This window comes from Rhinopithecus roxellana, chromosome 12 (assembly GCF_007565055.1).
Source record: "Rhinopithecus roxellana isolate Shanxi Qingling chromosome 12, ASM756505v1, whole genome shotgun sequence".
Lineage (NCBI taxonomy): Eukaryota > Metazoa > Chordata > Mammalia > Primates > Cercopithecidae > Rhinopithecus > Rhinopithecus roxellana.
This window is the reverse complement of record NC_044560.1, coordinates 123114637-123339440: the sequence shown is the minus strand read 5'-3', so window position 1 is coordinate 123339440 and position 224804 is coordinate 123114637. Positions and strand designations below refer to the sequence as shown.

The 224804-nt window shown below is 49.2% G+C and overlaps 7 protein-coding genes across 11 annotated transcripts; 1 reads left to right on the top strand and 6 right to left on the bottom strand.

Annotated features, from left to right (window-relative positions):
* Positions 1-38332: 38332 nt before the first annotated feature.
* LOC104662114 (fatty-acid amide hydrolase 1-like) lies at positions 38333-41017 on the bottom strand. Its single transcript, XM_010363024.2, has 4 exons — positions 40826-41017; positions 39527-39567; positions 38748-38872; positions 38333-38660 (listed from the first exon to the last, which is right to left on the bottom strand). Exons 1-4 carry the CDS (start codon positions 40909-40911, stop codon positions 38622-38624), a joined length of 291 nt encoding a protein of 96 aa, XP_010361326.2. The 5' UTR covers positions 40912-41017; the 3' UTR covers positions 38333-38621.
* Positions 41018-60676: 19659 nt separating this feature from the next.
* FAAH (fatty acid amide hydrolase) lies at positions 60677-81420 on the bottom strand. The gene is made up of 15 exons (XM_010363025.2): positions 81086-81420; positions 71884-71997; positions 68965-69099; positions 68600-68733; positions 68316-68522; positions 68032-68072; positions 67750-67874; positions 65912-66037; positions 65298-65395; positions 64015-64114; positions 63659-63699; positions 62865-62904; positions 62284-62392; positions 61305-61450; positions 60677-61077 (listed from the first exon to the last, which is right to left on the bottom strand). Exons 1-15 carry the CDS (start codon positions 81278-81280, stop codon positions 60949-60951), a joined length of 1740 nt encoding a protein of 579 aa, XP_010361327.1. The 5' UTR covers positions 81281-81420; the 3' UTR covers positions 60677-60948.
* Positions 81421-102447: 21027 nt separating this feature from the next.
* NSUN4 (NOP2/Sun RNA methyltransferase 4) lies at positions 102448-124781 on the bottom strand. Of its 2 annotated transcripts, none has more exons than XM_010363026.2 (6): positions 124274-124781; positions 120062-120405; positions 117762-117916; positions 112279-112439; positions 104135-104259; positions 102448-103069 (listed from the first exon to the last, which is right to left on the bottom strand). In XM_010363026.2, the coding sequence occupies exons 1-6, from the start codon at positions 124364-124366 to the stop codon at positions 102793-102795; spliced, it is 1155 nt and encodes a 384-aa protein (XP_010361328.1). In that variant the 5' UTR covers positions 124367-124781; the 3' UTR covers positions 102448-102792. The 2 variants fall into 2 exon arrangements, with proteins under 2 accessions (XP_010361328.1, XP_010361329.1); XM_010363027.1 differs by lacking the exon at positions 124274-124781 and adding an exon at positions 123314-123996.
* Positions 121377-123335, bottom strand: LOC115892165 (sperm head and tail associated protein-like). Its single transcript, XM_030912909.1, has one exon. It carries the CDS (start codon positions 123333-123335, stop codon positions 121377-121379), a length of 1959 nt encoding a protein of 652 aa, XP_030768769.1.
* A 22314-nt stretch (positions 124782-147095) lies between the features above and the next one.
* LOC104662117 (cytochrome b-c1 complex subunit 6, mitochondrial) lies at positions 147096-157787 on the bottom strand. Of its 2 annotated transcripts, XM_010363030.2 has the most exons (5): positions 157600-157755; positions 154301-154327; positions 153366-153513; positions 153094-153255; positions 147096-147320 (listed from the first exon to the last, which is right to left on the bottom strand). In XM_010363030.2, exons 3-5 carry the CDS (start codon positions 153426-153428, stop codon positions 147288-147290), a joined length of 258 nt encoding a protein of 85 aa, XP_010361332.1. In that variant the 5' UTR covers positions 153429-153513; positions 154301-154327; positions 157600-157755; the 3' UTR covers positions 147096-147287. The 2 variants fall into 2 exon arrangements, with proteins under 2 accessions (XP_010361332.1, XP_010361331.1); XM_010363029.2 differs by lacking the exon at positions 153366-153513 and having other exon boundaries at positions 157600-157787.
* Positions 157788-158030: 243 nt separating this feature from the next.
* LRRC41 (leucine rich repeat containing 41) lies at positions 158031-184196 on the top strand. The gene is made up of 10 exons (XM_010363032.2): positions 158031-158296; positions 163336-163422; positions 164384-164454; positions 175757-176894; positions 181216-181476; positions 182037-182201; positions 182307-182405; positions 182978-183100; positions 183339-183414; positions 183512-184196. Exons 1-10 carry the CDS (start codon positions 158098-158100, stop codon positions 183729-183731), a joined length of 2439 nt encoding a protein of 812 aa, XP_010361334.1. The 5' UTR covers positions 158031-158097; the 3' UTR covers positions 183732-184196.
* RAD54L (RAD54 like) lies at positions 184123-216347 on the bottom strand. Of its 3 annotated transcripts, XM_030912907.1 has the most exons (19): positions 216223-216347; positions 215519-216089; positions 215329-215415; positions 213801-213920; positions 204251-204311; positions 202890-203025; positions 202378-202447; positions 201974-202262; positions 201616-201740; positions 195590-195740; positions 192067-192193; positions 190345-190419; positions 190079-190209; positions 189426-189536; positions 189150-189273; positions 188689-188767; positions 188189-188368; positions 184616-184779; positions 184123-184524 (listed from the first exon to the last, which is right to left on the bottom strand). In XM_030912907.1, the coding sequence occupies exons 2-19, from the start codon at positions 215519-215521 to the stop codon at positions 184314-184316; spliced, it is 2244 nt and encodes a 747-aa protein (XP_030768767.1). In that variant the 5' UTR covers positions 215522-216089; positions 216223-216347; the 3' UTR covers positions 184123-184313. The 3 variants fall into 3 exon arrangements, with proteins under 3 accessions (XP_030768767.1, XP_030768768.1, XP_010361333.1); XM_030912908.1 differs by lacking the exon at positions 215519-216089; XM_010363031.2 differs by lacking the exon at positions 216223-216347 and having other exon boundaries at positions 215519-216215.
* Between the last annotated feature and the right edge of the window lie 8457 nt (positions 216348-224804).

The following is a 224804-nucleotide window of genomic DNA, read 5'->3' as shown; positions in this document are numbered from 1 at the left end:
TCACTATTGTTTATGGAGCCTGTCACCATTTGCAGAACCAGGCTCAAGGCTGGGTACATATGGGATGCTCAAAAGGTTCTCTTGACCCATTCTTTCCAAAACATAGGGATAGAGAAACATAGAAGGAAAGGGAGCCAGAAGGAAAATAAGGAAATGAACAACAGAGAACTCTGCAATCAGTCAATAAGATTCCTATGGGTCTACGCATGTGTTGGGCTCTGTAAACAAAAAATCAGGGAAATGCAATAAAAATGGCTTCCAGTTCTTGAGTCAGGCTCTGTGTTAAGTGCTTTACACATTTTACTTCACCACAATCCAGAGAGATAGGGACTGTTCCTATCCCCATTTTATAGATGAGGAGGTGTCCATGGCTGAGAGAGATCAAATACCTTACTCAGTATCACAGAGCTTACTACTAGCAAGTCCAGAACTTGCACTTGAGTGTGTTTGACTCCAAAAATCATTTCTCTATTCCTTCTCATTTTGGAAAAAAAAAATGGAGAAAGGGGGAAATTGCAGAGAAATTGACTGCCTGTCTGAATGGAGGCAAGGCTCTTCCCTTGAAACACAGTATAAAGTGGGAGGCTAAGTCTTTGGAGCCTTCAGAGTGTTCCTGGGCTGACCTAGACTGAGTCCAAGTGCATATTCGGAAGAATAAAGCCCCTCAGAGGGGACACTAGTCATCCAGGACAGCCTGTCTCGCAGTCTCTCTCTCCATTCAGCTCCTGACCTGCAGCATCCTTAGAACCTGAGCATAGGCCAGGCTCAGTGGCTCATGCCTGTAATCCCAGCACTTTGGGAGGCAGAGGCGGGTGGATTGCTTGAGACCAGGAGTTCAAAATCAGCCTGGCCAACATGGCGTAACCCCATCTCTACTAAAAATACAAAAATCAGTCAGGTGTGGTGGCACATGCCTGTAATCCCAGCTACTTGGGAGGCTGAGGCACGAGAATTGCTTGAACTCAGGAGGCAGAGGTTGCAGTGAGCCAAGATCATGTCACTGCACTCCAGCCTGGGTGACAGAGCAAGATTCTGTCTCAAAAAAACAAAAAAAAAAAAAACAAAAAACAAAACCTGAGCACAGAGACCACATCGAGCCACACAGAGGCTTGCCAAGGGCAAGATGAGCCTTGAAGCAGAGAGGTACAGATGGAGAGACACCAAGATTTAGAGACAGACTAGGAAGAACTGGAGATCATCACAGAGACAGAGAGAGATACAGCCAGACAGAGACAGGGACACAGATTCACAGGCCCTTGACAAGACACTAAGAGGTAGAAACAGGGACATGGAGCAGCCAAGAGTAGGGGACATGGAGCAGCCAAGAGTAGAGGCCAAGGGGATAGAAGCCGGGAGGTCATGAGGCGGAAGAGCACTCAGTGGCATCCGTCGCACTCGGAGGGTCCAAGCACCCAGCAGAAATGGGGGAGGCACTTACTGAAGAGGCAAAATAAGCCCTTTCCAGGATGCTCTGCATGGGGGCTGCACACAAACCTACAGTCCCACTCCTGGGTAAGAACGTGCACACAGCCCACGCCCAGGGGTTCAGCCCATCCCTGATGCCCTTTACCCACCTTGGGGATGACCCAACAGACTGCCATCTTGAGCTCAAGTGGCTTCTGGGCCTGGACTTTGGTAGGCCAATGCTTTCCCTGACCTTGACCCCAGTAGTGGTGTCTGGGTGATTTAGGTGGCACTAGCCCTCCCCTCAATTACCAGCAGTCGTGAGCAGTCCTAAACAGGCAGGCAATCTTCATAAGATAGCACGTTTGCTATGCAAAGCCAGCAGGCAGTGTCTCAAGCCCCCATCCCTCCAGTCCACACTCCAGCTTCCCTCATATGGAAATCTTCCAATTCCCACTGTCCAGTCACACCCCCAGGCTAGATAATCGGATGACTTTCTTGAAAAGGTCCCTGCTGGTTTCCAGCTGTGTCAACGGTACAAAGTGAACAGGAGATGCCTGGCCCCTAGCACACAGTAGGCACAATCAATTATGAAGACACCGCGGGCAGGGACCCCTCTCTCCTCCTGGTCCCCTTCTTACCCCACCCCCTGGGCCAGTGCCAAGAAGGCCCAAACTGGAGAAGAGCAGGGACTTTGCCTCTTCACCTGGGCAGACAAGGGGAACGGGGAAGGCAAGGAGGCCCCAGGGCGGGCCCCGAGTCTCACTCCGATCTGTACCCCCGCTTGCCCCTGCCTCAGCCTCAGATGGGCCGTGGGCTTCTCTCTCCGGGAAGGTAATGGCTTCTGGCCTGAAACAACTGAGCCACTGAGCCACTTCAGATTCGGCCTCTCCTCTTCTCACCCACCCCTACACATACACTTGGTGGCTGGAGGGAGGGAAGGGAGTTCAGGCTCCCCTCCCCACAGGGCAGGCTGCCCCAGACTGGCTCCCCGTCCCCTCTGTGCTCTCCTAGATGATGAGCCTGAACAGGGTGGGGAAAATTGCAGTGGATCCCAAAAGTTTCCCTTCTCCCGAGCCATCCTCCTTTGGGGGAGGGGGTTTCAAGAGCTCATTGGCTGTTGGATTCTTTCTGCAGTCTGCCTGTTCTGAACTAAAAACCATAGTAACAATAATAGAAGTTCCTACAGCTTGAGCACCTACTAGGTGCCAGCCACTCTGCTACCTGCTTTACATTTTCTTTTATAGATCCTATGAGGAAAGTATTGTTTTCATCCTTATTTTAAAGATGAGGCCTGAGGCACAGAGAGGCTAAGTACCTTGCCCAAGGATACACATCCACTAAGGGGTGCAGCAGGATCTGGACCAGGGCAGGGCTCTGGGGAAGGAGGCCATGGTCTAGCCCCCACCTGGAGTTTCCCTGGGTGTGGGGGGCCTAATTTCTCCCATCCTCACTCCCTCTAGCCCCATAGGCCTGGGAGCATCCCTGACTTGTGCACACCTAGGACGGGACTCCTGCCTGGGTGGGCCTCTGCCCATAGCTTGGCTGCTGATTAATTGTGACCAAGCACTCTCTGCAGCCACCTAATCAGATCTGCCCCATTGGTGACCAGAGGAAGGCTTCCTAAGCATGAAATTGGGCCCAATTGCCCCATAGGGGCCTAGACATCTTAACGGGGGGTTCGGCTGCCTGGTGGGTCCTGTCCAGTGGATCAGGGATGCTCCAGAGAAGAGGGTTTGGTGGGATTTCTTCTCAAGGGTCTGACTCTTCTGGGTTCTCCTCCCAGGGACTCCGAACCAGAAAGGCTAGAGGAGGAAAAACCAGTGAGAGAACCCGGCCCAGACAGGGCCAGGGCTTAGCTATGGCTACACAGGGAGGGGAACATGCCTCTCTCCCCCATCACTCTCACTGACCCCAGTAGGCTAAAATACCCAGAGTACATCTTCACCCTGCCATAGAGCACCCATCCCACCATGACCGGGATCCCAGGGGTCAGCCCAGGCCATCTCAAGGTGGATCCCAGATTCTGGGGATAACTCTCTCTCACACACACACACACACACACACACCCTCTGTGTGTGTGACAAGAGTAGTGGGTGTGATGGACACACAGGTGTACACATGCACGTAGCATGGGGGCTGGAGGCAACAGCCGGTGCCCTGCTTGCTAAAGACTTATTGACCCTGACCTCTCTTTCCTCATTGATCCAGTCAGCCACAGGGTCACTCCATCACTGCCTAGGGCATGGGGTGGGGTGCCCTCCATGCCACAGCAATTACCCTCTGCCACTCTGGGTTTTTTATTTAAATTTTTTTTTCTTTTTATAGAGACAGGGTCACACTATGTTGCCCAGGCTGGTCTCAAATTCCTAGCCTCAAGCGATCCACCTGATCAGCCTCCCGAAATGCTGGGATTATAGGTGTGAGCCACAGCACCCAATTCCCTGTGCCACTATGGCAACAATTCAATGTCCACCATCTTTCCATTCAAAGGATTGGTCACTATCAGGAGTTGTGTGTGTGTCAGAGACAGAACAGTGCGTCCATCACCATTGTATGTGTCCATGATGAGTGCCTGTCTGTGGTCAGTGTGTGTCCACAGTCATTGTGTGTGATGTGATGTTTGTGCGAGGGGTGTGAGGCTAGAGATACACATTCCACTGACCACAAACACATGCTGTATAAAAACATGTATATTACCATGGATGTACACAGACTGTGGACACACACTAAGCATGAACACATGTATGGACCACGGACACACACTGATCACACACAACGGGCGTTTTACAAATGGAACGAGTCTGAGCCTTTCCCACATCCTGCGCTGGGTAGGCTTGGAGCTGGGTTCTGTGTCCTTTTCCTCAATGGGTAAAAGGAAACCACTCTCCCTCTCCCCTGCCTCCTCCCTGATAACACCTCAGGGAAGGGGCAGGCCCAGTGGGGCCTGGTGAGGAATGTCTTGGATCCCCAGCCCTGCAGAGAGGACCCCTTAGCCAGAGTCACCAAGAGGACTCGGCCTGTTTCCATGCCAGCGTCCTGCCTCAGTCTCTTCCACCTACCCTGAGAAGGCCCCAGTTGCAGAAGACCAGACTGGGCCCAGACTCCACAGACAGGCCACACTCAAACACACACTCACGGACAGTAACACACACTTGTCCTCAAGGTCCTTCAGAGGAGAGAAGCTGCAGGGAGGTCCGTGGGAGAGCCCAGGTGCAGGGCTGTGCACCAGTCCTACGTCTACATAGGCTGGCAGGGACACCTTGTGTCACGGAGGGATTCTGCTGGAACCACAGGGAGGCAGGCATCTGAACATCAAATTGTACATCTGTGAGTACGTGCATACTCGCATACTCGTGTGAGCACGAGGCAGTGCTGCATGCGCGTATGAGCCGGCAGGGGCCTGGCTATGTGTGCTGGCGCGGCCCCGTGCGTTCGCGAGTGTTTTGTGGCTTGGGAAGGCGATCGTAGGTAGCGCGCGGGCGCCCGTGGGCTGGTGCAGGCACGGCTATTGTGGCCTGGGTGTGCGTGTGAGTGTGCGCGCCTGGAAAGTGTGGCTGTGGCTGTGGCACAGCAGGCGCGCCCGCTCCACCCTTTTGCGGCTGCCCCCGCAGGCGGGTCCTCCATTCACCCGGCTGGGAGAGAAGTCCCGGCAGCCAGCCGGGGGGAGTCTCCGTCCCCTCCGCCCGAGTAAACTTTTCCCAAATCCGCGAGCCGCTTAGGGCGAAGCCGCCCCCGAGGCCTAATCCGCGCCCCCCGCGGATCTGCATAATCGGGTTAGCGGCCGCGCTCCCTCCCGCTCCCGCCGCCGCCGTCGCCGCCGCGCGCGATTCTCTCGCTGTCACTTAGGGAGGCTCAGCGCGATTTGCGGCCTAATCCCCCGGGATCGCTCGGCCGCCGCTCCCCGAGGGGCCGCCAGATTGTTCCCTTCATAATTGATTGACTCTATTTGCCGGATTGGGACTTCAAAGCGCCGGCGGCGCGGGGGCGCCTGGGAAGGAGCAGGGCCCGCCGCGGGCGGGGCGGGGATCTGGCGGGCCTGGCCCAGAGCTGTAGCCCCGCGGCCGCGTCGCCCGGCCTGGGAGGCCACAGCATGAAATGCACAAGTGATGAGGCGGTTACCACGTCCCGGCCTGGCACCGCGCTCACAGCTCCCCGGGTCTCCTCTCTGAATCCTCCTCACAACCACCTCAGAGCCTGCAGGGTATGTGATGAGCCCCACTCTCCAGGGGAGGGAACAGGTTCAGAGAGGCCTCTTCCCTCTTCCAGCGCCTTCTGTGTACCCAGCGGGGTTTAGGGTTCGGCAGATACCCCTGTGAGCCAAACCGACCCCGTCTCTGCCTCCGTGGAACTTGACTCTAGTGAAGGAGGCAGGCGACACACAGGAAACAAGAAATAAATGAACAGAAAATAAGGAAGGTGATGTGGCAGTGGCTGTAGGGGAAGGAGAGGTAAATGAGACTGAGTGGTCAAAGATGGCTTCTTAAGGAGGTGCGTTTTGACTGAAACCTGCATGGCATGAAGGAACCCGCTCCAGGAATGTCTGGAGGACAAGCACTGGGGCAGAGGGTAAAGCATTTTGGGGGAAGCCCTCAGCCAAGGGCGCACTATTAGCAAATAGTAATGCAGAGACTGAAACTCGGGGCTGCCTGACTCCAAAGCCCAGAGGCTGAAATGCCATTCTTTTTTTCACCCACCCAGCCTGGACTGATCCCAGCCTCGACAAAGGCTAAGGTCTTCACAAAAATGCCCCAGACCCACAGGCACAGGCACCTGTTCAGTTTCACACAGCCCACCCCACTGCTGGCCCTTGTGAGGGTTTATTTATTTATTTAGAGACAGGGTCTCATTCTGTCACCCAGGCTGGAGTGCCGTAGTGGTGTAATCACGGCTCACTCCAGCCTCAACCTCCCAGGCTGAAGCAATCCTCCCACCTCAGCCTCCTGAGTAGCTGGGACTACAGGCGGCTGCCACCATGCCCAGCTAATTTTTTGCTTTTGAGTTTTTGTAGAAATGAGGCCTCAACTTGTTGCTCAGGCTGGTCTTAACTACTGAGCTCAAGCAATCCTCCAGCCTCAGCCTCCCAAAGTGGTGGGATTACAGGCAGGAGCCACTGTGCCCAGTCCCCACTGTGTGGTTCCATATCCCATTGATCAGAGGTTGCCTTAGTGGATGGACAGCCCTTTACTTAGAACCTTCCTGCAGCTAGGGCCTGCTGTTTCCCTAACTCCTGAGGAGCCAGGAACAGGGTAGGGGGTAGCTAGAGGGGCCCCACTCCCTGCCCAGCCAGAGCCAGGCGCATAGGAATCTCTAGCCCAGACTTGGGAATCCCCAGAAACGCTTAATTAATTCTTGATTACTCACTGTCTCTGCAGCTGCCATTAACTGCCTCCTCAGCCTGGGCCCAGTTAGTCCATGTAATTAAATTAGCACAGCAAGAACACTTCCAGGCGAAAGCAAGGTAGTCCTGCTGGGCCTTGCAGAACTTTTAGGGGGCTGATGAGGAAACTAAGGCTCAGAGACACCAAGGGAAGCACCCAGGGTCACTCGCTAGGGCTAGAACAGAGGCCCAATTGTACCTCCCAGGAATTAGTTCTGGTTCCCTCGTCCCACCTCTCTTGAGACCTCTACTCTTAGCATGTATTTTAAACCTTAAATGTCTTTAAAACGACGAGAGATTTGCTGCTGTCCTTAATTAAATTTATGCCAATTCACTGAGCTTTTGGAGGGATGGATTTGGGACAGGGGAGGGGAGACCGGGATTTATATAAGGTGGGAAGCAGAAGACACAGGCTTTGCAGCCTGGAGGCTTTTCCCACTTACAGGATCAAAGGGGTGGGGCAGGGAGAGATGGGGGCAGGATTCTCCTAGCAGGGTGGTGGCAAGGGAGGGAGAAGGGCATTAGAGGCCCTGTCCACAGAGGCTCCCTTGAGTGAAGGGAGGGGAGGAAGTCACTTTTCTTTTTACAGAGGAAACCAGAGAATATAGAATCTAGCCTAAAAGAATACCCTAAGGTTGGAAACATATGCACTATAAGCCGAGGCAGAAGGGGCTGGAGAACTTGGTCTCCCTGTTCAGAGTGAGGAGGGCCTAGCTGGAGTCGCCACCACTCCACCCTACCAGCCAGGCCTCCCTCCCTGCATCCTTCCCTCCCTCAATCCTGGGAGATGCTGGCTGACAGCCCTCCCTCCCCCAAACCCAGCTCCTTGTCACTTCAGAAAATCAAAAATAAGCCTTAGTGATTAGAGGGAGACGAGAGTGAGATGGGGCTTAGAGGCCCAGGCTCAGGGAGGTGTTAAGAGGCGAGTGGGACTCAGAGTATTAGGGGGGCAGAGCTAATAGCTTCTCTGGCTGCCCTCCCCCGGGGACTGCAGTACCCAGGGAAGAAGGGAGAAGAGGAGGGGAAAGAAAGAATGAGAAGATATGGGGAAGAATGTGTGGAAGGGACAAAGGAGGTGAGGAAAGAGGGGTGCTGAAGGAGAGACAGGAGCAAGGTAGGTGGGAGGGAATTGAGAAAGGGGTGAGGCACGGAAGTAAAGGAGAGGTGAAGACGGAAAGGAGATGAGGAAAAAAAGTACAAATCAAATTAGATGAAAATAAAATAATAATCTTTTTTTTTTCTTTTTTTTGAGATAGCATCTCAATTCATTGTCCAGCCTGGAGTGCAGTGACACAACCATGGTTCACTGCAACCTCAACCTTCGGCTCAAGCAATCCTCCCACCCTCCCACCTCAGCCTCCCGAGTAACTGGTACTACAGGCGTAAGCCATCACGCCCAACTAATTTTTGTATTTTTTGTAGAGACAGGGGTTTCACCATGTTGCCCAGGCTGGTCTTGAACTCCTGGGTTCAAGCCATCCACCCACTACAGCCTCCCAAAGTGCTGGGATGACAGGTGTGAGCCACTGCACCTGGCCAATAATTATTTTAAAAAAGATAATACCCAATACTGATGAAAGTAGGGTGAAATGGAGACTCTTGAGAGTACAAATTGGTACAACCTTGGAGGTTCTGGAGATAAAGGGCAATTATTGATTATTTGGCAATAATTATCAAAATTTTAAATATGCATCCCCTGTAGCCAAATAATTCCAACTCTAGGAATCTGTCCCACAGAAAACTTACAGCAATGTAAGTACAGAGGTGGTCCCTGCAATGATGCTTGTCATTGCCAAACACCGGAAACAACTAAATGTCCATCAAGAAGGGGCTGATTAAATACATTAGAGGGTGTCCAAACCATGGAATACTATGTGTCCAAGGAAAAGGAGGAGGTATAGAAAGATTCAGGAGAGGTACAGAGGGAAAGTAGATGAGGGAAAAGAGAAGTACGAACTAAATAAGATGTCACTGGTTGGTGAAAAGAATAAGTATGGGCGGGGCACGGTGGCTCATGCCTGTTATCCCAGCACTTTGGGAGGCCGAGGCAGGCGGATCATTTGAGGTCAGGAGTTTGAGACCAGCCTGGCCAACATGGTGAAACTCTGTCTCTACCAAAAAATACAAAAATTAGCCGGGCATTGTGGGCATGCCTATGATTCCAGGTACTGGGGAGGCTGAGGCTGGAGAATCGCTTGAACCCTGGAGGCAAAGGCTGCAGTGAGCCAAGATCACACCACTGCACCTCCATCCTGGGTGATGGAGCAAGACTCTGTCTCAAAAAAAAAAAGAAAGAAAGAAAGAGAGAGAGAGAGAGGAAAGAAAGAAAGAAAGAAAGAAAGAAAGAAAGAAAGAAAGAAAGAAAGAAAGAAAGAAAGAAAGAAAGAAAGAAAGAAAGAGAAAGAAAGAAAGAAAGAAAGAAAGAAAGAAAGAAAGAAAGAAAGAAACAAACAAACAAACAAACAGAAAGAAAGAGAGAGAAGAGTAGGTATGAATAGTTATATGACTATTCATATACAGTGTGATCCCAATTTGAAGATGTTTAAAGAACACTTAAAACTATGTTGGGGGGTTGTAAATGTGTAGAATCCAACATAGGGAAGGAAGGAGAACCCCCAATTACTGACAGCAGGATTTACAGGATGGGAGGTAAAGCAGGATTTAGCTTTTCATTTTCTTTTCTTTTGCTTTATGTTTTTACAAGTTTTTGCAAACCTTATGTATTGGGTATGTACATTTAAAAACAATGATTGTTTTTAGAGAGGTGTAGGAAAGGGGTCGGGAGAGAAGAATAAGAAGGAAAGAAGGTGGTATAGGGCAGGAGGGAGCACAGAGGGGAGCAGGCTGGCTGCAACAGAGTGCTAGTGCATGGGTTGGGGGGTTGGCCAAAGGGCGGGAGTACCGCCCAGGCAGTGTCCAAATACATTCCTCACCCCTGTCCCCACCACAGAAAATCTGACTAAGGCCTGAGTAATTGAAGGCTAATTGGGTTTTAGGCTTGTTAATGCCCCTGTGAACGTTTGCACTGAGGAGAGCCAGTCGATCGGATAAATGACTCCCCGTGGGACACAACGGTGGGAGGAAACGCGGAGCAAGAAGGGCCTTCTGGATGATGAGCAGGACAGCAGTTTTTCAGCCCACTCCAGAGGCAGGGGGTGCTGTGCACAGAGAGCTGAGGAGCCCTTAGACTTCTGTGGGGCAGGGGCAGTGAAAGGGAGGGACTGGTCCAGGTATATTCTGAGGCCAAGCTCTGGTGGGGGCAGAGTTCTGGCAGGCAGTAGGGAGGAGACCAGGAGGGAGGCAGGGACTGGCAACCCCAGCCCAAACCCTACAGACTGCAAGGTGAAGGGTCTGGTCTCCAAAGGGAGGGAGTAGATAGGTCTACCAATGATAGGCACTGGGGGGCTGCCAGGGCCTCTGCCCACACCCAGAGAGCAGGTTATTTGGTTTGCAAAGAGATAGGGTCCCTTTTAGAATGATTTCCTGGGCTGGGCTGGAGTAGACCCCTTCATATCCACTGAAGCATCAGGCAGTGCCTGGTTCCGAGGCCACAGCCTGCTCCCCCAAATTCCCCTCCACTGAGTCCTTGTTTGTGACCCACCCCCTAGGCTAAAGGGTCTCTGAGGCTCTCCCATCTCTGACCAGCAGGTGTTGTTGGCTTCCGATTGTTGACACCAGAGGAGGCATCCTGAAGGGGTGTCAGGCCCAGGCAGCTAAGGAAGAGAGAGACGGAGACTCTTAAATAAAATGGAAGGTTTTGTTTTGTAGAATTGTTGTTTGGAGGAGTTGTGGGTGTGTTATAGGGGCTAGAAATGCCATCTCCCTAGGAACCCACAGAGAGGGCCTTCCAGGGGTAATCCTCACCCTCAGTAATCCCCTCTTCTCTTCTCCAGGGTCAGAAATACAGGATGTGCTTTTAAAAGATCAGCTGCATATTTGTTTCCTCCTCCTCCTCCTCCTCCTCCTCCTCCTCCTCCTCCTCCTCTTCCTCAGGCTTGACTCGGGGACTAGGGCCCCTGGGACAAGGCAGGGAAACGTTTAATGAGTTTGTATTCCCCGAGAGCACAGTGACTGACAGCTGCCCTGGGGGTCACCGCTCTTCTTGTCCTGGAAGAGGATGCCGCAGCTGTGGGGCGAGCTCTGTGTGTCCCTGTGAGTGCCCGCCTGTGCCCCTGTGCAAGTGCACCTGGAGCGGGGCTGCAGAGGGACTTCCCAGGACTGTCCTGCCTGTGAAGAGGCACTGCTGCCAGTATCTGGGAAAAGGGGAAGAACTTGGGGGACTGCTGTCCTTTGGGCAGCAGGGTCCCTCTGGTGTGAGCCGCAAGCCTCAGCCCTCCACCTGGTCTCCTCAGGTAACCCTCCGCACACAACTTGGGCCAGGTTGATGGGAGGGAAGCCAGAGGCTGCCCACAGTGGGGTTTGGAGGAATCGGGGGACATGGTCGATGTGGAGGCCTGAGTCTGCATGGGTAATGAGACCAGGGACTGGCTTGTCAATAGCATTTAAGTACTTTTCTCCCATTTTCAGGCCAGACTGAATTATTTATTCGTTTCTAGTCAATCGCTGGTAATGTCATTAGCATTTGTCCATCAAAGGTAGGGAACAGAGTGGGAGTGGTCCCCCTCCACTGACCCCACATCCCAAACTGACGCTCAAAGGTCAACCTATCCCCTTCCCTGGCCCTGCTCTCAAGTTACCCTGGGACCAGCATTTTTCAGAGGCCCTGCATGCAGGAAGGTCTCCATTCCCACAGAGCTTCAAGCCTGATGGCACCGAGGAGCCAGCTATTCTCCAACACTCTCTCCTGTTGTTCTCCAATGCCCTCCCATTATTAACACAGAGACCCATTCCCCCCACATGCAGACATCACGCTGGCTGCCTGCTTGGAGAGCCAGCCAAGGCTGGCAAGCAAAGACCCAGCTGATGGTGGGACCAGGGACCCAGTAGAGCAGGCAGCTTGGGTTGGCGCCGGCCTCTTCTCTTGGTCTAGAGGCCAGCCTGCACCCTCAGACTCAGCTCTCAGTATAGAGTCCTTCCTCCCTGCTCAGAGCAGGTTCCCAAGTCAGACTTCTGCCTCTCCTCTCAGGCCAGACTCATGGGGAGTTGGAGGGAGGCGTGATTTGTTTCCAGTCTCAGATGAAGCTCTCAGGCCAGGGTTCTTTCTCATTCCTTAATCAGCTCCCCAGACAGAATCTGCCTCCCCCTTGAGGCCAGGATCCCAGACTGGCTCTCCAGGGCAGGACCTCTCTCCCCTCTCAGCCCATGGGGCTGCTACCTATACCACTAAAACTAAAGAAGCCCGGAGGAGGATTAATCCTCAGGGAAGGGACTGCTGGTCCTCACCTGACATCCAGGTCAGGAGCTCCTAATCCAGGCCCTTCCCTGATCGATCTAATCTTCTATCCTCGAACCTGGGACTTAAGAAAGTGAAAGGTGAGATTTCTTGCAGAGATCAGGAAGGGAGTGTGCAGTGGGGTCTTTGGAAATGTTCTGAGGAACAATGGCCTGGTGAGGCAGTAGGGACACTGCACTGGCCAGAAGGACAGGTTAACTGGGCTACCCTTGCAACAGTGGCCTCGGCCCCTCTCACATCCCAGTCTGCTGCTGGGATGGCCTTTCAGAGACGTCCCAGATTGAAGTGGGGAGGCCAGACTCCCACACTGACCAGTGACCTGTGGACTGCCCCCAACAAAGGGACATAACCTTGTGTGAGGCCAGTTGAGGACACTTCCCCGGGAAGGAACTCGGCCGCGAGGCCACAGCGGCCAACGCTCCCAGCACTGCAAGAATGTCTCGGCCCTTGAGGGCAAGCTGGGCAGCACCACAGCATCCACTGCAGACTTTCTGGGCTGAGGGATGAATGGGTCCTAGCGATGGCCTGTTTCATGGAGAAGTAGGTGGTAATGAAGGTTGGTGGACATGGCTAGATGGGGCAGTTTTGGCAGACACAGCAGGATGAGAAGTTTTGAGGTTATGTGGAGGGCTGGGGCTCTGTGGAGGACAAGGCAGAGCAGGATGGTTTGGAGGGACATGAGACAAAAAGTTTGGAGGACAGAGGGAGTGGATGGGTATTCGTGCTACTCCTGTTGGGCCTGGGCAGCCCAAGTGGATGGGAAGAAGCCCCCCTCAGCATGACAGCTCCTCAGTCGCTAAGCAGGATTAGCCTCCTCTTCCTCAGAAGGAGGGGCTCCACTCCTGCATCAGCCACCAGCTCTGGCCCTAATCCCCCTCGCTTTCTAATCCACCCACGACTTTCTTAGGCATTAGCGTTGGGCTCTCAGCTCCCTAAGCCCCACCCTGAAGATGGGAGCCAGGCTCTGAAGGGAATTAGGCCAGCCTCAGAGGATGGCTTGCCAAACAACTGGAGGGAGGCTGAGAGCACCACCCACCCTTCAGCCTTTCCTCCTCTGGGGCTCACCCCCACCCCCAACCAGGGACCAGGGTGTCAGAGGGATCCCTACCAGCTCCCTGCTAGGATCAGGTGAGGACAGGGCAGAGGGGGCTGAAGAGGAAGAGGCTCCCCACCCCTCAGGTCGATGCTGAATCTAGAGGGGATGCTAAGCAAGGATACAAGGGTAACCCATAGCTTGGTAAAGGCAGACAGAGTGGAGCTCAGGAGACTGTGCCAAGAGAGAAACCAGAAGGCAAACTGAGGTCAGATTTTGTAGAGCCTTGAATGCCAGCTGAGGGGTTTGGCTCTCCCCTGGGGATGCTGAGGAGTCATGGTGGGATTCAGAGCAGTTGGTTTGGTGCCTGTGAAGCCTGGCTGGGGTGGGCTGCAAAGGAGGAAGGGCAAAGGAGTGGGTGGCACTCTCCACCTCCCTCCAGTTGTCTGGCAAGCCGTCCTCTGAGGCAGGCAGAGGCTGGGGTGAGGCTCTTGCTGTGATGTCAGCAACAGGCAATGGGACCCTGAGAGAACACCCAGCACCGGCTCCCAGGCAGCCAAGAAGCACAACGCCCTGTGTGGCAGCAGGGACAGGTGCAGCCTGAGTCTGGAGGGTGGGGGCTCCACATGCACCTGTGAGGGAGCAGAGCTGGGGGCACCCAAGGAGAGGTAAGGTAGGGCAACAGCCCATTACCTCTCGGCAGCTCCCCTCCAGAGCCTCATAATCGTCTATTATTCCAACTACTAAGAACAGGCAGCAAGAGCCTGGCTGCAGTACGGGACGGGACGGGAAGGAGTGGCCTGGGAGGTGGGACCTTCACCTGCCCAAGACACCCCTTCCCGGAGTTGGGAGACCCATCAGCCCCACTCCAGGCCCTGAGAGTGGCCAAGAGCTTCTTTCCTATTAGAGGGGTCTAGGCATAGAGCTGAGAAGGCAGGGGAGGGTGCCAGTCTAGAGGTGTCCAGGTCCCAAGCACCAGGAAGGGCCTGTGGTCTGTTCATGAGCTGCTTCCTGGGAAAATCTAGCATCTTTCTCTCCGCTTCAGACCCATCCCTTCCTACCCCCACCCCCCAGGCTAAGTTGTCTGCAGATATTGCGGGGGTGGTTATTAGTATTCATTAAGCCAAAAACTTACTAAAATTCTCCTTATCCTAACCCTTGGCCTGGGCAGCTGTTGTTCACCCATTTTTTACAGATGAGATAAACGAACTTCAAAGGGAAGTCACTTTTTCTGGACCCACACAGCTGGTGACAACACTGAAACCAGGAAGGCAGAGAAGGAAGGACAATCATGTACAATCCAGGAAGGCAGAGTAGTACAGTGGTTACAAGTGTGACTGTCAGAGTCTGATGGATTGGGGTTCAAGTCCGCACTCCGCCTGCCTCTTTCTAGCCAGGCAACTTCCCTGAGCCCCAAGTTTCTCGTTCATAAGTGAGTTAATCATGCCAACTCACAGGACCCCTACAGCATGGGCCTTATAGGAGAATAGACACACTGTGATCCAGTGGGATCTCTAGGGGGATGGTGGCTGTTGTCACTGCCCAAGGCCACTGAGTGGACAGGCAGAGAAGCAGGGCCTGGTTCCCAGCTCTGTCTGCTTCCAAAGCCCTCAGATGCACCTTCCAGAGGTGGTGGTAGGCAGCTGGGGTCCCCAGACTCTGTGAGGGGTTGGGCAGTAGGGCAGATGAGTCAGGGTATTGAGCGGGTGGTGGGATGCTAAGAGGCTGAGAGGTTCATCATGGCAGGTCCGTTAGGCCATCCCAGCAGAGCCCTCTCATTGGGCCTCGCTAATGAGCCTCCACTGGATTATCCGCTCCCACCTCCGCTCCGTTTACTCTGTCAAATCGAGTTTGCATTTTAAATGGGAATTTGACAAGACGGGCAATTTGTCTGCTGACGAGGTTAATGGGTGTTAGCCCTGCAGACTAGGGAGGGAGAACCCATGTCCCTGCACAGTCTGGCCTCTGCTCAGATCAATGACCCGGGCTGCTGCTCCTCTTTACTCTGCAGCCACTCTGGGCCTCCGTGTATCCAGAGGCTGTCCCTGTGTCTAGCTCACCTCCTCCAGGAAGCCTTCCCAAAAGCACCCTGACCTGGACCACCTCAATTAGTCAGGCTGGGTGATGTCCCCTCCACCTGAATGCAGATAGGATTCCTGAGGGGTGGGCCATGTCACCCCCTCTCAGAGGAGGGGCCTCCTCTCTCAGCCCAGGCTTCTAGGACAGAGCCAGATTTTCCCTCAGAGTTGGGTTCCCAAGGGCTGGGGTGTCTTCCCTCCTGCTTCCCCCTACTCCCCACTCCCATATGGAATTTGGAATGGAGCCAGCAGAGCTGGTGTTGCCACATCCTAAGTTTCAGTGCTGGGATGGGGACTGGTTGGCAAGAAAAGGTTTTGAATCCATCACCTCCAAGCCAGCACCTTTGTGGAGCAACTCCCAATGTTGGGGCTAACAGGAGAGCTGGGGAACCACCTGAGACGTCCTGATGAGGCCCGAGTTGACCTCTTCCACATGGGTTCCTTCCCAAGATCCTCTCCCTCAAAAATGAGCAAGAATCCAGAACCCAGGGGCTGGAACAGGCCAGGATGGGTTGGGGCTATAGAAGAAGCAGCCTTGGCCTCCCCCTCCTCCTGGGGGCCCGGCGCCCTTCCCCACCCCGGCTAATGTGCCACAATTACCTCCTAAGTGCCCAAACAAATGTGGCTGCTGGGGAAAGTGACACGGGCTCCAGGTGATGGATTCGTGCCATCGGGGAGCCGGGCGGAGCGGGCTCCGAAAGGGGGGGCAACACTAATATTGTATCAGCGTCGGCGCCGGCGCCACGAGCCGGTGATGAATATGTGTCACTTTACACGGCGCACACTCGGGGGCCTGGCTGCGCAGGCATGGAAAATAGAGTGTCTGGGATTAATGATATTGAAAATGATAGAGAGCAGATTGGAAATGGCTTCGCCCGCCCGACCCGCAGAGATGGAAACGTACCTCACAGCTATCTGCCCAGGCCTGGCTCCCCACCTGCCCCCCTTCACCTTCCACAAGCTGCAGAGGCCCACAGTGAGGACCCTGAGTCTTGATCCTGCCAGGGGCTCCTCAGGGTGGCACACATTGGGGTGGGTACACCTGTGAGCAGAGACACAGAAAGCAAGAAAACCTCAGCCCCAACTCACCTTTGACCTTGGTCCCAGATGAGCCTGACCCCAGCCACCCAATGAACCTTGGCCTTGTCCACAGACCAAGCCCTGATCCCAGTTCCAGCTGAGCCCTGCCTCTGGCCACAGAGTGAGTCTGCAGAAGCTTGAGTCTCTCACAAGACCATGAGGGCGGAGGTAGGGGAGAGGGGTCAAGGGTAGGGGTAGGTGGTTGTAGAGGTGAGGCTGGAGAACGTGGACCCCTGAGTGTAATGCACCCCACTGCCAGAGGGGAGGTCCAAGCCCAGTCTGGTACTCCATGGTGTGGACGCCCCAGCAAGCAAGCAGGTGAACAGGTGTCTTCTCCATTGATGTCATTCTAAGTGTCTATGTTGGGTTACATGACTGTGTCTGCACACATACATACATACTTGCAGGTATGTGTGCATGTATGTGTGCATCTGCTCACAAATACACCTGTGGGGTGTGTCTGGCATGTGCAGGAATGTCCATAACTGGGTTTGTCACTTTGTGTGCCTTGGTGTGTGTACAACATCTCTGAGGACTGTATGTGTGTGAGTGTGGCTTGCCTGAGGCGACTCTGTGCATGGAGATGCCTGTGGTGAGCACACATGTGTGTTTTTGTGTGTGCATGTCTACATGTTTACCCATAGATGAAGGGACTCCAGCGTGTGGCCATTAGTTAAGAAAAACTCTGTTTTATGAGGCCTGACACTGGTCATAGGCTAAATTCCCAACATCAGGACAAGATGCCTTTCCCTGTTGGAATAGACACTATCACACTGGAATTTTATCAAATTTCCCAGATGGACAGAAACCCTGAGACCATCAGTCCAACCTCAACATCCATCCCAACATCAGTCCCCATCCAAACCAAGGTCAGAGGATGCACCTACATCAACATTATTCATTCAGTCAACAAACACTCCTTGAAGGCTCATAACATGGCAGGTGCCATCTCTGGTGAGCAGAACAAACACAGCTCCTGACCTCATGGAGGTACAACCCATCAGAGGAGTCTGACCCTGAGCAAGTACACAGATGAGGAAACACAATGACAGTGTGCAAATAGGGCCACAAAACAGGTGTTCAGAAGACCGTGATAGAGATTCACGGGGTGACCTGGCATTTGATCGGGGTTGGCTCCTCTGTGCAGTGACATTTGAGCTGAGGAATGAGGAGCCAGCTCTGTGGAAAAAGGGGAACAGAAAGAGCACTGGATATATTCTTGGTCTTGTCAGGAGACAGGTGGGCAGAGAGACAGGAGGAGAGGCTGGGGCCAGCAGGGGCTTCGATTTTATTCACCATGGGAGGTAGAGCCACTGGAGGGGTTAAGTAAGAGAGTGTCATAATCATATTTGCATTGTGTTGTTTTTATTTATTTATTTAGAGATGGGGTCTTGCTCTGTCACCCAGGCTGGAGTGCAGTGGCTATTCACAGGTGCGATCATAGTTCACCGCAGCCTGGAACTCCTGGGCTCAAGCTGACCTTCCTGCCTCAGGAAGATCACTCTGTTGGGTGGAGGAACACTTGGAGGCATTGATAACAGAAGCTGGTAAGCCTTTCTGGAAGTTCTGGTATCCACACCAGGCCCAGGGTCCATACCCTCCCAGCAATAGCAGCAGCGTGCACACATCACAGCCATCACTAATACCACCAACTGGTGCTTCCCAGCCGCATCTTGAGGGCCTGGGGTTCCCTGTCCACTTTCTCTCAGTCCTGCTACTTTACTCCTGCCTGGGAGAGTGACCCTTCCTCAGCTCTACTCTCTGTCCCATGGGGTTGCCTGGAAATGCTCTCTCCCCAGACCACTTGGATCTTCCCAGCTCTACTATCATCCAAAGAAGCAGACGTGCAAAAGCTAGGAGTTCCTATGAAGATATGAGAGAAGAAGGGAGCTTCAAACTGGTGGTGAGAAGCCCTGGTCTGAGCAGAGAACCCCTTGTGCCCAGAGTCCATTTCTGGAGAAAGAGGCACAACTCCCAGGGCAGCCCCACCCCCAGCTGTAGGAACTCTGAACACACCTGTCAGTGTCCCCACAGGGTCCTATTGCACTGCACAGCAGAGAGCCGACCTCCTGAAAAGAGAAAATACCAGCACAGGACTGGCACAAGGGTGGCGCACGGGAAATGTGAGTGGAGGGGAAGGACAGAGTCCCATACTGGGTGCAGGCAGAGCTGGGTGACCTGACTGCAGCCCAGGTTCAGCACCAGCCCCCAATCCTACCCTGTTGCCTGCAGCCCGGGGCAGGCAGGCTCCCTGTTGGCAGTGACTGTGTTTGGAGGAGATGAGGGGCTGAGCCCTACCCTGGGCTGCCTTCTCCCTCTCTGCTTCCGTCTCTTTCTGCTCGCCTGCTTTCTCTCTCAATCTCTCTCAATCTCTCTTCGTCTCTGCTCCTTTCTCTCCCTCCTTCCCTGCCTCTCTCTCCCTGAGTCATTTGCAGAGCGGAGATGGCCTAGCCCATCTGGGAGCGAGAGCGCGGCCCGGTGACGGAGGCGCAGGTAATAGCCGAGTGGAGGAGAGAGATGTGGAAATTTATGACATTGAAAATGACTGAGAGAGAGTGTGTATGTGAGTGTGGGAGGAGGAGAGGGCTGGAGGGGCGGGAAGGGAGAGGGAGGGAGCTCGCATGTGCTCTCACCGCACTCACGGCCCTACCCCTCCCTCCAAGGGAGACCAACCTTGTAGAGAGGAGAGGACAAGGGTGAGCGGGAGGAGGCAGCCAGACCAAAGACAAAGGCAGACAGACAGACAGATGGTAGGACAGGGAGGGCAGGTGGAAGGAGGGGAGGGAGAGGAGCAGGTGAGCCCAGGACACAGAGCAAGCCTGAGAATCACTGTGGAGAGACGCCCAGAGTGTCTGGCTTGTCCCTGTCCTGGCCCCCCCACCCCAACAGGAGCTCTGCTCTGAGGGGAGGGTGTCCCCATGGCATATGGTAGCATAGAGGCTGGAGTCTGAGCTGGAGATTTTCTAAAGGAGGAGGCCCAGAGGAGGCCAGGCATGCTCCAGGTTGTACAGCAGGTCAATGACCACATGGGCCCTGAATCCAGAACTTTCTCCCAGCTTAGGCTCCATGTCCCACAGGTGCTAGGGTAAGGGGAGCCAGGAGGTAGAGGAGCTAGATCTTGTAGCCATCTGCCCCTCCAACAGCTCTTCCCTCTGGACCATGGGAGGCAGGGGAATGGCCAGAATGACCTCTCCATATCCTCTTGTAGCCAGAAGAGAATCTGTTTCCTTGGGGTGCTAAGTCCATAATCCTCTCTTCCATAGCCACCCTCAGACCACCTGGGACTCTGTTGCTGAGGACATGAATAATTAGACGTCCTCCAGAGAGCTGATCCCTTCACCTCCACCCATGACCACCCAGACCCGCAGATGACACTCCACCTCTCAGCCCCACTCTGCTTCCTCTTGGCTCTCATGCGGCTGAGTCCCCGCCCTGCCCCAGTCACCATCCCTTGCCCTGGGACTCCATTCTTTGTTCAGATACCCTCCCTTTCTGGGCCTCAGTTGCCTCATCTGTAAAATGAAAATAACAATACCTTTCTATGCCCATTATCCTGGAGCTGGAGGAGCAAAGACAGGACTCAGAGGGTACACCTCAGTCTCCTCAAGTCTCAGAATTCGTCTTCATTGGAGCATGGGGGTTATCTTAACTCCAGACGAGTTGTCAGTAGTTGTGGCTGATTTTGTGGGTGATGTCGGCGGAAACAGGACTCCCAGGCATCCCAATATATATACACACTCAGCCATCTCCCAAGGAAGTTGGTGCATCAAGTAGTCAAAAGGTAGAATCCTCCATGCCCAGGTGCAGGAGAAGGTTGAGTCCTAAATAGGAAGGGAGCTGTGTCCCAGGCAAACAGCGGAGGAGGTCTGAGCCCGGCCCTAATCCTCTAGTTCAGGCTCTGGCAAGATAGGTGGCTTCCAGCTCTTAGAGACCTTACCCCCTACCCCCAGCAACTTGGGGCCTGACTGAACAGGTGTCCAGGTTTTCCTGACTGGAAAGCAAATGAGGTTACTCCCCACTCCACATCCCTGCCCATTTCCCCCAACCAGCCTTCAACAGGGGTCCCCCCTCCTTCCCTCTCTTTACCTCCCTCTCCTGCTTCATGGCACTCTGGAAAATGTTCTTTGATTAACCTCTCCCAGCCAAGAGCATTCAAAGAGGCTGTATAGTGCAGTGGTTGAAAGCACCAGCTTTGGGACCAGAAAAGCCCCAAATCACAGCTCTGCCCTTTGCCTGGGTGAACTTGGGCTCTTCATTTAACATCTCTGAGCCTTGTTTCCTCATCCTCATCTGACAAATGGAGCCATAAATGCCCGGGTCTAGGATTGTGTGAAGATCACATGAAGTCATGAATGCAAAGTGACTGGCACAGAGGAGATGCTCAGCAAATGCCAGCTGCCATCTCCCCCCACCAACCCCGTACTACATTTAACTGTGTCTTAGTTTTCTGCTGCACTTAGAGGATAAGGATGAGAGCTGAGGGTGGGGAGAGAAGGAAGAGCAGCAGCAGTAGCAGCTTCAGGAGGCTCCTGATCACTTAGAAGAGATGAAGGCTGAGCTACAGTAGGAGAGACTCAGGTTAGCCCTGAGAGGGACTTCCCGTACTGAGACCCTGGAGGAAGCCACATTTCAAAGGCCCCGCGTGTTTAAGTTCAGTCTGTTCCCAGGACCATATCCTCATCCTAGAGGCAGCTCCGAGGAGGCAGCAGCTGCCCTGTCTGGGGAGCAGTGGGGGAGGTGAAGAGTTCACTGGGCTCCGGGGCTGTGGGCTGCAGGCCTCCCACCCAGCCCTGGTGCCCTGGCCTGGCCCATTGTGGCCACATAAAAGGTGACGGATGGTTAATAGGGGAGATAACAGGATTCATAAGGGAAATTTATCGGTCACTCCGGTGGTATAAATATGTTTATAGCGGACCAAGGGGAAATGAAGAAGCCCCAATAAATCACCATGAAGCCACCAGCCACTAATAGGCAAGCAGCAGTGGGAACCCCAGTGTTGGCGATTGCAGACACCCCCTCTGGCTGCCCGCTAATGGCATGGCGGGGCTGGAGACTCATCAAGCTGGACAGATGCCCAACCCACGCCATGGCGGGAACAAGACCCCAGGGGCCACCTCTGCTGGACCTGAGCTGCCCTGCCTGCTGTGCAGCCCCCACTTCCCCCAGTCTGGATTCGGCCAGGCTGGAAGGGCTGAGGGAACAGGGCAGTGGGTATATGAACCAGGTCTAGGAGGCTTCATGGTGCCTAGGTTAAAGAGTCTCTGGAGTCAGAAATGACTTCAAAACTTTATCTGCCGTTTTCCAATCCCTGCCTGTCTTAGAATTTCCTTGTTTGCAAAATGACTTCGCAACCTTAGAAAGCTGTTGTGTAGAGTAGAGAGACAATCCATTATCATAGCGCTTGGTGTTTTGTAGCCTCAAAAATGGCACCTCAGCCTCCTGAGTAGCTGGGACCACAGGCATGAACCACCACGCCCAGCTAGTTTTTAACTTTTTTATAGAAACAAAGTCTGTTGCTCCTGAGCTCAAGTGATCCTTTTGCCTTGGCCTTCCAAAGTGCCAGGATTACAGGCATGAGACACCTCCCCTGGCCATCCCCATTTCATAGATGAGGAACCTGAGGCTCAGAAGTTAAGAGGCTTGCCTGGGATCCCACAGCTAGAAGAGAAAGCTTCTGTTTGATTCCCAAGCCTAGAATCTTCTCATTGCCCCAGTGTAGGCCTCATTCCTTCCTCAAAGTCACTGGGGGTTCCCTGAACCTCTTCCCCCAGAAGAGACCTAGGATTTCAGGGGCCATGAAGCATTCAAGTCAAAGCCCCAGGGCTCTGGCAGTGACTTGCTGGTGCTGATGACAGCTCTCCATCTATCCCTTCTCTCCCTGACCCTGCTACTTCCTGTCCCCCTCTCCCCCAGCAAGGGCTCAACTCAGCTCCCGCGACCTCACCCCAGTAGGGTGGTTGCCTAAAGACTTCCATCTGATCTGTATGGGAGGTCCATATCTGGGCTCACCGGCCCTGCCATCTTTGTCACAGCCTCGTCCAGGCCAACGTGTCCTCTAGCTCAGCTTACTCCTTCATTCATTCTTTCAGAAACATTCAAGGACCTTCTTCCAAGGGCACAATACCCAGCAATATGGACAAGGCCTGACCCTATGGTGAAGTCAGGTCTGGATCATGGAATTGAATGGGGTGTGTTGCCAGGCGTAGTGGGACTAATGCCTGTAATCCCAACACTGGGAGGTTGAGGTGGGAGGATCGCTTGAGGCCAGGAGTTCCAGATCAGGACAACACAGCAAGACCCATGTCTACAAAAAATTTAAAAAATTAGCAGGGCATGGTGGCATGTGCCTATAGTCCCAGCTGCTTGAGAGACAGAGGTGGGAGGATCACTTTAGCCCAGGAGGTTGAGGCAGCAGTGAGCTATGATTGCACTACTGCATTCCAGCCTGGGTGACAGTGATACCCTGTCACTAATAATAGTAATAATAATAAGTGTATTGTGTTGAGGCTAAGGCAGCACAGAGGCTGGAGAGGCCTGGAATCACAGAATGGGTAAGGGGAAGGCAGGAAAAGCATTTCCAGAGGAGGGAACAACTTGAGCAGGTGGGGAGGAAGCAGGACTTCCTAGTCCCACTGGGGCCGGCTGGTCTCCCGGTTTCTCTCTCAATGCTGAGAGGCTGCGCATCATTTCCTACATAAGTTCCACATCACTTTGTCCCTATCCTCAAGCCCTCCTCCCTTTATTCGTGGTCATGCTATTCAACCATCATTCTTACCTCCGCTCTGGACAAAGCCTCGGCCTCCTCCCCAGTTTCCTGCCAGGATGGCGGGTCCCTCTGCAAACTAGGCCCAGCCCAGCGCTGCCTGAGCCCCAGATCTGTCCCCAAACCCCCAGTCTAGGGGCCTCCTGCCCAGTGCCACGGTCAGCAGTGCGGAGGGCCTGCATCCTTACACAAATGCCAAGGGTAGGGGGACAGGGCCTTGGAGGTCTTGAGACCCCACCTCTCCCTGCCTGCTCGCAGGAAGGAAGGGACTGAGCCGCCTTGGCCCCGGTCCGGCCCTCCGCGCATCTCGCTGAATCTCGGTCTCTCCCCACCTCTCCTTCGTGTCCCAGACTCTCCAGTCCCGGCCTCTCCGGCTGTCTCCCGGTCTCGGGCTCCGTTTCTCCGTCTCTCTCCCTCCCGAGGCCCCCTCCCCAGCCGGGCGGGGTAGATCGCTCCGTAAATAGGCGGATGGCCCGGGGCGCTGCGGGCGCAGACACTCGTTTTTAGAGCCGGTAATTGACTCCTTTCAGTTGATAATTCATGGCTTGCATATGCGCTTTAATGCGGGCGCCCCGGGAGGCGCGGCAGGCGGAGCGGGAGCGGGGCGCGGGCCTGCGCGGCCGCCCGTCCGTCCGTATACGCGGGAGACGTGGGCGCTCCCACCCGGGCTGCCTGCCCAGCGCTCCCGAGGCCGCGCGCGACGGAAGGGGCGTGTGCTGGGTGGGACGCAAAGGCCGGGCGGTCCCTGGGCGGCGCGGGGCCTACTGACTGGTCCTTCGAACTGAATGCGGGCGGGGGCATGCGGGCACCCCTTCCCCATGCAGCCAAAGGGGAAACTGAGGTTCAGAAAGGGGATAGGTCTTAGGCAGAAACGAGATCAGAATTCAAGACCCCCTTCCCGGAACGTCCTAGTCAGGGCCCTTAGCCCCAGGTTTTCTAGAGCTTCTCATCCTGAGAATGCTCCTGTTTCTCAGCTAAATTCCTCCGCTGGAGTGACCCACCCTGTTGCTCTCTCACAGGCAGCGCACGAGGCACCGCATGAGGGGCTGGCTCTTCGCCGTGAAATCTGGGCACAGACACCCAGACCTGAACAGGCCCCTCACCCCACAGCGACTGGGAAGCTGGAGCCTGAGTCCCTCCCACCTGCTCCCTCGGCTTCTGAGGGTCTGTGTCATCCTTCTGCTGGGCAGACGTTATCTTCAGCCCCGTGTTACAGATGCTTAGAGAAGCCGGAGACTTGCACAATGTCTCAGAGGAAAGAGAGTAAGAACCTGGACCCGTGTGTACCCGGACCAAGCCCTGCATGGTGGAAGGAATAGGAGTGGGAAGGGAAGGAGGAGACATATGGTCCAGGAAGTTCCCTATGTACCCACACATGAACCTCAAAGAGGCCTCCATATCACGACAGCAAATGACATCCACAGTCACAGATCACGGAGTGATTTCAGATGAAGATGGTGCTGGCAGGTAGTTGTCAGGAGTCAGAGGTTAGGGGTCGCACTGAAGCTGGCGCTGGAAGTGGGGAGGAAGGAGGTTGTTGACTCCAAACATCAGCTCAGGAGATACTAGAGAAAGCCCAGGCCGAAAGGAAGTCTGCGCCTAGGATAGGGCTTCCCATTTATTCAGTCCTTCGAGCCGGTATCTGCCACCCCTTTTCCCCAGGCTAATTCCAGCCAAAAGAGAATTCTACCTCCTACATCTTAAAATCTGCAAATATTTAACCTAAAGCCAAAGTGCCTGGCTAATTCCTGCATCCCTCTATCTCTGTCCCTCTACTCGTTTGTTTCCCCCATCAGCGCAATGGAGTTTGAGCAAAGGATCTCACTGGAGACTTCGCAGCGACAGTGGGTCTGAGAGCAGAGGGCAAGGGCTGTCTGGGCCTTGTGAAGCTCAATGCTGCCCCCTGGTGCCCAGAATGCCGCAGCCAGCAATGGGATGCAGGAAGAAGAGGCAGGAGACACCTGAGATCTCCCACCTTTTCCAAGCTACTCAGACCTGGTACAGGGCAGGGAAGACAGGGCACCAGCCCTACTAACCCCATCTGAGGGGAAACTCTGAAGCTCCCTCTCTGGCCCTACTAACCCCATCTGAGGGGAAACTCTGAAGCTCCCTCTCCTGCAGAGATCTCAGACTCTGTGGTAGAGTTGATGTGGGGGGATAGGTGACGTCAGCAATAGCCCTGTCCATCCTGCACCTGGACACCTCAAGTGGTCCCTTCTATGGGAGACAGAGGCAGGGTTGCCCCCTCTGCTGTGCAATTCCTGGGGTCTTCATCTGAGTTAAATTATTTTAAGTCAGGCTTTTTTCTGCCTGAAATTTCACATTTGTGTTCAGAGGGGGTACTCAAAAAATGTAGCATGGATGGATGAATTCCATTCCTTTGCATTGTCTTCAGAAGGTCTGTGCTATCAAGCACAGGGAAAAGTGAGTTCATTAATTTGCATAGTTGGCGGAAGTAGGGCTACAAAAGGGCTACAAAGAGGAATGGGATGGGGGAAGGGAGAGATTTGATGGGAGGAGGATCTCAAGAGAGTTCAGATGAAGGGAAAATAATGGGGGGGGGCGGGTTATGTTGGAGGGATCAGGAAAGGCTTTCTGGAGGAAGTGGTATTTGATACAGGGTTTGAAGGACAGATAAGACAGCAATGGGGTCCAGGTGGAGGTAACAGTCTGAACAGCGACACGGAGCTAGAAGAAGCATAAGGTGGGCTTGTGCTGGTGAGAAGGCTCCAGTTTGAGGCAACGGGAGGAGGCAGTGCCGTGGTGGAGCCATGGGAGACGGGGCTATGGAGGATCCTGGAGACATGCTGATGTCAGACCAAGGAATTGGTGTTTTGCGGCAAAAGCACTGAACTGTGAGCCAGGGGTCTAGGTCCTAACCCAAGCTCCACTATGACTGGGTTCCACTGTCTCAGCCTTGCTCTCTGGCGCCCTCTCCAGACGTCAGTGGGAATCATGGCAAGTTCTTAATCAGGGCAGTGCCTAGAAATCACAGCTCACAGAATGGTCACACTGGTAGGTACCACAGACCTTATCAAATCTAACCCCCTCAATCTGTTTTTTTTTTTTTTTTTTTTGAGACGGAGTCTCACTTTGTCGCCCAGGCTGGAGTGCTGTGGCCAGATCTCAGCTCACTGCAAGCTCCGCCTCCCGGGTTCACGCCATTCTCCTGCCTCAGCCTCCTGAGTAGCTGGGACTACAGGCGCCCGCCACCTCGCCCGGCTAATTTTTCATATTTTTTAGTAGAGACGGGGTTTCACCGTGTTAGCCAGGATGGTCTCGATCTCCTGACCTCGTGATCCGCCCGTCTCGGCCTCCCAAAGTGCTGGGATTACAGGCTTGAGCCACCGCGCCCGGCCCACCCCCTCAATCTGAAACTCAGATGAGGAAACTCAGGTCCAGAGAGATGAAGGAACTTCCCAGCATCACACAGCAAGTCAGGGACAGAGCCAGGACTTGGACCCAGATCTCCAGCCTCTTTGTTTGGGGCTCTTTCCCCACTGCAGTCTGGGGTAGCACCAGGGGGACTGAATTGGAGGAAAGCAGCTGGAGGCAGAAGACCTCCAGGAGGTTACAGCCTCACCCAGACCAGAGATTATGAGGCCAGGGCCAGTCAGAAAATGTTTATTGAGTTCCTCATGCTGCTCCCTATCCTGGGCCCATCTGAGGAATACTGAACATCCACGCAGAGGGACCAACAAATAAAAGGAACCTGGTGGGGTTCCAGAAGGAGACATAAGGAGGACATGGTATTCATGAGAAGGAAGGGGCATCAGGAGGACACTTGGGTGAGGAGCTACAGGAGTAACACCAAGAAAATGTTTAGAAGGTCTCGCTATGTTGCCCAGGTTGGTCTCAAACTCGTGGCAAGTGATCTGCCAGCCTCTGCCTCCCGAACTGCTGGGATTACAGGTATGAGCCACCACAACCAGCCCCATGTTTCTTGAGCTGTTACTCCGTTAAAGGAGCCTGTCACTTGGGCCCCCTCTGATTCTTGACCAAGGTGTCCACCTCCTTCATGAACCGGAGACACAGCTCCTCTTCCCATGGCAAAGCAATACACTGCACAGCCACCGGAAGCCCGACGGATCCTCTTACTGCCTGCCAGGAGAGGTCGGGAACTCAGAGCCTGCTTCCTGCTCACAGGCCCCTTGCCTGGCTCTGTTCATCACCCCTATTCTGGGCCTCTGTACCAAGGGTTGGTCTCAGTGATGCTTTAGTCCAAACATCCCTTTCCCAATCGATATTAAGGTAAAGATGACCTAGCTCTCAGAATTCCAGGCTTCCTCAGCTCTTGGTGAAACCTGAAAAGACTGTTCTGATTTTATTGTCCATAGTTCTCCAGGGTTAACATGTAAAACTTGCTCCCTGTGCAGAATGCTGATTATAATGATGAAAGAAAAAGCCGAGCATCCACCCAATGTTCAAGCAAGAGAAAGAAGAGTGTGCTAATCCCTGATCCATAGCCTGGTTACCCTTCCACAGTGAAAGCATTGCCTTGGCCCAAAACAGGCCCAGGAACATGGGGGCTAAGCCTGAGTCCCTGCCATGAAATCCAAACATCCTTTTAGGAATTCAAACCTGTTTTCTTTGCTTTCTGATGATATCATTTGAGGCCTTATTTGCCTTTGTCTCTGGAGTCAGATCAACTCCTTCAAGTCCTAGCTCCTCCACTTCAATTGGCTGTATGGCTTTGGCCCTGTCCCTTAATCTGTCTGTGCCTCCATTTTCCTCATTTAAAAAACCTCACAGGAGAGTTATGGAATTTAATGATTTAATATTTATACACAGCACTTTTAAACAGCTCCTGGAACAGAGTAAGTGCTCAAGACACAAGAGATAGTGTCATTATTGTTATTTTCTCAGAATTCAGGTCAGCAGTTCCACTGGGTAACTCTAGCACTAAAATCAATTTCCAGAAAAAGTAAGTTCCTTAATGTCTGACTCAGATACGTGCAATGTTTCAGTGTTAGCCTCCTTCTCTTCCTCCATCTCCTTCTCTCTCTCACCAAGTCAGGTGTGTTATTTTAGACCCTGCAGTTAAATATTTGGTAATATTTTCTTTCATGAAACCACCTTTGACTTACTAATCATAGTATTTATTGAACACTTCCTACACATAAGACCTTATGCAAATTGCTTCATTCTCTTTTTCAAATTAATTAACCTTTAGCACAACCCTACAAAGTAGATGTTTTTATTCCCATTTTCCTGGTGAAGAAGCAGAGGTCCCAAGAGAGGTCATATTCAGAGCAGATACACAGTAAGCTCATAACCAGTGGCTTTTGCCCTGCTCTGCCCTCCCTGCCTCAGAGATCATTTTTACCTATGGCAATGCAAAGAAGGCCAGGCGCAATGGCTCACACCTGTAATCCCAGCACGTTGGGAGGCCGAGGCAGGTGGATCACTTGAGGCCAGAAGTTTGAGACCAGCCTGGCCAACATGGTGAAACCCCGTCTCTACTAAAGTTACAAAAATTAGCCTAGCGTGGTGGTGCATGCCTGTAGTCCCAGCTACTTGGGAGGCTGAGGCAGGAGAATCACTTGAACCCAAGAGGCAGAGGTTGCAGTGAGCTGAGATTGTGTCACTGCACTCCAGCCTGGGCGATAGAGCAAGACTCTATCTCAAAAAAGAAGAAGGAGAAGGAGAAGGAGAAGGAGGAAGGAGGAGAAGGAGGAGGAGGAGGAAGGAGGAGAAGGAAGAGAAGGAGGAGGAGGAGGAGAAGGAGGAAGGAGGAGAAGGAGGAGGAGGAGGAAGGAGGAGAAGGAGAAAGAGGAGGAGGAAGGAGGAGGAGGAAGGAGGAGGAGAAGCAAGAGGAGGAGGAGGAAGGAGGAGAAGGAAAAGGAGGAGGAGGAGGAAGGAGAAGGAGAAGGAGGAGGAAGGAGGAGAAGGAGAAAGAGGAGGAGGAAGGAGGAGGAGGAGGAGGAGGAGGAAGGAGGAGGAGAAGCAAGAGGAGGAGGAGGAAGGAGGAGAAGGAGAAGGAGGAGGAGGAAGGAGGAGAAGGAGGAGGAGGAAGGAGGAGAAGGAGAAAGAGGAGGAGGACGGAGGAGGAGGAGGAAGGAGGAGGAGAAGCAAGAGGAGGAGGAGGAAGGGAGAGGAGGAGAAGGAAAAGGAGGAGGAGGAGGAGGAGAAGGAGAGGAGGAGGAAGGAGGAAGGAGGAGAGGAGAAGGAGAAGAGGAGGAGGAAGGAGGAGGAGGAAGGAGGAGGAGAAGCAAGAGGAGGAGGAGGAAGGAGGAGAAGGAAAGGAGGAGGAGGAAGGAGGAGGAGGAAGGAGGAGGATAAGCAAGAGGAGGAGGAGGAAGGAGGAGAAGGAGAAGGAGGAAGGAGGAGAAGGAGGAGGAGGAGGAGGAGGAAGGAGGAGAAGGAGAAAGAGGAGAGAAGGCGGAGGAGGAGGAGGAGGAAGGAGGGAGGAAGGAGGAGGAAGGAGGAGGACGAAGGAGGGGAGGAGGAGGGAGGAGGAAGGAGGAGAGGGGAGAGGGAGAAGAAGAGGAGAAGGAGGAGGAGGAGGAAGCAGGAGAACGAGGAGGAGGAGAGGAAGGAGGGAAGGAGGAGGAGGAGGAGGAGAAGGAGGAGGAAGGAGGAGAAGGAGAAGGAGGAGAAGGAGGAGGAAGGAGGAGAAGGAGAAGGAGGAGGAGGAGGAGAAGGAGGAGAAGGAGAAGGAGGAGAAGGAGGAGAAGGAAGAGGAGGAGGAAGGAGGAGAAGGAGGAGGAAGGAGGCGAGGAGGCGGAGGAGGAGGAAGGAGGAGAAGGAGGAGGAGGAGGAAGGGGGAGGCAGGAGGAGGAGGAGAAGCAAGAGGAGGGGAGGAAGGAGGAGGAGGAGGAAGGAGAAGGAGAGAGAGGAGGAAGGAGGAGAAGGAGAAAGAGGAGGAGGAAGGAGGAGGAGGAAGAGGAGGAGAAGCAAGAGGAGGAGGAGGAAGGAGGAGAAGGAGGAGGAAGGAGGAGGAGGAGGAAGGAGGAGAAGGAGGAGGAAGGAGGAGAAGAGAAGGGGAGAAGGAGGAGGAGGAAGGAGGAGAAGGAGGAGGAGGAGGAGAAGGAGGAGAAGGAGAAGGGAAGGAGGAGAAGGAGGAGAAGGAAGAGGAGGAGGAAGGAGGAGAAGGAGGAGGAGGAAGGAGGGAGGAAGGAGGAGGAGGGGAGGAGGAAGGAGGAGGAGGAGGAGGAAGGAGGGGAAGAGGGAGGAAGAAGAGGAGAAGGAGGAGGAGGAGGAGCAGGAGAAAGAGAGGGAGGAGGGAGGAGGAAGGAGGAGAAGGAGGAGGAGAAGGAGGAGGAAGGAGGAGGAGGAGGCGGAGGAGAAGGAGAGAAGGAGGAGAAGGAGGAGGAGGAAGGAGGGAGGGAAGGAGGGGAGGAGGAGAAGGAGGAGAGGAGAAGGAGAAGGAGGAGAAGAGAGGAGGAGGAGGAAGGAGGAGAAGGAGGAGGGGAGGAAGGAGGAGGAGGAGGAGGAAGGAGGAGAAGGAGGAGGGGGAGAGAGAAGGAGAAGGAGGAGGAGGAGGAGGAAGAAAGGAGGAAAGAGGAGGAGGAGGAGGAAGGAGGAGAAGGAGGAGGAGGAAGGAGGAGAAGGGGAGGGAGGAGGAAGGAGGAGAAGGAGGAGGAGGAGGAAGGAGGAGAAGCGGAAGGAGGAGGAGGAAGGAGGAGAAGGAGAAGGAGGAGCAGGAGGAGGAGGAAGGAGGAGAAGGAGGAGGAGGAGGATGGAGGAGAAGGAGAAGGAGAAGGAGGAGGAGGAAGGAGGAGAAGGAGGAGGAGGAAGAAGGAGAAGGAGAAGGAGGAGGAGGAAGGAGGAGAAGGAGGAGGAGGAAGGAGGAGAAGGAGAAGGAGAAGGAGGAGGAGGAAGGAGGAGAAGGAGAAGGAGGAGGAGGAAGGAGAAGGAGGAGGAGGAGGACGGAGGAGGAGGAGAAGGAGGAGAAGGAGGAGAAGGAGGAGGAGGAAGGAGGAGGAGGAGGAAGGAGGAGAAGGAGAAGGAGGAGGAGGAAGGAGGAGAAGGAGAAGGAGGAGGATGGAGGAGAAGGAGAAGGAGGAGGAGGAAGGAGGAGAAGGAGGAGGAAGGAGGAGAAGGAGGAGGAGGAAGGAGGAGGAGAAGGAGGAGGAGGAAGGAGGAGGAGGAAGGAGGAGAAGGAGGAGGAGAAGGAGGAGGAGGAAGGAGGAGAAGGAGAAGGAGGAAGGAGGAGGAGGAAGGAGAAGGAGGAGGAGAAGGAGGAGGAGGAAGGAGGAGAAGGAGAAGGAGGAAGGAGGAGAAGGAGGAGGAGGAAGGGGGAGAAGGAGGAGGAGGAAGGAGGAGGAGGAGGAGGGAGGAGAAGGAGGAGAAGGAGGAGGAGGAAGGAGGAGAAGGAGGAGGAGGAGGAAGGAGGAGAAGAAGGAGGAGGAGGAGGAGGGAGGAGAAGGAGGAGGAGGAAGGAGGAGGAGGAGGAGGAGGAAGGAGAAGAAGGAGAAGGAAGAAGAAGAAGGAAGAAGAGAAGGAGGAGGAGGAGGAAGAGGAACAACAACAACAAAGAAAACCACTGGTTTTGCAAAGTTTTCTCCCCTGACATGGGTGGGGCTGTCATGAAGGTCAAATGATGTGTCCTCGGGGTTGGGGTGAAACTAGCGTAAGTGCCGAAGGGTAAACACCAGCCCCGCCCTACTCTCTCCACCACCACCCGCCACGGGCCCCAACCCGGATAGAATCAGCCCTGGTTAGTCCCCGCTGCGGGAGAGGCTCGGAGAAGGAAACTGACCTCCAAGAAATTTTTGTCAGAACTATCTCCGTAGTACCCCTTGTAGAAGGCCAGTTCCCCCTCGTCCTGACAGGCACCACGCCCGCGGGAAAGTCCAGGAGGTTGTACAGGGTCATGTAAGACTGGCTTTCTGCAGGAAGATCCGGATAAGCCCAGGAAATCGTCAGCGCAGACTCAGGTGCGGAAGAATGTCGGTGGGCGCCCCCTCCCGGTCCTTCTGGGAACTTCAGCGCTCTGGGCTCCGAGTAGCCAGTTTGCGTCAGGAGTCATCTTGACAACGGCCTCTGGCTCTCCCCAGGGTGAAGGGAAGGAGGGAATCTGCATTGCAGAAGCCTTACTTAGTGCCAGGCACTTTGCTGGCCTCATCACATTGCTGATTTCTTGAATCCTCTCCACTCTGTGAGGTGGGGATTACTATTGACTGTGTACAAGTGAGGAAATCGAGGTGGCAGGATTAGGGCCTTTTCCAAGGCTACACAGCTAGTGGATGGCAGAGGATTCAGCCCATGCCTTCTTGTGCACCGTACTTCAAGATAGTAGGGGTGTACAGCGCCACCTGGAGTTGAAAGGACAGCTTTTCTGTAGCAGCCAGCAGTGTGTAGGGAGAGTCAGGCGTGGGATGCGCCTTTGGCTGGCCACGGTGGGGGGACCCAGGAGGACATGTTCTTAAGGTCAGGGGAGAGGAGTCAGGTTCGGATTTGGACCTGAGTTTCATCCTGCCTTGGGCAGCACCTTGGAGACCAGCACCTGTGCATGGGACCCAGGGATGGCCCAGATACTACCCTGTCCTGAGCCCATGTTTTGGGCAGGCTGGGCTGAAGACACTTTTTGAAGTGGGGCAGCAGAGAACATGTTAAGAGTAAATGGATGGGCCAGGCACGGTGGCTCATGCCTGTAATGCCAGCACTTTGGGAGGCTGAGGTGGGTGGATCACCTGAGGTCGGGAGTTCAAGACCAGCTTGGCCAACATGGCACAACCGTGTCTCTACTAAAAATACAAAAATTAGCCAGGCATGGTGGTGCACACACCTGTAATTCCAGCTACTTGGGAGGCTGAGGCAGCAGAATTGCTTGAAACCAGGAGGCAGAGGAGGTTGCAGTGAGTCGAGATTGTGCCACTACACTCCAGCCTGGGTGACAGACCAAGACTCTGTCTCAAAAAAAAAAAAAAAAAAAAAAAAAAAAAGGAGTAAATGGATGTGCTAAGTGGAAGAAGCCAAACACAAAAGCTTCATACCCTTTGATTCCATTTGTATGAAATTCTAGAAAAGGCAAAGCTATGGTGACAGAAAGCAGATCGGTGGGTGCTGGGGTTAGGGATAGAGTGAACTGCAGAGACATGAGGGAAACTTGGGGGTGATGGAATATATATCCTATAAATTCTAAAAATATATTCTGTATTTCTGATTATAGTGGTGGTTATACAACTGTATACATTTGTCAAAATTCATCAAATTACACTTAAAATCGGTGAATTTTATTGCGTGTGAATTATACTTCCATACAGTTCAAAGTGAATGGAAATTGCTAACACGTACAAGTTTTCCTTTCAGGGTGACAGAAATGTTCAGACATTTTATAATGGTGGTGGTTGCACAACATTTTGAAATACTGAAAACCACTTAATTGTATACTTTAAAATGGTGAATTTGTGTTATCTGACTTTTATCTCAATTTAAGAAATATTTTTTAAAAAGTGAATGGAGACAGAGAGCAAGATCACAGAGGCTGGGGCAGGACTCAGGAGTCCTGGACTCCCAGTCTCAACCCCACCAGGACCCACTGTGCTAGGGAGGAAGAGCCTATATAGAAGGCAGAGCCCAGAACTGGCACCAGCAGCACATCCAGGTCCGGGGACCTCCACTTGGCTATGAACTCTTGCTGGTATTCCTGCAGGGACAGTGAGGGGTGGGAAGGGTAGGACCAGCAGGGGTTACTGTTTGCCAGACAAGGTCAGGTGCTGCCAGGCAGCACCGAGTTGCACACCAGGAGGAAGTCTCAGGCTATGAGCTTCGGCCTGAGATACCTGTGGAGGTTCAGGGTCTTCCCAGGGACAGAGGTGAAGGAGTGGGAAGCTGAATCTCAGGTCACAAGGATTTGCAGACAATGCTCTAGGGAGATGGACTAGAATAACTTCTGAGGTCACCAAGCGCCCCCACCCAGGTCCAGCTGGGCCTCCTCTGCAGGCCCGGCCATAACTGAACACTCAGGGCACTACCCAGGTGTCTGCAGCCCCGGCTCCAACAGCCCCTCAAGGTCTTCCCAGGCATGCATTACCTCCACTGCTGTGTGCTGCTCCCAGTTTCTTGGGAGGAAGAGGAAGACTCTGAGAAATTCAAAGGTCAGCATGGGAGGGACCCCTTTTATACAAATGGGGACATGGCACCCAAGGCCTCAGTGCACGCTGCAAATCAACTGATGGGATGGGAGTGACCCTGTGTCTTGTCCCCTGGCCAAGACATCTTGCCTGCCCAAGGTCCCCAAGAGCACACATCCTCTAGTCAATCCACTCCTCATTCCACCAGTCGCAGGAACTCAGGGGCTCCCTCAAAGGCCACAGGCTCCTTACCCTAATCTGTGAGGCACCCAGTTAGCCCTCAGGCCACTCCACCCCAATTCTGCCCAGCATCTCAACACCAACCCCACCAGGCCAAGCCCAACAGCAAACCCAAGCCCATACCAGAATCCTCTCCCAACCTCATCTCTAACCCTAACTCTAGCCCCACCCCAACTCCAGCCTCAGTCCCAACCCACTTCCAAATCTATCTTTGCCCCAACCCCAACCCAAACCGGCTGCAACACCAACCTCAGTCTTAAGCCCAACCCCAAATAAAACCTAATCTCAACTTCAGCCCCACACTTTACCTCAACCTAGCTTAGCCTTAATTCAGAATTTTTTTTTTTCCTTGAGACAGAGTCTCTATCACCCAGGCTAGAGTGCAGTGGCACCATCTTGGCTCACTGCAACCTCCACCTCCTGGGTTCAAATGATTCTCATACCTCAGCCTCCCGAGTAGCTGGGATACAGGCACATGCCATCACACCTGCTGATTTTTGTATTTTTAGTAGGGACAGGTTTCATCATGTTGTCCTGGCTGGTCTTGAAACCCCTGGCCTCAAGTGATCCTTCCTGTTCGGCCTCCCAAAGTGCTGGGATCATAGGCATGAGCCACCACACCCGGCATTAATTCAGATCTTAACTCCAAATCAAGTCCCAACACCAATCAAAAGTCTCAATATAACGCTAATGTCAGGCATGATCTTAAAACCCTAATTAAAGTCCAAAATCTAAATAGTTACCCCTCTAAGTGGACACCAACTCTAGCCACATGCCCCTCCTCAATTCCCACCATCCCATGGACAACCATTGTGGGTAGAAGCTGGCCCTAGGGAGACTCACCCCACTCCACGAATCTCTTCAAGATGCTGGCTAGTTCAGGGATCCTAGAGGGGGATGAGATGGTGAGTTCAACTTCAGAACCCACAGGGAAACAGCCAGCCTGCCCAGAAGGGGGTCCAAGAAGGGTGGCATGAATCAACACACTGACATGGAACCCCCCAATCCTCAACAAGCCTATACCACTTCACCAAGCCCTGAGCTTCTCCAAGCTCACACTAGCCCTGCCGCCCTCCAAATGCCCTTCCCCCTTTCTGAGCCTCGTCTCTGAAACCCCCTCCCCTCTCTGTGAGCACCCTACTCTTTTAGCCCCATCCCCTTCTTTCACTATTTTTTAAATTAATTTTTTTTTTTTTAGATAGAGTCTTACTTGTCACCCAAGCTGGAGTGCAGTGCACAATCTCAGCTCACTGCAGCCTTGACCTTCCGAGCTCAAGCAATCCTCCCACCTCAGCCTCCTGAGTAGCTGGGAGCACAGGCATGCACCACCATGCCCAGCTAGTTTTTTTGTTGTTGTTGTTTGTTTTTCCATTCTCTTTAGAGAATGGAGTGTCACTGTGTTGCCCAGGCTGGTCTCAAACTCCTGGGCTCAAGTGATCTTCCTACCTTGGCCTCCCAAAGTACTGGGATTACAGACATGAGCCACCGTCTACCCAGTCCTTCATTCTTCTTCCCCATTTTGAACCCCTCTCGGAGCTACCACCATTCTCTGGGCTTCATCCTCCTCTCTGACCCCACTTCCTCTCCTTCTGTGGGCTCCCTCTGCTTTCTGAGCCCCTCCTACTCCCTATGCCCCTGCCCTTCCAAAGCCCTCCCTGACCAGGGCCCGCATTTACTGTGTACCTTGGGAACCAGGCCAATAAACACTTGACAGGGTCTGGCAGGCAGAGCTGGTTGACCATGCCCTTTATGCTGGGATCCACAATGTCCCCCTCTCTGAGGAACCAGTCACAGATGGGTCAATCACAGCCTTTAGCCAATGGCCTGCCCCCACAGCCAACCAACTTCCACTCCGTAGACAAGAAGAAGGCCAAACCCAAAGATGCACTTCTGCTCTCAGCCCCACCCCCGGAACAGGTGCACCCTAAAGACAGGCACAGTGGGTGGCTTGCTGCATAAGGTCACACTGTTAGCCAGAGGCATCCCAGCCCAGGCCCCCAGTTTCCCTCCTGGGACTCAGGTTGGCTCCAGCCCCCTCCCCTACCTTGTTTCCACCATGCCCCACCCCTGAGTCCCAGCAGATAACGTACAGCTTCTCTAGAAGAGTGACCCCTCCATCAGTAAACATCCCCCCTGCATATAAGTCTTTGATGGCATATTCTGCCTGGGGGATGGAGAAGGGAATAACCTGCGGAGGCAGAGGCAGAGTCAGGATCCGGAGCTTCTCCAACCCTGCCTGGTTCTCTGTCTCTGTATCCCCCAAGATTTCAAGAGGGATGCCACATCATCTCGTGCATCTCCGTCCAGCTCAGTGCCTCAGCATGCATGGGAGGCCTGTGTTGCTGGTCGCTCTCCTGCCGCCCCACTCCCTCACCCCACACACAGATGCGACAGAACAGAACGAGAGCAGCCCTCATTTCCTTCATGTGTCACTGTGATCCAGCCAGCATGCCAAGTGCTTTATCTGTGGAACCACATTTAATCTTCACAGCCACCCCATTGGGTAGAAAACAAGCCCAGGGAATTTAAAAGGCTAGCGCAAGATCACATCGTAGAATCTCAAAGGGGAAGTGAGGCCAGGACAAGCCACTGGAGGCAGGGGAGGTGGGGGTAGGGCTAGGGTGGTGATTTTGGAGACAGAAAGCTCCTTACGGTCCCTTGATGGAGGCAACAGAGAACCAAGCTAAAGGAATTACAGGAGTGAGTTTCTGAATCTCCACCCCTGAAGGAAGAAGACATAAAAGCTTGATGCCTTCCTTACAGGGTAGGGCTCACCCTATCCCCACCTCCACCCCATCAGTCTTCTCCAGGAAGCATAGGGGGAACACAACTATCTCAACACCTCAAACTCAGATGTAGCCACTTTTGTCTCCAAGGATGGCCCTGCCCAGCATCCTCGCACTGGCCCGGCCTCTCTCTCACCCAGGACCAGGTGAAACTATCTGGTGTCATGCATCCTGGAGCAGCCAAGAGGTGAGCTGCACAGCCCTGGCCATGCTAGGGGATGGCTGGATGTAACCATCTGATTCACAGTAGCCGATTCAAAGGGGCCGGTTACTGGTGTAAACCTGGGGGCACAAGAGGCTGGGTGGAGCTCGGAGGAGAGATTGGGCTGGGGACAAGGTGGCCCCACTGTCTCCAGGAACCAGACTTTAAGGGCAGAGCCTTGGTCTACAGCTGTCCTCACCAAGGGGGGAATCCACGTGGACACCCCAAGACCCCCTGGGAGCCTCCCTATATACTCTCCAGGCTCTAGGTACTCTGTAGAACCCCCTGGAAGAAGGAGAAATAGATGTGATAGGTGATTGGGTGGATGGGGTGGATAGTAGATAGATGGTAGACAGACTCCTGGGTGGGTGAGTGGATGTATGTATGAGATGGTGGGTAGCTGGGTGGGCAGAGGGTTGAATGCATATGTGGGTGAGTGGATGAATGGATGGTTGGAGTTGAGTGGGTGGGCAGGTGAGTAAGTCATGCATAGACAAAAATATATTTAAGCTAGAGAAATGTTAGGAGAAGATGAAGATGGAGATCAATAGGGGCAAATACCCAGACTAGGGTCTGGGGTGGAGGGCCCCTAGTCCTAGGAAGTGGAGTGCTGCCAGAAAGGCTGCCACCCCTCACCCATCACACACTGCATGTTTGTAGGGGCAAATCATGGATGATATACAATGATCTCAGGTTGATAATGCTAGGAGGGGTGTAGGGAATCGGAGGAACAGACATTGCCAGGAGGTAGACAGAAACTGCCCTATGGAGAGGGTTCTGCTGGGTTCAAAGCCAGTTCTACCAGTTACTAACTACATGATCATAGGCAAGTCATTTCACTTCCCCTCAGCCTCCCCAGCTGTAAATGGGAGGAGTGCTGCTCATTCTGTAGAGTGTTAGGATGAGACACATTGAGCCTGGCACACAGCTGGTACAAGCAAATGTTGTTGAATGAATTAATGAATAAATGAAGGCTGCTGTAGACAGAAGGGTGTGGAGTGATCTCCCAGCCTAACCTCTTTATTGTATTGATGGGGAGGCTAAGGCCGAGAGAAGAGATGTGACTTGGCTAGGGTTACCTAGAGGGTTAAAAGCCCAGCTTAACTGGATGCCACATCCTCTGAACCACACTTGCTGAGTATTCTGCCTGCATGGGTTGAGTATATGGTACTGGAGGCCCTCTTTGGGGCACTTACAGCTATGGCTCCAGATAGCCAAGAGGCCAAAGCAGCTGGCATCCAGCAGGGGCAGGAAACAAACTGGACTGAGCATGTGGGCTTCTCACTCACTGCAGCCTGGGGTGGGTAAGGGGGTCTTCACCTGGGAAGGTGAGATGGCAGATAGGTCAGGGAGGAATGATGGTAGGGGGCAAGGAAACTCCCAGGTCTGCTCTCCCACCTGGCTTACCTCCTCCCTGAAGGGCATCCAGGGCACAGTGGGCTCCAGTCGGTACATGTCTTCACTCAGCAGGGTTCGCAGGCACAGCGCCAGGCTCTCCACGTCCCTGGCCATGGGGCCTGCCACTGTGGTCACTGCACAAAGAGGAGGGGAGAGAAACAGGCACCTCTCATTTTGTTTGTTTGTTGTTGTTGTTGTTGTTGTTTGAGACGAAGCTTTTCTCTGTCACCCAGGCTGGAGTGCAGTGGCATGATCTCTGCTCACTGTAACCTCCACCTCCTGGGTTCAGGCGATTCTCCTGCCTCGGCCTCCCTAGTAGCTGGGATTACAGGTGCCCGCCACCACACCTGGCTAACTTTTGTATTTTTAGTAGAGACGGGGTTTCACCATGTTGGCCAGACTGGTCTCGAATTCCTGACCTCAAGTCATCTGCCCGCCTCAGCCTCCCGAAGTCCTGGGATTACAGGTGTGAGCCACCGCACCCAGCCAGCACCTCTCATTTGTTCTGCCCTGGGCATCCCAACTGCCTGGCCTCAGAGGGTGGGTTCCAGGGTCATGGTCAAGACAAAGGAAGAGATTAAAGCTAGATAGCAGGACAGAAGCCCTTCTCAGAGGACCAAGAGTCACTGGACAAGGGGAGGCCGGGTGGGAACCACGCAGTCTCTCTCCCAGTCATCATCTGTGGGGCTGATCTTTCTGGAGATATAAGCTGAGCGAAATGTCCTTGGGAGAAAGATTGGCAGGTTCTTCTTTAAATGGGGTGACCACAGGCACAGACCAGGACTTACCCAATTTTTCCCCCTTGATGGAAGAGGCAATTCCAGTGTACCTGCAAAACACTCCCACAGCTCAGCATGTGAAGGGAGGTGCCGGGGTGGCAGGAGGCTTGAGCTCCCCTAGGGTGCAGCCCAGAAAAATAGGAGCTGCTTCAACCTTCTGTGACTCTCTACTGCTCACAGCGTAAAGTCTGATCTCTTTGACTGCCCTTCAAGGCTCTAACTCTCCATGGCTTCCCCTTCTAGCCCTTCCACATGTGCATATTGCTGCAGGCAAAGTCAGCCGCTTACACACTATCTTACAGCCTTCTAGACGCCACATCATCTCTGCATGTCCAGCCCTCAAAACCACGCTCAAATGCTGCCTCCTCCAGGAATCCTTCCCTTCCCTTGCCCTGCTCTGAAAGTCAAGAGTATAAGCTTTTAATAAATCTCTGTTGAAGAAAATGTCAGCTTCCTCTTGTGCATTCCCACAAGCTCTGACCCTCTCTTAGAGACCTGATCACTTTCTGACTAAGTCATTTTTGTGTCTAAGAGCACAGCAGGGGCAGGGGCAGGGGCTGGGTCCAAGAGTGTCTGTGTCCCCAGTATAGGTGCCATGTTGTGGGTACACAGAGTGGGGTTGAGAGATGGGTGGATGCACACATCCATACACAATGAATGGGTGGGTGGATGGATGGATGGACGGATGGAGAGATACAAATGTGGATTGATAGACGGATGGATACACGAATGGATGGATGGAAAGATGGATGGATAAATAAATGGTTGGAAGGAAGGGTGTGTGTAAGTTTTTCAAGGGCTGAGATATTTGTTTATTTTATGCACTGAAGTAACCCAAGTAGCTAGTACCCAAGGAGCTGTTATGTCTGACACAGTAAATACTCAATAAAAATCTTTTAAATAAATAGTTGATGAATGGTAAAATTAATTGATGGATAGGGACTGAGATGATGACCACATGGTAGTTGAATGGATGACGGACGGCTAGATAGATAAATGGACAGATTGATGAGTGAGTAAGAGAAGGGGTATGTGAATGGAGAGTTGTATTGATTAATGAATTAATGAACTGATGAATTAATGAGTGGAAGGTCATTAATTACTTCTATATTAATTACATTGCTGCTGCCTGGACAAAACATGGTATGTTTGGCATGGCTACTGTAGGAGTTATTTGAAGCCCTCCTATCCACTTCCCCTAGTACTGAGCTGGGTAGATGAAAGTTGATGGGAGGAGCAGACCCCTCTACTTCCCCTAGTTCCTCTAGGCAGGTCCAAGCCCACCCCACCACCACCATCAATGAGTACCTGAGGCGGGAACCTGTGGTCCAGAGGCCATAAACACCACAGAAGCTGGCTGATATGCAGATGCTGTCACCTGTGTCAGTACTCATGTCTAGGATGGACCCTCTTTCTGCCAGCAGAGCTCCCTCTCCCCTTGAGGAGCCCCCACATGTCTTCTTTAAGTTCAGTGGGTTCAACGTCTGGCCATAGATGGGGTTGCCGCACTCAAAGCTAAGGGAAGCAGAAGAAAAGGAGCTGAGGGTAAAAGCCTCACTGGGCAGACCCCTCTCCATATGGGGGCCAACCACCCTCCAGAGTCGACCCCAGGGCTTCCTGGGCTCCATGAGCTTCTCCCTAAGGCTGAGACTTCCTGGTCTCCCTTCCAGCTGGAGTGAGGGGCCACTGCTGCAAGAAAGACCAAGATCAGACACCAGCCGTGACTCCTAGTATCAGGACCAAAGAGCCCACAGCTCTGCCATCAGAACTGAGAACATGTTCCTCACGAAACACAGATGCTCTACAGGCTGAGTAGGGAAGGGAGAGAATAAGTGATGGGGAGAACAATCAAAGAGAGAAGCCTGGATAGAAATAGAACAATTTGAGAGAGAAACTGGGATAGAAACAGAGTGTAGCTTTACAGAACCTTGGAGCCCGAAGGGCCCTTACAGACTGTGGAGTCCATCCACAGGTTCTACGATAAAGGAATTCAGCCCCGGGGACAGAAAGGGCTGGCCCAAGAACCCTGGTCTCTGAAGTCTGCATAACTAGCCCCTTCCTCACCCTTTGCCCTGAAATGGGACTTTAAAGAGCTGTTTCAGCCCTGGGCTCATCCCAGCCCAGATCCCAGCTAGCCCGCTTCAGAGACCTGAGCAGCATCTGTGGGATGTTGGTCTTAACAAAGGGGATGGCTCCTTGGGCCTTGAGCACTTTCACAATGACCCCATCCTCGGTTGCAGGCTTCTCTGGGAACTGGGCCAGGAGGCAAGTAGAGTCATGGCCCTGCAGGGAAGGAACATTAACTCCAGCCATGAGGGTCAAGGGGGAACCACCCAGCTGGCTGATTTTCAGCCCCACTCCACACTCACTCACACACACTCTCACACCCTTGGGGACACAAGCACGGCACTTCACGTATGGCAAAATAGTGTGGTGGCTGGGCCGGGCGCGGTGGCTCAAGCCTGTAATCCCAGCACTTTGGGAGGCCAAGATGGGCGGATCACAAGGTCAGGAGATCGAGACCACCCTGGCTAACACGGTGAAACCCCGTCTCTACTAAAAAATACAAAAAACAAGCCGGGCGAGGTGGCGCCTGTAGTCCCAGATACTCGGGAGGCTGAGGCAGGAGAATGGCGTAAACCCGGGAGGCGGAGCTTGCAGTGAGCCGAGATCCGGCCACTGCACTCCAGCCCGGGCGACAGAGCAAGACTCCGTCTCAAAAAAAAAAAAAAAAAAAAAGAGTGCGGGGGCTGAGAATTTGGGGTTTGGAGCCCAAATTCTGGGTTTAAATCTCAGTTTGCCACTTCGTAGCTGTGCAGTTTTAAATGACTTGCCCAGTATCACACACTGAGCTCCCCAGTGTCACACACTGAGCTCCAGGCTGGTGTCACAAGCGTGCATATGCACATTCATGTGCATGTACACCCCATGCTCACCATGCAATCATAGGTGTCCTTGAGGCTCATGGGGACCCCATAGAGAAGGCCTCTCTCGCTCTTCTTAAGCTTCTTTAATGCCTGCAGTTCCTCCTTACATTCCCCCAGGAAATCCATCAGGCAGTTCACCTCCTGGTGCACCTTCAGTGCCTGAACAACAGTGAAGACAGCAGACAACAGCCCCAGGTGAGGACAGCACAAAAGCAGGGCACTTGGTTGCTCTGGCCCCTCCTACCACCCTGAGGTGACTGTGGCATGTGCCACCTCATAAGTCAGTGGCAGAGTTACACCTGCCCCCCACTCCTCTGAGTCAAACAGTGACAGGTGACATCCCCCACTCCAGCCCAGAGCCCCTGGCTTGTACCGTGTGCCCTGGCCACCATCTGCTCTAAGTAGCTACAGAGGACGCTCTCCAGACTCAGCTCTTCAGTCTGAAGCTGCTGGGCCAGCTCTGCCAGGGGCAGCTCCAGGATTGGCTGGCGGTCCAGGTCTGGCTCCTGCAGAGATGAGATGGAGTGGGCAGATTTCAAAGATGGACCCGCTAAGGGCCACTCCCACACACTCCACATGACACCCCATACTCCCCTACACACAGCTGCACACACGTCCGTGTGGCTCAGTACATGTTCTGGCACTCATGCTTAGCACTGAAAACATCTGCTGTGTCTCCAGGTCGTCATGAAAACCCTCCAAAGGCACGATGTTCTCCTCTGCCTCTGGCCCCAGTGGCCAGCCCAGGGCCTGGCATGGAGAGGGGCCTGCCCCTTCATGCTGCTTTTCAGAAGAGTCACAGCTGGAGTGGGAGTGACTCCACTCATGACATCATGAGACTGGAGGTTATGGAAGTGAAGTTCAGCCTGAGTGGGTGGCAAGAGAGTTGGCATCATCTTGGCCGTGCCCTTGGTCAGCTGGGTAACTGGAGATGGACCCTTGCCCCTCCCATGGCCTAGGTTTCCTCAGAGAGGGAAGGAGTAGGAGTCAATCCTGAGTCAGCCCCTCAGCTGCTCTGAGCCCTGTCCTCCAGGATATGAGGGGAGGCCTGATACCAGCCCCTCAGAACTGCAGTCCTGGGCGGGTGTGACATGACAAAGGTCTAGCACACAGCAGGCACTCAGGAAGGCAAAGTTCTCTTCCTCTCGCCCCTCTCAGCTCTGGTTGAGACCCCGATGCCTCCAAGCTGGAGTATGGGTTGGGCAGGAAGATGTCACAGTGGGCTTTTCTTGGTCCTGGAGGTGGGAGAAGGTGGAGGCAAATAAATTTCCCTGGGAGGTTAGGATCCTTTGGCTCCAGTCTGCCCTCTTTCGTTCCTCAGATCACTCAGTCCTCCCCTCTGCACTGCGCCCCTTCTCACCAAGGGCACGAAGACTTCTCCGTTACTAAATCTTATGGATTCAGGTTAGTCTTCATCTCATTCCTCAGCAGCATCTGACACTTTCCCTCCCGAAGCTCTCTATGCCCCCGACTCTGCTGGCTTTCTCCCACCCTCAGCTGGCTCCTTCTCAGTTTTCTGAAGTGTTGGTGTTCCTCGGGGCGTGACCTTTTCTCTCCCTGCCTGCCCACTCTCCATGGGTGACCTCGGCAGCCAGGAGCACCCCAAGGATATGCAGACCACCTGTTTCTCTAACCCAGGCCTCTCTTCCGCCAGGACTCAGACCCCTTTACCTACCCACATACACACGGACTCCCCAGGACTCACCTTTTTACAGCCAAATCTGTTCTTCTTGAAATTCCCAATCGATGACATGCATGTCATCAAAGTAACAAACCTCAGAATCACCCTAGGTCCTCCCTCACATCCAAGTTCTGATAATAGTTACGCTAGCTAACATAATCATATTAGGACATGTTCTAACACTTAATAGTGCCAGGCCCTATTCCAAACACTATATATAGTCACTCATTGCCTATAATGAGTTTTGGGAGGCCGAGGTGGGAGGATTTCTTGAGGCCAGGAGTTCGAGGCTGCAGTGAGCTATGATTGTGCCGCTGCACTCCAGCCTGGATGACAGATGAGACCCTGTCTCCAAGAAAATTGTAAATTAAAAATTTTAAATATATAATAACTCATATTACCCCTTGCAACAACCCTAAGAGGTAGGTCACATCGTTTTCTCGTTTCACAGCAGAAGACGACACTGAGGCACAGAGAGCTCCTCTTTGTCCAAGGATACACAGCCAGTAAGTGGCAGAGTTGGACCCAGGCAGTCCAACACTAGTGACCACATTCTTAACCACATGCACTGCCTGCAGGTGGTTCTGCTCCTTCATATCTCCCACCTCGGACCCTCAGGCCTCCTGCCTGCCTGAGGACCTCTCTCTGTTAGCTCATCGGCCTCCTCACTGGCCTCCTTGGCTTGGCCTCCACTCCTCCAACTCAACCTCTTCCCTGCAGCCTGGGCAATCCTTTTAAGATCTTACAAGGCCCACTCTGAAAATAGGTCCCAGTTGCCCTCAGGATAACACTGCAGCACCATTCTCACCAGCACCACTTGCAAAGCCTTCACCGTAAACGTGTAACATAGGTTCCTGCTTCAATGTACACAATTCCCGTTGACCAAGTACTCAGAGTATCACTGTGGGGCTGGGAACCCTTGGCTAAATGCTGTTATTACTGTTTCCATTTCCCCAGTGAAGGCAACTGAGACCCAGAGAGACTAACTCTCTTGCCCAAGGTCAGAGGACAGGGGAACCTGGGCTTAAACCCAGACCGTCCATATCTTAACCACTACCCTCTCCTGGCTCTTGGGGCATCCTGCGGAAGGGAGGCCTTTTAAGGTGCCAGGCACCGGACCAGGCTCTTTGTCTGCTTGGGTCCAGTGGGCCTGTCTCTCTTGGCCTCTCCCATGCATGCTGCTCCAGCCATACTGTCCAGTCCCTCTCCTTGTTGTGCCTCAGCTCAGAGCTCCCCTGCTGGTGTGCCACAGGGACTCTCAGGAGGGTCCAGACACAGACCCGTTGGACAGGGCTAGCATTCAGCCAGGATGCCCCGCCACAGCCATGCCAGTGGCTAAACTACTGAAACATTTCTGAGTCACTTGGCAAAAAGCTGTTCTGCTGGGCACCCCCACCACCCCAGTTGTCCTAGCCCCTCCCCGGGACTCCACCCTCTACACAGTCCAGCAAGTAAAGTTAATGCCCAGCCCAGCAAGGACCCTCTAGGCACAGGGACTGTGGAGGGCCAGCTTGGGTTCATCCCTTGCCCTGCACCCTCCAACCCTAAGGAGCGGTAGTGGGCCTTGCTAGGGACCTCCCTGCACTCACAGGTCCATGGATGCACCCCAGAGACATCAGCAGCTTCACACCAGCCCCCATTTATCTATTTCTACCTGGAGAGAGGACACCCTGGTGGCACCCCCATGGGCAAGTGCCCAATGTGCTCCTCTGGGCCCCTGAGGCTAGTCCTCCCCCACAGCTGCCCTTGCATGGCCATTTGTGGGAATGGCAGCCTCTGGGGGACTTTGACTCTCAGGGAGCTTGGGGAGAGGTGGGAAGAGCAGGCAAGGGCAGGGGTTGGAGGTGGCTAACGTGACCTCTGCAGATGGCTGCTGAGACCACAACAGGTGTTTCAGGGACCTGGGAGGACAGAATATCACACCCATCTAATAGAACATATTCAGCTCACCCGAAATACCCACTCATCATGGACAACAACATTAGCTTCATTCTAAAGTGAAAACAATCACTTGTACAGACAGTCCCAACTTACCATGGTTCAACTTACGATCTTTGACTTTACGGTAGGGCAAAAGCGATTGATACACATTCATTAGAAAGCAGTAAGAGGCCGGGCACGGTGGCTCATGCCTGTAATTCCAGCACTTTGGGAGGCCAAGGTGGGGGGGATCACCTGAGGTTAGGAGTTTGAGACCAGCCTGGCCAACATGGCAAAACCTTGTCTCTACTGAAAATACAAAAGTTAGCCGGCATGGTGGTGCACACCTGTAATCCCAGCTACTCGGGAGGCTGAGGCAGGAGAATCTCTTGAACCCGGGAGGCAGAGCTTGCAGTGAGCTGAGATCGTGCCACTGCACTCCAACCTGGGCAACAGAGCCAGACTCCGTCTCAAAAAAAAAAAAAAAGAAAGAAAGAAAGCAGTAAGATACTCTCTCAATTCTCAATGCTGGTCAGTGCCAGCAAGCCCAGCTCCCAGTCAGCCAAGAAATAACAAGGGAAACAGCGGATCCTCTACAGGGTACTGTGTTGCCAGGTGATTTTGCCCAACTGTGGGCTAATGGAAGTGTTCTGAGCACGTTTCAAAAAGGCTAGGCTAAGCTATGATGTTAGGTAAGTTGGGTGTATTAAGTGCATTTTCAACTTACGATATTTTCAATTTGGGATGAGTTTATCAGGATGAAACCTCACGGTAAGTCGAGGAGCATCTGTATGGTGTTTGCTGTGTACCAGGCACCACTGAAAACATTTATTAACTTGTTTGAGTGCTATCATTACAATCACCCTACCATTGTAGAGATGAAGAAGTTAAGATACAGAGTAGTCATTTTTTTTTTTTTTTTTTCCGAGACGGAGTCTCGCTCTGTCGCCCAGGCTGGAGTGCAGTGGCCGGATCTCAGCTCACTGCAAGCTCCGCCTCCCAGGTTTACGCCATTCTCCTGCCTCAGCCTCCCGAGTAGCTGGGACTACAGGTGCCCGCCACCTTGCCCAGCTATTTTTTTGTATTTTTTAGTAGAGACGGGGTTTCACCGTGTTAGCCAGGATGGTCTCGATCTCCTGACCTCGTGATCCGCCCGTCTCAGCCTCCCAAAGTGCTGGGATTACAGGCTTGAGCCACCGCGCCCGGCCAGAGCTGTCATTTAAGAGTAAGTGTTTGCTGGGCTTGGTGGCTCACGCCTGTGATGCTAGCACTTTGGGAGTCTGAGGTGAGAGGATTGCTTGAGGCCAGGAGTTCAAGACAATGTAAAATGATAAAATCAAACAAAATAAAAAGTGTCAAGAGTCAGGATTCAAACAACCAGCCCAGTAACAGAAGCCACACTCTTAGCTGCCATGCTAGACAACTTCTAATTAGTGTTAATGACATTCTAATAACAATGTTTATTACTTAGTTGACAACAGAGATGCTTAACTACATGAAATCTAACACTGTATTAGAAAAGCTAGAAAACTGTGAGTGTAATTGCTACTGGTTCAGCAAAAGTTGAGAGAGGACTCCACTCAAGGAACAATATCATTAACATTAAGAGAAAGACTCTCCTTAATCCGAATGCAAATGACCTAATGACTGCAATGTATCAGGAGTGTTTTGAAAGACAGGGACATCTTTCAAAAGATGACAGCAACATGAAAAGATCCTCACAACAAATTCTAAAAATCAACAAATTAGCCAGGAGCGGTGGCTCACACCTGTAATCCCAGCACTTTGGGAGGCTGAGGTGGGCGGATCACCTGTGGTCAGGAGTTCAAGACCAGCCTGGCTAACATGGTGAAACCCCGTTTCTACTAAAAATACAAAAAAGCAAAAAAATTTAGCCAGACGTGGTGGTGGGTGCCTGTAATCCCAGCTACCCAGGAGGCTGAGGCAGGAGAATCGCTTGAACCCAGGAGGCGGAGGTTACAGTGAGCCAAGATTGTGCCACTGCACTCCAGCCCGGGCAGCAAGAGCAAAACTCCGTCAAAAAAAAAAAAAAAAGAAAAGAAAAGAAAAAAAGCTAAAAATCAACAAATTATTTGGAAATCATTAGACTAATTTGATGAAAAATTGAGCCTCAAGTTATATCACTTTTTTGTCATTTTAATATATAATTTAGTTTGGAGCTGACCCTCCCCTCCTGCTCCATCCCACAGCACCATGAACATCCGGCCTTCTCTGTACTCAGAGTGCTGCCTCTAACCTAGTTTGAAAAACAAAAAAATGTAATTTAAAGTTTTTATTGAATTGATGTATTATTAATAGTTACGGCCGGGCACAGTGGCTCATGCCTGTACAGAGCCACAGAGGCTCATGCCTCCCAGCACTTTGGGAGGCCGAGGTGGGCGGATCACGAGGTCAAGAGATCAAGACCATCCTGGCCAACATGATGAAACCCCGTATCTACTAAACACACAGAAATTAGCTGGGCGTGGTGGGACTTACCTGTAATCCCAGCTACTCTGGAGGCTGAGGCAGGAGAATTACTTGAACTTGGGAGGTGGAGGTTGCAGTGAGCCGAGATCGAGCCACTGTACTCCAGCCTGGGCAACAAAACCAGACTCTGTCTCAAAAAAAAAAAAAAAAAAAAAAAAAAGTCCAATGTGGTGGTTAAATGTTTAGTATCATAAAAACCATCAACTCCCAACGTGGCCAGGCTCTGCCTGAGGTGAGCAGAGCTTCCTGGCCATGAGCAGCTTGAGCAGTTCCAACCATGAGCAGCTGGTCCATTTACCCGAAGGGTCCTAAGAATATTATTTTCTATACATTCTACAGAAACACTGCCTCATCTGGTTCTTCCCCCTCCCTAGTACTGCCTTTCTCATTTCTCCTTTCAGAAAACTCCTACAGGTGCCGTGAGGTTCAGCTCACTCACCACCTCTCTGGGGAGCCCTCCCCACATGATCCTCTCCAGACACACCAGCCACCCTCCTGCCAAGTCCCCCATTCTGTGGGCATCTGGCCTCACCACACTCTGCTGTGCTGCTGCCCGGCATAGTCTGCACAGCTCTGCCTCCGCCACACCCCACCCGGGTTGGAAACATTTTTAGCACAAGTGTGAACCAGGCATCAGATTCATCTTTATAATGAACCTGTCCCCAGAGTTCAGCACAGGGCAAGACCCGGAGAAATTCCCTGGGAAATTTTACTAAACTCAGTGGAATTGGATTTGTTTGTTTGAGCCTGTGAGGGTTTGACCTGCGTCCCAGCCTTGCACCTCCCCTCGGACATAAAGGTGGGCACCTGAGGCCTCGAGGGTATCACTGGCAGGGAGAGGGTGACATGACTGAGAAGGTGCCCAGGACAGACCTATATAACTTGTTGGGGAGGCAGAAAGGTGCTAAGAGCCAAGAAACCTGAAGCCACGATGGGAAGCTGGAGACACCGTGAGTGACCTCACTCCAAACCTTTTCCACTCCGCCAGTCAACCAGACATATACCCCCTCCAGGTCCCCAGCCCAGCAGCCCAGACCTCCACATGTTAACCAACCAGATGCCCAGACACACACCAAACCAGCTGCCCCCACACATCAGACACACAACCACACACGAACACTCTCCACCAGACATTCAGACCCACACTAGCCACACGTATCTAGATGTACACACTCCAACCAATAGCCCAACACATGCACACCCAGCCAGGCACATAACCACACAGCCAGACCAGACACACAACCAACCACGACACAATGAAACGCCAGCAGAAGGCACACGAAAGCAGGCCTTTGTCCGCGGTAAAGGAAGCTATACCCACCACCGCACACAGATGGGGCCTCCACAAGCACACAGGACGCTCCATCATGCCCATTCACCACTGCAACCCATTAGCCCAGACTTCCTCCTCATCAACCAGGGAGGGGCAGCTGCTCTCTGGGGGCAGATTGATTTATCCAACTAATTAGCCCCCATTAATATTAATACACATACTCAGCAACTGCAGCAGCTCAGACAGAGAAGCTGCCCGTTGGGGCCATCAATCACCGTCCAGGGGTGAAGACACTCAGGAACTCCAGAGCATGGGAACAACACCTCAGGCACTAGCCCCAGCCCCCACCTCTGGGTGCCCAGATGGACTCCCCCATTGTCAACCAAAGCTGGAGACCCCGAGAGACCATGAGCCCACCCCCCTCTGGCAGCTGGGGACTCCAAGGCCCAGAGACCGGTTGTCACATCCTCCAGGCCACACAGCAAATCCCAGGCTCAGTCTATGTTTTTCTCCATGTCCCTCCTTCCCGCCCTTCTCTCTGCCACCTGGGGCAGGCTTTGCTGATACATCTGTGGCTCAGCCACTTCGCCTGCCAGTCTCAGCCCAGCCAGCCACAGAGGCTATCCCAGTGAAATACCCCCACCCTGAGCTGCCAAAGCTGCCTTTTAAGACCTGCAGCTTCCTGGGAGACCCCGTCCCCAGCCCCCTGTGCTCTTCACTTCTCAGGGCTCAGCAAGTGTTTTCAGAGCTGAATGGGGTGGGCGTAGGAGGGGACATGTAGACTAGGGTTCCTTTCTTGGGGGATTTTGGAGTGCTCAGGGGCTGAAAGAGATCAGGCCTCCCTCCTCCAATTGCCTCCATCAGTTTATCTTATTTCCACAAATACCCTAAATGGGCACCTCCCATGTTACTGAGCCATGTGCCAAGCACTGGAAGAACAGAGAAAGAATACACTGCCCCCAATCTCCAGGGTCTCAAAGGCCGGGGATGGAGGAGAACTGGCAACCACACACAGAGCTGGCATGGGGAGAACTGAGGGTGGGGAAGTGCCCACCCTGTGTCAGCGGGGGCTGGGCCCATGGATGGGAGGGGCATCCTGAGGTGTAGTCCTCCTGTTGGGATTGAGAGCCAACGCCCTCTGTGGCTGGGGGCCTCCAGGGCCTCCGGGACCTGCTGCCGCAGTCACTAGGCCAGGGCCTCCATCTTCTGCAGTGCTACCTCCCTCCGTTTCTGGGCCCTGGGGATCTTGTTCTGGGCTGGAGCATGCCACCAGCTGAGCAGGGAAGTCCCCAGCAATGCAGCCCCCAGCAGGGCCAGCAGGAGTAGCATCGCCAGGGAGTCACACAGCCAAGCCACCCTGGGTATTGCGCGACCTGTGTGGATCCAGGTGCTCTTTCTTCAAGAGTGCATCTCATTTATTTGTCAGTGATGCTGCCAGGGCACCCAGGCACATCTGGGGCCCTGGGTGTGGCAGTGATCAACCTCCTCCTAGTTCTTACCCCATCTGGACTTGCTGGGGACAAAACCCCTATGTCTCAGGCCACGCAGAGAAAGAGGCTTTGGCAGGTGGCCCTGAAGAGGGGCCCAAGCCTGCAGCTGGGCAGCTGACCTCACCTCTGTCGCATCCTACTGCCACCCATCCTACCTCTCGGATCCCACCCCTCAGACACCCTACTCCAACCCTCAGGAGTTATGGATGGGGTTGCTCCTGGGGTTCCCGTCGCCTTCAGGATTCTCCGGAAGCTCCTTTGTTCCGCATAAGCAGACACATGGAGGTGGACTGAACAGGCCATGTTCGCCTAGAGTGGAGGTTCTGGGGGACAGGCAGAGAGGAAAGAAAAGAACACCTGGAGAAACGGGCCGGGCTCATCAGGCATCCACCCCAGGGGAGACGATGCCAAGACATGAGACCAGCCAGCCCAGCTGGGCTTTCCCTTGACTCCAAAGCAAGGCCACGATTCTGATCTGGGGTTCCAGCCTCCCAAGTCTATTGGCTCTCCCTGCTGGTGGAGGGGAGTTGTGGGGGTAAGGGAGATAACTTCCCAGAGGAGGAACAAAGACATGAGGAGACTGGAAAAGTGGAGCAGAGGGGCCCTGATGTGGGAACAATTCTGCTCTCCTCAAGGGCCTCCATCCAGTTTCCATCTCAATGGTCATCACTGAGGCTGCAAGTCACTGTACCCAGGAGAATGGCGCCTCTGCCCTCCAGACCAGGAAGCCAGGGAAGCAGCAGGTTAGGGTGGGAAGGAACTGAGTTTGTGGTTGGTAATGTTGAGTCTGAGTACCCGAGGATCTAAAGGAACAGATGTGAGGTCAGCAGTTGACTAAGGGGTGACCCTGAAGTCACCCACCCTGTAAAACTCTGTCGTCTCCTTGGGGCCTCCAGACCAGCCCTCCTCTGTCCTTCTGCCATTTTCTTCCATAGCTCCCACTCCACCTTCATGAACTCCAGCTCTCCCCCATATCCTCAGCTCCCCCAGGCCACTTGTCACCTGCACCACACCCCACGGCACAGCACTCTAGGCCTTGTGACCTCACCTTTTCCTGGGTTACACCCTTCCATTACCATATGCCTCATTTTATCTCATCATTACACTTATCATTAGCTGAAGTTTTCTTGTTGATCTGTTACTTACCTCCCGCCTCCCTCCCTAGAAAATAAATTCCATAAAAGCACAGAGCAGGCCAGGTGCAGTGGCTCACACCTGTAATCCCAGCACTTTGGGTGGATCACTTGAGCTCAAGAGTTCATGGCAAGACCCCATCTCTACAGAAAAAGCAAAAAAATTAGCTGGCGGGTAGGGGCAGCATAGACCTTGTCAGCCTTTTTCAAAACGCCTGGCACGATCAGGTCCCACGTGGTCCCACATGTGTTTAATGATATCGCTTCAGTGAAGAAATGATAGCAGGTTGAGCCCTCCATTCCTACCTTGACTTCCCCACTCTGTTGTCACTGCTAGCTCTTCCCTAGCAGTATTTAACATGCTAAGTCTCTCCTACCTTGGGGGATGAGAGAGGATTCCCTCAGATCTACACTCTCCCTAACTACTACCCATCTTTTGTCCCCTTCCTGAGCTTTTCCACTTTTCTACATGGGTTGCCTTTACTTCTTCACCTTTCACTCACTCCTCCACCCAACAAAGTCTGGCTGTGCCTATATCATCCCAGTGATCTCCTCGAGGGTAAATCAGCAGCATTTAGAGTTGTTGGCTTCTCCCTTCTTGAAACACACTCATTCCTTGGCTCGGGTGACAATGCAGTTTTCAGCTTCAATGTTACTTCCTCCAGGAAGTATTCCCTGACACACACATACACACATCTCAGGCCGGATCAGGTCCCACGTGGTTTATTCTCATAATACCCAGGGCTTCTGCTTGATTGCACTTCTAATGGTGTTTCTGTGTAATTCTACATTTGATGTCTGTTTTCTGGTAGAATGGAAGCTCCATTCAGGCAGGGACTATTTCTGATTGGTTACCCTGAATATACTGTGCGAAGAATTCAGTATTTTTATTGGACGGATGACAGGATGAATGGAGGGAGCAACCCTCATTGTTTTTCAGAGAGCAACTCTCTGTGAATTTCAGTTTCCTTATGTATAAATGGAAATAATAAGCCCATTTTCCAAAGGAGATAATGGGTTCAACTCCACAGCCTAACGGATGTTGGATTCTATTAAGACACAGTCCCTGCTTTCTACCAAGTGCAGAAGCGCAAAAAAGCTCTTTCAACACAGCCTGAGACAGATGGAGGAGTTAAGAGGATGGGAGAAGTGGATAGATGAGGATCTGCAGACCAGGAGAAAGCTATAGGTTGAATGTAGACTGGGAGTTATTTGTCCGCGTGGGCACTAATCAAGATCATGGCTCCCAGGACTTTGGGAGGCTGAGGCGGGTGGATTGCCTGAGGTCAAGAGTTCGAGACCAGCCTAGCCAACATAGTGAAACCCCGTCTCTACCAAAAATACAAAAAATCAGCTGGGCGTGGTGGCAGGCGCCTATAATCCCAGCTACTCTGGAGGCTAAGGCAGGAGAATCGCTTGAACCCGGGAGGCAGAGTTTGCAGTAAGCCAAGATCCTGTCACTGCATTCCAGCCTGGGCAACAGAGCAAGACTCCGTCTCAAAGAAAAAAAGAGATCATGGCGGTAGATACGATAAATGTGAAAGGAACAAAGGATCAGGGACTGATTGGAAAATTCCCTATTGGAGGTGAGAGGAGGAAGTAATCAGAATGGACCAAAATGGGTTCCCTAATAACAAAGTCACCCATTGCTCCATTCAACAAGCCTTCTCTGGGTACCCACTGAGTACCAGGCACCATGCTGGATGCTGAGTATACACAGCCCCAATCCCAAGTGGCTTCACCTTCCTGAGGTGCCCAGGGTCGCCACGCCAAATCTATGTGTAGGAAACTTGGGAGGGCCCAGCCAAGCCCAGCCAGAGAAATATGAACTAAATATACATCTGGCTGGGAAGCTCATAACTCGGTTATGTGTCTGTCTCTTAAGGGTGCAGGTCACGCCCTTTCCTTGGCCCTGCTCTGATCCATAGGTTTATTATGGGTGACTTGGATGAAGTTGCAGAGGTCCAGTGCTCAGATTTGTGGATACATAAGCACAAGTTGGGAGGAAGAGTGGAAACAGCCAGAGCCCTTGGGATAATCCTAAAAATGGTGTCCAACAGGAACAAATGGCAAGTACACTGGCTGTGTTCTAAAACTCCAATATCGCAGCCACCAGGAGAGAAAAGAGAGAGTGGACAGGGACATGGCAGCCATCTCCTGTAAACAGATACTGGCAGAGGTGCACAGTACACAGCATTGCTTCTGTCTTCAAAGTGTTGTGGTCGCCTAGCACAGAGGCTGGTGCCCAGAGAATGTTGAATGCATGTTCTTGTGATGATTGTACGAATGAGGAAGGTACAGTAAGTTTAGAGCTGAGCGTGTGGGTTTCAAGTCTTCTCTGTAACCCATAATGATCAGCCTTCAACAAGTCAGCAGCCACCTCAGAACTTCAGTTTCCTTATGTATAAAACGGAAATAATAGGTCCAGGCACGGTAGCTCACACCTGTAATCCCAGCACTTTGGGAGGCCAAGGCAGGCAGATCACTTGAGGTCAGGAGTTCAAGACCAGCCTGGCCAACACAGTGAAACCCCATCTCTACTACAAATACAAAACACAGCTGGGCATGGTGGCGCTCGCCTGGAGTCCCAGCTATACTTGGGAGTCTGAGGCAGGAGAATTGCTTGAACCCAAGATGCGGAGGCTGCAGTGAGCTGAGATCGCACCACCGCACTCCAGCCTGGGCAGCAGAGGAAGACATCATCTCAAAAAAAAAAGAAAAAAGGCCAGGCACAGTGACTCACGCCAGGACTTTGGCCGAGGCAGGGGGACCACCTGAGGTCGGGAGTTTGAAACCAGCCTGGCCAATATGCTAAAACCCCATCTCTACTACAAAGACAAAACATAGCCATGTGCAGTGGCCGGCACCTGTAATCCCAGCTACTCGAGAGGCTGAGGCAAGAGAATCACTTGAACCCAGAGGCGGAGGTTGCAGTGAGCCAAGATCACGCCATTGCACTCCAGCCTGGGTGACAGAGCAAGACTCTGTCTCAAAAAATAAAAAAAAAATTTAATTTTTTTTAATGGAAATAGTAATGCCCATTTTCCAAATGAGATAATGGGTGTTCAACTCCACAGCCTACCAGATGTTGGATTATTTTAAGACACAGACCTTGCTTTCAATTACGTGCAGAAGCACAAAGAAGCTCTTTCAACACAACCTGACAGTTGGAAGAGAAGAGCAATTGCTTCACCTTGGATGAGTAGGCGATCTTTAGCTGGAGATCCCAGGAACAACACTCCAGGCACAGCAAGCACCAAGAGCAAAGGGCACGGAGGTGGGGGACCACTCGGTGTTCTGAACATTACCTGCAGGCCACATGGCTGAGATGTGAGCACTGAGGAAGGGGAGGAGATGAGGCCACAGGGGCCAGCTGCAGGCTCAGGTTAAGCACAGCCTTGCAGATCATAACAAGGTGTCTGGACTTGGCACAAGTGAATCCAAAGATTTTAAGCATGAGGTTGCCTAACTGCCATGTGAATGATTGTTGGAGATGTCCAGTCTGGAGCCCACAGAAGCCGGGCAAGAAGCTGTGGCAGGCCACAGTGACTCCCGCCTGTAATCCCAGCACTTTGGGAGGCCAAGGCAGGCAGATCACCTGAGGTCGGGAACTTGAGACCAGCCTGACCAACATGGAGAAACCCCGTCTGTACTAAAAATACAAAATTAGCCAGGCATGGTGGCGCACGCCTGTAATCCCAGCTACTCCAGAGGCTGAGGCAGGAGAATCACTTAAATCTGGGAGGCAGAGGTTGCAGTGAGCTGAGATCTCGCCATTGCAATCCACCCTGAGCAACAAGAGCAAAACTCCATCTCAAAAAAAAAAAAAAAAAAAAGAAGCTGTAGCAGTGGACCTGGTGAGAAGGGGAAAGGCCATGAAAACACGCAGTAGCCACCAGCACACTGGTGGTCAGGGAGGTCTGAGGAGGAGGCTGACTTGTGCTCTCACTCTTCTGGCCATCATACTCACTGGGGCTCAGCATCAACAGAAAGATCTCATGCAGTTGCTGACAAAGACTGGCCTAGGTTTCTGTTCCAAGCCCCCCACTTCTAGCTGTGGGACCCTGGGCAAGATAGGTACCCTTTCTGTAAAAGGGGGCAAAAATGCCTATCACAGGGTTAACAGAGGATTAAGTGCCCAGAAAGTAGATGGCTCATAGTAGTTACTCCGTAAATGTGGTCTAGGATTCCCTTTCCCCTTTTTTCCTGATCAAAAGTCATGCTATCACTCCAGGCATTACATATTTAGAGGTCTTCATTAGCACAACTCTCTGTCCCCCTTCTCTTCGCTCAACAAATCCCTCCAGAATGTGAGCTCCACAAGGACAGGGGCCAAGGCTGCCTCATTTTGCCTCATTTGTCACTGCCAGCACCCAGCAGTGCCTGGCCCCTCACACAGGCACACTTTATCATCCCAGAACTTGTGGAGCACTATCCTCCATGCCAAGAACAAGTGATGAACAAGACAAAGCACGGCTTTCAGGAAGCTTATGGTTTAGTGGAGGAGACAAAAAAACATAAAAGAGCTCAGATAATGATAATGCTATAAAGAACAAAGGGTGGCCAGGCGTGGTGGCTCATGCCTGTAATCCCAGCACTTTGGGAGGCCAAGGAGAGTGGATCACCTGAGGTCAGGAGTTCAAGACCAGTCTGACCAACATGGAGAAACCTCGTCGCTATTAAAAATACAAAATTAGCCCAGCATGGTGGCACATGCCTATAATCCCAGCTACTCGGGAGGCTGAGACAGGAGAATTACTTGAACCTGGAAGGCGGAGTTTGCGGTGAGCCGAGATCCCACCATTGCACTCCAGACTGGGCAACAAGACCAAAACTCCGTCTTAAAAGAAAAAAAAAGAACAAAGTGTAACCTGTTAGAAAGTAACAAGGGGCCAGGCGCAGTGGCTCATGCCTGTAAGGCCCAGGCAGGCAGATCACAAGGTCAGGAGCTCGAGGCCAGCCTAACCAACAAGGTGAAACCTCCTCTCTACTAAAAGTACAAAAAAGGCTGGGCGCGGTGGCTCAAGCCTGTAATCCCAGCACTTTGGGAGTCTGAGACGGGCGGATCACGAGGTCAGCAGATCGAGACCATCCTGGCTAACACGGTGAAACCCCGTCTCTACTAAAAATACAAAAACTAGCCGGGCGAGGTGGCGGGCGCCTGTAGTCCCAGCTACTCGGGAGGCTGAGGCAGGAGAATGGCGTAAACCCGGGAGGCGGAGCTTGCAGTGAGCTGAGATCCGGCCACTGCACTCCAGCCCGGGCGACAGAGCGAGACTCCGTCTCAAAAAAAAAAAAAAAGGACAAAAAATTAGCTGGACATAGCGGCGCACACCTGTAATCCCAGCTACTCAGGAGGCTGAGGCAGAAGAATCGCTTGAACCCAGGAGGCAGAGGTTGCAGTGAGCCAAAACTGTGCCACTGTACTCCAGCCTGGGCAACAGAGCAAGACTCTGTCTCAAAAAAAAAAAAAAAAAAAAAGGAAATAAACAAGGGGTTGGGTGCAGTGGCTCACGCCTGTAATCCCAGCACTTTGGGAGACCGAGGCAGGCAGATCAGGAGGTCAGGAGCTCAAGACCAGCCAGGCCAACATGATGAAACCCTGTCCATGATGGCAGACACCTGTAATCCCAGCTACTTGGGAGGCTGGGGCAGGAGAATTGCTTGAACCCAGGAAGCGGAGGTTGCAGTGAGCCAAGATCACGCCACTGCACTCCAGCCTGGGTAACAAAGCAAGACTCTATCTCGGGGCAAAAAAAAAAGAAGAAAAAGAAAAGAAAGCAACAAGGGCGGCCATATTTTATAAATGGGTGAGCAGGGAAGGTGACATTGGAGCCACTTGTTCCATGCACAGGGAACACCTAACGTGAAAGCTCTGCAGCAGGGCCCAGCTTGAAATGATCAAGGAATCAAGGCTGGTCCCGATGGCTCACATCTGTAATCTCAGCACTTTGGGAGGCCAAGATGGACGGATCAAGAGGTCAGTTCAAGACCGGCCTGGCCAACATAGTGAAACTGCGTCTCTACTAAAAATACAAAAATTAACTGAGCATAGTGGCGGGTACCTGTAGTCCCGGCTACTCACGATGCTGAGGCAGGAGAATCACTTGAACCTGGAAGGCAGAGGTTGCAGTCGGCCAAGATCGTGCCACTGCACTCCAGCCTGGGTGACAGAGCGAGACTCTGCCTCAAAAAAACAAAACAAAACAAAACAAAAAACAAATAAACAAACAAAAAACAAAAAGAAACCAAAAGGTGCTCGTGGCTGCACAGTGAAGGAGAGGAAGAGACACACAAGATGAGGCTGAAGAGGTAGGTGGAAACGGCACATCACACAGGGCCTTGGCAGACACAAGAGACTGAATTTTTATTCTAGGAGGAACGGGAAACCACTGGAAGGTCTTAAGCAGAGAAATGATGCACTCTGATTAATACTTTTATGCTTTATTTATTTATGTTTTAGATGGAGTTTCACTCTTGTTGCCCAGGCTGGAGTGCAATGGTGAGATCTCAGCTCACTGCAACCTCTGCCTCCCAGGTAGAAGCGATTCTCCTGTCTCAGCATCCCAAGTAGCTCAGATTACAGGCATTCACCACCACACCTGGCTCTTTTTTTTTTTTTTTTTTTTTTTTTTTTTTTAGTAGAGACAGGGTTTCACCATGTTAGTCAGGCTGGTCGTGAACTCCTGACCTCAGGTGACCCACCCGCTTCAGCCTCCCAAAATGCTGGGATTACAGGTGTGCGCCACAGCACCAGGCCGTATTTTTAAATTTTTTTTTTGAGACAGAGTCTCACTCTGTTGTTGCCCAGGCTGGAGTTCAGTGGCACGATGTCAACTCACTACAACCTCTGTCTCCTGGGTTCAAGCAATTCCTCTGCTTCAGCCTCCCGAGTAGCTGGGATTACAGGCACGTGCCACCACGCCTGGCTAATTTTTGTATTTTTAGCAGAGACAGGGTTTCATCATGTTGGGTAGGTTGGTCTCGAACTCCTGACCTCAAATGATCTGCCCACCTCAGCCTCCCAAAGTGTTGGGATTATAGGCATTAGCCACCACGCCTGGCCTATTTTATTTATTTATTTTTACCAAGACTGAGTCTCACTCTGTTACCCAGGCTGGAGTGCAGTGGCGCGATCTCAGCTCACTGCAACCTCTGCCTCCTGGGTTCAAGCAATTCTCCTGCCTCAGCCTCCTGAGTAGCTGGGACTACAGGTGCCTGCCACCATGCCTGGCAAATTTTTTTTATATTTTTAGTAGAGCCAGGGTTTCGCCATGTTGGCCAGGCTAGTCTCGAGCTCCTAACCTCAGTGATCCACCCGCCTCGGCCTCTCAAAGTGCTGGGATTACAGGTGTGAGCCACTGCGCCTGGCCTGATTTATACTTTTAAAAGATCATTCCAGCTACTGTGTGGAGAATGGATTAGAGGGCAGCCAGGGTTGAAAGAGGGGAGCCCAGAAGGGAAGTCACTGAAGCATCCAGATGAGGGAGGTGGCTTGGACTAGAGCGTGGTCGTGGAGATGAAACACAGTGGCCACGTACTAGCCTCAGTGACCACTTCCCCTCCCCTCGGCAGCATTTGGCCCCGTCTATCCTGTCCCCAAGCCCTAATCACAGGAGGAATAGATGTGTTTGTGTCAATGTCCACGTCCCCAGAAGCCCAGGCTTGACTCAAGTTAGCTGAGGTCTGGACATGGCCATGCTGAGGCTCCAAGGGCTGAATCAATGAACCAGTGAAGGCACCAAACTCAGTGCTTCCCCTGCTGCCCTGTGCTAGCCACAGAAGACAGAGACATAGCAATGGGGTCCCTGCCATCAAGGAAAGCCGGTGTGGTAAGGCAGGCAGACACACCCCCCAATGCCCATCACACAGGGCAGACTGGGAAGAAACAGCCCATATACTCCAGGGCCCAGAGACAGGAGGAAAGGCCTCCTGGAGCGAGAAGAATCTGAGCCAGGTCTCAAAGCATGGAAAGCAGAGGAACAGAAACAGCTTTCTAGGCAGGGAAAGGAGCAGAGGAAGGAAGGAGACCAAGTGCAGTGTCCAGCAGAGCAGGGTTTAGTGTAGGTGAGAGAGGAGGGGCAGGGCTGAAGTGCTGGGGGATATAAGCTTGCACCCCTCCTGTGGGCGATGGGCACCAGGGGAGGTTGTGGAGCAGGAGACTGGCATGGCTGGAGCCTGGGTCTGCATGGTCAAGCCATCCCTGCTTTCAACACGATGACGCCCAGAAACCACACAGACGAGGAGCTGTTTCTTGACTGTTAGTTGGGCCTTGGCCCATGTCATACCCACAGGCTGCCACATGGGGGTGGAGGGATCAGGACAGAAGAGGGGACCAGAGCAGGGACGGAGGTCCAGACTCAGGGAGTTGGCGCTTCTTGCAGGGGGTTGGGGGAGAGGACACGGAAGCCTCTGCCCCATGCAGGACATTTCCTTGCTGTGGCAGCAAGGCAGCTGTGCCCTGACTAGGCTGGGCTGCAGAGAGTGTGAGTCTCAAGTCCTCCAGAGCCAGAGTCATCAGGATGACTGCTTTTCAGGGGTCATCAGTCGCTCCACCTCCCGCATGAACCGCAGACACAACTCTTCCTGCCAGGGCAGAGCCACGCACTGCACGGCCACGGGCAGCCCCACACTCTTCTTCATGCCCTATAGGGGACACAGGCATCAGGATAGGGTTAGCGAGGCAGGACTCCCCACTCCCAGGCCCAGGAAGCACCCCAGCTAGAGAGAGGCCACAAAGCAGGGCCAGGCCACAGTCCTTCAGGTCTTGTTTAAGAACGGCTGGCAAACCCGCAGTACTAGTACTGTTTCCTCCACAGTGGCCAGAGTCAGGGTGGGGAGTGAGTTCAGCTGAGGGGCAGGACAGTCCTCACCTTCTGCAGCACCTTGTCCCAGATATCCCCAAAGTAGCCCCTGTAATGTTCCATCTGGGCCTCGTCCTCAGCAGTCACCGTGGTGACAGGCACCACCCCTGCAGGGAAGTCCAGGCAGTTGTAGAGCATAGTGTAGCTGACGGCCCCTGGAACACAACACAAGCAGCTGCAGCAGGCCCCAGGAATCTCAGTGCCAGCTCTAGGCCTGAGTCAAACCTCGTATGAAATGGCACCCTGTGTCTACAGCCTGGGAGAGAAAGGCTGTCTCCCAGGACTGAGGTCTGAGTGACAAAGCCCAGGAATTCAGACTTCAGGGCCAGGCTGGACATCCCACTGATGCTTGCCCCATGCCTTTGCCCATGTACTTTCCCCACTGGGAATGTTGTTTCTGCTTTCTTTTCCTTTTTCTTTTTTGAGACAGAGTCTCACTCTGTCACCCAGGCTGGAGCGCAGTGGTGTGATCATAACTCACTGCAGCCTCAACCTCCTGGGCTCAAGCAATCCTCCCGCCTCAACCCCCTTGAGTAGCCAGGACTACAGGAACATGCAACCACAACCAGCTTATCTTTCTATTTTTTGTAGCAACAGAGGCCTCACTATGTTGCCTGGACTGCTCTTGAGCTCCTGGGCTCAAGTGATCCTGCAGCCTCAGCCTCCCAAAGTGCTGGGATTATAGGTGTGAGCCACCGCGCCTGGCCCCTATTTTCTTGATTTATGTAAATCCCACCTGGACTTCAAACCACCACCTCCCCAAACTAGATTCTGTAATTCAAGGTCCCCAACTTGAATAGTGCTGATGACAGAAAAATCAAACCCTGCCAGGGCATCCCACATGACTCCCATGTCTCCAGCCAGCCAGACTGTGGGCCCCCGCGAGGGCAGGGTCCTCCCGGAGGGCTCCTCTTCTTCCATTTCCTGGCAGCCCTGCAGGGCACATGGCCAGATTCATAGAAGGGACAGGCAGGGTGTCGGGCCTCACCTGGGGCCTTGCCTGGGGCATTCAAGTCCAGAGCAGGGCCCAGCATGGGGGTCAGCAGCACATCCAGGTCCAGCGCCCTCCACTGGGCAATCACAGTTTTGCGGTACACCTGTGGGAGACACAGCACACGGGGTGAAAGCACGCAGACCTGGCCTACCCCAGGCTCTCTAACTCAGAGACTGTGGCTAGGGTGGCTCTGGCCCCAGCACCTGCCCCTGAATCTGAAAGGAGCCACAGTGGGACACAGGTGCTCCAGGCAGGCAGTGCTACTTCTCAGAGGGCATCGGTCGTTCCGCCTCCAGGATGAATTGTGGACATGCCTCTTCCTGCTGGGGCGAAGCCACACACAGGCAGCTCCAGAGGGGCAAAAAGGCGGCCAGGACAGGAGCCCTGGGCTGACCCAGCCTTAAAGGATGGGCATCTGGGCAAGTAAGGGTCAGAGAGCTGGGCCCGAGTGGTGGTCCAGGGAGTGGAACGGGGACGACAGGCCAGTCTAGGAGCCCCGTGGGGGCAGTGGGTGCCCTGTCCAACTCCACCCTCCCCCCCGGCACCCTGCTCCAGTCCAGAGGCTCTGGTCTCACCTCAATCTCATGCTGCAGTTCCCAGAGTTTTCCAGCCGACCTGGGCAGAAGGAGTGTGGTCACCAGCCATCATGGTCACAGCCATGGAGATCAGCGACATCAGACCCCTACTACCAACCCTCCAGATCTCACCCCTCTGTGGCCCCTTCACAACCCCATGGGAGCTGAGAGGGAAGTTCAAACCCCTACTGTCTGGATGAGAAAATCAGGCCCCAGAGGGGCACAGGCTGTCACTTGGTGACTCCACAGCAGAGCCAGGACTAGCCCAGGCCTGATTCCTCGCTACCCTCAGGACATAGGAGAGGCCATAGATGCCGCCAGTCCTGAAGCCTGGTGGTGAGGGAAGGAGTGAGTCCACGGGATGTCAGAGCCTGAAACGGGGCAGTTTACACCCTGCTTTTCCAGCCCAAGCCACTAAGAGGCAAGTAGGACCTGGCAGAGCTCAGGTCAGCTCAGATCTCTAACAGCAGCATCTCTCCCAGGTGCCCTACCACCGGCCCAGGCCAACCCCCACTTCCTGGTCCTTTCCACCCACACCCCAGCCAGGTCAACCTCCTCTCCTCCAACTCCCCCATCCTCTTGTCCCCCTCAGGCCTTTGTTCTCCAGCCAGAACTGGACCTTGCCGAGACAACTTCAAAGTCCCACCTGAAGGCCACAAAAGTTGCCCCCCTGCCTGGGCCACTTCCAGCCTCAGAGGCTACTTCCCTCAAGTCCTTTCCTGTCAGAAACTACCCAGACCCAGACTCGGGTCAGGACAGGCAGGGGCAGCAGCTGGGCACAGAAGAACCCTCACCGAGACTTCATGTTGCTGAGGAAAGCTGACAGCCTTGGGAGCTGCACAGGACAGACGCAGGGTCGGTGACTCCGCTCTGGCCCACGGCAGGTGTCAACCTTCTTCAGGTCAAGCCACTGGGGACCTGTCCCTCCATACCTCCCCCCAGGGCCCAGGTCAGCCCCCCTTTCAGCATGCAGGTTGGCTGAAGATTGCAGGGGACAGGGGAGGATAGCCGTCTGGGTGGGGACTGGAGGGAAGAGGAGGCCATGCCTGCCCAGACCAAGAGAGGCTGAGGAAGGCCATGGGGGATCATGTGATAGGAGGCCCTAGGTTCCCCCCAGTCATCCTAGCCCCTCCACTCCTTGTGCCCTCACCAGAGGCTTCACCAGGAAGGCCAGCAGTCCTTTAAGCCACTGGGGAAGCTTCAGAATTGAGACCAGGTCCCCCAGGCAAGAGTCCACGAAATCACCTTTGCTGGGAAACAAAAGGCTGGGTCCAGGCACTCCCATCCCCGCATCCTTCCCAGCTTGCTCACCCGGCCCACAGCAATCCCGTTCTCTATGCAGGGATACTATCCACCTCCTCCTCACCAGATTCGGCTCCCTCCTTCCAAACATGCCGTTTGTTTCTACTGATCCTTTGGGATGCCTGGGCTCCAACGCACATCCACGGGAGCTCCCCAAGGCAGGACTCAGGGTATCCCTCTCCAGCAAACCCAGCTCAGAGCTCTAAGAACTGAGGGCAACGTCTCCCTGATGAGGCTTCCCTGAGGGTACCTCCCCTTTGACATGGAGGCCAGCCCGGAGGCACAGGTGTGGCAATCCAGGGTGGGATGCCCATGAAGCATGGCTCTGAGGCTATCTCTGGCTCAAGACCTCAGGGAAAGGTCTCAGGTAGCTGATCCTGGGGACTCATTCCCAGGGCCAGAGTGAGGATTGACCCCTTCCACTGATGCCTGGACCACACTTGGCTGCTAGGGGAAGGAAAGGAACTTGACAGGCTGGGCCCTTGACTGAGTGAAGCTGCAGGGCTAAGTTCTCCATCGGTGAAGTGGAGGAAGGAGGACTGTGTTCTGAAGGGTTCCAGTCCATCCAGCAGAGGTATATCACCAGGAGGGGCCTTCACAGGCCTGTCCCCTGCCCCTGACAACCTCTAAGGACTAAAAACAGCACTGGGGAACCAAATTCCCTAAAAATGAGCTCTGCAAAGTCCCTTAAAAGGAGCCTGGTCCAACTCACCCACTTTACAGGAGAGAAAGCTGAGGTCCTGCTCAAAAGGAAGACTTGGCTCAAGTCAGACAGAGCCCAGAGTCACCCAAGTCCAAGCCCCCACCCTCCTGCCTGGATCTTGCCCTTGCCCCAAATCTTTCCCAAACAGTGAGGCAACCTCCTGCCCACCTCCTACCTCACAACAAGCTCAGATCAAGGATAGGCCACAGATACTCAACCCAGCCTCCTCCCCTCGGGCTGGCACCCTGGCAAGGGATCTCCAGGGTCAATGTGCCCAGCTGGAGGGACAGCGAGGTCCCTGCCCAGAGTGATCAGGCCTTTGTTGGATTCAGCTAAGGCCCATCCAGGCATCACCACACCCTGCTGCTCCCCCTGGGTCTGCCTACTTTTCTGATCCCACCAAGACCCCAAAGCCCACTATCACTCACAAGTTCTGTAGGAAGGTGTGGCCACCGTCACTGAAGAGCCCACCTGTTGACAGGGTCTCCAGAGCATGGGGTATGTTGCTTGGCAAGAAGGGAACCAGCTGCAGGGATTGAGGGGTGTAAAGCCTCCTGACCTAACCACTGGCTCCATGATCCCCATGCTATCTGGGTGGCCCTGAGGATGGACTGGACCAACTCTGCCCACATGACAGCTCTCACTAGAGCCACAAAGGCAGCCTTACTGATCCAAGAAAACTCACTGTGGAATGCACAGCATGAGAGAAGTCTGGAGCCACACATGAAGTTGTATAAATGACCAGACCAAAACCCATGGCCCTGGGAGCCTCTGGACAGCTGTGCACCACTGCCTACAGCTGAAGAGCCTCCCCGCATGCAGTGCTCACACATCACACAGCACAGGGCTGAAGTTCTCCCTTAATCACTCACTCCAATACTCTTGATCAGCCCTCTATATACTTGTCCCACAGGGCCACAGTTCACCCTGATGACAGTACCATCAGAGTGCCAGGATGCCAGGGATGGAGTAGTCATGGGTACCAGGAAGGCTTCCCAGGAGGAGAGGAGATGCCAGTATTTCTAGGACCCTGCAGTCATACCGTGTGCCCCGCAGCCTCAAGGCTCTGTTTGGTCTCCAGGACAGCCCGCTTCATGGCCGGGGTGGGCATGGTATAGTTGTCAGTCTCATAGTACCCCACACGCAGGGGCTGAGAGCTGGTGTAGATCTAGAGGGAAAACACAGGGGATAGGGGCAGGTCAGGAGAAGACAGCCCTAGGCAGGAGCCCTAGAGATCAGAGAAACTACTCAGCCCCAGACACAGCTGCGAGGCTGCAGTCAGCGAGGCCAGCCCCTTTTGCATCTGACCCTTTCATAAAACACCTTCACAGTGACTCAGGTGGGCAGAGCAAGAATAAGGATTCCTACTGGTCACATGAGGAAACTGAGGCTTGAGGTCTCAATAGGGAGATTAGGTGGGACTGGGACTTGTCCAAAGCTACCCAATGCAGAGTGACAAGACAGGTCTGGAATGCAGGCATCCTGTCTTCTGTGCTGAGGTTCTCCACCACCTGTCCTGGCTCTCATGATAAACTGTTCCAGACTTCCAGACAGGGACCTCATCTCCTCCTCTCCTCTGAGGAAGGACTTCACAGCTGCCTATCGCCGTGGGTTCGGTTAGACTATCTCCCTCTGCCTGAGGAGGGGGAGTTCACCCTACCAGCCCAGATCTGCCCTGTTGCCCCACTCCCAAGAAACACCAAGGCCCAATCTCTTTCCTGTCCACAAACCCTCAACCTTTCCAAAGCAACCTTGGCTGGGGAGAGGGCAAGAGGTCTGTACAAGATAGACAATCGCTGGACTGCTGAAAAATGGGGCTTACGTTACACAGCTTACTGTCTACATTAATGTGACTTCACTCTTCCTCTGTCTACACCAATCTAACTTTACAGCTCCTGAACACTCTGGTGGAGTGGGCACAGAGGATGACCTAGGGCCCAGCACCTGCCTCACTGGGGACATCTGGCCCCAGCCTCAACCTGGCTGTTTCTGGCCTTCAACCCCAACAGAGAGAAAGAGAGAGAGAGAGAGTACCAGGACCAGGGCACAACCAGAACACTCAAGAGAGCAAAATACTGGTCTCAGATGCCCTGCAGTAGGGGATGAGCTGGGAGAAAGATGACCACTGGCCACTCCCCCACCTCCTCCAAATAACACACATAAGCACAAATAACCTTCCAATTCATTCCAGAAACACCCATCAACTCTTCAACAGGAAGCATCAGTTGACACCTCTCGCCTCAAAATCCACACCCTGCTATGCCCACCAGTCCTTAACATGGGCAATCATATGATGACCCCAACCCAATCTTAACCAACCCCTATGTTGAAAGATCTACCTTAAACCAGACTTCAAAATCTCAGCAGATCTCCTCACACTTCCTGCCCTCTGAGATGCTACTAAGGCTTTGCAAGACAGTGCTGCCTCACCACAGAAAGCAACAAGCCCAGCCTATCTCAGCAACAGGCTGTTGTGGTGGTATTCTGGGGAGCAGCACGCCTGCTGCCTGCAGATCCCAGCTCACGCAGCCTACCTCTGGCAAGAACGGGCTACATGAGCTGGGGTCTGCAGGCAGCGTGGCGTGCTGCTCGCCAAAATGTGGACAGGAATACTGTTAGAAAGGCCGCTGTTTGCTGAAGGTCAGCGGGCTGGGAAGTGATTCCTGCATCCCTGGTGCCAGCAGCAGAGGCTGGGTGCCTTTGAAAGCCTGTGGATTTCCAAATGCAGGCAAGGGCTCCATCTGGTGGCCGTCTGTGGAGGAGCAACCCGCCCTGGCCTCAGAGCCCTGGGGCACGGTTCTCGGGAGACAGGGCCTCCGAGGCCTGGGGTGGCTGTCTAGGTGCAGCAGTCCACACCCATGCCCACCCAGCCCTGCTCACCTCTTCCCTGAAGGGCAAGGGAGGCACAGTGGGGTCCAAGCGGAACATGTCCTCGCACAGCAGGGCTCGCAGGCACAGCGCCAGGCTCTCCACGTCCCGGGCCATGGGGCCCACGGAGGGGCGCACTGAGGCAGAGAAGGAGGGAAGTAAGCAGACAAGGAGGGAGGAATCCAGACTTAGAGCAGCCTGGGGGCCAGACACTGCCCTGCCACCTGAGAAGCATGGGCGCAAGCGGGTCAGGCCGACCCCCACCCTCCTAGGGGAGAGCACCATGGACCTCACCTGCCTCCTGTCCATAGACACAGCCCTTCAGGCCACTCTTGCTGGATAAGAAACATAAGATGCTGGAAACGGGAAACGGCCACCCGCCGCCATCCCCACAGCCACAGAACAGCTCTGAACACTCACCGCTTTGGAAACTAGGACCCATGCCCAGCCAGTGGTACTGTAATGCTTCCTCCCAGCAAAACCCCGGACACCGAATCCCCGCCTGGAGCCCAGAGAGGTTGGAAGCTAGGCCAAGGTCACACAGCGAGGGGCCCAGAAGCGCCCTCCACCCACCCTACCTGAGGCGGTTCCCCGTGGGCTTGAGGCCGCAGATGCCGCAGAAGGAGGAGGGGAAGCGGATGCTGCCTCCCATATCAGTGCCTAAGCCCAGGGGGGAGCCTCCAGACCCGATGAGGGCCCCTTCACCCCCTGAGGAGCCCCCTGGGCTTTTGGAGGACTTCCATGGGTTCACGGTCTGGCCAAAGAGGGGGTTACTGCAGTCATAGCTGGAGGAGGCAAGAACGGGTCAGCCCATGTCATGCTGGGACCGGTGCCCCTGCCCCGCCCTGCCCCAAGACCTAACCTGAACATGGACTGGGGCACATTGGTGTGCACGAAGGGCATGGCACCCTGCAGCTTCAGCACATGCACCACCACACTGTCGCACTCCGCCGGCGCCCCTTCGTTCAGGCTCAAGCCCAGCGTGGAGTCCTGGCCCTGGGAGGAGGGATGGGCACCAAAAGGGACGTGACCTGTGAGTCAGAGCCTGTGGGCAGCCCAGGGCCCACTCTAACAGCTGTCACACAGGGCAAGACAGGCATACCAGTGTCCCCTCGCAAGGCCTTTGGACATGGTACCTCCTCTGAGGGCCCAAAATGATCCAAGATACAAAGCAGGCTGGCAGGAATGGAGGCGACAATGGAGGCCTGGCGCTGAGGCAGAGCATACCTTGTAGGTGAAGCACTCCTTGAGGCTCACAGGGACGCCATAGAGCAGGCCCTGCCTTGGGGCCTGGGACAGCTGAGTCTCACAGTCAGCCAGATAGGAGGTCACACAGTTGGTCCCTTTGTTCACCTCCCAGGCCTGAGGAAGGGGAAGTAGACATAAGGTAAAAGGAGGCTGGCCTTTTAAAAACATTGTGGTGAAATATACATCATGTAGAACTGGCCTTTTAAAGTATACCCAGGGAGAGGGGAACCAGCAACATGGCCCAGAGCCTGGGGCACAGAGGATGATCGAGGGCCCGGCATCTGCCTCACTGGGGACATTTGGCCCAGGCCTCATCCTGGCTGTCTCTGGCCTTCAACCAGGACCAGGGCACAACCAGGACACTCAAGGGAGCAAGATACTGGCCTCAGATGCCCCCCAGGCAGGGGGTGAGCTGGGAGGAAAATGATCACTGGCCACTCCCCCACCTCCTCCAAGCCACATCTCTGCCCAGTAAGGCAGACAGAAACCAGATAGGGGCAGCCCCCATCAGTGGTCGCACCGAAGGGCAGCCACAGAGCAGGGCTAGACCAGACTCCTGCCTCCCGGAGCCCAGCACTCTCTCCTCTACCCCATGCCTTCCCCACATGTAGCCCAGTCAAACCTCCCCTTACCCAGGAACTCTTGAATTTGATAATCAAGTCACATGGAGTAGGAACTTGACAAAAGGGAAGAACATGCTAATAGCAGAAATCTGCCTAGAATGCTCAAACCGCACCACACAGGGTCCTACAGAAGGAAAGTTGAGGGCGGAGTGAGATGCAGCTTTCAGTAAATACTCCTACTCCTGGGGGTCATCTGGGGGAAACAGCGTGGGCTGTGTTGCCATATTTGGGCATGTGCAAAATCTGTCCCTGGGGTACCCGAGGCAGGAACAGAGAAGGCCAATCTAACCAGATTGACTAGATTAACTAGGAAGGGCAGGAGCCTTTTCAGGGACATTGACAGGGAAGAAGCAAGACCATCTGCTGAGACTGTGTATGTGCCCCGTCTCAGTGACACCAGCCCAGCACGCTCTCGCTCCCTCAGCTGCAGCCCCCACAGCATTGTCACATACACTGCACCCAGACAATTCACCTGCCTAGGGGTCACACACGCCCTTTCAAGAAATCATGCAGGCCACACTCACAAAGCACAATTTGTCTCTCCCTCTTTCCTCCCTCCCTCCCTTTCTTTTCAAACATATTTCTTGAGCATTTATTATGTGAAATGCAACATGTTGAGCACTAAGGTTCGAAGACAAATGAGATAAGCTCTGTCCACAAAGATCCCACATGGGAAAGAGATAGAGAAGACAAGCCTGACATTGTGATGAGAAATGTGCTATTAGAATGAGAGCAGGCCTGGAAGAGGAAACCCTACCTCAGGTGGCGAATGGAAGACGGTGCCTCCTGCTCTGAGCCCTGAAGGCTCAGCCAGGGGAGCCCATGGCACGGAGAGGGGCAAAGAAGAGGGAAACAGCCTTCCAGGTAAAGGAGCCCCACCCAAGCCAGTGCAGAGCTGCTGACACCCCAAGCTCCAGAAGGCCTTGGCCAGAGGTGATGCCACACACAGAGGAGGAGTACAAGAGATGGCCTGAAGAGCTGGGGACACAAAAGGGCACTGACCAGGAGGATGGTGCTTGGGAATGGAGGGAGATGGTGGTGGCAAGCCAGGGTGGCCAAAGGGGATGGATATAGGAGAGGGCTGGGTAAAAGAACAGGGCAGGCGCGGTGGCTCTCGCCTGTAATCCCAGCACTTTCAGAGGATCACCTGAGATCGGGAGTTCCAGACCAGCCCGGCCAAATAAAAATACAAAAATTAGCCAGGCATGGGGGTGCATGTCTGTAATCCCAGCTACTCGGGAGGCTGAGGCATGAGAATCACTTGAATCCGGGAGATGGAGGTTGTAGTGAGCCAAGAACATGCCACTGCACTCCAGCCTGGGTGACAGAGCGAGACTCCCATCTCAAAAAAAAAGAAAGGGCCGGGCATGGTGGCTCACACCTGTAATCCCAGCACTTTAGGAGGCCGAGGCGGGTGGATCACCTGAGGTCAGGAGTTCGAGACCAGCCTGATCAACATGGTGAAACCCCGTCTCTACTAAATACAAAAAATTAGTTGGGGGCAGGGCACAGTGGCTCACAGCTATAACCCCAGCACTTTCGAAGGCCAAGGCAGGTGGATCACTGGAGGTCAGGAGTTCCAGACCATCCTGACCAACATGGTGAAATCCTGCCTGTACTAAAAATACAAAAATTAGCTGGGTTGGTGGCGGGTGCCTGTACTCCCAGCTACTCGGGAGGCTGAGGCAGAAGAATCACTTGAACCCGGGAGGTGGAGGCTGCAGTGAGCCGAGATCGCACCACTGCATTCCAGCCTCAGCAACAGAGCGAGACTCCATCTCAAAAAAAAAAAAAAAAAGTTTTAATTAGCCTGGTGTAGTGGCCCAAGCCTGTAATCCCAGCTACTTGCGAGGCTGAGGCAGGAGAATCGCTTGAACCCAGGCAGTAGAGGTTGCAGTGCTCCAAGATTGCGCCATTGAACTCCAGCCTGAGCAACAAGAGCGAAACTCCCTCTCAAAAAAAAAAAAAGGGGGACAGACCAGAGACTTGTTGACCAATGGGGTGGAGGTGGGAGGGAGAGGGAAGTCTGGGCTAAAAGCCAGGTTACTAGCTAAGACAGCATGCTCAGTGTCTCACACACACACATACATACACACACACACACGCTCTGGCTCCTTCCTTCCCTGGCAGTCCCTGGCACTGTAGGTCCCACCATGGCACCCAGCAGGACTAACTCCCAGGCCAGGTTTTCTCACGAACTCCAGGCCAAGTTTTCTCCACAGCCTGTGCAGAGAGTGGGAGGGGAAAGGGAGGGGCTGGCCTTGGCTGGCCTTACCTTTCCCACATAGGTGAAGAGCACGGCCTCAGGGGAGAGCTCTCTATTGTGTAACTTCTGCACCAGCTGAGGCAGGGGCAGGGCTAGCAGCGCCTCTGAGTCCAGGTCTGGGTTCTGTGGGGGACAAACTCGGATCAGTCCCCTACTCGCCGAAGTCTCATGAGCCTGCAGCAGACACCAGTGGCCCATGCCCCAGCAGCTCTGGCACGGCCCAGCCTGAGCAGGCCCTGGCTTGCCATCCCTAGAGAATGTAGCTCTATCTCCTCCAGAGGCCTGTTGAAGTGGTGCCCAGCGAGCCGACCTGCCCAGGTATTTTTTTTTCCCCCTTAGAGACAGGGTCTGGCTGTGTTGCCCAGGCTAGACTCGAACTCCTGGGCTCAAGCAATCCTCTCACTGCAGCCTCCCCAGTAGCTGGAACTACAGGCACATACTACTGTGCCTAGCTCCAGACTGATGATTAAACCACTACAAATATACACCAGCAGTGGCTGCCTTCTGTGTGCCAAGCACCACGCTGATGTCATCCATGTTTTGATTAAGTCTTACTGCCATTCCCATTGCACAGATAAACTGAGGCTCAGAGACAGGTGCCTTCTTGCCCGCCAGCCATCCACCTGCACCTGACCCCATGCCATCCCCACACCCACAGAGCAGCTCTGAACACTGCCCAGGGGGTTGCCAACCTCTAGCAGGGAAGGGCAAAAACAAGAAGACCCCATGTTGGGAGGCTGGGTCTGTGACTGAAGGCCACACCCCAAAAGGGAGGGTTTCCACATTCATTCCACAGATGTGTGTTAGGCACCTGCTCCGTACCCAGCACCACACTAGGCTGAGGTTCAGCCATGAACAAGAAGGCATGTCCAAGTGAGCTCACACAGGGCAGGGGCTGGGTGAGCAGATGACAGGCAAACAGATGAGGTTTTAGACAATGAGAAATAAAGACAATAAAACAGAGTGTGGTGAGTGAGTGGCACATGGGAAGGATGGAGAGGGAGGAGCTCTCCATAGGAGGAGATACATTTGGACAAACACAGGCAGACCTCTGTCTGCCAGGCCTCGAGGGCTCCCAGAGTCTCTGGGGCCAGCCTGACTGCAAACACCCATCCAGTTCCTCCTTCCTCCTTCCCCAGGGCATTGGGTTTGTTTTTGTTTGTTTCAATAATTTATGTATTTTTTCGAGATAGAGTCTTGCTCCGTCACCCAGGCTGGAGTGCAGTGGTGTGATTTTGGTTCACTGCAACCTCCGCCTCCTGGATTCAACCAATTCTCCTGCCTCAGCCTCCAAGTAGCACCTGCCACTATGCCTGGCTAATTTTTTGTATTTTTAATAGAGACGGGGTTTAGCCATGTTGGCCAGGCTGGTCTCAAACTCCTGACCTCAAGTGATCTGCCCCCACCTTGGCCTCCCCAAGTGCTGGGATTACAGGTGTGAGCCACCGCTCCCAGCCTCTCCTCAAGGGTATTGGGTTAGTGAGTAAACACTGAGTTGGCCAGGCAGGCTCATTCCTGTAATCCCAGCACTTTGGGAGGCCGAGGGGGATGGATCACTTGAGGTCAGGAGTTCAAGACCAGCCTGGCCAACGTGATGAAACTCCGCATGTCTACTAAAAATACAAAAATTAGCTGGGCGTGGTGGTGCACACTTGTAATCCCACCTACTCGGAAGGCTGAGGCAGGAGAATCGCTTGAACCCGAGAGGCGGAGGTTGCAGTGAGCCGAGATCACGCCACTGCACTCCAGCCTGGATGGCAAGAGTGAAACTCAGTCTCAAAAAAATAAAAATAAAAAATAAAAAACACTGAGTCACAGCCACCATATCTCACCCCACCCTCCCCTGCTCTTGTCAAGGTCACCAGAGACTTCCTTGTTGCTAAACTCAACAGATACTTGCCTCTTTATCTTACTCCATGTCACTGAGACCTTCGAAAGTACTAAGGCCACACGCCTGCTCTCTTCAATTCTTCCTGGACATGGAGACACTACACTCTCCTGGTTTCCCTCCTGCTTCTCTGCTACTGCTTCTGTCACTCATTTATGTAGTGAGTCAACAAACATGTTCCAGAAATCTACTGTACGGCAAGGACCAGTTTCGGGGCTATGCATCTAGAGGTAACCAAGACAGACATGGTCCCTGCTTTCAGAGACTACATTCAAGAAAATAAACAAATTAAATAATAGATAGATCATGCATGATACATGGGAGACAGCAGAGAAATGGAGTGCTGTGACAAAAATGACAGAGCACTGACTTAGGGTGGGCAGGCCTAGCTGAAGAAGCCACATTTCAGCTGTGATTTGAAGGATAAGAAGATGCCAGATGTGGGGAGAGACGGAGCTCTGGGTACCTTCTCTTTCCTCTCTGATTCTGGGAGAGGGCCTCCCCTCCTCCTGCTTCCACTCCTCCCACCCCCCAAGCCCTGCTTCTACTCCTCCCCTCCCCCTACTCTCCCTCCTCCCCTGGCCTGCTTCCCCTCCTCCCCTCCCTACTTCCCCTCCTTCCCTCCCCCATTTCCCTTCCTCCCCTCCCCTCTTACCCTCCTCCTCTACCCTGGCTTCCATTCCTCCCCTATGCACCTCTGACTCCAGGCTCTCCACCCATCCCATATCCCCCAGATCCCCCACCCAGCCTGAGGCAATGGAGCCCAAACCAGCTCACTGGGCTATTCCTGTCACCTGTCCACCTTCCCTGTCCTTCCTCTAAGCTCATCACCTGCCCAACTTTCAACCTTCTCCTCCTTGTGTATCCTGTACCCTGTACTCAGGGGAGGCCACGCCATTCATCTAGGTGTTCAGGAAAGGAAACAGGTGTCCTTCTGGCTCCTCCCTTTCACCCCCACCTGCATCCAGTCACCAAGCTAAGTAGCTCTGAAAAATGGTCACCTCTCCATCCCCTCTACCAAGGCCCTCACCAGACCTCAGACTCATCCTTATCTCCTGGGTCACACGGGGCCACCCAACTGCTGCCCTGCCCAGGTCCTGCCCCTCCAGCCCACACTTCCCTCAATGGCCAGACAGTGCAAAACCCAACCAGGCCTTGCCTCTCCCCTTCAAATCCCCATCTCATCACACCACAGGCTCCACAGCATATTCCAGGAGGTGCTTCCAAGCTGTGTTCCTCTCAGACTCCTGTGCACCTCTCCCCACCCAGGGACCACTGCCCCCTCCCACCCCCACACCCCAGAGCCTGGCACCCGCCCTCTTCAAGCACATGCCACAGCCTCTGCCCCTGATGTCCTCAGTATCAGGAGCACGTCTCTGAATTCATTGAACTGATACAACACTTATTTTGGATTTTTTTTCTAACACAGGGAGCTACAATGAAGAAAAAAATGGGTTCAAGATTTCTCCCCAAACACACCAGATAATCCTCTTGATATATTTTTTAAAGGTATACAAAATGAAAAGTGAGCACTTCCTCCACCCCTGGTTCCCCTTGCACAGTCCCTCCTCTATAAAGGAAAACTATAATTAACAGTTTCTGGTGTAATCTTACAGGAAAAGAAAATATTTATGAAAAACCCATCATGTCAACAGTTGTCTATATATATATATATTCCTTTTTGCACAAAGGAATCATACTATACACACAGTACTGCATCTTGCCTTTCCCATCTCACAATGAAAATTAAATTTTTGCTTTATTTTTGTTTTCATATAAATATAGGTTCACTGTGTTTTTTAAAATGCCTAAGAGTATGGAGAAGGATGTCGAAATCAGCAGAGCATTCACCACCCTGGGATAATTGCCAGCCGACAGACAGTCCGGTCACCATCTCCCCGGACCTCCTCACTGCAAGGTGCCCACAGAGTCCCTGTGCATGGCAGCTAGCACCTATCAACATGCTCCCCTCCGTGCTCAGCACACATTTTCATTCTTTCCTATGTTCTTCCCTGTTGACAGTTAATGACACAGTTGCTAACAGCTATTTTTAAATCTTCAACTAGTGTCAGGCAGCTGAGACATTTTCTCCTAGACACCAAAGTAAGTCTGCACCTCCAGGAGGCCAATCGGTGAACATGTGGAAACCTGATTTTGTGGAGAATGCAGGGAAGTATAGTATACAGGTAACGTCTAAACCTGTGGCCACCTGCATGCACAATTTTTCAAGAGAGGGATACTCTACCGATCACTTAGGGGGCATTGCCCCTCCTCCATCTGTGTTGTTTTCTCCTTCTGAACCACAGTGCCAGCGGGATTGATAAGCGGGTTGTAAGAGATGTGGGAAAAACCATTCAGGGTAAAACAAAAGTGCATGTACAAAGGCATAAGGGCATAAATAGGTGTTCTGTGATGTCTCTCCCAGCTATACTATTCTATTGATGGTGGTCCTTCTCTTCAGTCTAGAAAAAGATATCAAAACTTAGTCAGGGGACAGGGTGGGGAAAAAAATGGGTCAACAGAATTACCAGAAACACACTTTTCTCTAGAGTTGCCCAAGAGTTTAGAGAGAGGTGAACTATTTTGTGAAAATTCAGGTGTTTAGGTACCCCCTCATCCAGCTGTGTCCTCCTTGGACACAGCTAAGAATCCGGGAGTGGTGGCTCATACATGTAATTCCACCACTTTGGGAGGCCAAGGCAGGCAGATCACCTGAGGTCAGGAGTTTGAGACCAGCCTGGCCAACATGGTGAAACCCTGTCTCTACTAAAAATGCAAAAATTAGCTGGATGTGGTGGCAGGGACCTGTAGTCCCAGCTACCCAAGGAGGCTGAGGCAGGAGAATCACTTGAACCCAGGAGGCAGAGCTTGCAGTGAGCCGAGATTGCACCAGTGCACTCCAGCCTGGGCAACAAAGTGAGAATCCATCTCAAAAAAAAAAAAAAGAGTTCAAGACCCGCTTGGCCAACGTGACGAAACCATTTGTACTAAAACTACAGAAATTAGCCAGGCATTGGCCAGGCACAGTGGCTCATGCCTGTAATTCCAGCACTTTGGGAGGCTGAGGCGGGTGGATCCTGAGGTCAGGAGTTCGAGACCAGCCATGGCCAACATGGTGAAGCTCCGTCTCTACTAAAACTACAAAAATTAGCCAGCCATGGTGGCAGACACCTGTAATCCCAGCTACTCGGGAGGCTGAGGCAGAAGAATCGCTTGAACCTGGGAGGTGGAGGTTGCAGTGAGCCGAGATTGCACCATTGCACTCCAGCCTGGGCGACAGAGCAAGACTCCGTCTCAAAAAACAAAAAAACAAAATACAAAAAACAAAATAAAAAATCTTACTCCTCCTTCAAAGCCTACAAAGCTATTGTCAATCAGGACCCCGCCCCTTTGCTGATTACTCAAAACCACAATCATTGGAAACCCAAAAGGTAATTTTCCACTTCTCCTCCTGAAAGAGCCAAGTTTCAGAGCCAAAATTTTTGTCCTGGAATAATCTGCTCATAAAAATAATGAAGAGCAGTTGCTCCAGAGGAAAACCATACAGATGCTGCTGTTTGGAGTTGAAGTGCAGGAAGACCCATCCTACTACCATCCCACACCCCTGCTAACCAGGTGGATTCCTTGCAACCAGGAGGTGAGTTCTGCAGACAAACACTGTGAGCCTATCCCTGCCAGTGCTGCCCACGCCACTCTTGGAGCTGGCAGAACTTAGCTGGCTGCACAGAGCCAGGGATAAACAGGAGGATCTCTAAGGAGGGCCTCCAGAGCCCAGCCAGAGAGGGCAACTAGACAGTGAAGAACCTGTGCTTGTGTAGGGGAGATAGCCAATTTGGGTTGACCACCAGGGCCCTCCCACTCTGGAAGGAAGAAACCCTAAAAATGGACTGATGGTGGACTTTGCAGCCAGCTTGGTGAGTGGAGGCTAGAACCAGATATATTTTTTACCTTTTTTTTTTTTTTTTTTTTTGAGACGGAGTCTCGCTCTGTCACCCAGGCTGAAGTGCAGTGGCCCGATCTCAGCTCACTGCAAGCTCCGCCTCCCGGGTTTACGCCATTCTCCTGCCTCAGCCTCCCGGGTAGCTGGGACTACAGGCGCCTGCCACCTCGCCTGGCTAGTTTTTTGTATTTTTTAGTAGAGACGGGGTTTCACCGTGTTCGCCAGGATGGCCTCGATCTCCTGACCTCGTGATCCACCCGTCTCGGCCTCCCAAAGTGCTGGGATTACAGGCTTGAGCCACTGCGCCCGGCCTTATTTTTTTTTTTTTTATTTTTATTTTTGAGACGGAGTCTCGCTCTGTCGCCCAGGCTGGAGTGCAGTGGCCGGTTCTCAACTCACTGCAAGCTCCGCCTCCCGGGTTTACGCCATTCTCCTGCCTCAGCCTCCCGAGTAGCTGGGACTACAGGCGCCCGCCACCTCGCCCGGCTAGTTTTTTGTATTTTTTAGTAGAGACGGGGGTTTCACCGTGTTAGCCAGGATGGTCTCGATCTCCTGACCTCGTGATCCGCCCGTCTCGGCCTCCCAAAGTGCTGGGATTACAGGCTTGAGCCACCGCGCCCGGCCTTATTTTTTTATCTTACTAAATAAATATGAGATATCTTTGCCCCAGGGATGGTTTGGAGTAAATTCATACATTACAGCCAGCCAAAACCGCAACACGTGTGGGGAAAAGAAAGAGATCACACTGTTTCTGTGTCTATGTAAAAAGAAGTAGACATTAAAAACTCCATTTTGTTCTGTACTAAGAGAAATTCTTCTGCCTTGAGACGCTCTTAATCTGTAACCCTAGCCCCAACCCTGTGTTCGCAGAAATATGTGCTGTGTTGACTCAAGGTTTAATGGATTTAGGGCTGTGCAGGACGTGCTTTGTTAAAAATGTGTTTGCAGCCGGGCGCGGTGGCTCAAGCCTGTAATCCCAGCACTTTGGGAGGCTGAGACGGGCGGATCACGAGGTCAGGAGATCGAGACCATCCTGGCTAACACGGTGAAACCCCGTCTCTACTAAAAAAAATACAAAAAACTAGCTGGGCGAGGTGGCGGGCGCCTGTAGTCCCAGCTACTCGGGAGGCTGAGGCAGGAGAATGGCGTAAACCCGGGAGGTGGAGCTTGCAGTGAGCTGAGATCCGGCCACCGCACTCCAGCCCGGGTGACAGAGCAAGACTCCGTCTCAAAAAAAAAAAAAAAAAAAAATGTGTTTGCAGGCAGTACGCTTGGTAAAAGTCATTGCCATTCTCCAATCTCGAGTACCCCAGGGTACAATGCTCTGCGGAAGGCCGCAGGGACCTCTGCCCAAGAAAGCCTGGGTATTGTCCAAGGTTTATCCCCACTGAGACAGCCTGAGATACGGCCTCGTGGGAAGGGAAAGACCTGACCATACCCCAGCCCGACACCCATAAAAGGTCTGTGCTGAGGAGGATTAGTGAAAGAGGAAGGCCTCTTTGCAGTTGAGATAAGAGGAAGGCATCTGTCTCCTGCTCGGCCCTGGGAATGGAATGTCTGGGTGTAAAACCCAATCATACGTTCTATTTACTGAGATAGGAGAAAACCGCCTTATGGCTGGAAGTGAGACATACTGGCAGCAATACTGCTCTTTACTGCACTGAGATGCTTGTGTAAAGTCAAGCATAAATCTGGCCTACATGCACATCAAGGCACAGAACCTTTCCTTAAACTTATTTATGACACAGAGTCCTTTGCTCACATGTTTTCCTGCTGACCCTCTCCCCACCATTACCCTATAGTCCTGCCACATCCCCCTCACCGAGATGGTAGAGATAGTGATCAATAAATACTGAGGGAACTCAGAGACCAGTGCTGGCGCGGGTCCTCCGTGTGCTGAGCGCCAGTCCCCTGGGCCCTCTGTTCTTTCTCTATACTTTGTCTTTGTGTCTTATTTCTTTACTCAGTCTCTCGTCCCACCTGAAGAGAAATACCCACAGGTGTGGAGGGGCTGGCCCCCTTCAACATGCAAGGCTACACCCTGGGCTGGCATGCCCATGCCCGTGCCTTCCTCATATCTCTCTCCTGTTCCTCTCCATGAAAGTGTGGCTGAAGAGTGCAGCCAGGCACCTAGGTTCTAGTTCCAGCTCTGCCCCAACTCAAAAATCACTTGCAGAACATCTGCTGAACACAATTTTCTGTGACTCTTTCTGTCTCCCACCCAGGCACACCCTCCTGAATCCTGCAGTTCCCAACCTGGAAAGCCGTCCCACCTGTCAGGTCCCACAGACACAGCAAGCCCACCCTCTCTTAGCACATAAGAACACTTCCCAGAGTTCAGCATGTTGGCTTTAACTGGGGTCTGTGCTTCACACACCCGGAGGAAAAGCCCCTCTTCAAGCCACGTCTTCCAAACCCTCAGCCAGGCCCTTCCACGCCCCCAAACCCACATACTGAGGTGATCCAGAGGCAGCGCAGGGAGAAGAAAAGTTTGTTGACAGACCACCCAGAGAGGGCTGGAACTGAACCTGCTCATGGAAAGGGCTTGCCAGGGGTTGGACACCACAGGCCGGCAGCAGGAGCCAGAGCGACTTCCCTTCTAGCCTGGCTTTGCCAAGATCTCCCTGTGCACTTGGCAGGTTTCTTTCCGGCTCCCTCTTAGGATCCAAATGCACAAATCAAGAAGCTTGAAAACTCGGCCGGGCGCGGTGGCTCACGCCTATAGTCCCAACACTTTGGGAGGCCGAGGCAGGTGTATCAACTGAGGTCAGGCATTCCAGACCAGACTGGCCAACATGGCGAAACCCAGTCTCTACTAAAAATGCAAAAATTAGCCGGGCATAGTGGCGGGCCCCTGTAATCCCAGCTACTGGGGATGCTGAGGCAGGAGAATCGCTTGAACCCGGGAGGCAGAAGTTGCAGTGAGCCGAGATCGCGCCACTGCACTCTTACCTGGGAGTCCGAGCGAGACTCCGTCTCAAAAAACAAAAAACAAAAAACCTCTAAGCTCTCCAGATTCCCTTGGCCATTACACTCTGCGATTCCAAAGTCTTCAACCCCTAGCATCCTACTGGTTGTCACGCTTGCGTTTTCGCATTCCAATAGGCAGTAATCTTGAGATTCTTTGGCACAAAGCAAAACTCCTCTTTGACCCAGTGAGGGGAAGGCCTTCCACGAGCTGCCTTGACACTATCGTTTCCTTTCCTCCCCCTGGCTCTACCTGGCTTAGAAAGTGCGGAATATCTTAGGGCGAGGAGAGATTCTGGAAAGCTACACATCTGCTCTGCCCGCCTGCCCCCCTGTCCCTCCGCTGGTCTGGCGGCTGAAAGTGCCGCTGCGTGTACCCTCAGGCCGCGCCCACCCCACCACTCTCAGGCAGTCACCTGGAGCCGGAAGCGCTGCGCCGCCTTGTCCATGTTCTCCAGGCTCGCTCGCTGCCTCTGTCGCGCCCGGGCCACCGCGCCCCGCGCTGTCCGGCGCCCGGACCAACGTAGGGCCACGGCCGCCGCCACGAAGCAGCAGGCCAGGGCGACCCCGGAGGCGCCAGGCAACGCGGCCCACAGCTCGTACTGCACCATGATCCCCGTAGCCTGCTGCTGCCTAAGACGACAGTTGAAGCCGCCGCACGCGCGGCCCGCCAGCTCCGCAGCAAAACCCGGACTGGATCCGCCGGGATCCCACGCCCGCCTGCGCGGGAGGGGCGGCGGAGCGCGCCAGAGCCCAGCTGCTGTCAGAGGCGGCCCGCCTGGCATGGCCCCCAGCGACGTCCCGCTCCCGGCCAAGCCGAGTAGGCGGGTCAGGAAGGGCTACTGTTTCGCGTGGGCGACCTCCCAAGTTTGAGTTTAGCCCCGGTTGGGCGCCACAGCCCTGGCCCGGCCTCTGCCCCGAGCACCCCAGAACCCCAAATGCTCAAGACTGCGCCCCAGCCGGAGCCCCCTGCCAGACACGCCAGCTGTTAGATATGAGTTCTAAATTTCTCTTCAAAAAAAAAGAATCAATATGTCAGTATGTTCAATTGTTTGCCTTCTTTTTTTTTTTGTTTGTTGTTGTTGTGTTGTTGTTGTTGTTGTTGTTGTTGTTGTTGTTTTAAGAGGGAGTCTCGGCCGGGCGCGGTGGCTCAAGCCTGTAATCCCAGCACTTTGGGAGGCCGAGACGGGCAGATCACGAGGTCAGGAGATCGAGACCATCCTGGCTAACACTGTGAAACCCCGTCTCTACTAAAAAATACAAAAAACTAGCCGGGCGAGGTGGCGGGCGCCTGTAGTCCCAGCTACTCGGGAGGCTGAGGCAGGAGAATGGCGTGAACCCGGGAGGCGGAGCTTGCAGTGAGCTGAGATCCGGCCACTGCACTCCAGCCCCAGCGACAGAGTGAGACTCCGTCTCAAAAAAAAAAAAAAAAAAAAAAAAGAGGGAGTCTCCCTCTGTAGCCCAGGCTGGAGTGCAGTGGCAAGATCTCAGCTCACTGCAAGCTCCGCCTCCCGGGTTCACGCCATTCTCCTGCCTCAGCCTTCCGAGTAGCTGGGATTACAGGCGCCCACCACCATGCCTGGCTAATTTTTGTATTTTTAGTAGAGACGGGTTTCACTGTGTTAGCCAGGATGGTCTGGATCTCCTGACCTCGTGATCCCCCCGCCTCGGCCTCCCAAAGTGCTGGGATTACAGGCATGAGCCACCGCACCCGGCCTGTCTTCTACTTTTAAACTTAACTTCCTCATAAAGCAACGTTTTTCGATTACCTGCTCTTCCCTGACTCATTCTCCACCCTGACTCATTCTGATTTCCTGCTCTGTAACCATTTTTCCCGCCAAACCACTCACCCTGTCACTCTCTTTAAATTAGCCAATCGGAATTAGTTTAGCCTATAGATCTAACCCTAGCCAACAGGGGAAGGACACAGCAGCAGCAGTCACGTGGGTCAGGCATAAGAACCCCCCTTCCCTGCCCTTGTCCAGGTGTGTGCTCACCATTGCTCCATCTGTGAGAGCGCACCCTTCTATAGAAGTAAATTGCCTTGCTGAGAAGAAAAAAAAAAAAGAAAATGTTATATTCTAGTGCTATTCCATTTGTGGCACTGAAACTTTATTTATAACAATTTGGGGGCTTGCCCGTGATTACATTCCCCTCTGGGGGCAGTCTCTGGTTCTCTCTTGTGTGGAGGCATGCCCCACCCTCTTGTGATGGCCTCAGGGGTGAGAAATCAGGACTCACTCAGTGAGCTCTCAGCAACTCGGAAACAAACCAGCAGGCAACCTAGGGTAAAGGATCCTCACACACTGCCGCGATGACTCTGTGCACAGACCAAGGAAGGAGAAGCCGCAGGAACTGGTAAAGTACTTCCTTTGTGGTCAAATTCTGGAAGGCTAAATATGTGTGTGCATGAATGATCACTAACAACCCTACTTGCAGTGTCGTCCATGTGGATGGTGACAAGTCCTACTGCTGGATGGAGTGAGTGGGTCCTCTCCACTGTTCTGTAGCTACCCCATATGGCTTAGGAAGGATCCTGCCATGGGATTTACACCAGAATGCCAGTGCTAAGAGGGGCCTAATTCTCCCTTGGGGGAGCAGCCAGAGAGGACAACATGAGTGGGAAGTATGCAAGGGACCTTCAGAGGGGGGAAGGGATAGAAGTAGTAAGAGAGAGATAGAAGTAGTTGACCTCTTTTGGTCAACCATCCAGGGCAGCAAGGCAAGACATCCCCCGGTTTGAGGGGTTGAGCTTTCCAGGGCAGCAGGGCAAGACACCCTCTGATATGAGGGGTTCAGCCTTCTGGGGCAGGCAAGGCAAGACACCCCCTGGTTTGAGGGGTTGAGCCTTCCACAAATTTCAGGGGGTCAAACCTCACACAAACCTCCAGTAGTAAGAAAAATATTCAGAACTCCCCTTTCCTTTCTTCTCAGGGGGAGAAAAAGTAGCTCCACTCCTGATGGTCCCTTCCCTAGGGGAAGGGGAAGGAGAGGGGAGAACAACAGCATAAGCAGCTGGCAGAGGCAGGGAAAGACCAGCAGAGGGGAAAGAGAAACTGGGAGAGGAGGTTGAAGAGAAAGAGTCAAAGAGAGAGAAAGAGAGGCAGAGAGAGAGAGACAGAGGGAGTAAGAGAGAGAAAGAGAGAGACAGAGAGTCAAAGAGAGAGAGAGAGAAAGAGAGAGATAGAAGTAGTAAAGAGAAAACAGTGTACCTTATTCCTTTAAAAGCCAGGGTAAATTTAAAACATATAATTGATAATTGAAGGTCTTCTCCATGACCCTATAACACTCCAATACCACCTTGTTGTCAGTGTAAACAAGGGTGTAGCCCAAAAACACTGAGGCCATTGACAACCCATAACCTCCCTAATCAAAACTCCTTAACCCAGTAATCCACAGATGGCCCAAATGCATTCAATCTGTAGCAGCAACTGCTTTGCCAACAGAAGAAAGTAGAAAAATAACTTTTAGAGGAAACCTCACTGTGAGCACACCTCATCAGGTCAGAACTATCCTAAGTCAAAAGGAAAAAAAAAAAAAAAAAAAGGTAGCTTACTGACTCTAGAACCTTCAAGTATGAGGCTATTCTGTTAGAAAAAAAAATGATTTAACATTAACCACTGAAAATTCTCTTAACCCAGCAGGTTTCCTAACAGGGGATCTAAATCTTAATTAATTACCATACAAAGGTCTGACCAGACCTACCAGGAACTCCCTTCAGGACAGGACCATAGATGGTTCCTCCTGGTAATTGAGGGAAAAAGACACAAGGAGTATTCAGTACTTCTGACCTGAAGTAAATTGCCTTGCTGAGAAGAAAAAAAAAAGAAAATTTTATATGCAAGTGCTATTTATTTTGTGGCACCAGAACTTTATTTATAACACCAGTCAACAAGACTGGGAGCAGCGACAGATTGGGTTCACGGACCTCTTTAACCTCCAGAAACCCTGTAGCAGCATCTTTCCTGGAGAACCAGGAGGCTGGTCATGCACCACAGGGCGCCCACCTCTCCCCAGCACAGGGCTTCTGGTGTATCAGCCCAGGACAGACACAAGAAGAGTCTCTGGGGTATCCACCCCCTGCCCCTCCTTTTTCCCAAACCCGGGACCCCGGGTCTCTTGCCCTGGGCTCTTCGTCACAGCCCAATCCACCTATTATTTGTCCTTTGGCTCAGCCACTTCCTGCAGACTGGCCTCCCCAGGGTCACCCTGTGCCAGTCCTGGGCACTTCTGGATTTTACCTCCAAGAAGCAAAAGTCCTGGGCACTTCTGCATTTTACATCCAAGAAGCAGAAGGAATGCCAGACCAGGGGGGAGTCTGGGGACCTGGCCCCCTTCAAAGGGGAATGAATTACACGGACACAGACACACACACACAGCCTCCCTACTGCTGTCCTGGCCTCTCTCACAGAACTTTACATGCTTTATCTCAGTTGTTCTCCCAAAAACTTTATGAGAAAAGCATTTTTGGCCGAGCACAGTGGCTCACACCTGGTAATTCTAGTACTTTTGGAGGCCAAGACAGGCGGATCACCTGAGGTCAGGAGTTCAAGATCAGCCTGACCAACATGGTGAAACCCCATCTCTACAAAAAATACAAAAATTAGCTGGGCATGGTGGCTTGTGCCTGTAATCCCAGCTACTTGGGAGGCTGAGGCAGGAGAATCGCTTAAACCTGGGAGGTGGAGGTTGCAGTGAGCTGAGATCATACCACTGCACTCCAGCCTGGGCAACAGAGTGAGACTGTGTCTCAAAAAAAAAAAAAGCATTTTTATGCTCATATTACTGATGAGGTAACTGAAGACAAATGGCATTAAATAACTTGTGTCCCATAGAACTGAGGTTTATAAATTAGGTATTTAAAAAATAAAAATAAAGTAACTTTTGTGGGTCACACAGGTGACTGAGTGGATTGGGATTCCACTGGGAAGCCAGAAGCCAGAGCTCTTCCCCATCCATCAGCACCATCATTACTGCCCCTGGAAATGAGTTGTAAAAGTTTAGAGAGTGTGTGTGTCTTTGGGTTGACAAGTAGCTTTTTTCATTGCATAGTGGCCCCATTTGTCCTGACTTTTTTACTTAAAGTATGATGGGGCACAGGTAAGTGCTTTGCGCCAGGAAACGCTGTCTCCTGAAACATGGGGAGGGGCTGCAGTCCTGGATCCTGGTTGTTTTTACCTCTCTGAATCTATGCCTTTACTTGTCTAAGGGGGCTGGTTATGATGCCTACCTTTCAGGATTGTTAACAACACTGCCTGGCACTTAGTAGGCCCTCCATAAAGGATTATGAATGCAGTGAAAGGCCCACCTATGGAGAGACTTGGTTGTTACTGTAAGAATCCCAGCCTGAGGGCCTTGAGTCAGCCTCCTGAGTAAGTTAAGCAAGGTCCCAAATCCTTGTGTTTCTGTCTTCAGTGAGGATGGAGGGCCTCTGTTCCTACTCAGCACTGATGACCCTTTACAAGTTTCAAGTCCCTAGACCTCAGTTTCCCTAGAAAAAGAGAGCTGACAGGTGCTGATGATAGAAACAGCAATCTGAAGTGGTTCTTATGAGGTCACCTCACCCTTCATTGGGATTAATGAAGGGCACCCGGCCCTTCTCAAGTATTTTGATATTGCCACATGACTGGACTAAGGCAGGAACTCACAGCCCCACATAGCAGGGAGGATTCCACACTCAGAAGCACTGCCTGGGGTGCTGACAATTTACAAAGCATTGTCAGGACTTTGAATGCAGATATCTTGGCTCCCTACCAACCCCTAAACCCTCCTCTGAGTTTGGGGAGAGTTTGTCTCCTGTGCTAAGTTGATTACATAAATGACCCTAATAATCCAGGACCCCTTGTATCTGTGCTTTCTGCAAAGTGATTTTGCAACTCCTCTCTCCAGGAGTAGAGTCTATTTCCCTACCCATGCAAATCTTTGTGATTTACTTTAACAAGAATGGGATTCTAGCCCTCAACTCACCCTTCATTGGTTGGATGACTTTGGGTAACTCAGTTCTTCCTTTTGCAAAACGAGAAGCATTTTTCCAGACCCTCTCTCCTTCTCAAAGGGAAAATAATATATAGTCCTAGGGAAACACTGGCCATTCCTGAGGCTTAATTACCAAGTTTGTAATGTGTTGTGAGTAGGGCCAAGATTTGCTACTTTCGGGATTCCAGTTACAAAGCATTCACTTGTGTTTGCTGAAATGATGGCTTCTCTAAGCAGAAAGCTCCCTGGAGGCATATTAAATATGATTCAATTTACAAAAAGGGTCTAGGGGTTAGGAGTGGGTTTGGGCTGATTCTAATGTTCAAGTCACAGTGAGTGGCCACTTTGTTCCTGTGAGAGAGGATCCAGAGACCCTTCTGCCATCCAGTGGTTCAATTCAACCGGCATCCACTGACCCCTGCTACTATATGCTGTGTGCTAGGGAAATTTCAACAAACACTAGACTGAAAATCTGGCCTGAGTGGGAAGAAAAAAGATGTGCATAGACCAAGACAGGCTTTGGTGGAAATGCAGAGATCATGCTGCATAACCCAGAGGGCCATGGATTCTGGGCCCTTGGACTGTGTTGGGGACAGTCTTTGGGGGAAGCAAGATGGCATATGCTTTAGAGCAAGTGTTTTAGAGCTTGGCTGTAGAGTAGGGCTGGCTAGTAACCCATCCTTGTTGTGTGACTCTCTGTGTCCCCATTTCCTTACCTGTCAAATAATGGTAATAATAGTACCCCCCCACACACAGCAAATACTCTAGTACTATTATAAAAATCAAATGAGTTAATACATGTAACACAGCCAGAACAGGGCCTAGCATATGTATAGTAAAAATCCATGCATGTTGATCATTATTATTATTGTTGTTGTTATTACTTATTAGAAAAATAGAGACCTACAGAGAAGGGTTTTGTGGCTTAAGAATCGCACGCTCAGGAACCAGACTGCCTGAGTTCAAATCCTAACTCTGCCACTTACTGTGTAACCTGGAGTAAGCCACTTTAACCTCTTGTTCCTCAGTTTCCTTATCTGTAAAACGGGGATAACACTGGTGACTATCTCACAGAATTGCTGTGAACACTAAGCAAGTTAATCCAAGCAAAGAGCTTGGAACAGCACTGTAAGTGTTCAGTAAATACTAGCTCACTTTATTTTAAGCAGAGATGTATGCAATCCAACCAGTATTTTGGGAAGGCAGTATGGAGGAGGGTTGGGAGAGGCAAGCTGGAAGCTGAGGTCATGGACTAGAAGAGCAGGTGGATTCAAAGATCCAATGGGCGTGGGTTTCCAGGGTTCCACCTGTGTTTTCCAGAAGGCAACACCACATCATTCTGTGAGCCATAACCTGCCGTCAGGTCATTCATGGAAGAGTTACTCCTGCCCACAGCCCCTCTAGCAGACCCTGGTAAGTTTCCCTGCCAGCATCCGCAGTCACCTGGTGACGGTAAGTTATTCTTATATGTCTTCAGCTGTTGCGTGGGAAGACAAGTAATACCTTCCCTGGCACCCTCTGAGGTGGGGGCAGGGCTGTCCAAGGGAGAGAAGAAGGGAAGGGAGCTTCTCAGATTCCAGGGGCTGTGAAGTCTGTCTTCGTTCCAGGGGTGGGAGCAGCAAATGCTCTGCTTCTCCATTTCCTTTCTCTTCTGTGAGCCTTTCCCAGGGGCCTACTAAAGTGGAGGATGCAGTCCTGCTCTAAGGAACTGCTATGATTTGAGTGTATGTGTCCCTCAAAATTCATACTGAAACCTGATCACCAAGGTAATGGTATTAGAAGGTGGAGCTTTTGGGGGAGGTGATTAGGTCAAATGGGCCCTGGCCTCATGAATAGGATTAAAGACCGTATAAAAGAGGTATGAGGTAGCTGTTCACAGCCCCTTTCCCCTTCTGTTCTGCCATGGGACGACTCAACCATAAGGCACCATCTATAAAGCAACAAGCAAGCTGTCCCCAGACACCAAATCTGCCAGCGCCTTGACCTTAGACCTCCCAGCCTCTAGAACTGTAAGAAATAAATGTTCTACTCTTTATAAATTACCCATTCTCAAGTTGTTTTTGTTTGTATGTTTGTTTGTTTGTTGTTTATTTTTGAGACAAAGTCTCACTTGGTTGCCCAGGCTGGAGTGCAGTGGTGCAATCTCAGCTCACTGCAACCTCTGCCTCCCGAGTTCAAGCGATTCTCCTGCCTCAGCCTCCCAAGTAGCTGGGACTATGGGCGCACGCCACCACACCCAGCTAATTTTCGTATTTTTAGTAGAGACAGGGTTTCACCACGTTGGCCAGGATGGTCTAGATCTCTTGACCTCGTGATCTGCCCACCTCGGCCTCCAAAAGTGCTGGGATTACAGGTGTGAGCCACTGCACCCGGCCCTTCTCAAGTATTTTGATATTGCCACATGACTGGACTAAGGCAGGAACTCACAGCCCCACATAGGAGGGAGGATTCCACACTCAGAAGCACTGCCTGGGGTGCTGACAATTTACAAAGCATTGTCAGGACTTTGAATGCAGATATCTTGGCTCCCTACCAACCCCTAAACCCTCCTCTGAGTTTGGGGAGAGTTTGTCTCCTGTGCTAAGTTGATTACATAAATGACCCCAATAATCCAGGACCCCTTGTATCTGTGCTTTCTGCAAAGTGATTTTGCAACTCCTCTCTCCAGGAGTAGGGTCTATTTCCCTACCCATGCAAATCTTTGTGATTTACTTTAACTAATGGAAAGTAGTGGAAGGAATTTTGTGCTACTTCTTAGCCCAGGCTGTAAGAGAACTATTTTGTCTCTCTCTCCTGGAACCCTGCCACTGCCATGAGAAAAAGCCCAAGCTAGCCTGCTGGAGGACTAGAAATCATGTGGAGAAAAGCCTGCTTAGCCCATTTGCCCTTGGTCAGGCCCTTACACGGTGAGACAGCCAAGATGAGCAGAGCCACCTGACTGCAGATACATGAGTGAGTCTTGCCAAGCCAACGTAGGTCAGCAGAAACACCCACCAAACCATAGACTCAGAGAATAATAAATGGTTGTTTAAACCACCCCTTTGAGGGTTGGTTCATTACAAAGCAATAGTTAACTGATACACCTCCTGATCTTCATTGTCCAGATAAGTAACCGAGGCCTTACAGACAACCAGTCACCTGCTCAGTGCTACACAGTCAGTGGAAGGCCCAACTATGAATCAAACCTGGATCTTCAAGACTCAAAATCCCTTGGCCAGGCGCAGTGGTTCATGCCTGTAATCCCAACATTTTGGGAGGTCAAGGCGGGAAGATCACTTGAGGTCTGGAGTTCAAGACCAGCCTGTTCAACATATTGAAACCCCGTCTCTACTAAAAATGCAAAAATTAGCTGGGTGTGGTGACACACACCTATAGTCCCAGCTACTCAGGAGGTTGAGGCAGGAGGATCCCTTGAACCAGGGAGGCAGATTGTGGTGAGCCAAGATTGCACCACTGAATTCTGGCCTGAACAGAGAGAAACTCCATCTCAAAAAAAAAAAAAAAAAAAAAAAAAAATCTTTGCTATGGCCAGGCATGGTGGCTCACACCTGTAATCCTAGCACTTTGGGAGGTCGAGGCAGGAGGATCCACTGAGCCCAGGAGTTTGGGCAACCAGACCAGTCTGGGCAACATTGGGAGACCCTGTCTCTATTTTTAAAAATAAAATTTTTTTTAAAAAACCCTGCTGCCTCTGTAACATGGACACCTACAACTAGACTATGGAATCATTATTAAAGGTTCCCGATCATTAACTTGGAAACCCACCAGCCATACCTCACCTTCAATCTGTTTTCCTTAACCTGTTTTCACCCATGCCTTCTTTGGATACACATGAAATACATTCTGTCTCCCTCCTATAATGTATTTGAAACTGTGTGGTTAGTTTCTTTACCATTCGGTACCTGAATTTCCTCATCTATAAAATGGGGATGTTGTACTACCCCATTGGTTGCCATGGGAATTAAATGACTTAATGTTAGGGAAGTGCTTAGAACAGTGCCTGACATGTAGCAAGGACTATATCATTAAATAAAATAAAAATGTGACTAAAACTGATTCACAGCAATGGCAATTTTATTAGGAAAACATTTTTATTTGGATCATGAGAGCAACATATATCTTTCACTTTGATCTGATGACATCAGTCTGAGTGTTGAGTCAGCTTGTCTGCCATAAGCTCTTCTATCCAAGTTGGTGTGGGAGAAAACATCTCGTGGGTGGCAAACCAGTTTTTGAAAACCAGACGTGCAGAAAAGCACATCTCTCATCTTGAGAAGCAATCTTAGGTCATTATCACACATTGATGTCATATTTCACAGAGAATATATTCTTGGTAGGTTGTATGCAAATCAAATCCTAAGGTAAGTCTATTATTATTTAAAGAGCTCTAGTTGGGTGTGGTGGCTCACACCTGTAATCTCAATACTTTGGGAGGCCAAGGCGGTGGATCACTTCAGGTCAGGAGTTTGAGACCAGCCTGGCCAACATGGTGAAAACCCATCTCATCTAAAAATACAAAAATTAGCCAGGCGTGGTTTCACGTGCCTGTAATCCCAGCTACTCAGGAGGCTGAGGCACAAGAATTTCTTGAACCCGGGAAGTGGAGGTTGCAGTGAGCTGAGATTACACTACTGCACCCCAGCCTGGGCAACAAGAGTGAAACTCTGTCTCAAAAAAAAAGATTATAGTTGATATTTTTTCTTTTTCGTGTTTTGCCTTGCAGCTATTTCATCATTGTGTCTTGGTTTACTTGACCTTCCTGTCTCAGCAGAAGGATGCTTTTCTCTGGGAAGACTTCCCAGAATTCCCTCATCTGGATCAGGGCCACTTCTCTATGCTCTCAAAGCTGCCTGTGTTCCCTGGTGCAAGGATTTATCATACAGTATTGAATCATCTGTTCCTGTGTCTGTCTGGACTCTCCTCAGAGCAAGCACTGGGTCCTACACCACCTTATTCCTCGCACCATGAACATGCAGTGAACACTGCATGCCGGGTGTGGTGGTGGGCGCCTGTAGTCCCAGCTTCTTGGGAGGCTGAGGCAGGAGAATGGTGTGAACCTGGGAACCAGAGCTTGCAGTGAGCCGAGATTGCACCACAGCACTCCAGCCTGGGTGACAGAGCAAGACTCTGTCTCAAAAAAAAAAAAGAAAAAAAATTAGCCAGGCGTGGTGGCAGGTGACTGTAATCCCAGTTACTTGAAATGCTGAGGCAGGATAATTGCTTGAACCTGGGAGGCAGTGAGCCAAGATCGGACCACTGCACTCCAGCCTGGGCAACAGAAGAAAATTTTGTCTCAAGAAAAAAAAAAAAAAAATCAAGGTGGCAATGTTATGCTGGTGGTTAAGGACAGAGCCTCTCCTACCACTGTGCCACTGACTTGTTATGTGACCCTGGACAAGTCACTTAACTCTAATATGCCTCAATTTTCTTCTGTTAAAATGGGGATAATAATACCGACCTACCTCAAAGGGCAGTTTTGAGGCATGACTAATGCTTTTTATAAAGCATTTTGGGATCCTTCAGCACAGGAATTCTCAAGACCTGAGTATTTTTTATAATAACAATGTCCACCATGAAGTTGATCTGTCTATGTGTCCCAGATGCTATCATTAGTCTACACGGTTCCCCAAGAGACTGAATGAATCCATTGGAGAAGTGGTGGATAACTGGCCAGAAAAAATTTGAGAATGCTTAAACTCATTCCCATGGAAACATACATAGGATACCTTTTCTTTGATTCGGTGGGATTTTTCCCTTTTTACATGGCATAGTAGTTATTTGTGACTTAAGAATAATTTTGGAGCCGGGCGCAGTGGCTCAAGCCTGTAATCCCAGTACTTTGGGAGGCCAAGACGGGCGGATCACGAGGTCAGGAGATTGAGACCCTCCTGGCTAACACGGTGAAACCTCGTCTCTACTAAAAAAATACAAAAAACTAGCCGGGCGAGGTGGCGGGCGCCTGTAGCCCCAGCTACTCGGGAGGCTGAGGCAGGAGAATGGCTTAAACCCGGGAGGCGGAGCTTGCAGTGAGCTGAGATCCGGCCACTACACTCCAGCCTGGGCGACAGAGCGAGACTGTCTCAAAAAAAAAAAAAAAAAAAAAAAAAAAAAGAATAATTTTGGAATAATTTCTATTACTATCAACTCTGAAGCTAGTTATACTGATCTGAGATTGTGTTTGTTCATAACAAAAGTGAAATGAATCTGAAAAAAAAAAAGAGACACCACCTCTGTGCACATTTCATTGGCTAAAGCAAGTCACGTGACTATGCCTACCTGCAGAGGGAGTGGGGAAGGCAAGCCTACCACGTGTCCAAGAGAAGAAGTAACTAGGTCATCCTGGCTAACAGGGTGAAACCCCGTCTCTACTAAAAAGAAAAAAATACAAAAAAACTAGCCGGGCGAGGTGGCGGGCACCTGTAGTCCCAGCTACTCGGGAGGCTGAGGCAGGAGAATGGCGTAAACCCGGGAGGCGGAGCTTGCAGTGAGCTGAGATCCGGCCACAGCACTCCAGCCTGGGCGGCAGAGCGAGACTCCGTCTCAAAAAAAAAAAAAAAAAAAAAAAAAAAAGAAGTAACTAGGTATTTGTGAGAAGTCTTAAGGCTTACCATACCCACAAATTGACTTCATGACCGCTAATGAATCATGGTTGTGAGCCATAATTCAGAAAACACTCATTGAAAGGTTTCATATGCTAACCTATAATCTGGCTCACTACAACTTCCTTCTGCTGGTCCCAGCTCTGCCCCTGGGGATACTCAAAACACATCTGCTTCTCCTGCCTCAGAACAGTCCTAGTTGGAGACAGCATCTCTATTCTTTAAGTCTGTCTTTCTCCTGGCGAAATACTCCCAATTCCCCCAGTTCTCCCCAGAATGAGACTTTCAGTTTCCTCTCCTTCCTGGTCACCCTCTTCAGCCAGTACACCTCCTAAAGTGTCACCTCAAAATATGGTCTAAACAGGTTGGAGCTCAAGAGTTCCCATTTACTCAGAGAGATAAGGTTGAGTAAGCTTAAGGACAGGACCAACTTTCAGAAGCAATTTCTGTAGAGCCAGCTATTTAACTTCCTTATTCAGTAAATTCTGATAATCATATTCCCACTGGGGGGCCCATGAAATCTGATCAGATCATTTTCCAGCTTAAAACTCCCACAATGGCTTCCAGTTACTCAGGATAGAATACCTATTCCTTCAAGTGGCCCAGAAGGCCCTGTTGTAGGTTAGCTTCTGCCTGCTTCTCCAGCCTTGTGTTTCACAAGCATTCCTCTCTCCCTACACTGTAGGATATTGGACCTCTTTCAGAATCTAGAATATCCTCTTTCCCAATTTCACATTCACACAAACTGTTCCCTCTGCTAGAGCACTCCCAACATCCTCCTCTGCCTCACTGATTTAACTCCTCTTTATCTTCAGCTCTGTTTAAACATCTCTTCCTCCAGGCAAGGATAGGTCCCTCAGGTATATGCACATTACATTTCTCTCAGTACTTGGCTCCCTCATAATTTATTTATAACTAATTGTAATTGCTTATAATTTACTTGTAATTACTTGTCTATCTTGCCCACTAGATTGTACATCCCATGAGAACAAGGACTTTTTTCTGCTCTGTTCACCACTCACTCTAGTATCTACAATTAAGCTTAGCACATAGGAGGTACTCAAATGTATATGAACTACCAAATAGGTACTAAGCATGTTAGTACTTGGGGGTTAGGGATGCAAAAATAAATACCAGCTTACTGTCCCTAACAATTCCTAGTTTGGGGATGGGTAAAGAAGAAAAAGTGGCCATGGAAAGTGCTATATTCATTGTATTATAGAGAGGGTTGGGGAGCACAGAAGAGGATCAACTCAGCGTTAGAAGGATTAGAGAAAGCTTCCAGAGGGGTGGAAATCTGAGCTAGCAAGAAAGCACAAGGGAAAAGGCATTTAGATAGAGGAGACAATTTGTCCTGCCACAGAAGCATTGGCGTATGTTATGCATGGATAGACAAAGAATTTGTGTGAAAGGGGAGCAGTAGGGCATGACAGAGACACAGATCAAACAGTATCAACAACCAGGGATCAGGGCAAGAGTCTGGACTTGATCCCGTTGGCAATGCAGAGAGAACAAAGGATCTTTCTGTAAAAACGGGTTCTCGCTATGTTGCTCAGGCTGGTCTCAAACTTCTGGTCTCAAGCGACCCTGCTGGCCTTGGCATCCAAAAGTGCTGGGATTACAGGCATAAGCCACCATACCCAGCCTAAAGAACACAGAATTATAAGCAGATGAATGACACTCAGATTTGTGTTACTTATTAACACAAATGACATACGTTAAAATTTTATTTAAATTTACTTAACCATTTCCAAAACTTACTGGCTTAAAACAACCACTACTTTATTTGTTCACAATTCTGGGGGTCAGCGATTTAGGTTGGTCTTGGCTGGGGTCACTCATGCTGTTTGGGTCACCTAACTGTTTAACTGAGCTTGGGAGGTCTAAGACAGCTTCCAGCACATGTCTCCAGCAGGTTGGTCCAGGCTTCTTCACAGAGCAGCAGAAGAGCTCCAAAATGAGCATGGAAGTTGCAAGGCTTCTTGAGGCCTACACGCAGAAGTTGCACAGCATCCCTTGCACCAGAAGGGATTTATTGGTCAAAACAAATCATAAGACTGGCCCAGATTCAAGAGGTGGGGAAACAGACTCCATCTCTTACTGATAGAAATAGCAAAGTCACATTGTACTGGGACAGAATGGGAGGAATTATTGTGATCGACGATCACACAATAGATAAGGAGTGGCATGAGAGGATGGGGAAGAATCGAAAAATTTAGGGCTGATTAGAGTAATAGAAATGAGTTTTGAGGCTACTGCCATTGATCAGTGAGAATTGATAAGGCCCTACCTAAGGCAGGAATGCTAGGAAGGGGAGAAATATAAGCAACATTTCAAGAAAGAAATTTCAGATTGCGGCTGGGCGCAGTGGCTCATGCCTGTAACCCTAGCACTTTGGGAGGTCAAGGCAGGCAGATCACTTGAGCTCAAGAATTCAAGACCAGCCTGGGCAACATGGTGAAACCCCATCTCTACTAAAAATACAAAACTTAGCCAGGCACGGTGGCACGTGCCTGTAGTCCCAGCTACTCAGGAGGCTGAGGCAGGAGGATCACTTGAGCCTGGGAGGCGGAGGTTGCAGTGAACCAAGATCATGCCACGGCACTCCACCCTGGTGAGAGCCAGATCCTGTCTTAAAAAAAAGGAAAAAGAAATTTCAGATTGTAACTTTTTGAGTTACTTAAGCAATCTAAGCTTGTTTCCTTCTCTATAAAATGGGACTAAAAAGAGTGTATCAGCTGACTCTGCATTTGCTGCCTATAAGTTAGCCTTACTCTGCAAGGAGCAGTACTGTTCAATAAAAGATTGCTGTCTAACACCACTAGCTTGCCCTTGAATTCTTCCCTGGCTTTCTCCCAGGCTAAGCCCCAGTTTTGAGGCTTGCCTGCCCTGCAATAAAAACACACCATAAAAATAGTGCAAGAAAAGCCACAAAATGGATGAAAATGTTCAAATTAACAAATAACTCTTTCAAAGTTTTAATAATAAATAGGCAACAACAAAAAAGAGTATATCCTAGGGTTTCTGTGAAAGTAGGAAACAATGATGTAAATAAAACAATGCTTTTTTCACATGGGCCTAGTTCAGGTACATTCGATATACAGCAGTGATTACTGTCACGGCGTCAAGGATGGCTGCAGTTTCTGGCATGGGCAGCAGGGCAAAGGGTGGTGTTAAGTTTGAAGATGAAGAATGCAGATGGGAAGAAGAGCAGATTGGCAGGGGTGAGAGCGGTGATTTGTTACTGGGGGTCTCTGCTTGACCCCCTTGCCTTCACTAAAGACCCTCAAATTTGAGATCTTCTAATCCAAAGGTTTTTATTTTTATTTTTTTTTTATTTTTTATTTTTTTTATTTTTTGAGGCGGAGTCTCGCTCTGTCGCCCAGGCTGGAGTGCAGTGGCGCGATCTCGGCTCACTGCAAGCTCCGCCTCCCGGGTTCACGCCATTCTCCTGCCTCAGCCTCCCGAGTAGCTGGGACTACAGGCGCCCGCCACCGCGCCCGGCTAATTTTTTTTGTGTGTGTTTTTAGTAGAGACGGGGTTTCACCATGGTCTCGATCTCCTGACCTTGTGATCCGCCCGCCTCGGCCTCCCAAAGTGCTGGGATTACAGGCGTGAGCCACCGCGCCCGGCATTCCAAAGGTTTTAAACTTGGGGTTTACAGATGGGCCTTAGGAAGTACCCAAGCCCCTGAAATCTTATGTAAAATGCTACGGTGTTTTTTTTTTTTTTTTTGTCTTTGTTTTTCTGAGAACGGCCAGAGCTTTTACCAGTCTCTCAAACAGATCTGTGACTCCTAAAACGTGAAAACCATAGCTCCAAGCTATCAATCTATATTGACCCATAGCTGCCCCAATACCTGACCCTCTGCTATGGTTGAACTGTTGCAAGTCACAAGGAAAGAGGAGCTCATGAACAAGACTGAGGCAATACTGCTATGCTTCCAGGTCTCTCAATATGATCCCTCCTACATTAAGCCATATTTTGCATTATTATTCTCTGTGGGCTTCTCTACCCGCTTCTCTCGTGCGCACGCTTTTTTTTTTTTTTTGGTTTGTATTTTTAGTAGAGAAGGGGTTTTGCCATGTTGGTCAGCCTGGTCTCAAACTCCTGACCTCAGCTGATCCACCTGCCTTGGCCTCCCAAAGTACTGAGATTACAGGCATGAGCCACCATGCCCAGCCAACCCCTTCTCTTTTTTCAGGGAGACCTCAGGTGTACAAAATTGAATTAATCATAATCTTTGTTTATAACATACTTTTATCACTTTGTCATGAATAACATTTTTATACATAACTTTTTATTAACTTAGCTGCTTTTAATAATGCAATAAGCACCAAATATAAAAGCGAGAGCCTTAACAATAATCTAACTTTATGTTCCCTCCAGCCCCATCCTATCCCCCTATCTGTAAGAACCATTATACTGAATCCCATAGTGAGAACCATTCTTTCCCCCACAGTGATAACCATTCTCTTTCTTACATGGTTTTACTGCACACATGTTCTTTTTACATGTTTTTAAATTCTTAGTTGTATTTAATTTTATAGCACCACTAGTCATTAGAGAAATGCAAATTAGGACCACAATGAGGTATCAAGACACATCCACTAGAATGTGGATAATAATAATTACTTATTATTTATTTTTGAGACAGAGTCTCCCTCTGTTGCCCAGGCTGGAGTATACAGTGGTGCAATCCCAGCTCACTGCAACCTCTACCTCCTGGGTGCAAGCGATTCTCGTGCCTTAGTCTCCCAAGTAGCTGGAATCACAGGCATGTGCCACCACACCTGGCTAATTTTTGCATTTTTAGTAAAGACGGGGTTTCACCATGTTGGCCAGGCTGGGCTTGAACTCCTGACCTTAAGTGATCCGCCCACCTCGGCCTCCCAAAGTACTAGGATTACAGACATGAGCCACCCCACCCGGCCCAGTAGAATAAAGTGTAAGGTTGATAATCCTAAGTGTTAGCAAAGATGTGGAGCAACTGGACCTCTCATACATTGCTGACAGCAATGCAAAATGGTAGATCCACTTTGGAAAACAGTATGATAGTACCTTATAAAGTTAAACATACATTTGCCATATGACCTAGCAATTCTTCCCCTAAGTATTTACTAGAAGAAAACATGGGCTGGGCACAGCGGTTCACACCTGTAATCCTAGCATTCTGGGAGGCCGAGGCGGGTGGATCATCTGAGGTCAGGAGTTCGAGACCAGCCTGGTCAACATGGCAAAAGCCCATTTCTACTAAAAATACAAAAAATTAGCCAGGCATGGTGGCGGGTGCCTGTAATCCCAGCTACTCAGGAAGCTGCAGCAGAAGAATCGCTTGAACCTGGGAGGCAGGGGTTGCAGTGAGCTGAGATTGCACCATTGCACTCCAGCCTGGGCAAGAGAATGAGACTCCATATCAAAAAATAAAAAAAAGAAAAGAAAACATGTACTCACAAAATTATATGCCCAAAAGGTCTTAGCAGCATTATTAATAATAGCCCAAAACTGGAAGCAACTCAAATGTCCATCAACTGGTGAAGAGATACACAAAACGGTGGTATGTCTGTACCATGGAATACAATTCAACAATAAAAAGGAACAAAACATTAATACTCACAACAAAGTGAATCTCAAAAACATTATACTAAGTCAAAGAAGTCAAACACCAAAGACTACATATTGTATGATTCCACGTATATATGCAAAAATTTTCCAAGACCAAATATTTGAAAGGATTATCCAGGCTTCACAGAGCCTAATCACGTAAGATTTTTATTTAAAGGCAAAGGACACAGGGCGGCAAGAGAAAGACTGGGTAGATAAACATCAGGAATCTCAGAACTTCCCAAATACAAGCTCCCCATGGTCCTTATGCATATGTGGACTGCACTGCAACGTGCCTTTGGATTGAATTATCATGATCTATGTGAGGAATCCATCCTGGTTTTGGAAGAGCTCAAATCAGAAGTTCTCAGCAGGGTTTTTATGTTGCTCTGGCCATGTAATTAAGCCAGACATATGTAACTGGTTAGACCAGCTGCAAATAATCAATAAAAGGAGTAATCAGTGGAGCTTCAGACTTTATTATTATTATTTTTGAAATGGAGTCTCTCTCTGTAGTTCAGGCTGGAGTGCAATGGCGCTATCTTGGCTCACTGAAACCTCTGCCTCTCAGGTTCAAGCAATTCTCCTGCCCCAGTCTACTGGGTAGCTGAGATTACAAGCACCTGCCATCACGTCTGCTTGTATTTTTGTAGAGATCGGGTTTCACCATGTTGGCCAGGCTAGTCTTGAACTCCTCCTGACCTCAGGTGATCCACCTGCCTCAGCCTTCCAAAGTGTTCGGATTACAGGCGTGAGCCACAGCACCTGGCCGAGCTTCAGACTTTAAACAGCACATTATAAATCCCAATGCCCTTCTTTTTTTTTTTTTTGAGACAGAGTCTCACTCTGTCACCTTGGCTGGCGTGCAGGTGCACAAGACGGAGTCTCACTCTCTTTGTATTTTTACAAATACAAACTCCTCAAACTCCTGCGCTCAAGTGATCCTCCTGCCTCAGCCTCCTAAGTAGCTGGGCCCACACACACATGCCAGCACACCCAGCTACCTTTTTTTTTTTTTTTTTTCCAGACAGAGTCTTGCTCTGTCCCCCATGCTGGAGTGCTAAGGTGCAATCTCTGCTCACTGCAAGCTCTGGTTCCCGGGTTCACACCATTCTCCTGCCTCAGCCTCCCAAGAAGCTGGGACTACAGGCGACCACCACCACGCCCGGCTAATTTTTTTGTATTTTTTAGTAGAGACAGGGTTTCACCATGTTAGCCAGGATGGTCTTGATCTCCTGACCTCGTGATCCACCCGCCTCGGTCTCCCAAAGTGCTGGGATTACAGGTGTGAGCCACTGTGCCCAGCCTACTTTTTTTTTCTTTTTGGTAGAGACCAGGTCTCGCTATATTGTCCAAGCTGATCTAGAATTCCTGGGCTCAAGTGATCTTCCCACCTCGGCTTTCCAAAGTGTTGAGATTACAGGCATGAACCACTGTGCCTAGCCTATTTTCTACATTTTGATGGTGATGGTGACTATACTATTATATACAATTATCAACATTTATTAAACAATATATTTAAAATGTATGAACTATATTGTATGTAAAGAATAACTCCATAGAAAAGAAAAAACTCTTTCATTCAGAAAGGGCATCATGCTACATTTACTCTTCTGGGATTAAACTTTTTTCACTTAATTATTTTATTGCTCAGATTCATCCATATGGTTAAGTATCATTATAGTTCATTTGACAATTGTATAATATTCTATTATGTGAATATTCTAGTTTACTTGTCCACTCTCTTGCTCATGGGCATCTGGATTATTTCTAGGCTTTTGTTTTTGTGAATAGGGCTGCTATGAATATTCTTGTACATGTCTCCTGGTGTACATGTATGAGTTTCTCTAGGATTTATTCCCAGTATTGGATTAACTGGGTTATAGGGTAGCTGAATATTCAATTACAGCAGATAAACTGTTTTCCAAAGTAGTTCTCTGCTTTTCTTATCTAGGTCTGTCTGTCCCCAATTAGATTAAGACTCAAGAGGCAGGGGACCCTCTCATTTTGATTTACCACTGCTTAGCATTCAATTAGCACCAGGCTGGATATCCAGGAGTCCAAGGGCAGAAGCCCAGGCACCTGAGGCCTCTTAGCCTCAGCAAATACTAAGTACTATACAGAGTGAACAGCATGCAGGGACCATATGCCACACATGGAGGCTGGTTAGGGTCCTACTCAGAGCACTAGCCATGCTCCTTGAAGCTCCATCTTCTAGCTTCACCTGATTTTGAGTCTCAGAGATCTTCCAGGGTCCTCAATTACAATGCAAATCCCAAAAGAAGGCTTAACCTCAGTTAAAGTCCCTCCTCAACTGACACCTCTAATACCCAAATAAGGATGAGCAGGAAAGGCAGAAGGGACAAAAAGAGTGGCAGGAAGAGGAGGAATAAGGAAAGTGGAAGAGCCAAGAAGCCTTCAGGTATTCTAAAGTTACATACCCTTTTCTGCACAGGACCAGTTTTCCAGGAAAAAAAAAAAAAATGTTTAAAAAGAAAATATCTGCAAGTGACCCTGAGCAATTTTTTATATCCCTGCCACTAAAAGTTGCTTTCTTTTGGCAAAAGTTACAAAAACAACATATCCAGTATGCAGTCAGTAAATGATGAAATCTTGCCTTGAACACAGTGTGTGCAGTGAAGCCCTGTAATGCTGAGGGAAGAGTTAGGGATTAGGGGGTGGGCCAAAGAAAAGGCACCAGAGTTCAGCTGCAGACTAGGAACAACAAAAAGTCTGGAATACAACAAAACGAAACATCAGGAGATTCCTAGGTGTTCAGAAAGCAAAAGGAGGCCGGGCGCGGTGGCTCAAGCCTGTAATCCCAGCACTTTGGGAGGCCGAGACGGGCGGATCACGAGGTCAGGAGATCGAGACCATCCTGGCTAATACGGTGAAACCCCGTCTCTACTAAAAAATACAAAAAACCAGCCGGGCGACGAGGCGGGCACCTGTTGTAGTCCCAGCTTCTCGGGAGGCTGAGACAGGAGAATGGCGTCAACCCGGGAGGCGGAGCTTGCAGTGAGCTGAGAGCCGGCCACTGCACTCCAGCCTGGGCGGCAGAGCAAGACTCCGTCTCAAAAAAAAAAAAAAAAAAGAAAGAAAGCAAAAGGAGAGTTACCATTCCAAAGGATGAGGAAGCCCAGTAATCTCCCACAATCCCAACTGCTACCTCTCCAAGAGCTCCCTAGCTACCTGTCATACACAAGGTCTGGGAATACTTGCTAAAAGAATGAACAAAGAACAAGGCGCGCACAACAGTATGATGGTTTTGTAGCAGAAGCAGCCTCCTAAGCCACATTTGGGTAGCAGTATTGTTGACAGCAGGAATGGCCAGAATTATTCAGCTCAGAGGGCTTTTCCAATGTGAGTAGGTAAGCAGATTATTTTGCATTGGCTTAATATTTTTAGTTACTTGTTCCTTAAATTAGATCACGGGCCATATGGAAAACCCAGGCGGGCTTAATTGAGCCTGCTGCCTGCTCAAGACTGATCAGGTGGAACTCACTTCAAGGGTGACAGGGGCTCAGTAACTGGCTGGTACAAATGGAACTAATGGCATGTGCACCAACATGAAGTCCCCAACTGCAGCCCCAGGTCTATAGAGCTTCAACAACTTTATTGGCCAAATGCTTCTTCCTATGTTTACAACTTAGTGTGAGCCTGCTCACTGGCTTCTCCTTCTAAGCCCCTAAGGGGGCAGTGAACTTTGGTGCAGGCCTGGATATGGGGCAGGGGGTAATGAGTGAGTAGAAACCTGCTGATGCTCCACAATTGGACAACAGGACAGAAAATCTTCTACTTCTTATTGCCAAAAACTGCAGAAAGACACGAACAGGATGGAGACAGGACCCAGAGTGCATCTCTGCCACTGGTCCCAGTTTCCAGTTTCTGGTGCCTCTAACAGAGTATACCCTTTGTCTTCTTGCTTCAGGGATTGGGTGATGCTATGTCAGCCTACGCATTTTGCAGAAGTACATAGGGCCAAAATTGGCCATGAGGTTTGGTATTACCAGTTCGCCAACCTGGCAGGATGAGAAGAAACAAAATGTGTCCATGAAAAGCCTTCGGAAGTGAGTCAGATCTTCCACCTGCACCTGGATACTGTATTGATTGGCCAGGAGTTCAATGGCACCTTGCACCACATACTCGTTCTGTAAGTGTGAGAGTGAGCAGGTGGAATAGACAACATGGCCTCCTGGTTTGGTGGCAAGGAGTCCAGCCCTGAAACCAGAAACAGACAGAAGCAGTGACTAGTGAGCTTCCCAGCAGTAGAAGAGCAACATAAGGAGCTGCAAACATGGATAAGGGAAGGCTACTATGGGATGGGTAGCTGGTTAGACAGCCTCTCAAGTCCCTTCCACAATGACACTGCCTGAAAAGCCATTCTCAAGGCAGATAGCAACCCAACCTTACTCCATGAGCTCTTCACTAGGAAGTCTCCTTACAAGGACCCCCTGATCTCTGTTTATGGACCAAATTGCTATGCTGGCTATGGAATGAGCCCTTACCCTAGTAGTTATTTATTTATTTATTTATTTTTGAGACGGAGTCTCGCTCTGTCGCCCAGGCTGGAGTGCCGTGACCGGATCTCAGCTCACTGCAAGCTCCGCCTCCCGGGTTCACGCCCTTCTCCTGCCTCAGCCTCCCGGGTAGCTGGGACTACAGGCGCCCGCCACCTCACTCGGCTAGTTTTTTGTATTTTTTAGTAGAGACGGGGTTTCACCATATTAGCCAGGATGGTCTCGATCTCCTGACCTCGTGATCCACCCGCCTCGGCCTCCCAAAGTGCTGGGATTACAGGCTTGAGCCACCGTGCCTGGCCCCTAGTAGTTATTTTTCAAACATATGCTACTCACTGGTACTGAGGATGAAATAGCATGAGTGAATCTGTGCAGCCCACTCTAGTATATATGTCCTACTAGATAGGGTTGTTTTTGTTTTTGTTTTTTGAGACAGAGTCTTGCTCTGTTACCCAGGCTGGAGTGCAGTGGTGCAATCTCAGCTCACTGCAGCCTCCACCTCCTAGGTTCAAGTGATTCTCCTCCCTCAGCCCCCTGAGTAGCTGGGACTACAGGTGTGCATCGCCACACCCAGCTAATTCAGATAGGGTTTTCATGTTCCAGAGATGATCCCATGATTTCTGTCTCCTCTAGGCAGATCTCCAGCCATAAGATTCCTGTGTGGGTTATGGTCTTGGTAAGAGTTTCCAGTCCCCCAGTCTCCCAGGTGACCAGACTCCCAGAGCACTCTGGCACAAAGTCCTGAGTTTAAAAATCTGTCACTCACGCAAGTAGCTGCATTTGCAGCACAGGCAATATCTGTCGCTCCTTCTTCCTTGACCGCTTAAAGATGTTGTTCTCCTCCTCATGAAGGGAGTGGCGGTCTGTGGTACAGGGCACATCCACCAGCACCTACCCATAGTGTTAAAGGGTAAAGTATTAAAGATCCTTATAGGCTTCTCTTCCTTAGGCCAGAGATGTTTTAGGCCCCTGGCCCAAGTTTGTGAAATATTCCCTCTGCCCATCCCTCCTTTGCAGAGTACTTGACAAAGTTCTTCATTTTAACTTGGTAGACAATTGTGAAATAATGACTGGGAAAATAGTATATCTGGGAATATTCATGGCTGGTCAAAAACCCAAAATTAACACATAAACAACTATAATTTGTTTTTTTTTTTTTTAATTTTTAGAGACAAATATTGCTCTGTTGCCCAGACTGGAGTACAGTGATGTGATTATAGATCACTGCAGCCTCAAACTCCCTGGGATCAAGCAGTCCTCCCACCTCAGCCTCCTGAGTAGCTGGGGCGACAGATGCAAACCACCACTCTAGACTAATTGACTAATAATATATATATACACATACACATATTTTTTTTTTGAGATGGAGTCTTGCTCTGCTCTGTCGCCCAGGCTGGAGGGCAGTGGTGCAATCTTGGCTCATTGCAAGCTCCACCTCCTGGGTTTACGCCATTCTCCTGCCTCAGCCTCCCAAGCAGCTGGGACTACAGGCACCCACCACCATGCCCGGTTAATTTTTTGTAGTTTTAGTAGAGACAGGGTTTCACCGTGCTAGCCAGGATGGTCTCAATCTCCTGACCTCATGATCCGCCCGTCTCGGCCTCCCAAAGTGCTGGGATTACAGGCTTGAGCCACCGTGCCCGGCCTAATTTTTGTATTTTTGTATTTTTGTAGAGACAGCATTTTGCTATGTTGCCAAGGCTAACTATAATTCTCTAAACAGTACACTTATGATTTGGTCATTTCTGTATTATACTCCAATAGGAAAGTTATTATAGTCTGGACATAATGAGAGTGAGATCCCACCTGTACAAAAAAATTTTTTTTAATTAGCCAGGCATGGTGGTGGCATGCACCTGTAGTCCCAACTACAAAAAATTTAAAAATTAGCCAGGTGTGGTGGCATGCACCTATAGTCCCAGCTACTCAAGTGGCTCAAATGAAAGGAATACTTGATCCCAGGAGGTTGAGGATGTGGTAAGCCGAGATTGTGCCACTGCACTTTAGCCTGGGAGATACAGTAAGACTTTGTCTCAAAAAATAAATAAATAAAATAAAGTTATTAGAAAATTATGACAGGAGGGCCGGGTGCAGTGGCTCAAGCCTTTAATCCCAGCACTTTGGGAGGCCAAGACGGGCGGATCACGAGGTCAGGAGATCGAGACCATCCTGGCTAACATGGTGAAACCCCGTCTCTACTAAAAAATACAAAAAACTAGCCGGTCGAGGTGGCGGGCGCCTGTAGTCCCAGCTACTTGGGAGGCTGAGGCAGGAGAATGGCGTAAACCTGGGAGGCGGAGCTTGCAGTGAGCTGAGATCCGGTCACGGCACTCCAGCCTGGGTGACAGAGCGAGACTCTGTCTCAAAAAAAAAAAAAAAGAAAAGAAAATTATGACAGGAGGCTGGGCACAGTGGCACACATCTGTAATCCCAGCACTTTGGGAGGCCGAGGTGGGTGGATCACCTGAGGTCAGGAGTTTGAGACCAGCCTGGCCAACATGGCGAAACCCTGCCTCTACTCAAAATACAAAAATTAGCCAGGCATGGTGGCACATGCCTATAATCCCAGGTACTCAGGAGGCGAAGGCAGGAGAATCGCTTGAACTTGGGAGGCAGAGGTTGCAGTGAGCCGAGATTGTGCCACTGCACTCCAGCCTGGGCACCAAAGCGAGACTCCGTCTCAAAAAAAAAAAAAAAAAATTAGCCAGGCGTGGTGGGAGCACTCTTGTAGTCCCAGCTACTACTCAGGAGGCTGAGGTGGGAGCATTGCTTGAACCTGGGGGGTGGAGGTTGCAGTAAGCCAAGATCACACCACTGCACTCTAGCCTTGGCGACAAAGCAAGACTTTGCCTCAAAAAAAAAAAAAAGAAGCTTACGATAGGACACAAAAATAACCACAAAACTTAAAAGGAAACAAGACTCCTTGAGCAAGTCAGCAGAAACAGAATCCAGTAAAACTAAATTCCCAGTTTATTTGTTTGTTTGTTTTTGGGATGGAGTCTCGTTCTGTCACCCAGGCTGGAGTGCAATGGCGCGATCTCAGCTCACTGCAACCTCCAACTCCTGGGTTCAAGCGATTCTCCCACCTCAGCCTCCTAAGTAGCTGGGACTATAGGTGCACAATACCACACTCGGCTAATTTTCGTATTTTTCTAGTAGAGACGGGGTTTCACCATGTTGGCCAGGTTGGTCTCAAAATCTTGACCTCAGGTGATCCACCCGCCTCAGCCTCCTAAGGTGCTGGGATTACAGGCATGAGCCATCATGCCTGACCGACCCCAGTTTGTTTTCTCAATGAGACTAGCCAATTGCAGGAGTGAGAAAGGGAGAAAGAGCAGGAGTGAGATGGGGAGAAAGTGTAGATGAAGTTCCATCTGTAATTGATTGTCAACAATAGTTTTGATATAGGAATTATCCAATGTAGAATTAAAATATTAATATAAACCTTCCTAGATAACAAAAGAAGTTAAAAGAAAAACAAAACAGCAAGGACAGAGACCCCACAGTGAAAGAAACATGGTAAATAAACACAGTAAAATAATTTGACAGGGGTCAGGCGTAGTGGCTCACACCTGTAATTCCAGCACTTTGGGAGGCTGAGGCAAGCAGACCACGAGGTCAAGAGATCAAGACCATCCTAGCCAACATGGTGAAACCCCATCTCTACTACAAATACAAAAATTAGCTGGGCGTGGTGGCGCGCACCTGTAGTCCCAGATACTCAGGTGGCTGAGGCAGGAGAATCGCTTAAACCCAGGAGGCAGAGGTTGCAGTGAGCCAAGATCGTACCACTGCACTCCAGTCTGGCAACGGAGTGAGACTCCATTTCAAAAAAAAATTAGGCCGGGAGCAGTGGCTCACGCCTACAATCCCAGCACTTTGGGAGGCCGAGGCAGGCGAATCACCCGAGGTCAGGAATTCGAGACCAGCCTGACCAACATGGGGAAACCCTGTCTCTACTCAAAATATAAAAATTAGCCTGGCATGGTGGCAGGCACCTGTAATCCCAGCTACTCAGGAGGCTGAGGCAGGAGAATCGCTTGAACCCGGGAGGTTGAGGTTGCAGTGAGCCAAGATTGTGCCACTGCACCCAGCCTGGGTGACACAGCGAGACTCCATCTCAAAATAAATAAATAAATACAAAAATTAGCCAGGCATGGTGGCGGGTGCCTGTAATCCCAGCTACTTGGGAGGCTGAGGCACAAGAATTGCTTGAACCCTGAATGTGGAGGTTGCAGTGAGCCAAGATGGGGCCACTGAACTCCAACTTGGGTAACAGAGTGAGACTCTGTCTCAAAAAATAAATAAATAAAATAATAATAATTTGACAGAGCTGAGATCAAAATCATCAATGGTATCAATTGCTTAAGTCAGCAATGAAAAGAATAAAATGTATAGATTGGCTCACAAAGCAAAACCTGTCTATGCAGCATGTAAGAGATACACCTAAAAGGAAATGTCCTAAATACAAAGGGATGAGCAAAGGTACAGCTGCAATGTTAAAAAAAAAAAAAAAAAAAAAGCTGTAGGAGTTTCCCCGACCCAAAAAGGAGGATATGTCTATAGACTCTTTCCTTACTCCTTCTCAGTGTCCTGAGTCATGGCCAGAACTCTTAGGAAGATGGCTACAAGATATACTTAGGACCGCTGGACTCCTGAGCCCCTGATGCAGAGAAAGAGCAGAGCTATATAATTTCAAGGGGACTATAAATCAATGGCAATATATCTGAATATCTTGGTTCTAATATATCTAATACTGCTTCAGTAGTGTCAACAGTGGAAAATGTTCATTTTGAGAGGCCAAGGCGGGCAGATTGCTTTAGCCCAGGAGTTCGAGAACTGCCTGGGCAATATGACAAAACCCCGTCTCTACAAAAAATACCAGAAAAATTAGCTGGGCTTGCTGGCACGTGCTTGTAGTCCCAGCTACTTGGGAGGATGAGGCAGGAAAACTGCTTGAGCCCAGGGAGCAGAGGTTGCAGTGAGCCGAGATTGTGCCATTGCACTCCAGCCTGGGCAATGGGAGTGAAACCCTGTTTCAAAAATAAAAAAAAAATGTTGATCTCAGTCACAGAAGAAAGAAAAGGAAGTTGTACTGTTGCACTACACTTAGGAAACATTTAGGGAGGGTAGTCAAATCACTCCACATCAATATGGCACGTGCATCTTCACATCAGGCACTGGCAATGGATGTCAATCATAACCAGTCCTGCCAGGATGGTGCTCCCACTGAATCTCAGCCCTGGGCAAGTGTCTAACAAATATTATTTGTATTAATATCAATTTGTATACTATTGTATTATAAGGGAAGATAGAAACATGTTCAAATAAACATCATATTATTTGAAATAGAGCTCACAAAAAAAAGAAAGTTGTGAGTTGGGGGGAAGGGTTAGTGTCTTCCATGAACATGCAGAGCTCTGAGGTCCTGTCCCTTCTCCAGCTGACGGACAAGTGGAGCCGGGAGAAGGATGGAGTTACCAAGAGTATGTAGAGCCCTGAGGTAGTATTCTTCTTTGCATCTAAAGTGCTTAACGCAGCTGGGCATGGTGGCTCACACCTGTAATCCTAATGCTTTGGGAGGCTGAGGCAGGAGGATCACTTGAACTCAGGAATTCGAGACCAGCTTGGACAACATAGTGAGACCTCATCTCTACAAAAAGTTAAAAAATTAGCCAGGCATGGTGCACGTACCTGTAGTCTCAACTACTTGGGAGGTTGAGGTAGGAGGATCCCTTAAGCCCAGAAAGTCAAGACTGAAGTGAGCCATGATTGCATCACTGCATTCTAGCCCCAGCAAGACCTTGTCTCAAATAAATAAATAAAAGTACTTAACAGTTGCCTACCACAGCAGAGTATATTGCACACAACTAGTTTTTTTGTTTTGTTTTGTTTTGTTTTTGAGACAAAGTCTCACTCTTGTACCCCAGGCTGGAGTGCAATGGTGTGATCTCAGCTCACCGCAATCTCCGCCTCCTGGGTTCAAGCAATTCTCCTGCCTCGGCCTCCCGAGTAGCTGGGATTACAGGTGCCTGCCACCACACCCGGCTAATTTTGTATTTCTAGTAGAGATGGGGTTTCACCATGTTGGCCAGGCTGGTCTCGAACTCCTGACCTCAGGTGATCCACCCACCTCAGCCTCCCAAAGTGCTGGGATTACAGTCATGAGCCACCGTGCCCGGTCACAACTAGTTTTTCAACAAACAAATTAACAAAGACATCTTCAAACATCAAAGCTGTCAAGTGAAAGAGCAGGTCACTCATTCTATATTGTTCCAAAATAAGTAGCTAGGATTAATGAATGAAAATAATAATTATAATAATGGTAAGGATTGTGATGATTATAATACTAGTGAATGCTTTCTATATTCCAGACATTGTGCCAAATGCATTCTTATTTAATTTTCACCTACAGGACAGGCACTATACTATTACCCTCATTTTACAGATGAAGAAGCTGAAGTTTAACTGAAAGTTAAGTAACTCACTGAAACTTCTCTGGCTGATAAGTAATGGAACCAGGTCTAATCCAAGGAGTCTGATTCCAGAATCCTTGCCCTCACCCATATACTATGCAATCTACAGATTGCAGTAAGAGGCAGAACTTTCTAACATTGTAAGTGTTCAACAACAGAATCTCAGTGTGCACCCATCAATGGATGTGTTTAAGCATAGGCTGAAAAATGATGATGGCTCCTGCTTGCCTAATTTTCACCGCCAGGTACTATACTAAATGCTTTCCCTGGATACTCACTGAATCTGCACAATAATCCTAAGTGGTAGGATTACCCTGTTTCACAAACGAAGAGGCTGAAGTTCAGCAAGATCAACAGTTTGCCTAAGGTTAGTAAGTAGCACCCCTGTAATGTAGCAATTGGTTAGGCTGACAAGAGAGGTCATGCTCTCTCCACCACGTTCCGCTGCTCTCATATCAAGAAAAATGAATAGGCCAGGCGCAGTGGCTCACGCCTGCAATCCCAGCACTTTGGGAGGCTGAGGCGAGTAGATCACTTGAGGTCAGGTGTTCGAGGCCAGTCTGACCAACATGGTGAAACCCTGTCTCTATTTAAAAAAAACAAAATTAGCCAGGCGTGGCGGCACACACCTGTAATCCCAGCTGCTTGGAAGGCTGAGGCAGGAGAACCGAACTTTGAACTGAGGTTTGAACCAGGGAGGCAGAGGTTGCAGTGAGCCAAGATTGCACCACTGCACTTCAGCCTGGGCAACAAGAGCAAAACTGTCTCAAAGAAAAAGAAAAAAATGAGTAGGGGATTCCTATACAGGCAGAAAGCAAGTCTCAAGCCTATCCAAGATTCCATAAGCCTTGGTCTTTCTTTCAGTTTCTTAGAGTGGTTGAGGCAGAATGGTGAGAACTAGACAGATTGGGTAAATCAGGTGACAACACAGAGACAACAGCTATATATTTTATATATTTTTAGAAATATGTGTTCTAAACAAATATTTTTAGAATATGCCATTTAAAATAAAATAAATAACTTGAAAACATGAAGAGACTGGCCTGGCACAATGGCTCACATCTATAATCCCAGCACTTTGGGAGGCTGAGGTGGGGGGACTGCTCAAGCCCAGGAGTTCGAGGCCAGCCTGGGCAACATAGTGAGACCCCGTCTCTACAAAAAATCATTTGCTGGGCATGATGGCACACTCCTCTAGTCCCAGCTACTCGGGAAACAGAGGCAGAAGAACCCCTTGAGCCCAGGAGGTTGAGGCTGCAGTGAGCTGTGTTCACACCACTGTACTCCAGCCTGGGTGACAAAGTGAAAACTTGTCACTCAAAAAAAAAAAATTTAAAAGTAAATATGGAGACTTTCAACATGATTCATAATAAGAGATTGTAAATTAGATACCATCCATTTGGCAAAAAAATTAAGTTTGATAGCATCAATGTTGGCAGGATGTGGGAAATCAGTACTCATTCCTTATCAGTAGGAGTGAAACTGGTTTAACCTCCACAGAGATTTAGCAATCTCTATCAAAATCTTAAATTGATATAAACTGTTATTCAACAACTACCCTTCAAAAATGTCAACAAAATTAAAAAAGGACTTAACCCCAGGACACATTATTAAATGAAAAAAATACAAAGTTCAGAAGAGTGAGTACAATATAATATACTACCGGCCAGGCGCAGTGGCTCACGCCTGTAATCCCAGCACTTTGGGAGGCCGAGGCGGGTGGATCATGAGGTCTGGAGTTCAAGACCAGCCTGGACAAGATGGTGAAGCCCCGTCTCTACTAAAAAAAAAAAAAAAAAAAAAATTAGCCGGGCATGGTGGTGGGTGCTTGTAATCCCAGCTACTCAGGAGGCTGAGGCAGAGAATTGCTTGAACCCGGGAGGCGGAGGTTGCAGTGAGCAGAGATCGCACCATTGCACTCCAGCCTGGGCAACAAAAGTGAAACTCCTTCTCAAAAAAAAAAAAAAAAAAAAAAAAAAAAGAAACAATCGTTATCTATAGGGTGGGGAAGTAGGGGGCTACAGGCCAGAAGAGAGAAACTCATTTTTCACTGGATACTCTTTTGTGCCTTCTGAATTTTGTACCATGTGCTGTAATAACATTCAAAAATAAATAAATGAGTTTATTCATACTCATCTTCGTGAGGCTTTCTGAGCAACCAAGTGACTTGAGAAATAAAGTAAGCCTAATAACTTTTTTCCCCACTCAAATAGGTTCAAATTCTTTTTTGCTGCCAACTGTCTTTAATGGAGATAATAACCAGTCATCTAAGCTGATTTTTCTTTTGGTCAAATCACCGATGTAGAACTGGCTGGTCCAGAAACAGCTCTACATACTCAAACATAGGGGCTGGATCCTAACCCCTCAGGCCCTGGAGCCAGGATGGGGAGGCCGCATTAAGCTGGATGCATGTCCTAAATCAAGAATCACTCACCCGGTCATAGGTGTCCCCCTCCAGTTCTCCCCATTTCCTGCCATCCCATGAGGTAACTCGAACTCGATTTTTATCCCTGATCTCTTGAGGCACATAGCTGTGAAGGATCTTCTGTAGTCTGGCTACTCGGGAAGTGGAGAGATCATTGGCAGCAAGATTGCCTGTGGAAATAAAGATACTTCAGAGGCCATGGCCGAGTGAAACATTCCACCAACAATGGCACTAATGGAGTCAGACCAATTCTCAGGCAGTCCCAGCCAACACAAACCCCAGCATCAGGAACATTTATTATGTGCATGGCACAGCATCAGTCATTCTGGAGTGGGGTTGCAATGGCAAACACCTACATGGGCCAGAAAGTTATTTAAGTCAATGAATAAAGCAGACCAAGTAAGACTCCTTTCCTTTCTCCTTTCCTGTCCCCTCTCCCCTTTCTCCCCCTCTCTTTCCCCTTTTCCCTTTTCCTTTCTTATCCCCATTCCTTTCCTCTTTCTCCTCTCCTTTCCCCTTTTCCTTTCCTTTCTCCTCCCCTTTTCCCCCTCCGCTTTCCTCCCTTTCCTTTCTTTCCTTTCCTTTCTCTCCTTTTCTTTTCTTTCTCTCTCTCTCTTTCCTTTTTCTTTTTTTTTTTTGAGACAGTCTCATTCTGTCGCCCAGGCTGGAGTTCAGTGGCACAATCTCGGCTAACTGCAACCTCCACCTCCTGGGTTCAAGCGATTATCGTGCCTCAGCCTCCCGAGTAGCTGGGACCATGGGTGTGTGCCACTTCACCTGGCTAATTTTTGCATTTTTAGTAGAGACAGGGTTTCATCATGTTGGCCAGACTGGTCTTGAACTCCTTACCTCAGGTGATCCCACCTGCCTTGGCCTCCCAAAGTGCTAGGATTACGGGTGTGAGCCATTGCACCCAGCCACATTCTTTTTTTTTTTTTTTTTTTTAAAGACAGGGTCTCTGAGTATGGGCATAGTGGCTCACGCCTCTCATCCCAGCACTTTGGGAGGAGGCCAAGGTAGGTAGGTGAATTGCTTCAGCCCAGGAGTTCAAGGCCAGCCTGGGCAACATAGCAATACCTCATTTCTACAAAAATAAAAATGTATTTAAATAATTTTTTAAAAAGAGACTGGAAGGCCGGGCGCGGTGGCTCACGCCTGTAATCCCAGCACTTTGGGAGGCCAAGGCAGGCAGATCACAAGGTACGGAGATCGAGACCATCATGGCTAACATAGTGAAACCCATCTCTATTAAAAATACAAAAAATTCGCTGGGCATGGTGGCGGGTGTCTGTAGTCCCAGCTACTCGGGTGGCTGAGGCAGGAGAATGGTGTGAACCCAAGAGGCAGAGCTTGCAGCCAAGATCGCACCACTGCACTCCAGCCTGGGCGACAGAGCGAGACTGTTTAAAAAAAAAAAAAAAAAAAAGACTGGGTCTCATTATGTTGCCCAGGTGGGTCTTGAATTCCTGGCCTCAAGCAATTCTCCCACCTCAGCCTCCCAAAGTGCTGGGATAATGGGTATGGGCCACCATGCCCAGCAAAGAATATTTATTTCTAAAATATGCTCTCCCAGTATTCTGGAAACCTATGGCTCTCTTCATCTTTGGTAGATAATACTACAGTGGATTTACCCAAAATTATTCTCCTCTTCCCCCTTAGGAATAGAACCCCAATTTTTTGGAAGGGAAAAATTGCCCCAGAAGACTACATTTCTCAACCTTTCTTTAGTTTCACTCTTGTTGCCCAGGCTAGAGTGCAATGGCGTGATCTCGGTTTACAGTGACCTCCACCTCCTGGGTTCAAGCGATTCTCCTGCCTCAGCCTCCCGAGTAGCTGGGGTTACAGGCATGTGCCACCATGCCAGCCAATTTTGTATTTTTCGTAGAGACGGGGTTTCTCCATGTTGGTCAGATTGGTCTTGAACTCCTGACCTCAGGTGATCTGCCTGCCTCGGCCTCCCAAACTGCTTGGATTACAGGTGTGAGCCAGCAGACCCGGCCAAGCCTTTCTTTCACAACTAAATATGACTATATGACTAACTTTTGGTCATAGTTGTAGGCAGAAGTATTGGATAAGAATTCTGGGAAGATATTTTTAAAAAGCTGACATAATTGGGAGATGAAATGAGTCTCTTTTGCCCAATCCTTTCCTCTTGACTAAAATATGGATGTGAAGGCTGGACCTCCAGCAGTCATTTTGGACCATGAGGCCTTGTCTTAGAGCTTTACTAGTTATATATCTTCTCCCTCTTAAAGGGAGGGAGGCTAAGGCTAACACCAGCAACAAAATACATTGCAAAAGGAAAAAGGGAGCTTAAGTCCCTGATGATTGTGGAGCCTCCATACCTGGAGTGCCTATATCTCAGCTTCTCTTATGTAAGAGATAAATTAATGTTTCCTCTTTAAGCTAATTAGTTAGGTTTTCTATCAAATGCAACCAAACCTAATTCTGATTTACCATCTACCTTTCATTTTCTCTTTATTGATAGACATGAGTTCAAGAAATATCTCACTTTGCTTAGTGCTACTATGAGAAAAATATTGCAAGTTTGATGATAAATGACAGTTGATACCTGGCCTCTGAGTCAAAGAGCAACAAGGGAGGGTGCAAGAATGCGAGATGCGAGTGTCCACCTTATCTAATGGGAGTGGTCACTACTATGAACCAGCTTAGTAATAGCACAAATAAATGTCTCCTCTTTTTTTATTTTAATGGAGACGAGCTCTCACTATGTTGCCCAGGATAATCTCGAACTCCTGGACTCAAGTATTCCACCTGCCTCAGCCTCCTAGCTTGTGCTGGGATTACAGGCGTGAGTCACCGCCCCCCGGCCAATGTCTCCATTTTTGAGGGCACTCAAAGAAGTAAAAATTGTATTCTCTGCTCTAGAGGAATTTGCAGAAGGATATGAACTGAGAAAAAGAAAGATGGGTTCCAGTTCTGGCTCTACCTCTAATTCTTGTATTATTTATTTAATCTCCACAGAACTCAATTTCTCCCTCCACAAAATATGAGGGCTAGACTAAGTAAACCCTAACTTTCCTTCTTATACAAATACTGTGATCCCGTCTTCCTCGAATCAAGAGTCGTCATTTGGATGAGGAGCTGGGATGAAGGTGAGGTGCTGATAGTTAAGCACACCTTAGAAGAACAACTCTCAATTACTTCTTCTTTGCCCTTCTTCCTCCTCCTAGTTCAAGTTCCTCCTCCTCCAAGTAATGCTACCCTTACTCATCTCCCTTCTAATGGATTCCCACAGCATTCAGTCAGATCAGAATTGTCCAGCACATTGGCTGGGCTCTCTTGCATTGGATTCATTAAGCCCATGACCCATCTTTTCTTCTCTCCCTCTGGACTTACAGAAAATGTGATACCTGTCTGAATCAACCAATGCCTATCATAAGGCTGGATGCTGACTCAAACTGTGCAAGCTGGCTGACAAGAGCTGGAAAACAAGGGTCTAGGCCCAACAGAAAGGCTTGGGCACAGGGCAAGAGAAGCCTGGCTGAGCTCCACTGCACTCCAACTTGGGTAGAAAAGCGAAACTTCGTCTCAAAAAAAAAAAAGTGCACAAGGCCTTGGCTGGGCTACTTTACTGAGACAAATAAGATGTGGGCCTATCCCCAAGGAATCTACCTTTTTTTTTTTTTTTTGAGATGGAGTCTCACTCTGTCGCCCAGGCTGGAGTGCAGTGGCCAGATCTCAGCTCACCGCAAGCTCTGCCTCCCAGGTTTAGGCCATTCTCCTGCCTCAGCCTCCCGAGTAGCTGGGACTACAGGCGCCCGCCACCTCGCCCGGCTAGTTTTTTGTATTTTTTAGTAGAGACGGGGTTTCACCGTGTTAGCCTTCAGGACGGTCTCGATCTCCTGACCTCGTGATCCACCCGTCTCGGCCTCCCAAAGTGCTGGGATTACAGGCTTGAGCCACCGCGCCCGGCCCCTTTTTTTTTTTTTTTTTTTTTTGAGACAGAGTTTTCTTCTTGTTGCCCAAGCTGGAGTGCAATGGAGCAATCTCGGCTCACTGCAACCTCCATCTCCCAGGTTCAAGCGATTCTCCTGCCTTAGCCTCTTGAGTGGCTGGGATTAGCCTGCTACCAGGCCCGGCTAATTTTTTGTATTTTAAATAGAAACGGGGTTTCACCATGTTAGCCAGGCTGGTCTTGAACTCCTGACCTCAGGTGATCCACCCGCGTCAGCCTTCCAAAGTGCTGGAATTATATGCGTGAGTCACCATGCCCGGCCAGAATCCATCATCTTTAAGAGGGAGAAGATATAACTAGTAAAGCCCTAAGGCAAGGGTAATGTTGCAAGGGCGATACCCATGCTGTGGGAACACAGGAGACAGGCATCATTTCTGAACCGGCCACCAGAAGTCATAAGGAAAGATGTCCAAGAAGTGGCACACTTGAGCTGAGGCTTGAAAGTCAAAAGGATGGCTGGGCATGGTGGCTCACACCTGTAATCCGAGCATTTTGGGAGGCCAAGGTGGGCGGATCACGTCAGGAGGTTGAGACCATCCTCGCTAACACAGTGAAACCCTGTCTCTACTAAAAGTACAAAAACAAATTAGCCAGGCATACTGGCGGGTGCCTGTAGTCCTAGCTACTCAGGAGGCTGAGGCAGGAGAATGGCGTGAACCCGGGAGGCAGAGCTTGCAGTGAGCCAAGGTCGTGCCAGCCTGGGCAACAGAGTGAGACTCCGTTTCAAAAAAAAAAAGAAAGTCAAAAGAATTTGGACAGCCAAGGGTGAAGGAATTCCAGGGAGAAAATTTAACAAGAGCAAAGGCAACAGAGAGTAGCAGAGTAAGATTAAAGCACATAAAGCCTGGAAGAGTGACATATAAAACATGTAAATGGTGACTGCAGGCAGATCTTATCATTTTAGCTGGTAGGCTAAAGAAATGGGCTTAATCTTTGAGGAAAAGTAAACAGATGAAGAGGAGTGTGTGTCATGTGGTCAACTGATCAGAGCCCTACTTTAATCTGACTTCAGAGAACTTGTTCAGCAATCTTTCTTGACCAATTGACAGAGAAAGAGAGGAACTAATGAAAAAATATACAAGCTTAGCAAGTAAGTACTACCCTCCACTCTGACTTTGGGACTAGAGAACCTACCATATTCTTTTTGTGTGTGTGTGAGGGACAGGGTTTCACTCTGTCACCAAGGTTGGAGTGCAGTGGCACGATCTCGGCTCATTGTAACCTCCACTTCCCAGGTTCAAGCAATTCTCCTGCCTCAGCTTCCTGAGTAGTTGGTATTACATGCGTGCACCATCACACCTGGCTAATTTATATATTTTTAGTAGAGACAGGGTTTTACCATGTTGACCAGGCCGGTCTGGAACACCAGGTGATCTGCCTGCCTCGGCCTCCCAAAGTGCTGGGATTACAGATGTGAGCCACTGCACCCAGCTGAACTTACCATATTCAATGTACCTGGGACTAGGTGAGGTAGGGAGTTCTCTCTGCCCAACACACCAGCACCCCGACTTACGGCAACAGCCAGTCTGAAGCAACGCTAGTGTCTTTCCCCCAGGAGCTGCACACAGGTCAAGCACAATGTCCCCAGGCTGCAGGCCAAGGGCCAGGACAGGCAGCAAGGAGGCAGCATCCATCAGGTAGTAGTCCATGACACCCAGGCTGCCAGGTCTGGAAAAGAGGAGACCACTTTATTGTTAAATTCCAGGTCAGGACACCCACTGGGAGTCAAGGCCACCAAGTCCATGCCCTCTGGGGCCTGAGCTCCAATCAGCAAAAATTCATTTCTCAGACCCACACTTACTTATTCACTTATTCATTCATCTATACAGGAGCCAGAATTTTTATTTATTTATTTATTTATTTATTGACCGAGTTTCACTTTTGTTGCCCAGGCTGGAGTGCAGTGGCACGATCTCGGCACACTGCAACCTCTGCCTCCCAGTTTCAAGTGATTCTCCTGTCTCAGCCTCCCGAGTAGCTGGGATTACAGGTGCCCGCCACCATGCCTGGCTAATTTTTTTTTTTTTTTTTTTTTGAGATGCAGTCTCTCTCTGTTGCCCAGCCTGGAGTGCAGTGGAGCAATGTTGGCTCACTGCAACCTCTGCCTCCCAGATTCAAGTGATTCTCCTGCCTCAGCCTCCCGAGTAGCTGGGATTACAGGCATGTACCACCACACCCAGCTAATTTTTTGTATTTTTTAGTAGAGACGGGGTTTCACCATTTTGGTCAGGCTGGTCTTGAACTCCTAATCTCGGATGATCTGCCTGATTTGGCCTCCTAAAGTGCTGGGATTACAGGTGTGAGCCACTGTGCCTGGCCAATTACTGTTTTTAAATAGCTGTCTTCCTCACTAAACTGGAAGCTCTATGAGGGCTTGTGCATCAAGGCACTTGAATGCCTAGTATTTGGTAGACAATTTTTTTTTTTTTTTTTTGAGATACAGTCTCACTCTGTCACCCAGGCTGGAGTACAGTGGCATGATCTCAGCTCACTGTAATCTCCACCTCCTGAGTTCAAGCAATTCTCCTGCCTCAGCCTCCCAAGTAGCTGGGACTACAGGTGCACACCACCATACCCAGCTAATTTTTTTTTTTTTTTTGAGACAGAATCTCACTCTGTCACCCAGGCTGGAGTGCAGTGGCATGATCTCAGCTCACTGCAAGCTCCACCTCCCGGGTTCACGCCATTCTCCTGCCTCAGCCTCCCGAGTAGCTGGGACTACAGGCGCACGCTGCTACGCCTGGCTAATTTTTTGTACTTTTAGTAGAGACAGGGTTTCGCTGTGTTAGCCAGGATGGTTTTGATCTCCTGATCTCGTGATCCGCCCGCCTCGGCCTCCCAAAGTTCTGGGATTACAGGCATGAGCCACTGTGCCCAGCCACCCAGCTATTTTTTTGTATTTTAGTAGAGACAGGGTTTCACCGTGTTGCCCAGGCTGGTCTCGAACTCCTGAGCTCAGGCAATCTGCCCGCCTTGGCCTCCCAAAGTGCTAGGATTAGAGGCGTGAGCCACCGCGCCCAGTCAATATTTTTAAATAAATAAATCAGTCTTTCAAAATTTATTCTTTTCAAAAAATAAATCAGTCTTTTTGAAAGTCCGATAAAGTCTTTCAAAAAGTTGTAGGGTATCGATTCCCATACCCTACAACTAACATTGAGCTCTCCTTAATTGTTAAAGCAGAATTCAGCATTTGATTCCGCAGTCTTTTCTCAAGCAACTTCGTCTACATGAGGATTGAATCAAGAAAACTGGAAGTTCTTTCTTTTTCCCAGTCTAATACCAAGTTTGTGCCCCTATGCCAGCCCTATTTCCTAGGAAAGTCCCATTACCTCTTTGCTACCATGAAGTTACTTTTCCTATTCACTTTGATGGGTGGCTGTGAGGACAAAATGAGAAGACTGCTGTGAATAACACACATTTCACCTTGAGAGGGCCCAGTGAGTGGTCATGTAAAAGGTGACTATTTTCTACCAGAGGCACAGAGCAGAGTGGGTTCAAAGTGCAGGTTCTGGGTCTAAATATTAGCCACATCACTTAACATCTGAGGGACCTAAAGCAAGTAAGAATCTTAACTTCTGTGTACCTCAGTTTCCCCAAATGTAAAAGAGGAGCAATAATAACTACTTCATAAGGCTGTTGACAGAACAAAAAGAGATAACATATATATAGCACCTCAAAAAATGCCTAGTCTGTATAAACATGCCATAAATATTAGCAATATCATGGTCCTTATTACAGAGAGTAGACGCTGAGTCTCATCATATCTACTTCCAGCAGGCACTCAGGACTGCTTGTCACAGCTCCAGATCCTACCTGGCAGGAGGGAAGCGACTGACATCCCCTCTGGCAAAAGTGAAGCATCGAAGGTTCGGACTGCAGGCCCAGGAGGCAGGGGATGGGGCTGCAGATTCGCCACCCTCAGACTGCAGTTCCCAGTGGGAGATGGCTTTATTCACAAAGTCCTTGGCACTCAGCTGCTCCAGCTTAGCATTTACATGATCCCAGGCAGCAAAGTTATTGACCAGTGCACCATACTTCTGCTCTGAGAGGAGACTGACACGGATTGATGGCCAAAGATCTCCAAACTGCACACTGTAAGTCATGTCAAAATACTGCAAAGCCAGTCGAACGGCAGGGAATTTGGGCTCTGTGGCAGCCTAAAAGAGAGAAGACAGGCTTATTGGTTTTCCCAGTCTTGCCTCTACCCCCTACTACCTGACCCCACCTCAGAGTCTAGGGGCAACTTGGATCCAGCTAGTGCCCACTCCTGGTTTTGCATCCTGCCTGCCTGCCAGAGAAGTGTGAGAGGGAACAGTAGCAGAGGGTGGGCCTTCCCATCCTAGGGTTGTCTGATAAAGATGTAACTCTCATGGTACTGTGTGGGGGTCATCAAGGAGGGAGACCTTGGAGTAAGAGGAACTTAGAAGAATGGGAGATCAGGAGAGGACTCTTGAGGAAAGCCTGCAGAAGATTAGGAGAAACTATAGAGGCTCTGGGAAGCTTTGAACTTAAAAGCAAAAGACCCTTTTCTTCTGAACAGTCCTATTTAGAAAGTACTTTCATGTCTTCTAGCTTATGTGAGCACTACAACTCATAGCTCAGTAAGATACAAAAATAAATAAATAACGTTTCAATGTGATGAAGAGATGTGGGTAACTTACCTAGCGTCATGCAGTGACCAGCACCATAATGCTTAGAATCAGAGGGTTGAAGGTCATGGTGGGAGAGTTCCCAGACCCCAGAAAGGTAGGACAAGGAGGGCACACAGAATCTTGAGGTGTGAACCAAAACAGGGACTTGTAGGATGACTGCTATGGGGGTAGCAGGGGACAAGAGGACAAGAGCGAGGAGGCAGAGTACAAGAGAAATGAAGACTTCAGATGAGGAGTCCACAAGTTGGTCCTGATTGCTGCAGCTGGGATGCTTGTTATAGCTGGCAATCTTGTTACTATCTATGCCTTGCTCTGGCCTAGATTTTTGGTCTGGTCAGAACTTTTGCTCTGGCCTTCATTTCTTGTTATGGTGAGGACTCTCACTCTGACTGTGACTTTTGCCCTTGCTGGGACTCTTGCTCTGGCCTTGACCTTTGCTATGTTGGGGACTCTTGCTCCAGTTCCGACTTTTGCCATCATAGACTCTTGCTCTTGCCCTGACCTCTGCTAATTTGGGGACTCTCACCGTGGCGCTCATTTATGCTAAGCTGGGGACTCTCACTCTGGCCCTGACTTGTGTTTTGTTGAGGACTACTGCTCCGGCCCCAGCTTCTGCTAGGATAGGGACTCCTTTTCTGGCTCGGACTTCTGCTCAAATGATGGCTCTTGCTTCGGCTCTGACTTCTGTCATGATGGGGACTCTTGCTTTGGCTCCGGCTTTGGCTTTGGTGGGAACTCCTGCTCTCACTGTCACTACTCTGGCATTCCCTAATAATAGTCGAACTACAGCCGGGATTGGTGTTACAGCTGGAATCCTTGGATGAAGTCAAAGGGCAGCTGTAGGGGATCTGCAGGGGCTCTTTGCAAGGGCCTTGAGAGGCCACAGGGTAGATATGGAGGCCACAGGGGACAGTATCAGGGTAGGCCCGGACTCGGGGGACAATGGGTAAACTTTGAGGATCAAAGGGTGTTCTCAAAGGGATAAAAGAATAGATATGGGTAGAACAAGGAGGCATCACAGGCTGACGACGAGGTTGGGGTGGGCCCCTAGGAGTGCTATAGGTGTCACACAGCGGCACAATGGGAGGGGGGCCTTTCGAATGACTGAGGGAGCCAGACAGTGGGCAGGGATGGGGGGTGGAGGGAACCACAGAGTATATATGGGTATTGCAGGGGGGCCCTATGGAGGGCCCATGGGGGCTGCTCTGAGCATAACTATTGGGCGAGACAGGATCACAAGGAAGGCAGAGGGGAAGAGAAGTGGGGACAACCATTTTGAGGGTTCTACAGACCACAGTCGGTAAGGCAGTCCCTGGGGGAAGTTCTTTGGGGCTGGAATTTGAAGGAGTTGTGATGTATGGCTCTATACAAGAAGGACCAGAGAGGCAGGAGGGAGGTGAGGGAGAGGTGCGGGCCTTAGTGGGCTTGGGCTGGCTAGAAGGGGTGTGCTGGGGAGTGTTGACTAGGGAGAGACATTTGTGGGGCGTACGTGACTGTCTTAACTCTGGGGACTTAGGGGACTTCGGCTGGGGGGAAACTGGGGTGGGAAGAGGGGGTTCATTATAGCTTCTGCGGGGAAGTGACTGGGGTGGAGATATAAACTGGTTGCCCAGCGGTGAAGGGAAGGAAAGGACAGAATGAGGACCATGGGGACGAGATAGTTCCTGGGAACAGGGGGGACCAGAAATTGTGGTGCCCGGAGTTAGGATGAGGTAAGAGTTCCCACTTGGCTCCCAGGAGAGAAGGGACTCAAAGCAAGCCTTCCTGGGAGTCTGGGACTGGGGTGACCAAGGAGAATCAGTACTCCCAGGGCGCAGGCGGACGGCATAGCAAGGACTCCCAGGGGTAGGCATGTAGGCCTCTGAAGAAAGATGGGAGTAATGATAAGAGCCCTCCTGAGGTGACCTGGGAAAGCCAGGCCTACCTGCCTGAGAAGAGAGTGGGGAGCCACAACAATTTTTCTCAAGGGGCAGGTCAAGCTGTGGTTTGGGTTCACAAGAGTCTAGAGGCTTAAGGCTGCCACGGTAAAAGCTGCCAGTAGGTGGGGAAGATGCTGGGGAGAGAAGGGGGTCATTATAACTTCTCCCTGAGGACCAGTGAGAGGGCAGAGAGATCATCAGCCCAGTTTCCAAAACTCTGTGAGAAAGGGTTGGGGAGTCCATAGGACTAGTTTCCACTGGCCGGGGAGCAAGAGGAGGTGAAATCGTGAGGCAAGTTCCCGGGGTCCTACGTGTAGGAGGAGGCGAAATCATGGGTCCAGTTTCCAAGGGTACACGAGTGAGCTGAGGGGAGGTCACTGGGCTCGTTCCCGGGGACTGATGAGCAAGGGGAAAGGAGGTTGCCGGGCTGGTTCCAAAAGCTGAAGGGCATCTGCTGGAGTAACAGAGATTAGTGCGCTGGTCAAAGTACGCGCCTTGAAGACAGGCACGCCGCATTCTCGAGGGATTCATCCAGCTGCAATAAGGGGTCCGCTGACAGAGAGGGGGTGACCCCGGAATGCTGAACTGCTCAAAATAAGGGCTGGAGAGTGGGGAACCCGAGTAGCAGGGCTCGCGGCAGTAGGTCCTTTCCAGGAGTGGGGAAGAGGACTCAAAAGAACATCTCCCTGAGTGCGAGGAAGGTTGTGGGGGTGGAAGAGATGGTGGAGGCCGCGAGGGAATCGGCTGGGGTGGGTAGGGGGTCGTGCCAGTCATAGAAGAAATTCCAGGGCTTCCAGGGAGGCAAGAAAAAGGGTCTCTGGAGAAGCAGGGAGATTCCAGAGGATGAGAGGATTCGTTGCACCTTTTGCCAGGGTTTGGGCCGGCAGTATGGGCAGGGTGGTCGCTGTAACCTTTCCCCGTCGCCAGAGGCAGTTCCAGGTTGAGGAAGGGGCTGAATCCTTTCCTGCAAGGCGGCGGAGACCCAGGAGTGCAGGGAAGGTCGCTATGGTATTTTCCGAGGGGTGAGGGTGACCGGACTGGAAAAATCAATGAGGAAAGGAGGAGAAGTCGGGGCGGGGGGGAAGAATGGGCAAGGGAAAAGGGGAGGGGAGGGAGGGAAGTAAAAGGGGTAGTGGGGGACAGAAAGGTATGGGGACACAGCTGAGGAACAAGAGACCCTGACATCACTAAAAGAATGAAGGCGAAGGTGATGACGCAACTTAGAGGGGCGGAGTCAGGAGACTGCAGACGTAACAAGTGGAAGAAACGAACGCTCGGGACAGCAAGAGTGAGGACAGAGGCGGTGACGGAACAGACGTGAGAGGGAGGTGCCTCCGGATGCTCAGATAAGCACTTAGGAAAGACGCGTAGGCGTTCTCGAGGGCCGGGAAATGGAAGGACTGGAGAACCTTCCACCCTCACTTTTCCCTCCTGCGCCCCCAGCCGGACCTTACCCATTTCTTCTTATGTCGATGTCTACGCGGGACCGTCGCGAAGTCCACACGCTTCAGCAGCTCCCGGACACCCCTCAGTGTCAGCGCAGCCATGTCGGCGTGCGCCACTGGGTAATTCCGACCGGAACCGCAGCGGGAGACTCGCGTGTTCCGGGGAGTTGGTGAGCGCCACCCGGCGGGACACTAGCGAAAAAGGGGGAAGGAAATACATCCGACGTTCTCCCAGGACTCCGCGCGCCTCTACAGACTCCGCCCCGCCAGGGATCCCCTGAAGGCTGCTGGAAAAAGAGCAACCTGGCACCCGGAGTGATGACTCTTCCTGGATGCTTGGAGCAGTGCGAGGGACTCCAAAGAAGCCCCTAGCCCACTTGGGGGATCAGGGAGGATTAGGAGCTGGTGGTTGAGTACCGAAAGAGTTAGCTAGGCGAAAAGGGAAGGGAAGGGCCTCCTAGGCCGAAATTGCATGGAGGAAGTCCTTAGGTAGAGGAAAATGAGACCAGACTTGTAGGCAGAAGCAGATTTGCAGTGAAATGAATGAAGCTTAAGTTTCAGGACCTATCATTTGCACGCCCCCTTTCAAGGACCTGTACCTAATTTGTATTATTATTATTTTTTTTCTTGAGAGGGAGTCTCCCTCTGTCGCCCAGGCTGGAGTGCAGTAGCACGATCACAGCTCTCTGCAACCCTCGCCTCCTGGGTTCAAGCGATTCTCCTGCTTCAGCCTCCCAAGGAGCTGGGATTACAGGTGCGCACCACCACACCCGCTAATTTGTGTATTTTTAGTAGAGACGGGGTTTCACCATGTTGGCCAGGCTGGTCCCGAACTCCTGACCTCAAGTGATCCACCTGCCTTGGCCTCCCAAAGTGCTGGGATTACAGGCGTAAGCCACAGTGTCCGGCCAAGTTTTGTATATATATATATATATTTTTTTTTAACTATGGCTTCTCAAATTCTGGAAGCGTTAGGCCCCACAACATTTGACATCACTGGATCCAGTGGAGAGGAGGGACATGATCAGAAACTGTGTTTTTAAATGATCATTCAACAGCCAATTATCAGGGTGGGTAGGAGTGAGGCAGGGAGATCAAAAAGCAGGGAGATTGGCTGGGATTACAGACATTGTTACCAGAGAGAGGGTTCTTGGATCTCTCACAAGAAAGAATTCAGGGCGAGTACGCAATGCAAAGTGAGAGCAAGTTTATTAAAGTAAAAGAATAAAAGAATGGATGTTCCATAGATAGAGCAGCCCCAAAGGGCTGCTGGTTGCCCCATTTTTATGGTTATTTCTTGATGGTACCCTAAACAAGGGGTTATTCACACCTCCTCTTTTTAAGAGGAAGTCTGGCTCTGGCGCCAAGGCTGGAGTGCAGTGGCTTGATGTGATCTCGGCTCACTGCAAGATCCGCCTCGCCGGTTCACGCCATTCTCCTGCCTTAGCCTCCCAATAGCTGGGACTACAGGCGCCCGCCACCTCGCCCAGCTAATTTTTTGTATTTTTGGTAGAAACGGGGTTTCATCCTGTTAGCCAGGAGGGTCTCGATCTCCTGACCTCGTGATCTACCTGCCTGGGCCTCACCAAAGTGCTGGGATTACAGGTGTGAGCCACCGTGCCTGACCGCCTCCTCGTTTTAGACCACATAGGGTAACTTCCTAATGTTGCCATATAAACTGTCATGGCGCTGGTGGGAGTGCAGCCGTGAGGATGACCAGAGGTTACTCTCGTAGCCATTTTGGTTTTGGTGGGTTTTGGCGGACTCTTTTACTGCAACCAGTTGTATCAGCAAGGTCTTTATGAGCTGTATTTTGTGCTGACCTGTCTCAAACTGTGTCTTAGAATGTCTTAACCGTCTGGGAATGCAGCCCAATGGGTTTCAGCTAAGGGAGGAGACCACCCCTCATATCATCTTATGCCCAATTTCTGCCTCCAAAGAAAGAAGTAAAAACTAAAAGGCAGAAATGAAAGCCACAGGCAGACAGCCGGGCGCCACACCCTGGGCCTGGTAGTTAGAGATCTAACCCTGACCTAATCGGTTATGTTATCTACAGATTATAGACATTGTATAGAAATGCACTATGAAAATCCCTATCTTGTTTTGTTCCAATCTAATTACCGGTGCATGCAGCCGCCAGTCAAGTACTCCCTGCTTGCTCCATCAATCACAACACTTTCACATGCACCCCCTTAGAGTTGTGAGCCCTTAAAAGGGACAGGAATTGCTCACTCGGGGGGCTCGGCTCTTGAGAGAGAAGTCTCGCCGATGCCCCCGGCCGAATAAACCCCTTCCTTCTTTAACTTGGTGTCTAAGGAGTTTTGTCTGCGGCTCGTCCTGCTACATTTCTGTGTTCCCTGACTGGGAAGCGAGGTGAATGGTGGATGGTCGAGGCAGCTCCTTAGGCGGCTTAAGGCTGCCCTGTGGAACATCCCTGCCAGGGACTCCAATCAGCCCAAGCGACACGGATCCTGAAAGTGCTGCTGGGTATACATTTGCCCCAGTGGGATGCCTGGCCAGAGCAGTGTGTGGCAGGCCCCCGTGGAGGATCAACGCAGTGGCTGAACACCGGGAATGAACGGGCACTTGGAGTCTGGACATCTAAAACTTGGTAAGACTAGTCTTTGAAACTTGCACACTCCATTTGAGTGGAAGCGTGGCCTGATCCCCCATGGTGTGCCTTTATCGGCACTTTGGTTTGGGTTTGGGTTTTGATTTGGTTTGAATTGCTTGACAGGACCAGTCTTGGGAACTTGCCCACTCCATTTGAGTGGAAGCGTGGCCTGATCACCCACGGCGTGCCTTTATCAGCACTTTGGTTTTGACTTGGTTTGAATTGCTTGACAGGATTGGTCTTGGGAACTTGCCTACTCCATTTGAGTGGAAGCGTGGCCTGATCACCCACGGTGTGCCTGTACCGGCACTTTGGTTTTTGTTTTTGACTTGACTTGGATTGCTTGGTACTTTGGTTTTGACCTGGCTTGGATTTCTGGATACTCTGATTTTGGTTTTGATCTTGGTTTGGTGTAAACTACAAAAGTGTGTGTGTGTGCCCTTTTTACCCATTGTTTTGTGGTGTGTGTATGGTGTGAGCATAGTGTTTTGTCTAGAGGAAACATGGGTGAGGCACAAAGTAAGCCCATCCCACTAGGAACTATGTTGAAAATTTTCAAAAAAAGGATTTAAGGGAGACTATGGAGTACTATGACACCAGGAAAACTTAAAACTTTGTATAAGATAGACTGGCCAGCATTAGAGGTAGCTTGGCCATTAGAAGGAAGCCTGGGCAGGTACCTTGTTTCAAAGATGTAGCACAAGGTAACATGTAAGCCAGGGAACCCAGACCAGTTCCTGTACATAGACACTTGGTTACAGTTGGTTTTAGACTCCCCCGCTCCCGACACACAGTGGTTGAGAGAACAGCAGCATAAGCAGCTGGCAGAGGCAAGGAAAGACCAGCAGGGAGAGAGAAAGGAAAGAGACAGAGAGGAAAAGAGGCAAAGAGACAGAGAGGAAGAGACAGACAAAGAGGGAGTCAAGGAGAGAGAGAGAGAAAGACAGGCAGAGAGAGAGAGGAAATGACAGAGGCAAAAAGAAAGTCAAAGAGAGAGAGACAAAGTCAAAGAGAGAAAGAGAGTATATAAGTAGTTAAAAAAAAAAGTGTACCGTATTCCGTTAAAAGCCATCATACCAATTCTAATTTGGACAAAACAAGGTCTTATTAATAGCAAAGGATAATTAAAATCCCAAACTTACAAGGTTTTCTTTTTTTTTTTTTTTTTTTTGAGACGGAGTCTCGCTGTGTCGCCCAGGCTGGAGTGCAGTGGCGCGATCTCGGCTCACTGCAAGCTCCGCCTCCCGGGTTCCCGCCATTCTCCTGCCTCAGCCTCCGAGTAGCTGGGACTACAGGCGCCCGCCACCGCGCCCGGCTAGTTTTTTGTATTTTTTAGTAGAGACGGGGTTTCACCGTGTTAGCCAGGAGGGTCTCGATCTCCTGACCTCGTGATCCACCCGCCTCGGCCTCCCAAAGTGCTGGGATTACAGGCTTGAGCCACCGCGCCCGGCCAAGGTTTTCAACAAAAGTAAAGTTTGCTAAAAGTTAACAGTGTAACATGTATTATAGTAACTTCTAATCTTGTGGCCTTAGACGGTCTAGTCCACAGACATAAAAAAAGGTTTGCTTTGGAAAAGAATGGTTATCATCTTCGGAAAAAAAAGGGGGGGGGGCGGAATTTATATAAAAAGAGTGTTATATGGTAAATTCTTGTCCTGAAATAAATTAACTGGTTGTTTAAAGAAAGAAGTGTTTGTAATAAGTCAGAAAGTTAAGGTATGTGGAAAAATTGCCTGTAAAAGTTGTGAAAGAAAAAGATTATAAAAAAGTGTGTTAAAAAAGGAATTTATGCAAAAAATGTATAATTTAAAAGTAACTAGGCCTCCTGAATGTAAAACTATTGGAAAAAAAAAAAAGTTTATGTGCAAGGTGTATAAGAAAGCAAAATAGGCCGGGCGCGGTGGCTCAAGCCTGTAATCCCAGTACTTTGGGAGGCCGAGACGGGCGGATCACGAGGTCAGGAGATCGAGACCATCCTGGCTAATAAGGTGAAACCCCGTCGCTACTAAAAAATACAAAAAACTAGCCGGGCAAGGTGGTGGGCGCCTGTAGTCCCAGCTACTGGGGAGGCTGAGGCAGGAGAATGGCGTAAACCCGGGGGCGGAGCTTGCAGTGAGCTGAGATCCGGTCACTGCACTCCAGCCTGGGCGACAGAGCGAGACTCCGTCTCAAAAAAAAAAAAAAGAAAGCAAAATATATCTCTGGTAAAAGGATTATAAGGAGGCATAAGAATGTACATTTTTACCTACATTAAAAAGTTTTTAAAAATTATTGTTTTGAAGGTTTAAGCAAGTTTTAAAACATTAATTGTAAAGAACATTCTGTGTGTAAACATATTAGCTAAAATTAAAGAAGTATCATCCAGTTTTTCTGTGAACTGGACATTAAAGTAAAAGCATAACAAGTTTTTCTTAAAGCACCAACCTGCTCTTTAGCAAAAATTATAAAATGTTAAAAAGAGTCTGTGAAATCTTACCTTATGGTCAGACATTAAAAATTAAATAAATATGTCTACAAGGTTTTATTAAAATTAGGTTTAACATTAATAACACGCTAATACAAAGATAACATTTAGCTTATCTGGTATAAAAATCATATGAGAAGCATTGTTAAATGTAAAATGGTATTTGGCTTTCTTTGGTTTAAAAACCAATAGAAAATAGGAGCTAAAGGAAATTTCTCAGTAAAAAGGCACTAAGGACTATAAAGTCCACTGCCAAGGTCCCCACATTTAAAACAAAAGGTCAATTTCTTAAAAATTATATACTTGGTTTATCTTCCACTTTCTCAAAAAAAAAAAAAACTGAAAGTCTTTTAGCACATGTACCACCCCTAGAATTTCCAGTAAACCAGCACCAGCCTGAAGATCACGTTCTCATTGAAAGGTAGAAAGAAGAAAAACTCAAGCCAGCCTGGGAAGGACCCTACCTTGTGCTGCTAACCACCAAGACTGCTGTTTGTACAGCAAAAAAGAATGGACTCATCACACCTGAGTCAAGAAAGCACCACCCCCTCCAGAGTCGTGGGCTATAGTCCCAGGGGAAAACCCTACCAAACTAAAGCTAAGAAAAATTTAACTCTTTTCATCTATTCTATTACTCTCTCTTCTTTCCTCGTTCTATTGCTGACCATCTAGTTATTAATATAACCAAGTCAATTTTGCCTCAAACTATTGCATTTAATGCTTGCCTTGTTATACCCTGTGAGGACTTGCCAAGTCAAAGACAGCTTTCTACTTCAGAAAAGTACCTCTGTTCCTCCTGACTCTCCTCAAACTGGGCATTAGTAAACTAGGACCATTTAATCCAGGGAGATCTCGATAAAGACCCCAGTGCCAACCAGGAGTCTTGCCCCCGATGTAGAGCTTTCATGCCATAGTTGGTCCCACATTCTGTGGACCACTAAAGAGCAAGGATGGACTGCCCCAACCAGTTTTTGTAATTTTCCTAAAACCATGCATTCATTTTACTAGAGGATCATAAAAGTTAAAGACCTAAGACAAACTTTAGCAATTAAGACAGGATACCAAGATGGAAATGCCTGGATAAATTGGATAAAATATTCCATCCGCACGTTAAACCAAAGCAGTTGTTATGCTTGTGCACATGGCAGGCCAGAAGTCCAGACTATCCCCCTTCCACTAAGGCAGTCCTCCAGTCAACCAGGCATAGGCTGCATGGTAGCTCTTTTCCAGGATTCTACAGCCTGGAGTAATAAGTCATGCCAAGCTCTCTCTCTGCTATATCCCTAAGTCCGGCACCCTGCGGTTCAGCCCCCGAGGGCCATCCAGCTTCCATCTCCCAACACTAAGTTCACTTCATGTTTCTCACGGCAGGGAGGAAACTTAGCATTCCTTGGAGGCCTGAAAGGATGCAGTGAGCTTAAGAATTTTCAAGAGCTTATCAATCAGTCAGCCCTTGTTCATCCCTGAGCAATGTGTGGTGGTATTGTGGTGGACCTTTACTGGACACTCTGCTGAATAACTGGAGTGGCACTTGTACGTTAGCCCAATTGGCTATCCCTTCCACCCTGGCATTCATCAACCAGAAGGAAAAAAAATAAGACGTCATAAAGCGAGAGAAGCCCCTTATGGGTCTTTCGACTCTCATGTCTATTTAGATGCAATTGGAGTCCCATGAGGAATACTAGATCAATTTAAAGCTTGAAATCAAATAGCTGCAGGATTTGAGTCAATATTTCAGTAGGTGACAGTTAATAAAAATGTAGATTAGATAAACTACATCTATTACAACCAACAGCAACGAGCTTTTCATGAGTTGAAAAGAAAAACTCATGTTGGACCCAGCCCTGAGGCTACCTGACCCGACAAAACTCTTTACACTGTATGTGTCAGAAAAAGAAAAAATGGCAATTGGAGTTTTAACCCAGACTGGGGCCCTGGCCAAGGCCAGTGGCCTATCTCTCAAAACAACTAGACAGAGTTAACAAAGGCTGGCCCCTAGGTCTAAGGGCCCTAGCAGCAAAGGCCCTGTTAGCACAAGAAGCAGATAAACTAACCCTTAGGCAAAACCTGAATATAAAGGCCTCCCATGCTGTGGTAACTTTAATAAATACCAAAGGATATCATTGGTTAACAAATGCTAGATTAACCAAGTACCAAAGCTTTCTATGTGAAAATCCCCACATAACCATTGAAGTTTGCAACACCCTAAACCCCGCCACCTTGCTCCCAGTATCAGAGAGCCCAGTTGAACATAACTGTGTAGAGGTGTTGGACTCAGTTTATTCTAGCAGGCCCAACCTCCGAGACCATCGTTAAACATCAGTAGACTATAAGCCATACGTGGACGGGAGCAGCTTCGCCAACCCCTGCAAAGTGACTCTGAAGAAGACGACAAGCCCTGCTCCTGTCACACCCGGAAGCTGACTGGTACACGCACAGCTGAAGCATGAGGAAACTCATTGCAGGACTCATTTTCCTTAAAATTTGGACTTGTACAGTAAGGACTTCAACTGACCTTCCTCAGACTGAGGACTGTTCCCAGTGTATACATCAAGTCACTGAGGTAGGACAAAAGGTTGCTACGGTCCTATTATTCTATGGTTATTATAAGTGTACTAGAACTCTAAAAAGAACTTGTTTGTATAATGTTATTCTATACGAGGTATGTAGCCCAGGAAATGACCAACCTGATGTGTATTATGACCCATCTGAGCCTCCCATGACCACAGTTTTTAAAATAAGATTAAGGACTGAGGACTGGTGGGGGCTCATAAATGATACGAGTAAAGTGTTAGCCAAAACAGAAGAAAACGGGGTGCCCAAACAAGTCACCTTAAAATTTGATGCCTGTGCTGTCATTAATAGTAATAAGTTAGGAATAAGGTGTGATTATCTTAATTAGAAAAGAGGCTATATGGCAGAAAATAAGTACATTTGTCATAAATTAGGAGTGTGTGGAAATAAATGTAAATACTGGTCTTGTGTCATTTAGGACACTTGGATTAAAAAAAAGAAAAAAAATAAAGGATCCAGTCCACCTTCAGAAAGGAACAAATGGCCCTTCCTGTACTAAGGGACAATGTAACCCTTAGAGCTAGTAATAACCAATCCCCTTGATCCTCGCTGGAAAAAAGAGGAGCATGTGACCTTAGGAATCGATGGGGCCGGACTGGATCCTGGAGTAAGTATCTTGGTTCGAGGAGAAGTTTACAAACGCTCTCCTGAGCCAGTGTTTCAAACTTTCTATGATGAACTAAATGTGCCAGTACCAGAAATTCCAGGAAAAACAAGAAATTTGTTTTTGCAATTAGCCGAGCATGTAGCACAGTCTCTCAGTGTCACTTCATGTTATGTGGAGGAACTGTAATAGGAGATCAATGGCCATAGGAAGCCCGAGAATTAGTACCTACAGACCCAGTTCCTGATGAATTCCCGGCTCAAAAGAATCACCTTGATAATTTCTAGGTACTAAAAACCTCAATTATTGGACAATATTGCATAGCTAGAGAAGGAAAAGAATTCACTCACCCCATAGGATGACTTAGTTGTCTGAGACAGAAACTGTATAATGGTACCACAAGAACAGTCACTTGGTGGAGTTCAGATCACACAGAGAGAAATCCATTTAGTAAATTCCCAAAGTTGCAAACCATGTGGACCCACCCGGAGTCCCACCAGGACTGGACAGTCCCCACTGGATTATATGTGGGCATAGAGCTTACACCAAATTACCTGACCAGTGGGCAGGTAGTTGTGTTACTGGCACTATTAAACCATTTTTCTTCCTACGACCTGTAAAAACAGGCGAACTCCTGCGCTTCCTTGTCTATGCTTCCCGCGAAAAGAGAAGCATAGCTGTAAGAAAATGAAAAAATGACAAATGGCCCCCTGAGAGAATCATACAATATTATAAGCCTGCTACTTAGGCACAGAACGGCTCGTGGGGATACTGGACCCCCATTTACATGATCAACCAAATCATACGGTTACAAGCTGTCTTAAAAATAATCACTAGCGGCCGGGCGTGGTGGCTCAAGCCTGTAATCCCAGCACTTTGGGAGGCCAAGACGGGCAGATCACGAGGTCAGAAGATCGAGACCATCCTGGCTAACACTGTGAAACCTCGTCTCTACTAAAAAATACAAAAACTAGCCGGGCGAGGTGGCGGGCGCCTGTAGTCCCAGCTACTCGGGAGGCTGAGGCAGGAGAATGGCGTAAATCCGGGAGGCGGAGCTTGCAGTGAGCTGAGATCCGGCCACTGCACTCCAGCCCGGGCGACAGAGCGAGACTCCGTCTCAAAAAAAAAAAAGTGTATAGCAGCCAGGCGCGGTGGCTCAAGCCTGTAATCCCAGCACTTTGGGAGGCTGAGACGGGCGGATCACAAGGTCAGGAGATCGAGAACATCCTGGCTAACCCGGTGAAACCCCGTCTCTACTAAAAAATACAAAAAAACTAGCTGGGCGAGGTGGTGGGCGCCTGTAGTCCCAGTCACTGGGGAGGCTGAGGCAGAATGGCATAAACCCGGGACGCGGAGTGTGCAGTGAGCCAAGATCCGGCCACTGCACTCCAGCCTGGGCGACAGAGCGAGACTCTGTCTCAAAAAAAAAAAAAAAAGTGTATAGCACCAGCTGGTCATGATGGCTCATGCCTGTAATCCCAGCACTTTGGGAGGCCGAGGCAGGCGGATCACGAGGTCAGGAGTTCAAGACCAGCCTGGCCAATATGGTAAAACCCCATCTCTACTAAAAATACAAAAAAAAAAAAAAATTAACTGGGCATGGTGGCATACGCCTGTAGTCTCAGCTACTTGGGAGGCTAAGGCTTGAACCCAGGAGGTGGAGGCTGCAGTGAGCCGTGATCTCACCACTGCACTCCAGCCTGGGTGACAGAGCGAGACTCTGTCTGAAAACAAAACAAAACAAAACAAAAAGTGTGTAGCACCTCCGCCTTCTCTCTATCCCTCCTGCTCCAGCCATGTAAGATGAACCTGCTTTCCCTTCACCTTCTGCCATGATTGTAAGTTTCCTGAGGCCTCCCCACCCATGCTTGCCTGCAGAACTGTGAGTCAATTAAACCTCTTTTCTTTATAAATTACTCAGTCTCACCAGGTGCAGTGGCTCACGCCTGTAATCCCAGCACTTTGGGAGGTGAAGGCGGGCGGATCACGAGGTCAGGAGATCGAGACCATCCTGGCTAACACAGTGAAACCTCGTCTGTACTAAAAATATATTTTTAAAAAAATTAGCCCGGTGTGGTGGCAGGCGCCTGTAGTTCTAGCTACTCGGGAGGCTGAGGCAGGAGAATCGCTTGAACCCGGGAGGTGAAGCTTGCAGTGAGCCCAGATGCGCCACTGCACTCCAGCCCGGGCGACAATGCAAGATTCCCTCTCAAAAAATAATAATAATAGCCGGGCGCTGTGGCTCATGCCTGTAATCCCAGCACTTTGGGAGGCGGAGGCAGGCGAATCACGAGGTCAGGAGATCGAGACCATTCTGGCTAACACGGTGAAACCCCGTCTCTACTAAAAAATACAAAAAACTAGCCGGGCGAGGTGGCGAGCGCCTGTAATCCCAGCTACTCGGGAGCCTGAGGCAGGAGAATGGTGTGAACCCAGGAGGCAGAGCTTGCAGTGAGCCGAGACTGGGCCACTGCACTCCAGCCTGGGTGACAGAGCGAGACTCTGTCTCAAAAAAAAAATAAATAAAAATAAAATAATAATAATAATAATAAATAAATAAATAACCCAGTCTCTTTTTTCTTTATTTCTTTTTTTTTTTTCTGGACAGTCTTACTCTGTTTCCCAGGCTGTACTACAGTGCAAATCACATCTTACGTGGATGGCAGCATGCAAAAAGGGCTTGTGCAGGGAAACTCCTGTTTTTAAAACCATCAGATCTCGTGAGACGCATTCACTATCACAAGAACAACACAGGAAAGACCTGCCCCCCGATTCAGTCATCTCCCACCAGGTCCCTCCCACAACACATGGGAATTATGGAGCTACAAGATGAGATTTGGGTGGGGACACAGAGCCAAACCAATCACTAAACATTTACTAAAATCTGGGTGAAGAGTTTAGGGATGTTCACTGCAAAATTTCACTGTTGGTGTACATTTGAGTTTTTTTTTTTTTTGAGAGTGTTTCACTCTGTTGCCCAGGCTGGAATGCCATGGCACAATCATAGTTTACTGCAGCCTTGCCCTCCTGGGCTCAGTCAATCCTCCCACGTCAGCCTCTCTAGTAGCTGGGACTATAAGCATGTGCCACCATGCCTGGCTAGTTTGTTTTGTTTTTGTTTTTTTTTTTGAGATGGAGTCTCTCTCTGTCACTGGGCTGGCAAGCTCCACCTCCCGGGTTCACACCATTCTCCTGCCTCAGCCTCCCGAGTAGCTGGGACTACATGCACCCGCCACCACAACTGGCTAATTTTTTTTTTTTTTTTTTTTTTTGGTATTTTTAGTAGAGACAGAGTTGCACTGTGTTAGCCAGGATGGTCTTGATCTCCTGACCTCATGATCGGCCCGCCTCGGCCTCCCAAAGTGCTGGGATTACAGGAGCGAGCCACCACACCTGGCGGCTATTTTTTTTTTTTTTTTTTTTGAGACGGAGTCTCGCTCTGTGGCCCGGGCTGGAGTGCAGTGGCCGGATCTCAGCTCACTGCAAGCTCCGGCTCCCGGGTTCACACCATTCTCCTGCCTCAGCCTCCCGAGTAGCTGGGACTACAGGCGCCCGCCACCTCGCCTGGCTAGTTTTTTGTATTTTTTAGTAGAGACGGGGTTTCACAGTGTTAGCCAGGATGGTCTCGATCTCCTGACCTCGTGATCCGCCCGCCTCGGCCTCCCAAAGTGCTGGGATTACAGGCTTGAGCCACCGTGCCTGGCCCCTGGCGGCTATTTTTAAATTTTTTTGTAGAGATGGGGTCTCACTATGTTGCCCAGGTTGGTCTCAAATTCCTGGTTCAAGAGATCCTCCTGCCTCATAGCCTTAAAGTGTTGGGATCATAGGTGTGAGCCATTGCACCAAACCCATTTGAAAATTTAATACAATTGAGTGTACCATAGTCAAATGCTTGGGACCAACAATGCAGGTGCTGCCTTCACAAATCTATTTCACAAGGCATTGGTCAAGGGTGTATCTTCTGGACCCTCCCAGCTGGGATGAATAAGTCTAAAGTGACTAATCCACTCCACCATCCCAATCTCCCTAAGCCTTTGGAATCCCTTCCTCTACATTAAACCAAGAGAGATCAGGGATTTCCAGCTTGCTCACAATGGCCCATCTTTTAATCCTTATTTCAACTAACCAAGCAAGTAAACAATTAGAACCTTTTTTTAACTCTCCAGGCTGCAACATTAAAGGCAGAGCCCCTACTTAATAGGCCCAAATCAATAAATTAAGCCTGATCCAACTTTATGTTCCTTCCACCATTATCCCACACCCTTAATATCCATTCCTATGCCTGTTCTCCAGATTTCTGTTTATATAAATCAGAAAACTCAAGCAGTTCTTTTCAAGTGTAACACACCTCCTCATGGGTCACACCCTGAACCTCATCTCTAGGGGCCAGCTAGGACTTTAGTTATAGGTCTAGAAGCAAACATGTTGGGGGTGGCTCCTGAGGAGAATCAACATTATCTTGCCTGGCAACTGCCTCAGGGGAGGCCATCACTGTTGCCCTAGGCAGCACAGAGTTTATCTCCTCAGACAAAGGTGGACAGGCTGATGGCAGCATGGGTGGGGGAGGGTGTGTTGCCACTACTAGGGATAGAAAGGCTGTTTCTTCTGGCAAAAAATGTTTATCAGAGTTACAAACTCAGTGTCCTCAGCTTCATCAGGGTCCTCCCACATGTCCCCATTCCAAGTTTTAGGGTCCCATTCTTTTCCAATCAATGCCCCTATTTTAACAGTAGACACCTGGTAAGGCTGTGCATGCACCTTTCATTGCAGGTCAGCCACTTGCATGATAAGAGCTTGTGTTTGTTTTTCCACAATTTCAGCTCTTTTTCTACAGCAGCTAAGACTCACTCAGGGCAATCTTAGCAGATTTGAGGCTCAGTATCTGCTTCTGAAGCTGGGAGACAGAATCCCTGAGTTCATCATTTTCTTTCATCACTTTGTCCACTGAACTTAGGAACAACCAACCAGCTTCATTATGTTCCTTGGTTCTCCACATATGGTCAAGGTATTATGTATAGAGTCACTAAACTCCTTTCCTCTCATGAGCAGTGAATCAGGAGTGTCAAATGCATTTATTTTGCATAACTCTAAACAGTTCACGCCAAAGACTATCAATGTTCTCCGTACTATTAGAAGTAGAGTCCTTGGCCGGGCGTGGTGGCTCAAGCCTGTAATCCCAGCACTTTGGGAGGCCGAGACGGGCGGATCACGAGGTCAGGAGATCGAGACCATCCTGGCTAACACGGTGAAACCCCATCTCTACTAAAAAAAATACAAAAAACTAGCCGGGCGCAGTGGCGGGCACCTGTAGTCCCAGCTACTCGGGAGGCTGAGGCAGGAGAATGGCGTGAACCTGGAAGGTGGAGCTTGCAGTGAGCTGAGATCCGGCCACTGCACTCCAGCCTGGGCGACAGAGCAAGACTCCGTCTAAAAAAAAAAAAAAAAAAAAAAGAAGTAGAGTCCTTAGCATTTTGGGGTCTAATCATATTAAGCAGCCAACTCCAGAAATCCCAAAGCCAAAAAAAGAACTCCAGCCTTAATATTCTGTTCCTCTAGAACCACTCCTGGTACCAAAATCTGTATGAATCAGGATTATCTAGAGGGACAGAACTAATAGGAGATATATATATATATGACCAGGTACAGTGGCTCATGCCTGTAATCTCAGCACTTTGGGAGGCCAAGGTGGGCAGATCACTTGAGGTCAGGAGTTTGAGACCAGCCTGGCCAACATGGCAAAACCCCGTCTCTACTAAAAATACAAAAATTAGCCGAGCATGATGGCACATGCCTATAATACCAGCTACTCGGGAGGCTGAGGCACAAGAATCACTTAAACCCAAAAGGCAGAGGTTGCAGTGAGCCGAGACCATGTCACTGCACTCCAGCCTGGGTGATAGAGCAAGACTACATCTCAAAAAAAAAAAAAAGGCCGGGCGCGGTGGCTCAAGCCTGTAATCCCAGCACTTTGGGAGGCCGAGACGGGCGGATCACGAGGTCAGGAGATCGAGACCATCCTGGCTAACACGGTGAAACACCGTCTCTACTAAAAAATACAAAAAACTAGCCGGGCACAGTGGCGGGCGCCTGTAGTCCCAGCTACTCGGGAGGCTGAGGCAGGAGAATGGCGTGAACCCGGGAGGCGGAGCTTGCAGTGAGCTGAGATCCGGCCGCTGCACTCCAGCCCGGGCGACAGAGCGAGACTCCGTCTCAAAAAAAAAAAAAAAAGATTATATATATCTTTAAAGGGGAGTTTATTAGGTATTAACTCGCATGATCACAAGGTACCACAATAGGCCGTCTGCAGGCTGAGGAGCAAGGAGAGCCAGTCCAAGTCCCAAAACTGAAGAACTTGGAGTCCGATGTTCGAGGGCAGGGGAGAGAGATGTAGGCCAGGAGGCAAGGCCTGTCTCACCTTTTCACATTTTTCTGCCTGTTTTATATACTAGCCACACTGGCAGCTGATTAAATGATGCCCACCCAGATTAAGGGTGATCTGCCTTTCCCAGCCACTGACTCAAATGTTAATCTCCTTTGGCAACACCTCACAGACACACTCAGGATCAATACTTTGCGTCCTTCAATTCAATCAAGTCGACACTCAGTATTAACCATCACAGTACTCTTCCGTAAGACATCTCACACTTACATTGCTATCCAGTTTCTCCAACAACTTGATTTTCTATGCTGTGGATAAACATAAATGTTTTCTCTTTTTCTTATCACTGTTACCCACAGGAGTATCTGTGGGCTTTTTGACCTTTTATTTCCCTTTTTCTTTTAGACAAGGGCCCGCTCTGTTACCCAGGCTGGAGTGCAGTGGCAGGATCCCTGTTTACTGCAACCTCTGTCTCCCAGTCTCAAGTGATCCTCCCAACTCAGCCTCCTGAGTAGCTGGGACTACAGGCTTGTGCCACCATGCCCGGCTATTTTTTTTTTCTTTCTGAGGTGGTGTCTCATTTTGTCCTCTAGGCTGGAGTGCAGTGGCACGATCTCAGCTCACTGCAACCTCCACCTCTGGGTTCAAGTGATTCTCCTGCCTCAGCCTCCTGAGTAGCTGGGACTACAGGTGCACGCCCACCACACTGGGCTAATTTTTGTATTTTTATTAGAGACAAGGTTTCACCATATTGGCCAGGCTGGTCTTGAACTCCTGACCTCGTTATCCACCTGTCTCTGCCTCCCAAAGGGCTGGGATTATAGGCGTGGGCCACTGCGCCTGGCCAATTTTTGTATTTTTAGTAGAGACAGATTTCACCATGCTGCCCAGGCTGATCTCAAACTCCTGAGCTCAAGCAATCCACCTGCCTTGGCCTCCCAAAGCACCCAACCTTTTTTGACATTTTCAACAATATCGTTACACCACAGAGTAGAGAATGAGAACAAAACAAAACAACACTGAGTGTTTGCATGTAGGTCTTGGCCCCATGTGGGACACTGTGGGGAACCTGCTATTGGCACATCCAGCATGCACATGTGCCATTTAGGTACCTTTTGTGGGCATGCTTAGGAGGAATATGGCTTGCTGGGAAAAAGGTATATCGCAGCTGAAGGGGGCTGGGGGGGTCTTTTTTCCCATGGGGACATTGAGGAAAGTGTATGTTCTGATCTTTTCTTTTTTTTTTTTGGAGATGGAGTCTCACTCTGTCGCCCCCCAGGCTGGAGTGCAGGGGCGTGATCTCGGCTTACTGCAACTTCCACCTCCAGAATAGCTGGGACTACAGGCGTGCACTATCATGCCCGGCTAATTTTTGTATTTTTAGTAGAGATGAAGTTTCCCATGTAGGCCAGGCTGGTCTCTAACTTCTGACCTCAAATGGTCTTCCCACCTCAGCCTTCAGAAGTGCTGGGATTACATGCATGAGCCACCATGCCTGGCCCTCATCATGTCCTTAATAACAATGATCAATTCAGAATCACATGTTGTATTCAGTTGTCTTGTCTCTTTGGTCTCCTTCAATCGGAAAGTTCTTCAGTCTTTCCTTGCCTTTTGCAACCTTGACACAGGTGAGGATTATGTTTTATAATGTCCAATTTTGTAGAATTTCCCTCAACTTGATGTATCTGGTTAGATTCAACTTATGTATCTGTATTAGTCCGTTTTGACACTCATAAAAAACTACTTGAGTGCCGGGCACGGTGGCTCATGTCTATAATCCCAGTACTTTGGGAGGCCGAGGCAGGTAGATCACGAGGTCAGGAGATTGAGACCATCCTGGCCAACATGGTGAAACTCTGTCTCTACTAAAAAAACAAAAATTAGCTGGGCGTGGTGGCGCGTGCCTGTAATCCCAGCTACTCAGGAGGCTGAGGCAGGAGAATAGAATAGCTTGAACCAGGGAGTTGGAGGTTGCAGTGTTGCAGTGAACCGAGATCGTGCCACTAAACTCCAGCCTGGTGACAGAGCAAGACTCTGTCTCAAAAAAAAAAAAAAAAAAAAAAAAAAAGGGTCGGGCGCAGTGGCTCACACCTGTAATCCCAGCATTTTGGGAGACCAAGGCTGGCAGATCACCTAAGGTGAGGAGTTTGAGACCAGCCTGGCCATGATGGTGAAACCCTGTCTCTACTAAAAATAAAAAAAAAATTAGCCAGGCATGGTGGCACATGCCTATAATCCCAGCTACTCGGGAGGCTGAGGCAGAAGAACCACTTGAACCGGAGAGGCAGAGGTTGCAGTGAGCCAAGAGTGGGCCATTGCACTCCAGCCCGGGCAACAAGAGTGAAACTCTATCTCAAAAAAAAAAAAAAAAAAAAGAACTACCTGAGGCCAGGCACGGTGGCTCCTGCCTGTAATCTCAGCACTTTGGGAAACTGAGGTGGGCGGATCACTTGAGGTCAGGAGTTGGAGACCAGCCTGGCCAACAGGGTGAAACCCTGTCTCTGCTAAAAATACAGAAATTAGCCAGGTGTGGTGGTGTGCGCCTGTAATCCCAGCTACTAGGGAGGCTGAGGCAGGAGAATCAGTTGAACCTGAGGAGCCGAGGTTGCAGCAGTGAGCTGAGATCGCACCACTGCACTCCAGCCTGGGCAACAGAGTGAGACTCAGTCTCAAAAAAAACAAAAAACAAACACAAAACCTACTTGAGACTGAGTAATTTATAAACACAAGAGGCTTAATTAACTCAGTTCCACACGGCTGGGAAGGCCTCAGGAACTTACAATCATGGGGGAAGGCACAGGGGAAACAAGACACATCTTACATAGCAGCGGTGGGGGGTGGAGGGAAGCTGGGGATGAGATGGGGGGACTGTCAAAATATTTTAAACCATCAGATCTCATGAGAACTCACTCACTATCACATCAATAGCATGGGGGAAACCACCCCCATGATCCAGTCGTCTCCCACGAGGTCCCTCCTTTGACACCTGGGGATTACAATTTGAAGTGAGATTTGGGGCTGGGCGCAGTGGCTCACAACTGTAATCCCAGCACTTTCGGAGGCCGAGGTGGGTGGATCACCTGAGGTCAGGAGTTCGAGACCAGTCTGGCCAACATGGTGAAACCCCGTTCTACTAAAAATATAAAAAATTAGCTGGGCATGGTAGCAGGCGCCTGTAATCCCAGATACTCGGGTAGCTGAGGCAGAACTGCTTGAACCCAGGAGTCGGAGGTTGCAGTGAGCCGAGATCATGCCATTGCACTCCAGTCTGGGTGACAAGAGCAAAGCTCCATCTCAAAAAAAAAAAAGAAATGAGATTTGGATAGGGATACAGATCCAAACCATATCAGTATCTTTTGCAGGAATCACAGTGATGCTGTGTTCTCCTTGCTGCTTCTATGTGGTATAGTTATTTGTGCCATTATTGGTGATGTCAGTATTCATCTAAGCTTTCTGCCAGGCTTCTTCAGTGTACTTTTCCTTTTATAATTAACAAGTATCCCCTTCTTCACCATTCGTTCAACTAATTCACTTATTTATATTTGTATGAAATAATGTATTCCTTGTATTCAAAGGGGTATAATCCAGTACTATCATCATATATTTTGATGCTCAAATTATCCCAGATTTGGCTAGTGGTTTTTGTGTACTTTTGACATGCCCTATCATTCTTTGAGCACTTCCTTTTGTTTGCTTTTAGCTACACCTGTTGAAATGGGGACACACTTCTTTCCTTATGGAATGAAATGTTCCAGACTTAACTTGTACTTTCCCTGTCTCAGCCCTGGAATCACCTCTTCCTCCACGGAACCCTGGTTCCTTTAACTAGGGAATGAAGATCTCTTCATGGGCAGAGCTAAGGAATATATTAATTCCTTACATATACACATACTGGCATCTATGTCTACTTATTTACTAAATTTGTATTTATTTAGTGCATACCAATACCTAAACACTACAGGGTTTGTTCTGGTTTTTACCCTTTCTTTTTTTTTTTCTTTTTTTCTTTTGAGACGGATTCTTGCTTTGTTGCCCAGGCTGGAGTGCAGTGGTGCTGTCTCAGCTTACTGCAACCTCTGCCTCCTGGATTCATGTGATTCTCCTGCTGTGGCCTCCTAAGTAGCTGGGACTACAGGCACATGCCACCATGTTAGGCTGTTGTTGTTGTTGTTTTTTTTTTTTGGGGATATTTAGTTTTGCCATGTTGGCCAGGCTGGTTTTGAACTCCTGGCCTCAGGTGATCTGCCCACCTCAGTCTCCCAAAGAGCTGGGATTAAAGGCATGAGCCACTGCACCCAGCCAAACCTTTTCCATATTTGTAACTCTATTCTCTGATTGCTAGCTCCCATAATCTGCAATATATTTACCTATTGGATTAATCCTTCCTATATGTAACCAATCTCCCATTGCCAGAACCACCTTCCCAGGTGCCCTATTCTCATCTTGCTTAGACTCCAGTACCCTTCCACCACAACCCTACACACTCCAATTCTTTTTGAGATGGAGTCTTGTTCTGTCACCCAGGCTGGAGTGCAGTGGTACAATCTCAGCTCACTGCAGCCTCTGCCTCCCAGGTTCAAGAGATTCTCCTGCCTCAGTCTCCTGAGTAGCTGGGGCTACAGGCTGGCTAATTTTTGTTTGTTTATTTATTTAGAGATGGAGTCTCACTCACTGTCACCCAGGCTGGAGTGCGATGGCATAATCTTGGCTCACTGCAGCCTCTGTCTGCCAAGTTCAAGTGATTCTCCTGCTTTAGCCTCCTGAGTAGATGGGGTTACAGGCATGTGCCACTGCACCTGGCTAATTTTTGTATTTTTTTTTTTCTTTTCTTGAGATGGAGTCTCGCTCTGTCGCCCAGGCTGGAGTGCAGTGACCCAGTCTCGGCTCACTGCAAGCTCCGCCTCCTGGCTTCACGCCATTCTCCTGCCTCAGCCTCCCGAGTAGCTGGGACTACAGATGCCCACCACTACGCCCGGCTAATTTTTTGTATTTTTAGTAGAGACGGGGTTTCACTGCGTTAGCCAGGATGGTCTTGATCTCCTGACCTCATGATCCACCCGCCTCGGCCTCCCAAAGTGCTGGGATTACAGGAGTGAGCCACCGCGCCCGGCCTAATTTTTGTATTTTTAGTAGAGATAGGGTTTCACCATGTTGGCCCGGCTGGTCTCGAGCTCTTGGCCTCAAGTGATCCGTCTAACTCGGCCTCCCAAAATGCTGGGATTACAGGTGTGAGCCACCATGCCCAGTGCTAATTATTGTATTTTTAGTAGAGATGGGGATACGTCATGTTGGCCAGGCTGGTCTCAAACTCCTGACCTTAAGTGATCGACCTGCCTTGGCCTCCCAAAGTGCTGGGATTACAGCAGTGAACCACCACACCTGGTCCTCATTCCCTTTTTAAAAAATTAGCCGGGCATGGTGGCATGTACCTGTAAGTCCTAGCTACTGGGAAGCTGAGGCAGGAGGATCTCTTTAGCCCAGTTCGAAGCTGCAGTGAGCTATGATGGTGCCACTACACTCCAACTTGGGCAATAGAGCGAGACCGTCTGTTTTTTTTTTTTTTTTTTTTTTTTAGTGCATACCAATACCTAAACACCACAGCATTTGTTCTGGTTTTTGCCTTTTCTTTTTTTGTTGTTTGAGACGGAGTCTCACTCTTGTCGCCCAGGCTAGAGTGCAGTGGCGCGATCTCGGCTCACTGCAACCTCCACCTCCCAGTTTCAAGCAATTCTTCTGCCTCAGCCTCCTGAGCAGCTGGGATTACAGGTGCCCGCCACTACGCCCGGCTAATTTTTTTGTATTTTTAGTAGAGACGAGGTTTCACCATGTTAGCCAGGCTGGTCTCAAACTCCCGACCTCAGGTGATCCACCCACCTCAGCCTCCCAAAGTGCTGGAATTATAGGCGTGAGTCATGGCACCCGGCCAAGCCCCTGTCTTTTAAAAAATAAATTTATTTTTATTTTTTTTTTATTTTTTTGAGATGGAGTCTCCTTCTGTCACCCAGACTGGAGTGCAATAGCACAATCTCAGCTTTCTGCAACCTCCGTCTCCCTGGTTCAAGCCATTCTCATGCCTCAGCCTCCCGAGTAGCTGGGATACAGGCACCCACTACCACGCCCTCCGAATTTTGTAGAGAAGGTTTTGCCATGTTGGCCAGGCTGGTCTCAAACTCCTGACCTCACGTGATCCACCTACCTCACCTTGGCCTCCCAAAGTGCTGGGATTATAGGTTGTGAACCACCTTGTCTGGCTTTTTTCCTTTTTTCTTTTTTTTTGAGATGGAGTCTCGCTCTGTCGCTCAGGCTGGAGTGTAGTGGGTGGATCTCAGCTCACTGTAAGCTCTGCCTCCCAGGTTTATGCCATTCTCCTGCCTCACCCTCCCGAGTAGCTGGGACTACAGGCGCCAGCCACCTCGCCCGGGTAGCTTTTTGTATTTTTTAGTAGAGATGGGGTTTCACCGTGTTAGCCAGGATGGTCTCGAACTCCTGACCTCATGATCTGCCCGTCTCGGCCTCCCAAAGTGCTGGGATTACAGGCGTGACCCACTGCGCCCGGCCGCTTTTTTTCTTTTTTGAGATGGAGTCTCACTCTGTTGCCCAGGCTGGAGTGCAGTGACACAATCTCGGCTCACTGCAAGCTCTGCCTCCTGGGTTCACGCCATTCTCAGCCTGCCACCATGCCCAGCTATTTTTTTTGTATTTTTAGTAGAGACACGGTTTCATTGTGTCTCGATCTCCTGACCTTGCCATCCCCTCGCCTTGGCCTCCCAAAGTGAAAAGTTTTTTTTTTTATTGATGGAGTCTCACTCTGTCACCCAGGCTGGAGTGCAGTGGCGGGGTCTCGGCTCACTGCAACTTCCACCTCCCGGGTTCAGGCAATTCTCCTGCCTCAGCCTCCCGAGTAGCTGGGACTACAGGCGCATGCCACTATACCTGGCTTTTTTTTTTTTGTATTTTAGCAGAAACGGGGTTTCACCGTGTTGCCCAGGCTGGTCTCGAACTCCTGAGCTCAGGCAATCTGCCCGCCTCGGCCTCCCAAAGTGCTAGGATTACAGGCATGAGCCACCACAGCGGGCCAAGTTTCTTACATAATTTTTTTTTGTAGAGGCAGAGTCTCACTATGTTGCCCAGGCTGGTCTCAAGAACTCACAGCCTCAAGTAATCCTCCTACCTCAGCCTCCCAAAGTGCTAGGATTACAGCTGTGAGCCATCTCACCTGGCTTTTTCTCTTTTTAAAAAATACAGGGTCTCAACTATGTGTCCCAGACCCAGTGATCATAGCTCAATGTAACCCCTGAACTTTGGGCTTAAGGAATCCTTCTATCTTAGCCTCCCAAGTAGCTAGGACTACAGGAGAACACCATCACACCCAGCTACTTATTTTTGTAGAGACAGGATCTCACTATGTTGCCTAGGCTGGTCTTGAACTCCTGGCTTCAAGAGATCCTCTTGCCTTAGCCTCTGAAAGTGTTGGGATTACAGGTATAAGCCACTGTGCCAGGCACAGCCCTCATCAAGACATACATACTTGATAGGTGATGGGTACATCTAATGTGTCTAAAAATTGTGGTCCACGTGTGGTGGCTCATGCCTATAACCGCAGTACTTTGGGAGGCTGAGGCAGGAGGATTGCTTGAGGTCAGAGTTCAAGACCAGCCTGGACATAGTGAGATGCCATCTCTACAAAATATTTTTTTTGGGGGACAGAGTCTCGTTCTGTCGCCCAGGCTGGAGTGCAGTGGCACAATCTCCACTCACTGCAAGCTCCACCTCCTGGGTTCACGCCACTCTCCTGCCTCAGCCTCCTGAGTAGCTGGGACCACAGGCGACTGCCACCACACCCAGCTAATTTTTTGTATTTTTAGTACAGACAGGGTTTCACCATGTTAGCCAGGATGGTCTCAATCTCCTGATCTGGGATGACAGGCGTGAGCCACCGCGCCCGGCCTCTACAAAATATTTTTAAAATTAGCTGGGAGTGGTAATGTATCCTAGCTACTTGGTGGCCGAGGTGGGAGGATCACTTGAGCCCAGGAGGTGGAGGCTGCAATGAGATGTTTGCGCCACTGCATTCCAGCCTGGCCAACAAAGTGAGACCCCGTCCCCCTTGCAGCTCCCCACCCCTTCAAAAATAAAAGAAAATTTCAAATTAAAAAAAAAAAATTCTCAATTTAAAAAAAAAGGACAGGGGGCAGGTTTGCAGATCACAGAACTTTTATTAAGATAGAATCACTGCAAATTACATAGAAGCTACCAGCCTAAGCCAAAATCTATGAGGTTCATGTGAACTTACAGTTACACAAATAAGAAACAAATGGTATATCCAAAACCATAAGGAAATATTCTGATGCCCAGAAGATGAAGGCTGGGGTGAATAAGTCCACACATTTATTTCAAGTTGTTAAAGAGTTTGTGGGCCACCTAGATAGGGGAAAGAAAAGGAGGTAATCAATTGGCAGCTTTAATGTCATGGCTTACAAGGTCCTTCAAGACCTGAAACTACTGCCTCTCTTCTCACAACTCCCCTTCTCACAGATGCACGCAGCACTTGAGTCCTAGTGAACTCCCTACTTGTTTCATCTTTTATTCTTCCTTTAGAATTTAGATCTTATACATGTCATTTCCTGCAAGCCTTCTCTCAATAAGCCCCTATCCACACACAAATCTGTCCCTATCTTTCCACAGAAACCTGTACCTCCCCATCAGTGATATTAACATTACATATTAATTCAACACATATTCACAGGACATCTTCTATATGCCAGGTAGTGTTCTAAGTGCTGAGTGAGTTATAACTGTAACAAGACACATCTGTCACTTAAGAAACTTACAGGGTAATGAGTTAAAATGAACACATAAATAAGGTAACCTCTGATAATGGGAAATGCTAGGAGGAAAATAAATGGGAGGCGAGGCGGGGCGGGGCGGGGAGTTCAGTTAATATTACCCTGAGAAAGTTATACCTGAGACTTACCAAAGTTTAGCACTTGTTCTACTTCTGTTTCCTATGCTGGCTCATAAACTCAGTGAATGAAGGAACTATGTCTATCTTACTCCCAGATCCTAAACCAGTGCTTGGCTCACAAACATATGTAAATGTTTTTAGAATGACCACACAGTGGGAGGGGGAAAATCAATAGGAGGGGACATTAATTAAGGGAACAGATCATGACTTGCCTTTTTTTTTTTTTTGAGACGGAGTCTCGCTCTGTCGCCCAGGCTGGAGTGCAGTGGCCGGATCTCAGCTCACTGCAAGCTCCGCCTCCCGGGTTTACGCCATTCTCCTGCCTCAGTCTCCTGAGTAGCTGGGACTACAGGCGCCCGCCACCTCGCCCGGCTAGTTTTTTGTATTTTTTTGTAGAGATGGGGTTTCACTGTGTTAGCCAGGATGGTCTTGATCTCCTGACCTCGTGATCCGCCCGTCTCGGCCTCCCAAAGTGCTGGGATTACAGGCTTGAGCCATCGTGCCCGGCCTAATTTCTGTATTTTTAGTAGACACAAGGTTTCACCATGTTGTCCCAGGTGGTCTCAAACTCCTGACCTCAAGTGATGTGCCTGCCTTGGCCTCCCAAAGTGTGGGGATTGCAGGTGTGAGCCACCGTACATGGCTCCACTTTAACCATTTTTAACTGTACATTTCTGTGGCAGTTAAGTGCATTCCCTCCCATTGTTCTACAACCATACAGTCTCCTACGATATCTAGAACTTCCAATCTTGGGAACTTTTTCATCTTACCAAATCAAAACTATATCCATTAAACAGTAACTCTCCACTTCCTTTCTCCCCTCAGCTCCTGATTACTACCATTCTACTTTCTGTCTCTATGAATGTGACTACTATTCTAGGTACCTCACAGAAGTGGAACGATACAATGGTTGTCCTCCCTGACACTTAGTATAATGTCTCCAAGGTTCATCAATGTTGCAGCATGTGTCAGAGTTTCCCTTCTTTTTTTTTGAGACTTTTTTTTGAGTTTTGCTCGTTGCCCAGGGTGGTGTGCAATGGCGCAACTTTGGCTCACTGCAGCCTCCGCCTCCTGGGTTCAAGCAATTCTCCTGTTTCAGCCTCTCGAGTAGCTGGGATTACAGATGCATATACCACCAAGCCCAGCTAATTTTTGTGTTTTTAGTAGAGACGGGGTTTCATCATATTGGTCAGGCTGGTCTTGAACTCCTGACCTCAGGTGATCTACCGTCTTGGCCTCCTAAAGTGTTGGGATTAAAGATGAGAGCCACTGTGCCTGGCCTATGTCTTTCTTCATATCTCTTTCCCCTACTTACTGGTTTCTTTTTTCTTTTTTTTTTTTTTGAGACAACGTTTCAAGGTTTCACTCTGTTGCCCAAACTGGAGTATAGTGATACAATCATAGCTCACTGCAGCCTCAACCTCCCAGGCTCAAGCAATCCTCTCACCTCAGCCTCATGAGTAACTGGGTCCACAGGCGTGTGCCACCACGCCCTGCTCATTTTTTTTTTTTTTTTTTTAAGAGATGGGTCCTCCCTATGTTGCCCAGACTGGTCTCAAACTCCTGTGCTCAATTGATCCTCTGCCTTGGCCTCCCAAAGTACTGGGATTACATGTGTGAACCATTGCACCTGGCCCAGTTTCTTATTTTAAACTTCTCTTTAAATAACACCCAAATTGGCCAAAAGAAAAAATTTAATAAGAGCACCATCTTTTGGCATATTTTATATACAGAATTACATATTACCTTAAATTCTTTTTTTTTTTTGAGACGGAGTCTCGCTCTGTCGCCCAGGCTGGAGTGCAGTGGCCGGATCTCAGCTCACTGCAAGCTCCGCCTCCCGGGTTCACGCCCTTCTCCTGCCTCAGCCTTCCGAGTAGCTGGGACTACAGGCGCCCGCCACCTCGCCCGGCTAGTTTTTTGTATTTTTAGTAGAGATGGGGTTTCACCGTGTTAGCCAGGATGGTCTCACTCTCCTGACCTCGTGATCCACCCGTCTAGGCCTCCCAAAGTACTGGGATTACAGGCTTGAGCCACCGTGCCTGGCCTAAATTCTTAACAAACCTAAATTTTGGTGAAAATCTAGGAATCAAGAAATCCTGCCCCAGTTTTGGTTTTTTTTTGTTTGCTTTTTTTGGTTTGTTTGCTTTTTTTTTTTTTTTTTTTTTGAGACAGAGTTTTGCTCTGTCACCCAGGCTGGAGTGTAATGGCGCGATCTCAGCTCACTACAACCTCCGCCTCCTAGGTTCAAGCAATTCTCCTGCCTCAGCCTCCTGAGCAGCTGGGATTACAGGTGCCCACCAACACACCCAGCTAATTTTTATATTTTTTAGTAGAGACAGGATTTCGCCATGTTGTCCAGGCTGGTCTTGAACTCCTGACAGCAGGTGATCCACCTGCCTCGGCCTCCCAAAGTGCTGGGATTACAGGCGTGAGCTGCTGTAATTTCTTTTTTTTGACGGAGTCTCGCTTTGTCACCTAGGCTGGAGTGCAGTGGCATGATCATGGCTCATTGAAGCCTTGACTTCCCCAGGCTCAGGTGATCCTCCCACCTCAGCCTCCCAAGTCGCTAGGACTACAGGTGTGAGCCAGCATGCCCGGTTATCTTTTTATATATATATTTTTTGTAGAGACAGGGTTTTACCATGTTGCCCAGGCTGGTCTCAAACTCCTGGGCTCAGGTGATCCACCTGCCTTGAGCTCCCAAAGTTCTGGGATTACAGGCATGAGCCACCATGCCCGGCCTAGCTGACGGACATTTATGGTGTTTCCACTTTTTGGGTAGTATAAACAATGCTTCTATGAACATTTGTGTACAGGTGTTTTCATTTCTCTTGGGTATATGTCTTCAAATGGAATTGCTGTGTCATATATTAACTGTATGCTTAGCCTTTTGAAGAAGTGCCAGATGTTTTCCACAGTGGCTGTACCAATTTACACCTTTACCGACAGCATATGAGGTTTCCAACTTTTCCACATCCTCTTCAACACTCGTTATCTTTTTTATTATAGCCATCCTAGTGGGCAGTGGGTATAAAGTGTTATGGTAGTATCCCTGATGGCTAATGATGTTGAACATCTTTTCATATGTTTATGGGCCATCCAATTAGTTTAATAGAAGCAACCACATCAAACTTTGCTTACATATAATTTATATAAAATACCTTACTGTGTTATATGTAAGAGTCAAGCAGAAGTTTACTTTTATTACTTTTGATTTTTTAAAAATAGAGACAGGGTTCCCCTATGTTGCCCAGGCTAGTCTTGTAACTCCTGGGGTCAAGGGCTCCTCCTGCCTTGGCCTTCCAAAAGTGCCAGGATCATAGGCGTCAGCCACCATGCCCTGCCTGATAAGTTTACTTTTAAAAAACAACCCCTTGAGGCCAGGTGTGGTATCTCACACCTATAATCCCAACACTTTGGGAAGCTGAGATGAATGGCACATGTGAACCCAGGAGTTCTAGAGCAACCTGGGCAATACAGCAAAACCCCATCGCTACAAAAAGTACAAAAATTACCCAGGCATGGGCCAGGTGCAGTGGCTCACGCCTGTAATCTCAGCACTTTGGGAGGCTGAGGCAGGTGGATCACTGGAGGTCAGGAGTTTGAGACCAGCCTGGCCAACATGGTGAAACCCTGTCTCTACTAAAAATACAAACAAACAAACAAAAAATTAGCTGGGTGTGGTGGCGTGCATCTTTAATCCCAGTTACTTGGGAGGCTGAAGCAGGATAATCACTTGAACCAGGGAGGTAGAGGTTGCAGTCAGCTGAGATTACACCACTGCACTCCGGCCTGGGCGACAAAGTGAGACTCAGTCTCAAATTTTAAAAAAATTTAAAAAAAATGACCAAGGCATGGTAGCATGTGCCTATAGTCCTGGCAACTCGGGGGCTAAGGCAGAAGGATTGCTTGAACCAGGAGGTAGAGGCTGTACCGAGCCATGATTGTGCCATGGCACTCCAGCCTGGGTGACAGAGCAAGACCTTATCCCAAAAAAAAAAAAAAAAAAAAAGAAAGTCTGGGTGCTGTGGATCATGGGATCAGGAGATTGAGACCATCCTGGCTAACACCGTGAAACCCTGTCTCTACTAAAAATACAAAAAACAAAAGAAAAAATTAGCCGGGCGTGGTGGCGGGCGCCTGTGGTCGCAGCTACTTGGGAGGCTAAGGCAACAGAATGGTGTGAACCCGGGAGGTGGAGCTTGCAGTGAGCCGAGGTTGTGCCATTGCACTCCAGCCTGGCAGCAGAGCCAGACTGTGCCTCCAAAAAAAAAAAAAGCAACTTTTTGGACCAACTACTATATATTAGACATATTTGAGGATACAAATTATTATTATTATTTTTTGGTACAACCTCAGCTCACTGCAAGCTCTGCCTCCCGGGTTCACACCATTCTCCTGCCTCAGCCTCCCAAGCAGCTGGGACTACAGGCGCCCACCACCACGCCTGGCTAATTTTTTGTATTTTAAGTAGAGACGGGGTTTCACCATTCACAGGATGGTCTCGATCTCCTGACTTTGTGATCCGCCCGCCTCGGCCTCCCAAAGTGCTAGGATTACAGGCGTGAGCCACTGCGCCTGGCCAATACAAATTATTTTTAAAGAACAGTCTGTTATTGAACAGTACAAAATCCAGCTTCCCCACTGTTTAGCAGTGCGTGTTGGGATGTTTATTTTTTTTCTCTGAGCCTCAGTTTCTATCTGTGAAATGGGATAATGATACCTATCTCCAGTGGGAAGTAGTAAGGATTAGGCAAGATTATTTACAGGCCAGGCACAATGGCTCATGCCTATAATCCCAGCACTTTAGAGGGCCAAAATGGGAGGACTACTTGAGCCCAGGAGTTTCAGATCAGCCTGGGCAACATAACAAGGCGCCGTCACTAGAAAAAATTAAAAAATTAAAAATTAGCCTCTCATGATGGCATGCACCTGTAGTCCCACCTACTTGGGAGGCCAAGGCAGAATCACTTAGGCCCAGGAGTTCAAGGTTGGCACTGAGTTATGATCATGCCACTATACTTCAGCCTGGGCAACATAGTGAGACCCTGTCTCAAAAAAATAAAATAGGTTATTTACATAAAATGCTCAGCACTGTACATCACATATATTGGGCCCAGAGTAAATACTCACTGATGGGCCTTCCCCTAGTATGGAAAGATTGTCAGCACCAAGTTTTCCCTGACCACTGCAACCTTTCCCCTTCCTGACTTCAGACGGACTTACGCAATGGTCCCTTGCATGCAAGAAGTCTAAGAGCTCCTCCGTGCAATCCTCTTCTGTATGTGATCGAGAGGACACGCGCTCATCACAGAGCTCTAGCCGCTCCCGGGCCTTTACACATTTCTCCAACTGCTCGCATTGCTCTCTCACTGTTGTTAGGGGATCCTGATGTAGAAATAGAAAAAAAACAAAATGGGGATTTTTAGCGGAGACCCACCAAACACATATGCTTTGATTAACACAACCACCAAACCAAGGTGCTGCCTCTGAATTACCGTGCAGAAGGCCAGCTGGCAGAGCCACACTGCCGCCAGAAATGGCAGAATGCGGTCTCCCATTCAATTCTGATGCTAAGTAGTAGGGAAAAGTTTCACATTCCTGCCTTCCAAGGTTGCCAGTATGCACTGAAAGCCTCAGTCCTATCTGAAAAACAAGGTAGTAAAGGAAACCTGGCCAAACTTGAAATAGATCTATAGGAGGCCTTACTTGTTAACATGGCATTTTGGAATATGTCACGTCTGAAATTTCAAATCCCCTTGTCTGAGAACCAGGCCTATGCACCCCAGCTGCCCAGCTAGAAAGGCAATGCTAACATAGAGAAGGACTATCTAACAAAGGTTCCCTCAGAGTTCTTTTTTTTTTTTTAAGATGGAATTTCGCTCCTGTTGCCCAGGCTAGAGTGCAATGGCACAATCTCGGCTAACCACAACCTTCGCCTTCTGAGTTCAAGCAATTCTCCTGCCTCAGCCTCTCAAGTAGCTGGGATTACAGGCATGAGCCACCACGTCCGGCTAATTTTGTATTTTTAGTGGAGACAGCAGGGTTTCTCCATGTTGTTCAGGCTGGTCTTGAACTCCCGACCTCAGGCAATCTGCCTGCCTCGGCCTCCCAAAGTGCTGGGATTACAGGCATGAGCCACCATGCCTGGCCCAAAGTTCTTTATTAAACCACAAATAGCAGATGATTGAGTGCCAGGCCCTCAAAATGCCGTCTGCTCCCTGACCACAACTGAAGAAGCCCCAGACCCAGAATAGACTCAGCTTCCAAGGGTCACACCCCAAACACTCCAATGCATGGGAAGTATCAAAGCTTATTCCACCCCCATTATCTACAAGGTATCAAGTAAAGACTCCTTAAAATGCCCTTAGAGTTTCATGAGGCTCAAACCCTGCTTTTACTGAGATGTTTCCAAACCTGAGACAGTTCTTACCACTAATTCCTCCTCTTCCTCTTCCTCCTACAAAAGGAAAACAAAATTAATGTTAGCAGCAATTTTATGACATATTTATTCCCGATCATACTGATGTAATTACTGAAGATAGACATTGACACTGCTATTAATGATGTTATTTTGTTTTCTGTGTTTTATGATGTTTTTACATTTTAGAGGCCTTGCTAATCCTGGAGCTAATCCTGCTCTTCCAGGGCTAGCTAATTTTTAGACAGCAAACTTGCCTGCGAGCATACCTTTCATATGCAACCTAACTATCCAAAGCGCTTGTAGCCAACTGCCTCCTTTATCTTTTGTTTTGTTTAAGAGACAGGGTCTTGCTCTGTCACCCAGGCTGTAGTGCAGTGGTGCCATCATAGCTCACTGCAGCCACAAACTCCTGGGCTCAGGTGATCCTCCTGCCTTAGCCTTCTAAGTAGTTAGGACCATAAGCACATATCACATGCCTGGCTAACTTAAACATTTTTTTTTAGTAGAGACAGGGTCTCATTATGTTGCCCAGGTTGCTCTCAAACTCCTGGGCTCAATCAATCCTCCTACCTCGGCCTCCCAAAGTGGTGGGATTATAGGCGTTAGCCACTCGGCCTGGCCCTGCCTCCTTTATCTACGTTTCATACACTAAGCTCCTGTTTCCCCTTCTCTAAATCACCCCAGGGACAAATATAGGACAACTAGGAACCAGCCCTATAAGCCAGAGCCCAATGAAATTATTCAAACCATCCAATCCTAAATTTGAGCAAGTGTACCTACCCCGCCCACCAATTCCTTCCCATAGAAACCAAGGTGCTGAGCCATGCTTCCTTCCCCTCACACCTTCTGCCTCCTGACTAGCTCGGACACTTCCCCATACAGCCCTGCATTTTTTTGTGTGGTATATTCCTCTTTTGGGAACTTTAAGTAATAATAAACTCTTCTTTCAAAGGCAGTTGACTGCAGATCTGTCACCTTACCATACTTGGTTAAAAGGAATCCCAGGTTCATTTCAAGACAGAGACACCATCTCACTTTCATTAACAAGAACCTAAGTGTGCTTAATACTCTCCAGTTTACAAAGCACCTTCATATCTAATATGATTTAATTAATCATAACAGTCCCTTAAGGAAGTAATCCCAGTTTAGAGATAATAAACAGTAATTAGACATCTTCTGATACAGATTCAAGCTGCCAGATGTTCACATGGGGCCTACACAATCTAAAATATTTGTCCCAGTATTGCTACAAATAGCTAAATTTAGTCCTTACATCCCAAACCAAGTTAGGAGGAAAACCCATTTTTTTCTAGACTATGAAAAAAAAAAAAAAAGAATTATGGGTTCCTCATAGAATACCCTACTTTATTTTATTATTATTATTATTTTTTGAGACGGAGTCTTGCTCTGTCACCCAGGCTGCAGTGGCACGATCTCGGCTCATTGCAAGCTCTGCCTCTCCGGTTCACGCCATTCTCCTGTCTCAGCCTCCCAAGTAGCTGGGACTACAGGCACCCGCCACCATGCCCGGCTAATTTTTTGTATTTTTAGTAGAGACGGGGTTTCACCGTGTTAGCCAGGATGGTCTGGATCTCCTGACCTAGTGATCCACCTGCCTCGGTCTCCCAAAGTGCTGGGATTACAGGCCTGAGCCACCGCGCACAGCCAGAATACCCTAGCTTAAAACTGACTGGTTATTTACTCTTTTCTCATCTACTGCAGCGGTGGATCTTGCTGACCTTTCTGCCTTTCTGAGGCAGGCTCCATTTCTTTCTTTTCTTTTCTTTCTTTTTTTTTTGAGACAGGGTCTCACCCGGGTTGCCTTGGCTGGAGTGCGGTGACACAATCACAGCTCACTGCAGCCTGGACTTCCTGGGCTCAAACTCCTGAGCAGTTGAGACCACAGGCATTTACCACCATGCCGGGCTAATTTCTGTATTTTTTGTAGAGACGGGGTTTGACCACGTTGCCCAGGCTGGTCCAACTCCTGAACTCACGCAACCCGCCTGCCTAGGCTGTCCTCCCAAAGTGCTGGGATTACAGGCGTGAGCCACTGCGCCCGGCCTCAGGCTCTATTTCTTTTTAGAAATAATAAGACGAGAAAAATTAAGGGATAAATAAGTCTCCAATTATTCTGAACCCACAGCCCAGAACAGCTGCCCCGAAGTGACCAGAGAACAGACAGGAAATGAGATTAGAAACAACTAGTGGCTGTGTCGCATAATGGGTAAGAGTCCCGGTTCTAGAACCGCGCTGCTTGGCTGCAATTCCTAGCTGCACCAATATGTTAGCTGTGTGACCTTAGAAAAGATATTTAACCTCTACCCTTGTTTCCTCATCTGTAAAAATGGCACTAATAGTACCTAACACTTACTTCATAGGAATAGTGTATAGACGAAATGAATTAGGGCCGGGCGCGGTGGCTCACGCCTGTAATCCCAGGACTTTGGGAGGCCGAGGTGGGCGGTTCACGAGGTCAGGAGTTCGAGACCAGCCTGGCCAACATGGTGAAACCCCCGTCTCTACTAAAAACACAAAAATTAGCCGGGCGTGGTGGTGGGCACCTGTAGTCCCAGCTACCCAGCTACTTGGGAGGCTGAGGCAGGAGAATCGCCTGAATCCAGGAGGCGGAGGTTGCAGCGAGCCGAGATAGCGCCACTGCACTCCAGCCTGGGCGACAGAGCGAGACTCTGTCTCAAAAAAAAAAAAGAAAAAGAAAAAGAAAAAAGAAATTAATTAGTGCATGTAAAGCACTTGGAATAGCAAGCAGTCAATAAATACTTATCATAGCAGCACTCTTTCCCTAGGAAAGAGCTCCTTCTTCCATCACAGAATAACATCGTACATTCCTTCACTGTCCCCAAAGGCACACACCTTCCTCAAAGAAAAGGAAATCACAAGGCCAGGTCTTCCGAACCTCCCCAGTAGATATGGTAGGGATTCCTAACCTGAGCTGGGGCAAGGTGGTCTGTTTGCTCCCCAAACCTGTGAAACGCGAGCTTCAGAACATCTGACTGACTGCAAACATAGGTCATATTTTTACAAGACTTTAGTCCACAAAACATTTTCGCTCTCAAACCTTCACTACATTCACAGAATGGAGAAGCCGAGGCCCAGAGAAAAACTAGTCATCTATCTGTCCAAAGTCACCGTACGAATGCTGGGGAAAGGTCGAGGGAGCTAGAGCTCCCGACGCTGCAAATCCTAGAGGGTAAACTGGGGGCTAAGAAGGCCCCGTGCGTGTTTTGGCGGGCTAGGTCTTGGGCTTCAGGACAGAGAAGAGGGTCGAGTGGATCGCCTTGCCTTACCTCCTCAGGATCTCCGGACTCGGTAAGCATCTTTCGCTCGTCCTCCAGTCCCATGTCTGGCTACGGTTCTAGATTCAACAACAGCAGCAACAGCGGCACCTAATCCACTTCAGGATCAAGAAGGACTTGTAAGGGTCACTCAGCGGAAATCCGGCGATCTGGCCGGAAGTGCGGCATACTCATCGTAGTCGCGAACACATGCTCAGATTGGCATGTACTACCAGCCACAGGCAGGGGTTAGAGGTAGCTGATGTTTGCACCTGAGGAGACTTTGCTAAGAAACATCCCCTTAGTCCCACCAGACCCAAGTATAATTGATCTAGGAGTTCATCTAAAATAGTAACTCCTAAGAGACTTGGGAAGTATGCTAATTTATTCGAAATTCCTTTAGCATAATTCACAATCTTCCCCATATCGATTTTGGAGCCGTCCTAACTGCTGACCTTTTCAAGATGGCGGTCTGCGGGCGACACTCTCGGGCTCGCGCACCTCCCCAAGATGGCGGCGCCCGAGGCCTGGCGCGCCCGGAGTTGCTGGTTCTGTGAGGTAGCGGCGGCAACGACCATGGAGGCCACGTCCCGGGAGGCGGCGCCAGCGAAGAGCTCGGCCTCGGGCCCCAACGCTCCCCCCGCCCTGTTCGAGCTGTGCGGGCGGGCGGTGAGCGCCCATATGGGGGTTCTGGAGAGCGGGGTGTGGGGTAAGTCGCGGGGTGAGGGGCTACCTCTGGCTAAGAGCAGGGGGCGGCCCAGCGGCCGGGGGGCGCGGGGGGCGAGGCCGGGAGGCCCGGGGCAAGGCCCAGCCTGGGGCACTGAAAGCCAGATCGTAGGATCGGAGCATGAATTTTGTGACTGACAGGGCTGGACAGAGTAAAGACGGAGACCTAATGGGCAGGCTGACCCACACCGCGGCCTGGCTTGGGGGCGCGGGGGGCGAGGCCAGGAGGCCCGGTCTGGAGCGAAGGAGGCCGGGCCCGGGCGACTGAGGCTGGACTGGCGGGCCGGAGCTGTGGGCCACGAACTGACACTCGGCTGGGCCGGGCAGCGGAGTCTCGGATGTCGAACTGGTGGGCAGTTATGGCCCGGCTGCCCTGGGGCAGGGGCCGAGGTTAGGAGTCCCGGCCTAAGGCCAGGAGGCCAGGCCCGGGGCCACCGAACCTGAGTGATGGCCCGGGACCCCCAGTATCTGCCTGACACGCCACAGGGGTCGAGACTCCGGAGGCCGAGCCGATGGGCGGAGGGGAGGACAGCGGATTGGAGAGCGAGGGAATGGGGCAGGGGGAGAGGCCGAAAGGCTCGGGGCGCCGCGGCCTGACGGCCCAGGGCTGACGAGAGCGAACCGACAACCGGGGTCTCGGGTGCCAAACTGACTGAGCGACCAAGCGACCCGCAGGACAGGGAGCGCCGGAGGCCACTCGGATCGGCTCGAGCGGCGAGGAGGGGCTGGAGAGTGAGTGGAGGGGGGCCCGGAGCGGCTTCAACAAGCGAGGGAGGCTCGAATGATGGACAGGCGGGAAGGGCCAAGGAGGCCCCAAGCGGGGCGACGGCCCGGGGATCCCGGACTGCCGGGCTGCCGTGGCAGGGGGCGCGGCGCCGCCAAGAGGCCTTGGGCTGAATGGGAGTGAACGGGGGCCTCAGGCCTGAGGGCGGCCGGGACCAAAGGGCCAGGCCTGGGTGGAGGGCGGCCTGGGGCGCCGGGATGAACGGCCGGGGAGGGCGAACCGGCCAGTTGGGCTGGGAGGCGGGGCTGTGGGTTGGGGACCGCCGGCCACGGCCTGGCCACTGACGAAGGAAACGGGTCCGCGACGTGGGGCTAGTGAAAGAGGGAAAGCGAGGCTCTGCCAAGCAGGCCTGGCCGCGCTGGGGATAGGGGAGGCCTCGGGCCTGCGAGGCTGCTGGTGTGAGGGTGGGGTCCGGAGGCCGGGGCTGGAGTTGGGCGAGGAGGTGGCAGGCCCGGCCGAGGCCTGCCGGGGATGGTGGCAGGAGAGCAGGCCCCGGGCCTGGAGGCGGCGCGGGGGAGGTTCCACCAGGAGGCCTTGCGGGTGGCCGTGGCGTCTTTACAGGAGGAAGGCCCTGGTCAGGACAGGAGTGAGGACTTTGAGGACTCGAGGTTGCAGGGCGGGGGGTTTGAGTTATGCCATAAGGAGGGGGTGTGGGGAAAAGGCCCTGGAGTTTGGGGGCGCTGCAGCTCCGGGATAAGCTGGAGGGTGGTCGGGGAGGGCCTTGGCTGTGGGAGTGGAACCCAGTACCGTGAGGCCTGAGTGTCCTGCATAGTGGTGGTGGAAGAGGCTGTTAGAAGTCGGGCCGGTGTGCGGAGGGGACACTGGAGGCTCCAGACCAGCCAGAGGCTGAGAAGACAAGGGGCAGGCCCACCCATGGCGAACATGAGGAAAGTCTCCGTTCTGAGCTGAGCAGGGAGCGCAGAAAAGTCCTAGGGCATGAGGAAGAAGGCAGAGAGGGTCTGGCTTGTCTGCCTGGAGCTTCTGGGATGCTAAGACTGGCTAAAAAGGAAGATGACTGGGTGTGGAGGCCCAGGTTGGGAAGCAGCAGCATTAAAGGTGCAGGCTAGAAAGAAGCAAGGAAAATCCCCGCTTAAGAATGGAGAAAGGAAGAGAGGAGTTTGTGGGTAACAGGGGATGAGAATTCCTGTGGCTGTGAGAAGGGATGGCTAACTAGAGGAGAGCAGGTTGGAGGGAAAAGGGGTAAGGCTCTGAGGAACTTCTTCCCGTGTTGCTTCTTCCCCCCAAAACAATTGACAGTTTACTGAATCTCCATTTCCCCTTCTCCCTCCCCCATGACTGCTGTACATACCACCATCCCATTACTGGCTGAGCCCCCAGCGAGGTTGAGAGGAGACAGGGGAGGAAGAGCTCCTGTGGGCCTAGACCAGAAAAAGCTGAATCAAGTGAGGCCTTTTAGGAAAATAGCCAAGGAAGAGGCCTGCTAAGCATTACTATTTTGGAGGAAGGTCTCAGTGTGGGCTAACAGCCAGGAAAGTCTTTCTGGAGGTAGTGAACTAGCATCGCTTTGTGTAAGGAGTTGGGGCAGCAGGGGTATAGAGGCAGCAGGAAAGGGTACAATGAGGAAACTTAAGTAGAATAAGGTATATTATACCTTGAATACCAGGATGTGGAGTTTGGACTTTATCATGAATGCAGCAGAGAGACCTCCAAGGGTTTTGAAGAGGGTAATGTCATCACCAAGAGCAGGATGAAGAGGGACTGGATAGAGACGGAAGTGAAGGAGAGCAGTTAAGCTGTTGTAATAGACCAGATGAAAGGTGATGCGGACTACATTCATGTGTAAAAGCATAGGGAATTAACACTTTCATTCAGCAGGTACATTGAGGACCTACAATGTACAAAGAATTATACTAGATTCTTGATGTCAAGATTCAGTTATTCTGTAAGTAAAGATAAAAAGAGACCCTGGGGCGGAAGTTTTGGTATACTCCAAGATCTTAGACTTGTTCTTTTTCTTTGAGATGGGGTCTCACTCTGTCACCCAGGCTGGAGTGTAGTGGCATGATATCAGCTCACTGCCACCTCTATCTTCTGGGCTTAAGCAATTTTCCCACCTCAGCCTCCCAAGAAGCTGGGACCACAGGTGTTCCCCACAACACCCAGCTAATTTTCTCTGTATTTTTGGTAGAGACGGGGGTTTGCCATGTTGCCCAGGCTGGTCTCAAACTCCTGGGCTTAAGCAATGTCCCCCACCTCGACCTCCAAAGATTACAGGGATTACAGGTGTGAGTTTGACTTGTTCTTGATTGGACAGAGATGCCACTGACAGGATAAAAATAACCAACATTTAGTGAGCTTATTATGGCTGGGCATTGTTTTAAACAGATTATAAGCATGATCTTCCCAACAATGTCATGAGTTAATAACTGTTATCTCCATTTTATTTTATTTTATTTTATTTTCGAGACAGAGTCTTGCTCTGTCGCCCAGGCTGGAGTGCAATGGTGCCATCTCGGCTCACTGCAATCTCTACCTCCTGAGTTCAAGCGATTCTTGTGCCTCAGCCTCCCACGTAGCTGGGATTACAGGCGTGCATCATTACACCTGGCTAATTTTTGTATTTTTAGTAGAGACGGGGTTTCACCATGTTGGTCACGCTGGTATCAAACTCCTGACCTCAAGTGATCTGCCCGCCTTGGCCTCCCAAAGTGCTGGGATTACAGGTGTGAGCCATTGCATCCCACCTATTTTTTATTTTTTGAGGCAGGGTCTTGCTGTGTCACCCAGGCTGGAGTGCAGTGGTCTAAGCACAGCTGGCTGCAGCCTCGACCTCCTGGGCTCCACCCATCCTCCCACCTTAGCTTCCCAAGTAGCTGTGACCACAGGTGCACACCATCACACTCTGCTAATTTTTGTTTTGTTTTGAGATGGGTTCTCACTCTATCACCTGGGCTCAAGTACAGTGGTGTGAGCATAGCTCACTGTAGCCTCGAACTCCTGGGCTTAAGCAATCCTCTTGTCTTAGACTTCCAAAGTGCTGGGATTACAGGTGTGAGCCACTGTGCGTGGCCTCAATTTTTTTCCAGTTGAAGAAACTAAGGCTTAAAGAGGCTTAAATAATTTGTCCAAGGATTCACATTTAACTAAACAGGTAGGATTTCACCCAGATTTGTCCTACTCTAGAGGCCAAACCCTTTAGACACTATACTATAATGGCTCTTAGAACTAGAGAAGTTGGCAAGAGCAGGTTGTTTTTAAGATATATTGACTTTTGGCCGGGCGCGGTGGCTCATGCCCGTAATCCCAGCACTTTGGGAGGCCGAGGCAGGCGGATCACGAGGTCAGAAGATTGAGACCATCCTGGCTAACACAGTGAAACCCCATCTCTACTAAAAATACAAAAAATTAGCCGGGCGTGGTGGTGTGCACCTGTAGTCCCAGCTACCCGGGAGGCTGAGGCGGGAGAATGGTGTGAACCCGGGAGGCGGAGCTTGCAGTGAGCTGAGATCGCGCCACTGCAGCCTGGGCAACAAAGCGAGACTCAATCTCAAAAAAAAAAAAAAAAAAAAAAAAGATATATTGACTTTAGAGACATGAATTGTTTCTCTTCTTCATAGGAAAGTACTAATTCAGGATATAGCAGTAGCCCAAAGGATGGTAGTGGTTAATCTGGAAGAATGGGAAGGGAATTCAGGAAAGACTTAAAGGGCATGTGATACTTGAAAGATGAGTAGTTGATATACTGAAAGTGGCAATGACATTCCTATTAGAACAGCATGACAAAGGACATTCTTGTTGGAAAGAACAGCATGACAAAGGTACAGGGGCAGAAAGCGGCATGTTAAGTAAACGAAAAAGTAGTTAAGTGTGGCTGAAATGTAGGAGGCAAAGCAGGGAGCTGATACTAGCAGGGCAGATTATGAAAGATCTTTTATCACACATATTCAGTAGGTCCTTTTCATTGCCAAATGGTTCATTTTGCTTGGGCAGAAGTGAACTGACCAGCTCCTAAAAAGCATGTCAAGCTCATTTAGCATGTCAGCTTGTTTTGTGGGATGATCTCACCCTGGCCCCTGAAATTCCAGCTTCCAACTGAGTGGCTGAAGATAAGTGGACTAGAGCTTGGAACAGATCTAGATTAGCTTCTAGAGGCTCCATTTGTCAAGTGAGAAGTCTACCCTTCCATTTTCCTTTCCAGTAGAATAAATAATGCTTGGAACCCTCTTGAGTGGGAGGGGGAGGGGAGGAAAAGTAAACTTTTGTTTTGATTTTTGTAGCCCTCCCAGGCCCAATACTTCAAAGCATCCTACCTCTGCTCAATATATATTACTTGGAGAGGATTGAGGAAACTGCCCTCAAGAAAGGTGAGTATCTTTCTGTCTCTTTCTCAGTCAATGATTATGAGCAAGGCACCATAATGTTCTTCAGGTAAATATTACACCTGATACCTGCTAGAACTTCATGCTTTTTTTTTTTTTTTTTTTTTAATACGGAGTCTTGCTCTGTTGCCCAGGGTGGAGTGCAGTGGTGTAATCTTGGCTCACAGCAAGCCCTGCCTCCCGGGTTCACACCATTCTCCTGCCTCAGTAGTAGTAGCTGGGACTACAGGCGCCTGCCACCACACCCGGCTAATTTTTTTTTGTATTTTTAGTAGGGACAGAGTTTCAACGTGTTAGCCAGGATGGTCTCAATCTCCTGACCTCGTGATCCACCTGCCTTGGCCTCCCAAAGTGTTGGGATTACAGGCTTGAGCCACTGCACCTGGCCTTAGAACTGCATGCTTTTCAAAAAGTACCTTCACACCTATTTTTCTTCCTCGTTCCTCAGTGTCCTGTGAAACACAAAGCCAAGTATATGATCTTTATTATACTGATAAAAGTGAGACACAGGCACACCACAATTAATAGCAAAGCCAGAACAACCCAGATCTTCCGAATCTTAGTTTCTCTATTTTACCAAGCTTCCTCGCCTCATTAGACACATCTGTTAACAGCTAATATTGAACCCTAATGTGTCAAGCACTGTCCTAGGCACTTTACCTGGAGAAACTAATTTACTCTAATCCTTTCAACAACCCTATGAAATAGCTGTTATTAACATTTTACAGATGAGGAAACTGAACCACAGAGAAATTAAGTAACTTGCCCAGTCACATAGCTAGAGTGTAGTTTGCTGATATTCACACCCAGGCAATCTGTCTTTAGAGCCAGTGCTCTTAATCACTCTGCCATATTGCTCCTGTGAACCCGGAGGACAACATTAAAGGTTGATGTACTTTACTCATGGTGGCCAGCAAGCAGCCAAGTGTGATATTTCTCCTTACAGGCCTCTCCACTCAGGCTATCTGGCGCCGACTCTGGGATGAACTGATGAAGACACGGCCTTCCAGTTTGGAAGTAAGTTATCAGGTAGAACACTAGTCTGATTTTGCATGTAAAAGCTGGAATAGCACACAAACACAAGCTGGGTACTGGTAAAGTGCAGAGACACTGATAGAATGGATTTGGGAGGAGGGCTCTGATGTCTTGTCACAAGGTTTTGGTCCATTTGGCATTTGTCACTGAATTGCTTGCTCACCATATTTGCAAGGGACACAAAACAGGGGAAGTTAGTGATCACAATGGATGGCAGAGCCAGGATTCCTAGAGTTCTTGATGCAGTGGTCAAATCTAACAAAATGAAATTTAATAGAATACACCAATACTTCAATGAGTTTTAAAAGTTCCAATTGCATGGCCTCAGGATGTGGGATAAAGGAGTCTGCTTAGTAACAGCTTGTATAAAAAAGATTAAGGAAGTTTAGTCAACAATATGTTGAAGCCACTCATAATGACTATACCTTGAGCTGTGTGAACTAATGTAAATATAGTATAGGCTGAAGGACAAGGTGGACAACAGTCCTGCCTAGCTCTGCAATGGTCAGGCTACCCGTGGAGTATGGAGTACATGCGCCACCACACCCAGCTAATTTTTTTGTATTTTTAATAGAGACAGAGTTTTTCCATGTTGGTCAGCTGGTCTCGAACTCCTGACCTCGGGTGATCTGCCCACCTCGGCCTCCAAAAGTGCTGGGATTACAGGCATGAGCCACTGTGCCCGGCAAGGACCTACCAGTTTAACAGGGAAATCTACAAATAGATCACATATGATAGGATAAGTGGTGTAATAGAGGATAGTAAGAAGGTTGAGAGAGAACAAGAAAGTCTTTTCTAGGAAGTAATATTTGAACTGGGCCTTCTATGGTGAATGAGGCCAAAGAACAGGTGGAAAAAAAGCTAATGTCAGGAATTGGAGATTTAATTTCTGGGGATGCACTGGGTTCAGTAACATTGAGCCCCATATCCTTCAGCTTATTCACTTCCAAATCTGGACTGCAACCCTTGAAGTTCAGAACGAGGACACCAGGCCTTATGAGGAAGAGAAGCAGACTCAAGAATATTAGAAAACAGTAACTGCTTTCTGCTATCTTTAAGGAAACATCAGATTCACTTTGTTCCAGTATTTCACAAGCAGTATAGTTGGCCAGCAGGTGATAAAGATTATATTTTTCTCTTGGAGAAAGCTTTCTGGAAAAGAATGTTTATTATCCTGTCTTCTTGGCTCAAAGCATTTCAGAGCATTTAGAGTCCCCGGGCTTGGCGGCCCAACAGTCAGTTAGGCAGAGGTCCTAACTTGGAGTGTATCTATTCCAGAGGGTGTCTTCCGCTTCCCACTTTTGCATGACAATAGCCTTCAGCTCATAAGTCACAAACACTTATTCAGCGCCTGCTCAGTTCCATGTATTATGCTAGGTTCCAGGGATACAATCAATGGTGAGCAAGATAGATACAGAATGCTTATAAAGCAATAATATTTCAAACTGATCTGTGCGGTCAGGCATGGTGGCTCACACCTGTAATCTTAGCACTTTGGGAGGCTGAGGCAGGTAGATCGCTTGAACCCAGGAGCTCAAGGCCAGCCTGGGCAACATGGCAAGATCTCATCTCTACTAAAAATACAAAGAATTGGCTGGGCATGGTGGTGCATACCTGTAGTCCCAGATACTCGGGAGGCTAAGGTAGGAGGATCACTTGAGCCTGGGAAGTCGAGGCTGCAGTGAGCCGAGATCACACCACTGTACTCCAGCCTGGGCAACAGGAGAGAGACCCTGTCTCAAAAAACTAACAAACAAAAAAAGAGGTCTGCATAATAGAATAGATACTCTGGAGAAAAAGCAATGAATAAATTCAGATTTACACAATAAATTATTCTCTAGCAATTAGCCATTTGGAAAAAGTTAAGTTAGAGCCTCACTTTACAGTATACTTTAATGACCAGTATGAAGAATAAGTTGTGGCCGGGCACAGTGGCTCACGCCTATAATCCCAGCACTTTAAGAGGCCAAGGCGGGCGGATCATGAGGTCAGGAGTTCAAGACCAGCCTGGCCAAAATGGTAAAACCCCATCTCTACTGAAAATACAAAAATTAGCTGGGCATGGTGGCACGTGCCTTTAGTCCCAGCTACTCAAGAGCCTGAGGCAGGAGAACTGCTTGAACCAGGAGGCAGAGGTTGCAGTGAGCCAAGATCACACCATTGCACTTCAGCCTGGGCGACAGAGCAAGACTCCGACTCAAAAAAAAAAAAAAAAAAGAATTCGTTGTAAAAAGTAGAAGCACAAGAGTTGGGTACAGTGGCTCACATTTATAATCCCAGCTACGGCAGAGGCTGAGGTGAGAGGAATAGCTTGAGCCTAGGAGTTGCAGGCATGTGATCATGCCACTACACTCCAGCCTGGGTGACAGCACGAAACCCGGCCTTTTTATTTATTTATTTATTTATTTATTTATTTATTTATTTATTTATTTATTTATTTATTTTTGAGACGGAGTCTCGCTCTGCCGCCCAGGCTGGAGTGCAGTGGCCGGATCTCGGCTCACTGCAAGCTCCGCCTCCTGGGTTTACGCCATTCTCCTGCCTCAGCCTCCCGAGTAGCTGGGACTACAGGCGCCCGCCACCTCGCCCGGCTAGTTTTTTGTATTTTTTAGTAGAGACGGGGTTTCACCGTGTTAGCCAGGATGGTCTCGATCTCCTGACCTCGTGATCCACCCGTCTCGGCCTCCCAAAGTGCTGGGATTACAGGCTTGAGCCACCGCGCCCGGCCGAAACCATGCCTCTTAAAAAAAAAAAAAAAAGACCAGGCGCGGTGGTTCACACCTGTAGTCCCAGCACTTTGGGAGGCCGAGGTGGGTGGATTGCTTGAGCTCACAAGTTTGGGACCAACCTGGGCAACGTGGAGCAACCCCATCTTTACAAAAAAATAGAAAAATTATCCTGGTGTGGTGATGTGCACCTGTAGTCCCAGCTACTCAGGAGGCTGAGGTGGGAGGGAGCTCAGGAGGCAGAGGATGCAATGAGCTGAGATCACACCATCGCACTCCAGCCTGGGCAATAGAGCCAGACCTTGACTCAAAACAAAAACAACAAAAAATCAGTTTCAACACCAAAGAAGAGAAAAAAATAAAAATAATAAAACCAACAGGCCAGATGTGGTGGCTCACACCTTTTATCCCAGCACTTTGGGAGGCCGAGGTGGGCAGATCACTTGAGGTCAGGAGTTGAGACCAGCCTGGCCAACATGGTGAAACCCCATCTCTACTAAAAATACAAAACTTAGGCCGAGCACCATGGCTCATACCTGTAATCCCAGTACTTTGGGAGGCCAAGGTGAGCAGGTCACTTGAGGGTCAGGAGTTGAGACGAGCCTGGCCCACATGGTCAAACCCTGTCTCTACTGAAACTCAGGTGTGGTGGTGCATGCCTGTAATCCCAGCTACTCTGGGATTACTACTTGGGGGGCTGAGGCAGTAGAATTGCTTGAACGCAGGTGGCAGAATTTGCAGTGAGCTGAGATTTTACCACTGCACTCCAGCCTGGGTGACACAGTGAGACTCTGACTCAAAAAAATAAAGATAAAAAATAAAAATACAAAAATTAGCTGGGCGTGGTGGTGCATACCTGTAATCCAAACTCCTTGGGAGGCTGAGGCATGAGAATCACTTGAACCCAGGAGGCAGAGGTTGCAGTGAGACTAGATTGCTCCATTGCACTCCAGCCTGGGTGACAGAGTGAGACTCTGTCTCCAATAATAATAAAACCAATAAACAAAAAAAAGTAAAAGCACAAATCAGGCTGGGTGTGATGGCTAACACCTACAATCCCAGAAAAACTTTGGGAGGCCGGCCGGGCGCGGTGGCTCAAGCCTGTAATCCCAGCACTTTGGGAGGCCGAGACGGGCGGATCACGAGGTCAGGAGATCGAGACCATCCTGGCTAACATGGTGAAACCCCGTCTCTACTAAAAAAATACAAAAAAATTAGCCGGGCGAGGTGGCGGGCCCCTGTAGTCCCAGCTACTTGGGAGGCTGAGGCAGGAGAATGGCGTGAACCCGGGAGGCGGAGCTTGCAGTGAGCTGAGATCCGGCCACAGCACTCCAGCCTGGGTGGCAGAGCGAGACTCCATCTCAAAAAAAAAAAAAAAAAAAAAAAAAAAACTTTGGGAGGCCAAGGTGGTCAGATCGCTTGAGTCCAGGAGTTCGAGAACAGCCTGGGCAACATGACAAAACCTTGTTTCTACAAAAAATGCAAAAGTTAGCTGGGTGTGCTGGTGTACGCCTCTAGTCCCAGCTATTCGGGAGGCTGAGGCAGGAGGATCAACTGAGCGTCAGGGGTCGGTCAAGGCTACAGTGAGCGATGATCATGACACTGCACTCCAGTATCATAACCCTGTCTCAAAAAAAAAAAAAGAGAGGCCGGGCGCGGTGGCTCAAGCCTGTAATCCCAGCACTTTGGGAGGCCGAGACGGGCGGATCACGAGGTCAGGAGATCGAGACCATCCTGGCTAACATGGTGAAACCCCGTCTCTACTAAAAATAGAAAAAACTAGCCGGGCGAGGTGGCGGGCGCCTGTAGTCCCAGCTACTCAGGAGGCTGAGGCAGGAGAATGGCGTGAACCCGGGAGGCGGAGCTTGCAGTGAGCCGAGATTGCGCCACTGCACTCCAGTCTGGGCGACAGAGCGAGACTCCGCCTCAAAAAAAAAAAAAAAAAAAAAAAAAAAAAAAAAAAAAAAAAAAAAAAAAAAAAAGAGCACAACTAAAAATATAATAAAAGTGACCATCCTAATCTCAGGATGGAGAGAGTACTAATTTTGTTTTGTTTTGTTTTGAGATGAAGTCTCGCTCTGTTGCCAGGCTGGAGTGCAGTGGTGTGATCTCAGCTCACTGCCACCTCTGCCTCCTAGGTTCAAGTTATTCTCCTGCCTCAGCCTCCCTAGTAGTAGCTGGGACTACAGGTATGCACCACCACACCCAGCTAATTTTTGCATTTTTAGTAGAGATGAGGTTTCACCATGTTGACCAGGATGGTCTCCATCTCTTGACCTCGTGATCCACCCGCCTCGGCCTCCCAAAGTGCTGGGATTACAGGTGTGAGCCACCGTGCCCAGCCAAGAATGCTAATTATTAAATGCACAGAACCAAGAAAGAAAATACAGACATATTTAACCACATAAAATATTAACACTATCTTTAGGACTTTGTGTTAATTAAATTTTTTTAAAAATGCCAACACCATAACCAAATTTTAAAAGGTAAATACACTGTGAAAGAACATTTGCAACAATATTTGCAAAACAAAGGGACACAAAATAAGAAAAAGACAAATATCCCAGTAAAATGAGTAAGGATTTGGACACATCACGAAATATATAAAAATCCCCAGTAAAGTGAAAAATGTTAAGTCTCATGATAAAACTGAGAAAGTAAAATTTCACTGCTAGGCCGGGTGCGGTGGCTCAAGCCTGTAATCCCAGCACTTTGGGAGGCCAAGGCAGGCGGATCACAAGGTCAGGAGATCGAGACCATCCTGGCTAACACGGTGAAACCCCGTCTCTACTAAAAAATACAAAAAACTAGCCGGGCGAGGTGGCGGGCGCCTGTAGTCCCAGCTACTCGGGAGGCTGAGGCAGGAGAATGGCATGAACCCGGGAGGCGGAGCTTGCAGTGAGCTGAGATCTGGCCAGTGCACTCCAGCTTGGGTGACAGAACGAGACTCCGTCTCAAAAAAAAAAAAAAAAAAAAATTTCACTGCTTAGTTTAGTAAAGTCTTGTTTGATTTGGTTTTCATTGCAAAGGTAATGCCTAGGTTTGGCCATGGGTGGGTGAAATTTGCATTTTAATATGCTGTTGGTGGTAACAGAAATTGTAACTTTCTTGGTAGGCAATCTGGTAATATTTGTTCAGACTTTAAAATATTTAGGCTGGTTGGGTATGGTGGCTCTTACCTATAATTCCAGACTTTAGAACACCAAGGCAAGAGGATCACTTGAGCCCACAAATTTGAGACCAGTCTGGGCAACACAGGGAGACCCCATCCCTGCAATAATTTTTTTTTTTTTTTTTTTTTTGAGACAGAGTCTCTCTCTGTCGCCCAGGCTGGAGTGCAGTGGTATGATCTTGGCTCACTGCAACCTTTGCCTCACAGGTTCAAGTGATTCTCCTGCCTCAGCCTCCAAAGTAGCTGAGATTACAGGCGCCCATCACCAGGCCTGGCTACTTTTTGTATTTTTAGTAGAGACGAGGTTTCACCACATTGGCCAGGCTAGTCTCGAACTCCTGACCTCAAGTGATCCCCTGGCCTTGGCCTCCTAAAGTGCTGGGATTACAGGTATAAGCCACTGTGGCCAGCCTGCAATAATTTTTAAAAATTAGCTGGGCTTGTTGGCATGTACCTCCCAGCTAATTGGGAAGCTGAGGAGCCCAGGAGGTTGAGGCTGCAGTGAACTATAATAGCACCACTGCACTCCAGCCTGGCTGACAGAGACCCTCTCCTCCCCAGAAAATTTAGGCTGGGCATGATGGTGGCTTACACCTGTAATCCCAGCACTTTGGGAGGCCGAGGCAGGTGGATCACCTGAGGTCAGGAGTTCAAGACCAGCCTGGCCAATATGGTGAAACCCCGTCTCTACTAAAAATACAAAAATTAGCCGGGCGTGGTGGCACATGCCTGTAGTCCCAGCTACTCAAGAGGCTGAGGCAGGAGAATCACTTGAACCTGAGTCGTGGAGGTTGCAGTGAGCCAAGATTGCACCATTGCACTCCAGCCTGGGCGACAGAAAAAGACTCCATCTCAAAAAAAAAAAAAAAAAAAAAAAAAAAAAAAAAAAAAAAAAACCAGCTGGAGCAACATAGTGAGACCTCATCTCTACAGAAAAAAATTTAAAGATTAGCTGTGCATAGTGGCATGCGTCTATAGACCCTGCTACTTGGGAGGCTGAGGCAGGAAAATTGCATGAGACCCGGAGTTCAGGGCTACAGTGAACTATGATCTCACCACTGCACTGTAGCCCTGGGTGATGGGGCAAGACCCTGTCTCTTAAAAAAAATAATTTGGCTAGAAGTTCTGCTTCTTAGAATTTATAGTATATAAAAATTGAGATACTCATGAAGATTTATTTCCAGATGTATATTACAGAAGAGTTCAATATAAAAAAGCTAGAAACAGGGTCAAGCACCGTGGCTCACACCTGTAATCCCAGCACTTTGGGAGGCCAAGGCGGGCAGATCACTTGAGGTCAGGAGTTCAAGACCAGCCTGGCCAGCATGGCGAAACCCCATCTCTACCAAAAATACAAAAATTAGCCAGGCATGGTGGTACATGCCTGTAATCCCAGCTTGGGAGGCTGAGGCAGAATAGCTTGAACCTGGGAGATGGAGGTTGCAGTGAGCCGAGATCATGCCACTGTACTCCAGCCTGGGCAACAGAGCGAGAATGTCTAAAAAAAAAAAAAAAAAAAAAACCTAGAAACAGGCCAGGCATGGTGGCTTATACCTGTAATCTCAACACTTTGGGAGGCCAAGGCAGGCAGATCAACTGAGCTCAGGAGTTTGAGACCAGCCTGGCCAACATGGTGAAACCCCGTCTACTAAAAAATACCAAAAAATTAGCTGGACATGGTGGTATGCACCTGTAGTCCCAGCTACTGGAAGGCTGAGGCATGAGAATTGCTTGAACCCGGGAGGCAGAGGTTGCAATGAGCTAATATCCCGCCACTGCACTCCAGCCCAGGCCAGGGCGACAGAAAAACTGTCTCAAAAAAAAAAAAAAAAAGCTAGAAACAATGGAAATATTCAATACAGCAAGTATTATTACATATGGTATACATTTTCAAAATAAAATATTGTAAAAACATTTGAATACATGGTATGTTTTAAAAGCCCAGCATTTGAAACTGTTCAGAATTATCTCAATGTTGTAAAAACAAATACATGTAGCTACTCTGATATATGTAAATACTCCAGAGTTAGTTTACACTTTTTTTGAGACGGTCTCACTCCAGTTGCCCAGGCTGGAGTACAGTGGCACGATCTTGGCTCACTGCAGCCTCAACTTCCCAGGCTCAGGCAATCCTCCCACCTCAGCCTCCCAAGCAGCTGGATTATAGGTGTGCACCACCATGCCCGGCTAAACTTTTCCTATTTTTAGTAGAGATAGGGTTTTGTCACGTTGCCCAGGCTGGTCTCAAACTCATGGACTCAAGCAATCTGCCTGCCTTGGCATCCCCAAGTGCTGGGATTACATGCATGAGTCACCATGCCTGGTCCATGATTTTTCATTTGCTTCTCTATCCACACACAATATTTCTGGTATCGGCAAAACAATGAACAACATATAGTTTGTGAATATTGTTAGCTCTAACAAGTTAGCACAAGATGTTTAGCCCTCCCTAGTTTGTACACACACTTCCTCTTCCCCTGCCAGCCCATTGAGGATGGGCCAAAGATTGTGTTGGGGCAAATGGCACTTCACTTCATTGATCATGCCTCATTTCCCTTACCCTCACAGAAAACAAAGTACTAAATCACTTTGCATCGTGATAGCATACGAGTCCATAAAATGAGTGGTTTGGACTAGATCTCAAGCATCTCTCAGCTTCAAATTTTAGCATAGATTCTTCTTAAGAGTGGTGATGAAATAAAACTTCGTGATCTTCTGTCTGCTTTTACATTAGTTTGTGAGAAAGAAGCCACTGAGAGCTGTCGTAACTTTACTCATTTAACTGTCACAAAAATGCTATGATGTCAGTATATAGTGATTTTCCACTTTATAGATGATGAAACTAAGGCAGAAAGAGGTGAAATGACTTGCCTAAGTTACAGTTAGTGAATGGCGGACCCAGATTGAAGTTGAAGCAGCCTGCTTCTGGAGTGCATGTTCCTGATCACTGTGTCATGCTGCTCACTGCAGTTGTGTCTGGAGTGTTCCAAATATTGTCTCCCATTGATTCATCAACCATTAACATGTCTGAAAAAGTCCAGTATTTACTTATCTAACATACATTTCCCCTGTGCCTCTTATAGCCAGAAACAGCCACAATATCTTGGCTCACCATCTTTGTCCATATTTTAGGCCAGATATTGTAATAACCATCTGACTAGCTCACTTGTAAAGCTGAAGCCTTGCTAAGGTTACCTGCAAGTGTTTTTCAATACTGGGTGTGGGCAGCAAATCTGTAGGAAAAGTGCTAGTGTGAGGTAGGACCCAAGGATACCTTCTTTGCCTTTACTCAAAGCTGAGCAGAGATTTGGTTGCCAGGTAGTTTTTCCTGCCCTCAGTGTCCTGCTGCTGATGAGCAAGGCCTTTCTGTGTTGCTGCTATGCAGTTATTTCAAGCAGGAAGTCATTCCTAATTATTACCACAGTAAGTGGAGTCTGGGGAAATAGCTAAGGCAACAGGAATGACACTTTTGCTTGAGGACAGCAGAGGCCTAGTTCCTTCTGAGAACCTCAAATAGGAACTGAGGGTCACTCCAGTATGGAGGAATGCATGGAGGCAGGGTAAGGACCAAAGAAATGTTTTAGTCTTGGGGAACCTCAGGCCCCCACAGCCTTGGCTTTAGTCTGAATGAGCACCATGCTTAACAGGCTCTGCCTCCATTTCATATCCCGTCCAGGTTAATAGCAGTGGCAGCAGCAGTAACATTTTTTATATTTTACAGATTACAAAGTGCTTTAATTTGTACTACTTCATTTTGATCTTCACAACAATCCTGTGAAGCAGGTTATCCACATTTTGCAGATGAGGGAAGAGGTTCAGAGAAATCCAGAGGACACTGAAAGAGCTAGGACCTGACTTTCTACTGCCCCTGAGATGACTTAGGGATCATCTTAAATTAGAAACTTTGGGGTCTGGTACCTGTCTTTGTCTCGGTGTGCCCTTCTGGATTAGGTAGCAGTAATTCCTAACCTCTGATGTACATGAGAATCATCTGGGATGGTTCAAACAATAAAAATGTCTGGACCTTACCTGAGATGTAACACAGAATCACCAAGTCTGGGTGTCTGGTATATGAATTTGGGGGAAGAAAAGCTCCATAGGGAATTCTGATGTGCACCAAAGGCTGAGAATCACTTGCGTTCAGAGTTATATTAAACATATCAGAATAGTCTGATGAATCGCTTCTTGGCCTTTTGGCTAAGATCAAGTGCAGAATAGTCTGATGAGATTTCCTATCCATCAAAGCAAATAACTGTTGCCTTGGAAGAAACAAATCAAGATATGATTCCCGCTTTCTAAGAATTTCTCATGTGGCTGGGATAAGACATGTACACAGGCAAAGGGACTCAACACCATGAGACAACATACCAGCATCTTAGTCTTGAGTAGTCACAGTGTCAGAGAAGTCCCAACAAGAGACAGTCTCAAATGACATGTTTCTAAGTCCTTTCAGGAAGTCTAGTTCAGCAATGGAGACATTTCTGGTAGGTGTAGGAAAGGACATAGGCAGGTTTGGGTCCATGGGGTGACCAGTTTGGCTAGAGCAAAGCATTCTCATAAGCAAGATGTGGGAAATAAAGCTTCTCAGGCAGAGGGTGGAAGGGCAGTAGGGAGACATCGGGTGTTTTAATGCAGTATGATGTTATTAGTGTTTTACAGCACCACTTTGGGGACAGGGAGAGTAATCAGGAAGCTAGTGGTCGGGTGTGAGGTGATAAGGGGCTGGTGGTGGTAAAATGTTGGGATAAGGGGCAGGGCGTGGTAGCTCACGCCTATAATCCCAGTATTTTGGGAGGCCAAGGCGGGTGGAACACTTGAGGTCTAGAGTTCAAGACCAGCCTGGCCAATATGGTGAAACCCCATCTCTACTAAAAAAAATACAAAAATTAGCCAGATGTGGTAGGCGCCTGTAATCCCAGTTTCTCCGGAGGCTGAGGCACAAGAAACACTTGAACCTGGGAGGCAGAAGTTGCAGTGAGCTGAGATCACACCACTGCACTCCAGCCTGGGCTACAAAGTGAGATTCTATCTTAAAAAAAAAGAAAAAGAAAAAAAAATTGGGGTAAGGTTCTAGAAACAAACATGGAAGAACTTACAGGGGTGTTTCAGTGGAGGCACTATAATAAAAGCATGGTCTTTGGAACCAGATTTCCTGGGTTCAAATAATCCAACCACTTACTTGTGTGACCACAGGTGATAACCTCTTTGTGCCTCAGTTTTACCTGTGAATTAGAGCTAATAATAATACATACCTCAGAGATGTGAAGATTAAATGAATTTGTAGAGTGTTGCCTGACTCACTAAATAGTTTGCTATTGGAGGAGAAGGAAATTTGGACAGTTTCATGGATATATCATGGCTGTCTGGCATGTTTTCTTCTTTTCAGAGTGTGACATGTTGGCGAGCCAAGTTTATGGAGGCCTTTTTTTCCCATGTTCTACGTGGGACCATTGATGTGTCTTCTGACAGGCGTCTTTGTGATCAGCGGTTCTCGCCTCTTCTGCACAGCTCCCGCCATGTCCGACAGCTCACCATCTGTAACATGCTGCAGGGTGCAACGGAGCTGGTGGCTGAGCCCAACCGCAGGGTTCTGGAGACCTTGGCCAGCTCCCTGCACACGCTCAAGTTCCGCCACCTGCTGTTCTCTGATGTGGCTGCTCAGCAGTCACTTCGGCAGCTGTTGCATCAGCTCATTCACCATGGGGCTGTCAGTCAAGTGTCCCTATACTCCTGGCCTGTGCCTGAGTCAGCCCTTTTCATCCTTATTCTCACCATGAGTGCTGGCTTCTGGCAACCAGGGCCTGGTGGCCCACCCTGCCGCCTCTGTGGAGAGGCCTCCCGAGGCCGGGCCCCATCCCGAGATGAAGGGTCCCTCTTATTGGGCTCACGTCGGCCCCGCCGGGATGCTGCTGAGCGATGTGCTGCAGCCCTGATGGCTAGCCGGCGTAAGAGTGAAGCCAAGCAGATGCCCAGAGCTGCACCTGCCACTCGGGTAACACGCCGGAGCACACAGGAGAGCCTGACAGCAGGCGGAACAGACCTTAAGAGGGAGCTGCACCCCCCAGCCACCTCCCATGAGGCTCCTGGCACCAAGCGGCCACCTTCTGCTCCAGCAGCCACTTCCTCTGCCTCTTCTTCTACATCCTCATACAAACGGGCACCAGCTAGCTCAGCCCCACAGCCTAAGCCCCTAAAGCGTTTCAAGCGAGCTGCAGGGAAGAAGGGTGCTCGCACCCGTCAGGGGCCTGGTGCAGAGTCTGAAGACCTGTATGACTTTGTTTTTATTGTGGCTGGCGAGAAGGAGGATGGTGAAGAGATGGAGATTGGGGAAGTGGCTTGTGGAGCTTTGGATGGATCAGATCCCAGCTGCCTGGGGCTTCCAGCACTGGAAGCTTCACAAAGATTCCGCAGCATCTCCACCTTGGAGCTATTCACAGTTCCACTCTCCACAGAGGCAGCCCTGACACTATGCCACCTGCTGAGCTCCTGGGTGTCACTGGAGAGCCTCACACTCTCCTACAATGGTGAGCACCCTGGAGTGGTAGGGATTGGGCTTGGATTGCCTAGCAAGCACTAGCTGTGTGCCTAATTCTGGGGAGGTGGGAGGGGCAAATTGGGGGTATGATCAGGAGGTTAGAGAGGAAGACTTGTATGCCTCACAGCAGGGGAGACTGTCAGTGCTAGAAGAGAGGAACATAAAGTCTATACACTTGATTAGTTGTTAAAAGCAGGGGTTCCTGAGGGGCAATGAGACAAGCCAGCTGGAATCTGAAGAATGAATACATTTTAGATATGGAAGGCAATCCAAGGGCAGGTGGGAGCAGTATAGTATATGCATGCCCAGGCAGGGCTACAGTTTGACCTCACCAGTCATATTAGAGCAGCTGTCCAGACAAGGTGTGGGACACAATTTCTTATTAGACTAACAACCTGCAAAGCAATCCTCAGTCCTCATTTCCCTCCTGCTTGTGCCCAGCTAGCAAAACCTCAACTCTGGCTAAATCCAGCAATCTGCCTAGGTTGCTGAGCACTGCTAGAGAAAAATCATACAACTGTGCATATCAGTGCTACTATACACTCATGATCATTAACCTCATATGAACTTTCACTGTGCTTGCAACATCAGCTCCCATTCCTACCACTTCCAAACCCTCCTTTTCCCTTCTCAGGGATGACCTCACCTACTTCACTGAGAAAATAGAAGCCATCACTCATGAGTTTCTTCAGCTTGCTAAGCAGCCTATAAACTCTCCATCTGCACTCATCCTTCTTCACCAGAATGGAAGAGAACACCATCCTTTCTAAGGCTAATTCTCCCACCTGTGCTCTAGATGCATAGGGCTTCACAACAAAGTATATAAAAATTACCAGTTTGAGAAACGAGCATCCTACCTTCTTAGGGAAGCTTGTTTCTCCAACTAATTTTTATATACTGCTTAGTATGTGTCTGGCATATTTTAAGTATTCTTGATAATTTGATCTAACAATTTAATCCTTACAATGCTATGAGGGCAAGTGACTTCCTCAGGATAACCTAGCAATTATAGAGCTAGGATTCAAACCCAGGCAACCAGACTGCAGATCCATGCTTTCAAACAACTATTTATACTATCTGTCTCCTTTCCACTGTCTCTCTCCTACCAGCATCTTAACAGGTCTCCACCAAAAACTGCCACCACCACCTCCCTCTATGCCATATTAATAAACTCAACTATTATCTCCTATTCTTCACAACCTTAGTTATCTGTACTGTTTCCACTTCTCTTACCCACAGCCCCTTCCAGCCTCTTATACCCCTACCACTGCACTGACAAGGACCTATGTCTCCAAGGTCCTCCTTGTTACTCGATTCAATGTATACTTTTCAGTAACTCTTCTTGGCAGGATTTACTGCTATTAATCTTCATTAATTTTTTTTTTCACGATCTTAAAAAATGTTTTCTTGGCCAGGCACAGTGGCTCCTGCCTGTAATCCCAGCACTTTGGGAGGTCAAGGTAGGTGGATCACAAGGTCAGGAGTTCAAGACCAGCCTGACCAAGATGGTGAAACCCCATCTCTACTAAAAATACAAAAATTAGCCAGGTATGGTGGTGGGTGCCTGTAATCCCAGCTACTCAGGAGGCTGAGGTTGCAATGACTGGAGATCGTGCCACTGCACTTTAACCTGGGCAACAGAACGAGACTCCGTCTCAAAAAAAAAAGTTTTCTCCTCCTCTCTGCTTATTCCGAGTTTCTCAGAGCTTTCCCACTTTATGCACCCTTCTTGGACAATTTCATCCATTCCTGTGGTTTCAAAGGCCAACTATGCTAAAGATTCCCCATTATGTGACATTACCCCAGATCTTTCTCTTGACCTTCTAGAGCCATTTATCCAGCTAATAGACATGACCACTTCATAACCCACAACACACTCCCCCAACTCATTACATCCAACTTGAATGCACCTTCACACTATACCGATCCTTCTGTTCTCAATGACATTAGTTTACTCACTTGCCCAAAGAAACCTGTATTGTCTTACTCCACACATTTGCTCATGAGGTCCTATCTTTCCGTTTTCCTTTTTGAGACAGCCTTGCTGTCATCCAGGCTGGAGTGCAGTGGTGCAATCTCAGCTCACTGGAACCTCTACCTTCTGGGTTCCAGTGATTCTCATGCCTCAGCCTCCCAAGTACCTGGAATTACAGGCATGTACCACCACACTGGGCTAGTTTTTATATTTTTAGTAAAGACAGGGTTTCCCCAGCCAGGCTGGTCTTGAACTCCTGGCCTCAAGTGATCCGCCAACCTCAGCCTCCTTCACTGCTGAGATTATAGTCATGAGCCACTACGCCCAGCCCTATCTTTATAATTTGTTAAATACATTTATTTATCTCCACATCCTTAATTCAAGCTACCATTATTCCCTACCTGAACTAATTTCAGCAGTTCCTCCAGACTCCTTACTCATGCCATACAAATCCATTATCCGCACTGCAGCCCAAGCATCCTTTGAAAAATGCAGTCTTGATTCTTTCAAAAATCAGTTAAAAAATGACCCTGTCATTCATTCATGCAAACAGCCTTCAGTGGCTTCCCCTCACCATATTGCTTAATTTTCCTTAGGGGTCATTCATGTTCTCACTCCTGGTTACCCCTATGGTTGTATCTTTTTTTTTTTTTTTTTTTTTTTGACATGGAGTCTCACTCTTGTCACTCAGGCTGGAATGCAATGGTGCAATCTTGGCTCACTGCAACCTCCACCTCTCAGGTCCAAGCAATTCTACTGCCTCAGTAGCTGGGATTACAGGCACACACCACTATACCCAGCTAATTTTTGTATTTTTAGTAGAGACAGGGTTTTACCATGTTGGCCAGACTGGTCTCGGGCTCCTGACCTCAGGTGATCTGCCTACCTCAGCCTCCCAAAGTGCTGGTATTATATAGGTGTGAGCCACCACACCTGGCCTATAGTTGTATCTTGAATGCTTCCCCCCCTTCACACTCTCACAGCAGCCATTATGAAATTTTTTTGTTCTCCTTCAGGACTCTACATATGCCAAGTTGCCTCTGCCACAATCATTCTTCCTAAATTTTAGCCTGTCTCCTTTATGTTTTTTAGGACTTAGCTGGAGTGCCTTTACTGATGTAAGCTGGATTAGGTACCCATCCTCTGTAATTCCATAGTACTTTATTCCCCCAGTTTCCATCACATTATCAAGCTATGTAAGAAAAAAAAGCAATGTTCTGCTCACTAGTGTCTAGCAAAAAACTTGATATTTAGTAGGCCCTGGGTAGTTTAGTTGAATGAATGAATGAATGAATGAACGAACAGGAGCCTGCATAGTCCAAGGAATTATTTGCCTGTGGCATTAAGCAACTAACCTTCCTGGATCCTAGTCCATCCTGTGGGATTTGGTTATTTTTTTTCTGCCCCATTCCCACCCATTGATTCTTCTAAAGTATTCCCCGTTGGGTCATTTTCACTCTCCATAGTTTTTAGGTGCTCCCTATTGCCTATGAGATTAAACCATCCCTTTGCCTTTCCATAATGTGGCCTTCAAAGCCCTGCCCTCTAGAGCTGTTTCCTGAGCCCCATGTAGCCAAACAAACAAGCGTCCCATTCATGCCTTGCACTCTCCAAGCTGTGATTTTTTTTTTTTTTTTTTTTTTTTTGAGACAGAGTCTTGCTCTGTCACCCAGACTGGAGTGCAGTGGTGTGATCTCGGCTCACTGCAACCTTCATCTCCCGGGTTCAAGTGATTCTCCTGCCTCAGCCTCCCCAGTAGCTGGGACTACAGGCATGTGCCACCAAGCCCAGCTAATTTCTGTATTTTTGGTAGAGACAGGGTTTCACCATGTTGGCCAGGCTGGTCTGGAACTCTTGGCCTCAAGTGATCTGCCCACCTTGGCCTCCCAAAGTGCTGGGATTACAGGCGTGAGCCACTGCTCCCAACTAACTGGGACTCTTGACTATGTCTTCTCCCTCTGTCTAAAACTTCCTTCAAGGCCAGTTTCTTCAGAAAACTACTCAGAACCCAGAAATCCAGAGGCCTGCTACTGTCTGGGCCTGTCATTCAGCTAGTAGCCACATGCTGCCTCACCATATCGTATCTTCTAAATTTTGTGACTCTGCCCTGACTGATGCTTCTTATGGGCATAGCCCAAAACAGCAGACCTCAGTTTGCTGGTTACCTAAGGAAAAAGCAAGACATGGATGAGTAGTGAAGACAAATGGGTTTAAATAAGCTGAGCCAAAACCCAAGAGATTTGCTAGTAACCAAAAGTATTTGGAGTTGTATTTGAATATATTACCCCTGCTGACACTCCCACATGGTTCTGACTTAATCTCTTTCTTGCCATAGGCCTGGGCTCTAACATCTTCCGCCTGCTAGACAGCCTGCGGGCCCTGTCAGGCCAGGCTGGATGTCGCCTCCGTGCCCTGCATCTCAGTGACCTGTTTTCACCACTGCCTATCCTGGAGCTGACACGTGCTATCGTGCGAGCACTGCCCCTGCTACGGGTCCTCTCTATTCGTGTTGACCACCCAAGCCAGCGGGACAACCCTGGTGTGCCAGGGAATGCAGGACCCCCTAGCCTCATAATAGGCGATGAGGAGATACCAGGTGAAGCGCTGTGTGTGTGTGTTTGTGTGTGTGCATGCACGTGTATCCCCACACAAACGTGCAGATGCATTTGTATGAGGAAAGGGGAAGGACCTCCTCTATCACTCATTCCTGGCTTATCTGGAACCTGTTCCCCTTTAGAGCTTGCCACTAAGATACTCTTGAGCTAGACAGGGCCTAAACCACCATAAGACCTGCAGAGAGTGACCAAGGCAGCTTGGTCTCCAGAAAAGGAAAAGAACTGACCTTTAGACTGGATTAGTTCCCCTGCTGTATGTTCCCTTAGTTCTTGTATGTCTCCTATCCCACCACTCTGCATACTTTATTTGCTTGTCTGGGTAGCCTGTCTTCCTGGTCTAAAAGTTCTACCAGGGCAAGGATTAAATCTCTTATTTAGTGCTCAATATCCAGAATCTAGCACAGTGCTGACATATGGTAGGCATTCAACAAGTGAATGAATAAATAATTTTTTAGATGAATCCCTTAAGAACAGGATGGGACCTACTATGGGAGTGAGGTAGAGATGGCCAGCTGGAATCTTCTTTCCCCACCATATCCAGAAAACTGCCTGGAGCAGTTGGAGATGGGATTTCCACGGGGAGCCCAGCCAGCCCCACTGCTGTGCTCCGTTCTGAAGGCCTCGGGTTCTCTGCAGCAGCTGTCCCTGGATAGTGCCACCTTTGCCTCTCCCCAGGATTTTGGGCTTGTTTTGCAAACACTCAAAGGTAGGACCCAGCCAGAATGGTAAAGGGAGAGGAGTAGATGGGGACCTAGCACTGTTCTCTAGGAAAGCTAAGGTCCATGGTCCATGATCTCTGCCTCCTATCCAGAGTACAACCTAGCCCTGAAAAGACTGAGCTTCCATGACATGAATCTGGCTGACTGTCAGAGCGAGGTGCTCTTTTTGCTACAGAATCTGACTCTGCAAGGTAAGTTCCTCATTCAGAACCTGGACATTTCCTGGGTCTTCACTGTGGTTCTGCCATTATCTGAGTGAGCAAACCACTGTTCCTTTCTTGGCCTTGTGTCCTCAACTATAAAATGGATATAGAACCTGCATGACTTTCCTTCTAAAAGCCCCAACCTCAATTCCTCCTCTGCTAAACATGAAAAATTGCTCTTAGAGTGCCTCACCCAGAAGTTGCTCTTACCTTTCAGAGGTGGACAAAATGGTGGTGATGGGGCAAAATGTACTGTGCCAGGCTCCCTTCATAGACTTTTTCTCTGATCCCCAACCCCGCATAGAGGGTGGTCAGTGGTAGGGAAAGAAGGAAGTGAATGGAGAATTGTCCATGCAGAGAACCTCCTAATAGTGAACATTTAGGTTCAGTCTTTGGTTTGGATTCTGATTTAGTTCCAGCCTTGCATGGAGTCTAGAAAAATTCCTTCCTCTTTTTGGGCCTATACAATGTTAATACCGCTTGCTAGGGCCAACTGGGCTGGAGGGGGTGGCACCAGTCCTAATACAGCCATCAGAATTTACTATAATTTTTCTTGACAGAGATTACCTTCTCCTTCTGCCGTCTGTTTGAGAAGCGCCCAGCCCAATTTCTGCCTGAGATGGTTGCTGCTATGAAGGGCAACTCCACACTGAAGGGCCTCCGGCTGCCAGGGAACCGCCTGGGTGGGGGCCAGACCCTGGGGAGGCAGAGGGGAAAGGAGCTAGGCCTTTGACCTAAAAACTCACTGGATAAAGGCAAAGACCTCTCCATTGGGAACATGGGAGTTGGAATACAGATATTTCTGTGCTGGGGCTTCAGGAACCAGCAGGGCTGGGCTTCTCCCCAGCCAGAGTTGGGTTGGGATACCCTTGTTCCCTGTTCTTGGGTGGAGGTGACAGGCACTTCTCCCCTTCTCTCCAGGGAATGCTGGCCTGCTGGCCTTGGCAGATGTTTTCTCAGAGGATTCATCCTCCTCTCTCTGTCAGCTGGACATCAGGTACATGAGGGGAGGGGCAAGACAAGGGATGGGGCTACAGAGATATAGACCAGGAATCTGCTGCTTCCTGGATATCTAATCCATCTCACCCTACCAGTTCCAACTGCATCAAGCCAGATGGGCTTCTGGAGTTCGCCAAGCGGCTGGAGCGCTGGGGCCGTGGAGCCTTTGGTCACCTGCGCCTCTTCCAAAACTGGCTGGACCAGGATGCAGTCACAGCCAGGGAAGCCATCCGGCGACTCCGGGCTACCTGCCATGTGGTTAGCGACTCATGGGACTCATCCCAGGCCTTCGCAGATTATGTTAGCACCATGTGATGGGGCCCGTACCTCACAGTCTCATGCTCGGTACCATCAGCTTGCAGGGGCTGAAGCATGGGCTGCCCAGAACCCCAACCACCAGTTCTATCTTTCTCTTTCTGTCACCTTTTGTCTCTTTTTTCCTTCTTCCCTTGCACTGAGGTCCTGGAGGCCTTGATGAGGCCCAGCAAAGAGGCATTCTCACAGCTGGGTTTAGTGTCTTTGGGCCCCTTACTCAGTATGCTGGGAACCCTGGGCCAGGAGGTTACAGTGGTCATCATCATTGCTGAAGAGACGCCTTTCCCTGCCCCTGGGTTCCTGCCTTCCCTCCTCAAGCAGGCACCCAGGCTTTAGAGAAGTATAGGGGGCTTCTTCCCTGCTGGGCTTACCACACTGCTCTCAGGCCTCAAACCCTTTCATACCTTTATTCTTTTTTTTAACCAAAAAAGTTTTTCTTATAAAATAAATTTTGGGCAAACATCATGCAGCCCTTCTTGATGATTTTCTCCCAGAGAACAAAATTCAACAGGGCCCTGTGGGGCAAGGAACCCCTTTTCCCTATCTCCTTCCTCTAAGAGCTACACCCAGACCAGCTGGTTATCAGCGGAGGCCCCGCTGCTCCTCATGAGAACGTTGGTGGAAGACGAAGGTGATGGCAGTGGAGGCAGCATCCCAGGCAGCCTGGAGTACCTCATCCTGGAGCCCCCGCTTATCAGTGCAGTGGTTCCACTGAGCCAGGTCTGAAGTGCAGTCAGAACCATCAGGGGGTGGCCGGATCTGACGGCTGTTGACACAGCGTCGGCAGTGCAACCTAGGGAAAGAAGGCACAGCTGAAGTCACTACAGATCCCATCTCCCTGCTGTGTGGGTAGCTTAGAGATAATGGTTAGGGCACTTCCCCACCTGTCATGTGTGTCACTGAGGCTAGCTTCATCCAGGATAAACAGCTCCTTCAACTCGCCCAGAGAGAAGTGGCGCTCTACATCCTGCTCCTCGTCCACCACACAGCTGCTCAGTGCCTTCTTGTGGCTCTGACGCTGGAAGATCTTCTCCTCAATGGTCCCTGCCTGGGGAAGAGCGGGTGTGAAATGTCAAGGGATACAGTGCTTAGCCATCCCCATAAAAAGGGAGTAGGAAAACCAAAGGGGTGAAACACAGCTACCCGAGAAGGGGATATGAATAAAAAGTATGAGTCCCAGAGCATTATCTCTACTCAGCTGAGGCCCATTTTCCCAGTCTGTCTCCTGAGAACATGACATGAATAGTCATGTAGACCCAGGCTATTTTCCGTACTAATGAAGGGTCCCGGAGCCTGGCTAAATCCCTTCAGGGTGAACTGAGGTTTGTCTGCTGCAGCTTCAGATTTCCATACCAAGCCCAACTCTAATTCATTCAATAAATATCATTTGGGTATCTATTCCATTTCAGACCCTGTGCTGACATTAGGATACAAAGAATCATATATATCCCCTATCCTTGAGCTCCTAGATTAGTGAGAAAGACAAACATTTAAAGAGTTGATACAATGACAGAAATCTGTACAGGATAACTGGGAGTCCGTAAGGATGGTAGAGTAGAACAGTATTGAAAACTTGAAACTGTATCCTTAAGCTCAGTCTTGAAAATGAATAGATGGTTTGTAAGAAAAGATACAAAGAAAGGCATTCCCAGCATAGGAACAAAGGAATACTACTGGCCTATTGGAGGACTGTGAGGAGTTCAGGCTAACTAGAGGTTGGTGGGAATGTAGTAAGAGCTGAGACTGGGAAGTCAGCAGAGGCCACATTAAAGAACCTTGGGGACAGGCACGGTGGCTCACGCCTCTAATCCTAGCACTTTGGGAGGCCGAGGCAGGCAGATCACAAGATCAGGAGTTCGAGACCAGCCTAGCCAACATGGTGAAACCCCGTCTCTACTAAAAATACAAAAATTAGCCAGGCCTGGTGGTGGGCACCTGTAATCCCAGCTACTCAGGAGAAGCAAGAGAATCGCTTGAACCCAGGAGGCAGAGGTTGCAGTAAGCCGAGATTATGCCATTGCACTCCAGCCTGGGCAACAAGAGCAAGACTCCCTCTCAAAAAAAAAGAACCTTGGATGCCATGCTGAAGGCCTTAATCTTGTCTTCGAAGGGATGAAAAGTAAAATCAGAATTTTTGGAAAGCTCCTTCTGGAAGCAGTATGTGAACAATGGGTTGGGATAAGACAGAAGTAAACAATTAGGAAGCTGCTGCAATATCCAAGTGACAGATGACCATGACCTCTGGAGGGCTTGGAGAGCAGGGTTAGTTAGATTAAGGAAATTTCAAGAAGGTAAAAATCCGTGAAAACTGGTAGGAATCTGGTTGTTAGGAGAAAAGAATAGTCCACTAAGATTATTCCCAGTTTTGGGTTGGGTGGATAATGGAGCCATTAAGAACAACATTCAGAAAGGGCGCCAGGTGTGGTGGCTCATGCTGTTAATCCCAGCACTTGGGAAGGCCAAGGTGGGAGGATCACTTGAGTCCAGATGTTCGAGACCAGCCTACGCAAAATAGCAGGACCCCTTCTCTACAAAAAATAAAGAAAAAATTTATCCGGGTGTGGTGGCACACACCTGTAGCCCCAGCTACTTCAGGGGGTTGAGGTGGGAGGTTGAAGCTGTAGTGGGCCATGATCGTGCCACTGTCCTCCAGCTTAGGCAACAGAAAGAAACTGTCTCGGCCGGGCACGGTGGCTCAAGCCTGTAATCCCAGCACTTTGGGAGGCCGAGATGGGTGGATCATGAGGTCAGGAGATCGAGACCATCCTGGCTAACACAGTGAAACCCCGTCTCTACTAAAAAAATACAAAAAACTAGCCGGGCGAGGTGGCGGGCGCCTGTAGTCCCAGCTACTCGGGAGGCTGAGGCAGGAGAATGGCGTAAACCCGGGAGGCGGAGCTTGCAGTGAGCTGAGATCTGGCCACTGCACTCCAGCCTGGGCGACAGAGCGAGACTCCGTCTCAAAAAAAAAAAAAAAAAAAAAGAAACGGTCTCAAAATCAATCAATTAATCAGAAGGGGAATGAGTTTAGTCATGATACTTCTAAAGTGCTCATTAAAAATCTAAGTGGAAATGTAGATTCAGTGACAGAAATAGGGGTTTACAGCTCAGGTAAGAGATCTGGGCTAAAATTTTATAGTTAGAGATTTGTCAGTACAATGACTATATGTAATCAGGTAGAAGAACCACAGTGGAGTTTCCAAAAATGAAAAAAAAAAATTTTTTTTTTTTTTTTAAGACAGGATCCTGTTCTGTCACCCAGGATAGAGTGACACAATCCTAGCTCACTATAGCCTCAAACTCCTGGCCTCAAGTGATCCTCCTGCACCCAGCCTAGAAGAGCATTTTTAAAGGGATTATTAGTTACAGTGTGAGATACACAAAGAGGAAAAATCAACAGTCTCCTGTTTTGGCAATTAGGAAGTCAGTAGTATATTTGAAGGTAGGTTCAGTGGTATAAGGAGTCTGATGAGTGAGTAGAAAGAAGATGAGTTAGGCAGGAAATTTGAGAGAAATGGTAGATGCTTGAAATGGTTGAAGGAAATGAGATATGGCCCACCTCAAAAAGAGAACATGAATTTGTGGTAGTACCAACCTGTAAATGCAATGTAGCTGGTGTAGAAGCTGAAAACAGCTCAAATAATCCAACTAGAATGGGTATTGGGAAAAGAGTAGCTGAAAGGATGCACAATGAAGACTGGGCTAAATAAACAAGGAAGTCAAGCCAGATGAGTGGGAGGGTGGCAAGGGGACAGGCTACAGGAACAGTAGGCTGAAGCAGATACAGCAGGTATGTGAAAGCTAGGAGGACAAGAAGTGAGAGTAGAATGACCAATTATTAAGGTTTGGGGTTCTAACAAGTTCCACAGTGTGACCTTAGGAATAGTTAAGATGAAGGGGGATTGAGATGAGGTCAAGGAAACATGAAGGCCAGAGGGCTGGATGACCGCATGGTCCTTGAGGTCAGCCAGTATGATTGCTGGCTTTGGAAAAGAAATGAAGGCTGAGCTAGTGTCCAAAGTCATCAATAAATTAGGAATATAGCAGAGAATAGAGGACTGCAGCAAGGGAGAAAAGAGGGTAGTCAAGTCCAACGACGTAAGCTGCAAGAGAGGAACTATGGGATGGATGGTCTGAAGGTGATAATTGAGAACTTGGAGAATGCCAATAGGACAGGGGATGAGAGAAGACTACAAGGCTGGTGACACAGCAGAAATCATGGATGAGGGAAGCAGGTGTCCTGTGAAAAGGATGTACTGAACAAGTATTCAGATGGCACAGTAAGAATGGTTTGAGGGAATGGGGTGGAGAGAAGGGGAGGGAGAACAGAAAAATAAAGGACTCACTTCTGGGCCCATAGCTTGGCTACTGCTAGAGACAGAAAGGCCAAAGAAAGGCGGTCCTGAAGGTCTCGTTCCATAACCCACCCCTACTATGACTACTATCACCATCCTTACAGACAGCAGGCGGTAGATATAGCAAGTCTTCTTTTGACCATCTCGCCAGACCCGGGCCATGGCTTGTTCATCATTGGCTGGGTTCCAGTCAGGGTCAAACATGACCAGCCGGTTAGCCCCAATGAGATTGAGGCCACAGCCCCCAGCTTTGCTGCTCAGCATGAAGACAAAGTCAGGGCTCTGGAAAGAGAAGAAACAGGAGAAAAGGAACCTCTTATAGTCTAAACTGGGATCCTGCTCAGCCCAACCAGCTCCTCTCTCATGCCTCTATACTATTCAGTACCAATTGTGAAAGCCACCAGTTTATCTGCTCACCAGCCAATTTCTCAACGCACAAAGTCAGTTCCCAGCCCAGCCATCACCAACCAGCCAAATCCTACCATATCCACTAGGAGAAGAAAAAAAAAAAAAAATCAAGGTAACCCCTTATAGCTTCTCCATCAATCCTTAATTCTGATGATACTGCATTGGTGGTGTGGGAACAGGGGATGTGCATTTACCGATGGACTATTGAAGCGTTCTACAACCTTGGCTCGCTTCTTAATGGACATCGTGCCATCCAGGCGGACATATAAGTACCTGAAGGGGGATTTGAGACCCAAGAAAATAGAGCTTCAGTGATTGGGGAAAAAAAATTTTTAAATAAAAACTTTTTAAAAAAGACCCAAGAAAGCAGAGTGAGAGCTACTGAAGGGATTGAAATAACCATGCTTGAGGCCCTAAGCTCCCAAAGGCAGGGGCAGGGAGCTAGAGGCCAAGACTCTGTCCTAAAGGAGTACCTGAAGGACTAGAGGATCTTCTACTTGGAGATAGAGCTGGGGCCATCATAGCAATAAGGGAAGATATCTTCAGGGAAAGCATTTATGTGCCCAGATCTTGGCCCACACCCACAAATCAGAACTAGAGGGGCAGTAGGGGAGGGGTACATCCCCTTTGGCATCCTGGTTAGGCTCTTCCCTACCTTCGGGCCCGGCACAGCTTCTCAAAGAGATCCAAAGTCTGGGTGTAATTCGACACCAGCACTACTTTGTCACTGCTACAGCTTCGGGTCACCGCCAGAATGTAATCCAGGACCAGCATCTTACCTGGGAAGAGCAGCAACCAGCAATCCCCTACTGGCTATCCCAATGGCCCAGGCACTCTTGATATCCTGCCTTGAAACAGGACAGCCCTAGCACAAAGAAAATCTCCCACCCTCCTCCTAGAGAAGCCCAAATACTGGTAGGAAAAGGGTCACCTGACAGCTGGGGCTCCAGGGCCTTAGAGCTATAACCAGGAGGGAAGAGGTCCAAGGCACCCACAAAGCCATCCTCTTCTTCCACACACTTATCATGGATTAAAGCTGGATCTGGGAGAAAACAAAACAAAACCCAGCTACTTTGTTTTCTGAACAGTGTTCACTAGAACTCCCTCTAGAAGCCTAGCCCAGAAGGCCTTCCTCAATATCAGACTTGCTTGATCTTCATCCTACCAAATTCCAACAGGATACAGTCGGTGCCATCTGGGACAATGGATGGACAATCTCACTCACTAATGTGTTCTCCCAACAAGAAGGGAGCTATAACAGAGCAGGCAAGGTTTCTTTGTTATTTTTCCTCCTGCCCAACATTGTATATGAGCATGTGTACATGCAAGCACTCACACACACAGTCGACATATCCCAGGTCATCAAGCATGGACTGGACAGAAGATGAGTTCAATTTTCCAAAGCAAAGGGTCTGGTAAACAGAGTTCACAATGCAGGGTTCGTGCCTTGGGTAGGGTTGGAATCACATGTGGCCTCTGAGTATGACTCTGGACAAGTTTTAGTGAGGGTCGCCGGGCCACTACAGGAACCTACCCTCCCTTGCTCACTCTCACAGAGGACACCAGGACACAAGCCCAACTCACGATTACAAAGCTTCTTTAGCGAGGTGATGGAAGAAAGGGAAGACACACTCATCTTGCCCTCATGCAATTCTTCTGCTGGTTTGGCTTGTCTCAGAAACCTCTTGTATAACTCAGTCTGAAGGGGTGTCAGCCTAAAAAAGGCAGCTGGGTCAGTGGAAAAAGCTAGACCACCCTCCTGTCCTCTGAGAACACCTTGAGAGTCCAGCCATGCTTCAGGAGCTAGGCTTTGACCCACTCACTCCAGATCTTTCAGTTGAGTTCAGTACCTACAACAAACGACCTGCTCAATCTTCACAGGCAGATATTTAGAAAGGATATCAGAAGTCCTCCGTATCAGGCATCTAGAGAAAACAGGGTAAAAAGGCAAGAGGCTGGTAAAATTGCCATGCTAACTACGGGAATAAAAGCTACCACCCAAAGAACCAAGACTAGCCCTCTTTTACAGTATCAAATGTCAGAGACTGGTCAGGTGCAGTAGCTAACGCCTGTAATCCCAGCACTTTGGGAAGCCGAGGTGGTGGATCACCTGAGGTCAGGAGTTCGAGACCAGCCTGGCCAAAATGGAGAAACCCCGTCTCTACTAAAAATACGAAAATTAGCCAAATATGGTGGCAGGCGCCTGTAAACCCAGCTACTCGGGAGGCTGAGGCAGGAGAATTGCTTGAACCCAGGGGGTGGAGGTTGCAGTGAGTCGAGATCACCCCATTGCACTCCAGCTTGGGCAACAAGAGCAAGACTCCGTCTCAAAAAAAAAAAAAAAAAGTCAGAGACTCATCAGACCTATGTCAAACACATCTGTATCAGGGTCTCAGTTATGGGAACAGAGACCTTCCAAACATTCTAGCTTAGACAGGCAGCACTTTCTCTTCCCCTTCAATATGTTGCCTAGTCTTCAAGAGAAGACTGAGGCTCCCATTGAGACAGGAGCTCTAACAGGAAAAGCAAGCTGTAAATTACTAAGTCCTTAGGGGAGTTTCTGCTTGCATTTGTCCAAATGCCCGCTGCTACATGGCTAAATGGAATTAAGCATAGACCTCCTGGGAAGACCAGGAAGGACAGGGATCAGGCACCTAAGAAGCAGATCTTAAGAAAACACCAATTCTTCTTCCTGCCATCTAATTTTTTTTTTTTTCTTTTTTGAGACAGAGTCTTGCTCTGTCACCCAGGCTGGAGTGCAGTGGCGCGTCTCAGCTCACTCCAACCTCCGCCTCCCAGGTTCAAGCGATTCTCCTGCCTCTCCCTCCAGAGTAGCTGGGACTACAGGTGCACCCCACCACACCCGGCTAATTTTTGTATTTCCCCATGTTGGCCAGGCTGGTCTCGAACTCCTTACCTCAAGTGATCCACCTGCCTCGGTTTCCCAAAGTGGTGGGATTATAGGCATGAGCCACCACACCCGGCCTGCCATCTAAAATTGGTAGGGAGAGGTAGCCAGGTAGCCAGGCAGTTGTTGGGAAGGGCAGGAGGACTCTTTAGAATGTAACCTATTAAGTGCATACCACCTCTGGACAAAGGAGTCCAGAATGTGCCTACCCCCTGGGTTATGTAAGTCCTATGAAAAAGTAAGTCCTCTTAGCCTGGGATCCACAAGCCCCTTTCAGATCTTCTCCTACGTGTCACAGAATGACTATGGGGCCTGGGAAGAGAAGCCTAATGCTTCGGGTCTGAGACAAACTGACAGGAAGCTTCGGAAATACTAGTAATGCTTCAAGGTATACTTTGCTCAAGAAGTCCAGCAGCATCAGAGAAGAGCTTCCTCAGCAGGCTGATAAACAGACCAAAACCAGACCACAGAGCCTAGGCTAGAAAGAAAGCAGGAACTTCGCCTCCAAGACTCCTTTGTTTATTCAGTGGCCGTAGTTAGGACACAGATCCCACTCCCTTCCTAGAATCCCAGCCTTTGAGGGCTCTAGACAGGCAAAGCCCCCAAAGGACTGGCCATGGATGGTTTGGGAGGCAATTCTAATGACTTCGCTTGAGGTCATTACCTATTCACAATACTGGTGAGCTCCCGCAGCCGCTCCTCTCCTAGCTTCCTGTCTGCCTCACTAGCAGCAGCATCTCGACCCTTCAAAATTGGCAATTCAAAATGCTTCTTGAATTCATGGGCAGTCCCTAAAAACAGGAGAGAAGGAAAACAGAAGAATGTGGAAAAGGAATGATTTTCCTACAGCTAGTGATGGCAGACTACCTTCTCACAAAACAGCCTTCCTACCAAGAACAAGGCTAAACAAAATATAGGCCAATTTCTGTTTAACAGATCAGAGAGGTATCAAAGCAGTGAAGACTTGAAAGGCCAAATAGTGAGATGATAGGTGAAAATCCAAATATATAATTACTTAGAGTAAATGTAAATGGACTGAATAGTCCACTAAAAAGACAAACATGGCCAGAGTGGATTTTTTTTTTTTTTTTTTTCTGAGATGGAGTCTTGCTCTGTCACCCAGTGCAGTGGGTGCGCCACCAGTGCAGTGGCGCAATCTCGGCTCACTGCAACCTCTGCCTCCTGGGTTCAGGCAATTCTCCTGCCTCAGCCTCCCGAGTGGTTGGGATTACAGGCACCCGCCTCCGTGCCTGGCTAATTTTTGTATTTCTAGTAGAGACGGGGTTTCACCATGTTGGTCAGGCTGGTCTTGAACCCCGATCTCGTGATCCGCCCGCCTCAGCCTCCCAAAGTGCTGGGATTACAGGCGTGAGCCACTGTGCCCGGCCAATTTTTTTTTTTTTTTTTTTGAGACAGGTTCTCTCCCTGTCGCCCAGGCTGGAATGCAATGGGGCAATCATGGCTCACCACAGCCTCAGCCTCCCAAGTAGCTGGGACTATAGGCGCATGCCACCACACTCAGCTAACTTTTGTATTTTTTTGTAGAGATGGAATTTTGCCATGTTGCCCAGGCTGGTCTTGAACTCCTGGGCTCCAGCTACCCTCCCGCCTTGGCCTCCCAAAGTGCTGGGATTACAGTTGTGAGCCGTTGCACCTGGCCACATTGAGAGAAATTAAAGATGACCTAAATAAGTTGAGAGACAGAGCATATTAATATATTGGAAGGTTCCTTATATAAAAATGAAAGATGTTTCAGAATTTATCTATGTTTCAATACAGCCCAATTAAAATCCAGTTAGAGTTATTTTGTTGGGTATGGCAGGCAGTAGGGGTATAAATTGACAAGTTGATTCTGAAATTTACATGAGAATGCAAGGGGCCAAGAATATCTAGGACAATGTTAAGGCGTAAGAATATAATTGGAGGCTGAGCAGATTGTTTGAGCTCAAGAGTTCAAGACCAGGCTGGACAACATGGCAAAACCCCACCTCTACCCAAAATACAAAAATTAGCCAGGCATGATAGTGTGTGCCTGTTGTCCCAGCTACTCAGGAGGCTGAGGCGGGTGGATCACTAGAGCCTGGAAGTTAAGGCTGCAGTGAGCCATGATCTCACCACTGCATTCCAGCCTGGGTGACAAAGCAAGACCCCATGTCAAAATTTAATAAAAAAAGAAGACTATAGATAGAATATTCACACTAATGAATATCAAGACTCATTAGGCCACAGTAAATAAAGCAGGGAAGTACTGGCACAAGGAGACAAACAGACCAGAGGAACAGAATAGAGTCCATAAATGGAGCAACACATATATGAACATTTGATTTATGAAGAAGGTAGCCCTGCAAAGCAATGGGGGAAAGAATGGTCTTTTCAATGTATGATGCAGGGTGAACCAGATATCCAAACAGAAAAAGTTGGAAGCCAGGCATAGGGGCTCATGCCTGTAATTCCAGCAGTTTGAGAGGCTGACGTAAGAGAATCATTTGAACCCAGGAATTCAAGACCAGCCTGAGCAACATAGTGAGACCCCATCTGTATAAAAAATTTAAAAGTTAGCTAATGGTGGTGGCATGTGCCTATAGTCCCAACTACTCAGGAAGCTGAGGTGGGAGGATTGCTTGAGCCCAGGAAGTTGTGGGTGCAGTGAGCTATGATTGCAACACTGTACTCCAGCCTGGGCAACAGAGACTCTGTCTCAACAAACAAAACAAAACCAGTAGAATAAATTCTAGTGTATTCATAACATGGAATAGTATGCAATTATGAAAATGAACGAACCACTGCTACACATAATGTGGATAAACTTTATAAACATAATGTTGAACAAAAGAAACCAGATATAAAGGAATACATACTATATGATTTCATTTATATAAATTCAAAAATAGGCAAAACCAACCTATAGTGTCAAGAAGGAGTTTACTGCTGGGGTGAAAGGAGAGGACAGTGATTAGAAAAGGGGCTGCCGAGTGAGTGTAATTAATCTGATGGTGGTTACACAAATGTGTTCACTTGGTCATAATCTTGCCACTCAGCAGGTTCTCTGCTTACTTTTTTTTTTTTTTTTTTTTTGAGACGGAGTCTTGCTCTGTTGCCCGGGCTGGAGTGCAGTGGCAGGATCTCAGCTCACTGCAAGCTCCGCCTCCCGGGTTCACGCCATTCTCCTGCCTCAGCCTCCGGAGTAGCTGGGACTACAGGCGCCCGCCACCTCGCCTGGCTAGTTTTTTGTATTTTTAGTAGAGACGGGGTTTCACCGTGTTAGCCAGGATGGTCTCGATCTCCTGACCTCGTGATCCGCCCGTCTCGGCCTCCCAAAGTGCTGGGATTACAGGCTTGAGCCACCGCGCCCGGCCTTCTGCTTACTCTTGAGCACTGGCAAGTTGGGGTGGTACTAACACACCATTTCACAAATATATATGTGGTTGCCAGGGATTAGGGGAGGGAGGAATAAGGAGTTATTATTATTATTATTATTTTAGAGACAGGGCCTTGCTCTGTTTCCCAAGCTAGAGTACAGTGGCATGATCACAGCCTCCTGAGTAGCTAGGACCAGCAGCACACACCACCACACCCAGCTAATTTTCTTATTTTGTAAAGACGAGATCTCACTATGTTGCCCAGGCTGGTCGTGAACTGGCCTCAAGTGATCTTCCCACCCCAGCCTCTCAAAGCACTGGGAGGGAAGGGGAGAGGAGTCATCGGGTAGATTTTCAGTTTAGTAAATAGAAAAAAAAAAAAATCTGAAGATGGATGATGGTGATGGTTGCACAACATGAATGTACTTAATACCACTGAATTTACACTTAAAAATGGTTAAAATGATTTTTAAAAAACACACATCTGCCCAACACAGAGCTTGCTCTGAGGCCAAAGTTCTTATAAGGGAGCTAGGATGTGAGAAGCAAAAATAATAATTCCACCCTCAGCTCGTCATAACATCACACCCTGTATAGCCCCTGCCACCTCTGCAATGGAAAAATGGCCGACATGGGCTTTGCTGAATTGCTCAGATTCAAGGCCTCCCAATGGCTTTGCTACTCCCTGACAAGAGAAGCCTTCCTACAAGAGTGCCTAGTGACCCACATATAACTAGCATTCTCTTCTTTCTCTCCTCAGCTGGAGTTATACTCCCAAAGACTAGGCAGGGCTCCTCCCTGATGTGGCAAACAAGGCTAGATTCTTACCTAGGATGCCGGAATTAACAAAATGTACCAAGCTGAAATACTCAAGCAGATCGTTCTGGATGGGAGTTCCGGAGATGAGCACCCGCCGGCTGGTATTCAAGCTGTCCAGGGCTTGGTAAGTCTGATTCTCAGAGTTCTTGAGCCTGTGTCCCTACAAAAGAATCCTTATTCAGAGTGCAACGTGGCATTCCCTATACGGTAGCAAAGTCTTGGACAGACAGGAAAAGAGCACTCAAAAACATTCCGGGCCAGGTGCGGAGGCTCACACCTGTAATCCCAGCACTTTGGGAGGCCGAGGTGGGCGGATCACTTGAGCCCAGGAATTCCAGACCAGCCTGGCCAACATGGTGAAACCCCATCTCTACAAAACATACAAAAATTAGCTGGACATTAGCAGCTTACACCCATAGCCCCAGCTACTTGGGAGGCTAAGGTGGGAGGATCGCTTGAGTCCGGGAGGTCGAAGCTTCAGTGAGCCATGAGTGCACTATAACCTGGGTGACATAGTGAGGAACTGTCTCAACAAAAAACAAAAACATTACAGGTTCTAAGGCCTTGGGAACTAGGCAGGGGGCAGCATGAGAGAGGGTTTACCCACTTGACTATGCAGAATGTTAGGCTCAAAAGACAGACCTCTCATTTCCAGACCAGTGCTATACCCATAAAGCAAAGATTCCCTCTGTTCCTTTCCATCCCTTTCCCTGCCCCACCTCCAGAGCCTTGGCAGCCTACCTATACTCTTCAGAGATCATGTGGCCATATGACAAGCCCATGCTTTCAGGGAGTCCTCCCTCCATATCAGCCTACCCAACTCAGAACCTTCTGAGCCAGACGCCTTCTGTATTAGACTCCAGGCCTTGTCTGGGCCATCAGTGTTAAAGGGACTTGGCCCAGGCTCCATGTCCCACCAGAATCCACACAGCTAGTAGAGCCACAGAGCTTCCCTCTGCTTCCCTTTACATCTATTCCCCAATCCCTATTCTCCCTGTCCTGTCCTCCCATTCTCTCCACACCTCTACTACTTCTTTTAAGCCTTTTTCAAGAAAATCATAAAGGACCACCTTCCCTCTTTCTCCAAGAGCTACATGGGCAAGATCAGGCCTGTACCTTTTCTATATCCAGCACCACACTGGGTAAGGCGCACAAAACTCAACCACTCAACCAAGAATCAGCAATCAGTCTTGCTCCCTTGAGTCAGGCTTTGACAACGCAATTAAACACAGACCCTTCACTGACTCTCCCATCTATAGCATCAAGTCCAAGCTCTTTAAGCTCAGTAGCTTAGCATTCAAAGCCCTTCTCAATAAGACCCCAGTGAACTTCTGACACTCTCCAAGCTTGTCACAGTCCAGGAAGCCTGACCTCCTCATCACTCCTAATGCTGGATTTCCTTATGTCTCTTTGCCCATGCCACCTCTCTGCCTAGAGCTCTTTTCCACAGGCAAGTTCCTCAGATGTCACCTCCTATGCAAAGCCTTCCTCAGTGACTCCAGGCTGCTTGTCTCTCTCACCTCTGTGCTCCTGTGGCACTATGTACATAATGGCTGCTACTATTTAGTGAACCCGTTTAATGTGGTAGGCATGGTACTAACTAAACAATTTACCTGTATTCTGTTCTGTAATCCACACGAATGGAAATTGTATTATCCATTTTAGAGATGAAGAAACTAAGATTTAGAGAGGTAAACGTTATCCAAAATCATGCCAGTAGAAAGTAGCAGAGCTGGGATTTGAACTCAGGATCTGTATGACTCTGAGTCTGGACACTGTACCATTCTGCCCTCATCCATAATATATGTACTAGAGTGCTAATCACTCTCCTGTACTTTATCTTCTCAACTAGGCAGAGACCAGGATTTCTTAAGGCAGAGACTATGTCAGATTCACCTGTATAATTTCAGTGTATAGGACAAAGCTCAATGAATGTTAGTTGAAGGAAAGAATGAAATAATGACCAATGTTGCTATTAAAGATTAAATAAACCAACGGGGCATGGTGGCTCATGCCTGTAATCCTAGCACTTTGGGAGGCGGAGGCAGGTGGATCACCTGAGGTCAGGAGTTCGAGTTCAACCTGGCCAACATGGTGAAACCCTGTCTCTACTAAAAATACAAAAATTAGCTGGGTGTGGTGGCATGTGCCTGCCTCCCCAATTTAAGCAATTCTTGCGCCTCAGCTTCCTGAGTAGCTTGTATTACAGGCATGTGCCACTATGCCGGGCTAACTTTTGTATTTTTAACTTTGAACTGAAGAGGGAAATGAGACTTGAAAGTCAGAGGAAATCACCCAACAGGTCCAGGGGAAATGAGCACCACCAATTAGATCTTCTAAACTGAAGCTCCCTGAGGGACAGCACTGTGAGATCTCCAGGGCCTGACACATAAAAGGCACTTAATAAATGACCCAGCAAATGAAATGGGCTACCACACTATCCTGTCTCTGCAAAAGAGAAAGCCAACCCCAGTTCCCTATTGGATCAGTCACTAAGGATCCACATGGGTCTTGATGAGGAGCACAGGGACAACCCTTCCATACCCAAGGCAAGCTTCTTTCTGCACCAAGCATCCAAGGCAGAGGGCGATAGGAAAAAGAGCCATGACTTGGAATCTCACACCTGCATTCACATTCCAGCTTACTATGTACTCGCTGGGTAAACCTGGGCAAGTCACCACGCACTTCCCTGAGTTTGTCTCCTAATCTTTAAGACTGAGATGATGATGAGGTCAATCCCTCTGCTATACACTTGTGCAAAGTGCTCCCATATATCCTCTCTCTTGATCTGGATCATATCCCTTTCAAGTAGCCCCTGTGTCACCCACTCTACAGAGGAAGAAACAATCTCAGAGCAGTCTTATCTGTGGAAAGTCACGCTTGTAAGTGGCAAAGCCAGAGCTGATTCCATGTCTTTTGATTGAGGATCAAAGATTTTGTACATAGAAGTTATTATGAAAAACTGTGTTCCAGAGAAACGCGTTAGCTGGGAGGAAGACGCTGTGGGAGCTGAGAACGTGAAAGCCTGAAATGGCACCTTTCCTTTCCAGGGTCTGAACAGGACAAACCCTCTCCCCTCCTGGAGTAAGATGATTATCTTTTCAGGACTTTCGGTTTCTTAGATCCCTGACAGTTGACAAAATAAAAGGTAAACAAGTAGAAAGGTAAACAGCCAAGGGGCTGCAGTGTGATAAGAGGCAGTGTCATCCCTTGTGCCCTGCACAGAGTCAGCTCATAAAACAGGACAGAGTGGGGAAGAAAAAAACACTAAGGAGAAGAAAAAGGCTGGGCACAGTGGCTCAAACTTGTAATCCCAGCACTTTGGAAAGCCGAGGTCACAGATTACTTGGGGCCAGGAGTTCAACACCAGCCTGGCCAACATGGTGAAACCCCATCTCTACTAAAAATACAAAAAGTAGCTAGAGTGGTGGCGCATGCCTGTAATATCAGCTACTCAGGTGGCTGAGGCAGGATAATCACTTAAACCTGGGAGGTGGAGGTTGTGGTGAGCCAAGATCACATCACTGCACCCTATCTGGGCAACAGAACAAAGATCCTTGTCTCAAAAAAAAAAGGTAGAAAAAAATTTAGATGCTCCCTAATCCTCAAAGTCTCAACAGCTACAGCCTGCCTTCCTCTCCCACAATGCTTTGGACCCGGCTCCTGGCATAGTCCCCCTCCACAGTGATGAAGCAGATGCCAGGGCCATGAACCACAGGGCAGTAACATGCGTACCTCACCTCAACCTGGTAACTTCCCTACTCCTACCAGGAAGTTGGGAGTCTGAAGACCAGCCAGACAATGACTGACCAGAAAATAGCTCACAACTAGAAAGCATGGTACCCAAAAGCAAGCTTTTTCCCTCTGTCCCCTCTCTGAAGTTCCTCAGACAACTGGCCTATCTACAGTACCCAGAGCTGAGCCTAGCCTGCCAACTGGTTGATAGATAGGGCCACGTCTTTCAGCCACCTCTCCACTAGAACCTCAGGGGTATACAAAGGAGCTCAACTCTCCCTAGAAGTTGCAAACAATGGCTATAGACTCAGGGTCGCCAAGTCCACTGGGAAGTCCTGAAAAATTCTCTATAGTCGGAAGCTCCCAGTCACCCTCACTGCTTCCTAAGTACTAGCCTCTCTACTGCCATTCACACATACTGGAAAAGGCTGGAAAGTACATACTGGAAAGTACATACTGGAAAGTACATACTGGAAAGTAACTACAGCCATATTCCCTTAATCCCAGAGAGAAGGAACAAGGAGTCAATACAAACTACTACTACAAGGTGTATGGACTTTCTTATCTCTGCTTTTGTCCTTGCAAGTACCCCCCGCCTGGAATAACCACCAGAGCTTACATTTGCCAAGGTCTTATGACATACCAGGCACTGCAATAAGAGCTTTTTCTTAATAGTATCATTTAATCCTCACAATAATCCTATGAGGCAGATATTATCACCCCATTTTACTGATGTAGAAACAGAGGTTCAACCAGTAAAGTAACTTGTTGAAGGTCACACTGCTAGTAAGTGGCAGAGTCAGGATATGAATAAAGGTCTCTAATTCTAGAACCTGTTCCCTGTGGAAGGAAAATGACATCTCAGGACCCCAAACTATGCCAAAGGGAAAAGTTAAGCTTGGGAACTAGTCATGCAAAAAACTGTCTTTCCTTTTGTTCCTAAACAGATAGCAGTAGACAGAAGGCCATGCCTCTCCCCAGGTGGCCTCCCTCACCCTGACAATGTAAATAAACAGCTCATCTTTACAGGTAGGAGACAAAGACAAGACTAGAAATCCTCCCTCCCAGACAAATGTGTATTTGACTTCTTCCTTTACTCTTTATTTACTTAACTCTATGTAAAATGCAGATTTATTGAGCTGAATGCATAACTGAAGGCTCCTCTTTCCCTCCAGCCTGCTCTTGCCCCTTTATGTGTTTGTGTGTGGTTTTTTTTTTTGAGAAAGGGTCATGTGTGTCTGTGTATATGCGTGTTTTTTGTTTTTTTTTAATTTGTTTTTTTGAGACGGAGTCTTGCTCTGTCACCCAGGCTAGAGTGCAGTGGCATGATCTAGGCTCACTGCAACATCCGCCTCCTGGGTTCAAGAGATTCTTCTGCCTCAGCCTCCCGAGTAGCTGTGATTACAGGTGCCTGCCACTGTGCCCAGCTAATTTTTGTATTTTTAGTAGAGACGGGGTTTCACCATCTTGGCCAGGCTGGTCTCAAACTCCTGACCTCATGATCCACCCGCCTCAGCCTCCCAAAGTGCTGATAACAGGCATGAGCCACCGCGCCTGGCCATATGTGTGTTTTGAGACAGGGTTTCACACCCCATCATCCAGGCTGGAGTGCAGTGGCACAATCTCAGCTCACTTCCCGGGCTCAGCTGATTCTCCCACCTCAGCCTCCCGAGTAGCTGGGACTACAGGTGCACCACCACACCTGACTAATATTTTCATCTTTTTTAGGTAGAGGTGGGGTTTCACCATGTTGCCCAGGCTGGTCCCAAACTTCTGGGTTCAAGTGATCCACTCACCTCAGCCTCCCAAAGTGCTGGGATTACAGACGTGAATCATCGTGCCCAGCCCCCCTTTAAATATTGAAGTCCTCAAAAACCTCTTTGGAAAAAGCACAGGCTACAGATCCTACTGTAGCTTGTGTCTCTTTTTCCCCAGAGCATCCTCAACCTTGGCAAAATAAATCTCTAAGTTGAGACTTTTCTCACTTTCTGGTTTATATCCTCTAAACACTGCCACCCACCCTTCAAGGTCCTTCTTTAGTCCAGGGATACTATCTGGAGACAACAAAGCCAATCAGTCCCCAGCATCTCACTCTCCTCGGAGTTCTAAGCATTGTTTAAGCCCTCTTTTGGCAGACAGTATCTTGTATTTTGGTATCACAGGCTCTCCCTATCACTTGTCTCCAAGGCAGCATCCTGTCTTCAGCATTCCCCAGTGACTAGCACAGCCCTTGGAAGGCAATACTCAGTGAAGAGATTTTGACAGATTTTCTACCACCCAGACTGCTGAGAGTCAAGTACCTCGTCACATATGACCAGACCAACACTTCCTTTCTGGAGGACTCCAACATGAAGGCGGAAGGTCTCATAGGAAATGATGAGGATGGGAGAAGGCACTCTGCCTCCACGCTGGTTCATGAATCCTTCTACAACAGAAAAGGTGTCAAGGGAACAATTCAGAATCTTTAAAAAAAAAAAACAACTCGACAGTTTTTTAATTTAGCCTGGAAACAACTGGCTCCACTTCAACTATTTTCAATGGAAATTCTCTTTTCTGCTACCCCTGCATTGCCCTCCCCCCTGGCCATAAGTGAGCATATACACAAGAAAGCAGCAGGCTATGCAGGAGAGTGCAGCCATCTTTGTTAAGGCTCCATACCCAGTTTTTGGTCTATTTCATCCTTAGATCCTCCATCGATGGCCAGAGGTTGGATCCTCCCTCCAAGCCATTTCCCAACCTCATTATACCAGTTCTTCACCAGACTGGAAGGCGACACCACCACTGCCTTGTCAATTTCTGGCTTGCACTCTGGACTCTGACGCAAAAGTGTCCACATCAATGTGATGCACTGCAGCGTCTTTCCCAGGCCCATCTCATCAGCCATGATACAGCCATGGCTGCCAGGGATGCGCCGACTGGTGACACACTCCCACAGGAATTTCACTCCCTAGAGAATAACAGCCTTCAGTCCACTTTGGCACCTACGCTGCTGCTGTCCCAGGGATGGTAGTCTCCCAGGCTCAGCCCCTAGCCCACACCTCATTCCCCTCACCCTCATTTACCTCTCTCTGATGAGGCCGCAAAACCTTACTGAGAATAGGGTCAACAACCACATGGACAGGGAGTTTCTCCCTGAGAAAACACAGCAAAGAAAACAATGTGCTCAGACATGGGCAAGGGAGCACCCTCAGGAAGCTGTGTCCTGCTGATCCAGAGGCAACAGAGGCAGCTGCCTACGAGAAGACCTTCTTGGCTGATAAGTCATAAAACCATAGCAAATTCCTACTTTAGGAGTTAGAAAGTTAGCTCAGAGAGGAATGGGTTCCCTATGTCATCACCTCAATCACTCCTCCTCCTGAGTGAGCATCCTGGGAAGGCAGGAGGGGATGAGGAATGCCCACTCACTGGACATGACCACAGGCTCTTCCCCAGGCAGTCTCCTTCCCCAATCATCTACTCTCTGAAAACACATGTCAATCCTAAAGAGAAATCACACCAAAATACCTTCTACCCTCCCAAGTATGCATGCATGTACAGAGGACCAGAACTGCTTACGAAATACCAGTGCACATACTTGTCAAGCTTCAGCTGGTCATGGGCGCTCAGCGGGGGAGGCTCATACAGAACCAAGGCATCTTTTTCCAGGGGGTCATGGAGGGCCCGGCGGACCCCAGCCCTTTTCAGGCCCAATGCCCGAGAGCCCAGAGGACCTACAAACCAATAATCATTCCATCACCTGAACCTATGTTTAGGAGCTCCAGCAAGCCCAGCTCAAATACTTGTCCTTCACATAACATTTCTTGAGCTCCCATATGACCCTCTCTCTCTGAGAATGCCTCCAAACTCAGTTTGAGCATCTCTACATGACCATTATCCCATTCTGCTTTTTTCAGAGATGGAGTCTCACTCTATTGCCCAGGCTAGAGTGCAATGGCACAATCTTGGCTCACTGCCACCTCTGCCTCCTGGGTTCAAGCAATTCTCCTGCCTTAGCCTCCCAAGAAGCTGGGACTATAGGCGCCCGTCACCACATCTGGCTAATTTTTGTATTTTTTTAGTAGAGACAGGGTTTCACCATGTTGTCCGGGCTGGTCTTGAACTCCTGACCTCAGGTGATCTGCCCACCTTGGCCTCCCAAAGTGCTGGTATTACAGGCATGAGGCACCACACCCAGTCCCCAGAATTATTCTGCTTTGAATCAGAGCTTTTCCTGTTTTATTTCTCCCATTCCATTACAAACTTCTGAGGTGCCAGGACTGGTTCATTTCAACTCAACACAATCCTGGGAAGGCCTGAAATTCTAAATGGGGCTTTCATAGAGCTTTCTGAGAGCTCCTGAGAGCTGGCCACAGCCAAGCATAGTGTCTCAAGCCTGTAGTCCCAACACTTTTTGAGAGGTCGAGGTGGGAGGATCGCTTGAGCCCAGGAGTTCGAGATCAGCCTGGTCAACATAGTGAAATCTTATCTCTATTAAATTTTTTAAAAAGAAAAAAAAAGAGAGAGAGAAAGAGAGAGAAAGCTGGCCTCCCTACTCCTCCAAGCCCCAGTTTTAGCATCATGCTGTACCCTATATGAGACAGGGAAAAAACCTTACAGAATTTAGGCCTCCCACACAGTCAGCCTCATAAAAGAGATGCTACTGAATGCACTTGGATTGAATGAAGCCCAGGTCCATCAGCCATCTTGGCCCACCAGGAACTTTCTAAGCAGTGGGACACCTCTACCAAGAAGATGAGGGGCAGTTAGTCTTGGCAGCCCTTACTGAGGCTAACACAGTTTTCATGCAGGCCTCAGGAGGGTCACCCCAAACACAGCCACCACTGGACTGGCACCTTCAATTCCCAGCTAAGCTTGTATTTACAAAAGCAGATTTTTAATTTATTCAGGCACACATACATATGACTGATTTCAAAAACAGAAAAACCTCCATTTTACCTTGATAATTTGGAATGGGGACTTTGAAAGGCTTTGACAAAATGCTTCGAATAAATGCTTCCTAAAAAGAAAGGAGAAAGAGGGATTCAGGACTGATTGGAGATGTTATGAGACAATATCATGATATGCTTCACATTAGGTTGGTACAACAGCGTCCATCTTCGAGGCTTTATGTAAGGTTCTACAAGTATCCAGGGATAGCAGAAGGGCCCAGCCTCAGTCAACCATGAGGCTTAGAACCCATGAAACCATTCACTCATTAAAGATGCCAGTGAGCATCCCTAGCTCTTCCCTAGGGTATAGCACCTTGGAAAGCAACTACCACAAACTTAGCCAACCCGAGTAATAACAGAGAAGTCCAATGTCTGCGTTTAACCACTGTCATATAGGGCTACACCTTCCCAAGCATACCTCACATACCTCACAATTTTTTTTTTGGCCACATCAGTTCTGCCTAATATATCTAATACTCACATCAGCCTCCTTGGGAACTAAACAGCTCATCAAAAAGTAGTGATAGTAAGAGATATGGGAGCCATAGTATTAATAAAATAATATTACCACCACCAGACCGAGCATGGTGGCTCACACCTGTAATCTTAACACTTTGGGAGGCCAAGGCAGGAGGATCACTTAGGTCTGAGAGTTCGAGACCAGCCTGGGCAATATAGCAAGACCCCATCTCTATTTTTAAAATATATATTTAAAAATATAAAGGCCGGGCGCGGTGGCTCAAGCCTGTAATCCCAGCACTTTGGGAGGCCGAGACGGGCGGATCACGAGGTCAGGAGATCGAGACCATCCTGGCTAATACGGTGAAACCCCGTCTCTACTAAAAAAATACAAAAAACTAGCCGGGCGACGAGGCGGGCGCCTGTAGTCCCAGCTACTCGGGAGGCTGAGGCAGGAGAATGGCGTGAACCCGGGAGGCGGAGCTTGCAGTGAGCTGAGAGCTGGCCACTGCACTCCAGCCTGGGCGGCAGAGCAAGACTCCGTCTCAACAAAAAAAAAAAAAAAAAAAAAAAAAATATATATAAATAAAAATAATGATGGCTACCAATGTATGCTAGACACAGAGCTAAGCCTCTTGCATTCATGTTACCATTTAATCCCAACAGCTGTATGAGGTCCATATATTACTGGTATTCCCATTTTACAGATGAGCAAACTGAAGCTCAGGGTGATTAAGTCACTTTCTCAAATCAGAAAGCCATTATAAACGCAGGACTTTCCCAGTTCTAGGGTCCTTACTTGTACTCAGTAGGCAATATGGCCTCTCACCCAGTCTGTTTGAGTACAGCCATACACATCAGCCCAGACCCGGCAGCTTCCTGCCATGTAAAGCACAAGAGAAGGAACATGAGAAAGGGACATGAGAGAGAAGCTAAGCCCAACACTAAGAAAAAGCAAGTGGGACAAGGGTGACAGCAGGTAGACATGTGGGTCCTAGAGAGGTAGCACTGGTGACTCCTCTACCTAAGGGCAAGAAGCCTCTCTACAAGCACTTCTGCCTTGAACCAGCATTATTCCATGGGCTATGGGGCTGGGGCAGGAGTAGAGAAGGCAGAAAAATTAACACTGAACTAACTCTGACAGCTCCCATGGAAGTTCTGGTCCACACACACCTGAGCCCTTTGCGGAACTGTGATACCCTATGAACCTCAACAAAACCAGAGCTGGAACCCAAGAGATCAAAGAGAAATAAAGAGCAGAGACCCTGAAGGCAGTTTTAATGGGAATATATTAGTGGAAAAAGCAGTAATGAAAAAATATCCCTTCTAGCAAAAAACATAGTCTAGTAGGAAAAAAAAGCAAGCCTGCCCTGATATTTTTACCTTTGTTTTCTGACTCATTTCTTCACACATCATAAATGTCTAGAAACTCAAATGTACTTTATTTGTTTTTTGGGTTTTTTTTTTTTTTTTTGGAGACGGAGTCTCGCTCTGTCGCCCAGCTGGAGTGCAATGGCGCAATCTCAGCTCACTGCAACCTCTGCCTCCCAGGTTCAAGCGATGCTCCTGCCTCAGCCTCCCAAGTAGCTAGGACTACAGGCGCACACCACCACACCTCACTAATTTTGGTATTTTTAGTAGAGACAGGGTTTCACCATGTTGGCCAGGCTGGTCTTGAACTCCTGACCTCAAGTGATCCGTCCACCTTGGCCCCCCAAAGTACTGGGATTACAGGAATGAGCCATCGCGACTGGCCTCAAATGTACTTTAAATTAAAAAAAAAGTAATGAATTTTTTTTGTGATATTAGAAGACAGAAAACGAGTATGTAGAAATGAACTTCCTTATCACACTAAATAACATGACAATATCACACTAAGTAACATAACATGAGGGCAAAGTTGGCAAAACACTCAAATGCTTTTGTTTATTTGCAAACTTCTTTGCATGTGAATAAAATCCTTTATTGACTCTTTTTTTTTTTTTTTTTTAAAGAGACAGGGTCTCACTTTGTCGCCCAGGCTGGAGTACAGTAGTGGTGATCATACCTCACTGCAGTCTCTAAGTCCTGGCTCAAGGGATCTTCTCACCTCCGCCTCCCAAAGTGCTGGGATTATAGGCATGAGCCATCATGCCCAGCCTTTACTATTTTTAATTAGCATGACTGTAACTATGAACAGCAATGATAATCATTATGAAAGATGCTAACAAAAAGGACCCTTGGCCAGTGCAGTGGCTCATGCTTATAACCCCAGTGCTTTGGGAGGCTGAGGTGGGAGGACCGCTTAAGTCCAGGATTTTGAGACCAGTCTAAGGCAACGTAGTGAGACCCCACCCAACACACCCCCTAAACAAAATTTAAAAATTACCCAGGCACTGTGGCACATGGTCCCAGCTACTCAGAAGGCCGAGGCAGGAAGATCACTTGAGCCTAGGAGTTCAAGGCTGCAGTGAGCTATGATTACACCATTGCACTCCAGCCTGGGTGACAGCAAGACCTGCCTCAAAGGAAAAAAAAAAAGCTACTCTTAAGTCAAATGAGAGGAAAAGGAGATAGACCCTAATTTTCTTTTTAATATAGCATCAATTCTAAAACAGAAATATTTTCAAAATTATCAGTATAGAAGGCTAGATTTGAGGCTCTGAGTAGCCAAGAATGTATGCTCCAAATTTAAAAAGACTTTCAATAGAACACAGGAACCATAGGTTCTGCAGGGAGAACTACAGGCTTGCATAACTGGCAAGGAAGAATGTGGAGACCCCTGGCCAAAAACATCTGAGGGCTCAGTCTGCAAAATGGAATGGCTGGCCAGGCACAGTGCATGCCTGTAATCCCAGCACTTTGGGAGGTCAAGGCAGGCAGGTCACTTGAGGTCAGGAGTTCAAGACCTGCCTTGCCAACATGGTGAAACCCCCTCTCTACTAAAAATACAAAAAACTGAGCTGGGCATGGTGGCGGGCACCTATAATCTCAGTTACTTGGGGGGTTGAGGCACAAGAATCACTTGAACCTGGGAGGTCGAAGTTGCAGTGAGCCGAGATCGCACCACTGTACTCCAGCCTGGGCCATAGAGCAAGACCCTGTCTCAAAAAAAATAAATAAATAAATAAAAAATGAAAAAGAAAAGAATGGCCAACCTGCAGGGATCTGGTCTGGTGACTCACCAGTCTCTATAGGAGGGGGCAGGGAGGGAGCATGCTCTCATTCTCTGTTCATTTGGTTACTGATAATTCATATCAATTTTTCCTTCTGATAGATGAGAGACAGCATCCCTCCTCCCCACCAAGGCTAAAGCTTCCCATTTCTGCAGAGAATCACTCTGTTATGACTGATCACTCTGTATCTCAGCCTCTCCCTCTCTATTAGCTCTTACCAGTATTCAAAATGGACTTAATTATCTCCTATCTTAAAAACAAATATTCGTTTGATTCCTTATCTCCTCCCCTCCACAGGCAAACTTCTACTAAGTTATATAGCTCCCCTTTTTTCCTCCCACTCTTCCTGTCTTCTGCCCCTTCCACTCTGGCCAAGATCACGAATGGCCTACATGACCCTAATTCCAATGGACATGTATCTTACTTGACGAAGCTGGCCACTCTTTCTCAAATATTTTCTGCCTTTGACTTCCATGACACTACTGTCCACCTTTCCGGGATCTCATCTTCAGTCCCCTAACGAGCTCTTTTTCCTCTGCCTTTTAACCCTCACCCCACCCCCAGAGCTCAGTGCTCCCAACCAGCTGCAGTGACACACATCTGTAATCCCAGCACTCTGGGAGGCCAAGACAGGAGGATTGCTAGAACCCAGGAGTTTGAAACCTTCCTGGGCAACATAGTGAGACCTGGTCTCTACATATCATTTAAAAATTAGCCAGGTGTGGTGGCGCATGTCTGTGGTCCTAGCTACTCCAGAGGCTGAGGTGGCAGCAATACCCGAGCCTGAGATTGAGGCTGCAGTGACCTGTGATCGCACCACTGCATTCCAGCCTGGGCAACACAGCGAGACCCTGTCTCAGAAAAAAAAAAACAAAGTCAGTGCTCCCCAGGGCGCAGGGTTTAGCCCTCAGATCTTCTGACTACACATTCACCAATCCATTTACCAGGTATAAAATATATCTATGCTAACGAGTCCCAGATAGATTTCTAGTTATACCTTACTCCACATCCACATTTGCAACCGACTGCAGACCTAGATCTCCTGCAGGGACTTCAAAATCATCATGTCGGCCGGGCGCGGTGGCTCAAGCCTGTAATCCCAGCACTTTGGGAGGCCGAGACGGGCGCATCACGAGGTCAGGAGATCGAGACCATCCTGGCTAACACGGTGAAACCCCGTCTCTACTAAAAATACAAAAAAAAACTAGCCGGGCGAGATGGCGGGCGCCTGTAGTCCCAGCTACTCGGGAGGCTGAGGCAGGAGAATGGCGTAAACCTGAGAGGCGGAGCTTGCAGTGAGCTGAGATCTGGCCACTGCACTCCAGTCCGGGCGACAGAGCGAAACTCAGCCTCAAAAAAAAAAAAAAAAAAAAAATCATCATGTCTAAGGCTAAAGTCCTCATCTCCAAGGCCACACTATGACTCCTGTGAGCCCCAGGCACTTTTGCCTTTGGGGCCCCTTCCTCCATTAAAAAAAAAAAAAAAAAAAAAAAGCCAGATGCAGCGGCTCACTCCTGTAATACTAGCATTTTGGGAGGCCAAGGCAGAAAGATCACTCAAGGTCAAGAGTTCAAGACCAGCCTGGCCAACATTGTAAAACCGTGTCTCTACTAAAAATACAAAAATTTGCCAGGCGTGGTGGCGGGTGCCTGTAATCCCAGCTATTCAGGAGGCTGAGGCAGGAGAATAGCCTGAACCTGGGAGGCGGAGGTTGCAGTGCACCAAGATCACGCCACCGCACTCCATTCTAAGCGACAGAGCAAGACTCCCTATGAAAAAAAAGAAAAAACAAAAACAAGACTGTGTTGGTATAAAGATAAATATAATAATATAATCAGGCTAGATTACTATGTATTTTTTTCTTCTGATTTTAAAAGGAATTAAAGACCACCATCGCTCTCTAAGTGCAGTGTTAGCTCACCAAGCTCCAGCTGAAGGAGAATGGAGATAAGTAAGGAGGTGAGCCAAGATAGCACCACTGCACTCCAGTCTGGGTGAGAGCATAAGACCCTGTCTCAAAAAAAAAAAAAAAAAGGAATACCTAAGTATATCACCGTGAGTAGAAAAATAGGGGACAGAAATCAAGTATTGCATTTTTCCATCATTTTCATTTTTTGTGTGAATTTTTTTTTTTTTTTTTTTTTTTTTTTTTTTTAGATGGAGTCTCACTCTGTTGCCAGGCTAGAGTGCAATGGCACGATCTCAGCTCACTACAAGCTCTACCTCCCGGGTTCATACCATTCCTCAGCCTCCTGAGTAGCTGGGACTACAGGCACCCACCACCACGCCCAGCTAATTTTTTGTATTTTTTAGTAGAGACGGAGTTTCACCGTGTTAGCCAGGATGGTCTCAATCTCCGATCTGACCTCGTGATGCGCCCACCTCAGCATTCCGAAGTGCTGGGATTACAGGCGTGAGCCACCTTGCCCGGCCTTTTGTGTGAATTCTTAATATAAATGTAGAGATGTAAAGCATTAATACAAGTCAAAATGTTTCAGTGAACAAGTTTCAGCACTTCCATTCTATAACAATTATAAACAAACCTGTTCATATCTTCTGGACAATGGATTTTTTAAAATACAATTTCTTATTGACAGCAACTAAACAGTGTTAGTAGCATTCTTATCACACAGCAGATTCTACCCATTAACTATACTTTTCTGAATTTTCCTATATGCAAGTATTTTTTTCCTTTTGAGACAGGGTCTCTGTCACTCAGGGTGGAGTGCAGTGACAGTATCATGTGTCACTGCACCCTTGACCTCCTCAGCTGAAACGATCCTCCCACCTCAGTCTCCAGAGTAGCTGGGACTACAGTCACATGCAACCACATACAGCCCATTTATTTATTGTTTTTTAGAGATAGGGTCTCACTATGTTGCTCAAGTTGGTCTCACACTCCTGGGCTCAAGCGATCCTCCTGCCTCGGCCTCCCAAAGTGCTGGGATTACAGGTATGCACCACCACGCCTGGCCTGCAAGTACATTTTTAATGTTGTCTATCTTCTGTTCTATTCCTGTAACTTTGCTATTAAAAGACAATAGCTTTTGTATAATACATTCAACTTCATGGGCCTCCTGATTACAGTGCCCGCCATCTCCCTCCCACCAAATGCCATTCCTCTTCTGCGTTCCCTATCTCAGCAAATGGCACCACCATCCATCCCCCTTGCCCAAGCCTAAAATCCCAACTTCATCCTCAATTTTCCCTCTCCCCACATGTAATCAATCCCAAGTTTTTCCACTTGTAATTTTTAAGTATCTCTCAAAATCCACCTACTTCTTCCCATTCCCCATTCCCCTAAAACCCATGTCCAGGGCATAATTCTCTCTTGCTTGGCCACCTGCAATAGCTTTCTCACTAGTTTCCCTACCTCCAGTCTCTCCACATCCAACAGATATGCTACACTGCTGTTACCTCCCACCCCGACTTAAAACACTTCTAAAGCTCTTCAATGACCTTAGTCCAGACTCTCCTAGCATGGCTTCTGAAAGGCCTTCCACTCTTAGCCTCTGCATAGCTCTCCAACTCTCATCTCTCACCACCATCCCCCAACTCCCCACACTCTCTTTTCAGTACCTGCCTCTATTGCTGCCAGGCTTTCCAATAAGCTGTTCCTTCTATTAGAATATTTTCCACTCCTGGCCGGGCGCGGTGGCTCACGCCTATAATCCCAGCACTTTGGGAGGCCGAGACGGGCAGATCACGAGGTCAGGAGATCGAGACCATCCTGGCTAACACGATTAAACCCTGTCTCTACTGAAAATACAAAACAAATTAGCCTGGTGTGGTGGCGGGCGCCTGTAGTCCCAGCTACTCGGGAGGCCGAGGCAGCAGAATGGCGTGAACCAAGGAGGCGGAGCTTGCAGTGAGCCCAGATCACCCCACTGCACTCCAGCCTGGGCAACTGAGTGAGACTCCATCTCAAAAAATAAATAAATAAATAAGAATGTTTTCCACTGTCTTCACCTGTCTAACCCCTCATATCTTTCAAGACTTAACAGCACATCTTTCAGAGGCAGGTCTTCCCCAATCTCCAGACCCGTAGGTCTCCTGTTATGCACTCCCACAACTGCACTTATGCCATGTAGTTACACAGGACAACTTTGAATAAATCCTGAATGAAACAGTCCCAGAAGATTATACACCATTTTAACACCATTTTCTTTGAGATGGGGTCTCGCTCTGTCACCCAGGCTGGAGTGCAATGGTGCCAGTCTCAGCTGACTGCAACCTCTGCCTCCTAGGCTTAAGCGATCCTCCCATGTCAGCCTCCCAGGTAGCTGGGACAACAGGCACACACCACCATGCCCAGCTAATTTTTTTTGTATTTTTGATAGCGATGGGGTTTCACCATGTTGCCTGGGTTGGTCTTAAACTCCTGAGCTCAAGCCATCCGCCTACCTCGGTCTCCCAGAATGCTGGGATTATAGGTGTGAACCAACACGCCTACCCAACACCATTTTTTAAAGTTCAAAAAACCAATTAAAAAATGTATTAGTGATTTTTTTTTTTTTGAGATGGAGTCTCACTCTGTTGCTGAGGCTGTATTAGTGATTTTTGTATGTATCCTAAAACTGTCATAAAAGCAAAAGATAATGGATACAATTCAAGATAGTGATTACCTCTGGGGATAGGAAAAGGGATTATGGGTTTGACGATGTTCTAGTCCTGGATGATGGGTTCACAGGTGTTTGTGTTTTATAACTTATGTGATATATCTATATTTATCAAGTATTACACAAAACTGTTTTTTTTTTGTTTTTGGGATGGATTTTCACTCTTGTCGCCCAGGCTGGAGCGTAATGGCACGATCTCGGCTCACTACAACCTCCGCCTCCCGGGTTCAAGTGATTCTCCTGCCTCAGCCTCCCAAGTAGCTGGGATTACAGGCATGCACCACCATGCCTGGCTAATTTTCTCTGTATTTTTAATAGAGACGGGATTTCAACATGTTTGCCAGGCTGGTCTTGAACTCCTGACCTCAGGTGATCCATCTGCCTTGGCCTCCCAAAGTGCTGGGATTACAGGCATGAGCCACTGCGCCTGGCCCAAAACTGTTTTTATTTAGTTAGGTTTTTTTTTTTTTTTTGAGACCAAGTCTCACTCTTGCCCAGGCTGGAGTGCAGTAGCATGATCTTGACTCACTGCAATCTCTGCCTCCCGGGTTTCAAGTGATTCTCATGCCTCAGCCTCCTGAGTAGCTGGGACTACAGGCATATGACACCATGCCCAGTTAATTTTTGTATTTTTAGTAGAGAAAGGGTTTAACCATGTTGGCCAGGCTGGTCTCAAACTCCTAACTTCAGGTGATCCACCCACCTCGGCCTCCTGAAGTGCTGGGATTACAGGCGTGAGCTACCGTGCCCGCCCACAAAACTGTGTTTAAATGTTTGCTGAATGCACAAATGACTAATCTCCATTATGTATTCCTAGTTTTCCTTCAAAACATTACTCATAAAGCTTAGTGGAAAAGCTTTGGAACTAGGCAGATCTGCTGCACCCACTCTGAGCAAATTACTTAACCTTTCTGAGACTCAGTTTTCTCATCTTAAAACGTGAGAATTACATGAGGCAATGCACCTGCCATGGTGGAGATTAAGTTTGACTTTACTAGAGGAAATATATGACTGTGGTACTCCTTAAAGTCATATACAGAGTCAGAGTCTGAGCTGACATGAGGATCCTAGTTCCTTTACCCTCCTTTCCTCAGGAATCTGAACCATCTGATATCTGGTGCCCATGTAGCTACTATAAACCAGGCACAAGTTAGGCATACCTCGCTAAGCAGGCCCCAGCAGCTGTGGGCAGGTCCAAAGCCCCCACAGATGTGTGTCTTCTGGCCACTCTAGAAAGCACTGAGGGAGTCTACAGGGACAGGAGTCTACCTAGGCTGAGTGACTGGGCACAGACATATACATGCAGGTTGCAGTTCTGGCTTACATGCTGACTGCTGTCCAGACAAGGTGGTTGATTGGTTAGCTGACTCAAAGGTTTCCGAAAAGGAGACAGGAAACACTCCTGGATCTGGGTCTCACTGCTGGATTTCCGTTTCCTAGGAGTCTAGGAGAGAGAATTGGGAAAGGTGAAGTCTAGAAGACCACAGAAATCACCATAATGGCAACTAATACTTGAAGTGCTTATTAAGTGCCAGGCACTGTGCTAAATTCTTCACGCGTGTTATAGTGTATCATCTTCATAGCTACTCTATTATATAGATTTATTATCCTTATTTAAGAGGTGATAAAACTGGAGCTTAATGCGGTTAAATAACCTGCCTAAACTGAGCAGGGGCAATGGAAACGGTAAATAAAACGGGCGTGTGAAGAGCAAGTCTACCAACAGCATGGAGTCCTGGTGGCCCCAAAGCTTCACTCCAAAAGCTCCATGGAATGACTGAGCAACCAAACACTTCGCTGAGTTTCCAAGGGGCAAGAGTACAGCTGCCTTCAACTCCCAGGCCATTGAGGCCACTCCCCACTCAGGCCACCCATGGCCATGAGGACACTGGCACTAAAAGCATCTTCAGCAGCAACCAGCAACTGACAGTAGACCCAGCTGCAGAGAATGCTGCCCCAAGTTCAAGTCTGAGACCCATGTACGTGGCAAGGGACAGCCAATGTGCCTCCTTCACAGGTAGAGAAGCCCCTTGCACACCACAGTACAACTATTGAGCAAACCCCTCCAAGCCATTAGGCAAGAACCCACTTGTGCCAGTTTGCCAGGATATTTGAAGCTTCAGCGATCCTATAAGACACACCTGAAACAAACACCAGCAGCCCCACCCCACACCTTATTAGCACACTGCTCCTGCCAAAAAGTGCCTTCTAATCCTTGCATAGCTGATCCCTTCCTTCAAAGTTCCAGTGGCCAAGCCCCCACTTCTTGAACTGCTCTTATTCTCTGAAGTCCATGCTGCACTGTCCTATTTCTTTTGGTTTACATAGGTCCTGCCCACAGTCAGCCCCAGTAAGCCTCCAAAATAGGAAGCAGCACACAGGGCCCAACCTAAAGTAGAATATACTGTACTTCAGTATGAGCAAGGACTGGAAGGACCCAACCTGTCAGATCTAGGCCCAAGTGAGCCCAGGACTCTAAGGGAGGCCCAGAACACTCTACTGTTCTGTGACACTGGGCAGGGGACAAGGAGCAAAAGAGCAGGCTGCTAATTGCTGTTGTGTAGCCCTTTTTTTCAAACAGAGTCAAAAGGTCCAATCCAACCGGCTCTTTTGCTTTAGAATACCTTTTCCCACCAGGAAAACTGAGGTTATATTAGCTTCTAATGACTACTCTGAGGACAAAGATTTTATTAATCTTGTTCAATGCCTGGCACATAGTAAGTACTCATTAAAAGTTTACTGAACATACAAAAGAGGCATCTGGAGTTGGCTATGTAACCCTAGAAACCAAGTCCTGGCTTCTTTTCTGCCCAAACAGAAAACTCCCCTTCCCTGTCCCCTTGAGTGCTCACCACTAGGCCAGGTTGCCAGTCTTCATCTTGAGAGGACCCGCCTTCAGGCTTTCTCTTGGCCAGCTGGCTGGGAGCCAAGCTCCTCCTCTGTAAGGGGAGAAAGGAAACAGTGCCTGCAAGCATCCTGCAGCCTAGGCCTGTTAGACCCTGACCCAGGGCTACTCCCAGCCTCCCCTAGGCCCACACTTACCATCCTGGGCCTAGGAGTTTAAAACGTCAAGTACCCATGAGCCGAAGGTCAAAAGCAGGCAGCGGCTAAGCGTGTAAGACCAGGGTCTAATCAGCAGAGAGGGCTGCTACATTATTGAGAGGACCGGCTAATTAAAGAGGGGGCCTGGATGGCGGGAATCCGTCCAGGAACTGGGGTTTGGACCCAAACTGTGAGAGTGTCCGTCCTCAGTAGGCCGAGACGAGAGATTAGGCCAAAGTGGAAGAGACCAAGCAGAGATTAGTGTGGGACTGGGGGAGGAGGCAGGTGGAGTCCCAGACTGGGCGGAGTGGAGTGGGGATGATGGTCCCAGACTGGGCGGAGTGGAGTGGGGATGATGGTCCCAGTCCGGGTGAAGGGAGGAGGTAGTTGCGCGGCGGGGCGGGATGGGAGTGGGGGTGGGGGTGGGTAATCACTGGCCAGGAAAGAGAAGCTGTGGTGAAAGTCCGAAGCCTGGGTGGGGAAGGCAAGTCCGGAGAAAGGAGATTTCCCAGGGCTGGAGGTGGAAACCAGGATAAGATTCAGGGAGGTCGAGCAGGAAGCCACGCGGGGCCTGTAAAAGACCCAGGTTAGGAGGGGAATACGAGGAGGGGCTGAAAAGAGCGACAGAGATGGACGTAGACCCCAGCACCTCCCTCCCAACCTTCTTCTTCCCAAAGCGCGCGTTAACAGCCGCCAAGACTCACCGACCCGCCAAGACCCAGTCAATCGAACCTCCCGCCGCGCTGCTGTCGTATCACCCATTGGCTATGTTCGATGAGTTCGGCCCTCGCGACCCAAGGAAGAGGAGGGAATAGTGCTGCGCCCAATGAGGAGTCTGGGCTGTGGGGCTGGAGAAGCTAAATTGACCTACTAGGAGGCGTGACTTAGATGGAAGGGCGGGGCCAACGGAGGTGGGCGGTTGGACGAGAAGAGAGGGGCGGGGACGGGGCGGGGAGAGGGCGGGGCGGGGGGGGGAAATGTTGGGGGGCGAGGGGCGGGGCCAACAGAGGTGAGCGGTTGGGCGAGAAGAGCGGGGCGGGGCGAGAAGAGCTGGACTGGGCGGGGAGGGGCGGGGCCAACAGCGGGGGGAGGTTGGGCTAGAGGAGCGGGGCAGGGCTAGAAGAGCTGGACTGGGCGGGGAGGGGCGGGGCGGAATTACTGCTGCGAGCTGGAATTCGGCCCCTGTCTTGGGTGTTTGTCCCAGGTGGGTGAGCTGTGGTCCCGCAGCTATGGAAGGGATGATTTACGCCACATTGAGCAACGGAGGAGTTACCACCTGTTGTGGACAACTGGGGATTATGAAAGGCGGCACATTTCTGGGAGTTTGGATTGCATCTACAGTGGTGCCAGGTCTAGAGCAGAGGGCCGGGGTTGGAGTCAGGCCTCGCCCACCCAGAAAGTGGTGAGAGGCATTCGGCCCAGACTGCCACGTGGTGGACTCGGGCAGTGGGAGTCCCCGGATGACGCGACTTTCTCGCTCAGGGATGTCTTGAAAGAAGCTGCCTTCCTCTCCAAGTCCAAACCGCGTTGGAGGAAGCGTGGTGTTTGGAGTCTTAGATTTAATCATCCAATCTCTCAAAACGTCAGTTTCTTCATATCTAAAGTGGCATTAGAATAGTACCTCCCCCCCCAAGGTTATTCTGACAAGTAAATTAATGTGTGTAAAGCACCCAACAGTGACATGGACAACCTAGGTACTCACTAATAATAATAAGGGTATATATATATATATATATATATATATATATATATATATAGCATTTACCACCAGGCATTTCTGAGCTTCTAAGATATAACAATTCATGTAATGCTCATGACTATGAGGTAGGTTTATTCTTGTCCCCATTTTGTAAGTGAGGAAACAGGCCTAGATAGGCTAGTAACTTGTCCAAGGTCACACACCTGACTACAGCTTACGCCATCCTCACAGGGTTATCAAAAATTCTGAGGTCGGGCATGGTGGCTCACACCTGTAATTCCAGCACTTTGGGAGGCCGAGGCGGGAGGATTGCCCAGGACTTCCAGACCAGCCTGGGCAACACAGAGAAACCCCATCTCTACAAAAAAATTAGCCAGGCGTGATGGTGCACAGCTGTAGTCCTAGCTATTGCAGAGGCTGAGCTTGGAAGGATCTCTTGAGCCTGGAAGGTCAAGCTGCAGTGAGCCGAGATCACGCCATTGCACTCCAACCTGGACGACAGAGCAAGACACTATCTCAAAACAAAGAATTCTGGAGAGAAATATCGTTTTAATTAAGTATTAATCGGTTGGGAGGCTGTGGCGGGCAGATCACTTTAGGTCAGGAGTTCGAGAACAGCCTGGCCAACATGGTGAAGCTCTGTCTCTACTAAAAGCACAAAAATTAGACGGGCATGGTGGCAGGCACCTGTAATCCCAGCTACTCATGAGGCTGAGGCAGGAGAGTCGCTTGAACTCAGGAGGCGGAGGTTGCAGTGAGCCGAGATCACACCACTGCACTCCAGCCGGAACGACAGCAAGACTTCGTTTCAAAAATAAATAAATAAATATTTCTGGTTCTAGTTTCCAGTAATAGCAAATAAATGTAGTCAGATTAACCCTCCCACAAATAACAATGACAAACTCTAGGGAAAAAAATATTTTGAAAAACCAATTATTCCAGGGCACTGGACAGTGGCCAAATACAACTGCAACTGGTGAAATTAGAGAAGCTGTGGCCTCTTGCTTAGGGCATTCCCCAATCCGCAAGGAACTCTGGTGTGAAGACACAGCTTTATTACCTTGAGGTGTCAGGAAACAGAGTTTGAGGCGGGCAGGGCAACCAAAAAGTTACAGGAGAAATCCTAAAAAGGAGAGTATTGCAGAGGGGGTGAGCCCCAACATTTGGATAAGACAAGTCCTCCCAATTCCTTGGTTGACTGCTTATGTATACATGGGCAGGGGTAACAAGAAACCCAGAAAAAAAAAAAAAGCAGCAGGTAGAAGGTAGAACTGGGTGAAGATTTTAGCTTCTGCCCTCTGCTGGAGATGATTGATTTGGAATTAAAAATCTAGCCAAATTAGCTCCCTGCCAGAACAAAAGCTGTTCTTCAGAGGAAAATTCTGCAAAGGGCATAAGAAAAAAGTTTCCAGACACGATCTCGCTGTGTTGTCCAACCTGGAGTTCAGTGGCACTATCACAGCTCACTGCAGCCTTGACCTCCCAGGCCCAATCTCCCACCTCAGCCTCTCAGGTAGCTGGAACCATAGGCATGTGCCACCATTCCTGACAAATTTTGTTAATTACTTGTAGAGTTGGAGGTCTCACTATGTTGCCTAGGATGGTTTCAAACTCCTGAGCTAATCTTTCTGCCTCAGCCTCCCAAAGTGCTGGGATTATAGGCATTAGCCACTGTGTTCAATCTAGGATGAAAACATTCTATATATTGAGATGATGTGGCATTACAGTAGGTCTTTTTTTTTTTTTTTTTCCAAACAGAGTCTTGCTTTATCACCCAGGCTGGAATGCAGTGGCGCCATCACAGCTCACTGTAGCCTTGACCTCCTGGGCTCAAGCAAGCCTCCCACCTCAGCTTCCCAAGTAACTAGGACCACAGGCATGCATGACCATGCCCAGTTAATTTTTTGATTGTTTGTAGAGACAAGATCTCAGTATGTTACCCAGGGTGGTCTCAAACTCCTGGGCTCAAGCAATCCTACCACCTTAGCCTCCCAAAGTGCTGGAATTATAGGGGTCAGCCACTGTGCCCAGCCTTTAATTTAAAAAAATAAAATAAAATGAAAACAAAATACAGACAATTTAAAAATCAACAAAAACAGTAGATTCATCCCCATCAAACTTGAAATACTAAGGAAAATTCTTCACACTAAAGAAAATAACAGGCTAGACTTGGTGGTTCATCCCTACAATTCCAACACTTTGGGAGGCAGAGGTGGGCAGATCACTTGAGCCCAGGAGCAGACTGGGTAACAGGGTGAAATGCTGTCTCTACAAAAAATACAAAAATTAGCCAGGCATGGTGGGTGTGCCTGCAGTCCCATCTACTAAGGAGGCTGAGGTGGGAGGATTGCTTGACCCCAGGAAATGGAGGTTGCAGTGAGCCCAGATCATGCTCTTGTACTCCATCCTGGGTGACAGAGCAAGATTCTGCCAAAACAAAAAAATTAACTGGGCGTGGTGGTGTGTGCCTGTAGTCCTAGCTACTCAGGAGGCTGAGGTAAGGAGGATCAATGAACCCAGGAGGTTGAGGCTGCAGTGAGCTGTGACTGTATCACTGTACCCTAGCCTGCGTGACAGAGTGAAACCCTGTGCCAAAAAATAAAAATAAAAATAGGCCAGGCGTGGTGGCTCACACCTGTAATCCCAGCAGTTTGGGAGGCTGAGGTGGGTGGATCACAAGGTCAGGAGTTCGAGACCAGCCTGGCCAACACAGTGAAACCTCGTCTCTACTAAAAATACAAAAATTAGCCGGGTGTGGTGGCATGCGCCTGTAGTCCCAGCTACTTGGGAGGCTGAGGCGGTAGAATCACTTGAACCTGGGAGGTGGAGGTTGCAGTGAGCAGAGACCGCCCCATTGTACTCCAGCCTGGGTGACAGAGTGAGACTCCGTCTAAAAAAATAAATAAATACATAAAAATAAAAATAAATGTCACCCAACAATCTACAGGAAGGAATGAGGATCACCAAAAATGATAAATATATGGATGTGGTAGACAGAATAACAGCATCTAAAAGATGTTCATAGGCTGGGTGGCTCATACCTGTAATCCCAGCACTTTAGGAGGCCAAGGCAGGAGGATTGCATGAGTCCAGGAGTCAAGACCACCCTGGGCAACATAGTGACACCTCATCTTTACAAAAAATAAACAAAAATTATGGAAGTGTGGTGGTGTGGCGTGTTCCTGTAGTCCTGGCTGCTTGGGAGGCTACAGCAGGAGGATCACTTGAGCCCCAGAGGTTGAGCCTGCAGTGAGCCAAGATCACACCACTGCACTCCAGCCTGGGCAACAGAGAGAGACCCTGTCTCAAAAAAAAAAAAAGTCATGCCTCAATCTCCAGAATCTGGAATGTGATAGGTTACATAGCAAAGGAGAATTAATACTGCAGATGGAATTAGTCTGTTAATTGACTTTCATTTTATTTTATTTTCTTGAGACAGAGTGTCACTCTGTTGCCCAGGCTGGAGTGCAGTGGTGCAGTCTCGGCTCACTGCAACCTCTGCCTCCCAGGTTCAAGCGATCTTCCTGCCTCAGCCCCCCTAGTAGCTGGACTTACAGGCACATGCCAGCATGCCCGGCTAATTTTTGTATATTTAGTAGAGACAGTGTTTTGCCATGTTGGCCAGACTGGTCTCGAATTCCTGACCTCAGGTAATCCACCCGCCTCAGCTTCCCAAAGTGCTGGGATTGCAGGTGTGAACCACCACACCCAGCCAATTGTCTGACTTTGATGGGGAGATTATCCTGGCTTAACTGGATGGGTCCAGTGTAATCATAAGGGTCTTTATCAACGGAATAGGGAGGCAGAGGAGTCAGTGTCACCTGGAAAATTGAAGGAAATGGATTATCCATTAAAGCCTCCAAAAAAGAACACAACCCTGCCAGCACCTTGATTTTACCCTAATGAGATGTATCTTAGACCTCTGACCTCCAAAACTCAAATTCATTTGTGTTGTTTTCCACCACTAATTTGTGTCAATTTGTTACAGCAGCAATAGGAAACTTCTTTGGTTAATATAAAAGTCTGACTTTAAAAAAATTATTCTCTTTAAAAGACATATGACATGTTAAAACAAACACTATATTCTGGTGTTTATAACATATGTAGGTATAGTACATCTGAAAGCAGTAACTCAAAGGACTAGGCCAGAGTGAAACCGCCTTTGCAAAAATTATAACTGAGGGAGTTATGACAGTGAGAGAGATCAGACCTAACCAATTCCATCTTCCTTCTAACCTTTAATCTGTCCTTGTTCATTCCTGGGTGTTGGGCAAACCAACTTTGGGAAGGACTTCAGTTCATTGTTTGACTCTGAAACAAAATTGATAATAGCCCTTTCTCAAAAAGACCCCCTTCCTGCCTGGGGATAAGTCTGCCTTTGAGGGATAATATGGTTTGGCTGTGTCCCCACCCAAATCTCATCTTGAATTCCATGTTATGGGAGGGACACAATGGGAGGTAACTGAATCATGGGAGCAGGTCTTTCCCATGCTGATCTCGTGATAGTGAATAAGGCTCATGAGGTCTGATGGTTTTATATGGGGGAGTTTCCCTGCACAAACTCTCCCTCTTTGCCTGCTGCCATTCATGAAAAACATGACTCACTCCTCCTCCTTGCCTTCCAGCATGATTGTGAGGCCTCCAGCCACGTGGAACTGTAAGTCCATTAAACCTCTTTCTTTTGTAAATTTCCCATTCGTGGGTATGTCTTTATAAGTAGTGTGAAAATGGAGCAATACACAGGACTAACAAATTAGCTACCAGATTAGAAATTAAGATTTAGGGATCGTGCAACCTCTGGCTCCAAGAGTCTGAACCTCCCCAAATTGCTCCTAGGGATAACATCACTATTGTAAACCCTAAGATCAGTGCCTGAGATATTTTGCAGCCCCTGCACTGGATGGATCAGCTGACACCATCCAGACCAGTCATCTGGCTCACCCAGTGCTGCCATCCCACCCAGGAACAAAACACAGTAAGAAAACCTCATTTTGACCCCTATGATTCCATCTCCAACCTGACCAATCAGCACTCCCCACTTCCCAAGTCCCTACCTGCCAAATTATCTTTAAAAACTCTGATCCTCGAATGCTCAGGGAGACCGACTTGAATAATAATAAAACTCCAACTCCATGGCCGGGCATGGTGGCTCACGCCTGTAATCCCAGCACTTTGGGAGGCCGAGACGGGCGGATTACGAGGTCAGGAGATCGAGACCATCCTGGCTAACATGGTGAAACCCCGTCTCTACTAAAAAATACAAAAAACTAGCCGGGCGAGGTGGCAGGCGCCTGTAGTCCCAGCTACTCTGGAGGCTGAGGCAGGAGAATGGCGTAAACCTGGGAGGCGGAGCTTGCAGTGAGCTGAGATCTAGCCACTGCACTCCAGCCTGGGCGACAGAGCAAGACTCTGTCTCAAAAAAAAAAAAAAAAAAAAAAAAAAAAACAACAACAACAACAACTCCAACTCTAGTCCTGGGTGTATTACTCTTTTTCTTTTATTTTCTTTACTTTTGAGACAGTCTCACTCTGTCACCCAGGCTGGAGTAGAGTGGTGCAACCTCTCCCTCCCCAGTTCAAGCGATTCTCCTGCCTTAGCCTCCCGAGTAGCTGGGATTACAGGTGTGTGCCACCATGCCTGGCTAATTTTTTTTTGAGATGAAATTTTGCTCTTGTTACCCAAGCTGGAGTGCAATGGTGCAATCTCAGCACACCGCAACCTCCGCCTCCCTGGTTCAAGCAATTCTTCTGTCTCTGCCTAGCCTCCTGAGTAGCTGGGATTATAGGGATGTGCCACCACACCCAGCAAATTTTTTTTTTTTTTTTTTGAGATGGGGTCTGGCCTTGTCACCCAGGCTGGAGTGCAATGGCATGATCTCGGCTCACTGCAACCTCCACCTCCTGGGTTCAAACAATTCTCCTGCCTCAGCCTCCCAAGTAGCTGAGATTACAGGTGCCTGCCACCACATCCAGCTAATTTCTGTATTTTTAGTAGAGGCAGGGTTTCACCGTGTTGGCCAGGCTAGTCTCAAACTCCTGACCTTGTGATCCAACCACCTCGGCCTCCCAAAGTGCTGGGATTACAGGTGTGAGCCTCTGCGCCAGGCCTAATTTTGTATTTTTGGTAGAGATGGGGTATCACCCTGTTGGTCAGGCTGGTCTCAAACTCCTGATCTCAGGTGATTCACCTGCCTCGACCTCTCAAAGTGCTGGGATTACAGGTGTGTCCCACTGTACCCGGTCCATAAAGTTTAAATTTTTAAGTATTTTTCATGTATTGGTCCTTTTATCATTTTAAAATATCCCTCTTTTTCTCTGGTAATACTCCTTTCTTGAAGTTTATTTTGCCTGATACTAATTTCCCACATTCCTTTGATTAGTGTTTACATGATGTATTTGCCCCAACCATCTACCTTCAATGTATTTGTATTTTTGTGTTTAAAATTCATCTCTTGACCAGGCATTGTGGCTTATCCCTGTAATCCCAACACTTTGCAAGGCCAAGGCAGGTGGATTGCTTTAGCCCAGGATTTCAAGACCAGTCTGGGCAACATGGTGAAACCCCATCTCTATAAAAAAAATACAAAAATCAGCCAGGTGTGGTGGTGTGCACCTGTAGGCCCAGCTAGTTGGGGGGCTGATGTGGGAGGATCACTTGAGCCCAGGAGGTTGAAGACCAGTAAGCCATCAATGCACCATTGCACTCTAGCCTGGGTGACAGAGTGAGACACTGCCTCAAAAAACTAAAACTAAAAATAAAATCCCTCTTGTAGACAACACATGAATCTAGCTCTTTTTTCAGTCTGACAGTCTCTGTTTTTTAACTGCAGTGTTTAGTCCACTTACATTTAGTGTAATCATTGATATGTTTAGATTTAAGGCTTCCATTTGCTACTTGTTTTCTGTTTGTTTCATCTGTTGACAGAACAAGTCGACAAAAATTCAGCAAATATATAGAAGACTTGAACAATACTATCAAACATTTGATCAAATTGACACTTGCAGAAGACCCAACAACTGAAGAATTGATGTTCTTTTCAGCGGGGTAGGCAACATTCCCCAGATGGGCCACATTCTGGGCTATAAAACATGTCTCAATACATTTTAAAAAATCAACAACTTACAGAATATGTTCTCTGAATTACATGAGAAATCAGTAAGAATAGACTTTCTAGAAAAGTCTGAAATATTTGGTAGTTAAACAGTATACTTCTAGGCTGGGTGCAGTGGCTCATGTCTGTAATCCCAGCACTTTGGGAGGCTAAGGCAGGAGGATTTCTTGAGTCCAGGAGTTTGAGACCAGCCTGGGCAACATGGTGAGACCCTGTTTCTTTCTTTCTTTTTTTTTTTTTTTTTGAGACAGAGTCTGGCTCTGTCGCCCAGGCTGGAGTGCAGTGGCCGGATCTCGGCTCACTGCAAGCTCTGCCTCCCGGGTTCACGCCATTCTCCTGCCTCAGTCTCCCGAGTAGCTGGGACTACAGGCGCCCGCCACCTCGCCCGGCTAGTTTTTTGTATTTTTTAGTAGAGACGGGGTTTCACCGTGTTAACCAGGATGGGTGAGACCATGTTTCTACAAATAATAAAAAAT

What these genes read in the sequence shown, in the direction of transcription:
- NSUN4 (XM_010363026.2), bottom strand. Translation starts at nt 124,366, where the DNA reads ATGGCTGCGCTGACACTGAGGGGTGTCCGGGAGCTGCTGAAGCGTGTG. An exon ending in GCTTCAGACTGGCTGTTGCC is followed by an intron (nt 112,440 to 117,761) that starts GTAAGTCGGGGT and finishes TTATTTCCACAG; the next exon opens with GCAATCTTGCTGCCAATGAT. An exon ending in CTGCAAATGCAGCTACTTGC is followed by an intron (nt 103,070 to 104,134) that starts GTGAGTGACAGA and finishes TTCTGGTTTCAG; the next exon opens with GGCTGGACTCCTTGCCACCA.
- LOC115892165 (XM_030912909.1), bottom strand. Translation starts at nt 123,335, where the DNA reads ATGCGGCGTGCCTGTCTTCAAGGCGCGTACTTTGACCAGCGCACTAAT.
- FAAH (XM_010363025.2), bottom strand. Translation starts at nt 81,280, where the DNA reads ATGGTGCAGTACGAGCTGTGGGCCGCGTTGCCTGGCGCCTCCGGGGTC. An exon ending in CCCACGGGGAACCGCCTCAG is followed by an intron (nt 68,073 to 68,315) that starts GTAGGGTGGGTG and finishes TTTCTTATCCAG; the next exon opens with CAAGAGTGGCCTGAAGGGCT. An exon ending in TGCCCCAGGCAAGGCCCCAG is followed by an intron (nt 61,451 to 62,283) that starts GTGAGGCCCGAC and finishes GTTGTGTTCCAG; the next exon opens with GGGCCGTCAGCTACACTATG.
- LOC104662114 (XM_010363024.2), bottom strand. Translation starts at nt 40,911, where the DNA reads ATGAGTACTGACACAGGTGACAGCATCTGCATATCAGCCAGCTTCTGT. An exon ending in ACCACAGGTTCCCGCCTCAG is followed by an intron (nt 39,568 to 40,825) that starts GTACTCATTGAT and finishes AGTGTTTTGCAG; the next exon opens with GTACACTGGAATTGCCTCTT. An exon ending in CATCAAGGGGGAAAAATTGG is followed by an intron (nt 38,873 to 39,526) that starts GTAAGTCCTGGT and finishes CTCTTTGTGCAG; the next exon opens with TGACCACAGTGGCAGGCCCC.
- LOC104662117 (XM_010363029.2), bottom strand. Translation starts at nt 157,653, where the DNA reads ATGGGACTGGAGGACGAGCGAAAGATGCTTACCGAGTCCGGAGATCCT. An exon ending in AGTCCGGAGATCCTGAGGAG is followed by an intron (nt 154,328 to 157,599) that starts GTAAGGCAAGGC and finishes TTCCTTTTGTAG; the next exon opens with GAGGAAGAGGAAGAGGAGGA. An exon ending in TGCATGCAAGGGACCATTGC is followed by an intron (nt 147,321 to 153,093) that starts GTAAGTCCGTCT and finishes TCCCCTATCTAG; the next exon opens with GTGGCCCACAAACTCTTTAA.
- LRRC41 (XM_010363032.2), top strand. Translation starts at nt 158,098, where the DNA reads ATGGCGGCGCCCGAGGCCTGGCGCGCCCGGAGTTGCTGGTTCTGTGAG. An exon ending in ACAGAATCTGACTCTGCAAG is followed by an intron (nt 182,406 to 182,977) that starts GTAAGTTCCTCA and finishes TTTTCTTGACAG; the next exon opens with AGATTACCTTCTCCTTCTGC. An exon ending in GCTGCCAGGGAACCGCCTGG is followed by an intron (nt 183,101 to 183,338) that starts GTGGGGGCCAGA and finishes CCTTCTCTCCAG; the next exon opens with GGAATGCTGGCCTGCTGGCC.
- RAD54L (XM_030912907.1), bottom strand. An exon ending in TGAAATAGACCAAAAACTGG is followed by an intron (nt 201,741 to 201,973) that starts GTATGGAGCCTT and finishes TTTCTGTTGTAG; the next exon opens with AAGGATTCATGAACCAGCGT. An exon ending in GTCTGGTCATATGTGACGAG is followed by an intron (nt 195,741 to 201,615) that starts GTACTTGACTCT and finishes ATTCTTTTGTAG; the next exon opens with GGACACAGGCTCAAGAACTC.